At 45.0% G+C, this 288,358-nt stretch overlaps 1 protein-coding gene, 1 long non-coding RNA gene and 1 pseudogene across 4 annotated transcripts; 2 read left to right on the top strand and 1 right to left on the bottom strand.

Annotated features, from left to right (window-relative positions):
- Positions 1 to 110,943: 110,943 nt before the first annotated feature.
- Positions 110,944 to 248,999, bottom strand: TMEM245 (transmembrane protein 245). Of its 3 annotated transcripts, XM_014611418.3 has the most exons (17): positions 248,183 to 248,994; positions 222,975 to 223,092; positions 221,220 to 221,321; positions 219,147 to 219,251; positions 212,740 to 212,949; positions 207,757 to 207,926; positions 193,324 to 193,428; positions 187,662 to 187,744; positions 186,432 to 186,522; positions 185,464 to 185,562; positions 177,870 to 178,001; positions 169,955 to 170,077; positions 158,208 to 158,353; positions 126,942 to 127,042; positions 124,559 to 124,733; positions 120,814 to 121,008; positions 110,944 to 118,644 (listed from the first exon to the last, which is right to left on the bottom strand). In XM_014611418.3, exons 1-17 carry the CDS (start codon positions 248,753 to 248,755, stop codon positions 118,599 to 118,601), a joined length of 2,574 nt encoding a protein of 857 aa, XP_014466904.2. In that variant the 5' UTR covers positions 248,756 to 248,994; the 3' UTR covers positions 110,944 to 118,598. The 3 variants fall into 3 exon arrangements, with proteins under 3 accessions (XP_014466904.2, XP_019334706.1, XP_059584563.1); XM_019479161.2 differs by lacking the exons at positions 110,944 to 118,644; positions 124,559 to 124,733 and having other exon boundaries at positions 120,892 to 121,008; positions 248,183 to 248,997; XM_059728580.1 differs by lacking the exons at positions 110,944 to 118,644; positions 120,814 to 121,008; positions 124,559 to 124,733; positions 126,942 to 127,042 and adding an exon at positions 148,563 to 152,699 and having other exon boundaries at positions 248,183 to 248,999.
- Positions 249,000 to 249,625: 626 nt separating this feature from the next.
- Positions 249,626 to 270,503, top strand: LOC132250981 (follistatin-related protein 1-like; annotated as a pseudogene).
- Positions 270,504 to 274,897: 4,394 nt separating this feature from the next.
- LOC106740488 (uncharacterized) lies at positions 274,898 to 280,166 on the top strand. Its single transcript, XR_001374041.3, has 4 exons — positions 274,898 to 274,999; positions 275,136 to 275,256; positions 276,458 to 277,151; positions 279,403 to 280,166. It is a non-coding gene; the product is annotated as an uncharacterized LOC106740488 (long non-coding RNA).
- Positions 280,167 to 288,358: the final 8,192 nt, after the last annotated feature.

Genomic DNA, 288,358 nt, shown 5'->3' with positions numbered 1-288,358 from the left:
TTGAAGTGACTGGACTCAGCCCATAGCACAAGAGATCAGTGGCAAGCAGCTTGGCTTGGTGTTTCCTCTTCCGCACCCTGCACTGTGCCTAACATTCCCTTTGCAGCCCTCCATGCTCTGTCCTTCTTCCCTCCTCTTGGCAAGTACTGCTTATAGAAGCTAAGCTCTCTTCCCTCCCCTCCCCTCCCCACCCCCAACATTGAGTCACTTCCCTCCCCCTCCATCTTCTCCACCAGAGGAGAGTGGTGGCTGGTGGTGCAGCTGGGTGGCAAGTACTCACCCCACCACTCTAAAATGTTGGGCACCACTGATGCTTTCCACAGCTATATAATATGGTTAGGCTGCTACTACTCTATGTTTTAACTCCTCAATTGCTGACAGTAAGTTTTGTTGGATAGCTGTAAGCATGGGACGGAGTGGCCAAACTATATTTCACTCACAGCAATTAGTTGCAAACCAGGCTTTCTACCACCTAGGCGAAGTACAGACATTCAAAAAGCCCGAGGCAGAATTGATCTAAGTGACAGTTTTCTGTAAGCAGCATAGTTTAGATCAGTAGTGAACAGAACGCACATTTGCCCTTTGTCACAGGAGCAAATCTTAAAAAATGGCAGAACACAGTCTAACCAGTCTATGGGCATGTCTACCCATGCTATTAATGCAATAGAGCAGGGGAGGGCAAAATATAGCCTGTGGGCCGTATCCAGCCCGCCAGGCCATTCTATCTGGCCTGTGGGGCCCCTAAAAAATTTAGAAAATGAATATTTATATGAACTTGGCTGCCTGTCAAAGATGACAGGAGCCAGGGGCAGTAGGAGCCAGGGGGAGCCCATGGCAGAACTAAACAGCCACCACAGCAAGTCCCCCCCCCCCCCCCCCAGTCCCAACCTGAAGCTTCTGCCTAGCAGGGGCTTCTGGAGGCTTCTGGCCTAGGGCTGTTCCTGCCTCCCTGCACTGAGGGAAATACAGTTAAGACAGAAGTGGGGAGGCGGGAAGGGGAGGACTGCAGGCAATTGCCCCAGTCCTCAGGGCTGGCCAGGCCAGCTCCTGCAGTCCCAGCGCTGCAGCTGGGAACCACCTGATGCCGGCGGTTGGGGAAATGCCTGCAGCCGGAAGGGGCAATGAATGGTCATTCAGAGCAAAGTGACAGCCAGGCAACAGCATGGGGCCCACACCAGTGTACCAGGGCCAGTGCTGACAAGGCCCAGAGTGGGGTGGCTGGAGCATGGGGCTGGGCTGCCAGGGGCTCTATGGAGCTGCACTGGCTCTCTCCTCTCCCTGCTTGAACAGTGCTTTCTGTCTCCTTAGAGCCCCATGCTCATGCTGCCCTGCTCTGGACCCCACCAGTGCTGGGTCTGGTGCACTGGTGCGGGCCCTGTGCTCCCTCCTGCTCACTGCCCCTTCCCCTTGCCTGCCACTGCCACTGTGGGCTTTGCCCTGGGTGCCAAACTTCATTGCTACAGCACTGAGCACCAGGATTGGGAACAGAGAACTCCTTATCCCCAGTGGCTCCCTGCTGGTGTGGCTGACCATGAACAAACTTGCTCCTGGGCAATGTCTACACAGGTGGTATCGCACAGTAGCTAATGCACAGTTAATTTACTGCCTGTATTTACAGGTAGTAGAAAACTGTCCATTAGCTTAATTTACTGTGCAGTAGCTGCTGCATATGGTTACATGGTGACACCTTACTGTGCAGTAGATTAGTCTACTGTAAAGTAAAAGTGGCTCATGTAGATGCACCCTAAGCATGTATGGGTATAGACCAAGTTTGTGTACCAAACTTCTGTTCTGTTACAGCAATAAACTGGTTTCACTTATACTGGTAAAACCATGTCTGTACCTGGCCCTAATGTTTTCTATATAGCTGGATCAAGAGCTAAGATTTTTAGACAGTAGATATTGCAGCACAATGATATAAAAACAGTCAAGGGGCCAAAAACAGACTGAATCAAGTTATTTTCAACAAAGGTAATTCTGGTGGCATCAACTAGAAATAGAAAAATGAGACAGTACCCTCAAAAAAATCTGCTACCTCAAGCCAGTTTTGCTTAGTGTCTCAATGGTTTCCAATCCAATTTCAGTTCAAGGCCATCATTACAAGATAGCCAATATTGGCAGATCACTTAGGTTGTTGCCCTGGGCAGACTCCCTGTATTATATCCTGCTGCAAGATATTTTCATAATGCTGCTTCATTTAAATATATTTTGAGTAGAAAAGAACCTTAAGCACCTCTCACCTTTCAACTGAGGTGGATGTCAGCTCCCCTCTGAAAAGTTATATAATAATTGGTGTACTGAGTAACAGCCTGAAAATACAGGTTGCCCAGATAAACAAATGCAGTAGCTCAAGCTTACCTTTAGTCTGTGCAAATGGAGAAGCTGCCAGTAAAGCTGTATGCATCCCTAATTAGTAGGCTTGCTTCAGCTTTCTTAATGTATTAAAATTACATCCACTCAGGAATTTTGTACACTGATGTATTTGTAACACAAGCTTTGTACGCACTGTACTGTTTCCACCATTATCTTTAAACTTGTTAAAAGGGCAGTGCAATCTCTCTCAATAATTACACAATGCACTTATTAAGAAACCCGCTCATTTTTGCATTCTCCTCCTCTCAGCCCCCTGACCTGAAATGAAAAATGAATGTAAAAAAAGCTACACATCAAAGGAAGAAAGGATAGTTCTATGATTAAGACACGGTGGAATATGCATCCTGAGACCAGACTTTCATTCCCAATTCTGCCACTGTCTTTTTATCTGACCTTGCATAAGGCAATCAATATGTGCTGCAATTTCCCCCCTCCACACAGTGTTACTAAGCTTCCAGCTAGCATTATCTCTGTCTTACAGATGGGCAACTAAGGTACAGAATAGATTGAGCTGTGTTGCCAATTTTCATGGTATTGGGGTTTTTGCTAAAACCCCCAACCCCTAGAGAAAAATGGATGCTTCTAGCTTTCTTGGTTACAGAGCACAGCAGGAAAACTGGAAGCCTAGAAACCAAAAGACATGGAAAAGAAAGGTATGTCTCATTTAATCATCCAAGCCAGAGTTGGATCTGAGTCATGGTGGTGAGACCAGAAAATCCCAACTGTGGTATCATTAGTGAGAAGAGTGATCCCACAGCTGAGATTTTCTGGTGCACTTTAGAAATCTCTTAAGTTTTCCACTAAATTTGGGGAGGGGAAACATGAATAACTGTTTTGTGGGTTTATTTCCCAAATACTACAGTTCTTTATAACTCTACTTTCCAATCTGTAGTACTATGCTCAAGACTAATATCACAATGCAATGAAGAGCATGTACAAACCTCTTGCACGCAACCAGCAAGAGCACGGTCAGGTCTACCCTACAAAGCTTTGCTACGAAGAACGTAACCCCATTCAGCTAGCATACTTCTGAAAACAACCACCCCATCTGGATGCAGCCATGATGATGCAAGATAAATTCTGCCAGCTTCACTAATGTTGTTCTGGGAAGGGAGTGACAAATGCCAGCTGAAAACACCATCCATTGATATACATCAGGCATCCACTAGAGGGCTCTGCTAGTATAGCTGTGCCAGCACAGCTATAGTGGCAGAAGCCAATGCCATTGCAAGGGAGGGATGGGGGGGCGGTGAGTGGGGTGACCGTCCTGGGCACCAAAGCGAAGGAGCAGCAACAGGTGCTGCCCAGCTGAGGTGGGGCACAGGACGGAGCTGTGAGTGGCTCATTTCGGGGGGCATGGGGATGGGGAGGAGGGTGGCTCCCACCAGTGTGTGGGCTCCCAAGCAAGCATGGAGGGCATGTGCCCCCAGATCTATGCACGGGGCGAGGGCAGGCTGCTGCTGCAGGCTTTGCCCAAGAAGCCAGACTTCGTTGCTACGGCATTGGCAGAAGCTCCACAATTTCTCCTGACAGTACTATCATGGGTATATCTTTCCCACACAATGTGATTTGTTACTATAGGAGTAGCACAGTAACACCCAAGGGTGTGCCCATCCTCAATTGGAAGGGATAGATGAGGCAGGCAACAGTGCTGTGAGAGGGATGCCTGTGATTTGAGCTCAGATCCCTCTTTCCTCTATAGAGTCAACTCCACACCAGTGATCTTAACTATTCACAGAAGTGATTCTCACACTCTACTCAGCATTGATGAGACCGCAGCTGAGGCTTAACTAGGGCCAAGTGGAGTGTTATTATGACCTCTGCTGTCTTGGATACATGGTTCTGATATTGTCCAAGTCACTTGGGCTGCTTGCACATGCCTCAGCTGTTTACTTCAGTTTAATTCTTCCTAAATTGAAGAGGTGAGTTTTTAAAAACACCACTTCAAATTAAACTGAAGTAACCCCCCATGGCATGTACACAAGGGTCTGGCCTGATCCTTACCTTCCTTTGTGGTGGTGGGAGGTGGGGGAGCTGCCGGTGGGCTGAGAAGTCCCTGAGCTGCAAGGGGGGCAGTGATTCTCTCTGTAGCACCTGCCAGGCAGCACCTGCCCACAGACACCTGGACCAGGCAGTCCTGGGGGGCATCACAGGCACAGAGGGAAGCACCGGGCCCCCACACAGCTCGGGCAGGCAGGAGAAAAAAAAAGAAAAAGATCAGACTCACTACTTTTTTTTGTTTTTTTTGCTTTTCTTCAGCCTGCATGCGTTGCCACCAGGCTGCCTGCACAGCCCCTGAGCTGCACAGGGCCCATGCTTCCCTCCATGGCTGTAAGGTAGCAAACTAAAACACCTTGGACATGTTTTATTTTGCTACATCCCAAAGTAATTTAATACGCAATATGCCACTGACAGTGTAAACAGCAGCAGCATTAACACACAGTACACTGCTGACAGTGTAAACAGCAATGCCATTAAAGCGGTGCAAAAGGGCATTTAAACCACTTTAAAGGCCAATTATTTGGTGTGTACAAACCCCCTTGGGCTCCTAAGTCATGTACAGGAAACCCTCACTGTTCGTGAATTTGCTATTCGCGGATTCAAATATTTGCGGTGCGCCATACCAAATGCACAGCCACACTTGGGGTGTGTTGGGGCAAGCACCGCCATGGCTCCCTCTGGTGCTGCACCGAGGTCCTGCCTCTGTGTAAGCCAGGCACAGAGAACTGTGCAGGGCGGGGGAGGGCAGAGCTGGGAAGCTGGCAGACAGCGAGTGCTGGGGATGGGGAGGGAGGCGGTGGCGGTGGCATCTTCTCCCCCAGTTAGCCACAGCAGCACTTGGAGTGTGTGCAGCATGGTGGGGGGAAGGGGTCTGTCCCCAGGCACTGTGGGGGACCCCTACACTTCCAGCTTCTACATTGAACAATGGGGGGGAAGCAGGGGGTGGCTGTGGGGGTCTGACGGGGAGCCCCATCAGTATTTATGGATTTTGCCATTTGCGGGGATCTTTAGAACATATCCCCTGTGAATGGCAAGGGTTTCCTGTATGTGCATTTGAAAATTTCATCCTCTGACTCAACCTCAAAATATGATGGTATTTTCAGTTTTGGGAGCAAGCCATGGGTTTTAGAAGGCCACACTCAATACAGAAAGGGCAGAAGTTATACCCATTTTTTCTCTTCCTTCAGAAAAAAATGGTTAAGCGATTTGCTTTTGAAATTGCTTCAGTAACTGTGATGATCCTGGAAGGGAGTGCTTTCCCACATCAAATCTGTCAGAGCAAACTGATTCAATAGTTTTTAAATGTGTTCTGTGACTAAGCAGGAAGAAATAAAACTCCCAGAGATATGAAGCAAGCAGATGTGACTCCACACCTAAAGGAGCAGTACTAAAGCATGACATCTTAATTCGCTGAGGATCTGATGGAATGGAAGGAACAGATGGAATTGCTGATGAACTGAAGTGAGGTTGACGCCATAATGAGAGATGTAGCTTGCCCTGTTAGGCTGAAATCAAGTAGAAGGCAAGGTAGATTTTCATCTTATAGGCCAATAATGCAAATTAGGCATCTCCAGGGATGTAGGCAGAAGAGCAGTTTGCTCTTGGAACCCCATTGGCCTGTAGCAGGTGGCAGAAGGCAATTTGCTCGTGTGAGGTGGAAGCAGAACTTGTGTCCATACTTAGACATGTGTGGAAGCAGAACTTGTGTCCATACTTAGCTTTTACATCAAACAGTGAGGCACGTGATAAGTTCATGCAACAGCAAGCAGTAGGTTTTTGGACTGCAGTACCTGAAATCTACTAAACCTGAGCTGTAGGCACTCAAATTCTTTATTGGATCTAGCCCTAAGAGCTCACCCAATGCAAAAGGGGACCTCTCAGCCCACAAGAGTTTGCAAGGTGACTAGTTTTTGATGTATCCTTCCATAACATAGAACTAAACCAGTTTTCAGACAAATATACGCTGACTAAAACGCATCTGAACTTCCGGGACTATTTTATCAGCGGAATGTTCTCCACATTATCTGAGCACAGCTGCTATTTATCAACTTAGCAGTCTGTCATCTATGTTTTTAGAAGAACTTCACAAGGGGCTCAAACCTTGCTATGATAATTTATCCAAGAAACTTACTGTGGTCCAGGGTAGTGTCTGCAAGCACATGATGTTGCCATGGGAAGGTAGCTCCCTGGCAGGTCAGGCAGGTAGCTTTACAGTACATAATGACAGGGCCAAACAGCCTGCCTCCAAGCTAAGTAGCCTGTCCTCAGATGAAGCTACACTGCAACCTGAGGGCCAACCAGGTGGCCTTCTATGACCAGGTCACAAAATTCTTAGACTCAGGGGTAGCAGTGGTCGTAGTCTTTCTGGACTTCAGGAAGGCCTTCAACACTGTCTCTCACCCCATTCTCATTAAAAAACTAAGGGACAGTGGCGTCAACACCTACAGTCACATGGGTCACTAACTGGCTGGAGGGCCGCACCCAGAGAGTGGTGATAGATGGGTCATTTTCGACCTGGAGGGATGTGAGCAGTGGGGTTCCCCAGGGCTCGGTCCTCAGACCCACACTGTTCAACGTCCTCATCAGTGACTTGGACAAGGGGGCAAAAAGCACCCTGTTCAAATTTGCTGATGACACTAAGATGTGGGGAGAAGTGGACACGCTAGAAGGGAGGAATAGGCTGCAATTGGACCCAGACAGGTTACAGGGGTGGGCAGATGAGAACAGGATGGGTTTCAACATGCAAGGTGCTGCACCTGGGGAGGAAGAACCAGCAGCATACCTACAGGCTGGGTGTGATCTCGGGTGCCTTACGTCTGGTGTCACCTGTCGGTAAGGTAGCCCCTCCCCTTGACTCGCCTGTCACAACTTTACTGTTAAATTCTCACGAGAGGATTCTAGTGGAGATCTTCTTAGAGGGGTTCCCCAACACGGGTGTACTCACAGTTGTTATGTGCACTGTTCCATGGGGCTCCGCCACCCCTACACCCCATCCACTCGCCAACCGGTCCTGTACTGGTTGGATATTAACCTTGGTCTTTTGCAGGTCTGTCCCGCTGTAGGACTCCGATGGAGGGAAGCGCACTCAGCCAAACAGCTCAGCTGGCCCGTTTCCTTTCTCTCTCAATTCCTTGGATTTCCTTCCTGTATTCTAGTGTCTTTTCTCCCTATCCTCTTCAGAAATAGTCTTCTCCGGGGAAGGAGTGGGCTACAGAGCTGCCTTCCCTTCCCCAGCACCCTCCAGGGGACTCTGAACCCTTCCCCTGTTCTAACTCTCCTAGGAGAAGTCCTGGCCACAGCAGAGAGCTTCTGCGTTCCTCTTGCTCCCCTTCCCCTAGGGGGAGTACTGGCCTCTCCCTGCTTGTCTTTTGTCGGGAGCTAGGGTACTTGCCCTGTCCTGCCTCAGTCAGGAGCTTAGAGGCTTCCGCTGCATCTCGCGCTGGTACAGCACAGGCTACAGTGTGCCTCTCCCCGGCAGAAGCCTCAGCACGCCGGGCGTGCTGCCAGCTGTCTCTCTCCCTCTCTGGCTCGTCCTCCCCCCGGGTCTTGTTGGGGTTTTTAAACTTTCTCGCAGCAGCCATGCCAGCCACTGCGATTGGCCCAGCTGCCTCCCTCACAGGGAAGAGCCGCTTAAATAGCCGGCATAATGCCGACTCACACGGCTGCAGCTGTGGCTGCCACTGCAGTCCCAGCTCTGGCACCACCGAGTTTTTCGGAGGTAAGTTCCCCCCTCCGGGATTCTGCTTCTGGGTTTTGTGCGCCCCGCAGATCTCCCTCACCTCTTCTCGTGACTGTGGAGCCACGTCGCCGCTACACTCCCTTCTTGTCAGTGCAGAGGCAGAAAAGGATCTTGGAATCATTGATGCCAAAATGAACATGGGCCAACAGTGTGGGGATGCGGTCAGGAAGGCCAACCACACCTTGTCATGCATCCACAGATGCATCTCAAGCAGGTCCAAGGAGGTGATCCTCCCCCTCTATGCTGCACTGGTCAGGTCGCAGTTGGAGTACTGCGTCCAGTTCTGGGAGCCGCACTTCAGGATGGATGTGGACAACATGAAGAGGGTCCAGAGGAGGGCCACTTGCATGATCAGGGGGCAGCAGGGCAGGCCCTACGAGGAGAGGCTAAGGGACCTGAACCTGTTCAGCCTCCACAAGAGAAGGCTGAGGGGGGATCTAGTGGCCTGTTACAAACTAGTCAGAGGGGACCAGCAGGCATTGGAGGAGTCCCTGTTCCCCCAAGCACTACCAGGAGTGACTAGAAATAACATTCACAAGCTGGGAGAGGGTAGATTCAGACTGGACATCAGGAGGCACTACTTCACTGTCAGGGCAGCTAGGATCTGGAACCAACTTCCAAGCGAAGTGGTGCTGGCTCCTACCCTGGGGGTCTTTAAGAGGAGGTTAGATGAACACCTCACCAGGGTCGTTTGACCCCAGTACTTTTTCCTGCCATGGCAGGGGGTCGGACTTGATGATCTGCTCAGGTCCCTTCCGACCCCTACCAACTATGAAACTATGCTTCAGGTTTAAAAGGCATCTTTCCTAGAGCATCATGGTGCATGCATGAAAGCACGGCTCTGGAGCAGGGTATGTTTGCCATACAGACATGACATTACTTTTTTCACTTTAAGCAATTTTAATCAGTTTTCTACTTTGGGCTAGCCCCCAAAATCCTTAGGTGAATTTTCACTTGATACAGCTTATTTGTACTGCTCTCCACAGTGGGCAGTATGTCCCTTTTGTGCATCATCCCTAGGTTGAGTCTCTCATGAGCTACACTTCCACATTCTGACTAAAAGAGGGACCTTTTTTTTTCTGTGTTACATGTTTCAATTCAGGTACTTGCAATGCTCCGTTCTTTAAAGGTTAGTGAAGATTGCATTCAATGTGAGTTTTATGGCACTGTCTGTTATTAGTGACTCATACAATGATGTCCATCAAATAATTAATCTGTAATAATTCATTACCTAGAACATTAGATAGCTTGACTTCCTGACAGGCAAAAGCTGATGTTCTGAGATTTCTTCTGGGTTTCCTTTCTTATAATAGCTCCCTCTAACAGAAAACAGCCTCACTCGCTGACCAAATATACTCCTTAGGATGGCAAGATGGACTTCTCCTAAAGGATCTGATATGATGATCCAATAAAACACTTCCCCGAATAGCATAAACAACCATCATTCAGAGCAGCTATTTAAAATTAAACGAACCCATTTGTGTCCTTTCCCAGTTTGGGACTGATGCCTGCATCAGGAAGATACTGTGGTTTTCTTGTAATAAAGCTGGTTGTGCTCATGATGAATTACTTCTGGCCCATAGCAATTTTCTAAGTGATGCTGCTTTTCCTCTTTCCATACTACCTAGAACTTCTGACCCTCCCCACACACTGCCCCCTTTTTTTTTATGACAACAACCGTAATTTGGTTAATTCAACCACCTGCTTGTTATCATGTTCCTCTTCAAGCTGGTGCAAGGTACTGTTGGCCCAATTATTATTCATTGTTTTTTCCTGTCTCTCTCAAGCAATTAATTCAGTATTAGAGAACTTTAACATGGATCTTTTACTAGTCCCCCCTCTCTGTCTGTCACGTTTTCTTTTCAGTCACTCTGCATGCATCTGTTACCATATTTCCATCCTCCACTCAAACCAATGCAGGAAGAATTCCAAGGAGGCTATTCAATTGAAATTACTATCTTAACATAAAGGTGTGTAATGACCTTGCTGTAGCCTAACTTGCCTGGCATCTGTTCAGTTTCACTTTCTCTAGGTCAATAGCATTTGACAATACAGATAATACAAAGTGCTGTTAGCTGCTGTCATTGGCTTCCAATGAAAAAAGTAGAATGTCTGCTTGCTGATTTATGAAGATCTTTGACAAAGTGGGTGCGTCTACACATGCAAAAGATCCAGAATGAGTTTAGTCTTAAGTAAACTACTCAAGAGTAAATGCTCCCAAGCATGTGTCTACACGTCCAGGGACAAGGGAGTAGATTTGCTGCTTCTAGCAGCAGACTGCTCCTGCTCCCTGCAGCCCTGCAACTGGCCCCTGCAGCAGCCAGCAGGTGCTAGCCCAGGGGCCAGAAGAAAGCTGTCTCCTGGCAGGGGTTGGGACATTGCTCCCTGCCCCATGGGAACTGTCCACTGCTAGTGCAGGCTCTGACACTGGAGGTGGGGACAATGTCTCCCATCCCCCAATCCACAATTGCAGGGCCAGGGCTGGGAGATCCTTATCGCCCAGTGCCAGCTCTGTGGTCAAGGGGGCAGAAGATCTTTCTCCCACAGCTCCAGCTCCACAACCACAGAGCAGGTACTGACAAAGAAGAACCTCCCAGTGCCAGCCCTGCGACCATGGAGCAGGTGCTGACAGATAAGGATCTCCTAGTCCGGGTCCCATAACTGTAGGGCCCAGGCTGGGAGATAACGATCTCCCAGACCTGGCCCCACAATAGTGGAGTGGGGCCTGGGAGCTCCCTCCTGCCGGGGCAGGGGGACATTGTCCCCACTTAGGCTCCAGTGGAAGAGCCCATCCTGGCAGCAGGCAGCTTCTGGGGGCAGGGAGCAATTTCCCACCCCCTGCTGTCTGGCTGAACAGGAGCACATTTGCTCCCAGTCAGGCATCTACACATGAGTTACGGTGCAGTTACTAATCACAAGTAAATTTGCTACTTGCATTTGCAAGTAGCTGAATGACAGCTGCTTCTTTGGAAGGCATGTCAGTGAAAGATAATGACCAGAACACAGATCAGTAAGTGTTAATTTTTCCCTCCTCCAAAAAGCAGCTACTTTTAAAGTGGGCAGAAATAAGTTGCTCCAGAAAAAAAACTGTTAATTGCTGGATGTATCCTAAAGTAACAGTTGTCCTTGACATACAGGAAATTGGAAATATGCTCCTGGAAGTTAAATAGATGACTATTTCTCTGTCACATGGATGATTATCTTTTGAGTCGGCAGCCTTGGGAGCAGGAGCAGACAAAGGCCTGGACATGAATAATATCCAGATAGTGAACTTGCATCCTATGCAGCAGGGATGAAATGTTTCTCAGATTTATATCCTAGAGTACACTGGAGTGCAGAACAGTGCATACACGTGGGTCCTCAAAACTGGAGATTAAATCTTGGAGTTTGTAATACAATCTTCAAATTAAATAGCCAAAGAAGTTAAAACAGAGGACTTTTCCAAGCGGCCAACTTAGCCCTATTCAATTCCCTTATTATTACTGCCAGTAGAGAAACAAAAGCATCAAGTATTAATAAATGACCATGGTGGAAAAATCTTAGCTGGAATATTGTGCCATAGGGGCTTCAATGCCAAAAATAACAAACGCTGAAGGTAACAGTGGGAAAATTATTCCCCAACAACGGGATATGTGCAAAATGTTCAAGGCATGCAACCAAGAAGTTATCTGCAACTAGGAAAACCACAGGAAGTAAAACAAAATCTACCATTCTAGATGCTGTAAAAATGTCAGTCTTGTCAGAAATTGAAGAACTACAATTCTCACTAAGTGTAAGGAATTGCCTAAGGCAAACATTCCCTCAGAGCAAGGAAATCACCACTGTGCTTCCATTTTATTTAAATCTGTCAGAGCAAACTGCTTTGACTGTTATTTAATGCATGCTGTGATTGGTGAGAGAAAACAAAACTAAGAAAATCTAAACCAAGGGGATGTGACACTGCACAAACACAGAAAGTACCCAAGTACTCCACAGCAAGCATTTGGCATTAGTGTCTCTAGATTCAGCCATACTGTAGCACAGCACATGTGACATTCTGCATTTGTTTCATTTGAAAGAGAAAGGATACCATTAATGAAGATGACAGTCAGAAAAATATCCCATTCACCAGTGAAACGCTGAATAATACAATACACCTGCTTCTCAGGCTGTCTGCAGATAATAATGGACTGGTTTGTACTTTCTTCTACAGAGGAGCAATTTTTTTGGCAAATGGTTTTACCAAATGAAGTTTCAGAGAAGGAAAGAAGGTCAAGAAATATTAGCAAAAATGTGTGGAAGTAAGCAAATAGCTTTGGTTGGGAAAGAATTAGGAAAAGTAGTCTAAACCATGTATTAAATGGGTGCTTTGAACTGTTTCAAAATGGTATATTCATTTTTTTTTAAATCCATGATTTATACAACAAAGAGATATTAAAAAAAAAACAGAGAACAAAAACCAAATGGTACAAATGTTGGGTTAGTTCAAAAGAGAACAAAAGGTTTTCATAGATTCATAGATACATAGATTCATAGATGTTAGGGTCAGAAGGGATCTCAATAGATCATCGAGTCTGACCCCCTGCATAGGCAGGAAAGAGTGCTGGGTCTAGATGACCCCAGCTAGATGCATATCCAACCTCCTCTTGAAGACCCCCAGGGTAGGGGTGAGCAACACCTCCCTTGGGAGTCCGTTCCAGACCTTGGCCACTCGAACTGTGAAGAAGTTCTTCCTAATGTCCAGTGTAAATCTGCTCTCTGCTAGCTTGTGGCCATTATTTCTTGTAACCCCCCGGGGGAGCCTTGGTGAATAAAACCTCACCAATTCCCTTCTGTGCCTCCATGATGAACTTATAGGCAGCCACAAGGTCGCCTCTCAACCTTCTCTTGCGGAGGCTGAAAAGGTACAGGTTCTCTAGTCTCTCCTCGTAGGGCTTGGTCTGCAAGCCCTTAACCATACGAGTGGCCCTTCTCTGGACCCTCTCCAGGTTATCCGCATCCCTCTTGAAGTACGGCGCCCAGAATTGCATGCAGTACTCCAACTGCGGTCTGACCAGTGCCCGATAGAGGGGAAGTATCACCTCTTTGGATCTATTTCTCATGCATCTGCTGATGCACGTTAAAGTGCCATTGGCTTTTCTGATGGCTTCGTCACACTGCTGACTCATGTTCATCTTGGAGTCCACTAGGACTCCAAGATCCCTTCCCACTTCCGTGCCACCCAGCAGGTCATTCCCTAAGCTGTAGGTGTGCTGGACATTTTTCCTCCCTAGGTGCAGCACTTTGCATTTCTCCTTGTTGAACTGCATTCTGTTGTTTTCTGCCCACTTGTTCAACCTATCCAGGTCTGGTTGCAGCTGTTCCCTGCCCTCCAGCTTGTCCACTTCTCCCCATAGCTTTGTGTCATCCGCAAACTTGGACAGAGTACACTTCACTCCCTCGTCCAAGTCGCTGATGAAGACATTAAAGAGTATCGGTCCAAGGACCGAGCCCTGCGGGACCCCACTGCCCACACCCTTCCAGGTCGATAGCGACCCATCCACCATGTCTCTTTGGGTGCGACCCTCTAGCCAATTTGCCACCCACCGGACTGTGTAGTCATCCAAATCACAGCCTCTTAACTTGTTCACCAGTATGAGATGGGATACCATATCGAAGGCCTTCCTGAAGTCTAAGTATACAACATCCACCCCTACTCCTGTGTCCAGGTGTTTCGTAACCTGGTCATAAAAAGAGACTAGATTAGTCAGGCATCATCTGCCTGCTACGAACCCGTGCTGGTTTCCCCTCAGCATAATTTGTTGTGCCGGGCTCTCGCAAATATGAGCCTTGATAATTTTTTCAAAGACTTTGCCAAGGATGGAGGTGAGACTGACTGGCCTATAGTTGCCCGGGTCCTCCTTCCTCCCCTTCTTGAAAATGGGGACCACATTGGCCCTTTTCCAGTCCTCCGGGACTTTGCCCATGCGCCACGAGCGTTCAAATATTCCTGCTAGTGGCTGTGCAATGATGTCGGCCAGTGCCTTCAGTACCCTCGGATGGAGCTCATCTGGGCCTGCCGACTTAAAGGCATCCAGTTCTTCCAAGTGACTCTACACCATCTCAGGGTCTACGCGTGGTAGTCTGGCGCCTTGCTACTGCCTCTCTACAACCCCAGTGAGAGACTTGTCGTGCCCCTCTCTTAGGAACACTGAGGCAAAGAACTCGTTGAGGAGTTCAGCCTTGTCCCCCCTGTCCGTCACCAATTGCTTCTGCCCATTTAGCAGGGGTCCTATTCCTCCCTGGGCCTTCCTTTTACTCCCTATATATCTAAAAAACAATTTCTTGTTGTCCTTTACTTGGGATGCCATCCTCAGCTCCATGGTAGCTTTGGCCCTTCTAACTGCCTCCCTACAAGCATGAGCAGAGGAGGTATACTCCTCTTTGGTGATCTCTCCCTGTTTCCACTTTTTATGTGCTCCCCTTTTGGCCCGTAGGCTGCCCTGGATTTCTCTGGTCAGCCAAGGAAGCCTCCTGGCCCCTTTCCCTCTTTTTCCTCGCGTCGGGATTGTCTCCCTTTGTGCCCGAAGGATCATTTCCTTAAGGCACAGCGACCCTTCTTAGGCTCCCATCACTTCAAAACTCCTACTCTGCAGTGCGTCCTTGACTAATCGCCTGAGTTCATTGAAATCAGCTTTCCTAAAGTCTAGCACTTTCACCCTACTAGCTACCTTACCCACTCGACGTCTTATGAAAAATTCTATTATTAGGTGATCACTGTCCCCCAGATGGCCACCGATCTGTAGGTCCCCTACCATGTCATCCCCCGTTGCCAATACCAGATCCAGTAAGGCATTCCCCCTAGTGGGACCGTGTACCTCCTGTGTCAGGTGGAGGTCCTGTACACAGGTTAGAAACCTGCGTGAACGGTGGGACTTTGCCATCTGCGTCTCCCAGCAGATGTCTGGGTAGTTTAGGTCCCCCATGACTACTGCCTCCTTAGCTTTTATGGTCTCCGAGAGCTGCCTCAGGAGCCCCGAATCTAGTTCTTCCCCTTGGTGTGCGGGTCTGTAGCAGACCCCTACCACCAAATCCCTTTTTCCTTGCCCCCCATGTAACCTAACCCACAATCCTTCTACTTCCTCATCCTTCGATTTCGTCTTGATGAGGGTCGATGTATATTGCTCATTGACATAGAGCGCAACCCCTCCCCCTTTCTTCCCCACCCTGTCCTTTCTGTACAGCCTATAACCCTCAATATGTACCGCCCAGTCGTGGGACGAATCCCACCAGGTTTCCGTTAGCCCTACTAAGTCATAGGTGTTTTCTGCAAGCAGGAGCGCTAGTTCATCCTGCTTGTTCCCCATGCTCCTAGCATTAGTATATAGGCACTTGAGTCCTGTGACTGGTGCCTTTGCTGCCCCCCAGCTCCGAATCCCAAGGGGCCCCTTATTTCTTTCCTGCTTATTGCTTACCTGTGCTGTACTGCTGGCCATCCCATGGCTTGCAGGTTCCCAATGTTCTCCTTCTTCAGGCTGGGCTGTCCTTGTGGGTGCCACATGGTTTGGTGGTCCACAGCTTCCCCCGCCCTCGTCTTCCCCTCCCCCCAACAAGCCTAGTTTAAAGCCTGCCGGAGGAGATCCGCCAACCTAGAAGAAAACACACGCTTACCTTTGGGGGACAGGTGAAGCCCATCCCAACTGAGCATGTCCCTTGTCGTGATGTGCAGGTCGTTGTACAGGAAGCTGAAGCCTGCCTTGAGACACCACTGCCGAAGCCGCCAGTTGGTTTCTAATGCAGTTCTCATGCTGTCTTCCGCGTCCGTTCACTGGCAGGATGGAAGAGAATACCACCTGTGCACTGAAATCCCTCAGCACGCCGCCCAGAGCACTGTAGTCCGTCATCAGGTGATCGGGGGTTCTCCTGGCTGCATCATTAGTACCCACATGGACTAGGACCATGGGGTAGTTTAATTTTGTTTCATGGAGAAAACTAGGTTCTTCTGACCCTTAATTTTCAAGTTTGGCAAGTAAATTAGAAAATGCAATTATTCACAGTTTTCCTCAATTCATATCTTTACAGGGACTTTAGCAACCATGAAGGGTTGCTAAGTGCGCCATCTTGGGAAATCAAGGACTTAGGTTTTGCGCTCAGTTCTGTAACAAGGAATTAAATTCTGCTCTATTACTCTGCTCTGGGGGTAAGTTCTGCTTTGTGGCACATGCAAGAAGTCAAGGCTCAAAGTTCCAGTTTTTGTTTCTCTTTCAGTAAAATGTCCTCTTAATATTAAGACATTCTGGAAATGTGTGCACCTTCACAAAAAAGCCTTTCACATATGTGAAGATCCAGGCTGTTTCTATTTTTATTAATTTACATGATTTGAAATATATATTTGGCTTCTTCAACTGTGATTCCGTTATTGACATATTTTTCATACTACTGAAAAGCATGGGAAACACTCAGACAGCCTGAGTGGTGAAACACCTCTGATTTTGCTAATCCTTGCATTCAGAGATCACAGTCAGTAATGATGGAAATAGGCTGACAGTGACACCCAGGAAGGGAACTAAATTAGAATTCATGTTCTGCCTCTCTGAAACAGCTTGGTGGCTTCTCCTCACTTTCATTAGTGGTGAAAGGCCAAGATGGAAATGTAATTATGCAACAGCATAATTCAATAGTGACTTTGAGGAGGAAGCCATGTGGTAAATCTGAGAGACCATTATAAAAGGTCTCTCATAAGAAAAATGGTAGCATGCAGCGGTTTCTTTTTTACACATTTGCCTTAGGCCAAGTGGCTTAGAAGTTCTACATTAAGAGTACCCAGAATTATAGACAGAAGTGCCTTTCAGCGCATTAGACATACGAAAAACTAGAATTCTTGGTTCCAAAATGATACCTTTTATTAGACCAACTGGAAAATGGCAAGAAAATTGTCTTTTTCTGAAATCTTTCAGGATCAAAGTCCCTTTGTCAGGCTCTGGGAAAAGTGTAGATGATACAAGATGGTAAAAAGTCCCCATAGGTAGGAAATAAACTTCATTTTTGCACAGAGGGAGCTGAAGATAGAAGTCTGTCCCTCTGGGTCCATGAGTGTTTTTGTGAGCTGTGTTGAGTCACTCTTTGATGTGTTGATCAGGTAGAAGTTCTTCCCTGAAGGTGTCAGATGGCAGGCAGGGAGGCAAAAAAAAACTTCCGAATGTCGAATTTTAGCCAATTTTGGATTTTAAACTTCATTGCAGAACAACAAGGAAGAGCCTGACGAAGGGACTTTGATCCCGAAAGCTTGCAGAAAAGGATAATTTTCTTGCTGTTTTCCAGTTGGTCTAATAAAAGGTATCATTTTGGAACCAAGAGTTCTAGTTTGTCATATGTCTTTTTGTCTGAGAGCAACACAGCTACCAAGTACATCCTTTCAGCGCATTTGCACTCACAAAGCAAAAATGATCACAACGCTAACATGCCAGGTATCCTCGTAATGACACAGCAACATTTCTGGGGTAGTCTTCACATTTTTATTTCAACTGCAAAAAAATGGAAACCTAGGGAAACAGCAGCAGGCCTCCTTCCCTCAGAAACCCAGACAGACAGCAAGGGGCATTAGGGGAACGCATTCCACATACAATATTCACAGTTTCCTTCTAACGAGGATTTATCCATGTGGCATAGGATACAGTCTGACATTATATTTTATGGTCAACCTTATGCATCTTGCAGTCCTGTGTGGTCTAAGATAGCTCCTGCAGGGGGCAATGAAAAGTTGGTTGCTGGAATAATGACAGGCTGGTCTCAGATGGGTAAGGAGTTTGCCCAGCCTGTGTAATAATCAGCAGTAAACAGCCATAGTTCTTCTCTTAAGAGCACTGAGCTCTCCCAATCTATCGCTCTTTTTGGGAGTCCACAAATCCAAAGCACGTGGCCTCTTCAAGTCTGTTACCACTCTTGGGGGAACTCAGATATCTGTTGGCAGTGAACTCTGAAGAGCCAGCAAGGTTTCCCAGTAAGAATGCTGCCCAGCTTAATAGTTGGCAGCTGTTGACTTTCTCTAACTCTGCAACAAAATTTTAACTCTAAGCTTGTGTAGCCTGGGTATACCCAAGGATACGCCCTGATCCCAATCACAAGGGAGTGGTGAGAGGTGAGGGTGGTGTGCGAGGGGTCACCACCACTGACTCGTGGTCCACTCCTACCTCTATAGAGTTAGACTTGAGACTGGCTCTTAACTATTTACAGTATTTGTTAACACATAATATACATAAATATAAAACTAAATATCATATACATATATTTACACAAAGGATATTAACCAGTAACCAAGGTCCAACCCTAAATAACACTGTGGAAGAATCACACCCAAACATAACCCCAAGGGAAAACTATATATCCACAATGAACCCACAGCTTCCCCATCCCACAGTGGGGAACCCGTACTCAATTAAAGGCCAGCAAAATATAAAAGCGGAAATGTGATTTTACTCCTACAGTGGAACAGTTCCCTATTTCTTTAATACAGAATGATAGGCATCAAATGGGCCTCTACCCAGTTAGGGGACCTAACATTTAAAAAAAACAAAACCCCAACAGGGTGTTTTTCAGAAATTACTCTGTCCTATGATAGCACTATTTACCCATCTCAAATAAACAGTTTCAGCAGCATCACAATACAACATTTCAATATAAGGCACAATCATAAACAATCTTAATAACATCTACTCTTTAATATAGTCCATGACCCATGGCAAGGGATAGTCCTCCTTCCCATGGGGTCCCTTTGGAGGAGGGGTCAGGAAGCATCAGGGCCCCCCCCCAGGGTCTTGACTGGGCAAGAGGCTGCTCACCCAGTCCCTTCTCTGGGCCTGCCCGTCCCCAGAAATGTATTTCCTCTGTGGAACCCAAGGGTCCAATGACTCACGCTCCCTCAGGTGGTGGTCAAGGCACAGCTCACTGGGGTCTCCTCCGTGTTGCCATTGGAGCACCCCTCCACGCCTTCCCTGTATTGCTGGGCTCCTCCCCACCCTGTTCCCAGCTCTGGGCACCGAGGGCTCAGCTCCTCTCAGCTGCTGCTGACTCCTGGGTGCTGAGCCTTATGCTACAGCACTACTATTCCCCCATGCCCTGGCTCTTGGAACTGAGGGCTCTTTTAGCAAAGGCCGGGCCCTTCAGGCTCCAGCTGTCTGGCCTCATGCCAGGTAGCTAACCTGAGCAGCCTCCGCTGCTCCCTGGCTCCGTTGCCTCATGCGCCACCCTGCGCACCATGGGACCTGGCTACTTGCTGTGAGATGGGGCCTGAGCCACTTCACCACGGCTCCCATGGCCCTGTGCACTGCCCCATGCACTGTGGGACCCACTGGTCCTCCGGGGTTGCAAGCTCGAGCCACTCTCAGAGCCTGAGCTCTGTTCACAGCTCCAGAGCCTGAGCTCTGTGCACTGAAATATGCACTGTGATGCCTGGCCACCTGCCGGGGCTGCAGGCTTGAGTTGCCTTTCATGGCTCCCAGAGTCCAAGCTCTGTGCATGGAAACGTGCACTGTGTTGAGCCCGAGGGTCTCACACCCTCCCAGGGATCTTCAGTAGCTCGGAGCTATTCCACACTGGGGCAGCTCATCCCTAGCTTTTGGTGCTCCATCTTCAGCTCCCCCATTGCATCTCTCCTTGTGCTGGGCACACTACTCTTTATATATTTTTCAGGGCTCCACCCCTGAAGTCTTCTGGACCGAACAGGGTTGCAGTCTACAGTTAGGTCCATGGAGTTCCTCTCCCCCTCCCCTCAGGAAAAGGGCATGGCTTCACCCCTTTGGCTGCCTCCTGATTGGTGGATGGGCTCCATCAATCAATACAGCAGAATCCCGAGCCTGGGACTCAACCCAAGCTCTGAAAGGTAAGCCTGCTACACTTGCCAGGCACTGAACAAAAGCTATCCACCATCCAAAGCACACTAGTTGGAAAGGCTCCTCGGTCTTTGTTTTAGTTTAGTTTTTTGAATAAACTTAGAAAATATGATTAAGCAACAGGTTGTGAGGGCAACCTTATTTGAAGTGAAAAACAAACACACCAACGCACCAGCACCCTCCCTTCCAGGCAGCCACTCTGTTGATTACTGATCTGGGGAGAAATACAACAATCATCTGCATATAGTGGAAGCGATGGAGAAAGCTCTGAAAACTCTCCTGCTGTCAGTCGAGGTGCTTGCACTTTGTGACATGAGACAACGTTGTCTATCTTGCATTTAGCTAGGGTGTGAATAAAGAAAGATATTGTCCACTATCACAAAGTCTGTGGGGAAAGCTGAGAACTGAACTCCAGTCTACTGCCTTGCAAGCTGTATTCCTAAGTCTGAAAAAATTGAGCCAAAACACTCACAGTCACTGAAAAACAGGTGTTTTGCTAATGCAGATTTGATAAACCACTCTATGCAAAGAATTATAATTGAATTCAGATTCAAGCCAGGACAAACCATGTCCTGTCTATAGTTGTGAAGGTAACATCAGCCTTCCTAGGCTTCCTAGCTATAGCTGGGTGCATCTACACAAGATGTTTACTGTGGAGCTACCTAATTAGTTCATCAGTAAAGTCTCAGTGCCCACAAGTGCAACCTTATTAGACTACAGTAAACTAATTAACTCTGCCATAAGTTAGTACTTCTTAACACAAGTACTAACCTATGGTGGTATTCTTTAGTGCACAGCAATGCACATGTAGACACTCACATTGTTAGCTGGGGCATGAGGAGGCTTCACTGCAGGGGCTGCCTGGTGGTTAGCCCCACATTGGAGCCAGAGGTGAGTTAAGATTTACTGGGGCCCTGGGCTCCAATGGAGGAAAGGACTCCTTCCCCTCCTAGTGCTGCTGCAGCCAAGTTTGGGGTGGGCCTCTGTCTCACTCCCCACCCCAAGTCCCATGCACCATGCCCCCAGCTCCAGCCCCTGCCCCACTCCCTCCCTTACCATGGGGGCCTCAATCTGCCTTCCTATGCCTCTTTCCTCTCCCATGCCCCTTCCCCCACATACACTTACCTGCAGGGAGCTGGTCTCCATACTGCCTGGATGTGTTCCAGGCCATGTGCATGCATACAGCTGTGCACATGCATGTGGCACCCCCCCCCCGTGCCCCACTCCTGGTAGACCCCTTGCAGGTTAGAATGCTACCCACTTGAAAAGGGAAACCTACTTTTTCCTGAGGGAACCCAGGTGGCAGAGGCCCCTGAGCCTAGGCCCTGTGGGCTCATGTGTTAATCTGCCTATGACTAGAGCACTCCCATGCCCCAGGCAACCTCTGTGCAGCATGTTGAGCCAGGTTGGAGTAGCCCTGGGTTAGCAGGCTGACCCCCAGCCCCCTGACAGCCAGGGCTGCTGTGACCTGGCTCAATGTGCTATGGTCCAGGGCACACATGTAAATATGGTGCCTGGGAGCAATAAACTCCCATGTGATATGTGCCAGAGTGTATTGTGTTACATTAATTTCATGTGTAGATGCACCCACACTTTTGGTAATCTTAGACTCTTCTCTTTAAGAAATGCTTTTTTTTTGGTTGGTTAATGCTTACAGTAATACATGAGGGTGTTCCAGAAAGTAACAGCCATTTCAAAATAAAATAATTTTGCATGCAATAATTCTTGGATCATATCACTTCTCTACAAAGTCATAAACAGTGGCATTTGACAATGCTTGCTATGAGTTTTTCCCACTGCCATGTAGCGTATTACCAGGGTTGCCAATGCAAGACAATTTTTTTTTTACTGACTGTTTACTGATGAACTTTTTACTGATGGCCACATTTTTTTTTTTACTGACATATGTTTTATATAATATAAATATGTCCTTCTACCAGGCCCTAGATAAGAGCCTGGTTCAAAGTTAGGGTTTAATACCAACTATATTAAAAATGTTTGGCTGTCAGTAATACATTTGCAAATTATCAGTAGAAAAATAAAATAAAATATATGGGCTTGGGTTGGCAACCCTACTTGTGTGCAGTGATAGTTTTATACTGTGTTGCCCCCATCCCAGGTGTCCCCTACTCAGCCCCACACCATTCTGCCCTCTGTGGCCTAACCGCTACTGAACCTGGCCCCCATCCCAGCACAGACCCCCAAAGAAGGCCTACTGCCTACCTATCTGCAAGGCAAAAAGTATTACAGGCAGCAAAAAGATATAGCAGTAGCAGCAGCCTATGGCTGGTAGGGGAGGTGGCTACAGGCTACATAGCCTTTAGAGGATGCTCTCTTCAGGGTACTGCAGCCCTGCTCAGATATCAGGTGGCTTCACCCTGCTCTGTCTGTCATTCAACATCCAGTCCCATTCAAAGATGGAGCTTCAAATCAAGCTCTGGTTGTTTAGTGTTTTTATTCATGGCTCAATTTTTTGTGGACTTTATGGAAAGGCATTGTTAGGCTTGTTTTTAATGGTCTTTCTTTACATTTATGGACAGATGGCAACCCATCTCCCACTCCCTGCATGCAAAATGGTTTTATTTCAATATTGCTGTTACTTTCTGAAACAGCCTTATACTTTGCTGGTGTTGTGCAAAGAAGGTTCAATATGCTTGATTTTCCATAGCACCACATAGAAATAACTCATGAGATAATAATAAGATTGCCAAAATTGCTGAACCTGTCAAATAACCAGCATATCTGAACAGGAATGGGGAGCATTCCCAGCACAGTCTCACATGACAGACATTCGTGGATCGTTACTATACATAAAAACAAACTGGTCTAAATGAGCTCCTTGGTTGGATGGACTCATTGGCAGATCAGATAACTACTGAAGAAGCTACTACATTTTCATACCTTGGATAAAGGCTAGGTCAGGGGTTGGCAGTATTTTAGGATAGAGTGCCAAAAACACCCACAATCTTGACTTGAAAGATGTTGGTGTGCCAGGGGCAGACAGCAGGGGAGCCACAAGGGGGCCAATCCTTCTTGTGTCAGTATTCATAGATTTCATAGACATTAGAGCTGGAAGGGACCTCGGAAGATCATCGAGTCCAGCCCCCCGCCCAAAGGGCAGGAAGTCAGCTGGGGTCATAGGATCCCAGCAAGATAAGCATCCAGTTTCATCTTGAAGGTGTTCAATGAAGGCGCTTGAACGACCTCCGGTGGCAGGCTGTTCCAGACCTTGGGGGCTCGGACAGTAAAGAAATTCTTCCTTATGTCCAGCCTGAAACGATCTTGTAGTAGTTTGTGACCATTCGACCTCGTCATCCCTTGGGGCGCTCTGGTGAACAAACGTTCCCCCAGATACTGGTGGTCACCCCTGATAAACTTGTAGGTGGCCATCAGATCACCCCTGAGCCTGCGCTTTTCCAGGCTAAAGAGCCCCAGGGCTCTCAGCCTGTCATCGTAGGGTCTGCTTCCCTGACCTCTGATCATGCGCGTGGCTCTTCTCTGGACTCTCTCAAGCTTCTCCACATCCTTTTTGAATTGTGGAGCCCAAAACTGGACGCAGTACTCCAGCTGCGGCCTCACTAAGGCCGAGTATAGGGGGAGACCGACATCCCGGGATTTGCTTGAGAAGCATCTATGGATGCAAACCAGCGTTTTGGTCGCTTTACTAGCCGCAGCATCGCATTGCAGGCTCATGTTCATCTTGTGGTCCATGATGACCCCCAAAGGGGGGATGGCCAGTATAACCCTGGCTGCTTCCTCACCATTTCCCATGAGGTGTGTGTGCCCACCATGGAGCCTGGGCTGCTCACAGTAGGTGGTGGGAAGGTTCCAAGCAGCTGCAGCAAAGTCCATTGAGCCCTGGCCCAGCTTGTTGCCAGAAATGGGTAAATGCACATCTCAAGGCAGATGGCAGAAAGGGGCAGGGGCTGCATTTCCACAAGGATCAGGCCCCTCCCAACTCTCCTGCCATCTGCCCTGAGGCATGCATGCCAAGCAAAATGCCTTTGCATTCCACACTCTGACACATGTGCTGGGGGTTGCCTATGCCTGGGCTAGATGCTGGTTACCCTGGCCCTTTAATCTTAGGCACCTTTTGCAAGTCTTGGCTAGACTACTTCCAGTCCTCTAATAACCGAGCATTAACAAAAAGTGAGGCCATAAGATGAAAAGACTGAACACTAGACAATTTTAAAAAATGGGCTTCACACATTATGTTTGAGCTTCACACATTATGTTTGAGTGTGTGATATATTATTACTGTGCAGCAGCTTCACAATCCATGGAATATTCCTTTTGTGCTGCGTTTTACCCATCACACTATAGCCATGGATCAAAGGTCTACCTGAGGCTAGTGTCCACTGGGTTAATGTGGGGTTATTTTGCTAACTTCTATAGCTAGTGCCCCACAAGGGAGTGATGTGTCCTGTATTACATCTGATAGCCTTTGGTTCCCCTCCTAATGATCAGGTACCCACTCATACCTGAGTCAACTAAGGACTTGACTCAGGTGTGAGTAGGTACCTGATCATTGACTAGTTTAGAGTTCTAGTTTGTCTTCCTACTTTCCATCCATTCCCATAGGACAATGGGTTTCTGGCCTGTATTTTCAGGATTCTGTGCCGTGTTTGACCCACTGTTGAGGTCCCTCATTCTTAATAGCATCTGAGATCATTAAAAGGGAAAAGGTTTTACTTTTTTGCATCCACTTTCACTTTTGTTTATATTCACTTTGAGTGTAGGATTCTTACTGGGTTCAGAATCCAGGTTTCAAGCAGGGAAGATTTTGTATAAAAATAATTCTTTACATAGAACTTTATTTAAAAAAGACTGGGTTTTTTCTATTCTGTTCAGGGTTTTTTTATAGCTTATTTATACAAGATGTTAATGTTGGGCTAGATTTAGGCTGACAGTGTCTCTTTAAGTTAAGGCAAGTTGATTCTGGAGTCTAATAAACTTAAACAAGCCTATAAATGCACAGTCTTCTCTTTTACATCAGTCTTAGTTTAACTCAGCAGCCTTTAAGAACAAGCAAGAAGGTTCTACTACAAAGCTGAGACAGTAAGGTATAAAGTAGATGAGACACCACTGGTTAGGGCACCTTCGGCAAAAGGACCTTGCTGATGTAATCAGGACTTACTAGGTTTTCAGATAACATTAATATGAATGGTGCCTGCTGCCCACTGGTCAATATTAGCCTGTAATATGGGTGATATAAAAGGAAGTCAGAATCATCAGCATCATTTTACTGGTAAGAAAACTGATGCCCATAGAGCTGAAATCACATGCATACAGCACAGCTGAAGTCATGTAGCACAGCCTTGGCAACGCTAAGAACAGAGTCTAAAGAATCCCACATCCCAATACCACGAAGTATGAATAGGCCACACTGTCACACCACAGGCCTCAAAGTGCAAACAAAGCAGGAGGCTGATCCAGTTAAAAGTAGAGTTATCCCTCCTCCCAGCCAGTTATCTCGAAGTGACAGGAAATCACTTCTCTAAAACAGGTTGTTGTTTGTTTCAAAATAATTGCTAAGATGCTGGCTTACATTATTCTATCAAAAATAGCTTGGAACTTGGCTCCCATTGGCCAAGATTACAAACAAGCACTGAAAGACACTTGAATTTGCATTAATGTATTAGGTGCAAGTCGCTGGGTTTTTGGTTGTAGCTGTGTTGGTCTAAGGACACAGGCAGGAAAGGTTCTTTGAGTAGATATGATATCTTTTATTAGACCAACTGAGTACATGGAAAAAAGTTCTTGGCAAGCTTTCGGATGCAATCAGCCTTCTTCAGGCATAGGGAGTCTCTGCTGTTCTGAGACTACAAGGAATGAGAGAAGCTAAAAGTATGGCAGGACGTCAATGAAAATGTAAATAGGTAGAAATTAGAAAGATGAAAGGTGAAGCAGGGAACGGAGGGGGAAGAAAACAGGGGTAAAAAACCCCCAAAGAGAGATACTACAGTGGTAGTAATACAAGGTAGAAATGAGGCTCCACTACTTCTGCCCTATGTCTTCCTGATTTCCAACTATTTTATTTTTCACAGACAGCTTCTTTTCTCCCTTGTATTACTACCACTATAGTGTATCCCTTTGGCCTTTTTTACCCCTGCATTCCCTCCCCCTCTCCCCCCACGGCCCTTTCCCTCCCCCCACAGACCTACCCACATGCATGCATGCACGCAATCAGCCCCCCCCTCTGCTTTTTTTTTTCCTCCTCTGCATATGATAAAAGATATCACATCTACTCAAGGAACTTTATTATGGGCCAACCAGAGGCAATGCTCTGCTAGACTTGGTCCTGGCCAAAGGCAACAAGTGAATGACTTAAATATAGAGGGCAATCTGGGTGAGAACAACCATGAAACCATCATGTTCACTGTCCATCACAAGGCAAGCAAATCTGATAACAGGGTTGAAGTCTTAGACTTCAAAAATGCAAATTTCAACAAGCTCAGGTCACTAGTAGGGCACGTGCTGCAGGACCAGGGACTGAAGGCAAAAGGCATGCATGAAGAGTGGTTGTTCCTTAAGGACATGATCCTTGAAGCACAAAGGAAGTTCATTCCCATACAGAGGAAAGGAAACAGAAGGGCTGTGAAGCCCGCTTAGATAAACAGGGAAATCACGGTCCTCTTAAGAAAGAAGAGGGTTATAAACAACAGAAGCTTGGGGCAGGCCCCAAGGAGGACAATACAACAATGGGCCACGCTTGTAGGGAACAAATTAGAAAGGCTAAAGTGGCGACTGAACTCAGATTAGCAATGGGAATCAAGGATAACAAGAAATCCTTCTTTAGGTACATACGGAACAGGAGGAAAAAATTGGGAGTGTGGGGCCATTGCTCAGCAACTCAGGACAGCTGGTTACCACCACTCAGGAGAAAACTGAACTCCTAAATGACTACTTTGCCTTGGTATTTCACTGAGCCAAGGGGAAAATCATGCCAGGTAGGGTGCAGAATGAGCAGGGCAAGAATGACTACCTTCCTGCTATTCCCATAGAATTGGTGTGTAATCAATTAAAAAAATTAGACATATAAAAGTCAGCAGTAAGGATGAACATCATCCGAGAGTGCTGAAGGAGCTGACCAAAGTTATCGTGGAACCCCTGGCAAAGCCTACAAAACTTGTGGCTCTCTGAAGAGGTCCCCGAGGACTGGAAGAGGGCCAATGTTGTGCCCATTCACAAGAAGGGCAGGAGGGAGGACCTGGGTAACTATAGGCCAGTTAGCCTAACTTCTATCCCAGGAAAAATCCTGGAAAAATTCATCAAGGAGTCTATCTGCTATAAGCTTGCAGAGGGTAGGATTCTGAATGAAAGCCAGCATGGCTTTGTCATGGGTAGGTCTTGCCTTATCAACCTCATCTCCATTTATGACCAGGTAACTTGCCACCTGGACAAGAGAGAGGAGGTCGACATAGTATACCTTGACTGCCAAAAAGCCTTTGATCTGGTATCTCACAATGTCCTCACGAGTAAATTGGAAGATTGTGGGCTTGACTCGGAGACAGTCAAGTGTGTGGGAAACTGGCTGTGGGATAGGACCCAGAGAGTCCTAATGAATGGATCTGTGGCATCCTGGTGAGAAGTGGCCAGTGGTGTCCCACAGGGGTCAGTGCTTGGTCCAGTACTTTTCAACACCTTTCTAAATGATTTGGATGTGAGGGTGAAGAGATAACTTGCCAGGTTAGTGGATGAGACCAAGTTATGGGGGAGTATGATCACCCTTGAAGATAGGCTACCGATACAGGTGGACCTAGACAGGCTAGTAAGTTGGGCGGGTTGGAACCACATGAAGGTCAATGTTGAGAAATGTAAAGTGTTCCACTAAGAGATGAACAACTCCCTGCACAACTACAGGCTTGGTGGCACCAAACTGACCAGCACCACAAATGAAAGGGACCTGGGGGTTATAATAGACCACAGTATGAATATGACGTGGCAGTGTGACACTGTAGGCAGCAGGGCAAATAATATACTGGCATGCATCAATGAATACATCTCCAGCAAAACCAAGGAGGTGATTCTTATGCTCTACTCAGCACTGGTGAGACCACAGATGGAGTACTGCATCCAGTTCTAGGTGCCACATATGGACAAGCTTGACAGAGTCCAGAGAAGAGCCACTCATATGATCAGAGGCTTGCAAAGCAAGCCATACAAGAAAAGCTGAGGGACCTGGGACTCTTAACCTGAAAAAGAGAACACTGAAAGGGGACTTGGTAGCAGCTTACCACTACATTAGGGGAGTACATCAAGGGCTCAGTGAACAGCTGTTCACCAGGGTATCCTTGGGGGAAACCAGGAGTAATGGCCACAAACTCCTGGAAGACCATTTCAGATTCAACATTAGGAAAAACTTATTCACAGCTAGGGTGTCCACACTGTGGAATAAGCTCTCTCCAGAGGTGGTGCAATCACCTACTCTGGAAATCTTCAAGAGGAGACTGGAGTCTCCTTGCTGGGGTCACTTGACCTCAGTTGTCTTACCTGCTTGGTGCAGGGGGGCTGGACCCAATGATCTTCTGAGGTCCCTTCCAGCCTTATAATCTATGAATCTATGAAACCTTGCCTGCCTTAGGTGTAAGTCTGCATGTCGAAGCTTTTACTTGGGACTCAGAGCATTGCACTTTGGTGTAGCTTTCCAAAGGGTGAGCACTAGGGCTGTGCGAAGCTTTGCATGCTGATTCAATTCAGAGTCGATTTGACCTGATTCAGCGACCAAATCTCTGAATCTGAATCGAATTAGGAGACCAATAAAAAGGTCTGAATCGATTTGAAGTGCTGTGAATCAATTCAGAAAAGATTTGGAGAGCTTTGGAGATTTGGGCAGTCCCCACTCGCTGCTGCAGGGAGCTGGACCCAGACTCCATGCTGGTAAGCAAGGGGTGGGGGAGGGAACCATGGGGGGTCCCCACCGGGTCCCATACCCTGCCTGCTCCCCTGGCAGTGGGGCTCACCCCACCCCCCCACCTGGCAGGAGCTGGTAAGTCTGTGGCTTTTTTATTTTTTAAAAAGCTGGGAGCTGGGGCCGGGCAGGGGATGGGGCGGGGCCCGTCTGACTTGGAGATTTGGCTGATTCGACAGCAGCCGAATCTCCAAATCAGATTCGGCCAAATCGATTTGGGACAGTGATTCGAATCACTGAATTGAATCACTGTCCCCCGAATCAGACTAATCTGAATCCGAAGTGAATACTAGCTGCTTCGCACAGGCCTAGTGAGCATCACATTCTTCAGCCATGTCTAAAAGATATGAGCTTCAAGGTCCCCCCTGACCCTTCTTACCCTGGAATGAAGGTGCCTGATACCAGAGAAAATATTGGAACAGGCAAAAATTCAGCAGGATATTGTCTTATCTTTATCTACCATCCCAGACTGTGTCTGCTGTTCTGTCCCTGCTCTCAGCTTCCAGCCCTTTCTAGCTTTAGTGTAAACTTGCCGGAGAGCTTCCAACCATTCCAGCACTTACAGGAATTATGTTTGAAAAGAAAAAAAAGAAAATGACTTTGATCAACTAAGAAATTAGGCAAGGAAGGAAAGAGGAAATGAAGAGAATGGGAACTCAGAAGAAAAAAAACAGTAAGTCAAAGGTCAACACTATGTCCCTGTCATGAACCCACAATATTTTGAGGTGTTCATGGTATATCATGCCTGTTTTCTGAATTCTTTTTAGTACACCTATAGGTAGCATCAAGCTGTATTTGACCTTGTCATCCTTATGTTTATATACACTGTGGTGTGTGATTATACATGTATTTCTTACATGTTATAGTAGGGCCAGGATTGCATAATATGATGATTTTTAGGTGTTATTCCTTAAACAGTGGGTTTTGTACCTGACAGAGGGTCAAAGATGAAGTGGCTGAGAGAAGCAATCACTAAGAATTATCATCCAACGTGGTTATGGTTAAAGGCCAGTCAGGGGTTCCCCCCCCCCCCCCATCCTGGGGGCGGAAGATCTTTATGTTGTTAAATTAATTTTAAATGAATACAAATATAAATAAATGCTTAAAAATAAACATTGATATTAGCTGTTGATATTATTAAAACATTTTTAAAAATCAGATTCTGCCAAGCCTGTTCATTAGGTCTGGGGGAAGAAGCGGGTGTAGCAATTATTTAAAACAGTGTGTAAGGTTGTGAAATTGGAGAAGAAAAGGTGTTAGGAAAGCCATACCCTATGTCAGGGTCATGAGCAGTCTTGTCTAGTGGTTAGACATACAAGACATGGGTGTAGTTCTCCAGGGACCAGGGGAGGGGTCTGGAGGCATGAGTGACTGATGCCTCCTGAATCTGGGGCGACACCCACAGAAGCCACCGATGGTGGCAGCCCTGTCAGGAGGGGCACCAGCCCTATCAACAGCATCAGTGCTGGCCATTGGGGGGGGGCACCAGCCCTGTGAGGGGGGGAGGTATGTGCACCCCCTGCCAGTTGCCTATGTCTGGAGGTGTCTGGTATCAGAAATGCAGTTGGGAGCCATAGCTGAATTAAGAACAGGCTGGAGTCGAGTTAAACCAGGGTCAGAAGCCAAAGCCAGAGTGGACGATCACACCCGAATCGTGAGCTGAGAACTAGAATCAGGGAATGCCAAGGGTCTTGCCAGAATCTGAAGCTGGACCAGAACCAGAACTAGAAAGCCAGAAAGGAAGCTCACAGAAGATCAGAAGCAAGAACTTTCACTTTTTCCTGGACAAGGAGACTGTGGGCTGAGCCTTGCTTTTAAGGGCTGGAGGGGTGGGGGCTGCTGCCTGTGGCTTCAGGGGACTGGCTGCCCTGAATGCCTCACTCAGCCCATCTGGGACCAGGGCTAGGCTCTGCGCTTGCTGAAGGTGATGTTTGTTCAAGGGATGACTTGCTCTGATCTCCTGATTGGGACTGAGTGGGTTCAGGGTTCTAATGTGGCCTCATTACCAAGGGATCCCCCAGGGTAGCAGGCAAACAACTAACCAAAGAAAATAATGAATTAATCCTATTAAGATTAATAAGAGATTCAATCCTTTTGAAATGGAAGAGAATTGTTATCTGTACTGTCTGTACGTGTAATGTGAATGAAGAATTTCAGAAACCAGGTAATCCATAAAGTCAATTTTAGCATTCAGTCCTTGATTGCTAGTGTTCTGACAACTTGTGAAATTTTGTTCCCAAATTCACTGATGAGGTAAAATTATTGTTCTGATATTTTCCTTTTTTTTTTTGTGCCTATTGTACCTCCATATCGCATCATATAGATATTGATTTCTTATGCTTGCTCTTGTTTGATAATAAATCTTTTTGTTATATTTTATAACTTATTATTAAAGCTGTTTCATTTCAGAGCAGGCCTCCACAGAGGGGGTGGGGGGGCCATGGGGAAGGGTTTAAAATTTCTGAACACATGATCAGACAATGGTGCAATTCTCCTAGCTGGCCAAATCCCCTCTGCTAAGAGCTGGCAAGACCTAGGTGAAGCAGTTAAAACTGAGGTGTCACCCAGGGCTTTTGGAGCATCTCAGTCTGTCCTCCGTGGTCAAGTAGCAGACAGCAGAGGGGGTTGGAGCTGAAGGGCACCCCTGAAGGTTTAAGAACTCCCCTGAGGTGCATCTCAAAGGCACACCTGGCCAAAGTCCCCTCTCTACTGAGTGACCTTGCCCAATGCTTAAGCCTGACAACAGCATCTCATTCTTACTCCTCCTCATAACATAGCTCTTCCAGTTTGATTTAACAGAATTAAAATAACCTTAATTCAGCCAAGGGTTTTCCTTATATATCTGTTCTCTGCTTTTTCCAATACAAAATGTTCTTTGTAGAGACTCCTTGAATAGAACCAAAGACAATATATAAAAATGATTTATGGTAAAAAGAGTTATTGTCTGGTGTTCGTTTATTCTTGGCCAATTTTTAATAGGATTTTTACCCACATAGATAGATAGATAGATAGATAGATAGATAGATAGATAGATAGATAGATAATCTCAAAAGCAGGACCTTTGTATTAAAATTAGAAAAATAGCTTCCTCTTAAGTTTTGCAAGATACAAAATTTTGAACAGGTCCTTTTGCATTTAATCTGCAGTGTACAGTCTCGTAGTGTGCAGCATAAAAAAGTACTCCCAAATTTATAGATATTCAAGATCTTTACATAGACTTGCAAATAAAAGGAAAGAGTCGATGCCATACATGCTATCTGCACCCTTCTAAGAATTTCCATTGATATTAGAGCTGAAAGCATGTCTTGGCTGAATAATTGAATACAGGAAATTTACCTTGGAGAATGCACTTTCATCATTCTGTGTTTTATACTGCACTAATTACCCAGGTGTCTGAGAAAATGTTTGTTGGCAGAGACATTCTACAATTTATATTCTGCAAAGGGGGCTGATGGGAAAATTGGAGGAACCCATGGGCAACAAGTTTAAGAGTACTCTTTCTACTGTGTAATATTAACAATAGAACAGAATTCTGTTCTTCCAATTTCTTTAGTTTTTAACCAAGAACCTGTAAGTGAATTCTGACTGGTCTGCCAAGAGTCCTTTTAAAAAATAAAAATAATAAAGAAAGAACAGAAATCTTTTTCACCAATACACAGTCAAGTTCCTGGCTCCACCATTCAGGAGAAAAAGAAAAGACTAGATAGATATTTTCAAGAAGTTATACAACTGCGGGGCTTCATGGTAAGGTACATTTTTGTGTTCATTACAATCCAAGATCAAACTTTCATATTGAGAAAGTTGTGTTTACCAAAAATTAGCTCATGGTATTTTGTGTGTTCCTGTTAGCATGTTTAAAATAATTTTCTAGGTTTATTTTGTCTCTCTAGGCTTTAAAAACATTATTTGGTTAGTGTTGATAATTTCCTTGTGACTGTAAACACCACAAATAAAAGCACAAACATTCCCCAAAAAGCATAGAGCTCAAGGAAAAGTGTACTTAACATTCCCTAAAGATGGTGGAAATTATGGAGCTGATCTGGAGAGGTATTAAGCTCCCAGAGGTCCCATTAAGGTTTCCATTTACAATTTTTTGCTGTATCTAAGATTCTTTGTAGAATACACATGGAGCTGGCTTGGGAAATTTTAGAGACACTGGTTATCTTTGAGAGCTCAGGGAGTTAGGGGAGCTCCCAAAAGACTGGAAAAGGGTTATGCAGCACTTACATTTTTTAAAAAAACAGGAGAAACCCAGGGAATTATAGGCTGGTCTGTCTAACCTGGAAAAATATAGGAGCATATAATCCATCAATCAATTTGTAAGCAGCTGGAGGCTAAGAGGATGATAGGTAACAGCCAACACAAGCTTGTCAAGAGTAAGTCATGCTTAACCTATCTGATATTTTTTCTGTGACAGAGTGACAGGCCTTGTGGATGAAACTAATAGGAACAGGGAATATGATACACGTCACCTTAATAATGTTTTTTCAACTGTCTCCCACAATGTTCTCATAAGTAAACTAAGTGAACAGAGTCTAAATTAAACTACTATAACTGCTTAGATAATTTTGCTCAAAGATGTTTCAGTGTCAAACTGGGGAAAGGACACAGATGGTGTTGGCCAGGGCAGAAAGAACCGAGGTAGGATTCAAATACAAAAAAAGGTTGTTGAAAGGGGAATGATGATCAACTGTTCTTTGTGTTTACAGGGGACAGGAAAGAAATTTAACAGGAGAGAGCTGGATATTAGGAAGAGTATTAGATATAGCATGAAGTTGGAACAGATTAACCTTGAGGTACTGTGAAATCTGTGGAGGCACTGTCAACAGAGATGATTAAGTGCAGGTTGAACAAGCTATTTGCATGTGCATGGGATAATTTAGACAGGAAAGATCCTACCTTAAGCGGAAGGTTGGACTAGATGACCTTTTGAGGTCTGTTTTTCACAAAGGTCCCTGTAGCACTGGCTCATGTGCTGGGTGTACCTCCTAACACCCAAGGGTAGGTTCCCTCAATCTCCTGCCATGCTTTGATTGAAAATGTAAATGAGGAGGGGGTCACTAGTATTATCTTGCGCCCATTGCCAGTAGTACTCAAGTTGCCAGTGAGGATGGTCCTTGGGCTCTACCTCCCCTACACCCCAGTCTGCATGCCCACCATGTGGGTCAGGACCCCGCCCATGGAGTGCCCCCGTCAGGGCTCCCTGCCAACTGTCGTCTCAGGAGGTTGGAACTCCACTGCGCCCACTTCCACTGGGGTTGCCTCTGCTTCAGTCCTCCGAGTAGCAACTTCGTAAAACAAAATACAAAAAAGAAGACAGATAACATGAAAGGCAAATAGCCTTTCCCCTGGCTTCCACTCTGAGCTACTACCAGCTAGGGAAGCATTCCTAGGCTTGCTGTCCCTGCCCCCACATCAGGTCCCGAGGGGACAGCATGCTGGGGAAATGACCTGCAGCCTGGGTGCCCCAGGGCTGCCCTAGGATAAGTCTCCACTCACTCCTCCCTGCTACCAGCATCTGATGGGGTTTTTAAACTCCCTGTGGTGGCACCTGAGGTTGAAGTCATCAGCCAGGTGCTGCTGATTTTAATTGCCAACCGGTTCAAAAGCTGGCTCAGCAGCATCACGCGCTACTCCTACCCCGGCTCCAGCCTCCCTTCAGGTGAGTTTCCTACCTGCCCTGGGGTCCCCTGTCTAGGGCCAAGGTTCCTGGTGCAGGCTCCCAGAGCCCCTGGCTCCCATGAGTGGCTCCAGCCACCACACCCTTCAACCCTATTTTTCTATGATTGTACAAATGAAAGCAAAAGGGCTTACTTCTGCCAGTGCTCTCCTACATTTAGACCCTTAAGTAATCCTTACAAAACTATACATTGGGGCAATATTTTAATTTACTGGTATGGTCCAACATTTAAAAACCCCTCTCCCTTTCACACTCTCCAAAACAAGAAGTTAAAATGTATATGAGAACAGGATCATATATTTCAAGAGCAAAAGGGATCACTGGATGATTTAGTCTTGATCTCCTGTATAATACAGATCAGATATGCCTATATTGAACCCAGTAAATATTATTTGTCTAATGCATGTTTTCAAGGTCCTGATTTCAAGAGATATAGAATCCATCTGTGTTCCATGTTACTCACTCTCCCCATTGGAAGTTTGTGCCTTATTTCTGATCTGATTTTTTATGGTTTCATCTTCTAGCCACTGGCTCCTGGTATGCCTTCCTCTTCTCTTTGTGAAGGCACTTACATACTGTAATTGAGTCATCTCTCATTCATGGTTTTGATCAAATTAGAGAGATTGAGCTTCTATAGTCCCTCAGTATAAGACATATTTTCCAGGTCCTTAATCGTTTTAGGGGCAATTGTCCCATTTTCCTACAGCCTGTTTAAAGCATGCACTTGAGAACTGGACATAGTAATAGCTACTGGAATGATCTAATTGTGGATGGTCCTGCTTTGAGCAGGGGGTTGGAATAGATGACCTCCTGAGGACCCTTCCAACCCTAATTTTCTATGATATGCTTTTAAACTTCTATAGATCCACAAGTCAGTAAATTCTACATCCATTGTGCGGTGGAAAAAGGCTAGATTTTAAATTGCTTGTTTACTGCCATCAGTGGAGTGAGTACTTGTACCAGGATTAAAATTTAAGAATCCTTAGCTCCTAGACAAAACCAATAACCTGTGTCTTATACTTCACTCAGTTTTAGGTAGACAAGACTGATGACTGTATGTGACATGTAAGCAGTCTATCATCAGCTGCAGCAGTTCTTTTCAGATCAGTAATTAATATGGAACTCAGTGCACTGGTTTATGAGAAGAAGCAAAGGAATTATGGAGCTGGGAAAAGGGGCTTGAGGGAGCAGAAAACTGCACTGCAGGGGTGACTGCACCCTTTGCACCTAGCCTCCTTGGCCCCAACTACTGTGGGCATTTTTTTTTCTAATGCCCTAAAGCAGGTAAAAATCCCCCCTTCCTTCCTGTTCAGAGGCACAACCCCCTGGCCCTTTACTCCCCTGCCTGCTGCTGGCGCTTTCTCCACTGCTCAGGGGCAGGAAAGCTCCAGAGCCAGCTGGGCTGAGTGGGGGCTGGGCTCAGCTGCAGAGGAAACAAGGGCAACAGCACAGCAGGAGAGTGAGTAGTTCCTCCCACCCTGCCCAGTCCCAGAGCAGGCACACTGCCACTGTCTCAGTCCTTAGCTGGGCCCAGCTCCTTTAAAGTGGGCAGGAACAACTCTGGTGATTCCCACCCTCCAGAAACAGCAGGGAAAGGCAAGTGGGCATGGGGCAGGGGCCAGGTTGTGGGGATGGGATAGGGAAGGTGTGTGCCTTTAAGCAGGAAAGGGAAAATCCTCTCTCCCTTCATATAATCTAGGTCTAGGAACATATTTCCCAGCCTCCATCAGCAGGGAGCTCCTAGTGCCAGCTCCATGGTGGTGGGGCCAGTGCTGGAAGATCTTGGCATTGTTGGAAAAATATTAACTTTTTCCACCTCCATGCCCACTCTGAGATTGCCAAAAATCAACACATAGGTTACAATCTCAATCCTGTGGAATGGAGAGCAATACTGAGTTTTCAAATCTACCCTGATAGTATTATACAATGGGCTCATACGGGTGGGGGCCACTATAGTCATGGATAAAGTAGCATACATATAGGAGGCCAAGAGAGAACTTTCTAATACACAGTTTTAATACACAGTAAGGACCCACAGCACAATACCAGGAAGAACTAAATGACTTCTGAAAAAACTCCTTCAGAAACACAAGAGAGGATTTGATGCTTCCACCTCCCAGGAACCCAGGCCAGGCAACATATACTTATTACCCAAGATCCACAAACCTGATAACCCAAGATGCCCCTGTGGAGCCTGCACCTCGCTCCGTCTGACCTATCGGGGTGTGGCCCCTCCCCTCAACTCGCCTGCCACGCCTTGGATGTACTCAATTACCTTCGGAGGGGTCTCCAGTGGAGCTCTTTATCCTGGGTGGGGCCTCCCGATAGGCGGTGGTACTCACGGTTATCGGACGCGGTGATCCACGGGGCTCCGCCTCCCCTACACCCTGTCCACATGCCAGCCGCCGGGCGATGTCCTTCAGGTGTTGCCGGGCCCGGTATGATGGCCTCTGCCCGGTTCCCTGGTTCTCGGTCGTTCCCCTCTCCTGCAGAGAGGGGTTTCTCCTTTCTCCTCCCTTATAGATAACACTCCTCCGGACCAGGGGGAGCTGGTGGTTGCTTCCCCTGGTTCCAGCCCCCTCCTGGGGCCTCCGCTCTCTCCCCTTTCCTCCCGTCCGCACGGCGCTCCCCTGCTTCCTGTACGGCTGCCGCTTCAGGACGCAGCAGAGAGAGTGCCTCGGCGTGCACTCTCTGATCGCCTCTCGCCTGGCTGCTGGCGAAAGGCGTCCCGCTCCTGCCTATACTGCTTGCCTGAGACCCGCAGGCGGGGTCCTTGACGCTCCGTGCGAGAGCCTGCAGCACGGGCCGCGCACCCGTACTCTCTCCCCCTGGCTCTCCCTCTTTCCCTGTCCTGTCGGCGTTTTTGAATCCTCCCGCAGCGGCCACTCCGGCTGCTGGGATTGGCTCAGCTGTTCGCCGCGCGGTGAACAGCTGTTGCCAGAGCCGGCGTAATGGCGGCTCGCGCAGCTGCAGCTCTTCCTCCCGCTGCCCCTCTGCCGGTATGTATGCCCTCCTGGGGGCTTGCTCTCGGGGTCTAGGGTCTGTGGGTCCCCTCTTCTCCCCCTCACTCGCCTGTGGGGGCGCTTCGCCGCCACAGACCTCCCCCCTTAAGTTGCCTTGTGGCGGCTGATTTTCTCTCGTGACGGCATGTGTCACCTGCAGCTCCTCCCTATGGATGTGGCCCGTACCGTCCTCTGCGTCGTCTGCGCCTCCCCACCTGGACAAGAAGTCAGCCACAAAGTTATCTCGGCCTGGACGGTGTATCACCGTGAATTTGAATGGCTGTAAAGCCAAAGCCCAGCGGGTGATCCTGATGTTCATGCTCTGTTTCTGTGTTAACCACTGTAGTGGTGCGTGGTCTGTTACTACCACGAATTCCCTCCCCAACAGGTAGTACTTAAAATATTCTATTGCCCAGCGTATTGCCAGTCACTCCCTTTCGATGGTGGCATACCTGGTTTCTGCCTGACTGAGTTTCCTGCTGGCAAAGGCAATTGGGCGCTCCTCCTGCCCGTGTTTCTGCAGTAACACTGCTCCCAGCGCCCGTCCTGATGCATCTGTCTGTAAAACGAAAGGGGCGTTAAAGTTAGGCGTGTGCACGACAACGTCATGGCGCATTGCTTCTTTCAAATTCTGGAAGCTTTTTCGCATCCCCGGTGTCCATTTCAGTGGCGTCACAGATTTCCCAGCTAACGCGTCAGTAAGCGGCGTGGCGAGCGTTGCGAAGCAGGGTATAAATCGTCGATAATAGTTAACGAGTCCCAAGAAGGAACACAGTTGTTTGCGGGTTCTCAGTTCCTGGAACTGCCTTATAGCCTCAATCTTATCTGTGAGTGGCCAAACTGTCCCTCGGCCTACTCGAAACCCTAGGTATGCTGTTTCTTTCCCCGCCAGTTTACATTTCTTCGGGTTGGCAGTCAGCCCTGCTTCTCGGAGTTCCCCCAGGACTGCTCTGAGGTCTTGGAGGGTCGCCAGCTGGCCGAAAATATAATGATGTCATCAATGTATGCCGCCGCGTATGCTGCGTGGGGTGCCAATAGGTTGTCCATTAACCTCTGAAACGTCGCAGCTGCTCCGTTGAGGCCGAAGGGCATCAGCGTAAATTCGAATAGGCCCCATGGGGTCCCGAAGGCCGTTTTGGCACAATCTGCGGGTCGCATCGGGATCTGCCAATATCCCTTTGCCAAATCAAGCATGGTTATATACTGTGCTTCCCCGATTTTCTCCACGAGGTGCGTGACGTGTGGCATCGGAAAGGCATCAAACGTAGTCAGGGCATTGAGCTTCCTGTAGTCTATACATATGCGCAATGACCCATCCGGTTTGACGACGGGGACTATGGGGCTCCGCCATGGACTGCGGCACGGTCGTATAATCCCTTGTTCTTGCACTGTCATAATCTCTTGTCGTATTTCCTGTTGCCACCGCTGCGGTATCGGCCTCCATCTCTCCCTCACCAGTGCGCCCTGAGGGGTCCTGATTTCATGTTCTACTTCCGTTACTCGCCCCGGGATCTCTTGGAACACTGCCCTAAATTCCTCTATCAAAGCTAGTAATTCCTGCTGTTGGTGGTGGCCCAAACCCTTGCCCATCTGTACTGCTCCCTCTTTCCCGGGTCTCCTTAACCCGAGACACATCGGTCCCAGGTCCTCCTTTGTATCCTCACCTAAGGCCAACCAGCCCTGGGGAGTTTTCCACTCTTTGAGCAGATTTACGTGGTAAATCTGCCGCTCCCGGCGGTGACCTGGTTTAAGCAATTCATAATCCACGGGCCCTACTTGTCTCACCATGGTAAATGGCCCCTGCCACATAGCCAGCTGTTTGCTGGAGGAGGTTGGCAGCGATACCAGAACTTTGTCCCCCGGCAGGAACGTCCGCATTTTCGTCTTCTGATTGTAACGCCTTTCCTGTATGCCTTGGGCGTCCCTCAAATTTTGCCTGGTGATCTGTTGGGCCGTGGAGATTCGATCTTGTAGCTCCTCCTGATACCTCTCCGCCGATACCCCCAAGCCTATTGGCTTCTCCCACTCTTCCCTTACGATTTGTAGCAGTCCCCGAGGGCTATGGCCATACACCAACTGAAATGGGGAGTATTGGGTTGACTCCTGCGGTGCGTCCCTTAAGGCGAACAGCAGGGGTGTCAAGATGGTATCCCACTTCCGCGGGTCTTCCTGGGCACACCGCCTGAGCATCCGCTTGATGGTCCCATTTAACCTCTCTACCAAGCCGTTAGTTTGGGGATGGTAGACCGAGGTCTTTAGTTGGGTGATGCCGAGGGTCTTGCATAAAGCCTTCATTACCCCAGACATAAAGTTTGTTCCCTGGTCCGTGAGGATCTCCCGAGGTATGCCCACCCGGGCTATCCACTTAAGAAGTTCCTCCGCTAGCCGAGTGGCATTTATGGACCTTAGGGGCATGGCGTCTGGGAAGCGGGTGGCATAATCTATCATCACCAGGATATATTGGTATCCGTTATGAGACCTGGGGAGAGGTCCTACTATATCCAGGGCGACCCGCGAGAACGGTGTCTCCACTATGGGCATGGGCTTCAGGGGTGCCCTTGGGGCCTTCCATTCCTGGGCCCTCTGACACTCTGGGCATGCGGCCCCCCACCTTTCCACATCCTCTTGGAGATGAGGCCAAAAGAATTCTTGGACCAGTCTTGCCCGGGTCTTGTTACATCCCAGATGGCCACCCAGGGGTGAGTCATGGGCCAGTCTCCACACCGCTTTGCGGAGTGAGGTCGGGACCACTAATTGTCTCCCCCGTATGGTACCCTCCTCACCCCATGGGACCCGATATAGTAGCCCCCCTGTTACCTCGAAGCTGGGACGCCCCTGGGACGGTCCTTCCCCGGGGTCGGCGTCCCACATCCGCTGCAGTTCCGGGTCCTCCTGTTGTGCCCTACGAAATTGGGCCGCGCTCACAAACTGTTCCAGGTCGATGTCGCCTGTCGTAGTCTCGTTGCGACGGGCTGTGCCCTCGCCGGCCCACCCGTCGCCCCTCTTGATCTGGTTCCTCGCCTCCTGCGTAGCCCTCACTCGCTCAAGGACGGTATAGAATGGGCCCCATTCTCGGCCTAGTATCATCTCGCATGCCAGGGTCAAGGCAATTCCCACTCGGAGCTCTCCGCTAAACTCCATTACCCTAGGCGGGACATAGCAAGTCTGGAACCGCATCTCCCCCCCTAGTATGCAGGTCATCGTCAGGGGCCCGTCACTCTTTCGTTCCCTCTGTGGAGTGAGGTCTGCCCGAAGTAGGGAGTGGGAACACCCCGTGTCCAATGTGGCCTTAACCATCCTGTCTCCAACCCATGCGGTTACTACGGGCCGGTTCCACCCCTCGTTCTGGGCTGCCGACCCGAAACTGCAATCCATGGGTTCCCCTCTCTCTGTCTCTTTGCCTCTGTCCCGGGAGGGTGGATATCCTGTAGGGGTGCGGCTCAGCTCGCTCAGGCCTTCCCCACATTTGCGGGAGATGTGTCCGGTTTGCCCACAGCGGTAACACACCACCCCTTTCGGTGTCCCTCATTTGGGGACTGTTCGCCTTTCCCCTTCGCTTGTGGGTCCCTCTTTCGTGCCTCGGGGCCCTCGTCCGTATCCCCGTTCCCTTTCCGAATTCGCAAAAGCCTCCACCAAGCGAAGTGCCTCTTTGCTAGTTTGCGGCTGGTGTCTGCGTACCCACCTCTGGGCATCCTCTTCCAAATCCCATAGGAATTGTTCTAACAGGATCTGGTCCATCACGCCTGCCCGGTCAAACTTGCCGGCTGGCAACCATTTGTTAAGCAAGTCCCTTAGAGCTTGCAACAACCCCCGGGGTCGCCTGGCCTCCTTGGACTTTCAGGCTCTAAAGGCCTGGCGATGACTTTCTGGTGAAATCTCAAGCCTGTAGAGGATTGCCGCTTTCACTGTCTCGTAATCACGAGCTTCGTCCCTCGATAGTGCTCGGTAGGCCGCTTGGGCCTGATCTATCACCAGCGCCCCCAGGTGGTGGCCCCACTGACCACGGTCTAGCCCTGTCTGGACGGCTGTCCTCTCGAATGCCTCGATATAAGCTTCTGGGTCGTCCTCCCTAGTCATCCGGGGCATTTTAAATAAAGCAGCATTTCGCTGTATCCACTCCTGCTGGTGTGCGCTCTGTTGTTGCTGCACTGCCAGCACCTGCCCTATGGCCTGGATAGCCTGCTTAAGCAGGTCCGTGGGCGCGAGGGTGGGTTGTTGCATCGCTGTCGGGTCCCGGGTCAGGACACTGTCCCTTCACCACCGTACGAGAATGATGTAGTTCCCGGCCAATGTACCACTGTGGAGCCTGCACCTCGCTCTGTCTGACCTATCGGGGTGTGGCCCCTCCCCTCAACTCGCCTGCCACGCCTTGGATGTACTCAATTACCTTCGGAGGGGTCTCCAGTGGAGCTCTTTATCCTGGGTGGGGCCTCCCGAAAGGCGGTGGTACTCACGGTTATCGGACGCGGTGATCCACGGGGCTCCGCCTCCCCTACACCCTGTCCACACGCCAGCCGCCGGGTGATGTCCTTCAGGTGTTGCCGGGCCCGGTATGATGGCCTCTGCCCGGTTCCCCGGTTCTCGGTCGTTCCCCTCTCCTGCAGAGAGGGGTTTCTCCTTTCTCCTCCCTTATAGATAACACTCCTCCGGACCAGGGGGAGCTGGTGGTTGCTTCCCCTGGTTCCAGCCCCCTCCTGGGGCCTCCGCTCTCTCCCCTTTCCTCCCGTCCACACGACGCTCCCCTGCTTCCTGTACGGCTGCCGCTTCAGGACGCAGCAGAGAGAGTGCCTCGGCGTGCACTCTCTGATCGCCTCTCGCCTGGCTGCTGGCGAAAGGCGTCCCGCTCCTGCCTATACTGCTTGCCTGAGACCCGCAGGTGGGGTCCTTGACGCTCTGTGCGAGAGCCTGCAGCACAGGCCGCGCACCTGTACTCTCTCCCCCTGGCTCTCCCTCTTTCCCTGTCCTGTCGGCGTTTTTGAATCCTCCCGCAGTGGCCGCTGCGGCCGCTGGGATTGGCTCAGCTGTTCGCCGCGCGGTGAACAGCTGTTGCCAGAGCCGGCGTAATGGCGGCTCGCGCGGCTACGGCTCTTCCTCCCGCTGCCCCTCTGCCGGTATGTATGCCCTCCTGGGGGCTTGCTCTCGGGGTCTAGGGTCTGTGGGTCCCCTCTTCTCCCCCTCACTCGCCTGTGGGGGTGCTTCGCCGCCACAGCCCCCTTTGTCTCTTGCATTGTCACCATCACGGAGGAAATTTCTGGCTATATTCACTCTATCTTATTCCCATATGCCAGTGGAGCTGTCAGCTATTTGAAAGACACCACAAATTTCCTAAAAAATAACCTAGCTAGGTAGCTGTGGCAGTCAATAGATTTCCAATACAATGTGGCAATGATGTGTCTGGTGCAAACCTACCTTGACCACTATTCAACTCTGCAGACAGAAAGTTAAATATGAACCTTCCGTGAGTGGATTCTTATTCACTCCTGTGCAAATTCAACAGTGGATCATTTCTATTCTGAATGTGCACTTCTCCACATCCCTACAGATTACAGCTTGGTTATATCCCTCTGTTTAAAAAGAAAGGAATATAAAATGGCCTTTTGCAGAAGGTCACCTAATTTTAAGTGAAGGGCATTCAGAAAGGGAACCCAGAGTTGAGCTACTGTAACTTAGATACAGGCACAATGATATATAGCAAGGGTGCTTAATCTTTTGGTGCAGCAGGCTGCACAAATGGAGTGGGGTGGCCTGCCTGTGAGCAAAATTGGGCTCCAAGTACCCAGAATGGGCCCCATGCTGCCGCCTCCCATGACCCCCCAGCCATAGGATTGAGCTGCGGACTGCCACATTGGGGCCCTGTGTAGCCTCCCTGGGGTTCTGTTTAACTCACACTATCTCCATGGAGCATGCCTCACCTCCCTGAGGCTCTGTACTGCCTGTACCACCTCCATGGGGCTCCACACCACTGGCAGGGCTCCCCAGAGATCTAGAAATTTAGCACCAGAGGAGTAGCAATTGCAGTCATTGCTCTCCCATTGCCAATTGTTTAGACCTTTGGGAACCCCTGTGGGTTAGATGACATACCTCTGAGGGCTAGATCTAGCCTGTGGACCAGAGGTTGAACACCCCTGCTCTAGAGCAGATAACAAGTCTTTGTATGGCAGGAGAAGCTGAGGGAATTCAAGTTTCTCCCCAAAAGTACTCACAAAAGAATTTTCTTTTTGGTTGAGAGAAAAAAATTAAAAACATTGAGGAATGCCGCTCTGCAGTGAAGTATACATTCATTTAAGTTGAGTTATCCAGGTATATTTTATTCCTGAGGTAGGGGAAGAAAAAGACAGCAAAATTGTCAAGTATGTTTGAGGCTCTCCCTCAGATAATACCATATGGTTGAAGGGGAAGCTCTTTGGCTGGAAGACAGGACTCTTGCCTCATGTGCTACTGATCAGTTAATGCAGTTCACAGCACTTCTCAGGTGTTTTGTGAAATGGGTGAATGATATTTGCCTGACTTCAAAGGTAGAAAATAACAAATCTTTTCCAGGACTTTTTCTTTTTGTATACAGGCAAGCATCATTCATCCACTTCACAAATCAGTTAATTGACAGGTTGCACAAAGCCATTTCAGGCAGATTTTGAACAAAAGTCATGTCTTCCATGACAGACCCCGATCTCATTCATTTTGCCATGCTGCCTTTCAGAATGAAGGTGCCAAATCTATACACTTGGATACGCTTCCATGTGCATATCCCCTGACCCAGCCAATAGAACACACTTTGCTGCTGAGTCAAGCAAATGTTTCTGAAGTGACAGATAAACATTCGCTGGTCCTTGGAGTAACTCATGTATACTCCCCCTCTAATGAGCCTAAGAGCCATTCACCTATAGCTCTCATCATTCAGGATTAAGAGTTATTCCCATGTAGGCAAAATGACAGCATACTGTGCCATCCGCCAATTTGATGGATCTCAGCTTTGGCTCCCACAACACATTTTACAGTAACTGGAAGAATGAGCAGGGGGAGCCAGAACTATCTAAACCACAAAGACAGAAATACTTTTTAGTCCTATAAGAAACCATCCTGTACCAATGCCTCTCTGCCCTCCCCCCCGCCCACACATACAAGAGAGGGAAAGCTCGTATGGCAGTGTGTATGAGATACTTGCCGTTTCTTCCTCCAAAGTTGTCAACTGCATGTCTTCTACCAGTATTCAATCCATAGTTTCATAGTTGGTAGGGTTGGAAGAGACCTGAGCAGATCATCAAGTCCGAACCCCTGCCGTGGCAGGAAAGAATACTGGGGTCAAATGACCCCAGCAAGGTGTTCATCCAGCCTCCTCTTAAAGACCCCCAGGGTAGGAGCCAGCACCACTTCGCTTGGAAGTTGGTTCCAGATCCTAGCCGCCCTGACAGTGAAGTAGCGCCTCCTGATGTCTAGTCTGAATCTACCCTCTGCCAGCTTGTGACCATTATTTCTGGTCACTCCTGGGAGTGCTCAGGGGAACAGGAACTCCCCTAGTGCCTGCTGGTCCCCCTGACTAATTTGTAACAGGCCACTAGATCCCCCCTCAGCCTTCTCTTGTGGAGGCTGAACAGGTTCAGGTCCCTTAGCCTCTCCTCATAGGGCCTGCCCTGCTGACCCCTGATCATGCGAGTGGCCCTCCTCTGGACCCTCTTCATGTTGCCCACATCCCTCCTGAAGTGCGGCACCCAGAACTGGACACAGTACTCCAACTGCAGCCTGACCAGTGTTGCATAGAGGGGGAGGATCACCTCCTTGGACCTGCTTGAGATGCATCTGTGGATGCATGACAAGGTACGGTTGGCCTTCCTGACCACGTCCCCACACTGTTGGCCCATGTTCAACTTGGCATCAGTAATGACTCCAAGATCCTCTTCTGCCTCAGTGCTGATGAGAAGGGAGTTCCCCAGCCAGTAGGTCTGCTGCTGGGGATACACACTTATCACAATATGCAAATCAGCTCAATATACACTTTCATGAGAGAAATGTCATCCTTGGAGCTGCACAAACCTTGGCAGCTATGGACAGCAGCAAGAGCTAGTTTAGGGTTTCTCCGTTCCACAGTAGCAATATGTCCCAGCACTGGACGGTCCAAGTTAACCCCACTCACCCCTGTACACTCACCCACGCAAGAGCCAGTTCACCCATGAGGCTGCTCAGGATTCCACCCTAGCGTCAGGTCTGCTTCAGTCACCAACAGGGAATCCTCCTGGACAAATTTCTGGTTCTGCTGCATGTCAGCAGACTCAAGTGAGTAGAGCATGCTGTGTCCCTCCAACACCAGGATGTGCTGCTGGATGGTATAGCCAAGCCTCTGAGGCCTGAGCTTGACCTGTTCTTTTCTTAAGAATTCTAGAGGTCTCAAGGGGTCAAAAGACAACACGGAGGAGGCTTCAAGGGGATTTCTGGATGATTAGCCAGAAAACTGTAGCTGGAAAACAGCTCAGAAGGGGACCAGATGACTCAAACACAGTGTATGGTAAAGGTATGATTAGCTGGTACAGCTTTCAACACTTACGTGCAAAACCTATGCTAATGGACTGCTTAAAAATAAATGAAGTAGCGATAAGATGTGCTACACTTACAGCTTCATTTACTAGCATCCTCTTCATACCACACTTGGGCCACAGCATGGCAAATTTTCCTAAAACATAATGCTATTTCCTATAAAAGCAATAACAGTTGGAAAAATGTTCTTGAAACTCACTGTGATGAACGTTTACAACGACTGCCAAGTGTCTTTGTGATTTCTGCAATCCCCAACCAGAAGTTAGGCTACTTGCCATCCCACCTGTGATCTTCATTCAGACTGAAATACCTCGTGGTCTCCTGGGATACATGGTTGTTGTTTTGCATTTATATTTTAATCTATCACTTTAAGCTGCTGGGCTAGTGTGAAAGCAGAGAGAAGTTACATTTGTTTATACATCACTCAGAAGTACAAATGGATTAAAAATCTAGACATGCACATAATACAGGTATGTTCATAAGCACAATATATAATAATCAAAATTTAGAAACAGAATTCTCCCACTTCCACTTTCAAATACTGCAAATGGTGAGTGACATTTGATTCACTGCAGGCTGATGTAGTTAAATTGGAAAAGCTCAAAATTAACTTGAATTTACACATGATAATTGAGAAAGTAAACAATATTGATTTTAATTTAATGACATTTCTATCAAGAACAGAGTAACAAGTCTTGAATCTTTCTGATTGAATCAATTCATGTAATTAGCCTTGAAATGCATCCTTTCGGGCACTGATATCATGATGCTGGGAAAGCAGGACGATAAATCCTAAGTATATTTTAGTAAAAGTAATTTATATATCAGACAATATGGAATATATATTTTCTTTATGAATGGACTTCATTCCCTTTGCATATGCATTTTAACATGTATGTACTTGATCTTCTCATAATTGTCAATTTTCTTTAGAATACAGTAGCAGAGAAATATTTTTTTTACAGTTTCAGAAGCTATCTACAAAAATACATTTCAGAAAAATCAATCCTTCCTACTGTCAAATTTTCTGAGTCTTAGAAACAAATGTGTTTGCACATTTCTTTAAATATGTACAACTGCAATCTATGTTATGGGCTTCTGACCTTGAGGGGAAGACAGCAGTGTCACAGAACATTACTTACAAAGCAACTTGGGTTTACCACTCCCTCTAAAAAAGTAGTTTACTTCAGTAGTAAGCAGGTAAAAATAATCCAGTGAAAATAATGGACAATATGAACAGGATGTTAAAAAAAAATATGAGCCCAATAAAATTACTGTCTAAAAAGAAAAGTGCAAAATGCTTCCCTTTTCTGATGAACTAAAATGCCGCAGCAAAAGAAACTGCTTAAAAATACACAGCGTACTAAATCTTTTAGTTATTCATCATGTCGCTAAAAAACAAAGTCCATAACAAAATAAACTCTGTGAAGGTGACCTAGAAGATGTCATTTACTTGGACTTTCTGAAAGCTTCTGATAAGGTCCCTCATAAAAGCCTATCCAGGAAAATAAATACGCCAAGACTCTGCCATTGCTTCTTGGTCATGGATTAAAATGATAAAGTGTCATGAAACAGAGAAGTAGGCAGATAGCTAACTCCTTAGAGCAGAGTGAGGTAATGGCAAGGTGCCCCAGGGGTGGTTGTTGGCAAAAGAGGTGTTAAATAGATTTATTAATGAATTAAAGGAGAGGATGCTGAATGAAACAAGTTTGCTGATGATATCAAGTTATTTGAGCTGGTAGAAAACAATGGGGAATTGTGAGAAAATCCAGACAGATGCATTAGGGAACTGGGCAGCAAGACAACAGCTAAAATTCAACTTTGATCCATTTAGAGTGAGCACTTTGGCAAAACTGATTAAACATTTTAGACAGGCTCATGAGCCTGTGATGCTACAAACTGTTTGAGGGAAGATCGTAGCAATAGTGGCTGAGCTCCCTTCTGTTAAGAGACACTTGCTAGGCTGCAACTAGGGGTGTGCGAAATGGGCCCAATTTGATTCAGATTCAGCCCGAATCAGGGACAGTGATTTGATTTGTTGATTTGGATCACTGTCCCTGATTCAATTTGGCTGAATGCGAATCTGAAGATTTGATGCTGATTCGGAGAATCAGCCATTTGGACATAGGCACAACTTTAAAAGTTTTTTCTACATACCTTGAGGTACCAGCATGGCTTGTGAACACTGCAATGATGGGGCTCATGGAGCATTCCGGGGGGGGCACCGCATGCTTAGCAGAGAACCCAGATGTACTTCCAGTCTACTTCCAGGCCCGCCAAGGCAGCACACGGGGGGGCCTCCTACACCCCGTCTCAGTAATCGGCTGTGGGGGGGGACCCCAGGTGCTCCCCTCAGACCCATGAGGCACCAATTGCTGAGTGGGGCGGGGCGCACAGAGGGGTCCCCCTGCACGCTCTCTGGCGGACCCAGAAGTGGACTGAAGGTGCTTCTGGTCCACTTTCGGGTCTGCTGCCGAGCGCACTAGGGACACCCCCCCATGCTCCTGTGGACACTCAATGCACCCCAGCATTGCAGCATTCATGAGCGCCTGCTACCTAGAGGTATGTAAAAAAAACATTTAAAGATGTGTCTATGTCCTAATCGTTGAATCTTTCCGAATTGATTTGGAGGGTTCCAATTCAATTCGGAGAGATTAAAGGGTCTCCTGATTCAATTCGGATTTGGAGATTGGGCCACTGATAGGGCCGAATCTCCGCTGAATCAAATCAGGGACTGAAGCTTTGCACAGCCCTAGCTGCAACCCAGGGATGTAGCTGCTGTTTTCGCTACATGCTTTGAAACTTCTGGAGACTAAACAGAGTCTGGGCCCTGCCATAACAATTCAGGCACACCTATTCATACCCCTTTCAGGGAGCTGGAACCTGCATGCCAGCTGCCTATGTTCTGGGCATAGTGCAGACTCCTCAGATTCAGTCCCTCCCATGAATCTCCACCAGTCATGCATTCAAAAAAGGCATAAGAATTTTTATTTACTGCTTTACTCTTCAGGAGCTGATTGACATGTGTCACTACACTGACACATGCAAAGAAAGATAGCTTTACGCAGGCCTTCTGTGCACAACACTGCTCTTTACTTAAAAGATAAAATCAGGAGAAAGTGTAACTCATCTGAAAACAAACAGCCTGAAATCAACATGAAGGGCATATACATTTGTTCAACTATGTGGCAAGAGCTGTTGCACTGTTCAGATGTTTCTTTTACCCAATTCTGGTCTGCCAAAATTCAGATGCTAAAGGAATCAGACCTCTGTCAGACCGCTTGGCTCTGAGTGGTTGCTGAACACCACAGACTACCTAATGAAGATGGAAAATACTCTGAGTGGGAGAACTGCATACTTAAAAATCCCCAGAGTTGAAATGCTGTATAATTGGGCAGGAAAACTATATGTAAACAGCACTTCATTCTATCTCTAGGCAATGGGTATCTGTGAAAAAGCATGACAGGCAGAACATAGCTTTATGTACAGTCAAAACAGTGCCTCGGCAACTACCTGAACCTAATTGATTTAATTAATAGAGGAGGTAGGAGTATTTGAAATCTTTCATTAATCTTGATTGTTATCTTTAGGTTATATTGACTAGGTAAAGAATATATGGGCAACTATGCTTTTAAGAAGGTCTGACATGAGCCAATTGGAACCAAGTACATTACACAATTCTGATCTATTAGGCAAATCTATAAGCAGATTTCTATCAGACTCTTAGGCTCCAAGTGATTTCTGAAATACCCTCTGCCTCATTTACCCCCACTCCCTTTTGCTTTCATGGCAAGCTGAAGAAATAAATATAGCTCTGAAAAGAGTACCCCCCTGCCCTGTTGTAACTTCCTGCTCCCTTTGTTATGTCACTTCCTGACCAGCAACCTTGCTGTCACAGTGACTTTGCTGATGACCAGCCTGTTTCCTTTGGTAGGAATTAAATTAATGTCTAGAATGTTTATATTCAAATGGAAAATAATCTTCATTCACTTAACAACCCTCTGTTGTTTGGTCTGCACATTTTTGAGTTTCAGCCCAACCTGGGATGGAAGAAGATAGAGGTAACAAGGGGAAAAGACAGAGGAGATAAAGGGCTGCATTTCCAAAATAGAGCAGACACCTTGGTAAAGATATATACAAGTAGTTCATAAACTCACATGGGACACACAACTTGTACAGATTCTTCAAATCATTGCAATAATAACCGGGAGATAGAGGGATACTAAGTTACTGATACTTAGCCCCCTGAATGAGCTGGAGTTCTATATGCTGAGTGCTGGACAGAATTACGTACTAAATGAAAATGTATTCCAAGATGTAGCACAAACAGAATGCTTACATCCATTCAGAAAGGGACAAGAACCAACGTAATGACAGACAGACCTGCTTCAACTATATGCTTTAGTAGGAGAGAGCAAAAGTGACTAAAAAAGTATTGAGCAAAGAATTTTGATAGAGCTATTTCAAATGGCAACAAAAGTTTGGGATGGAATAGTCTCGTGGTCTTTAGGGGTTTTGAACCTACACTTTGGGCTCACAAAAACAGATTGAGTTTATGACCTTGTAATAAAAATAAAATCTATAACAGAGTTGACAAATACAAAATAAAATGATGGAACAGCAAACGGCAACATTTCTCCAAGTAAAATCCATCGATAAGGGAAGTTCCACCTAGTCCAAGACTGCCAAAACAATCACATTCTTTGTAACATATAGGATGGCATTGTTGTCAGTTCTCATGATTTTTCTGCAAAGCCCTGCAATGCTTGGTATTTTCTATGAAAGCTTCAGTTCCTAAAAGTAGGATGATTCCAGCTTTCAGGGGGGAGGGGGACAGGGAAGGGAGGAAGGAAGGAAGGTTCCTAAGCCCCAGGACTGTGAAGGAAAGCTTGAAAATATGATAAGAGACCCTGATGGTAACCACCCACCCCGCATCATCTTAGGCATATGATCCAGTCCCTGCTCTGCTGCTGATCTGCTGAGGAACTTTAGGCAACTTACTCCACTGGCCTCTTCCTTTGTATCCTACCTGCAAAATGAACATAACAATAATGACCTCCTTTAAAAAGTGCTTTGCAATCTAGGGGTGAAAAGTGCCACTTAAATGTAAGGTAGCAGTGGTATTAACACTAGCTGGGATCTTTCCAAAAGAGCTGAGAATTTGCCTGACTTCCTACTGAAATCAAGGGTTAAACAGCTATTGCTGTTAATGGAGGCAGAGTTGGAGCAAATGCTGAAAGCCTATCACTATACTCCATTATGAAGCAAATCTATGGTCTTCCTGCCATTTAAAGCTAAATATTTTAAAAGAAGATAAAATAACAGTCTCCCCTCCCACCAACTCTAGCTAATAAGGTTGATAACGTTAACCAGAGATTAAAGGCATGAATCCCTGAGCTGGCAGGTGGATTTCCTCTGAACAGGATGCAAACTTTTCCTGGGCAATTCTAGTTTTCAACTGATGATTACTGAATTTTCCCCCTCTAGTCCTTTTTTCAAAACCAACATTTCTCCAACTCAAAACATGAGCCTCATAATGAGAGACTGAGACAGCAAACAAAACTTTCAAAGCCAGGATGTTTGAACAGCTTTGAAATTTGGCAAAACAAGATGGCTTATTGCAGACAACAAGAAGAATCTCAAAATTCAGGGAGATACCAGCAATAACTAATGGCTTATTTAATCTAAGCTTCAACCCACTTGACATATTTCTGTATATTGCATAAACAAAATACACCTGATAACAAAACTAAACTTTTATTCTAAAAGAGATATTATATATCCCATATATGTCTCCTTTCCTATATTTTAACTCATAGGAATAAGTACAAATGGTTCAAATTGCCATTCTATCTTTGCTTGTCTACAGTCTATTCATATGACCCTGATTACTTCATCCTCCTTCTTTCTGACTTCTGTGCCTCAATCCCCATCCAGGCTTTCTGTGAAGCATTAGAAATAATCACTTCCCTCCCCCAGGGCAAAGTCACTGCCTCCCTTTGTATCCTTCTTCACCGCACTGTGTTCCAACTTTTCACCTTCTCCTTTGAAGAGTCCTAAAGAAGGACTTCTTGTTGTCCTTGACTCCCATTGCTAATTTTAGTTCAGCTGCCACCTTAACCCTTCAAATCTGTTTCCTACAGGTACAGGCACCCTTGGGGAAAAATCAGAAGTAATGGTCACAAACTCCTGGAAGACCGTTTCAGGCTCAACAATAGGAAAAACTTGCTCACAGCTAGGGTGTCCAGACTGTGGAATAAGCTCCCTCCAAAGATGGTGCAATTGCCTACCCTGGAAATCTTCAAGAGGAGACTGGATGAACACCTTGCTGGGGTCACCTGACTCCCGCATGCCTTTCATGCCTGGTGCAGGGGGGCTGGACCCAATGATCTTCTGAAGTCCCTTCCAGACTTACAATCTATGAATATCAAAGCTCATTGCTTAGAATCCTCTTAACACTGCATTTATATTTGGATTCTATTGGGGTGTGCAAAATGGGCCATATTCAATTCAGATTCGACCTGAATCAGGGACAGTGATTCTATTCATTGATTTGGGATCACTGTCCCCAATTCGATTCAGCCAAATCCGAATCTGAAGATTCAATGCTGATTCGGGGAATCGGTGATTCGGCCATAGACGCAGCTTTAAATGTTTTTTCTACATAACTCGAGGTACCAGGCGTGGCTCGTGAACGCTGCGATGGTGGGGTGGATAGAGCATCCCACAGGAGCATGGGGGGGGGGGGCCGCATGCTTGGTGGTGAACCCAGATGTGCACTGGGGCCCCCCCCCATGCCTCCCAGCTTAGCGATCAGCTGCAGTGAGACCCGGGGAGGCACCAGGGGTCAGCATCCTGATCTGCCTCCCCAGAACCAGGAGGCGCCAGTCGCTGAGCTAGAAAATCAACGTGAGGGGCAGTGTGTGCCCCAGTTGACCCAGAAGTGAACTGGAAGTGCTTCTGGTCAACTTCTGGGTCTGCTGCCAAGCGCACCGGGAACCCCTGCCCCCCTGCTGCTGTGGGACGCTCCATCCACCCCACCATCTCAGCATTCATGAGAAACCTGGTACCTTGATGTATGTAGAAAAAACATTTAAAGCTGTGTCTATGTCCGAATCACCAAATAGATTTGGAGGGTTCCAATTTGATTCAGAGAAATTAAAGGGTCTCCTGATTTGATTCAGATTTGGACATTAAGCCACTGAATCAGGACAAATCTCCACTGAGCTGAATTTGCACAGCCCTAAATTCCATTTCCCCTTGGTGCTCACAACAGCATGCCATCTCTCTTGCCACACCTTGTGTTTCCTTCTCATTCTGTCCACCTTCTCACAGAGCTCTCTGCATAATGACTTACAGAAATCTTTGTATGAACCTTTCCTGCTGCCAAAACTGCCAAGTCAACAATAGGTTGAAAAAACAAAACAAACAAAAAATAAAGAGAGTGTTAATACAACAAAGCAAATGAGTAACACAAAGAGAGTATGTATTAAAAGAATTCCCCCTCAAGACTTTACATCTTCAATCTTAACTTGTGCTACCCCCACTGCCCTCTCCCAACATACTATCATCTTTCATAGATTTCATAGACATTAGGGCTGGAAGGGCACCTCAGAAGATCTTCAAGTCCAGCCCCCTGCCCCAGAGGCAGGAAGTCATCAGGGGTCAAAGGATCCCAGCAAGATAAACATCCATATATCACTTGAAGGTGTTCAAAGAACATGCTTGAACCACCTCCAGTGGCAGTCTATTCCAGGCCTTGGGGGATCAGACGGTAAAGAAGTTCTTCCTTATGTCCAGCCTGAAACGGTCATGGAGGAGTTTGTGACCATTCAATCTTGTCATCCCTTGGGGCGCTCTGGTGAACAGATCCTGGTGAGCACGACCTGATAAACTTATAGAAGGTCACCACATCACCCCGAGCCTGCGCTTTTCCAAGCTGAACAGTCCCATAGCTCTCAGCCTCTCATCATAAGGTCTATGTTCCTGACCTCTGATCATGTGCATGACTCTCCTCTGGACTCTCTCAAGCTTTTCCACATACTTTTTGAATTGTGGAGCCCAAAACTGGACACAGTACTCCAGCTGCAGCCTCACTAAGGCCGAGTACAATGGGAGAATGACATCCTGGGATTTGCTTGAGAAGCATCTATGGATGCAAACCAGTGTTTTGCTCGCTTTACTAGCTGCAGCATCACACTGATGGCTCATGTTCATCTTGTGGTCAATGATAACCCCCAAGTCTCTTTCTTCCATTGTGCTAGCCAACATAGCACTGCCGAGCCTATAAGGATGCTGCAGGTTTTTCCTCCCAAGGTGGAGAACCTCGCATTTTTTGGTGTTAAACACCATCAGGTTCTCATCCACTCATTTTCTGAGCCTGTCAAGGTCAGCCCGGATCGCTTTCCTATCCTCAGGTATGGATGCTTTACCCCAAAGTTTGGTGTCATTGGCAAATTTGGCCAGTCCACTTCTGATACCAATGTCCACATCGTTAATGAAGACAGGGCCTTGAGGGACCCCACTGGTCATAGCACACCATGACGATTGACTTCCATCAACCACCACCCTCTGGGTCTGACCACGGAGCCAATTCCCCAGCCAGCGGATCATGGTGAAGCCGAGGCCGCAGTTGGCCAGTTTTGTTAATAGGTGATCATGGGATACAAGATTGAAGGCTTTTTTAAAGTCAAGATATATGACATCAATCTCTTCTCCCTTGTCCAAGTGATAGGTTACCTGGTCATTGTGCGGGCCGGGTCGAACCCCAGGCCCTTTCGTCGCTCTGCATGCGGGCTGTGGCCGGCAGCCCGGGCAGGCCGGGTCGGAGAGGGCGGGCGCCGAGCTAGAATTAGGCACAGACACGTAACGGTTGATTTTAAGATTGTTTACTTACACCAAGATGGTCGCGGTGCAGGCTGGAAAACTTGCTTGAGTTGCGGTTACAAACAGAAAACACGAACAATCACGTGGAGTTTGCTAGTCTCCACGCAGACACAACACCGGATGTCCAGGACAAGGGCGCCTCAAATAGAAAACTTGTCGATACGTCTTATAGAAAGTTACTGTTCAAAGACGGGAAGAGGTGGGCGGTGGATCAGGCCGCCAAACTCCTCTGAGCAACACACAGGGTTTCTATTATCCTGCTGCGCACACCCAGAGTCCCCACGAGATGGATGTGGAGTCCTCTTCGGCTTGGGCGGAAACTGCTCAAGCCTCTTATACGGCTAGCAGGCCAATCGCTAGCTGCCACGTGTGAATAATTTAGAACTAGCCAATAGCGGGACACAAATTTGCATGCGAAGAGCGGGAACTCCTTTGCACCGTGCATTTCTGTGTTGCAAAGGAAATGCACCCTGCAAAGACAGCTGCAAAGTGGCGGGAACTCTCTCCTTTGCACACGGGTTCTCTGTGCAGCAGAACTCCACCGTGCAATGAAGCTGTAAACCCACGGGGATAATTCTTAGTGCCGAAGCACACACAAAAAATCAGACCTTTGGGTCATGACAGTCATAAAAGGAAATAAGATTGGTCAAGCAAGACCTACCCACAACAACCCTGTGCTGGCTATCCCTCAGGATGTTGCCATCAGCCAGTCTGTTAAGAATGGTCTCTTTGATAATCTTTTCTAAGACCTTCCCCAAGATAGAGGTCAGGCTGATGGGCCTATAGTTTTCCAGATCCACTTTCTTCCCTTTCTTGAAGATAGGTACCACATTGGCCTTTTTCCAACCTTCGGGCACTTCACCAGAGTGGCGGGAGTTCTTGAAGATCCATGCCAGGGGCTAGGCCATGATGCTTGCCAGATCCTGGGCTTGGGCCATGATGCTTGCCAGCCCCTTGAGTACCCCGGAGTGTAAACTGTCATGGCCGGCTGACTTGAAGGTATCCAGCCTCTCAAGGTGTTTCTTCACAAGGTCAGCATTGATGGACAGTAAGGAATCTCCCTTACCTGGGCCTTCCCACTCCATAATGGGCAGGGGCATGCCTTGGGACTGGTGAAAAACTGACACAAAGTACCCATTTAGCAAGTTGGCCTTTTCCTGGGCATTGGTTATCAGTTGCCCCATCTGGTTTAGCAGGGATCCAATGTGGCCCTTGCTTTTCCTCCAGCTCCCCACATATCTAAAAATGGACTTTTTATTGTCCCTGATACTTCTAGCTAGTTGGAGTTCAGGCACAGCCTTGGCTTTCCTGGTTCGCTCCCTGCAGCTCCAGACCAGTGCAGAATATTCCTCCTTGGAGGTGGATCCAGCCCTCCATCCTTTGTAGGTCTTTCTTTTTAGATGCAAGAGGTCTGCTAGTTCCCTGCAGAGCCAAGGGGGCTGCTGTGCCCTTTTGCTGCTTTTCCTCTGAGATGGGATATACTTTGCTTGTGCATCCAGGATTGCTCCCTTGAGGAGCAACCACTCATCCTGAACTCCCCTCCCCTTTGGGTCATGGTCCCTTAGGGCCTCACTGACAAGCCTCCTGAGCTTGTCAGAGTTCATGAAGTTGAGGACTTCTGTATTACTGACTTACTTGCCAGCTTTATGACGGATGGTGAAGGTGATCAGCTCATGGTCACTGTCACCCAGGTTCCCTTCAACCATTAAGTCACCAGTTAGGTCACCCCCCATTGCCAGTACCAGGTCGAGCAGCAATTTACCTCTCATCGACCCATAGACTTCTTGTGTCAGACAGAGGTCATCTACACGTGAGAGGAAGCTTTGCGACCGTTCGGATTTGGCCGAGTGCTCTTCCCACGAGATGTCTGGGTAGTTGAAGTCTCCCATGACAACCATGCACTGGGAGTGTGCGGCCTCAGCCAATTCCCTGTCAAACTCCTGGTCAAGCTCTTGATCCTGGGTAGGAGATCTGTAGTAGACTCCCACCATTATGTTCCCTGTGTTGTGTTCCCCACGTATTTTAACCCAGAGGGTCTCCAGTCATCCACTCTGGGCACCAATGTCAGCTTGCAGGGACACATAGCTTTCCTTGACAGAGACAGCTACACCCCCACCCCTTTTGTCCACTCGATCTCTCCTGTACAGGGTATAGCCATCTATACCTGTGGCCCAGTCATGGGTGGAGTCCCACCAGGTCTCTGTTATCCCTATGACATCATAATTATTTGTGTTAAGCAGAAAGACAAGTTCCTCCTGTTTATTCCCCAAGCTCCTGGCATCATACCCCCAAAGGGACACTTGCCTGCCTGTAGATCATTCTGGGGCTGAGGCAGGAGTGGGCTCCCTTAAATGCCTTGGCCTGCTGGCTTTGCAAGGGTTATTCAGTGGGCCAGCAGTGGCAGCAGCCCTCCCCATCCCCCAGCAGGCTTAGTTTAAAGCCTGGTGGAGCAGGTCAGGCAGTCTGGCTGAGAAGAGCCTCCTCCCCAGTGGAGAGAGGTGGAAGCCATCCCTTCCCAGCAGCTAACTGCCTCTCTCAAAGAGTGGACTGTGGTCATGGAAGCCGAAGCCTTCATGATGAGACCAGTGCCGCAGTCTTTGGTTTACTACCAAACATCATCTTTGTTTGTATTAGCTGCCCAAGTGAGACTGTATGGGCCTCAGGGGCAAGGGCCTTGGTTTGGTATTTGAAAAAAAAAAAATGCCAGATGCACAGGTATCACAGCATAAGTTAGCAATATCATGTAAAATATATAATTTTGCTTATTCATACTTTAAAGTTAGTAAGGAGGAAGCTGTCATGTGAGTCCAAATAAATATATATTTTTAAAGATTTGATTTAACTTTAACATAGTAATTCAGTGTAAAGGTTCCTATCTGGAGATTCTTTTTCTTCCCCGTCACATATTTCAAATGTGCCTGTCAGCAGACTACTAACGTACAGAGATCAGGACACAAAATCTCTACATTTCAAAAGAATAAGTGAAGACATTAAGTGAAGAATGAGTGAAGACTGGTTCAGGTACCTATCTGAGAACTAAGCTTTTCCAGTAATCTTAGTACTTAACTGGGATGGTGTAATCAAGGATGATCTGGTCTTGGGCAGGGGGTTGGACTAGATGACCTCCTGAGGTTCCTTCCAACCTTACTGCTTTATGATTTTATGAAAATCTAGCCCCAACCATGGATGTTGCACTCTTCTGAATTTCTCACTTTAGAGCTGTATGTCAACAGAAGGGTTAATTCATGCCCAGTCCTTTTTCTTTCTTTAAACGTATAAAGAAATCAGACTACAGCATTGGTGATCATGATCTGTGAACATCAGATAATTCTGTAGTTGACATCAGAGAAAGCTGATGACATTTGTGTATTCAAGGTGAAGGAGCAGCTTTGCTATAAGGGCATCAGCTGCTTCTCAACTATGTATCAACAGCTGTAGTGGACAGAATACAGAAAATGACTGATCAAGTAGACTGTTTTTTGTTTAAATATTCTCTTTATACAGGTTTGCTCCAGTGTGAACTTGCCTTCATCATCCCCCTGCTTCAGCTTTTTTGCTAGGTATTATCCTAAGGAAAGACTTTTTAATTGCCTAAATCAATAGTCATTGAAGTGAGTTTAAGAATTTTAAAACCCTGGATGTCCACTATTAATATTAGATAAGATAACGTGTGTTTAACAGAGTAGCTCTCATTGGTTATTTGTTCGCAAAGGTTTGTGCACACATGCTAAAGATTGGTGACTAGCCTGTTTATTTTTATGGCAGGTTTATTTTGCAGTATCAGTAGCTGCCTAAAAAGCTGCATTAGACTGTTGCCCTTGTGGCAGAAACTTATTTATTAGTAAGAAGAGTCTGTTTACTTTGCAAGATTCTTTTAGCATTACATTTCTGCCATCAGCTCCTATACTTACCCTGAGGCTCATGTGTCTTTTCCAGAAATTTTGGTATGAATACATTTAAACCATACCTGCTTATTGGATCGCCGCTGAGTTATTCAAATCTGAGGAACAAATGAAGAAGAAAAATCACAGTGGGACTTAGGTTTTATGCAGCATTTCTTCTTTATTTCTCAGATAAAGCAAAAAAAAACCAAAAAACTCAACCAAAAAACCCCCTCAAGACTTCTGAAACTCTGCTTACAGTTTTTTTTAATGCTCCTATTTTACTGCTGTAGAATTTGTCAAGAAAACAGGGAGGTAAAAACAAGCTGCATGAAGAGATGCGCAGGCATTTCCTTCACATCTGTCACAAGGGCTAACATACTAGGAAAATGGGTATTTATTGCAAAAATAACCCATATTAACAATACCAAGCTCTCTAATTATCTACCTAGCTTCATGTTATATGATGTTTATAAATGTGCATTAAAAATTAAATAAAAATAAAAAAAAAATCAGTAAATGGAACTGACCATAAAGGGCAGAATCCTGCTAAATGCTGATGACTTCTAGCTCACTGTGCAGTCAATGGGAATTGAGAAAACTCAGCACGTTATTGGTCTTAACAGTACAAGGCCTCTGAAAGATTAGAGATTCATACAATACCATGGACAAATGTACTATGAGAAATCAATAAACCCTAAAGGGCAGGATAAAAATAAACACATTACCAAGGTATGAGTGTGAGGGGAAAGACCATGGGCATATCTACACGTGCATTTAAGCATGACTAAATTTAATGCACATTAAGCTAATATGCTTTAAGCAATTTTTGGCAGACATCTACATGTGCACTAAAGTTTGGGCAAAGAAAAATAAAAAGGTGGGGGGTGAAGTTCATCCAGAACCTCAGGAGAAGGTTCTGGAGATGGAGGTAGAGGGGCTGCAGCCTGGCACACACAGGTGTCATGTGCGCCAGGATCCCCCTCAGCCTACAGAAGGGGCAGAAGACCAGGGTAAGCTTCACAGACACCACATACATGCCCATGACGATGGCTCCATGAAGGAGCCACCAGCTGAGGTCCCCAGCGGTTTGTGGGTTAAAAGTGGAGTATAGGCTCAGCCACTGGGGTACCCCATCAACCTCTTGCTGAGCAGGTCCTGCCACTTGGTGTCTGGGCAGGACACAAGGGCAGCACGATGGATCATGCAGCACATGAGCATGTAGAGGTGGCAGCAATGGACAATGGGAAGCAGATCTGTTTGGTGTCCTTCAGCTGGCTCAGGTGGTACAGCAGAGAGTTCAGAGTTGTCAGGGTCTCCTGCAAGAATACCAAGGGGTACGCCCTCCCCCCCGAAGGAAGGAGAACACCAGGCATCTCCAGAGACTGTTCCTACAGCCATGGATGTTGAGGGTCGTGACCTTAAATGACCTCATAGCTGGGGAGGTGGAGTAGATGGTTCAGCAGGGGACTTACACATCTCAATGCCTGGTGTGGGGCTTGCTGGCTTGCGCAGCACCCTCCCATAAGTATAGAAGGAGTCTATGAAACTGTAGGCCTGCCTATAAATCTGGGTGTTGCAGCTTTTGGGCCCTTTGCCTTCCCCCACCAGTGGTGAGGACTGTCAAAGTCTCCCCAGCAGTCCAAGACAAGCTGTACCTTGCTGGCGGACCAGAGGGTGTAGTCATAGTCAAGAAATGCAAGTAGCTTACCCTGGGGACCACCGGAACCAAGAGTTACACGAGCTCCATGGAGCCTGCTTGTTCTCAGGCATCTTTCTCCTGGGGCTCAGTGGGCTCCATAGGCACCATCTGAACCCCACAGTCTGCTAAGACACTGGACTCTGATCAGGATTTGGAAAGCTCTGCAGCCCCTTTGGACAGGAGTAGGGGTAAGGGTGAGGGTGGGACTCTTTCACAAGATGGTAGGGTAGAGCTGGAGGCCTGGGGGGAGGGGGGGGGGAATCTGTGCAGGGTCCCTGATAAGATAGCCCTGTTGATTGGGGGACCCCACCCTGACCCCCTCTGGTGTGGGACCATGGGGCAGGCTGGACACCTTCACTGCCTGGCCCATGGGGTACTCATAATGCAAGTGCCCTGGGGCATGGCACCCGAAGCATTGCAGGTCCCCCATGGTATCGAAAATCCTCACTAGAGCCCCCTGAAAGGGAATCATGAGGCAGCCCTCAGCCTCCAGCTGCACTCCTGCTGCCAGCTGGATTACGACCCAATGATGGAATGAGTGCATGTGGTGGAGGCCAAGATATCAGCACCCCAGCAAGAGGACCACCACCAGAGAGATAACTCTCCCCACGGTTTGGAGATGGGGGAGCAGAGCTCAGTTGGGGATATAAGGTGGGATAGAGCCAAGGACCACTCTGGTCCACAGCTCTTCTAGGGGCTCAAGGGAGACATACTTGCCTTCCACCATGAGCCCCCTCTCTACCATCTTTTATACAGAAGCCTCTGGAGGCAAGGAAAAAGACACACTTGCCATGAAAGTGGAAGGCTACTACAATCTTTGGGGCGCCCAGTACCTGAGCCAGGGCCTGCATCCAGGTCTCAAAATACAGGTTCTCCCACTTGGGCAGTTGGCATTTCACCCCATGCCTGTGCGTGAGTGCCCACCACCTAAACTTGAAGGACCGGTGGTGGAGGGTCCAGGCTCCATGGCTGTGGGTCACCCCACAACCACTTGTGTATAGCTGCGGATCCCCTGCTGGGGGTCTGCATTGGTGGAACCAGGGCTAGGGACAGGGACAGGCTGAGTGGGTGTGCTGGTTGGTGTGGTGCACCTGGTCCCCTCAGACACTGGTAGTCTAGGTTTGGGGGTGGGGCCTGTGTCCTCCCACCCCCAGCTGTGGAGTAGGCTGAAGAGAAGCCCTTCCCACTGCCCTTGTCCTTGGTCCATGATGGTGGGGAAGGGGGCTTGGGAACCCCTCTGGGATGGGCCTGGCCAGGGGAGACCACCTGGCCCTGCTGGCTCCCTGCCAGAGTCTTGTCTGCCCCTGCAGCAGAGGTATCAGGTTTCTCCACCCCTGGAGGAGGTTGTTTGGACTCTGCCTCTGGGGTGGGGGCTGCCCGGGATCTGCCCCCATATTGGAGGCTGGAAGAAGCTCTGTAGGGGCATCTATGCCCGCAAAAAAAACGTTCCTGCCCTGCCATTGCTTCACATGAGGGAGGGGAAAACAATGAAGAAAACTAAAATATACAGTGGGGATGGTGAATCTAATAGGGGCAGGCTGGGGTTGTGGGGGGAAAGAGGGGCAGGGAGGAAGGGGGATGAAGCTCACTGAGCTACAGCCCCACAGGAAAAAAAAAACAGGAGGGTTATGATTGGGGAATGTGGGGGAGGAGAAACACACACACAAGGGCTGGGGAGACTTGAGCTGGCTTACTCAGCCACACAACAAACACCAGGGCAGGAGGAGTGGACCACAGGACTTACCACACAAGGGCAAAAAAAAACATAAAAGGAAGGCTGCTGAGGTAGATGAAAAAAAGTGGCTAGATTGGTAGATGGGCTTTGTTTGTTGAAGATCAGTCCAGGAGCCCCTCATACCTCCAGCCAGGCACTCAGCAGCAGAGCAATAGGCAGGAAAACAAAGCAGGATCAGATGCAGGGAGGCAGCTGTGGGGGAGGGCAGGAGCAATCAGTCAATTAGGGAGTAATCCAGTGCAGGTGTGGTGTTGAGTGGTGCAAGGTGATGCAGCAGGGAATCTCCCTCTCGTGTGAGAGAAGGCAGCAGCAGAACAGATGGTAGTGGTAGCAGTAACAGCAGCAGCAGCAGCGGTGATACCAGCCATCTAGTTCAGCCACTCAGCGTGTGCTTCAGGTGAAAGTGGAGATGAAGGCAGGGAGTGGTCTGCCAAGGCAGCTGGGGCAGGCAAGGCACCTTTAGGCTATGGCAATGATGTTGAGGGAGGGGCCTACAGGCAGTGCAGGCTCCCTCCCCAGGCCATCCCTCAACCGTGCCTTGGCAGTGGGCAGGGCAGCAGGCCAGAATGGGGTGCAGAAGCTGGGGTTCTGTGCAGGGGTGCAGTGTTCTGTGCCCCGCCCCGAGGGGGGGCAGCAGCAGCAGCCCAAGGCAGGAAGGGGTGTGGCCAACTTACCCCCAAAAGCTCTGAGAATAGCTAGCAGTAGCCAGAGGCAGGAAGGGGCTTGGTCATCTTCTCCCCAGAAGCTCCTGAGACCAAGCTTGCAGCACCAGTAGCAGCAGCAGCCTGGGACAGGAAGGGGCATAGCCAACTTCCTCCCCAAGGCTCCTCCCCAAGAAGCTCCTGAGAGTGAGTAGCCCTGAGCTGCTTGCTAAGGCAGCATTTTATACTGCTGGTGCCAGCCTCTAGCTCCTCCTGGCTGAAGATACAGGAGGAGTTGAGCAGTGCCAGTTTGTCCCAAGTGACACTATTTGCCCCACACTGAAGTGCATGTTCACACACATGTGCTGAGGCAAAAACCTCCGGTACAAATTTGTGCCACTGCTATTTGAGCTGCTGCAAGCACGTTTGCCTGCATGTGTGGACATGCCCCTAGAAGCCAGTCAGATAATTTGCTGGGCTACAGTGTGTCAGTTAGAGACAAGTGGCCCAGGCTGGGCTGCCTGTTAGGGCCCCTGACAGTAGGTCCTCTGAAATGACTGGGATTATTTAGATAAATATAATTAAGCACACGTTTAAAAGAACTGATGGGGCGAGGGTGTTAATCTGTCCATTTCTGAATTTCATCAGATGCAAAGGAAAAAAAAGTTAATGAAAAAAACTATAGTGAAAAATCATTTCTCACTCCCTTCTCTTCCACAGAGCTGAGAGTTTGAGAAATGAGTTTAACCAGAGTGCAAGAATTTAATTAATCATATCCAACAGCTTTTGGAGACACAAAATTGCCCTTTCTATCACAGACACAAACACAAATGGGTACAAACACAAATTTTTAACTATTTTAAAGTAAGAATATGTTTCAGTTTCGGAGGATAGGATTGTTTAACAACTCAATTCAGATCATAATTTGGGAAAGATGTAATATTTACGAGGATTTTTTCTGGATTCTAGTTTTATTTGCTCTTTAAAAAGCAGCTTATTCTAGAAAAAGGAATGTTATAAAATTCTTAATTATAATTAGATATTAAATATATTTAGATGGAATTTGAAACATCTTCTCTTGCTTTATGAGAATATTAAGTAACCCATGGCTTGATATTTTGGAAAATAATTCTTACCAATCTGTGTCATTCCATCAATTATACTTTGCCTCTCTTTGATTGGTAACTTTAATTTTATTTGGCTCCTTAGTTGGCATGGGTTAATCTTAGCTAAAAAAGTCAAGAAAAAAATACCCCCAAATCAATCCCCTTAATTCCCCTTCCACACACACACACACACACACACACACACACACACACACACCCCGTAACTGGATCAATCACCCTCTAGACACATCCCCACACACTGTAACTAGATCAGTATATATTTAATCCCAAACTGGCAGAAATGAGAGGGAATCCTTAAGTGACTGACTGATCTACCCAACATTATGTTCACCTTCTGGCACAGGTAAATTCTTTCTGCTGGGCTGGACTCTTCTCATTTTAATACCTTGTGCTAAGTCACTTAAAAATGAAGGAAAGCATTGTATATTCTCCAGAACTTTAAAGTGAGAAGCAAGTGTAGAACAAATTTAAAAGGAAATTTAAGCTATTAAAACTGCCAACAAATGAAAGATGATTTAAATGGCTCCAAAGTATTAGTAAATGCATCGGGTCAAGATAATGTTATTTGGAGAACTGAAAAATAAATCCAGAACTTCCTGCTTCCCTGACTTTGTATAAAATTGTGTACAGAAAGTAATAAAAATAAGAGGTTATCAGAGCTGGTTGAAGAATTACCCCATGAAAAATTGGATTCTTCATTAAACATCCAAGGGACTTCATATTTACTCCCTCCTTCTTTTCCTGTTCTTAGACTACGACGACAACAACAAGAAATGTAGAAAGGGGGTGGCAACAACAACAAAAACAAATGTAGAAAGGGGGCCTAAAATGGTCCACACAATGATATCCAGACTTAGCATTCTGTTAAATGAGACTAAGCTTAGGTTTGGAGCAAAGATATCAACCACCCACTGATACAAGGACAGTGTGCCCTCAACTCTGAAATTCAACAATATGTACTACTAAACTTGAGCACAGTACCATGGGTTTTTTCATATAGCACAGAAATGCACATATGCATTGTAAATTGCTGTATTGGAGCTTTAGTTTTCTTTTTCCATATGACATCTTTGTCATAATAAACTTGTGGCCATTGCAGTAGTACTAAGGTTACATATTCAAAATAATATGTCAGAGTAATAATAGGTAATTCCCCCCCATGCTGGTTCTAAATTCTTTAGGGCTCATGGGCACTTGTATATGATGGGGGTTTAGTATTCAGGATTTTATTATACGTCGCCTAAATTGAAACGGTGGGTTTTTCATTGTAACCCACTGTTTCAATTTTTCCATCACATTACAGTGAGGGACCATCCTTTTTTTTTGTCAGAGTTGGAGCCTTCCTGAAGCCAGGGGGTAAGCTGCTGGTGGGTTGAGTGGCCCCTGTGCTTCCCTCCACAGCGGTGGCACCCCCAGGCCCACTTGGTCGGGCTGCTAATGGGCTGGGTGCTGCTCCAGCTTGAAGGCAGCTCCCAGCCCAATACAACTCTTCCCTGACTTCAAGCTGGGGCAGCACCCAGCCTGTTAGTAATCCAGCTGGGCAGCCCCAGGGCAGGGGCGGGGAGTGGGGGGGATGAAAGGACCAGGGCCCTCCACAGCTCAGGGGCTGCACAGCTCAGCAGCAGTTTATGCCCTGGCCAGTCAGGCAGGCTCTACAGGAGAAAAAAAAAAAAGGATCAATCTCCTTGCCACTTCTACCTTCAGCAGGCTCCTGCAGCCAGCAGGATGCTTGGGACCACCCCGGAATGGACTGAGTTGTCCCTGGGGCAGTGCAGCAATATGGCAGGAGGGCAGGTGGGTTGGCTGGCAGCTGGAAAAGATGGTGGGGACAGTGCACAGAGCACTGGAAGCCTGGGCTGCTAGCTGGCTGAATGATGCCCCAGCTTGGAGGTGCCTGATCCAATGTTTCCCTGAGCCTGCCCAGGCTTCCAGCACCCTCTGCACCATCCCCACTGCCTTCTCCGGCCACCAGCACACTTGACTTGCCCCTGAGGCAGTGTGGGGAGGCAGCAGGAGGACAGCTGAGTGTGCTGGCAGCCAGAGAAGGTAGCAGGGATGGTGCAAGGGGTGCTGAAAGCCTGGGTGGGCTTGAGGAAGTGTTGGATTGGGTGCCTCCGAGCTGGGACAGCACCTGGCCAGCTAGTAGCCCACCTGGGCTTCCAGCACCTCATGCATCATCCTCTCCGGCTGACAGTAAACCCAGCTGGCCTCCTGCCACCACCTTCCCGTGCTACCCCAGGAGCAAGCCAGCTCATTCCTGGGTGGTCCCAAGCATCCTTCCAGGCACAGGAGCCTGCTGAAGGCAGAAGCGGTGAGAGCCCCAATCCTTTTTTTCTGCAGAGCCTGCCTGCCTCTCCCGCAGCTGGGGTCATGCTGCATTGGTGCAATTTACAACATTACAAATTAAGCTACATCAGAATGTAGTTTATTTTGCAACAATGCAAACTCATTTAAAACCCCCAAAACTCTTGCACATGTACAATGTGTTGCCAATAAGCCACACAGAGTGACATTTTGTCATGTGTACATGGTAATGGTATTACATGTACAAGTGCCCCACATTTTTAATTTTTTCTCTGAACCATGGGCACTAGAAACAATTTTAAAAAATAAAACCCAAGGGTAACATGATTCTAGAAGCTGAGACCTGAAAGGGAAACAAATCACCAAATATCAGAAGACTTGTGATAAAATTGCAGGTATTGTGTTACAAAACATATCCTAAGTCCTGAGGTATCTTTCTATAGGTCTGTTCAAGGCAATTGGTACTCTAAAACAGATCCACTGATTTTTGTGTTATTTGGGCTCCTTGTCCTTTTAATGTGTCCATAGGACTTTACCTACTATTTCACTGAGTTGGTGAAATGTACTACTGTAGCAGACTGTAGATTTGTACATTATAAGTAGACAAATTGGATGAAGTATCTGGGTATGGACAGACATGCACTTGAAGCACTCAGAATGTCTGAGTATTTCAAACTCACTTTCAAAAGTGGAAACAGGGAGAGATTACTAAAGAGGAGTATACCTCCTCTGCTTGCACTTGTAGGGAGGCAGTTAGACAGGCCAAAGCTACCATGGAGCTGAGGATGGCATCCCAAGTTAAGGATAACAAAAAATTGTTTTTTAGATATATAGGGAGTAAAAGGAAGGCCCAGGGTGGAATAGGACCTCTACTAAATGGGCAGAAGCAATTGGTGATGGACAGGGGGGACAAGGCTGAACTCCTCAATGAGTTCTTTGCCTCAGTGTTCCTAAGTGAGAGGCAAGACAAGTCTCTCACTGGGATTGTAGAGAAGCAGCAGCAGGGCGCCGGACTACCAAGCGTAGACCCTGAGATGGTGCAGAGTCACTTGGAGGGACTGGATGCGTTTAAGTCGGCAGGGCCCAGATGAGCTCCATCCGAGGGTACTGAAGGCACTGGCTGACGTCATTGCACAGCCACTGGTGGGAATATTTGAACACTCATGGCACATGGTCCAGGTCCCGGAGGACTGGAAAAGGGCCAATGTGGTCTCCATTTTCAAGAAGGGGAGGAAGGAGGACCAGGGCAACTATAGGCCAGTCAGTCTCACCTCCATCCTTGGCAAAATCTTTGAAAAAATTATCAAGGCTCACATTTGCGAGAGCCTGGCAGGAAAAATTATGCTGAGGGGAAACCAGCACGGGTTCATAGCAGGTAGATCATGCCTGACTAATTTAGTCTCTTTTTATGACCAGGTTACAAAACGCCTGGATGCAGGAGGAGGGGTTGACGTCGTCTACTTAGACTTCAGGAAGGCCTTCAATACAGTATCCCACACCATACTGGTGAACAAGTTAAGAGGCTGTGACTTGGTTGACTATTTGGTCCGGTGGGTGGTGAATTGGCTAGAGGATCGTACCCAGAGAGTCGTAGTGGATGGGTTGGTATCGACCTGGAAGGGTGTGGGCAGTGGGGTCCCTCAGGGCTCGGTTCTTGGACCGATACTCTTCAATGTCTTCATAAGGGACTTGGACAAGGGAGTGAAATGTACTCTGTTCAAGTCTGCGGATGGCACAAAACTGTGAGACAAGTGGACACACCGGAGGGCAGGGAACAACTACAAGCAGACCTGGACAGGTTGGACATATGGGCGGAAAATAACAGAATGCAGTTCAACAAGGAGAAATGCAAAGTGCTGCACCTAGGGAGGAAAAATGTCCTACTGCCTAGGAAATGACCTGCTTGGTGGCACGGAAGCGAAAAGGGATCTTGGAGTCCTAGTGGACTCCAAGATGAACATGAGTCGTCAGTGTGACGAAGTCATCAGAAAAGCTAATGGCACTTTATCGTGCATCAGCAGATGCATGACGAACAGAACCAACGAGGTGATACTTCCCCTCTATCGGGCGCTGGTCAGACTGCAGTTGGAATACTGCGTGCAATTTTGGGTGCCGCACTTAGGGATGTGGATAACCTGGAAAGGGTCCAGAGAAGGGCCACTCGTATGGTTAAGGGCTTGCAGGCCAAGCCTTATGAGGAGAGACTGGGGCACCTGGACCTCTTCAGCCTCCGCAAGAGAATGTTGAGAGGCGACCTTGTGGCTGCCTATAAGTTCATCATGGGGGCACAGAAGGGAATTGGTAAGGTTTTACTCACCAAGGCGCCCCTGGGGGTTACAAGAAATAATGGCCATAAGCTAGCAGAGAGCAGATTTAGACTAGACATTAGGAAGAACTTCTTCACAGTTAGAGTGGCCAAGGTCTGGAATGGGCTCCCAAGGGTGGTGGTGCTCTCCCCTACCCTGGGGGTCTTCAAGAAGGGGTTAGATAGGCATCTAGCTGGGGTCATCTAAACCCAGCAGTCTTTCCTGCCTATGCAGGGGGTCGGACTCGATGATCTATTGAGGTCCCTTCCGACCCTAGCATCTATGAATCTATGAATATTTTAGAGCTGAACAGGTAGGTACCTTTTCTCTTTGCTTCCCTCCCGAGCAACCTCAAGGACTTCTATATGGCTGTGAAGGAGGATGGGGAGCAGGAATCCTTGTATCTCTCTTGGCTTCTGGTCTCCAGAGGTTCTTCAGTCAAGCACGCATGAGAGCACACACTGACTGTCTACTACCCATTCCCCCAAACCATGTCTGGTAAGATGGGGAGCAGGTCCCTATGGAATGCCAGAAGACCACTGTAACATGCAGATATTTCAGGAAGGGCTTCACAGTTGTTTTGAAGCACTTCAACCATTTTTCAAGTTCTGCTTTGTAGGGGTGTGTGAAGCAGGCTATACTGAATTTGGAATCGGCTCAAATCAGGGACAATGATTCAATTTGTTGATTCGGATCGCTGTCCCCGATTCAATTCGGCCAAATCCGAATATGAAGATTCGATGCTGATTAAGAGAATTGGTGATTCAGCCATAAACCCAGCTTTAAATGTTTTTTTCTACATACCTTGAGGTACCAGCATGGCTCATGAGTGCTGTGATGCTGGGGCAGATGGAGCGCCCCACGGGGGGAGGAGGGGGGGGCCGTGTGCTTGGTGGCAAACTCAGAAGTGGACTGTAAGTACTTCCAGTCTATTTCCAGGTCTGCTGGGGAGCTCACAGGCCCCCCCCCCCCCCACACCCTCCCACCTCGGTGATTGACCACAGGGGGACCCCAGGTGCCCCCCCCCAGAACCAGAAGGCACCGGTCACTGAGTTGGGGGGATGTGGGGGGACTTAATGCTCCCCAGTGGACCCAGAAGGACTGGCTTCTGGCCCACTTCTGGGTCTGCTGCCAAGCGCTCTGGAGAGCCCTCTGCACTCCTGTGGGATGCTCCATCCGCCCTAGCATCACAGCATTGACGAGCCGCCTGGTACCTTGAGGTATGTAGAAAAAACATTTCAAGCTGTGTCTATGTCTGAATCTCTGAATCTTTCCAGATCAATTTGGAAGGTTCTGATTTGATTTGGAGAGATTAAAGGGTCTCCTGATTCAATTCAGATTTGGAGATTTGGCCTCCGAATTGGGCTGAATCTTCACCAAATTGAATCAGGGACCGAAGCTTCACATAGGCCCACTGCTTTGGCCATGTATCTGTATCCATTGACTCTGCTACTGTGTCCAAGATGTGTGGCCTTAAGCAATTTGAGTCCATGCAAATTAGTGGTGTGCCAGGAACTTGTGGAATGTAGGGAAAGAGCAGGGCCCTTCACAGATCCCTCAACTGGACCACCAGTCACCCTGTCTGGAGACAGACATGCTATAATGTTGCCTGAACAGTGGGTGGGTGTTTGTGCCTCTGAAATTGCTGGTATCTCTTGGGTAGCAGCAAATAAATTTAGAGGTATGAGAGAAATATAAATAATTCAAATTGTTGGCAGGACCCAAAATATAATAAAAGCAGAAGGACCAAAGACAGGGCATGAATCATAGTCCTGCTAGAAACCCCACTCTCTCACCAGTTCCATTAGAAACATCTAAAGAATGGATTTTATAACTCATGCATAAAAATATGCTCTGAGCTAGAGGTTGGAATGTCTCAGGCCAAAGCAAATTTCATTAAAAAGATCTGGTTTAAAACAATTGAAAGTTAGAAAAGCATAAAAAATTATGGGTTTTAAATGCTCTGATGCACTTCTACATCTCAAAAAAACCAGCTTCCAATAAAATGAGTCATGCTATGTACCATCTGGCAGGCAAGGGGACTGTCCTTCCATAGTGGCCGTTACATATTTAAATTAAAATACGATATCTGAGCATAACATGAACATTTTTATCTTTAGCGCAAACCTTCCTCTTTAACCTGCACAGGAGCTGATTTCTCCATTCCTTATCCTGTGTCAATTGCAGCAGTGTACTTTCCTGGGACTCTTCAGAACATCTCAGCCCCTCAGAACCCTATGAGTAAACAGGGAACCCAGCGTCATCCTTGCTAGTAGTGCTCCTGCCCAAAGGTTAGCAGCTGGCTGGTCCTTAGTGGTGAAAACAGACATTTGTAGCTTGTATCCAAAAGGGGCATGGGTACTGGGACCTTGCTATAAAATATCCATTTCCTGAATGTCTTTTACGGTCTAACTGTATAGACAACTATCTTGCCTGAAAAGCCCAGTGAAGATGCAGTCAAGATAGACAAAGTCTCACCTCACTCAGCTCCTCTCTTACTGTCTTCTAAATAAATAGAGACTGTCAATGCCACCAGCCCTATAGCCTTAGGAAGGGATCATAGCTCCCCACCATGCTGCGTTTACCCCACAGAGAAGTCTCTTGGGATTCAGTCTTTAGTGAATACAACCCTTACGTCAATCAACCCCTGCCATACTCAGCTTATGGAGGCAGTTAGGTCAAGGGATGTCATTGTCATGGGTGACCTAAACTACCCAGACATTTGCTGGGAGGAGCAGACAGCCAGGTCTGACTGCTTGCATAGGTTCCTGGCTATATTACAGGACCTTCACCTTATCCAGCAGGTGCACAGCCCCACTAAGGATAATGTCTTGCTGGACATGGTCCTGGCCATTGGAGATGACCTGGCGAGGGGACTGCAGATCCTTGACCACCTGGGAAATAGCGATCATCACCTGCTGGAATTCACTATCCAGCGCAGGATGTCAAGGGCTTATAGCAAGACTAAAGCCCTTGATTTCAGAAGGGCCAACTTCAATGAGCTTCAGAGATTAGTGGAGGAGGCACTGAGGCCCAGAAGGTAGAGGAGATGGGAGTCCATGAGGGATGGTTGTACCTTAAGGAGGCGATCCTCCAGGCCCAAAAGGTAATAGTCCCTGAGAGAAGCAAAGGGAGTAACAGTGCTCAGAAACCCCTATGGCTCAGCAAGGGCATTCAGCAATGCCTGAGGACTAAAAGGGTGGCATACAACCAGTGGAAGGGAGGGGCCATCACCAAGGAGGAGTACTCCTCCTCAGCCCGTGAGTGTAGGAGGGCTATTAGAAAGGACAAGGCAGAGATGGAACTCAGGCTAGCGTCCAGGATTAAGGACAACAAAAAGTCCTTTTTCAAGTACATTGAGAGCAAGAAGAGGGCAGCAGGCAATGTAGGGCCCCTGCAAGACTCAAATGGTAACCTTGTGGCTATGCCAGATGAGAAAGCTGATATTTTTAACAGTTTCTTTGCCTCTGTTTTCTTGAACAGGGACCAGGACATCCCTCCTGCCAGAGGTAGGGACAATCTCGGGGATAAGTCTGACGGGCCTTGGGTCAGCACAGAGGTAGTTAGGGATCCTCTGGAAGGGATGGACATTTTTAAATCTGCAGGTCCAGATGCCCTCCACCCAAGGGTGTTGAGGGAGCTGGCAGGGGTCATCACGGAGCCCTTGGCCCGGCTGTATGAGCATTCATGGTCATCTGGCCAGGTGCCGGGGGATTGGAAGCTAGCTAATGTGGTCCCCATTTTTAAGAAAAGGAGGAAGGAGGACCCAAATAACTATAGGCCTGTAAGCCTCACCTTGGTCCTTGGGAAGATCTTGGAGAGAATCATCAAGGAGCACATCTGTGGGGGGCCAGCAGGGGATATTCTGCTCTGGGGCAACCAGCATGGGTTCATCAAAGGCAGGTCCTGCCTGACCAACCTGATTGCCTTTTATGACCAGGTAACTAAATCCTTGGATGATGGTGTCGCCTTAGATGTAGTCTTTCTAGACTTAAAGAAGGCCTTTGACACTGTCTCTCACCCCATTCTCATTAATAAATTAAGCTAGTGTGGCATTGATGTCTGCACAGTTGGATGGGTAAAAAACTGGCTGATGGGGCACACACAGAGAGTAGTGGTAGACGGGTCGTACTCAACCTGGTGAGATGTGAGCGGTGGGGTCCCCCAGGGCTCATTCCTCGGGCCTGCACTGTTCAACATCTTCATCAGCAACTTAGACGAGGGGGTTGAAAGCACATTGTCCAGGTTTGCTGACAACACTAAGGTGTGGGGCAAGGTAAGCACAACTGAAGGGAGAGAGAGGATGCAACTAGATTTAGACAGACTACAAAAGTGAGCAGATGAGAATAGGATGGGATTCAACATAGACAAACGCAAGGTGCTGCACCTTGGGAGAAGGAATCCACAGCATACATACAGGCTGGGAAGTTCCCATCTTGAAAGCACAGAGGCGGAAAGGGATCTTCGAGTTATTATTGACTCCAAGATGAACATAAGCCGCCAGTGCCAGACCACAGCCAGCAAGGCCAGCCATACCTTGTCATGCATCCAAAGGTGCATCTCAGGACGGTCCAGAGAGGCGATACTCCCCCTCCATGCGACTTTGGTCAGGCTGCAATTGGAGTACTGCGTCCAGTACCGGGCGCCGCACTTTAAAAAGGGATGTGGCCAGGCTGGAGAGGGTTCAGAGGAAGGCCACCTATTTGGTTAGAGGGTAGCAGGATAGGCTCTATGAGGAGAAACTGAGGGACCTGAACCTGTTCAGCCTCAGGAAGAGGAGGCTGAGGGGGGACCTGGTGGCTGCCGACAAACTCATCAGGGGAGATCATCAGCAAATAGGAAGAGCCCTATTCTCCCCAGCACCACCTGGGGTGATGAGGAACAATGGTAATAAGCTGATGGAGAATAGGTTTAGGTTAGAGATCAGGAGGCAATATTTTACAGTTAGGGTGGCCAGAAGCTAGAATCAACTTCCTAGGGAAGTGGTCCTCGCCCCTACCTTGGGTAAATTAAAAAAGAAGTTAGATGATTACCTGTCTGGGGTCTTGTGAACCCAGCATTCATTCCTGCCTGTGGCACAGGGTCAGGCTAGATGATCTGTTCAGGACCCTCCTGACCCTAGCTACTATGAAACTATACAGAGGGATGGGCATAAATTTCATTTACAACACGGACATGTCCACATCCAGACAGGAAAATGATAGTGTGTGCTCTGATTGGCATTTACTTAGGTCTCAGAGTGACTAGGGATGGCCACTCAAGCAAATTGCCTACAATGAAACCTTCCTCAGCCTAAGAATCCACCACAGAGTGTGCCGAGTAACCACCACATAGCTTCTGATTGCTTGGGGGCCCTTCTAGCTAAGGTGCTTGGCTCTGCTCTTGGGGTGTGGGCAGAGACAGAACATTTCAGCCAAAGTCCAGGTCTCCTACTCATAGCTTCTCTCTCCCAAGCAGGATCAATTATCACAATATAGGGCACTTCTACACATTATCAGGTTTCTCTAACTAAAGACATTCCCTAGGTTTATTTCACTTTCACAATATACCACAATGGATGACATTACAGCCATACATTATGTAACGCATTTAAGACTCATAATGGGTTAATATGCTATTACTAGCAAAAGACACTAGGGGGCACCTCATAACAATTTTAGCCTCTTGACCTCCAAGTACTAAATTACAGCAAGGGGTAGTTTAGAAATGTATTTAGTGATTGGTTTATTTTTTGGGGTTCCATGACATTCTTCTCCACCCCTCCAAAATTTCTTCTGTTCGCTTTTGCCCAACTATTCATTTTCGGGTGTTCTCTCCTGGTGCTCTCCTGTGGTGGCCAGAACCAGAGGGGTCACTATCATGAGCAATAAATATATGCTCTTGGAGACATCCAGGCAATTGTTTAGAAGTTAAGATTAGCTAATGCAAAGCTTGCAAGTTTGCAACTTGCAAGTGGAATTGTCTGTCACAATTTAACCAAAGTGTTGAATCTAACTGTTTGCACTGATCATGGGTCCCAAAAATAAGCAAACTACAATATTAGCTGATCTAACAGGTTTTTTAAAGGTCAGCCATAACAAGATCTGACCACCTAATATAATTAGCACATTCCAAGGAATCCAGGAATAAAAAAACTAAGGGGTTGATCTTGGGCAGGTAATGCTAATTTCAAACCTCAAAGTAATGTGGTGTAATTTGCTTATTGAGTGAACCCAAGTTCAGGCAGTAACCTTTCATGATAATTTCTAACACCTTTTGATCCCATAGGGTAACAGCAATGGGGCAAGATTGTGAGTGGCTCTAAAGCCAACAGATTAGCATAAGATAATGCATAAAGGAATGTGCATGTCAAGTGACCGGTTAGAAGGATGGGACAGAAGGACCATCGCTGTACCAAGCCTGGACCCCAGACTCCCAGTGTGAGTGAGGACCGGATTCTGACCAAGGGACCTTCCCAGTGACCCCTCAGACAGCGTTGATCAGGGACGCCTGACTTCGCTGGAACAACTTGGCGTGCACCTGGCATAGAGGGCCTGTTGATAAGTTGCCAGCCCCATGTGGGAACTCTGTCATTCTATCTGTTGTTATCATTCACTATTAGCTCTAAAGTACTGTACTATCTGTTTGTTGCATTAACCTTTCTGTTAACTGTTGTATGCTAAGCAATAAGTAAATTTGCCTTTACTTCACTCCCAACTCGCCTCCTTGATCCCGAACCCAGCAGCCTAACGGCTGATACACTAACAGCAGTTAGCCGGCCTGTGACACTCCCCAACAGATCTTCATGGTATCCACTTTTCCCCCTCCCATTACTTTGGGGACTATTGGGGTGTCCAGAGGAGCCTCTAATTTGAAGATCACAAGAAATTGTTGGCTGCTGGGTGACGCCTCTTTGTATGTTTGCAGTGATCACCTTAGCCAGAGAAAGCTGGCATGCATGCTACTGGGAGCTTGGGGGACAAAGGTGGGGTGATCTGTTGGGAAACACTCTCCCTGCAGGAAGAGCACACACCAACTGCTGCAGCTTCCTTAGCCTGACGAAGGGTTTTTGAACCTGAAAGCTTGTTTAATAACTATTCTCTAACCATTTAGGTTGGTCTAATAAAAGATATCAAATTCACCCTAGGAACCTTGTCTCGTTGCACTGGCCACTAATCAGAACCCCGCATAAGCACAACTTTTCTGCCAGGCAGCAAAGCATTTTTGGGTGCTCTCCTGAAATTAACTGCACGAATACATTTTTTGGGGGGCACACCTTTTCCTTTGTGTAACCCTGCTTGTCCATGTGGGAGTATTCATCACTTTAAAAAAATCCAACTGCAAGCATGCTTGCAATTTTGCCTCAGGCAACACAATTGGAAACCATGCAAACCCTTTAAGACAGCTTATCTCTTCTTTAGCAGGCATTGATTGCCACCCTACCCATATCCCACATGCCCCCTCCCCCAGCATACCCACTTCCCCCCTCTCCCATCACTGGGGGACTCTTGGGGTTTCCAGCAGAGTCCTGAATTAAAAATCCAAAAGGAATTGTTGCTTGCTAGGTGAAGCATCTTTGGATGCTTGCAGTTATCACCATGGCCAGAGAAAGCCAGGCTGCATGTTAGGGAGACCTCAGGGACACAAAGGTGGGGTGCTCTTTTGGGGAAACATGAAAGGCTGCCTTGGTCAGCTCTCACCTCCAGCCTCGAACGGAGCCTAGATGGCCAGCATAAGCTGTATGAGAGGGGGGTGGACCTGGGGTGAGATGCAGCTTTTTTTTGGTTTGGAGTTCCATAAACACTCTCCCTGTACAGACCAATAATCAGAACCCTGCATAAGGATAACTTTTTCTGCTAGTGCTCTCCTCGAAAAAATGTACTTGCATGGTTAATTTTGGGAAAAACCGGTAAGGGGCTTTTCCTTTTTCTAAAACTGTTTGTCCCTGTGGCATCATTAAATATAAAAGAAAAACAACAACTTGACTTTGACATCGTCAGTCACAGGCATTCTCTTATCAGTTACCGTATTTGCATGTCAATTCCCGTTTCCTGCATCTCCAGTAACTATGACCCAGGTGTGCCTATGATTTGTAGGCACACTTCAGAGCATTAAAAAGGGGGTTAAAAATCTTTTTTCCTTGTATTTTATACCTTTTACTTAAGAAACTTTGCCTTCACACTTGGACTGCCTAGAGAGACTGACCAATTTTTTTTTCAGTGCCCACAGTCATCTCTCAAACGCCCTCCCTCCCCACTCCTTCCCTTCAGTCTTGTTAAAAGTCCTTTCTTCTTCAGGAGCCTGCCTGACTCACCATTCCCACCCACCCCAGCCCCAGCCCCCATGTCCGACACCCACAGCACCCCTTTCTCCTGCAGGGAGCATGTCCTCTTCCCTTCCCATACCTCCCATCACCCATGAAATCACTCATGTCAACCCCCAGAACCTGTTATCAATAAAGGTATCCAAAACCTTTTTCTCAGAAAGAATGTATTCAATTACAAACTAATATGAAATACAAAATGAAATTTTAAAAAGTCCAGTTAAAGAGAATATTTACGGAGCACATTCCTCTACCTGAGAGCAGCAGTGATGTATGCCACCAGGCAATTTCTAATCACAGCTCCCCTTCCACTGTTTGCCTGAATGTCTAACCCCCCACCTTGTCCTGCTTGTCTCTGTGTACATTCTTCTGCTTCTCTCATTTCCCTCAAGTCTTGAGTCCAAGGCTCACTGAAAACTTCAACCCTTGTTTCACAGATATTATGCAGCACACAGGCTGCCACTATGGAAGAGGTGTTGTTCTCCAGCTCTACCTCCAACCTGTAGTTGAATGACCTCCAATGGGCTTTCAAGCACCCAAAGGCACATTCTACACTCATGCGGCATTTGCTTAGGTGGTAGTTGAAGATCTGTTTTCGTGGGTCAGTCGCTTGCCCCCCCATAGTGTTTTATAAGCCAGGGCAGGAGTGGGTAAGTCGCATCAGCAGTTATGAGGGGTGGCACTGAAACACCCTGGATGACAACCTCCTCCATTCCTTGGGCATATTGGCCTTTCGCCATCATCCCAGGCGGTGGTGAGTTTCAAAATACATGTGCATCGTGGGCACTTCCTGCCCATCCTGTGTAAAAGTTAGTATCTTTCTCAGCTGTTCACTACAGCTGGGAGAACAACTCAAGGAAATCCCTTCCTGTTGATAAATGACTAGTTGTTCTGGGATGGTGACAGGATGCAGATATGTGTGCTGTCCAATGCTCCCACGCAGTTCAGGAAGCCCACTGCCCTAAATCCTTCCACCACCTCCCTGGGGTTACTGAGGCAGATTAATTTGTTTGCTGCCAGCTTCTGAAAGCAGCTGGCAGACCCCTCTTATTGCCACCCCAGCAGTGCAGGTAGCCACACCGAACTGATTTGCCATGTGGCACAAGCTTGTTGGAGAGGCCAGTTTCATCATGGCCATGGCAACACACTTCTCTGGGGAGATGGGCTTCCGCATGACACTTGTCTGGTGCTCAGTGTGCAGTGACAGTATACTAACATTATGGAAGAAGGTGTCCTTGCCCATTCTTAATGCATTCCCACCAGTCTGAGTTGCTTTCATGTTCCCAGATCTGGCAATCATTGCCCTTAAGGTATGGCCAGCAAGCCACTAGTCTTATGAACCCCCAATTCATCTCCTTCCAAAAGCATCAGTACACACAACACCTCCTCCTGATCCAAAAGAAGGTAAGCTTGTCTGCCAGAACTAGGGTTACCATATTTCCAGTATCAAAAAAGAGGACAAATGTGAAGGGGAGGTGGGAGGGGGGGGAGGGGTAGAAGCAGAGAGAGGAGGGGCATATGATTGTGGAGGGGAGCAGTGATATGTCTTTGCCCCGCTTGTGTCCCTCACTCATAAGCCCGTGTCCTCCGAGCCCTACTGGCATCCCTCACTACCCCCCCACAGCCCCCAGCCCTGCCAGTGCCCCTCACTCCTGCCCCCCAGTCCTGCCAGTGCCCCTCACTCTGGCCTCCCAGCCCCCTGCCCCGCCAGTGCCCTGCACTCTGGACCTTCAGACCTCTGCCCCCTTCAGCCCTGCCTGTGTCCCTTGCACCCGAGCTGAAACCCCCTGCCCCCCAGCCCTGCTGATGCCCCTTGCTCCTGACCCACAGCACCTGCCCCCAGAGCCCTGTTTCCTAATCAGCTCACATACATGCGCACATGCATGTGCGCACACACACATACACATGCACGGTGTCTCTTTGCCTGGGAAAGACTTGCCAGGGTCCACGTGTGGAGCACTTGACCCCCCCAACAGCCAATCACCTTGCCTGCTGCTCCCAGCCCCCAAGCAGCCAGCCTGGGAAAGAAGTGGCAAAGCAAAAACCCAGGCATCTGCTCGCATTCTAAAAGCCGACCCAGACTCAAAGACAGGGGGCCAAAAAAGAAGACATGTCTGGGAAAACCCAGATGTATGATAACCCTAGCCAAAACTGAAAACTGACTGGCAACCTGATCACTCGTGACCAAACCAAACCTCCCCTCCCCCCAACCCCCTGGACACTTGATGGGGTTCAGTCCAGCAGTTAAAAACTTCTTGCCTAGACAATGGAGAACATTTAATATTTCACTTGGACCCCACACCACACAGTGAAAACCTCCCCCATTCATTATTTGCCTGCATCCCCCCGCCTCCTGCAAGTCTGCACAGCTTTTTGACAGGAAGTCATCTTCCTGGGTCTTTTCTACTCCCACTCTTCTTCCCCCTCCCCCAATGTTACACTTCCTTCACAATCTGAGAATTTAGGGGTGCCAGGGGTCCCCTCGGAGCTGGAGGTGAAGGCTGGCCAAGAAAGCCTTTCACAGTTCCTGCAGGTATTGCTGCAAGCATTGTAAGTTGCTTTGCCCAGCAGCCAACACTTTTTTTTGTTATTCAAATTAGGGGTTCCCCTGGCCACCCTGACACTTCCCCCAAATCTCGGCTGACACAGGAAGACACCCCAAGGGGTGCACCCTGCCTGCCATGGCTGGCCAGGAAACCACTGCCGAGTCTTGGGTCTTTCTTGCCTTGCCCCATCCCCTCTTTCTGACTCCCCCTATTGTAAACCCACAAAATGGAGTTCCATCTGAGCTAGGCACTCTTGCACCCTCACAGACTTTGGGGATTAATGGAGTCAACAACATTGCTAGGTGACATGGAAACTGCCCATGCCAGCGCTGACCCAGCACCCTTTGTCACTATTCAGTGTCACAGACCAGAATACTTTCTGCCCCCGTGCATGGCTCCTGCAGGTCTGCACAGGGTTTAGTGGGAAGCCACCTTTCCTGAGTTTTTCCCCTGGAAGAACCCCACTTTTCTGCACTGCGGATGCCTGAGAGTGGGCAGTGCCCAGCGACACACAATCTGTAACTGTCTGAGAATTAAAGGGTCCCCTCCAAGCTGCAGGTGAGGGCTGGCAAGGCCAGCCTTTGACACTTCACCAAAGCAACACCCTACCTTTGTCCCCATGTTCCCTGAAGTCTCCCTAGCACGCACCCTGGCTTTCTCTGGCCAGGGCAATCTCTCCAAGCCTCCAAAGTCACTTCGCCCAACAGCCAACAATTTGTTTCAGTCTTCAAACTAGGCACTCCCCAAGCCACCACAACAGTTCCCCAAGGCACGGATGGCACAGGTAGGCAACCCAAGGGGTGCACCCCACCATGGCTGGTCACCAAACCATTGCAAAATCAGGTCCTCATGCCTTTATTGTGTTCCCCTTCCCCTCTCACACATACACACCTTTCTGACAGTGCTGATTATAAACCCACAAAAAAGGGATTCTCTCAGTGTGAGGCACTTCAGGTCCCTCAGCAATTTAGGGTGTCACATGGACTCCGAAAAGTGCTAGCTGTCCTGGAAGAGAAGGGAAGCTGCTCATGCTGGTGCTGCCCCTGCACCCTTTGATACCTTTGGCACGATGCAGCCCCTCAGGCTTTCCAAAGGGGGAGGGGGTGCTTCACATCTTACCTGTCAGACTCGCTGGGGTTTTGGTTTTAGGTTCACCCCACTGTTCACCCAGGCAGCTCCCCCACAGCCAGGACAGCTCCCCCTGACACTGAGTACATTAGTGGACCATGGCAATGTCTCCTCATCTCTCCTTGCAAAAATGGGTCAACCCAGGACTGACCCTGTTCCCCCCCAACTATTTGGCACCACAGATGAAGACACTTTCTGCTCCCCACCTCCATGCTGCTCCTGCAAGTCTGCACATGGTTTTGGTGGGAAGATGCTTTCACTGGGCTTTTCCCCTGGCAGCACCCAACTTTTCTGCACTTTGAATACTTGACAGTGGGCTGCCCCCAGTGCTGCACACTCTGTAACAGTTTGCAAATTCAGAGGTCTCTGGTATCCCCAGCAAGCTGAAGGTGAGGGCTGGCCAAGCCAGCCTTTCATGTTTCCCCAAAGCAACGCCCCACCTTTTCCCCCTGGTCCCCAAGATCCCCTTATCACCTACCCTGTCTTTCTCTGGACAGGTTGATTGCTGCAAGCATGCAAAGTCACTTCACCCAGCAGCCAACAATTTCTATTGGTCTTCAACAGTTCTCCAATTCATGGATGGCACATGTAGGCACCCTGAGGGGCATAGCCTGCCAAGGTTGACCAGCAAACCATTCCCAGAAAACCATTGCCAAGCCAGGTCTTCTAAGGGAAGTAAAGCTGCCCATGGCAGCACTGGCCCTGAACCCTTTGCCACCCATCATCACCTCACACCCAGCACAATGTACTTGACAAGGCTGGTCCACCCCCAGGGGCTTCACTTCTCATAGTTCAGCATATTGGGGTGCTAATTCTTCTTTCCACCTTGCAATGAGAAAACAAGCCTATACAATCAATGTTTGCATAGAGCAAGCATAAAGTAGTGCACCAAAATTAACTTTGATCAGCAGTTGCAATTGGCACCAGATGTTGCTACTTCTCCATGCAAAATGTATGGCTTTGCTGGGGGTGACCTTTCTAAGGATAGATCACTCAGAACTCTATGAATTGATGCCCCAGCACACTTGGGGTACACCCGCAAGCAGAGATGGCTGAGGAATGTCAGAAGACCAATTGGATAGAGGCAAAGAAGACTAGAATTGCATGAAGCATCCAAGAAGTTAAAAGCCTTGTGCGTGTACTGGCGCAACCAGAGGTGCCTTGCCAATTCATGATCAGCCCAAAAGCAAACTGGCACATATACTGCAATGTATCCAGCTCACGGGCACACCAGTCAAACACATAGTCAACAATCAATACATGCATTGACTTATGGATCTGTTGAAATGATGGCCATCCACAACCACTAGCACCAGGGCATCCTCTTTACCAGGCAGTTCCACTAGAGTCAGCAGCTCTCCCACCACACTGGCCACAGGCGCTGCTGTCAGCAACTCAAGTTTGGAGCGCAGTGGTTCATGCAATGGCACATCCTGTGTGGGCTCCGAGCACCAGGAGGAGAGACCTGGGACCTCCACCTCCCCACAAGCTATGTTGCCTAGCTGTCATCTTTACGTTAGTGACTTTGGAGAGTCTTGTGTAGGGTGCAGTGGGTGGGGGATGCCAGTGTGATTTGGGCAGGGCATTAAAGTGCTGCAGGTAAGGTCATATCTCAAAATGCAGAGCACACTAACATATGCTATTAGTCTCCTCTATTTGAAGTTGCACTCTCTCCTGTTTTTGAGTTGGCACTCTTGGATAACCTCAAGGGACACAGACACTTGCATGCCACTTTGGTAATACTGCAAAAGCTATGTTGCTGAACAAAGCAACAGTTCTACCTTTCAAACAATGATTATTGTTCAATCACATCTTTTTCACATTCCAGTTCTGATTGCCACCCCTCCCCCAAGAACAATTAGGAGAACCAACCGGGCTGCCAATGTGAGAACCGATCAGATTGTGAAAAGACTGAACAAATGCACAGAATGGATCAAGAAAATCATCTGACAAGTTCACAGGTCTGTGGGAAGTGTTACTGGGGTACTTCACAAGATTAAGCAAAAAGCACAAAGAAGTAAGACACAAAACCAACAGGATCTACAAGTCCTAGTTCGTGTGCTGATCACTGCTCTGGTCCTGATGGTCCTAGGAAAAGGGCCACCTTCCCACCCCTCAGCTCCTCCTGCAAGCCCGCCAACACGGCTTTCACACATCCAACCACTTCCAAGTGACATGTCTCAGTTGAGCTCTGATGAATGAGATTGCTTCTGGTCCTCCTATTTGTAAAGTGTGATCGCAACATGCTCGAACATTAATTAATAGCAATATGCTTGTTTATAGCAATAATATGAATGTGTCTCACAATTAAGTCTGACATTAATAGCAATACATTTTTTGATAGCATTACTAATAAGAATATATATGATGAGGCTGGCTGTTCCTACAGAGAAACTTTGGATCTGTGGTCCTCGTGGGGTTGGGGTGAGTGGGGAGATTGCATAATTGTAAGGCTTGTATATGCTTAGGGCTCCGTGCCAAGTCTCCTGAGACTTTTCCCACTCGCTGTTTTTCCCTCATGCCCCTGGGCTGCAGTCACCTCTACACCACGCAGTCTGGGTTGTTTTGTCATGTGAAGGCAACCCATTGTGGGTGGACTCATGGGTTTCCTCACTGATCTGTCTGTAATTAAATTCCAATTGAACTCTAATCATAAATCCAATGAACACCTTTGATTTTAGATTCATCTTTCAGGTTGGCAAAGTTGGGGACTGACTTTGTAATTTTCCAGTGACGGTACAGCTTCTGTTTTTAACAGAGAAGTAGGCGCAACTGTATTCACCTTTACATTAGCCTTTCCAAGCTGCTCCCTCCTTTTCTTTGTCTGTAGCAAATAGTACAGTCGCCCCTCCCTGGAACTGCAATAACCTCTCTGCAATGGAGTGATGTGAAGGCACTGTGGGCCTGTGATTTGTATGGAGTTCTCACATGTTTGGGGCTTGGAGCCAAGCCTGCTGTGGCTTTTCCCAGTCACTGTTTTCCCACCTTACACCTGCGCTGTCCGCTTTTCAGAAATTGGTGCCCTCATACACCAAACTGTCTTCCCTCAGAAGTCTTTTCTGGCATGGGGTGCACAATCTAGCCAGGGTGCTATAAACTGAACTTAGTACAGTGAGCTGAATGGTCTTCAATAAGCTGTCTTCAATAAGATGAAGTAACTGTGTTGAAAACTGTTAAATGGAAAATCCTGTAATATTTGAGTTTTATGTAATTTATGATAAATAAATCATTAAAGGTTACTTATGTAAATGATGAATCTCTCTCCTTTTCTTTGGTATAGATGCATCAATTGCATTTTGTTTTCAAACAGAAGGAAAGGTAGATCCTTTAACCAGTACTGGGAAACTCAAGAAATCCCGAAGCAGCAACAGCATGGGGGGTGGGGAGGGGGTAGAATAAGACACTTTGAAGCTTAGTGTCAGGGTTAGCTCTTATGGCAATGTGGGAACTGATTGGGGAAACACTGGGGACACCCTGAAGCTAGCACCCAAGCAGAGATGACAGACAAGATGTAAAGCAGCAGAGTTTGCAGTGGAAGGGAGTGCTGCAGAAGGGGTGGGCAGCACAATGCATCTGTCATCAGTCTTGTAGGTCTGATCCAGCCTGTGGGCCACATGTTACCAAACCCAGCTATATGGGACCACCTGTAGGGTTGAGAGAGATGTTGGACAAGCCTTTTCAGCATAGTGTGCTTATTCTATGCTCAAAAGCTTATGTAACATCCCACTTCGAAGAGATTTTTTTAATAGCATCTTTCATTGGACCAGCTATACACTAGTAGTTGGAAATCTGAAACCTTTAGAGCTGTCAAACTTGTACATTGAAGGGATAACATTTTAGTTGCCTCTTAAGTTTCTGCATATTAGCTGCAGTGATGGAAGGGAAAACTTTCTGGTTAAGCACCTGTAATTGACATAATCTGTTATGCTGAGACTTCGTATTCTGAATGCTCCTAGCTACAAAATAACAGATAGATACAAAAACTAAACTAAACCTCAGTTTAAAAAAACCCCTAACCTCACTGAGAATATTGCCATGGCTTGATTAATTTAAAATACCTGAAATAAATAATCAGTTAACTAATGCACCACTCTAGTCAAAAAGCCTCATCAGATCCAAATAATAGCTTTTCACATAATTAGGACAACTGGGGATTTTTATAATGGGTCTAGTCTTAAATTTAGGTGAGGCTGCAGGATTTATCTTTTTTTTTTTTTTCTAGTTTGGATTTATATCCAGCAGTCTCCAAAAAGCTCAGAAAGGGTTTTGACCCAATAACTGATGATAACCTCATAAGATTATCTTAATTGAGGTTCACTATGATGGCTAGAAAATGGTATTTAGAGGCTTGTTTTTTGGGAACTGGCTTATAGAACAATGGTCTGGGGGGAATGGCAAGGATTAATTGATTACTAAAAGCCTGTTTGTGACAGTTTCCTTCAAGGCCCACTGTATCCGACACAGGCAAGCAGACACACAGGCTGGAAAATTGAAGACATGTACCACATTGTTCCATAACATGAGATGAGATGGCATTAGGTCACAGGGCCCTTGGGATTTCCAGCTTTGGTGAATGGACCAAATTAGGAGGACACCAGAAATAACAAAATTAAGATGTATGCATGTGATAGGTTTGTAAATCAAAGGAATATGCTGATGGGACAGAAGGTGGGAAGTATGACTACCACAGGGAAACCAAGAGTCCAATGGGTGGGGGGGAGGAAGGAATACAAAAAGAGGTATTTCAGAGCAGCCAAGTCCCTGAGGGCATACCACCAGCCCATCTAACCCACCTCAGTGGGGTGGGTGGACCTCTGTCTTTGACCTCCAGGTCAAATAGCTGCTGACATCTCTATTTCAAGAGAGAACTTCAGGATGAAGCTCACATACTGGCCAGATGTACTTTGATTCTGCGACGGCTCTAGGATGGGTAGATATAGAATTATCTTCATTGTTCTTATCTGCTATCACTCTGTATCAATAAAATTTGCCTACTTATTGAATGGAGAGGTTGTGGTCAGTCTGAGGGCTTGGGTCCACCCAAAACAAGATATCTGGGTCATAAATATAGCATTAACACACACCCAAAACCTTAATAGTTTGTTTATATGACTGCAGTTCAGCACGCCCTTTTAATGTATTGCTAAGACGTATTTCAATTAGTTCATTAATTGCAGCAACACTTTACACACAGCTATGCTTCTCATGAAAGACCTGGAGTTTCATCCATGCAAAAATGCCTGGAGAAGAACTTTGTAATGTTTAAACTGAATGTACAAGATCATATTTTTGTCATGCATTAAAACTATGTAGAGATAAGATCTACATAACAGGACGTGCCCTTGACTTATGAATTGGTATATAGTGCTAAGGGTTTCAGTTTAACCCTTTTTAATTTGTGCACAGCTTGTTAAATAATGGCAAACACAAATGCTCTGCTCCATGTTTTCTCTTCTAAAAGTTGGATCGGAGTGCATAAGCACAGAAATTGACCCCAAGTATGTTTATCTTAACTTTATGCTTTGGTGGGCCAGTAGGGAGTGCTCCTACATTGAGCCACCCACCTCGCTGCGCCCAACCACCTTCCAGGCTCCGAGTGCCTTCCTGGGAGTGCCGCACGTCCAGACGACCCCCTTCCTGAAGTGCGCCCATAAGCCTGGAGGTAACGCTGCCATCACCAAGAGTCTGGACTGATCTTGGACCTGCACCACCTGGGAAACACAGGCTTAGTAGTCCTTGAGGGTATTTGACCCACTGAAAGAACTTGGGGTGCTTCCCCTCAGTCTGAAGCACAAATAGTGGTCTCCCTTAGTCAGCTGAACCAAAGGAAACCCAAGGCATAATCTAGACCCTCTCCCAATAAGTCTCCCATGCTGGGTATAAAGGAGAGCTTTATTAGGTACAAGAAGTAGGTTTGGAATTGGGTACAGGGTAGAGCAATATCAGAGAAATACCTTAGAGCAAACAGTGGCATCGTAACCTTTGATTATGCATCTGTATTATTGCAAGGTTTATATCTAGTTAGATCTCAAGTGGCTTAATCATGAGTATCATCCAGAGGCAGGTGGAGATTTCCTCTGGAGGCAAACAGTTCATTGATCAGGAGTTTTGAAAGAGAGTTTCAGACGGTCCAGCTTCTCTGAGAGTTTTCATGATGACTACTGTCCTCCCGGGCAGTCCTTCACTTGCATAGTCCTTATAACCTTGCTTACCTGATCCAATGAAGGTCAGCAACTGGTGGCTGCTAGCCAACCAATTTGAAATGCATCACTGGTTGCCAGGTAGACTGGCAGGGTCTTTAGCCCCCTCCCAGTCATGTTGGCATTGCTTAGAATAATAGGGAGTTTAAGCCCCCCACCCAGGTATGTGGCCAGTCACATAGGCAGAGGGAGCAGGTTTCCCACCTCCCTCAGGAATGTATCCAGTTCAGATTACAATTCAGGGTTACCTGAAGCCACTGGGGCAGAGGCATCTGCCCTCTGCAGTGACCATGGTAACTAAATTGTCAGATAGCAGAGATGGTATTATGCCACATATGCCAGCAAATCTAGTGCTATAAAAATCTTTCTTCCTTTCAATTTAGTTTAGGAATTTTGCTAGAACACGCATGAGATGCTTTATATGGAAATGTCTGTCTCATCTCATTTCACTAGATTTGTTGGCTAAGATCAATATGAAGGTCTGTTCTTACCAGACCAGAGAACCTGTGTGGTGTCCCCCCATGCCACAGCAGCAGGGAGAGCAATTTCAGTTTTGGAGTCCAGGTGTAAAAGGACACCTGGGAGACCATGAACATGGTGAGCTATGCTGAGGTTGCAAGGAGGGCAGCAGTCTGACGATGAGCAGCAGAAGACCACTGGGTGGGGAAGTGAGGGGCTACCCCATTGGATGCAAGGTGAAGAGTTCTGACACATGCATTCATCATCTCCTGAATGAAATGAAGACGGAGGAATTCAGCTGGATGGTCCTGAGAGAGCTGCTCCAGGTAAAGAAGGATGATATTATTTACATATGGAAATGTATGTCCTCTTCAGATTGAGAGGTGGGGCTTAGGAGTCTCAGGGCCAGGCAGGACTTCTGGCAACTGGTTGGGGGGGGGGGGGGGAGGGGGAATGGGGGAAGCGGCAATGACCCTAGGTTAGAAGACTGTCTTCTATGGGGGCAATGGTCTTCCAATTTTGTTCTGGACAAAGAGGGTGAGGATTCAGCTTTGAACCACAGAGGTGGGGGAGAAAGACTTAAAACTCTGGCTGAGCAGGAACTGAGGCTGTGGGGACTGTGGAAAAAGAGAGATGGAGAGGATATTTGGACTGGGGCATGGATTGCTGTGGTCATCCTAAAATAGAATCTGGACAATGCAGGGACAGTGATTCACTTGCCAGCCTCCCTGACCATGGGGCACCACAGGGGCCTGATTTCCTACTGGGGGCAGACCAAACTTCTGCTGCAGGTGTAGAGAGGAGGGCCACCTAGGGACAGACTATCTGTCTGCAACCAGGCAGCGCACAACTCCAAGAGCTGATCCGAGAAGCATTGCAATCTCTGTGGGGAAGAGGGGCACCTCTTTAGGAAATGTCTGTGGGCACAGGCTTATGTAGCCAGGGAAGCTGAGGAAGAGGAGGTGCCATCCATGGCCCCAGTAAATGAAGGTCAGGACACAGCAGCTGCAGAAAGTGAAAATTAAATGGAGCAGGGGATCCAGGAACAGTAGGAAGGAGAAAGGGGAGAGGGCAACCCAGAGCTACAGCCCACAACTATCTTCAAGCAGTAAAAGAGACTTGTCCATGCACCCTCTGCATGACTGCCACTGCCCCCACAAGCAGCTAGCAAAATGGGAAGTATTTAAATCACTTCTATTAATGTAAGAAGCCTGGCAGGACAAGGAAAATATGACCAGGTGCTACAAACCCTGGACCAGATAGAAGCAGATGTGATCTGCCTGCAGGAATGTCAGCTTTTCAGCCAGAAAAGTAGCTCTTTGTTCTCCAAACACTGGCCTCATGGCCCAGCCATGTTCTCTGGCTCAGAGGACATTAGAACTGCTGGTGTCGCAATCCTCAAGAAAGGAGACACCGTGTGCCTCCTGCAGCACAAAAAGATAGTTGCAGGCAGGCAGTAACAAGCCACTCTGGAGACAAAGGGCACTGTTTTTGAACTGTTGACGGTGTATGTGCCAGCCAATAAAGAGGCCAGGTGTACTTTCCTGGGAAATGTGGCTGTCATGATCTTCCCTAGTCAGCTGGTGGGCATCACAGGGGACTTCAACTGCATCATCAGCGAGAGAGACTGGGTCAGCAGAGCCAGAAAGACGGGCATGAACAGGTCCTCCAAGCAGCCAAAGCAGCTCATCTGTGATCATGACCTAGTGGATGAAGCAAAGGATGCCCAGGGATCCAGGCAGCACTTCACCCAAGTGGACCCCATGGACAACACCAAATCCAGGATAGACTTTGTCTTCCTTTCCACATGGTGGAATGTGGAGAAGGCCCGCTGCACACCCATCTGTTTCTTGGACCACTGCTGCCTCACACTCTGGGCTGACCTGAGTGGACAGCTGGAAAGGGGCAGAGGAGTGTGGAAGCTGAACACCTGTATCCTGGAAGATGAGCAGACCAGGTGCACCTATAGAGAGCACTGTATGGAGTACAGGCCTTGGAAGGTCCTTCAGCAGAGCCAGACATGGTGGTCTAGTGTGAAAGAGAGGACCAGGGGCTTCTTCCAGCAACTTTAGTGTTTACCCCCCAGGGGACCCCCCAAGCTCCCAATAGGAGAAAAGACCCTCACCTTCCCCCCCCACCCCAACTGCTTCTCAGCCCCAGCCCCAGCCAGAAGTACTTATCCACACTTCTTTTCTGGCCTCAGTCCTTTGTAAACAAACAGACTAGTAGTCCATCAAAGTCCCCCTCCCCACCTACGTCATCCTCCCGTCTGCACATCTTGCAATCCTCTCTTGAAATGCACCATAGCACCAGCACCAATGGATTTTTTGCCCCACACACACCTGTAATATACAGTACCAAAACTTTTATTCACAGAATAACAACCAACCAACCAACCAACTACCAAATAAACAACTGTCATTAAATAATCAAGCACAAATCAATAGTCCCTCATGGAATAACTAGAGATCATCATTTTCACTCCTGTCAAAAATACAAATTGGAAATCATTATAATGCCTCCTGAGTAGTACTGTGCTGCTGCTTTCTGTGAAAGAAAAGAAGAATAAAAGGAATTTTGCTTTCTTCTCACTCTACAGAATTGCATAAATTTAGATTTCCACAACTCTTTACTATTAAACACCTACCTAATCAATCACTGTCCTGATTGATAGTATTGTTCTTTGGTGTGGGTCATGGCATCGCACATTGACAGGTAACAAAAAGCTGGGAGGGGAAATGACATTCAGCAGCTAGCCCACTCCAAAATCTCAAACAAAAATCAGTGGATTTTAAGACTTGAGAAGTACCCCCCCCAATTGGGAAACTTAACAATATCCGGCACACTGATTCTCAGTCTTGAGACCAAAACACCAGCTGCTGTTTGGAGGATTCTAACTGCGGCAGTGCTGGCAAAGGGGGGGGGGGGGGGCAGGGGGACCATGTACATAGTGGTAGTATGGACTAGAACCACTGTGGGTGGCATTAGTGCTAGCACTCTTTGAGTGGGTATGGGTGGAGGAGTGGGTGGCCATGACTGATGGGGCGCACCCAGAGAGTGGTGGTCGATGGGTCATACTTGACCTGGCGGGATGTGAATAGTGGGGTCCCCCAAGGCTCGATCCTGGGGCCCACACTGTTCAACATCTTCATCAGCGACTTGGATGAGGGGGTGGAAAACACGTTGTCCAAGTTTGCCAATGACACCAAGATGTGGGGAGAGGTAGGCATGTTCAAAGGGAGAGAGAGGCTGCAATTAGATTTAGACAGACTACAGAAGTGGGCGGATGGTAATAGGATGGGGTTCAATGTAGATAAATGCAGGGTGCTGCACCTTGGGAGAAGGAATCCACAGCATACATACAAGCTGGGGAGCTCCCCCCTTGTGAGCACAGAGGCAGAAAGGGATCTTGGAGTCATTATTGACTCCAAGATCCACCAATGCCAGACTGCAGCCAGCAAAGCCAACCGAACCTTGTCGTGCATCCAAAGACACATCTCAAGCTGGTCCAGAGAGGTGATACTCCCCCTCTACATGACATTGGTCAGGCCACAATTGGAGTACTGTGTCCAGTTCTGGGCACCGCACTTTAAGAAGGATGTGGCCTGCCTTGAGAGGGTTCAGAGGAGGGCCACCCACTTGGTTGGAGGGCAACAGGGCAGGCCCTATGAGGAGAGGCTGAGGGACCTGAACTTGTTCAGCCTCAGCAAGAGGAGGCTGAGGGGGGATTTGGTGGCTGCCTACAAACTTGTTAGGGGAGATCAGCAGCAAAAAGAAAGGGCCCTATTCCCCCCAGCAGCACCTGGGGTGACGAGGAACAATGGCCAGAAGCTGCTGGAGAACAGGTTCAGGGTAGAGATTAGGGGGCACTATTTCACTGTTAGGGTGGCTAGGATCTGGAACCAACTTCCTAGAGAAGTGGTCCTCACTCCTACCTTGGGTAAATTAAAAAAGAAGTTGGACAAACACCTGTCTGGGGTCCTGTGATCCCAGCGTGTGCTCCTGCCATTGGGGGCGGTCAGACTAGATGATCTGTTCAGGTCCCTTCTGACCCCAAACTACTATGAAACTATGACTGAGGCAGTGGCGAATGCATTCTGCTCGCAAGATGGCTTGGGTGAATGAGGTTTTGTGGGTGGTTTTGCCAAATTGTCCACCCTGCCCTCCTACCTGTGTTGAAAGCCACAGAGTGGGTCTGTGGTTCTGTGACTTGGCTGGTGTTTGTTCAGTTCTGATGTGCCATGGTGTTATTATGTGGGCTTTATGGCAATTTATGTAGGGTGTGATCCCCTGTATTTCTCAAGGGATAGTGGCCAGTCAGTGACTATTCATTAAAGTCCTTTGAGGTGAGAAATGTCCTGAGCCCAAAGCACAAAAGGTTACATGGAATACTTCATGAGAAGGCCCTAAGGTGACTGTCACCCTCAGTAAGACTCATGCTCATGATGCCAATTAAAGGGGCCTTCCCTGGTTCCCCCACCCAGCCTGAGATTATATGCTCCCACAGTTATCTTTGGGGTCACAAACATGTACCCTCTGTAGCAAGGGGATTGCAACCTAGGGTCTTCCCTCCTCCCTGTGTGGCTGTGTTGGGCTTCCTTTTCCTGGCACCCCACACCAGGCTGTTCTCTCCTCCTTGGCCCTTGTTGCTCCCCTGGCCACTTGCACAGTTCCCAAGACATAGAAGGCACAGCATGGGGTTCCTACAATGTCAGCTGCTTGGCCAGCTGCCCCCTCAGCAACACTTTTCTGGCCCCTGGATGCCTGATAATGGGCTGTGCCAAGCACTGCACTTTCTAATGGTCTGCCAATTCAGGGGTCCCTGGGTTCCCCTCCTAGCAGCAGGTGGGGCCTGGCCAAGCCAGCTTTTCACATTTCCACAAAAGAAACACACCACCTTTGGCTCCATGCTTCCCGAGTTCCCCTTAGCATGCAGCCCAGCTTTCTCTGGCCAAGGTGATCTCTGCAAGCATACAAAGACGCTTTGCCCAGCAGCCAACAATTTCTTTCAGACTTTGAATTTGGTGCTCTACTGCCCACCCTAACAGTCCCCTAGTGATGCAAGGCAAAGGTAGGCACCCCAAGGGGTGCACCCTGCCAGGGCTGGCTACCAAACCATTTGCAAGTCAGCATTTCACATTTCCCCAAAGAAATGCCCCACCTTTGCCCCCTGGTCCCTGAGGCGCTCCTAGCATGCAGCCCAGCTTTCTATGTCCAGTCTGATCACTGCAAGCATACAAAGGCACTTCACCCAGAAGCCAACAATTCCTTTTGGTCTTCAAATTAGGGTCTCCAGTGCCCACCCCAACCGTTCCCCTATCGATGCAAAGCAAAGGTTGGCTGGCTACCATACTATCTGTAAGTCAGCCTTTCACGTTTCCGCAAAGAAAGACCCCACCTAAGTCTCCCTGGTCCCCGAGGTTGCCCTAGCATCCAGCCCAGCCTTCTCTGGACAGCATCCACCCCAGGGCTGACCACAAAACCATTGACAAACCTGATTCTCAGGTCTTTCTTGCTTCCCCTCTCTGCCCCCCCTCCCCCCCCGCTTTTGACACCACTGGCTCTGCATGGCCATGCACGCTCTGACACCCCCCAGCATGGCTCAGGGCTAGCCAATGCATGTCCAGGGTGCAGGGTTAAGCAGGTGGGTGGGTGCAAGTAGCTGGCTGGTCCAAAGGCTTCCGCACTCAGTCACAACCAGGTCACAAGCCCTGACCTGCACCAGCAGAAGGTTACCAAGCCCTGCAACAATACCATATTCTCTGGACTGTCACAACTACACCACCACTCCAACCAAGCACATAAAACAGAAGTCAGTGGTTCTCACTGGTGCACATATTGTAATCCTGAGGCATTCATTTCACATTTGGTTTGCAAGAGGACTCCATGAAGTTACCCAGTTTTAGTTTAAGAGGATACCTGTGCTGCACAAGCTCAAAGAGGTCCCATTCTCTTCCCCTCCCCTCCTCCCCCTCAAATATTCACTCCTTAACCATTTCTCTTCCCACATTACATCCTGTTTTCCTGGGATGGACTAGTTCACCACACCTTCCACTGGGTTTTCCTGAGTGTTCTAGATTGGTGGTCTCTTAATACAGCCTGCAAGAGTCTGTAATGGGTTATAAGGCAGGCCTTTGTGATCTGGACCCTGGCTGAAACACTAGATTGAAGATTAAAGTCTGGAGGACCAGTGAGCCTTCACATTAGTCAATATAGGCTCTATTTAAACAAAGTTATTATTTACATATTGTTTTGGAAAGAAGTTCTGTAGTTTGGATTCTTTGGTTTATTTCCCTTTTAATACCAGGTTACCTCATGATTCCCTCTCTGAATATGGGAATTAACTTCACAGAGGGAAAGCAAACAAACCAAGACTTTAGCAAAAGTAAGGATTAAAAGAACAATGGATGCAGAAGTTTGGTAAGAAAAAAAATGAAGGAAAAAGTAAGCCTTCTTGGCTCCCATCAGGTTGGCATGGGATGTTTGAAAGCCATGCTTAGCTCCAGAGTGAATTCTAAACCTTAGAGACTGTTTGGGGGGAGAAAGTGAAGACATCCAAGAAGCATCACTGGATTGGCATACAAGGAGGTAGAGCAGATGCTGTGAACAGGAGACTATACAAAAATGTGCCCTAGGTTATGGGGGAGAATTTCGATTTTTTTTACCCAAGGAAAGATGGAAGTACAGGTTTATGGAAAAACAAAGTGCTGCGCCATGCCAATATTCAAGTCAATGTATCCATTTAGTTGCATACTGGTTTTCAGAGTAAGAGGGTTTAAAAGTGGATTCACATGGAAGATTGATTTTTTTTTTGGACTAAATAAAAAAAAGAGACATTAAACAGAGACGTTTTGCAAAAAATAATTCATTTTGTTTCAAGGATTGAGTTAAAAATAATAGCAATAGTTTTGTACAATGGGGACCTAAACAAGGTGTTTAAAACTTATCTGAAGTCCCTGTAGCAGGTCACCTGGCTAGCCTGGCACTACCAAGCTCAAGTCAGCCCTTGAACTCTTGAGCTGCCTGCCACAATTTGGTCCCAACAAGAGTCTCTCTCTGAGCTTCACAACACAGGCAATAGCGCCCTGGGTTCTTTTCCACCACAGAGAAAAGTAGAAAATATAAACAGTCCAACAAAAGCTTCAAACCCTGGCTTAATCCACTCCACAGAGCACAACAGAAAGTACAAACAGTCCACAATCAACCCCCACAGAATAGTTCTTGCGTTCTATACTCCTTGCTTTCTCAGGGATACCTCATCTGCCACACCACCAATTCTATATTCAGGTCCTCTCCTACACATCCCCTTCATGTTTCCTTTATTTCCAAGCCAGCCAGTCAACTTCTCCTCATTTTCTAATTGACTGAGCCAGCTGAAGCCCCTTAGGCCCTAAGCCCCGAGTCAGCTCCACCCCTAATAGCTCCAGGCTGCAAACCTGCAGTCTGTTACACTCCTCTACTGTCCTTTTTGGTGAGCAAATTCAAATGATTTTATCAAGTAGTTTCAGTTTTCTCCAAACAGCAATTTTCAGCAAGCTTGCCATTCACAGAAAATCTTATCACTTCAAGATTGACTTTAAACTGTGAAGGGGAAATAAAACTGATCTCCGGACCATCCCCTGTCTAGGATTGGTTAACCTGAATGGCTTCATCTGGAGCAAGGAGCAACCAGGTCAGAAACAGTGGCTGTAATTAATGCACAGTTGTCTTAGTAATGGATATTCCTTTGCAATAAATCTTCAATATTTTAGCACAATAATTTTACAAGATAGTAAATGGAAATAGTTTTATCCTTCACTGGGACTAGCAACATTTGGATCAAGATGGTTATCTGAGTCAATAAATGTTGTTTTTGGGGGGGGGGGGGAGCGGGCTATGGTACTGATTTTGATGGGTGGCTTAGCAGTTTGCATAGCGAACTTCTGATCAGAAGATTATCAGTTCAAAGCTGGGTGTGGGCACAGACCTTTGGGGGGGGGGGGGGATTTCACACAAAATTTGCCCCAGAACCAATTGGACTAGTGGCAAGGCTCAGGTGCTGGAAGGTACAGGCTTCAGCATGACATGCTGAGGCACAGATTTTAGGCCTATGCTTCAACTGGAGAACTCGGAATGTCTCTGAGGAAGAGGAAAGTGCGGCCAAAATGCTTTTTTTGTTCTTTTTAAATTTTGGCACAGCTGAGACCATTGAGGCCCAAGCAGCAATGAAGCCAGCAGCTCTGGAGACTGGTTTGGCATCTCTGAGGCTGACCATGAGGGTGGCAGGGAAAAAGGGGATGTTTGTGGCTGTCTATGGCCTCTTCTTGTGGGGCACAGGACCGTCCATCAAGAGTTTGAATTTTTTGGGGGGGGGGTTTTGTTTTATTAAGTGCAGGGTGGTGGTGTGCATACATATGTATGAGTGTGATCCTGGTGTAGGGGAAATAAAATTAAATTAAATTAAATTAAATTAAATGAAAGTATGTGGGTTGTAACACACACAAATTCTGTGAAAATGTCAGCAACTACATGGGCTCTCTTTTTCAGACTTAAAAGGGGCAAAAGTTTGGCAATGACGTGCTTTTACTGAAAAAACTTATACTGATTTTAGGTGCGGACTATAGAAGTATCTAAATAATGAATCTGTCCATATGAAAAAGCATACCAGTAGAACAAGCAGCTGTTACTTCCTAAATGTATGTATAAGTGGTAGTTGAAACTAAAAATATACAGTCTTTTGAGAAAAAATTCAGAAGGAATGGGATTCAAGTGGCTGATAGAATTGCGTGTTGAAAACCAAAGATAAACTTCATGGATAACAGCTGGTTTAAATTTTAGTTTCTAAATATTTTCTTCAAATATCTTCTGTTAGACAATTCAGGCATCTACATTTTGAAACCTCATGCCAAACCAGTGCAAACAAATACATAAGATTTTTCCCCAGGGATAATAGCTTTACTCTACAACATAGTAAGTAATAAGGTCAACATTCTAACAAAACATTGAAATACCCCACTGGAAGAAACATCTTTTCTCCAATACCATCTGCTTAAAAACCAAGCTGGTAATTACATTTGATGAGTGTTTGGATACTCAAGTGGTCCCAGATGACTATATAAACTGACACTGGGGATAATGACATTATTATGGTTATTTATCGAGCATTAGGGTAATAAGTGCTGTAAAATATGCAAGGCATGAGATGTATATCCCAATGGATTAACATTATAAGGTAGACAGAAAATATAGATTACTCTCAATACAGTAAACAACCAGATAAAGTCTAACTTCAAATTAGCATATTTTTCAAGGGGGCATTTTGTGTTTAATTTGAGGGGATTCACCAGTTCTGCAACTATACCCCTCCTGGGCAAAAGGAGCTATTGGACTTTTTGAGATTTTGTCTGCATCTACTTTTTAACACAGCTTTTGGATTGGGGAAAGAGAAGGATGGGGGTGGGGGAGAGGAGACCAAGCAAAAACATAGCATGGTTGGAAGTTACCATTCAGAACTAAGTGAAGTATTGTAGAAAATAATTTATTTAGAACATGTCCTTTTTCTGTTTGCAAGGTACCTGCCAAAAGGCTGATTTGTAACAACATTCTACATAAAGATATTTCAGCCTATGTGTTGTTCATAAAGTATTCATCACTTTTCTGGCCTAGTATGAGTTAAGATCAATATTAACAGAGAAACCTTTGCATATTCTCTTTAGAAGGGAATACTCTGATGCGAGACTGATGGTGAATTATGGACAAAACAACTACAGGATGAAATTTCTTTTCGATGCTATATTCTTCACTCATTTAAATACAAAGCAGAGGCATTTCATCTTCTGAAGCAAGCAGCAGCTATGATGCTATTGTAAAAATGGCTGGAAGCAATTCCAATGAAGTTCCATGAAATGTAGAAGAAATGTGTTTGTATGGAGATGTAAAATCTGGTAGGAAACATTCCCAGGTGCTAGAAAGTCTTCCTTTTTAAGAAACTAGTGTTTCAGAACAGAACTAGAGAAGTTTTCTTATTTCTTCCTTTGTAACTTATCATATCTTCTATGGAGCATGTTTTCAGATGTCTCAGCAACTAATGATGGAAACTTTAATATTTGTCTTGGGTGCACCACACTGTTTCAGAAGTTGGAACAGTTGTATTTATCCTTTTCCTGTCCAAATAATAATGGCATACCAGATTACCTAATGAACTGAGGGTTTCATCAACTGCAAAGTCTTCTGATATATCCCAGGGAACCCAGGGCTTGCCTCTCCCCACTCTGGTGAGTTCCTCAACCATGAGTTGGTCATGCTCATCTTCACGCTTTTTCTCAGACTGGATGAACAACTTGCAAAAGAAGATATGAGGAGTGTTTTCACTCCTGAATAAACTGTAAATTGATAATTAAGATACTTTGCTGAGAGGAATGGGTTTGATGTCCTTTAGACAAAGGAGGGAATGTGCATACACAGTTGGTCAATGCTAGGGGTGGTCCAGGATTTCCCAAAGAGGGATATAGGAACAGCTGCCTGCACTGCAGGGGCTCTGTCACATCCTCTGCTCCCAGCCTTCCTTGCTCCCACCAGTGCAGGCACCACAAGATCCTCTTGGGACTTTAACTCCCTAGAACAGGTAGGTCTTGCTTGACCAATCTCATTTCCTTTTACAACCAGGTGACCTATCACCTGGACAAGGGAGAAGAGACTGATATCATATATCTTGACTTCACAAAAGCCTTTGATCTGGTATCCCATGATCACCTCTTGGTGAAACTGGCCAACTGTGGCCTTGGTTCCACCATGATCCACTGGCTGGGAAATTGGCTCCGTGGTCGGACCCAGAGCGTGGTAATTGATGCCTTAATTTTGTGTGATCTTGCTGCCTTTGCATATCCAAGGATCACAAGTGCTTTTTCTTAATGAGTATATTACACTGGGAGCACATGACCCTTAAGACCTGCTGGGCATGTCTACATGAGATACTTTACCGGGCAGTAATTTGTTCTACTTGGGAGTTAATTTGCTACCTGCAAATACAAGTAGCAAATTAACTCCCAAGTAGTTACTATGCAGTAACACATGTGTAGACACTGACCAGGAGCAAATTATTTTAATAATCTACATAAATCAGATAGATAACATTACAGAAGAAGAAGAGACAGATTTTCCAGCACACCAAGGCAAAAACAAGAGACTGAAACACACCATGAAGCATGCTGGAAAGGCAGCTGGCAAGCCTTCAGAGAAAGGTAGAAGAGGGGGTTGAGGGAGAGGTGTAAATTATGCTACCCCCCCAAAAAAAACTGAGATGCAGCCGCTTTGCTACAAGCAGCCATGAGGCTTCTACTAGTACAGGCAGCAAGGAGAGGGGAGCAGTGCCAGTGCCACTGCCCGTGCCTGAGTCTGCATCCCCTACAAAAGCACCAGACATAACAGCCCCCTACTACCACCATGACAACAAGCAGCAGCACCAGCATGACAGTCTTCTCCACCCCCATTTCATTTCCCATGGTGAGCCTTTAACTGCCAGAAGAGCTGGATGTGAGTGCCCTAGCAAGTGAAATTCTGGGGAGGGAGGGGGAATCATCTGAGCTTGTGCTCCATACCTCTCAAGTTTCCCCTAGAGCCAGGTCTCCTTCCCTAGAAGGCACTTCAGAAGAGGCTGAGGTAGAGGTTGTGGAGGCAAGCACCTCAGCTGAGTCCACTCCTCCTGTTGCTGTGCCTCTGCCTGCTGAGGAGGAGGAGGAAAGTGCAGCACCAACTACACATGCGCCTGCACCCCAGAAGTGAGTGGGTAGTGGGGTCTGGCAGATGATCCCATGTATGCTATCTGCCTGCACTGCCAAGCCAAAACCAGCTGGGGCAAGGGAACAAAATACATGAGAACCATGGGGATGAGGATGCATCTCCACAGGCACCACACCTTTGCCCTTGCTCCTCCTCAGCCTGGCACCAATGGGAGTGTGCCCAAAGGGAATTCCCCTTCTTGCTCCAAAGCCCCCGCTTCCCCCAAAGCAGAGGCAGGCCACCCTGGAACAGTGGGGAAAAAGCAGATGGAAAGTGGGGCACATTGCAAGGGTGAGCAAGATCACCCAGAGCATTGGAGAGATGCTTCCTGTTGATGGCCAGCCCTTCTCCTTAGTTGAGCAGCCAGGGTTCACATGGCTCATGGCACTTGTGGCCCCATCATACCAAGTGCCTGCACGCACCACCTTTAGTAAGATGGTGGTGCCCTCCCTGTATGAGGCATGCAGGGAGTACTTGAGGGAGGAGCTGCACGAAGCAGGTCCGCAGGTGGCCTTACACTTCACCTCAGACATCTGAAGCAGCCGGGTGGAGATCATGCATACCTTTCTCTCACAGGGCACTGGTGCAACCAGTCAGGCCTTCAAGCCAAGGTGGTGGATGAGTCCCACAAGGCAAAAGAGATTATGGGGCCATGAACTGCATGGTTCAGGGGTGGCTCGTTGGGCAGGGCGAAGTCACTCGCAGATTCCTGGTCACTGACAATGGGACCAACACAGTCAAGGCAGTCCATGGTGCCAACTTTGTTGGCATCTGCTGTGCAGCACACAAGTTTCACCTTGTAATCAGGAATGCCTTGGAGGGGAACAGGGCTGCTGGTGATGGCACCAGCACAACCAGCAAGCTCATTTCCAAATGCAGGAAGGTGGCAGACTACTTCCACTGGAGCATCAAGGGGGGCAAGATGCTGCAGGACAAACAAGCAGAGCTGAACATCCCACAGCACAAAATCATGCAGGATGTGGAGACTCGGTGGAACTCCACATACCTAATGCTCGAGAGGCTGGTGGAGCAACAGAAGGTCATCCATGAGATGGCCTTGCTCGGGAAGATTGTTATCAGTGCCCTCCCTAACAGAGCTGAGTGGGGTACCATCTCCCAGATCTTGGTGGTCCTCAAGCCCTTCCTCAAGGCCACTGAGACCCTCAGTGTTGCTGATGCCCTCCTTAGCCAGGTGATCCCCATAGTGAGGGAACTTCAGAGCCAAATGGAGAGCTTCCAGGGGATCAATGTTCCTGGCTGCTCTCACCAGACATGCAGGCACTGGTGAGGTGACTGAAGGAGGGCATCAGGAAATTGCTTGATCCTTTGTGGTCCAGTACGGTCCACATGCTGGCTGCCATGTGTGACCTGAGGGTGAAAGGCAGCATATGCAGCTGCCAAAGCCTGAATCAGTGGACAGAGGTGCTGGTGAAGAGAGTCAGGGAGGCAGAACGGCAGAGGCAGGGGGACGTGGAAGAGGGGAATCCACTGTCCCATGCTAGCATGCCATCCATCAGCCAATCTCCTCCTCCATCACAGGTCCTGCCAATGTGGGCCAAGGGCATGGCTTCTATGGTTGGGTCCAGAGACACCAGACCCCACCATCAGGAAGGTAGTGCTTAGGCCTTGGTGGCTGCCTACCTCACTGAGGGTGTGGAGCCGCTGCTGTGTGACCCCTTGACCTACTGGGCAAGCTGCAGCCAGATGTGGCTGGATCTGGCCACAGCTGCCCGGGAACACCTGTCCTGTCCACCGACCAGTGTTCCAAGTGAGAGGGTGTTCAGCATTGCACTTCATCTACCTCTTAGGTAGACTCAATACAGACATTGGAATTCAGACAGAATACAACCTGCTGGACATCAGACTCCCCAGGTACCTCACCACTTTTACCTAGCTGCTATATCCACCCCCCCACCCGCCCCCCGCCATCCCTCACCCCTTGACACTTCCATTTTTATTTTCACTGACTGGCTTTCTTGCCTGAATTGCATGCCAGCCTCTGGCTTCTTTACTATTCCTTCCATTCAGGAATAGCACACACACACAAACTGCAGGTGCTTCCTCAGCCTGACAAAGGGTTTTTCAACCTGAAAGCTTGCTAAGATATATTTCTGTAACTATTCAGTTGGTCTGCTAAAAGATACCAGATTAGATTGACCCAAAGAACCTTGTCTGCCAGTGCCATGTCCTTAGACCAACACCCTGGTCAGGTGACCGGAAGGCAGCAGGGTCCTGGGCACATCTAAGCTCCAGGGGGCTGGCACGGAGGGTTCTCTGGCAGCTGCTGGAGAAGAAGCTCCTGCAGGACAGGAAAGAAATGCTCTGTGACAGTTTGGCTGCCCGAGATGCTGCTGGTGCTACTGTGCTGCTTACTAAGTTATTATTACCTCTTGTTATTTAAAGTGGTGGATTGGACTGAGGCTTTAAGGGAGGAGGAGACCTCACTGGGGCACACTACCATGTCATATAGGGGCCCCCGCGCCAGTAAGGGTGAGCCTTAACACACACACACAGTCGCACACATGAGTTTTGCTTGTCAGCAGGTTGAGGCACGGTTTACCAGAAACCCCTGCACATAACTCCTTGAAACCTGGCAGGCTTTGTGGCCTCAACAGGGGCTACCATCTCTACCGTTTGCATCCAAATCTGCCAAAAAATGACAAAGCTATAGGCAGTTTTGTGCTTCCCCATTACAGCCTATGGCTAAAACATTGAAACAGCATTGAAACAGTGGAACAATTTCAAGAAAACAAAATGGAGCAGTGCTTCGAAACAAAATGAAACTCAAAATGAAACATCGTCCCATTAAAACAGCAAAACAGAAGTCAAAACAAAACGGTGCTGTTTTGCACAGCCCTAGTCACCACCACAAGATCCCAACCTGGCTTCGGAGCAGCTCCATGCCCTAACAGGTGCCCTGCAAGTGCTGCTGGGGCTGGTCTCCATGAAAACCCCGGCCTCACACTATCACAGTGCAGCTTCTGCTGTGGTCTCCATGGAAACCAGCCCCAGCCAGCGGAAAGGGGCTGCTGGGAAATGGGATCCAGCCACCGGCTAGATCCTCCATTTTGCCCACCCCTGAGCTATCCCCAGGACAATGGGACTGGGAGATTCTCCAGCCTGTCCCAGCCCCTGGCCCATAAAAGCTTGCAGGGACACTGGGGCCCTGGACCAACTGCAGCCAGCCTCTGGCCACTGCATTGTATAGCAAGTGCCCCAGGACAGCTGCAGCAGCCTGCCTAGATCCCAGTGCTGGTCCCTGACACTGCCTATGTGACTGCCTGTCCCACGCTATCACACTGTGCTGGCTGCTGGAGGCAGCTGCCAGACCCAGCAGCACCCTGGGCCAACTGCAGCCAGATTCTGGCCATTGGGTCCTGCTCCAGTGGATCCAGGACAGCTGAAGCAACCTACCCAGATCTCATGCGCCTACCTGTCCCATGCCATGACCCTGTGCTGGGTGCTGCAGGTATCTGCCCAGGCCTGCCAGCACCTGGACTGTTGAACAGAAGCCCAATGACCCACCAGGAGAGCCATACTGGCATCATCCCTGACAGCACACACTATCTCCCAGGGCTGCAAGTGGTCTCAAGAGAACACTGTGGACCTTGTGGCACTGTGAGGCAAGGCTGAAGTCCTTAACCAGTTTGCCTGGAGCAGGCACTGCATGCACATCTATGAGGACCCAAGCTGCATGCAGCAGCAGACACAAATAGTTGGCGCACCAGTGCTACATAAAGGTCAAGGTGGGGGTCGGAGGGAGGATGAGTACAAGGTCTGGTGTGGTGGAAGAAGGGGGAAAGGGCTCTGTTGTTGGGTAGGGAGTAGGGAGGGGGATCTGTGTTTATGGAGGGGATAAAGTGCTTTTCTGAGAACTGTCTGCAGTGAGCACAGTGCTGGGGGTGCATGGTGGGACTAGGGTCCAGGGTGGGCCATCCAAATGGCCTACAATGGGGAGTGGAGGAATTGGTTGGCCTCTCACACCTGGTACCCTGGCCCCTGCTGCTGAGTGACCAGCTCATGTGGGGCCTCAGCAGGGGAGTCCACTGCTTTCACTGCCACCACAGCTGGTGCTCCTGATGCCAAGCATTCTCTGCCTACTGCACCTCCTCCACCCAGGTCTTGCAAAACAGCTCTCCCACAGGCCTCACAGATGTTATACAGCACACAGACTGTGGTCATGACCCAGGGGATGTCGACTTCAGTGAACTCGAGACAGGTGGCGAGGGTATGCCAACATCCCTTCAGGTGCCCAAAGGTACACTCCACCAGTGCACAGGTCCAGCCCAGACACCAGTTGAAGTGTGTCTGGTGAGGGTCCAACTGGCCAGTGTATGGCTGCATGAGCCAGCGGAGGAGCAGGTAGATGGGGTCCCTGATGAGGAGGGGCAGAACTGTCACTGTGCCCAGCCCAGCTGGAGGTCTGGTACCCTTGGTGCAAAGCACTCACACTTCACTAGGGCTGACAGGGCAGAATTGCAGAAGCATGGGCACTGCCTGTCCAGCTGGCACTCACGTTGGTGAAGGCACCACAGTTGTTGATGACAGCCTGGAGCACGATGGAGTGGAAGCCCCGCTGGCTGTAGAATGGACAGTCACCATTGGGCAGGTAGGTGATAGGGATGTGGGTCCTGTCCAGAGCCCCAATGCACTGGGGGAAGCCCAAGGTTCAGAACCCCACCATCACCTCCACAGGGTTGTGCACACAGAGGAGGACATGCCACAGTATGTCCTGGAGGGTGCCACAGACCTCCAGTACAGCCTACCTAGCAGTTGCCTTGCCTGAGACAAAGAGGTGGCTGATGTGGTGGAGGATGGCAGGTGTGGAGCCCCAGGAACACACACATGACACTGGTGGTGCACACTGCTGGTGTCCCTGCCAGGGTCCAGCACAGGGTCTGGATGGCAGTAGCATGGTGGCAGGTGGCCTGGGATGGTGCAATGAATCTAGGCAGGCAGGCAGCTGTGAGATGCAGGAGGGCTGCCAGGGACAAAACCGACCTGGACTAGGTGATGGTTGCCATGGCAGGCCAACATGGAAATCAGGGTGTCCAGCAAGAGCCCAGGGCACTGGATGTCACTCCTGGGGCCTGGGGGTGGAGCAGCTATGCTGCAGTAGGCACAGGCTCTGATAACAGAGCTGCAGTACATTGGCACAAAGCTCTTCAGGCCAGGGAGGCAGGTGGTCAGGGAGCAGGGATGCCTTTTAAAGATGGCCACCAGTCATAGATGGCTGTGGCCAGAGCTTCCAGCTGCCCCTGGATGCTGCAAGGGGCTGGTGCATGGCCAGAGGGGATGGGAGCAGGCTGCTGCCAGCAGCAATAAATCTGCTCCCAAATGGGCTAAAGTGTAGACACTTGCCCAGGGTGGGTTTACTCCAGAGGAAATTATCCTGGAACAAACCCATCCAGCAGCATTTGCACGTGTAGATGTGCCCTCTGAGTGCCACTTTTTTCCAAAGTACAGTCCCTCATTCTAAAAATAGGGCCTACATTGTGGTTCTAAAAGTACAGTCTTACTTTTCGTCCAATTAAGACGCATGCTATTCAAATAACCCTGTCAAGAAATCCAGCTCTCTCATCTGCAAATTTTACCAGTAGTGAAACAATATTTTCTTCCAGATTATTGATAAATCTATGGAATAGCAGCAAATCTCCATGGAACCCCACTAAAAACATCCCCATAGAATGAGGATTGATTATTTGCAATTAGTTGCTTAGCTCAATTAGCAATGTTTAATACATCTATTTTTCTGTGTTCAATTTTGTATGTTGCTAATTTTTTTATGAGGTTGTTATATGTTACCAAGTCAAAACATTACAGAAGCATTATGTCAACACATCCTGAACAGAAAATAGTCTATGTGAGACCTGCTTTACATTAATATACAGTAGAAAGGAATCCTTTAAATCAAATCACAATTCATTAAGTCTGTCATTTTCTATTTTTTTATTCATATGAATATTAAGATTATATCTATTTTAGAAGCACTACAGGACTGCAGATATAAAACCTCTTCGATATAAAAAGGTGAAGACTGTGCTATGCTGTAGGGGCAGTGGAACACCACGATTATTTTCTGCAGAGACTGCTTGAGCTTGGTATGCTTTTCCTTATGGATTTGTCACTAAGGGAGAATCGAAATGGATGACAGTAGGAAGTGGGTGGGAAACCTGACATGCTCTTTTCATGACCCTAGACATTTTCCTTAAAATAAATTAATGAATAAAACTTATGCAGTTTCATTTTGTATACATGGAGGGCACCAATAGACATGGGGTGGAGAGGTAGAGGGGAAATGCGCTCTACTGGAAGCAGCAGCATGTTACTTTGACCTGGCTTCACAGCATCTGTACAGATCAGGTTCTTTAGTGGGGCTTTTTGGCACTTTTAGCTAAAGCTGATTCAATTAGCTATTACATAAAAATGCCCAGAAAAACCAACTGAAGATACTGGGAAAGCTGGGTGCAACTAAGGCACTGCCTCTTCTGGGCATGTGCTGGGCTCAGTGCAGGAGCACGTTGAGTTTAAAGTAAAGCGTTGCTCCCCCCCATATTTGCAAGCAGCCATAATGTACTAAACCACATCTTGACCATTTTACAAAACCTTTATATATACAAGACAGACATGATTCAAATGTACAATTAAGACCACTGGTTTCCTGGGATGGCAAGGAGAAAACTGTTACTGAGTATCTATGAGGAATTTGTTGATGTTTCATTTGTCTCACTGTGGGTAGTAATGTTTTTATGGTTGAGATTTTCATGGTTAAATATGGCCAATATGGCTTTCTGACATAATATTGTGACATTTTGCTTCCTAAAGTGAAAATTATGGACATTTTATCTTACAACATATTTATTTATTTTTGTAAGACAAAATGTCCATAGTTTTGTCGTATACATAGATAACAGAATCATAGAAGTAGGGTCGGAAGGGACCTTGCAGATCTTCAGGTCCGACCCCCTGCCTGGGCAGGAAGAAAACTGGGCTCAAATGACCCCAGCCAGGTAGGCATCAAGCCGCTTCTTAAAGACCCCCAGGGTAGGAGCCAGCACCACTTCCCTTGGAAGTTGGTTCCAGATCCTAGCCGCCCTAACTGTGACACTACTGTGCAGTAGCTCATTACTAATGAGCATTAGTGCTGAGTCATGGTTAGTGCTTGGCAAAGTTACTGCACAGTAGCGTCTCATGTAGACACACCCAGCGCATTGGTTTGGTTTCAGTTAGTATAGTGCATCCATTACAGCATTACATTTCAAGAGGCATGTGGAGAAAATGGAGAGAGTCCAGAGACAAGCAATGAAGATAACAAAGGGGTTGGAAAGCAAGCCACACAGGAAAAGTTTGAAGAAACTAAGTATGCTTAGTTTGGAGAAAAGGAGATTAAGAGGGCACAGGAGAGCAGCTTTCAATTATTTGAGAGATTACCATAAAGAAAATAAAGACACATTGTTTGCCCCTGCTACAGAGAGCAGGACATTTGACAAAGAAGCTAAGCTGCAGAAAAACAAGAAGAAGAGAACATAGACTACTTCGGGTACTTTGACAAGATTTGAAAAAATTGATTTTTTTTTCTGATTTATAATCCACGCAACAATATTAATGTCCAAATGATTAAAAAATTTAATTTTTTTTGGTAGTTCTTAGAAAACCTGCAGTTAAGACCTTCAGATTTGCCTAGCTTTACTTTAAAAATTCACTCTGAAATTTAGAATTCATGTTCAATGTTATTTAACCCCAGCATGTCTCACATTTACAGCAAAAAATTTTAACACAGACAATTTCACAAGCAGTTCAATAGCGAGACTATATGCACAAAGTGCTGGGTTCACAAACAGGAAAAGTGTTATCATCTTAGAAGAAAACATTAAGAAAGAATTGGTATTCAATGATAAATCAACTTAAAATGCTTTATGCATCTCAATTCTTTTACAAAAACATGTAGTTCAACTATTAGTTAAAATTGCATACATTTTCCTCCTCTTTCCTCACAGGAATCTGCTCCATACTATTAAAGTAACCTAGGGGAAAGGTTTCCTTCCCCACAAGTTCTCTATTTAATCAAAATCAGAATTCTGATTTACAGAGCCAGGTAATACAAAATAGCTGAAGTCTTCAGAGGTTCAAAATTTTTTCAAAACGGTATCAGTTCCTCCTCAAGAGAAGAGATGGCTTTTTAAATATTTAGGTCACAAATAACTGGTGACCACGTTCCTTTAACACCAAAAACTGCTAATTTTTTCAGGATCAGGGGCACATCTAGACATTCATTAATGTGCTTTAGGTAATCTGCATGAAATCCAGTACTTCCATTGTGAAGTACTAGAAAAATGTCCATTAGCCAATTTTAATGTGCATTAGCAAAAGAGCAGTTTTTGTGCTGCTTTAATGCACTTTATAATAGACTAATGTGCATTAAAGTGCACATGGAGACATGCCCAGTATCAACAAAGTTGATCTGTAGTATAATCCACTGTGGTATGTACTGCTAAAGATCTCTATTAAGATTTAGCAGTTTGGCCTCCCACACACCAAAGCCATTTGGGTTCTACTTCCTATAAACCTGATTTCAAGTCCTAATATAAATAAATAATCCTTATTCCAGTCACGTACACAAAACTGTTTACAATGATAGTGAACGCCACTGCTATAATTAACAGTGATGGGAAAACGCGGCCTCGGCTACTTCACTGTCTGGTGGCTAGGTAACTAACTGGCTCCACAGTAGGACCCAAAGGGTACTTATTGATGGAACTGAGTCATCATGGTGGAGGGTAACCAGTGATGTTTCTCAGGGGTCAGTAGTTTGACCAGTGCTCTTCAACATGTTCATTAACGATTTGGATTCAGATAGTACAAGCAATCTGGCAAAGTTAGCTGACGACACCAAGCTATGGAGGAGCGTTGTCATGCTTGAAGGCAGGCTGGCAATACAGGCCAACCTGCTTGGTGGCACGGAAGCGGAAAGGGATCTTGGAGTCCTAGTGGACTCCAAGATGAACATGAGTCGTCAGTGTGACGAAGTCATCAGAAAAGCTAATGGCACTATATCGTGCATCAGCAGATGCATGACGAACAGAACCAAGGAGGTGATACTTCCCCTCTATTGGGCGCTGGTCAGACTGCAGTTGGAATACTGCATGCAATTTTGGGCACCGCACTTCAAGAGGGATGTGGATAATCTGGAGAGGGTCCAGAGAAGGGCCACTCGTATGGTTAAGGGCTTGCAGGCCAAGCCTTATGAGGAGAGACTAGGGCACCTGGACCTCTTCAGCCTCCGCAAGAGAAGGTTGAGAGGCGACCTTGTGGCTGCCTATAAGTTCATCACGGGGGCACAGAAGGGAATTGGTGAGGATTTATTCACCAAGGCGCCCCCAGGGGTTACAAGAAATAATGACCACAAGCTAGCAGAGAGCAGATTTAGACTGGACATTAGAAAGAACTTCTTCACAGTTAGAGTGGCCAAGGTCTGGAATGGGTTCCCAAGGGAGGTGGTGCTCTCCCCTACCCTGGGGGTCTTCAAGAGGAGGTTAGATAGGCATCTAGCTGGGGTCATCTAAACCCAGCAGTCTTTCCTGCCTATGCAGGGGGTCGGACTTGATGATCTATTGAGGTCCCTTCTGACCCTAACATCTATGAACCTGGACAGGTTTGTGTAGTGGGCAGACCTCAACCTGATGTCACTTAATACAGAGAAATGTAAAGTACTCCATCTGGGGAAAAATAACCCACAACACACTTACAGCCTCGCTGGTGCTCTGCTTGCCAGCACCAGAACTGAATGAGACCTGGGTGCCATGACTGACAACAAAATGAACATGAGCCACCAATGTGATGCCACAGCTGGCAGAACTAACCAAATACTGGCTTGCATCCACTAAAGCATCTTGAGCAAGGCAAAGGATGTTGTCATCTTCCCTCTTTACTCAGCCTTGGTGAGACTGCAACTGGAGCACCATGTCCAGTTCTGGGCACCACACTTCAAGGATGATATGGAGATGCTCGAGACAGTCCAGAGGAAGGCCACATGCATGATTAGAGGCCTGGATACCAAGACGAATGAGGCTGAGGGACTTGGGATTGTTCAGCCTGGAGAAGAGAAGACTCAGAGGGGACTTGGTTGCAGCCTATAAGTATATCGGGGCATACATCAGGGTTTGGGGAGCAGCTATTCACAAAGACCCCCCAGGAGAGGACAAGAAATAATGGGCACAAACTGATTGAAGATCGTTTTGGGCTAGACTAAAGGAAAAACTTCTTTACAAGCTAAGTGTCGAGGGTTTGGAACAGGCTCCCCCCAGAAGTGGTACAGTCATTCACCCTGGCGATCTTCAAAAAACATCTTGATGCCCATCTTGCTGGGATCATTTGAACCCAGCAGTCTTCCCTGTCATGTGCAGGAGGGGCTGGACCCAATGATCTGTAAGGTCCCTTCCACCCCCTAACAACTATGGAACTGATGCTACCTTTTCCCTCTAGCTCCTGTTTCTTCCCACATACCTGATATAACTCCATCAAGAAATGTTAATGTAGATTATTAACGTTATTGAATGCTCTCTTTAAATAGAACTCTTTTTTACCCCATTTTAGGAAAAAAAAAAATGCTATGTCAGCAGAACGAAACTGGTATGAACCTTAACTCCTTCTACTTCTCACAGAGTTGAGAAAGTAAATCTACCCTCCACTTCCTATAGGTAACACTAGGTTTGCATGATAAATAATGGGGAAAAAACAGTACGATTTAAAAGTACTCTCAAAACAACAGTTTTGAGATTACGTTTGATTATTTTTGATAACTTTGATTATTGAAATATGGAAGAGGCAAGGATTTCTTAGGGTGATATCTTTGATTTGACCAATTATATAGATTAAGTTAGACAAGCACCAGATCAAGTTAGACAAGCATTTGAATACAGACATTCTTTGTCAGGATGAAGCACTGAGGTGATGACAATGTTAGGACAAAGAATGATTTGCATTTAAAAGCCTGACTAACTTGATCCCAGTTACATAGCTGGTACATTAAAAGGTATCACCCTAAGAAATCCTTGCCTCACCTAATTTCTGGACCATCACAGCTACAACATCACTCCTACACCATGTTTGGAAGAGGACATTTTTATTTTGTTATGGTTCCAATTAAAAAAGGAGAGGTAATTTGAAGACCCTCATCCTTAATTATCAAAAACTTATTGCTACAATTCCGTACTCAGTGGCCATGTCTACGTGAGACTCTACTGTGCAGTAGTCACAGACTAGTGCAGAGTCAGTCATGGGCTACTGTGTGGTCAGCATCACAACAAAGCCGTTTGGTGTAAATGCAGTCAGCATCTTGTGTAGATGTGGCCAGTCTCTATCAAAAAGCAATTTCCTGATCATAGCCATCCTGTTCACATGAAAACAGGAGAAAGTGACAGTCATTTTAATAAACTGAACAGAAGTTTAAGATCTGTAGTTAAAGTACTCTAAAATTAGAGTTTAATGACAAGCTAATACTTTTGTTAAAGCTGTGTTCTATTAAATATGTTAAGCAATGAGCCCCTCCCCCCTCCCCCCAGAAAAAAACATCAAGCCCAAATAAAAGGCAAACCAAACCTTGCTGTGGTTGAAGAGTGATAACTGGAATTTCTGCATTCACAGGTCAGGATGACAGCAGGCATGTATGCTGTACTTGATAAGTTCCTCTTTACTGTAATAGATGACTATTATTTCTGTTTCCCACAGTAAATCACATTTACAATTCCATTGGAGAGTGTGCATATTATTAAGTATACATTTTTAGTCTTCTAGGTGTCCAAGGACTCTCAGTGTTGCACCAGAATGATTACATCCAGGAATCCAATCAAACTTACCATCAGTCATTCAAATAATAAAGCTTAGCATTCACATATATTCACATATTTTTATTTCAAAATACATTAAACATTTGTGCTTACAAAAGACTGCAATGTGAATACAATATTATGTTGAAAGCTGCCCACACCTGCAGCAGGAAACAATGTGTTGTGAGAAGTCAAAAATAAAGTTTAAATATTTTTGAAAGTTTACTGGTTTTCTTCATTAGCTACTCATGTTTCCAGCTCTACCACATGTGGACACGGAGTTTACATTTTCAGTATTATACATATAAACACACAACAAGTACTGTGCAAAACTAATTCTAACTTTTTTTACAAGTTTCTGTCCTGAACATTCATAGATTCATAGATGTTAGGGTCGGAAGGGACCTCAATAGATCATCAAGTCCGACCCCCTGCATAAGCAGGAAAGAGTGCTGGGTCTAGATGACCCCAACTAGATACTCGTCTAACCTCCTCTTGAAGACCCCCAGGGTAGGGGAGAGCACCACCTCCCTTGGGAGCCCGTTCCATGTAAAAGTCTATTTACACACACACGTCTTGATAAAGTACATTACTGTTCCAAATCCCCATGAATAATTTGACATAGGAATGCACACCTTCTACTTCATTATACAAAAGGTAAATGAGGAAAAGTAGTCAAACCAGTCTTAGAATCCAATGTCTAAGTTTCTGTGCATTTGGTTTTTAGGAGAAATTATATGGTCTTCCTACCAGTACCAAAAGTTTATCAAGTGATTAATTATTAGCTTAGAAAATATTTTTCCCCTTCTAATAGTCACTAAACACTGCAGTGCATCTGAAATAAACATCTGAGTGAATTTAGTGCTTGAAATATATCAGGGATGATGACACCCAAGACCCATGACATCCATTCACACAGCAAGAAAATTACAGGCAGCCTTCGCTAACACTTTCCAAAAGGTACTTATAGCAGACATAGCAGCTTTGGGTTGAGACTGAGAGCAAGGCAGCCTACTCTGGGGGTTTTGCTACTTTTCCAACCTCAAAGTTTGGATGCCAATTTGGTTTAACTAATTTGTCTTGTAGTTATTTCTTTTTGTGTGATCATACAATTGTATGATGCTCTTCTATTTTTACTATGATGAAGTCTCACGCAAAGAATGAAAATTATTTTGAATACGTGTCAAAGACTTGCTATAGCCACTTCTAGTACAGTGACAAAAAGTAAGACTAGATGGAGAAACTAACAACAGTTTTTTTAAATCCAATATGCTGAAAAATCATCAGAGCCATAAATGAATGCTACATTATACTGTAAAACTATATGGTCTTGATACCTTTTCCCCCTGCCTGCTATAATTCCAACCTGACTAAGGGTATGCCTACAAAGCTCAATGCAGTACTACATAAAGATACTCAAAAAAGTTTAGGTACCAGAGCAGCAGAGTTGCATTTGGACAGCATTCCACATAGACTAAAATACTATTCAATTATTCTGCTTGTTCAGGGCTAGCTCAGACTTTTCTACATAACACTGTATTGTTGCAAACAGACACAAACCTGAAGCAGTGGTGTTCAACCTTTTTCTGGTGCGGACTGGGTGAGAGGCTTGGGGCCAGCCTGGGAACCAGATCAGGACTTGTGAGCCAGGACTGGCCTTTGAACTGGCTTCCCACAGCCCTGAATTACAGGATCAGGGCCTGCACTATCTCTAGCCAGCCTCTATTTCCCTGAATCAGGCCCTGGGCCACCTTCATTGTCAGATCCAGTGTGGTATGTGGTCTGTGAGGCTCACCAAGGATCTGGAAATTTGGCAGCAGGGGAATGGCAATTGTTGTTAACACTCCGCTGCTGCAAACATTTTGGACCTTTGGGACCCCTTCGGGCCAGATGACATGGCTCTGCAGGCTGGGGGTTGAACATCCCTACCCTAAAAGATGCCATTTTCAGTAGGACTAGCACCACACGTTATGAAGTTCAAGGTTCATGCCAACACAAACACGTACTTGACCTGAAAACCAGCCTCAACGTGATCTGCTATGAATGGATGCTTTCCTGAATCAGGTCTGTTGCCAAAAAACACACTGTCCATCTTGGAACCTAATTTATTGTGGTGTAAAGCAATAATCTTCATTTTTGGCAGTGTATAAGTCACCAAAGTATTCAACTAAGTGCGAGAAAAGAATAGTACAATTTGGGGATTGAAAGCCTGCTACTTCAAGACTCAAGGCTGGAAGTACTTTGGTTAACTTGTACATATACTTTCAAGACCAATAGTCTTGACCAGAAAAGAAAACAAGCTGTTGATTAGTTATGCTACAATAAATCAGAACTATTTTAGTCACCTGAGCAGATACTTGCCAGGTTCTCTCCTTCAATTTCTTCACCAATTTGCTCTGTCACTCCGTTGCCAACTAAATATAGGAATTTCAGAAAGATTTTTATTTTCACTACATACTGTCACCGTGTGAATTTTTTTTCCTGGATTGTCTTAGGAATTCGAAGACAAAGTTTCAGTTAAAAAAAATCTAAATACAAGATGTATTCCTTTTCTGTGAGCACACACGCACGCACACTGTATAAATATATTGACTTACAAATGAGATATAGAATCCTTGAATTCCCTCATTACCTATGAAACTGCTTCTGGTTAAAGGACACCTAACTCACTTTCCAAGATTCCAATAGCATTTTTGTGTTTCGTATCTTTATAAAAAAAAATATTTTTGGACATTCATGATAAAGCATGCAGTAAAACTTGACTTAACCTGGTCGAAACAATGCACGATTAAAGATGAAAACTGTGTGGTATTTATTAGACATGCTAAAACAATTCTATTTTGTAGAACAACTACGAATGAAAGGGGAAGAACTGCATTGTTGCATTTATGTAATTCAGAGGAGTATAGAAAGAAGAGGAGAAAAATGACATTTTCACTCTTAAAAGAGAAGCATAAAAATAATAAAAATAAATAATATAATAATTTTTATATTATAATAAAATAATAAAAAGGATAATAAAAAGGATTGTTGAAGATGATGGATCTGAAGAATTAATGCATGCCATCTGTAATTAGAAGAATGGTTTATTGGATTAAGAAACCAATCCTCTTGCTTGTAAAACTGCAAACTCCAACAATGCTTGTAAAAAACTAAATGCTGGCCCATGTTAAACAATGATTAAATTCACTTATAAAAATTCAGATGGCTTTACTGCAAAAGCATCTTTTTAAAAGACTTAGCTATTTCACCTTAGTGTCAGACAAGCACTGAACACTGGAATGTGATAATAAATGTATGCTTATAACACAAATACTAAATGTATTCAACCTTTATGAGGGCAGAATTTTCTTTTAAGATGTTTAAAAGGACTATAATTGTATGTAGATTAAGGCTTTTTAAGATTATATTTAACTTTACAAACCTACATACACATGTATTTTGTGGAAATGAAGTTGGCATTATTAACAGTGGTGATTGTAGTTATATTTTCTATATGCAAAATTTTATTTTCTCTTGTTGTCTGTAATTTTCCAGAAAAAGATCAGATTTCCTTATGTAGTAATTACTCTAACTAGAACTAATGTACCTAACCAGACAATTAAAACAAAAATAAAAATGTAAATGAACTTGTGGAATATGCTGAAAGCTACTGAAGGCAGACTGAATCATTTTTCTATACAAATCACAATAGTGTGAACCATGGGACAACTATATCTGCAACAAACTTTATGTGCTAAACAAAATCATTATAATGCAGTTGACACATTTTATATCGTCACCCATGCACTGCTTGGGCACATCCAGATGTGTGTGGATGTTTGGTTCCCTGGGGACAAGTAGCGGTGGCACACGTTGCACCACCACTTCTTGTCCCCAGGGAATGCCCGAGGCATGCACGCTTTGGTGTGCTGCAAGTTACCCTGGGTGGGGAGGAGGAGGCTGGGGCCCTAGCAAACTTATCTGGGGTCCTGGGAGTGTCCCAGGGCTGCAGCCATGGTGATTCTGCCACGCGGAGCCTGACTGGCAGCAGAGTGCGACTTTGGGCAGGCCGGCTTCACTTTTCAGCAGCACATGCACTGGTCGAGCATGCATTGCTCCATTTCTTATTTCCACTGTTTTTTTGACCTCTGGATGTCCACAGGTCAAAAAAGCCTGCGGAAAAAAACCTGGTGCAGCACACACTCGGGCAGCGCAGAGAACCTTGGACTGTGCAGTATGCGGCACTGCAAATGTGTTTGCACCACCACACACTGCACAACTGCACTCATCTGGACACGCATCTTGGGTTCATCTTATGAAGACTTACAGACTTCTTCAAACAGTTAAATTATTAATTCTCTATTTTCCCATGCAATGTTCAGTGCAATGTCTGACATACTCTAGAAAGATTAGCTTACAATGTTTGCTTTACTGTAACACAAAGGGAACAAACTGTATCAGGCCAGAGTAAAAGAAGGACCCTACTCAGAAGAGCCTACAATTTAATATCACTAAAGAAAAAGGTGCATTAAATCATCTAATTTTTTTTCTGGTATCTACAAGTGGATTAAAAGCTTAAATTTCATATAAGGTGTATAAAACCAAAGCTTCTATTTTTTGAATGAACTGTGAAGTTGATTTTTTTTTCTACTGTTTTCAGATGCTGCACATTTCCATAAAATATCTATTATTAAATGTGAAAAGATCCAAGTTATTAGTTCCTTTTGGCACTATTTTTCAAAATGCTACAGTAAGTTCATATTAAAAACTGGATAACCAAAATGTTCGTACTTTTTCATGAAAGATGTTATAGTTGGAGAACTAGATTATTTTATTTTTTAAAGAGGAGTTAACTGCTATTGACTCCCATACTTCACATATATGTAGAACAAAGCCTCTGTTTCTCTATTTGCAGCCATGGCAGAGTTTCTGATCTTAAAATGTAGGGTTAGTTAAAAAAAAAAAAAAAAGTACTTTAATAACAATAGATTCTTAACAGCAAATCTTAGTTGTATTTGAAGTCTTGAGTACAACAAATCATTTAAAAAGCCAACCAATCTTGAACCAAGCACGCATAAACGCCACACAAAATTATGATCTTCAAACTGCAATGGAAACACTTCAAAATAGTAACATTTTCTCAATTTACTGAATTAGTTTATTATTAATGAATATCCCCTTATGTGAAGAGAACTCTCTCTCTGGCTAGTTACTTCTTGGATGCTTTAGTAAAAAATCATTATTTTTTGGTTATGGGAGTCTGTTTTACCACAGAAAGAACCTTAACATCAAATTCAGGATTTTGAAATCAGGTCAGAAAAAAATCAGACAGAAAATCCCTAATACAAATAACTTGACAGTGGAAAAAAATACCAAAGTAATATTGAAAAAATATTAAAGATATAATGTTTTTGGGGAGTGATTTCCCTCTTGTATAGCTCTGAAGGGAGTGGGATAGGCAGCACACAGTAAGTAACATGATAGACCAAAAAAGACTCATACTGCTATACAACTCTGAAGCATGAACTAATATAGAAAAATACATCACTTTCCCAAGTGTCATGACAATCTCATCTATACTAGTTTGAATATCACAGGAAAATTTACAGTTTATAAGATCCTAAACTTTTTTTCAGAACTGTCATGTATAAAGCAATGAGATATTAAATTACTTAAAATATCTAACTTGATCCCATAAAAGCAAAAGAACTGGGAGTTCGACATCCACCCATAACTGCACATATTGTGTCTACACAGTGCAGCATGTTAAATTAACCTATAAACCTTGCAATTCATAAGCAAAATTCAAACTGATACATCTATATATTTGTATCAGTTTGAATTTTGCTTATGAATTGCATATATATATTATTTACTTAGTAATTTTTCATTAAATCCTTAAGGCTAAATATTTAAGAGGCCTCATCTGGGCTCCAATTTTAGCCCTGCAATTTTGCAAGTGCAAAAGCTGCACACACACAAAATTCTTTATTTAGATAAGGAAGTCAAGAATGAGAAGATAAGCATGAATTTAGTCTCTGTTATTTAAAATTTGACTCTTGATAGTGCCATTTTACTGCAAATCTACAATATTTGGCTATGTATTAAATATCATGCTTTGAGCCCTATTTGGAAACTAAAAATTCAATATTATGGTTTATCTATGAACACATGCACTGCCATGACAGAAGTCTCCCAAAAATTTATTATAATCTCTGCAACTTGGGTAGAACCAGATATACGGCCTTATAGAAGAGTAACTTAGTTTATGTGGTCAGATTTGTGTACTGGTATTTGGCATTACAATGTAATAGACAGTGTAGCACATGGCATAACACTTAAGAATAAAGAAACCCTGCCATAAATTTCAAGGTGATTCAGTCAGGAATTGAATAGATATGTTCTAGCTAAACATAAAGCTGATCATTTGTCCTGGGCCCTGTTGATCAGGGGAGTGTTCACTAAACAATAGGTGGAGTGAAATTTAGTTTTTAGGATAAGTATCTTTTGAGCATAAGACATTTTACAGAACAAACCTCCATTTTTTTTTTGGTGGAAACAATGCATGAATTCAAGCCTGCATTAGCACCCATGTATGAAAAATCAGAGGTGCCACTTAAACTCCAATCCAAGCAGAATGATAGGTTAGAGAAAAACAATAGTGCACTGTCCTGATTCTCAAACCTCAATAATACCACATTTTAAAGAATTTCAGATCTCTGCCTATTTTGCCAGGATATTTAGACAGAGTTATTTAAAAAGTCTAACCTCCCTTGTTCACTACTTCCCCAATAAACAAATACAAATAAAAATATTTGAAAAATAGAGTGTGAACACATTCATCATTCAGCCTCTTTCAATCACTGCAAGCAGACACGTAGCCCTATTTCATTTCTACCATAAGTCCTTTCAATACATCTGGTCAAGCAGGCAAGAAGAATCCACAGGGAACATCTTCCTATTGAGACCCTGGTGCACTAGGTTAAGTTGTAAGCCAAAGAGCAACACTTGATAGTATTCTACTTCAAAAGTGAACACAAGGATTAAATTGTTTGAACAAATATTCCTATGCTGCATGTGGATAACTCTTACTTAACACAAATCGCAAGTCTTGTTAGTTTTAGGCAGGTTGGAAGCACCACTCTCTGACATTAACATTGTCATCCTATAAAGCACACTAAATTTGATCTTCTATGAAGTGAAAGATGGTCAAAAATGTGCTGAGGAGCAACAGATAATTAATTAGTGCTTTACTCTATTAAAATATTTTAATGTTTCTAAGGAAATACACTCTTAGATTAGCTAAAGATCCCAGTGACAAAAGGTTTGGAACATAGCTTCTGTTCAAAGGTACCAAAAGTTAATAATACAAATAACCAAAAAAAATAAATACCTAGTTAGTCACTTCAGCAGATCACAACCTGACTCCAGTGGATATACTTCTCTTTCACAAGGTGTTTTCTGAAGAAAAAAAAGTCAACAAACAAGGCATCTGAACTCTAAATCTGCATGGTAATATGCAAAGCAATGGGAAGTAGACATCCTCTCTTGCAAAGATAAAGTGCTTAATAATGCAAGGCCAGCAGATGTTAGAAGGTTTTAAAAAAAAGAAAAAAAATTGTGCTTCACTGAGCTGTTACTAGGGACAGCTGGAAGAGATAGAAGGCCACAACTGTTCCAACCTCAATGTAGAAGAGAACAACTACTTCATACTGAATAGGTACATTCTGGCGTCAAAATCATTCTGCAGTCATTTTCGCTTCCTCAGGACTCTCTCTAGATGACCTGAAAGAAAATATTTGCTTGCTGAGGAAGAGCAAACAGTTTTTCACAAAAGGAAAATGGAAGAGAAAATATGTACTTGCAAAATTATCACATATTGTGCGCCTACTCACATTTTATAATTGAAATTACTAGACTACTGCTATACATAAAATTTAACCTAGGGCACAATCTGCTTTTATTTATGTGAACTACTCCAACAAAAACTCTCCCTGGGCCTGAAGAAGGGCATTTGTGCCTGAAACCTTGCAAAGAACAATTTTTCCAACTATTTAGTTGGTCTAATAAAAAATATCACATCTACCCAGAGAACCTTGTCTTTCTGCTCCAATGGAGCCATTTGTATTACTCACTGAAGCAGAGCACAGGATTCTACCTTGCAAACACTAATGCACACAAATCTTTTTACATTATTTTTAACATTGAGGGTGACAATGAGATTTTTTCTGAATTGCTTTGAAAACTACATCTGAGGCACTTACTGACTTCCTTATGACCACTGAACTTCAGCTCACTTAACTAAGCTGGAACAGTGAATTCTAATTACCCGCTGTACTCGGCACAAAAAATTAGCAGTAAACATCCTTCTTGGATAATTGTACACTTCCAAAATCCTGTAAACAGCTTAGTAAAACCCTTCCAAGGCTAGCCTCATGTTATAGGCATACTTAAGCATACATATAAGCACAATGGACTATCTTCATAGATGTTTTCAATATTTATTTAATTGCAGGCCTACTCATACTGGCTTCCTATGCTTTAGTGTATACAAAGCAAGACTACAACATTTTTGAAGGAATAATATAAAAGTTTATGCCCTCAAATGTTGGGTCCAACAGATCCCCAAAATACTGTACCATAAGACATTTGACTATATTACTGGCAAACAGATTACCATCACTAAGGCTGATGGCCATCAGAAGCACATAAATGGGTCATCAGTCATCTCCAAAATATAAAAGCAGTGTATTACACAAAGGCAAATATACACTAATTATAGGTTAACAAGATATGATGACATCCATTACTATGGATTCTGGGCATCCTTTATGTGAATCAGAAATCTACCATATTAGGAGTTCCACATGCTTCCTGCAATCCTTACAGCATTCTGTAATACATGCTATCAAAAAAAATAGATGAGGGAAATGCATATTCTGTATACGTGAACTTGTGCAACTAAGTAACATAGTATTTTTTTTCATACTATTTTTTGTTTCTAGTGCATCACAAGGCAGTCAATTCCTCTCCAAACTTTTCACAAAATACATGGCATGGTGTCCCCTATATATGAATATTTATTCAAATGGTCTATTGTCAGGCCTGGACTAATTTTTCTTTTAAATTAACTTCTATCCATTTTACTTTTGTATTATTTTGCTTAAGGTGAAACTAACTTGCATCTATTTTACTTTGATTATATCCATTTTATTGTTGTATTATTTAGCTTAGCTTTTGTATGACTTAGGCTAAGACAGACTCCATCTTATTTTTATATTGCTTGGCATAAGTGTAACACCATTTTGTTGGTTTTTTTTGTTTAAATATAGTTTCCATGTGAAAGGAAGTAAGAGATGACCGTCTGTTTCAAAGGTCAAAGTGTCAACGACCAAAGGTTGCAGTAGCCTCCTGTTCCAATGGCTGCAGATTGCAGATAAACCCAAAAGAAAGAAGAATTTGCCCAAAGTAGAAACAACAAGCCTGATCAAAATAGGAACAATGGGTCTGAACAAACCATGCATGATTCAATCAAAGGAACTGAAGGTGTGCAGCTGGCATGTAAACACCATGACACAGTGAGGTCCATAGATGTACATGGGAAACAGCTACTATAAAAGATGGGTGGGAATAAAGAAGCGTTGGGTACTTCTATACAACAACAACAGAGCATCAGTACGTGTCCAACAGAGGCCCGGCTCCCTCCTCGTGTTCATCTTAGCTGACTAATAAGCTGACTCAAGCAACTAAAAGACTGGTAACATCTTAGTGTCGGCAGAAGTGAGTACGAGTGCAAGAGTTGAGAGCAAGAGTGATGTTTTAATGTATTTGCACTTACAATAAACATGGCGTATTGCCTTGTCCCCTGATAAAGATTCCACTTGCTTTTCAACATACTGCATGCACAGTAGGTACAACACTGTGACATATTCAACACTTTATTTTTCTACTTACCAGTATATCTGTAAAGGCCATGACGTTTGTGATGGTGTGGGCACTGAATTTGTTGGACTCACTAGTATGGCACTGTATATGTTAGAGGCAACCACGAGTATACAAAGAAGTATGGGTCCAATAATTGCCCCTTCCAATCCCAGGTAATATGCTCCACCAGCTACTGCGAGACCTGTCAGGTAAGGATGGCCACCTCTGGAAATACAATACAAAGGAGGGCAAAATGACTACAGAAAAGTGGTTCTCAAACTATTTTTTTGGGTTGCATTTCTCTATGACTGCATGTTATGGATAAACAAAGAAAGGTAACATTTTATGTCACTATAACACTGTAACCTCTCAGACAATCTAAAAAAAATCATAGAAGTTATTTTTTTTCCTTTTATTTCCTTTACTTATATTTTTTCTTCCCCTTGTTTTCCCATCCCTACCTCTTACACATCTCTAGAAGCCTGCCACATATCCATAGCAGTATGTGTATGCCAATTAAAAAAAACAGTGCTAGAGAACAATCTTATATGATAGGCTATTATTACTGTATTTACTTGATTTCAAGATGGTTTCCCCCCTCATTTAACATTGGGGGAAAACACCCTTCATCTTGGATTCAAATATGAAGTGGTAGTGGGACAGGCAGCTGCTGTGGCTCCAACTCTGACCCCACACCTTGGGTTGGGGCCAGAGATGCAGCTGCTGCCTGCCGCTCACTCCACCCCTGCATCCTCTGCCGCTCTCTCTGCTGCATCCTTGGTTTTCTCCAGATCATCTCTTTCTTGCAGCCTCAGCCCCCCTGTTCAACCTTCCTCATAATGCTTGCTCCAGCAGGCTCTGTCCCTGGTGCAGCCCGAGGCACAGAGCATGCCCCCAGCCCACCCCATAGCAGCAGCACAGAGAGAGAATTGCTGCTATAGGGCTGAGCTGGGGTTGTGTTCCATGCCCCAGGCTGGAACAGGGGCAGGGTCTGTGGTATGGACTACGGGTAAGCAGGGAGCAGGCACAATGAGGGGTAAGTATGCTGGGAGGGGGGCAGGTAGAATGCAGCAAGCTGCATGTCAACCCACCTACCAGCTCCCCGCCCCCACCTGCCTTCCCCACTACTGGTTGCCCTATTACCACTGCTTTCCCTGCTGCAGTGGTGGTGGGGAAAACTAAGACGGTCCTTCAATAATTAGATTCTATACGTGGAATATTAGAACAAGTTTACACGATTTGTTCTAATTTCCATTGCATAGAATCTAATTACTGGGGGAAGGGGTATCTTAAATTCAGGATCATCTTGGATTCAGGTAAATATGACATTGTAAAAACATGGATTGATTAGAAAACGTTTAATATGTTTGTAACTATTATTAGCTATTTATGATGCAAGGAAGTATAATCATTCTATTTATATTTAGCATTTTTGGTAATGTTTATGATATCATAAAACATTCAAAATATTCAAGAATAATCCCTGCCCTCAGGAGTTCATTCTAGGTAAACTTAACATTTGAGAACAAAAAGTTAATGGTCATTCATAAAATATTTTCTTTGTAAAAAAATTTTAAAATACAAGACAGCTGATCACCATTTCTCATCATACAACATTTCAGTACCGATACATTCATGTAATTAAAATTTTGTTAATAATAAAGAGATGCAGGAATAAAGGTTTTACATATCTCAAAAACAAATGTTTAAAGAAAGAATTTTTCTACCATCTCAAACTCTTAGCAAAAGTTTTTGAAGTGTTAAACAAGCGATGTTCATCTTATGCCGCCCCAGTATGATAGATCCAACCCTGGTCCAATCTGGCATGTGGAGCCACATCATATGGTCCATGGAGCTCCTTAAAGGTCTGCCATTTGGCAGCAGGGAAGCAGTGGGCATGTTAAATTGTCACGGCTCTGGAAGCCAGGGCAATTAACTGCCATTGCTTCTATACCACTGTGGATGAGATTCTGCCACTGCTCCCCTGCATCCCCCAAAATTTTGGGCTGGTTAGAGAGCACCAAAGGCTGGCTAACATGGCTTCACAGGCTGGATCCAGTTACACAGGGTGTACATTGAGCATCACTAATTTAGGCTTTGCTTTTAATTAAAAATGTTAATAGACAGTGATCTAAAAGACACTAATAGCAATATTCAGTTTCTGGCCTATGTTCCATTTCTGAAGATCAAAACTAAAATCTCCCTAATTGACAGGCTAAAAGGTGAACTTTACACACACTACTTATTTTAAAATAACATGATGACACTACATATAGAATTGTACGGGAAAGCTAATAACTTTAAATGAGTACACAATACTGGAAGTTGTATCTGTTTCTAGAGAAGGAATGAGCACACTGGCTGGCCAGAGTTCTGCACCATCTTTTACATACCACAGTCCTGAATTTACCACCTCCACTCTTCTATCCCTGGCCTTTGTTACTATTGCATGGGGCTAACACAAAATACATCATGATTTTGTGATGTATGCTTTACAAACCCATTTCATTTGTGACCCAAATGAGGCCTAATGAACAGTTGGGGGAGGAGAGGTAAGTTTAGTTTTGAGAGAGTGGGACACAGACAAAACAAAAGATTTTACTCCTACCTTTTGTGCTTCTAATTGAAAATGAAGTGGTGACTGTTTCCTAATGTAACTCTTTGTACTTATTTTCTGCAATTGTCAATTAAAATGTTGTGGTCCAAGCTATTAAGTTATAGGCAGCTGCCACAGCAAATGATGGAATATGACTTCAATATCAGTTTTAATACAGTTCAAAATCCTTCCATAACCTAATTACAGCTCTTCCAAACAGAGTTAATCCAACCAACAAGACAGCTGGATGTCTACTGTTTTATTTAATGGGAAGTATACAGTTTCTCTCTTGCAAGTAAATTTATTTCAACCACATTTATTTCATGGACAGTAAACAGAGTCAGCTCATACAGATAAAACAAAGCAGTCTAACAGCTAAGTGGAAGAATGAAATTACTGGCCTCAAATGATCACTGCCCCTAAAATCATTAAAATAGTTTTCCAATAATCATTTATGAGTTTTTTATACTGCACCTATTGGCCCTAATTTCTGAGAAAAGCAACCAGTTTAACAATCTCTGAAGAAACTCATTAACACTGTATATATTCTCAGCACAGTTCTCTCTGCCTAGTATCAGTAAATGGACCAGTTGAACAAGACCAGTGATTAAGATCATGGCAAACCTCATCTATCCATAGAAGAGAAATGAACAGTCTATCTAATGTTCTGCTAAACATATTATAATAAGCCAAACTTAAAACTCAGAGACCAATCCCAATACTGGGCTAAGAGAGAGTCTGTGAAGAGAACCCATAAAAGGGCAATTTGACACCAAAATGCTTTCATTGTGGACTGGTCAAGCTATAATGTCCTACTATTGGGTTCCTCGTAGATTCTGAAGTGTCAGGTACTGGGTCACTCTCAGAATGAAGATATTGGACTGGATTATTCTTTTGCCTAATACAGTACAGAAATTTCTCTACTCCTAGATTTGCTTCCAGGCCTGATCAAAAATAAAACCAGACGTTCCTTTTCAAGGCCAATTTAGCCCAGACAGCTCCTGTCTGACTGGAGAAGAAATTCCTGTGGTTGTCCTGACCATTTGGACAAGATTTATCATTGGGTATTACATGATTTCATCAAGCTTGTTCTTGTAGGATTTAGAAAAATGCAAGTAAGCAAGGATATAATCCCAATATTAAAAAATACCACACTCTAGTCTTCAGGTACACACTTACCCGGATATATCAGAGTAGATTGCTGTGTCTACAAAATATGTTGGCAACAAGTGAAAAACCAAGAGCAAAATGGCTTTGCAGCCTTCTCCTTGGACGAGCCACAGATCTAGAACTGCAGGTACTGCTGCCCAGTATGTCCCCAGAAATGGTACAGCTCCAAGGATTGCTGCTAGAGCTGTAGTAGTACATCACGTACAGGAAGTTAGAAAGCCAAGATTAGAAAACTTAAATTTTACAAACATACTTGGGGTAAGGTTCTATTAATTTTACTGCACAAAAAGTCCCATTTAAAAACCAATAGGACTACTTTAAGTAAGAAGCCAAAAATATAGATGGTAGATTAGGCTCTTCAAGGAATTCACTGCTGTGGTTTAATAAAAGAAGAGCTAACCACTTTCAAAATTCTAACAATTCACATTTTTATTCCATATAGAAAACAATGAGATGCCAAAAATGAGCAACTCCCAAACACGTGTGAGCATTTAAAAAAATTAAACAAGATGCATTTCTGGTATTTCCTCTTCACTACAAATATATATTTTTTGTTTTATAAACAGCCTCTGTAAGGCATTATGGCTTACCTGATTTAACATAGTAGAAGCACCTGTATTATTACAATTTACTGAAGGGTGAATGATAGCAAAATCAAAATGAATGAATTCAGTAAACAGAAGCAATGGTTTTGTTAACCAAAACGCAGATACTTTGATTTGTGCATTAATTAATTTGTGATCAGCATAGTGGGGGTTCTTTAAAAATCTGAATATATATTATAGGTAGGCCCAGATGCAAAATCTATTAAGGTTAACCAGCCTAATGCTTATTTTTAGGTGTGGAGGGATTTCAGTCAAAATTCCTTAGTCATTGTCAAAAATTACATTAGGTGAAAAAGTTCTGTCCATGGTAAAGTGCACATTGATAACTTCTTTCCTGGAACAGCTCATTTTATTTTGGGTTTTTTTTAAACAAGTAAACCAACTCCCTCCCACCCCGCCCCCAAGAAATTGTATAAAACCTGCATTAGAAGCTAGTTAAGGTTGAAAATAAAGAACTCTGGAGATAGGAATGCCAGAATTTAATATTGCCTGCGCAACTTTAAATTTGACTACCTTGTGTATATGCTAGTCTTCACACAATCGCGTATTATTTTTGCTATTTTTTTCTATTTATAAGTCAGCGCTTACAAGAGAAATCAGATTTGGAGAGGAATTAGGGTGCTATTACCTAAGGAAGTGATTTTCTGTAGGACCTATGGTGTGCCTGTAAATGTGTGGGAAAGTTGCTCCAACGCACTGTAATCACAGTGCATCAGAGCAGACTCAATTAATCCAGTCTACTGGAGCATGCTAATGAGTGTGCATCAGCAGCCTCCGCGTCCACGTCTCATGTACCAGTGTCCCTGTGCTTCAAAATGGCAGCAGGGGTGCTTTAACTAAAGCTTGATTCAACACGCTTTAAAGCGCCCCCACCGCCATTTTGAAGTGTGGAGACGCTGATACACAAGACAATGTGGGTGCTTTAATTAGAGCAGCTCTTGGAGCCACTCTAATTAAAGCACCACCTGTCCCACTCACAGAGTATGTGCAAAAATACCCTATGTGACATCTGTTGCAAACGCCAGAAGGTGTACAGCAAATCAGATGGGAGAAATCAGAGGTCACCTAGTTAAAACAGCTGGATGCTACTCTTTGCAAACTGGATTCTATTTTTGTCTTTGCTGCAGACATGAGGCAAGTTGTTTAAATAAAAATTTTCCTTAGTGGCCAACTTATCTGATGTTCCCATTTTCTTGGTGCCCAACTTAAAACACCATGTGTCTGGCTTTCATGAGCACTTACCACTGCAACTGAAGTGAATACAAGTTAGCGTTTGAAGAAAGAGTGTTATGTAATGATAAGTACTCTGGAAAAGTCTGGTGCTAGGTGTCTCAAGTTGCATAAAAAATAGCAGCAACTTTTGACCCTAGCCATAACTGGAGCTTAACCGGAGGATAAGACCACCTTTCAGCCTGTGTTCAGAGCAGGGTTTAAATAACATGTAGTTCAGGTAGAATGGGGACCACATATTGAACAACAGATGAAAAAGAATCCTCTAAATTATGTTACTGAACGAACATCATCTAGATCCTTTATACTGAATGAAGCAGGGATTCTGTGGAAAAGAACAGTATGAAAACAAGCAAAGACTCTGCCGCTTTTATCAGCACAAGGCAAAAGAAGTCGCAGAGGCAAGCCCAATTATAACATTTCCTAACTTTCAAGTGTTTGATATTGCAGCCTTATTAATATTCATATAAATAATTAGGGCTGATTAATAATTAATTAATTACAATACAGTTATATTGCTATTTTATGACAATGAATATGTTTACATTCTTACCTACCTGATGGAATGAAGACAATATTGATTCCAAATATGGTGTGAGTCAGCCAGGTGTACAGTCCATAGAACCCAGCCATTTTGAGAGAAGCATCAAACACACCTCTAAAATAATCAAAGATACCTTAATAAATTATGTTGGCTAGAAGAATTGGAGAATGATAAAAATGTCCAGGTACTGTGAACAATATTCAAACCATCAGTACAATAAATTGCTTGGTTCTAATTTTAATAATATACAAAATATCTGTGTACCAATAACTAAGCACTGAGTTCATTCAGTCGCCATTTAAAACAAATAATTATGGGTTTTCAATACTGGATACCTAGGACCCATTAGGGCAGTGATAAAGCTCCAGTAACTACAGATGAATAATGGAGTTGATTTATAATTAAACTGAGATACTAAAAAGAAAGGAAAGAGGATTAAGTTATTACTGCCATATACTCTTCAGGCATTTTCCTGCATAATGACATTGTGACACCAACTGTTCCATCCCTTTGTTTTTGAACATACCCTTCCTATCGCAAGCCAGAAGATTTAGCCCTTTACTTCTTCCACTAGATTTCCAAATGCCTCCGTTCACCCCCGCCAAAAGGAGTACACCTCACACCTCTTCTCCATGATAAGTATTCAAACACAATACATTTTTTTCTATCCTTTTCTATTCTCCTGACTCTACCTGTTCACTTCTCTCTTTCTGCATCTGTCAGCTATCCTGAACACAGACCTTCAAATCAGATCATAAGTGACATACCCTGTTTTCACAGGTAAGCGCATCACAACCACAAATGGCTTTTATTCTTCATATTGGCACCTATGTTTCAGGTTGTTGGGTAGATTAAATGACTTGGTTCAAGGCAATACAAGACATGTGCACGTGAACAGGAATTTGAACCCAAGAGTCCTGTATCTCAACCAAGTAGTAGACGCAAGCCTATTGTTCTGTTCAGTAAGGGCCAGAGCCTCAGCACTTACTCTCTAAAGTGCACTCCAGTTAACCTCATGTTACAGACAGATTCACAGAGCAATTAAAACTTGTGTATAGGGAGTTCTTCCATCAATTGCCTTGAAGGCTGTGTTTTAATTCTACCACCATATACCCACACTCTCATTTTATTCCTTGAAGCATGAGATTCATGTTCATTTTCCTTTGAATCACCCTTAGCTTTCACATCTGTAAACATTATTTACAAGGATTTTTATCTATTTTTTTATTTAAAGAATACAAAATTGGTCTTAAACTCATGCAGAGATGAGCTGCATAAGTGGATGACATCACAGAAGCAGTATTTATTTTCATTGCCACGTATTGTTTCAATTAAATGGGACAGGATTAAAAAAAAACAAAAACTCACTGATCACCTTCTACCACATGTCATTCTATTATTAGGTCTGCATGAAATAATTTACAAGGCAAATGTCTTGTTCTAGGGATTAACACAAAGCCTCAAACTACAGATCTATCACTGTTACATAACATCAGTATTTGTCAGTCTTTATAAAACTCTTGCAGTCCATTGAGGGTAACTAAATAGGTTCAGCTACCCCAACACCTCCAAGATCTTTTCCTCAGAACAGAGCCCCACATAGTGTACAAGCTGTAGAATAGCTTTATCCTTGGCAATAAGGCAAAAAGTTATAAATTAGAAATAATGGCCCAAATATGAAATCCCCACAAAACCAACTTCTATTAAATACTAACATCTAAGACAAATCAGTCAAGCTGTTTTCCCACATGAGCGCCAAGGGGGGTGGGGCGACCACTTGCAGCAAGACGTGAAGGTCAACCAGTTCAGCTTCTGACAATCTATTAAGAAGGGTAGGGAGAAATATTTGCAAAGCTGAGAATACTTCACTGAAAGCGCCGAACACTTCAGCTGACCGCAGCTGCCATACTATTGCACAGGAGATAATACACTTTGAGCTAACCAAAACGTAACATGTTTTAAAGGGGAAACGGCGCATTTTAGTCATGCTAGAAGTAAACTTCAAGCTCTTGGGTGATTGATGATGACAACGATGATGACATTTTAAAAGCATGTCTTGGGGTTTTATTTTTTTATATATATGCTTTATTTTTAAAAAGAAACTCATTTAAAATGAAATCTGAATTTAATACAAAATATACAGTAGGGACTTGTAAGTTCTTAAAATATTTAAACAAAAATCATCCAATTCACATTAATGAATCAATGAACTTATTTCAAAAACTAAATTACATGCTGAAGTGTGCTATAGAAAGAAATGGGATAAAATATTAACTTTGGAGGTCAAGTTTTATAAATATGGCAAAGCAGGTCATATATTAAATGCTTGATCTTGTAGGGGACTCAAGAATTGGACTACTAGGTGTAAAAGACTGGCAAAACCATTGCAAGTATTAGGATCGTGCCTCTGACTCCCATAAGAACCACCAGGATCATCCACGGAATCCATCTTTGTCAAAAGTTAGCAACCTAGGACACCTATACGTGTGCGCAATGCTGCTCTGATGTGTGCAAATTAGAACACAGCAGAGCAGACTATTAACTGAGTCCACTGGAGCACGTTAATTAGCATGCTCCAGCAGCCCCCGGGTCCTGTGTATTCAGTGTCCCCATGCTTCAAAATGGCAGTGGTGGTGCTTTAACTAAAACTTGTTTGACAAGCTTTAGTTAAAGTGCCCCTGCCACCATTTTGAAGCGTGGGACACTGAATACATGAGACACTGCAGGTGCTTTAATTACAGTGGCTCCCAAGAGATGCTGTAATTAAAGCACCCTCCTCTCCCCCGCAACCCTGGAGAACATGTAAAGATACCTTTAGAGCCCAGAGGCCAAATATGGCCTGCTAAGTGCTTGGTGGTGGTGTGCAGTGGAGGTTGCAGCAGGCAGCCTAGGCACTCTGGAGTGGGTAGCAGCCTGCAGCTGGTTGCAAACAGCAGCCCACTACCCTAAAAGGTTGCTGACCCCCATTTTAGAGCTTCTGATTTATTGATTTTTCCCTACAAGGGGAAAAGCTGATTAAAAAAGATGGTTTAGATCAAACATTTCCATTTGGCGATTGAAATCATCTTGATTTAAAGCAAACAACCAACAAACTTAAGCTCAAAACTTTATCATCATAAACAATTTTAGCAAGCAAGCTAAGTGTCAGAATTTGTATGAGAACTTCAAAGTGTTAAATTAATATATTTCAACTCTTACAGGAAAAAAAAAATTCTTCACTTTCCTTTTCTGTTAGATTTAACACAATGTGTAAGTTTTCTCTATAGAAGCCTGAACACAATATGATGTGCTTATAAATGAGAGGCTGTTCACAGAACAGCTGTGTTTTTAATGATGAAACTGTTAATTCAAGTAATTTTAAATGTTGAGGGGAAAAAAAATTCTGATGAACTCGTCTTTTTCTATATAGTAGTTTCTCAAAAGCTATGGGATAAATACCAGCTTAAATATTTGCACAATTTTATAAGTTGTTGATTTTCATGGCCAAATACTTTTAACATCTGTCTAAGTTGCTTGAGGCTTCACAAAAACTCACAACCAAATGGCTGGCAGAAATAATATTCAAGAACGAATGGGAAGGGATGTGGATGATTGGCAGGGAATCTGGTTTTCTCCGATTTAAAAAAAAACCCCAATTTTCAGTTTTAAAAAAAAAGTATCCATGTTTTTCCATGATTAAAATGAAACACCACTAATACATAGATATCTATATAGTAGTGTTTCATTTTAATCATGAAAAAATGTGGATTTGGGGTTACTTTTTTAAAATAAAAAATTGGGGATTTTTTTTAAATTGGAGAAAACCTGAATCTCTGTTGATTAGCAAAATGTGTCAGAGAACTTTGGACTAATTTGAATGATTTTAAGTCAGAAGTGAGTCATGGAGTGCAATCCAGGGAGCTTGAAAGAACTGGGCAAAGAAAACTCAAAGCCAGTGTCAACAGTATTTTTTAATTCATGTTGACAGGCGACGTTCCAGAGGACAGAAGGGCTACCATAGGATACAACTTTTGAAAATGGAAAGGAAGACCCAGAAAACTATAAACCTTTCACCCTGACTTGAACACGTTGGTAATTACTGGATGAAATTAGGCAAGTGAAATTGTAAACATCTAGAGAACAATGAGGTAAGCATTAGCACTCAACATGGATTTAAGAATAAACAGCACCAAAACAACTTCATTTCCTTTCCTGCTGTGACAAGGAAAAATTTTTTGTGGGTAATGGAAATGTGGTGGACATAATATACCTGGACATTAGTATGCCCTGACAATCGCATATGCCATTTTCATAAGTAGATTAGAGAAACAAGGGATAGAGAAAATATTAGATGGCTACATAATAGGTTAAAAACCAGAAGAGGAATAAATGTAAAATGACTTCATGTCAGACTAGCAGGAAGTCTAGAAATGGAGTCCACAAGATCTGTTCTAGGTCCACAGGTGCTAAACATTATTATTTATAACATGTAGGTAGGGATGGAGCATACCAACTGAATCTGCAGAAAACACAAAACTGGTCAATTCTGTGGACATGCAGTAGGATAGGATTACATTTGGCTTTTATGGAATGAAAATTAGCCTTTCTAAAATGGCCTTTCTAGACTGAAGAACTGAACCATAAAAACAACACTGAAGTCCAACAAAGACAAATATCAGGAAAGAAAAAAGCACAAATGCAGAATGGAGAGTAGATTGGAACAGCATTGTCAAGTAAGACCTGGGTGTTATAGTGGATCACAAATGCAACAATGGGATGCTGTAAATTGCAAATGCAATTTTGGGCTGAATGAATACAAGTATTGTAGGCAAGAGATATCACTCTCTTTGGCACTGGTTAACCCTCAGTGGGAGCAGCATGGCAGTTTTTAGCACTAAATGTTATGATGCATGTGAAAACTCAAGAGATGTGCAAAGGGGTAGAATGCAAGCTAAAGGAGAAAAAATAAGGGAGGAGACATAGTAGTAATTTTCATAGACCTTATTTACTCACAAACCACATGCACCTTTCCCCAAAAAAACAGCCCCCCTAATGCTGGGATGAATGTCTTAAGCAAGGAAGCTGATTTTCTTCACCATTGCACTGAAACAAAGAAAATAAAAAAACACTGTGCTCAAGATGGCTGTCATGTTTTAGTTCCCTGCCAGGAAGCAGAAGTGGGTGCAGTCCAGTGTTTACCTTTCCACAGCCACTCTCAAAATGGCACTGGCTTTTGGCCAGTTTTGTCCTGGAACAAGGATATGTAGTATTCTGGTGAATGATTCCAGTTCACTGGCTTTTAGTTGCAATAGAGACTTTGGCAAAGAAACTTCTAAGGAGCTTGCAAAACAAAGGAACATTTGTCCCCCACATAGCCTTGAAGGAAATAAAGTAACGTTTCCCCTACCTACTGGGGTGGCTTCTTCGTCACAGCAAGAATGCACCCCTCTTCTGCCAACCTGCCTCACATGCTAAGCTCTCTCACTGAATAACATAAGCTGTTTCAGTCTTTTTCAGGACTGGAGTCATTATAAGGTTTTCCCTTCTACTCAGGGAACGTACCCTACTTGAACACTTCCATATAAAGATGATCTGGAACTATTATAGTGGAGCTCATCATTGGTGAAGTGAAGTTTTTCAATTGCTGTATATCTTACCAGGAGCCTCCAGGAATATTAAAATATAATTATACTTTCATATTGTTTTTTTTCCCCGCTGAACAATTTTTAATATCCTCTAGTTGATCTGGATTCTTTAAATTGAGTACACACAAACACATTTTAAGCTAAAGTTGATTATGCAAGCCTAACCAAAAATCATAGAAAACTATCCTAAAAAAATGTATGTATACTTTGGCTAAATTAGCATGAAACATGTTCTCTCAAGATATGAGACTGAATGGGTAATAGTTTTTCAGTTTATAGGCACTCTGGGTTGAGGCAGGTGTCCAAGGTATCAACTTCACTTGCAATTAAAATGTTTCATCTGCAAGTACTTGAAAGAAAGATTTTTTGATATGCAGCAATTTTAAATTTCCCTACAGACATTGTGAAGGAAGAAAGGAATGTCCTGCTAAAATAAATACAATGGCAAACAGAGACATGACTCCACTGACTGAAAAAAAGAATTGCCTCAGCTTTGCAGGGCAAACCAGTGGTGCAGGTTACAGCGTAATCTGGACCGAGCTCTAGCTCAGATAAGATAGAGACTGGAGGTAGTGGGTTGTGAGGGTGCGGGGGACTGTGTGTGTGTGGGGGGGGAGGGGGGGCGGCTGCTCGAGAGAGGTGGGTCCTCCTGCACGGCCCCCTCCACAGTAGCAGTGGCCATTGGCCTCAGGGCTCGCTGCTGGCACAACCCCCCCCGTGGTATGGTGTAGCTCCAGCCACCTGGCAGCCAGCGCCACCTGTTCCACCTTCAGGGCTTGCAGGGGCTGCGCATTGGCCTGTGCCAGGTCCTATCTCCATGGGAGAGAGCTGACGGTCAGCCCCTGCAAGCAGTGCTGGGCCCCCGGGTGACAGCCTGAGTGCCCCAGTGCTGCCTGAAGGCGCACAGCCCTGGGCCAGGCCCGTGACCTGCGGCACAGGTGGCACTGCATGCCAGGCAGCCAGGGCTGGGTCGTGGTGGGGGGGCGGCTATGCCAGGAGCCAGGATCTTGCTTACTGCTACTACTAGGCTTGATTTCTTCAATGTTTATAATATAAAGTCCTATCAACACCATGTAGTGGTCTGGTGCAAAATGCTAAAGGTATATATTACCATCTGAAAGAGGCAGATATTTGAGCCACATGTGTTGTAGATGACATGAGAAGATTTAATTCATCCTTTCAAAACCACCTTTATATATATACACACACACACACACACACACACACACACACACACACACGGTTTGTCCATGGTCAGCTACTTTTTTTTGTCCCGGTGATTCCATATGCTAAATGAACAACAAGATTGTTGTAAATGCTAGTAAACTTAAAATCTCTGCATATCACACCATCAAAAACAATTAATAAACAAGTAGACTCAACTAAAATAAATACAGCTCACAAGATATGTAGTAACAATTGTCTGAGATTAGTTTTTAGTGCATGGTGCAGATTACTTATCTATTACAACAGTGATATGCTGAGGAGATAGTGAAGACAAATTTCTATTCCACCCATTCCCCCAGTGCAAACACATATGTAACAAATCGAATATGCTGTGATACTGAAGTAGCCCTTTGAACTCCAAATCTCTCTCCACCAGTCTGCTGCTTACCCCCCCAAACCTTAGTTCCATCTGCCCCAGTCCAGGCCCTGTGGCTTCAGAAAAGAAAGCTTTACTAACTTAGACATTCCATACAATATTTTATATACCCTGCAGGAGCAAAACACCTGAAACAGTCAATTACTGTGAAAAATCACCTTTATTATGATCAGGCAATCAGTAAAGTATATAAAACAGGAAAAAAGTTATACAAGACAAATCACACAAAGTGAACTTTAAGCTGGATAAACAGAATGCATGAAAAATAATCATGAAAAATTTTGAAGAAAAATCTCACCCTGCTTTTCTTAATAGAAGGCAGCACATTCTCAGTGAGTATACTGTCGCAGTTTCCTGCAAGCAGCTTCTTTATCTTCTCAAAAGATTAGTCCAGTTTCTGCCAACTGGGGGACTAAAGCATCCTAAGGCTACGTATCTCTAGACAACAATTTGCCTCACCTAGTATTCCCTATGTACCTTCATCATCTCTCTCTCTTCAATTCTTGAAGACCACATGTACATTATGCAAGTGACTTCAACCCCTCAAATATTACTGCCTGTCAGGCCAAGTGTTATCCCTGATTTACAATTATATTTAAGGAAAGCAGAAACACATACATTCTTTCAAGTAAATAAAACTGCTAACCATAGTTCCTTAGCTATCAGTTAACAAGAAAAATAGCAGCTCATTCTCTTCAAGGACTGAAAAGTATGAATTTCTGTATGAAATTTCTTGTAGGTATTTGTGTCCTGAAAATGCATTCACTCTGACCCCACCCTACCTACCCAACCAAGGGCTTCACATTTGAACTGTAAATAGCAAGTGTTTGGGGATGGGTCTCAACTCACATAGGCTGGTTAATATGTATAGCTATCCCAAGTGTGGATGCTCAGGCACCCTCTACTGGTTACAAACCAGTTAGTTGCACAATACTTATTGTGCAATTACCCTGAGACAAGCTACCATGCAAAGCAGCTATCACGCCATAAAAACTCCAACCAGCTCTAAAGTTGGACTTAGAAAATGTGCACTAACTTGAGGGCTGGTTGCTATCAAACTCTAATTTGCATGTGTAGTAGGGTCTCCCCTGCAGCTGGAAGCCCCCATCAGCTGAGGGATTCCCAGCTGGAGAAGTGCACCATGCCCAGCTGGGGCTGGGAGTCTTGCAACTGAGAGGACTCTCAGACTCAGCAGCTGCTGACGTTGGGGTCCTGGCGACCACAAGTTACAGCTGCGATCTCCCAGACCCATGGGTTTCATGAAGCATGGAGGCTGGGAGATAGCAGCAGCTGTGTATCTGAGTTGCAGGAGCTTGCTTCTTGCAGGTGCACAGAAACCCACGGTTGGGATCATGTGACATAGCAGTAGGCATGATTGTGTGGATCGTGCATTAGTTCTCACTGCACCTTTACCTGAATGCATAAAGGGAGCCTCAGAGATAAGGCTGAAGTGAAAATGAACAACTATTGTCTGACCTGGGCATTCCTGACACTTAATTAGCATTTACATCTCACTGTCTCTATCAAGTTGATTTATAAAAGACCCCCACAATAATGCATTTATTGCAAATACCATGGGTCATACACACATAAAAATGATAAAACCAAAGAAATCTTAACACTAGATGCAAACAGAGACCTAATGCTACATTAGTAAATCCAATATATCTATGCATAATACATGACAAATCCTCAATCAATCCTACTTTTAGGTGGGTTTGTAACTAGATACCTCAAGACTTTGTTAGATTCTTTGAGCAACTGAAACTAGCAACAAAGCTGAAAATTCCATCATTAGAAGAGTGCTATTTGGAAAGAAGGAGAACCAGACCAGATAATTTGGGAAAAAGAACAAGTGCACTTGATACGTGCAAATCCAAAATTAAGCACAGGTGACAAAATGCGTCTGTGGAGTAAACAAAATTACTCCAGCATTTTTTATCACCTGTACTGGATAGAAAGACAGGAAATGGAGGCTCAATATTCTGCCTCTCACAAACCTTGGAGAGACAACCCCATATATTTGTTTAAATAATACTAAGGGCAGTGGTCTTTTCGGCCTAAAAATTGGACTAAATATTCTTAAACAAATAACTGTAAGATAATTAAAACTTTAAAAGAAATGCATAGAAGCAACTAACTTTCTAATTGTAATTAGGAAGCCTAGACACTGAAATTTCACAGGAACGAAATGATTCAAATTAATGCCATAAAAACTGTCTAGCTACCTGAAAGTTGCTTTTCTAACTCTGGATAAATCTCTTAGAATCCAAATTAGGGGAGTCAGGGTAGATCTGCAAGGCAACACATAGAAAACAATAACTGATAAGTAAATTCTCTCCTTCTTAAAACTGCCTATGCAAGACGGCTACTGTAAGAGTTTAAGTAGCTGTGATAACCTTGAGGAAAGAATGCTGAAAACCAAACAAGGACTGAAGCCTCTTTCCAATGAAAAATACCCAATCAACATTGGATACTAAAATAACTACATGTACAAGGAATGGGTTCCAAATAAATGACCAAAAAGTCTAACCTTTGGCTTTTTTGTGTAAAAACACAAGTAAGTGTTTGGATATCCTCTAGTATTTTGTAATATCCAGTAAAATGGCTAGCCAGCTCATGATAATATAGGCAGAGACTATTACATACACATCAGCTGCAGAGACAAATCAAGTCAAACAATGTGTTACAAAATAAATCAATCAACTGAATAGAATTGGAACTGCTTCTACATTCTGTAAAAACTTGAAAAGGCTTCCAAATAGAACTTCCCAGAAGTTTTCCATAATTTCCATGGTAAAAATATCACATCACCCAAAGAAATGCAATACTCCCACCATTAATACTCCAGCAACCCCATTATCAAGTGAAGTGCTTTGAGACAGAACAACGGTAAGTCCTTGAAGAGGGACAAATTGATTCAACAGCTATATATGTTGAGGTAATCCACGGCAAGTGGGGGATCCACAGCTGCCCCTGCCGTGGCGCAGCCGGACAGGTGAGCCCAGATCCAGCGCAGGGCCCAGGCTGGCAGCAGGGGCGTGTTACAAGCTGATGCTGAGCACAGGGAAAAGCGGCCCCCTCCCCTGCCCAGCGCCCCGTGCTGCAGCCACTCGCAGCCCGGGTGGGGCTGCCTGTGCCTGCTCAGAACAGCCCCGTGCAGGCTGCGAGTGGCTGCAGCAGGGAGCACTGGCCATGGAGCAGGTAAGCGGCTGCTTTTCCCCGGGCTCCCTCCCTGCCCAGGGTCGTCCCCCCCCACTTTTTGACAGGAACCAAGGACAAATCAATATTAATTTTCTAAATTTTTTAGGGGCCCCACGGGCCAGAAAGAATGGCCTCACGGGCTGGATCCAGCCCGCAGACCATTTTTGCCCACCCCTGGTCTAGCTCCATCCTCTTTGGAACCATCATGCAGGTAGTTAATGGCTGCTATCAAATCCCCCCTCAGTCTTTTTTTCTGCAGACTAAATAAACCCAGTACCCTCAGCCTCTCCTCATAAGTCATGTCCCCTAGCTCCCCCTCAATATTTTTGTTGCTCTGTGCTGGATTCTCTTCAATTTGTCCACATCCTTTGTGAGGGGTCCCAAACTGAACACAGTACTCCAAATGTGGTCTCACCAGTGCAGAACAGAACAATATAATTACTACCCTCAATCTGCTGGTAATACTCCTACTAATGCAGCCCAGTATGCTATTAGCCTTTTCAGCAACAAAGGGCATACTGCTGACTCATATCCATCTTATTGTGCACTATAATCCTCAGTTCCTATAATGGTGCATGGGATTACTCCATCTTAAATGCAGGACTTTGGACTTGTGCTTACTGAACCTCATGAGATTTCCTTTGGCCCAATCATCCAATCTGTCTAGGTCACCCTGAATCCCAGCCCTACCCTCCACCCAGCCACCTAGCGCAAACCCAGCTCAGTGCCCCACCTTCACCCATGCACCGGGAAGAGCCAGGGATGTACCATGTGGTCGACGGCAGCAGTGCTGGGAGCAGAGGCGAAATCTGGGGTGGATGCAGCATCCTCCTAGCACTGCCAGGGCCCACTCCATGCCGAGCCCCCACTGAAAAGAGTCCCAGCTGTAGCCCACCCTGCCCCAATGCAGAGGGCACATGCCTCCTCCCCTCCCCACCGTGACTTCCTGGAGTTCAAGCAGCACCGGGAGTGCCTGCCCCCTCTCACCATGGGAGATGTTCATTTGCCCCCCACGTCCCTTCCCTCCCTCCTCCCCTTTGACCACAATGGACTGACCAGCTGGAGGCAGCTCTCCACGCTGCTGGCTGTGCTCCTTGCTACCCAAGTGCTGCACTGCAACTGTGGACAGCACGGGCATTTATTAGCTAAATTAATCGGCCCCATCGGGCTGGTATCAGACAGCAAATTTTCTGTATTCAGGTCAGCCGCATCATACGCGCATTTAACTTACGCGAATTCAACTATACGCAGGGTGGGAGGAGGGGCGGGGCTTGAGTTTGCACGCGGCGTTGCCGCTTACCTGAAGGCCCATTATGGCTGTGATGGCCACTGCCTCCAAAACCTCCCACTGTCACCATGGAGCCGTGACCGGAGCTGTGTGGCTGGCCGCCGGGCAGCAGCATGGTGGTGACCGGGAGGCACGCAGCCATCCCCACCACCACCCTGCGCTGCGCTGCTGCCACCAGTCGTACAGCTCTAAGCACGGCTCTGCGGCACCAGCAGGAGGTTTTGGAGGCAGAGGCAGTCACCACTGGCATGGTAATTTTGACTATATGTGATTCTCCCCTTATGTACTGACTTGAGAACGTAACCCCCGCATAACATGCAATTGACCTGTATATCAGTACCGATCCAATATCGGACCAATGCATCAGTGCACTTCTATCAATTACCACGATACAATTTATTTCACAATATTAAAGATGCATGTGTAAAACCCTATATATTTTAACTGATACTTCCTACTGTCACAATTATTTCCTACTCCTAAAGGTATTTAGTTGAAGTTCTTTTCCCAAGTATTTGAGCAGTTTTGTCAATATCCAGACAGATCATGCTGTTTGTCCTTCCTGACCACGTGTAAAGCCTGCCTTAAAAACAGTTTAGGGAAAAAAACAACTACCAAGCTAACTGAGCTAGAATTCTGAGTGGCGTATTTTAGCCCAGCAATTTTTCACTGTTACTCTCTATACATACAATGAATTACTATTCTTATGCATAAGTTTCATAGAGTCTGGCACATAAAAAGGATTATATAAAAAACTATAAGGTGTGACATCTGGAGCTGTAGGGGAAAATGTATGTATTATATAAACACACAACATCATATAGTTATATTATATAAATTACATCTCAATATGTTTACATAATTCACATAATTTAATAACCTACTTATCCATCTATGGCACTCAAACTTATATAATATTTCTTATGCAATTTCTCATAACAAACATTTGTTTTCACATACAACTGACATAAGAACTGGATGGGAGTGGAAACACAAATGCAAAAAGCACTTTCTGGCCATAGGGTAGCTACGGTGTGATATACCCAACTCTCCCTACTTACTCATATCCTTCTTGACTAAGCAGAGAAAAAGTATATCTAAATACTGTCACACTAGCAATTGAGGTGCATGGTAACCACAAGAATATGAAAGAAAGAACCCATAGTCAGCCGGAATACCAACCCTGTCCAACAACAACTAGGTAAGCCTTTTCCTGACCAATTAACAAGTTTGAAAACATATTGCACTTCCCAAGCCTGCACAGGGCCTAGAAAATAATGTGTTTCCTCAATATTGGATTAAATGGACAATTCTATGGATGGGTTAATCCCTGGTATACCTTATGGCAAGATTTACCTAAAGTGTGCACTGAAGCATAGAAAAGCTAGAAATACCTTGATAGCTCTTTAAAATAACAGAAAGGAATGTGAATAAATAAAGTATTCATGCACTGTGTATATTTATAATATAATTGTATTTGAACTTCCTCCAAGCTTTTTATTTTCAATATACTGATTCAGTTTGTTTGGAAACAATGCAACTGGTACAGCCATGGGATCGGAGGCTGAATGGAGAGCTAGCTAAGTAAATTGTAGAGGTGCACTGATACATCAGTCTGATATCTGATAGGCACTGATATACAGAAAATTGTCTGTATCAGAAATTGGCCTGATATGGCCGATAATTTGAATGAAAAATAGCCCAAGCATGTGCACAGCTGCAGCACAGCACGTAGGCAGCAAGGAGCACTGCCCGGCAGCTTGGAGAGCTGAGTGCACCTGGTAAGTCAGTTGTAGTGAAAGGGGTGGGGGGAGGGAAGGGGCATGGGGGGGGCAGATCAAGACCCCCACAGTGAGGGAGGAGCAGGGCTGGGCTGGGGCAAGCGATGCCCAGCTGGGGCAGGGGCAGGATGGAGCTGCAGCTCGTCTAGGGGGTGTGGCTCCCACCACTGTGCGCCACTTGGCCAGTAGGGCATTGTGGGGGCATGTGCCCCTGGATCTGCGCAGGACAGGGCGGGCCAGGAAGAGCCTCATGCATCCCCAGCCCCAGTCCACCCTGTGCAGATCCAGGGGCACGTGCCCCCTCCCATGCCCTCCTGGACAAGTGGCAGGAACAGCAACAGGAGCTGCTGGATGAGCGGGTAAGTGCCAGATGAGCCGCTGGACAAGTGGCGCGCAATGGCGGAAGCTGGTCCCCCCCAGACGAGTCGCGGCTGTCCTGTGGGGCAGCACTTGCCTCAGCCCCACTACTCCCTCACCGCAGGGGCCTTGATTTGTCCCCCCCACGCCCCTTCCCTTCCCTTCCACCACAACAGACTTACCAGCTGCACACAGCTCTCCAAGCTGCTGGGCTGGTATCTGAAATTGTATCGGTATCAGCCGACATGCCTCCTTAAAAATCAGCTATAGGTATCAGCCCCAAAAATCTCTCAGTGCACCCCTAGTAAATTGGGAATAATTTAGACTTTTGGCACATAGGAAGGTGAGGGACACTATTTGGAGTTAAGAAATTAGCCAATTATTTCTCTTAAAATTATCAGCAGTGAAATTAACACTGATTGTTAAATTCTTATTAGGTTTTAAAATTAAAATCACATTGTGATGATTGTACTTTCTTTTCAGCTAATACTGGCCTGTACTACAAAAACCTCGAACCAACCCAGAATTAATTTGGAAAATAATCTGAATGGTTTTCCCTACCAGGGTCAAAGCATAGATTCTGGCAATTCTGCATTAAAAGTTGAACTGTGTGGCAGGTTATACAGCTACAGAAATTCAGAATGCATGGGCCTACTTAACATTAAAATCAATTAGTGGCATTTAGTATCACAGAAAGGTAGGGCTTGGAAGGACCTCAGGAGGTCCAAGCCCCTACTCAGGACAGGAATCATTCTTGGCTAAGCCATCCTGGATAAGCACTTGGCAAATTTTGTCTTAAGAATTTCAAAGTGTAGAGATTCCACAAACCTGCTTAGATAAAATGCCCTTACACACTGAAGCTGAATTGGGGGACCTGCGTAGCAGCAATTTCAGTTTTATGGAGTGGTCTTTCAACTTTAAGTAACATTTTAAATTGAAAAAAATCTCTCTATTTTAGGTGGAATTTTTATTCCACCAATCCCAAGTATTGGACAGACATTTATATATCCTAATGTAATTTGAATCAGTTTTGTATAGCAATGCATAGTGCACTAGGGACTAGGAGCAGGCAGACATGGGGCTATCCTGTTGTAGCACTCATAGCAGCTACTACTGTTGGTAGGCAATGGGGGAGAAGGTAATAGCCTGTTTGCCTTGAGTAAATAGCTATCTAGGATGGACATGGGTAAATGCAACCTAAGCAAATATAATTTATGTCAGTATTTTTACTTTACTCTTTATTGTTCAAGGCACAGTATTTTCTTGTGCATAACACGCCATTTAAAAAAGGGGAAAAAAATCAGTTGCTGGAAACTGGGTATGCATTTTAAATAAAGGAATACTGTAAAGCAGCTTCTGCCCCATAAACCTCTGCCAGGGGAAAGAGAAAGTAAAGTCACATGAGCTTGGCTCTGCTGTATCTCTAAAATGGTGCCAAGCCCCAAGTGCCAAGGCAGAAGCTCCTACTGAACCAGCTGGGTGAGCCCTTAGCTGACCCTGCAGGAACTACTTGCTAGAATCTGGACCTCAGCTGACTTGGAAGGTGCTGCTGATTGCCCACCCAGCTCAGCTCAAGAACAGAGAGGCTGGGTATTCTGGATCAGCTAGCAGCACCTGCAGAGTTCTGCACCTAAGAGGTTAGCAGCATAGCCACAATGTTCTGCACTGCATTGCACAATGTTAGCAGCATAGCCACAATGATCCCCCTCACCACTTCCTAATACATCTGCCTGTGCTTTCCCTTGGAAAATAATGCACGTACCAGTATTTTCAAGGAAAAAAATCTCCCCCGTGATTCTACCTTTCAAAAACAAGGTATGCATCTTATTCAGGTGTGCATTGTATGCAAAAACCTAAAAACAATAATTTTCTACCAGACTGAGTTACATTACCCCAATTTAGGGGCTTTTGTCATCTGTCCACTACTTTTTAAAATGGTGTGTAACTCACACAAAAAGTAAGCTTCGGTAAACTGGACAAAGACAGGAGATGCTGCATGTAGACAGATACCTGTGGCTTTTGTTAGGCCTATTGTCTAAGGATACTCTTGCTGCTTACTGTAAATAAAAGAGCAATGGGGTCAATCAGATAAGCAGGGGAAATCAGATCTGTAGCCCGACTGGTTAAATTGGGCAACATTCTTTTTAAATCAATTGGTTGAGAGGATGTGGGCTTGGTGACGCCTGATTTGATACTTAGGGTGATGTCACTCCAGGTACATAGGAAGGAGGTTGGTGGGTTAAGTGTGGACCCCAGGAAGGGTTCCAGCCAGAGGAACCAACGTGAAGGAGTGACAGATTCTCTTGAGTCTGGAACTCCTCTCCTCTCCCTTTCAGTGTCCCCTTTTTGCTCTCCTTGGTTTGGGATAATATCATGGGAGTATTAATTCCTGGAGCGAACCATCAGGATTAGAGCCTGGTAAAGTGGGGGTCAGTATTTGGCGCTTGATCCCTGTTGGTGCTGTAGCATTTCTTGCATCTTAGCTTCACTGGGCAGCTGAGCCCACGTGCAATTCAGGCCCAGGAACCAGGATAAGCCTGGCTCCCCATCTTTTAAGTTCTTTCATAGTTTTTTGCCTCAACAGAGCTGGGGATTTGGAACTAGGAATTCTGGGGTGCAATCTGCCCCCCCTCACCCCAAACTACTACACAGAAATGGAGATCACCACTCTATAGCTTCTCAGGAAGCAATGAGGGGCCCCTCGCACTGTGGAAGGATGTACACTGTCTAGCTGCTCCCCAAGATGCAATGAATCTCATGGAAAAGCTCATAGGACTCTCCTGCTGAGTAGCAGGTATCGGCGTGTAGGCCCCTGGAGCTAACCCTTTGGATGAGTTCTCATGTCTCAGACTGCCTGTGTGTGGCTGGAGTCTCCCCAGAAGGGGTGCAACCTAGAGACTATACTTTGCAATTAAGAATGTTTGAATTCCATTTGGCATTTCCTTTGCCTTTGTTACTGTAATAAACCTATCCTTTTATGTTTACACGGCTTGCAAGGAGGTGGTTTTGTTTATGCGGGACACCCCAGCCAAATTCAGAAATCCCAGATTTCTGAGTGGGGGCAAGCCGCAGTACAAATTCATTGGGTATCTCAAAAATGAGCCCCACTGTTGTTGCTGCCAACTGGTGCCCAGCAAAAGGGTTAAAGTTGTAATGAAAAGTATACCAACCTTTGTTTCTTCTGCTCAGGGCTTTAATCTTAAATTAAGAAACCTCAAATTCTATTGTCTTGATTTCAAGAAGGAATGAAGGGAGAGTTAGAAACATCAGTTTTTATTTCCATTTCTATGCTTTTCACAAACCCTATTTAATGAAGGTAAATGAGCACACACCACTCGCACATAAATAAGGAAGACAACTTATGAAACTAGAAGGGCTTTAAACTAAGGTTGCTGGGGGATGGGCAGTCAATTAACAGTTCTAGTCCAGGTCATGTTAACCACAGTAGAAATAACTTGGGCAACCTAAGGGAACCCATTCCTACAACAGCCCTAGCAAAGGTCATGTCCTATCACATAAGGAAGCCTAGGACCTCCCACGGTAGACTCAACTGCCTGTACACAAAAGCCAGGAGCTTGGGAAACTAACGAGAGGAACTGGCCCTTCTCTTGTGTGATAAAGGTTACTATCTTGTAGGGATAATGTAGACCTGGTGGGACTCCACCTATGACTGGTCTGTTGGTATGGAAGGCTATACCTTGTATGGGAGGGACCATGTTAGAAAGAGGGGTGGGGTTATAGCTCTCTGTGTCAAGGAGCAGTACACTTCCCTCCAAACTGAATTCACTAACCATGAAGTGCATCTTGAGACCCTCTGGGTTAAAATATGGGGAGAGCATGGGGAAGGAGATAAACTCATAGGAGTCTATTATAGACCTCCCCACCAAGAAGAACTGGACCACAAATTCAATATGGAGCTGGATGAGGCCACACGCTCCTGATGCATGATTGTCATGGGGGACTTCAGCCTCCTTGACACCTTATGGGAGGAGCAAATGAGCAAATCTGTCGGGTCACGTAGCTTTCTTGCTTGCATTGATGACCTCTACCTGATGCAAGAGGTCTACGGGCCTACTAGGGGAGATGCACTGCTGGATCTGGTTATGGCGAAACAGGACAATCTGGTAAACGATCTGAGGATCAAGGGGAAGTTTGGTGACAGTGACCATGAACTGATCACTTTCTCTGTCCAATGCAGGGTGGGCAAATTCCTCAGTAAAACAGAAATCCTCAACTTTGTGAAGGCTGACTTTCACAAACTAAGGAGATTGGTCAGTCAGGCACTAAGAGGCCATGCCCCCTTAGAAAGGGAAGTCCATGAGGAATGGTTATTCCTTAAAAATGCAATCCTCAAAGTGCAAGGGAAGTCCATCCTGTCCCACAAGAAATGCAGTCAGCAGGCAGGGAAGCCCCCTTGGCTAAACAGGGAACTGTTGAACCTCCTGAAACTTAAGAGAAGCCTACACCAGATGGAAAACGGGAAGCATCACCAAGGAGGACTACTCAGCACTAGCTCACACATGTAGAGAGTGGTCCAGAAAAGCCAAGGCAAAAACCAAACTCAGGCTAACCACGTGAATCAAGGACAACAAAAAGTCCTTCTTCAGATATGTGGGAAGTAGGAAAATGAACAAAGGCAACACTGGACCCCTGAGAGATCAAATCGAGCAGCTGATGTTTGATGCCCAACAAAAGGCCAATCTCCTAAATGATTACTTCGCATCAGTTTTCGACCTGCCCAAGGGGGTCACACTGTTAGACATGATGCAAAACACCCAGGGAGCAGGAGATAAGCCCACAATTGACATAGATCAGGTGAGGGAATACCTCGAGAGGCTAGACATCCATAAGTCCGTGAGCCCAGATGGAATGCACCCAAGAGTCTTAAAGGACTTGGCAGGCATCATAGCTCACCCCTATAGCGAAGATATTTGAAAATTCGTGGTGCTCAGGAGAGAGGTTCCAGAAGACTGGAAAAGACCCAATGTGGTCCCAATCTTCAAGGAAGGAAGATCCAGGGAATTATCAGTCTGACGTCAATCCCTGGAACAATCTTGGAGAAAATCATCAAGGGATTCATCAGCAACAGGCTAACAGAAGGCAACCTTTTGAATGTCAGCCAACATGGCTTTGTTACTAGCAGGTCTTGCCTAACCAACCTCATCTCCTTTTCTGAGCAGGTGACACATTGCCTGGACAAGGGTGGCAAGGTTGATGTTATATCTGGATTTCAAGGAAGCCTTTAACTTAGTCTCCCATGATGACCTCACAGTTAAGTTGGGAAGCTACAGCCTCGACCACCTCACGGTCCGATGGCTGAGAAACTGTATCCGCACCCAAAGCTGATGGGAGTGAATCAACGTAGCGCAAGGTGGCCAGTGGTGTCCCTCAGGGCTCAGTACTCGGGCCAGTACTTTTCAACACCTTCATTAATTATCTGGATTCGGGCATCAGCCTGCAGGCTAGCAAAGCTCATGGACGACACTAAGCTATGGGACAAGATGGTCACACTGGAAGACAGGCTGGGGATGCAGGCTGATGTGGACACACTCGCAAGGTGGGTGGACCAAAACCTGATGGCCTTCATTGTAGAGAAGTGCAGTGTGCTTCACCTTTGGAAGCACAACCAGCAGCATACTTATAGGCTTGACAGTGCTACACTAGCACTATGACTGAAACAGACTTGGGGGTCTTGCTTGACTACAAGATGAACATGAGCCACCAATGCAATGCCATGGCTGGCAAAGCAAACCAAACACTGGCATGCATCCATCAATGAAGCTAGAGCAAAACCAGGGATGTAATCCTCCCACTTTCCTTGGCCTTAGTGAGGCTGCAGCTGGAGTACCGCGTCCAGGTCTGGGCCCCCCACTTCAGAAGGGATGTGGATAAGTTTGAGAGCGCTCAAAGGAGAGCCACCCGTATAATCAAAGGCCAAGAGAGCAAATCTTACAAGGACAGCTGAGGGACTTGGGACTTCAGCTTGGAAAAGAGAAGGCTCTGGGGGACTTGGTGGCAGCCGACAAGTATGCAAGGGTGGGGTGCATCAAGACTTGGGAGAAGAGTTGTTCACCAGGACTCCCAAGGGATAACAAGGTTTAACGGCCACAAACTCCTGGAAGGCTGATTTAGACTGGACATAGGAAAAAAATTCTTTACAGTCCATGTGTCCAGGGTCTGGAACAGACTCCCCCCCCACCCCCTCCTCTGAGGACTTATTCAAAGGTGTCTGGATGTTTTTCTTGCTAAGATCATTTGACCCCAGCAGGCTTCCTGCCTATGGCAGAGGGGCTGGACTTAATGTTCTTGCGAGGTCCCTTCTAGCAGCCCCTAATGTCTATGAATCTAATGTTGATGAATCTATACATTCCAAGTCAAATGCATTCATGTTAACTATACAAGTCTATGCAAAAGATATTTTGGTTCTGAAATGAAAGGTCATACATTGCATGCACTTTCAGTTAAGTTTTAGTCAACACTTTTTGGAAAACTTTCTGCAAATACATACCACCAACACAGAAATAAGAAATGTATATATTCAAGATTTCTTTAGCAGTAGCCTTAACATGCTGGAAGACAATTGTTTTCTGTGGGAATTGTATCACCATCTCATTTTCTTCATCTTTTTGTTGTTACCTATTCTGTGACAGTAAATAAGCTAGTTGAAGTTGGGTGATGGATGCTACCCTTTACAAAATAGGTTATTTAACCCTTTTTTTGGTAGAAATTAGATATATTTTTTTCAAGAACTAAAAGAAGGCAGTTCAATTAAATCAAAGTATTGTAGTTCTCTTTATGGAAAACCTTCCCATTGAGTGTTAGACAATTTCAGCTCAGCATGTTCTGCAAGAGAACTGTTTTTTAAAAAAAAAACTCCAAGGCAACTTTGTTTGCTTATTACGAAAAAACCCCCAACATCATTTAAGAGTTTTATAGAACAAATTACATATCTGAATATATTGAAATATTTAAAGGATGAAGAAAATGAAGTAAATAATGATAACTGTCCTCAAATTGAAAACACACAGAATCATCTTCCTAATATTACAAAACAAACTTTTGTAACAACCAGATTTCAAGAATACATTCACAAAATAAATAAATAAAATGAATCTGGGCTTAAACTCCTTTTTTAAGTTAGCCCTCACCAAATATCGAAAGCTGCAGTAACTTTAAGCCCCAGCCATACCCGTGTGCATGCACTCATGTGAAAATATCGCACACACTAAATTGCACTGAGGCCGTGACAACATGCAACTTAGTAATGTGCAATATATCCACCAGAGCAAGCAGAATGGGAGCTTCAGGGAAGAAGGGTATGGTGCATTCAGGAAGAGAACAACATGCTGCTAAGGGAAAGGAAAATGGTTCAGGCAAAGGTATGCATGCTGCTACTTCAAAGACCCATGATTTTGAGAGTCACTCCTTCAGCCATTCAGAGAATGGAGCACTACCATTACTCCTCTACTTTAGGGATATAAGATTCAAGTTCTTTATATTTTTACATTAGTGTACAGACACAGTGAGGTAGGTGGTTTCTAAAGTAACTCCATCCTAAGAAATTGAAAGTGTGAAACAAAACCAATGGCTTCTTGGGCACCAGTAACTGGCAATCTACCCAACCACTGAAGTACTGCATTATTAGGAAAAAAAAGTGGACCTTGAATATCTTCAGTGAAGTATTAACGGACAATGCATATCTAAGTCCTATAAGACGCGGATTTCTTTTTAGTGCTGAGTGGGAGCCCCAAAGTCATTCCATCAACTCAAAGCAAAGTCACCACAAACTTATTTTTATTTTATTTCATTTCACACACACACACCTTTCTCTCTCCCCAAAATATTGCTGCTAGATAGGACATATGCAGTCTGCATGTTCTGTCTAATGGGCTGGGCATTTGCCTCTGCAGTACAGACAAGAAGTTTTAAGAGGCAGCACAGAGAAGTGGCAAATAACTGTTTTGGGCTGGCCCAGCTGCTATCTTGATTATTATTTTAAACTGTATCCCCAGTTGCACAGAATTCAATAAAAGTAATCACTTCAAACTAAACAGGATGAGTTCTATCCAAACAAAATTCACATGTGCTTTTATCACTATAATCGTTTTAATTTTACATAATGCTTTTAATTTCTCTTGGAATACTTTGAAAAGCAAAGTAACTTCCAATAATTCCAATTTACTTAGACCCAATAGACATGTCTACACAAGACACTGCACATTAGTGTGTCATGGCAAAAACTGTGCTAATAGCCTACGGTGCAGTGTTATTAGGCTAACACTCAGAAAGCATCACTAAATAACTGTGCTAGTACCACTATGCAGTAACTCTAGGTACTGCGCATTTTGCTAGTACTTTATTAAGGAAGTACTAAATTAAATGTGCAGTATCTAAGGTGCATTAATGAACGTGTAGACGTGCCCAGTGTGTACAATCTACTATGCCAGTAACAAACTAGTTCACCCATGTACACTTCATCTGCTTATGTTATTGTTTATATTACATGTGAAAAGCCTCTAGATACAAAACATTTCATGGCATGACTGATGTTCATTAGGCCTGTGCAAAGTGAAAAGTATTCGCTTCAGATTCGGTGATTCAGATGGACAGTGATTCAAATCACCGTCCTGATTTGATTCATCCAAATCCAAAGATATCTGGCACCGAATCTTATTCAGCCATAGACTATACAGGCAGGAAATGCCGGTGAAAGCAGCTGGGGGAGCAGTCGCGGCTGGTCCAGATGCTCCCCCAGCTGCCCCCCTGCCAGGGCGAGGCAGGCAGTGCTAGCAGCCCCGGAAGAAACCACAGGGGCTGAGGGGAATGATTGGGGAGCGAACCAAGAGCTGGGGGGAAGCCCCTGTTCATTCCCCCAGCTCCCCATTTGATTCCCCAGTTCCCAGTTCAATCCCCCAGCTCCCTGATAATTCCCCCCCACACTCCCGTGGCTTCTCCCAGGGCTGCCAGCATTGCCTGCCTCGCCCCGGCGGGGAGGCAGCTGGGGGAGCAGCAGGATGAGCCACAGCTTAAGCCAGCAGCCCCAGGAGAAGCTGCGGGGGCTACAGGGAATGATTGGGAGCTGGGCAGAAATGAACGGGGAGCTGGGGGATTGAACCGGGAACTGGGAGGAAGCCCCTGTTCATTTCCCCAAACCCGTGATCGTTCCCCCAGCTCTTGGTTTGATCCCCCAGCTCCCAATCATTCCCCTCAGTCCTTGCGGCTTCTCCCAGGGCTGCCAGCACTGCCTGCCTCGCCCTGGTGGGGGAGCAACTGGAGGACAGCTGAACAAGTCACGGGTGCTCTTGGGGCTGCCGGCTCAAACCGCAGCTCGTCCAGCTGCTCCTCCTGCCAGCACTGTCTAGTGCCTGCCTGTACAGTCTATGGCCGAATCTCCACATCTGTCCGAATTGATTCAGAGGCTTCCAATTCGATATGGATAGATTAATGGTTCTCCCAAGTCTATTCGGATTCAGCCGCCGAATCAGGCCAGATCTCCTCTGAATTGAATTGGCTACTGAAGCTTCGCACAACCCTAAAGTTCATAATTTGGTTTGATTTTTCAAGAAATGTAAAAATTGGTCCTTTGGTTTTGCCTGAAACCTGGAAAATGGTTATTCCAGGATTCTGGGCTGTTTCACTTTAATTTCTAATTGAAATTTGAAGAACCCTGCAAATTTGCCAAGCAGAGGCTATTTTACAGTACCCTAGTATCCCTCTCCAAATGTTAACGTAGTATTTAAATGATGATTATTATTATTATTATTATTAAACGCTTGGACTGCCAAACCATTCAGTCAAATGAGAAAGACTTACGCCCCACAATTAAATGTATATTCCTGCCCTTCCAACTGATCAGATTTCAGTGTGGATATCAACTTCACAGACAGGAAAAAGAGTAAGAGCAAGAAGTGAAAAGAACATACACGAAGAAGGAAAGCATGGGGACAGCAATGGCCATAACAAAATTAAGGAAGACAAACAACATACATGCATTTTTGGGCAACACAAAGAGAAGTAGAAAGAAAGGTAGGTGAGATGAAAGAAACTGAACAATGGATATCCAAATTAAAGATGTAGAGGACAGAGAACCAGTGGAACAACACTTAATAGGGATGAGGAAGATAACAAAAATAAAACAAATTTAAAATTAAAAAGCAAAAAGGGAGCGACCATTGCTTTTGACATATCATACTATACTATTTACATCATACATCATATTATTCATTCTGGTAATACCAGTAGTACTTTACTGTTATGCCCAGAAGATACTCAAGTTGTGATACAACAGTACTTTTTCACCCACAATTGACATTCTGCATCTTCCATGTTATAACTAGTGCCAAATGACATGAAAAAAAATTAGAGCAATACAAGGGAGACAAGATGTGAAATAAGTTCTCTATAATGAAATGGTTGCATTTACTTGGTCATTCACTCTCTGTCCATAATACAGTCCTGCAAGAATTTCACAAGTATGTCCCATGCTTCTGGTCTGGCTCTAGTAAACTCATCTAACTCTCAACATTTATGACCCTTTAAGACGCACATGCCACAGGCTAAGTAAGAATTTCACTATGCTCTCATCTCGGGTATTTCAGAGGCTTCAGAACTTTACCAGCAAGCTCTGAAAGAGCATGAAACAAAAAACTTTCCACACTCTAATTACATTAAACAAAACAAACACATTAACAAGTATATTAAGGAAAGGAATCAATGATACCAAACAGGGAAGGAGAATGGACAAAAGGCTGCTCCGCAAATGCTGAATGGGACACAAATATGCTAATGGGAACTCTACAAATTATCTTGTCAAAGAAGTACAATCACAAGGGAAGTACAGTAACTGTCTCTGGGAAAGTCTCTTAAATTTGGAGACTATATTTTGAGGAATTTCCTGAATTAAATTTTAGTCACAAATGAAGTCACCCCCATTTGGCAAGTTTTTTGTTAAAAGTAAAGGTCAGTATAGGACATCCAACATCATGACCAAAGATCCAGTTTTCTGTTTAATAGGAAAAATGCGGTAAAACCTCGATTTTCTCATTTTAAGTAAAAAGACTGGATTTTCTCCTTTAAAGGAGAAAAGTTCAGGAAACAGTGGGTTTTGCCTCATAGGCTGGCAGAGTTCCAGCCTGCAAGGGGTTGGGGAGAGCAGGAGGAGGGCAATCAGCAGGGGAGACCATGTACATGCATGCACATACACATGTACATGGCTACCAAGCAGGCTGGAGAGCTCCCCACAGGTAAGTTTGGGTAGGGGAGAGGGAGGAATTGAGGCCCCCATAGGAAGGGAGGGAGGGAGTTGGGCAGGGCTGGGGCTATTGGCCAGCTGGCGTAATAGGTGGGGCTTAGGGCTCATGGCCACGTGTGGCTACAGAGCCCAGGCAGGGAGCAGGACATCCTTGGCAAAGTCTTTGAAAAAATTATCAAGGCTCACATTTGTGAGAGCCTGGCAGGACAAATTACGCTGAGGGGAAACCAGCACGGGCTCGTGGCAGGCAGATCGTGCCTGACCAATCTAGTTTCTTTTTATGACCAGGTTACGAAATGCCTGGACACAGGAGGAGGGGTGGATGTCGTATACTTAGACTTCAGGAAGGCCTTCGATACAGTATCCCACCCCATACTGGTGAACAAGTTAAGAGGCTGTGACTTGGATGACTACACAGTCCGGTGGGTGGCGAATTGGCTGGAGGGTCGCACCCAGAGAGTCGTGGTGGATGGGTCGGTTTCGACCTGGAAGTGTGTGGGCAGTGGGGTCCCACAGGGCTCGGTCCTTGGACCAATACTCTTTAATGTCTTCATCAGTGACTTCGACGAGGGAGTGAGGTGTACTCTGTCCAAGTTTGCAGATGACACAAAGCTATGGGGAGATGTGGACACGCCGGAGGGCAGGGAACAGCTGCAAGCAGACCTGGACAAGTGGGCAGAAAACAACAGAATGCAGTTCAACAAGGAGAAATGCAAAGTGCTGCACCTAGGGAGGAAAAATGTCCAGCACACCTACAGCCTAGGGAATGACCTGCTGGGTAGCATGGAAGTAGAAAGGGATCTTGGAGTCCTACTGGACTCCAAGATGAACATGAGTTGGCAGTGTGACGAAGCCATCAAAAAAGCCAATGGCATTTTATCGTGCATCAGCAGATGCATGACGAGTAGGTCCAAGGAGGTGATACTTCCCCTCTATTGGGCGCTGGTCAGACTGCAGTTGGAGTACTGCGTGCAATTCTGGGCGCCGCAATTCAAGAGGGATGCGGATAACCTGGAGAGGGTCCAGAGAAGGACCGCTCGTATGGTTAAGGGCCTGCAGACCAAGCCCTACGAGGAGAGACTAGAGAAACTGGATCTTTTCAGCCTCCGCAAGAGAAGGTTGAGAGGCGACCTTGTGGCTGCCTATAAGTTCATCACGGGGGCACAGAAGGGAATTGGTGAGGATTTATTCACCAAGGCGCCCCCGGGGGTTACAAGAAATAATGGCCACAAGCTAGCAGAGAGCAGATTTAGATTGGACATCAGGAAGAACTTCTTCACAGTTAGAGTGGCCAGGGTCTGGAACAGGCTCCCAAGGGAGGTGGTGCTCTCCCCTACCCTGGGGGTCTTCAAGAGGAGGTTAGATGAGTATCTAGCTGGGGTCATCTAGACCCAGCACTCTTTCCTGCTTATGCAGGGGGTCGGACTCGATGATCTATTGAGGTCCCTTCCGACCCTAACATCTATGAATCTATGAGAGCTGCAGGTGGCTCATCAGGTGGTGAGGGGGGACGGCTCCCTGCTGCTGCACCTACTCTTGGGGGCCATATGCCCCCCAGATTTGTGCATGGGGTGGGGGCAGGCAGGCCACAATGGGCAGCCTACTTCCCTCCCCACCCCCACAAGGGCTTTGCTCTGGTCTTGCCATACATGTGGGAGGAAGAGCCGGGCTCTGTGCTCTGCCACAGCAGCCACTGCCTCCCATGGGCAGCAGTCAGGGCTCAGGTACTGCTGTAGGGGGCAGGGGGATGCAAACCCAGATCCCTAGTCCTTTAGACCTGGCAGCTCAGGCTCCCTGCAGCAGGGCTGGGGTGGAGAGGCAGGGAGCTGTGGGGGTAGAGTGAGGGACACACACAGGGTCAGAGAACTGTGGGCAAGTAGTGAGGGGCAATGGCATTGATAGGGCACCAGCATATCAGGGCTGCTCAACACAAAAAACCAGTGTGGGAGCCAGGGGCAGAGAGGGGAAGGGGGTGGGGGAGGGGAGAGCTGCAGCTGGCCCTGCATCCTGGTGAGCAAAGGGGGCAGGGGGAGCTGATTTTCCATGATAAAAAAACCACCAAATTAAGTACCAAAATGTATAGGTATTTAGAATTTGTTATATGATAGTGATTGAGGCACTGGTAGGCTTCCAATTTGCTTTAAAAGTTTAAATATATCAATAAAACATTGTTTTCAACTAATACCTATATAGTAGTATTTCATTTTAAGCATGGAAAAATGTGGTTTTGGGGGTTCTAAATCTGAGAATTTGTAGGGGGGAAGGGGTTATCAGGGAACTTGTAATTTTTAAGCAGAGGAAAGCAGGATCCCCAATCATGACTGATGAAATAACAAAATTCTTTCAAGGTGTATCCTAATGAAATCCATTCCCTTCCCCAAATTGCACCAGCCCAATTTAATTGCCATCCTCTAAGGCACATTGTGAAATTCAAAAACTTCCAGTGAAGAAAGTTCAGGCCCTCCTATTTCAGAATGAATTCTGTAACGCAAAAGGACCATTTAAAACAAAATTCTGCTTTACCGTCTGAATTTGTGGAATCTGCATTATGGAATGACTATAATATGAAGCTTTATACATAGCCATATTTTAGACATTCCTTTGACAGATTAAGTTGTTCTGCATCAGATCATGTAAGCCTTGACCTAACCATGTAATTGCAGGACAGCCAGGTCACAACAGCGAGAAACAGAATCCATCGTTTCAATGCAATTCTTTAAACAACAGTACTGCCTGCAGGCTTATATTAAAACCAAACAAGCAAAGATGTGTTCACTTTCTAAAGTTTTTAGATCATTTCAGAGGATTCTCACAGGCATCGTCCAAAGCAGGTTACACATGAATGGATGCACCAAAGGCTTAAAAGATTTTTTTAATGCACTGCTAAACCAGACCCACAACTGGATGGTGCCAGAGTACCAAGCTCAAGAGTGCCTTTGCCCTCTTAAGTACTGTGAAGGGAGTCAGAAGAGGTACACTGGGTGCAGACAGGTAGTCATGTGAGAAGTTGGTCTTTTCTGAAAACAGAAGCTCACAAGTCAACATGTAAAAGTCTTGTGGAGAAACTTCTTCACTGATCAGTCAGAAAAGGAATGGCTGGCACATGTCAAGGTCTCTTAGCTCAAGTACCTAGAATATAACCTGAAAGGTAGTGCCAAGGCATAAGAGTTAAGAATCGGAAACCTGCACACTTGTTATCTTTAGATTAACTTTGTTAATTTCTTAAATTATTTGGCACATTGTTTCATGGATGCACTGAGACTTAATTAATGTTTTAACTCTGCAACAGCTTAAGAAGGCATCATTATTAAGTAGGTGTGAGAAACTGTCCTTATTCGATTCAGATTCAGCCCAAATCAGGGAAAGCGATTAGATTCGTTGATTTGGATCACTGTCCCCAATTCAATTTGGCCGAATCAGAATCTGAAGATTCAACGCTGATTCGGAGAATCAGCAATTTGGACACAGACGCAGATTTAAACGTTTTTTCTACACACCTTGAGGTAGCAGGTGCAGCTTGTGAATGCTGTGATGCTGGGGCAGATGGAACATCCCACAGGAGTGTAGGGGGGGCCCTTCAGGTGCTCGGTGGTGAACCCAAAGTGGACTGGAAGTACTTCCAGTCCACTTCCAGGTCTGCCAGGTAATGCACTGGGGTGCCCCCCTGTGCCTCCTTCGCTTGGTGATTGGCTGCAGGGGGACCCCGGGTACCCCCCCAGACCCAGGAGGCCCAGGGGAGGCTAAGCCAGGGGGGGCATGGGGGGACCCCAGCACACTCCCTGGCAGACCCAGAAGTGCTTCTGGTCCACTTCCAAGTCTGCTGCTGAGTACGCTGGGGAGCATCCCCCGTGCTCCTGTGGGATGCTCCATACACCGCAGCTTCACAGCGTTCATGAGCCCCTGCTACCTAGAGGCAGAGCTGACCCGAGCAGGTTGCAGGGCCCAAGGCAAATCAGCCCATGAGGGGCCCCACCCTTGCTCCAATCCCACGGCCCCAGACCCGACTAGCTGCTGCCCGCAGTGGCATCAGCAGCGAGGGGAGGAGGAGCAGCAAACGGCTGGATGTGGAGCCGCTACTCCTCCACGCTCTGCAGGGCACCCCAAAGCGCAAGACCCAGGGCAGTTGCCCCAACTGCCCCCCCACCGGACAGCCCTGCCTAGAGGCATGTAGAAAAAACATTCAAAGCCGTGTCTATGTCCAAATCTCTGCATCAATTTGGAGGGTTCCAATTCGATTCGGAGAGATTAAAGGGTCCTCCGATTTGATTTGGCCACCAAAAATCGGGCCAAATCTCTGCCAAATTGAATCAGGAACCAAAGCTTCGCAAGCCCTATTATCAAGCAATTCATAAAGCCACTGGAGCTTACTGATTTTCTGTAGTACATCCCATATTACATTACATCAGCATATGATTTAATATGGAAGCCATATAAGATTCTGTGCAATTTTTAGGTCGCTACTCTTCCTAGGTCAATGATAACTGACCTTTTTTTTTAGTAGAAGAGATACTTGCAAAACTTTAACAAAAGAATTTTCTTGAAAAGAAAATTGCATTCACTACTTTCAAAATCAGTTGAAATGTGACAAACAAGGAATAAATAGCTATGCATAAGGTATAAGCTAACTACATTAGGAATAATAAACAAAAAAACAACAGATATTAGTCTGACTAATGAAAGTATTAGTCACCAAGAAACTGGTCTAAATTTGGCAAACACCATCTTATAAAAATTGATTACCTTAATAAAGTTATTCCCTTTATCTCAATATGATTCATAGCATCTCTAATCCTGCTTGGGGTTTCAGATAATGAATCTTAAGAAAAAGCTCATATCTATTCTAATAAGTTCCAAAGGGAAAAATTTAATACTAGGAGGAACCCCCCACACTAAACTGAGTTAGACTCTTGTGTTTTGTAACAAAAGTCCTCTGTCCAGTAGATCAGCATCCCTTTCGCTCCGCTTGCTCTTCTTCACTGACCCCACGTATGTTGGCTGTTGTTTCATTTAACTCCCTTCTTATTTCTATCCCTGCATTTTGCCATTCTCCTGGATAATGATTTAATCCCTTGCATTACTTAAAATAGGACCTACAAATTAACACGATCTTTTTATGTGCCATTCTGGAGCCAAGATCTCACACTGCCTATGTCAGCAGCACTGAGAAGATACTTTCCAATATTGCAATGCTCTGTTCCCTTGTACCATGGGCTAACAAGTAAAATTTAGAAGAGATTTAAATTAATTTAATTAAAAAATAAAAATCAACTAAAATCTTTCACAGGAGATGAAATGGCTACTAAGCAACTGTGGTCAATGAAAAGCCCACAGTACTTCCTCAAGAGAAGGGCTGTTAATCTCCCAACACAATTTCAAGTTAACTACTTTCTGCTACCTAAATTTCCCCTTCAATTTCAAATAGATTCAGCACTTATTCATCTATTATCCTAACCCCTTGTTTAACACTGCTGTGACCTTTCTGATGACCTATCCCAGATATGGCTGTATTTTAAACATATAACACTGTATAAATTACAGGTGCTGCACATTTTATAGTTTGTAAAAGCAGTTTTATATATATTAGGTTGAAATATATATCAGCTTTGAACACAAAATATATAAAACTACTTTTACAAATTACTAAATGGGTTGGGGGGTTTTTGTTTTTTTTTTTTAGATATTTAGATATTATGTGCTGGTTATTGAAAGCTGCTAGTGTTTTTAAAAACACAGAGACAGATATTTCTGTGAAAGTGAACTGAAGATAATGGTATTATATTGAAATATAGTCAAATATTAGTAAATTATACTTTTTCCAAAGCTTCAACAATTGGGGTTGCCTTTTTTGGAGGAAGGAGAGTATGTAAGTAGAAAGCCCAATGTGGATCAGTTTGAATTAAGTTTCTATTCTCTGTTTCCTCTCACTGGTTGTACACAGGTCTCTAAGGATCTTCATAGATGTTCAAGTACTTCATTCCTATTGAAAGCATTTTAATATAATCAAATGTGAGATCTGACCAAAGTGCCTGGAACATGAATAGCTATTCCCAAGACGATGAAACTGTTAACATTAAACTAATAAAATATTAAACAAACTAAAGCTATTCAACATTCATGCAATGAAGTATCACAAAAATGTTTTCTTAAAATAGTGAGAAAGCAAAAATATACCTTATAGCCTCTTCCACAGATTGGCCAATGATATTTGAAGTTGGCCCCGGCTGTGACAAGGGTGTCAGGTTAAGCACCCACTTCACTGGTTTGTAGTACTCATCACTGGAACTTAATAGATAAAACAACGTGGTGAGGAAAATCACCTGAAAAACAAATCACAGCTTAAAGTACAAGTACTAAATACTATAGTGCATTTAATATAATTAGGAAGAACACAAAATACTACCAGATCAACTTAGCATCAGAAAAAATAAACCTGGTTCATCAAATCAGCATGTTTGCATGTAATCTGCACCTTTCCAAAATAGATTTTGATGGTTACCTCTAAATATTCCAGGTAAGCATATTTGTAAGTATTCTTCCCACATACAGTAGTAAAATCGCTAGTCCTACACTACAGAGTTTTTCATCAGGCATGGGGAATTAGAATATGTAGTATATGAAAACTTGAATTATGACTCGCTATTTTTAAAGCAAATTATTTTGAGTTGTTTCTAATATTAAACAAGCATTGCATAGATAGACATAATAGGATGAAATTAAGAGACAGAAAATTTTAGCTTGTGTGTTAGAGCAAACCTTCCCTGCCTGAAACGAATTATTTTGTTTCTCAGCACCCCCTCACCTAATAGATAGCTTTAAAACAAAAAAAGTGTCCATAAGATCATGTAGTTTCACTTCCTATACAACCAAAACTATTACATTTAACCCCACTTTATTATGCTCAATACATTTTTGGCTAAAATAAGTCTTCTACAATAAACCCAGCTTTAATTTTAAGTTCCCAAGAAATGAAAAATCCACAGTTCTTCTTGGGAGTTCGTTCACCATTAAACATTTATGCCTTAATTTACTCTTGAATTTCCTGCAACTCAGCTTCCAATCATTTGTCTTTAGGTATACCTTTCTCTATTAGATAAAAAGAGCACTTTCATAGCCTGCGATTCTCCCATGTTGGTCACTCTTCACTACACTACAGTAGTCTCCCATCGCTCACTATCAGTTACCTTCTGCTCTTTGTTTTTATTCATAACCCATTCAAAAAAGTGTTCAAAATTTCCATATTCTCTGTGGGATTTCAGGTGACCTTATAACACCTGGATCTTTCATCTTCTTATTCTTCAATATGTGAGTTGAACCCACTATTCACTGTACCTCCACAAAAATTCTGAAAATATTTTCAAAGTAGAATACACTTGTGTCACTGATTACAGGGCCCAAGTCCAGCCTTTGTTTAAGCAAGCACAACTACTTTGACTTCAAGTTCAGCTGCTTTTGTTCATCTCAGTCTGAATTCTGCAGATCAATACTGAGTTAAACTGAGACAACAGATTTATTTGGATGCAGACAACATTTGCAGTTAAATGATGGTGTTGTCTGACTTTCAGCGTTCCCTTTTTATTACAAAAAACCCCTGAAGGATGTGATAGTGGCAAATTAAAACTGCAAACTCTTGAAACCAACAATCAGTTAAGCATTGGACATACAGAAAGCTAGTCTCAAGAAGAAATTTGATGAAGAAATGTTTAGTTGGATTTCTAAGATTTTTGTTCTAAGCATGCAGAGATGTTCAAATGAAGTTTGAGACAGCAAATCTAGTGTTATCAAAATCAAAACAAAAAATCTTTCCATAATGTCAAAATGGACCATTTTCAAATTTTTGCACGAAAATATTTAGATTTTTCATTTTCAAATTACTTGTCAAAACAAACTTCCTCGTTGTTAATTAATGTTAAGAAATGACTGCATTAAATGAGATGGACATAAGCCATATCAGTCATCTCAATATCTGGTCTAATTTCAAGGTGATATTTATAGACATTAGAACCTAAAAACAGCCTACAATGTTTTTCCTGTGCTTCAGAGTTCCACATGTGCACACAATTTTCATTAAATTGAGACATGGAGTTTGCCACTTAAAGAAAGTAAAGTTTAGCATTTCGGCACCATTACTAGACCAAAACAACTTTTCAATTTGATAAAATTTTGTTCCAACTAACTATGATAGTGCAATTAATTGATACTACAAATACAACATTTTGCTAATAAAAAAAGTGGTGAAGGAGGCAGTCTGGTAACAGTTAGGGAAACAACTACAAATCGCATTGAGAACTAAGAGTTGCTCAGAGAAATTCAAATCCCTGGCAGATGTTACATTCATTGTATAATTAATGCACAATAAATTGTATCATGCTGCACATTCAACCAATTTATCACATGATAATAGTGATAAACTAGACACAAGTGTCCCATGTTTGACATGGAACACCTTTGTGAGTGGTTTGTATCATGTTTTAAACTGAACATGTGGAATGTTGAAGGATGCTTGGGGAGTCTAGTACACAGAGTCACTCCCCTGTGCTGAGCTTCCCACAAGCCTATTTAAAATTTCCCAGCTCATGGGGTGCCCAGCACCACAGAGCTGGGATTCCTGGGTTCCATAAAGTTTAAAGCAGTGCTATGCAGCCCAGCATCAGGGTCTGCCACGCTGGACTATACATCATGGCTTTAAAGGTTCTGGCATACAAGTACCCTGGTATCATGATACCAGGCTGCCTGGGCACTAGCAAGTTTAAACCCAGGCCATGCAGACTGGCATTGGAGTCTGATGTTGGGCTGCAAGGCACAGATTTAAAGGTTCCGGTGTACCATTACAACTTGACATGCCTTGACGTGAATGGCTGGCTTGTCAGGACACCATTTTTGAGAACTGGGATAAAATTCCTCAAATCCCATCACACATTTAAGTTAAAATCTCCCAGAAGTCTCAAAGAACACAAATTGAACCTTATGCTGTCAGAGAGACTTTTCTATTCCACTTCATAGGGTTGAGTAGAAAATAGAGGAAGAGAAGGAAAATAAATGTCTCAGACTTTTCCAAGGCATAGATTCTGGGTACGAGCACAGATCATTGGCATGGTTTTCCTTTCTCAAACACTGGCTGAAGCTAAAGGGATTCTGGATGCTTAGAAAACAATTAATCTTGGCCCTGTACATTAAAATGGATACTCTACAAAAGTCTGTTCCCTCACTACAAAACAATGAAAATTTCTGGGAAGCTGTCAACATTCTGACTTCAAGAGTTATCAGAAAAGCAGAGGATAGGTCACATTGAATCAGAGCTTAAAGAAAAAGCAGACAATCAAAAGTTGCCAGTGTTTCTTAAGTTACTTCATAAATCAATTCATTTTTTAAGAGAAAATCGGGAGTATCAAAGAAAAAGTCCAAGTTTAAAATATACATATCCTTGCAGTTCAGAATATTGATTCTGACCCCAGAAACTTACTTTTACTCATCTCAAGCTGAACAGCTGCATGATTTCCTATGCAGGCAGGAAGCCATAGGATGACTTCATGCAAAGCCAAAACAACTGGATTAAAACACTGATTCAACCCCATCTGATGCACATAAAAGAAGTCTATCCTGAAGGTCACTAAAGCCATGATATCTTTAGGTGATATCATTATCACTAATGCCATAATATATTGCTCTTCTCCTACATAGCTATCAGAAGAGAGGCATATGAAAGGCTAAAGTGGAACAAAATTCCATCTACTCTGAGGAAAAAAAAAAAAAACACTTTTCAGGATAATAGTTGAAGTTCTGTAGGGAAGATCCTTTAAAGGCAGACAAACTGCCTCTCTTGAATTCTCAGAACATCTAATAAATTTCTTTTACTTGCTGGCTCAGCTAACAGACTGCTGGAACGTTTATTTACCAAGCTCAGTAGAATGATTTACTGTATGCCTTAAACCAAAGGGTCCTTTTTTTCATTTCTTCATCCCTTATTGTTTATTCTTAAAAACAATACAATTTACAGTAAAAACCTTCATGCACATGTAAGATTTCAATTAATATTTTACAACTAGTGAACTGCCTGTCAAGAATGACCGGGAGGGGGGCAGGCAGACAGAGCACCACCAGCCACCACCCCATGCTGCCTCCACCTCCCAGGACGGGGGGGGGGGGGAGGAGGGAGGAAGAAAGCTTGCCTCTCTGTCCCCGTCTGCCAGCACCCCACACCACTGCTGCCTCTGTCCCTGTTCCACTGCCTCTGCACTGTGATAGCAACGCTTTACACTCTGATTGTTTGTTTCACTAACCAATCAGATTGCTCTAAGCGCGTTACGGACAGACAGATGGACGGACTAAGCCCTTTATTATATAAGAATAACCAACCCCACACAGCTCTGTCTTTATTTTAAGAATATTTATAAAAGACTTGCATAAAAAAAGAAAAACCATCTTCAAAGAGAAAGAGAATTTGACTATATAAAAAGTGCTGTCATATATATAAGGTTTTTTTAGTTGCAACATTTCATGTTACTTGCAAAGTTAGATGATTATTATTTAGACAGCAGCATGATTTTTCAATACCTCTAAAAAAGACATCCCGTGCAGTTAACAGGGCAACAATTCTTAAAGATGACTTTTATGCATTAGATAAATGAAAACAAGAGTATATATATTCAGATACATTTATCTTCAGGTAGTACAATATAGTTACTTGTATAGATAATTTGTCCTATGTGTCTGCTTTAGGGTGGGGAAAGCTTGGCATGTTGTTTTAGACTTGAGGTCTCTCCTCCAATTGACTATTTTTATTTTGGAAGTAAGCCATCATGAAGAAACTCTACACAGGATAATTAAATATCCTGATCAAGGCTTCCCTAAATAGCTGTCTAGATTTATTATTAATATAAAAATAGAGCTAATAAGCACTCAAGAAGGCAGGGGTTCAAAAACAGCATGTTTTGGGGAAGAAAGCTCTGTAAGAAGAGGTTACTTGTAAATAGTCTATCTGAGGGGACTTGTGAGGAAAAGCACTTCTATAGATTATCTAATAGCACTACAAGGAGAAAAACCACTTTGTTTGCCTGGTACCCACATCCAGATACAAATACAGATTTTCCTTCTTAGTGTAAAGGGCGATCCATTGAAAATAAGTATTTTGGCAACTGAAATTGGGAGAAACACATTTAAAAATGCAGTGGTCAAGTTCAAACAAATTGCATGCAATGGAAAAATTGCACTCTTCTACCAAAAACATCCCAGAACAATGCAGTTTTCCAGTCCCCATTAGCACAGTAAAAAGTACTGTTGCATGGCTATATCCTGGTAGTGATTGAACTAGAAAGGTTAACATATTATATACCAAATTAACTTTTCAACATGTATAAAAGATTTTAGACATTCCAGCAATGCTTCTTGAAACTGCCTTAGGAAAAGTATAGGCTACTTCAGAGGGATAGTTTTCTTATGCCAACTTGAAGATAAGGTTCAGAAGGAACCTATATATTCCATAGAAAGAAAAAAAAAAATCACTGTGATTTTTAAAAGTGAACTCATTAAGAGCTAATTTATCAGAAAGAGTTGGAGGTCTCAACTCCAAGAGCTGCAGATGATATACAGTCACCTGCCTTCTTCATCTCCAAATATATTTGTTTCTAATGTAAAAACATATAAGCTCAAAAGAAACTGCTTTCAATATTTCATACTGGGTGAAATACTGGAACCAAAGAGAAAAAAAAAAAACGTAAACACATGTGTGAAATAGTTTATCCTTTCAATTGGGGGCAGAAGCTGGAAAAATTACAGGACCATATAACCAAAAGGAAAAAAAAGTAATTACAGCTATGAAATGCTTTTGCTCATCATAGTTTTTTTTACTTAACTATGAATTAGAGGCCTTTAAATATTCTTTGGCAGCACTTGACTTAACAGTATGCAGTATTAGTTATTCATACAAAGGGAAAAGATCTTTTGTCCTTTCCTCAATGCTTTCCATCAACACCTGCTGAACTTCAACAGACTATTTTCTACCATTTATTCAACATGTTCATTTTGTACATTTTTTACACAACAAAACCTACACAAGGATTTCAGTCACACATCTAAGGTCAGCGTTAGATTAGTTTGAAAAGGAAAAAACCCAAAACTTCACACGCAGGCCAGAGCCCTTCATCCTAGGCACCTCAATAGCTAAAATCTAGGTGATCAAAAGCATTGGGCTCTGCTCCAGTCATTAAGATTTTTAAAGCAGCAGCTGTCACAACACACAGCTGCAGTGGTAAGAAAGAAAATCACCTTTGTCATTACTAATTACTTCACACAGCTGTGGCTATCAGATTCAGTATTAAATAAGAAACTTTTAAAAGTTAAGCCATACATACACTAAAATAGAGTCATAAACCTTTGTCATGTACTATTAGAAACAACTACTTTAATAGTGCAGTAGTACTAATAAAGCCACAATACCAAAAAAAAAACAAACCAAAAAAACCTCACCCCACCATGTAATTAAGAATGAGCTTAGTAAGTAAATTTACATTTACTGGAGGTATTTTATTTAAAAAAATGTAATATAGTAACTAAATAATCAGTATCTTTGCATACAGTTTCCCATAATAATTGCTTTTCTTATAACAATGCCTTTTGTGGAAATATACTTAGAAAAAGTGTTGCTCCATTTCAGGAAGAACTCTAAAGAAACACTAATTATTTATAGAGCAAGTAAGCCACTAATTTTCAACCAGGGTGCCATCACAAGCTTTGAAGGGTGCTGCTGGGAGACAGGAGATAGAACTGAGATAAGCTTGAGGAGGTAAGTGTAAGCTCTTCCTTTCCAGCCATTCCTCCTACCCCAACACATTGCAGCCCAGGCTCTTGTGGTAGCTGCTCCTCCTTTCCCAGCCCCTCTTCAAGGAAGGAAGCACTGTAAAAAATAAATTAGTTTTTGAAATGGAATGCCACTCAGTTCACAAAAGTTATGGAGGAGTGCCTCAACTCTAAGAAGGTTGAAAAGCACTGGAGCAAGCAGTCATAAAGCAAAGGTATCAAAGGTATGGCCTGACCCATGAAGCAGTTTCATTTGGTCAACAGGGTTCCAAGAGGGGCTGGGAACTGGAGGGCCATGAGGTGCTGCTGAATTTCCAAGTACAGAGGCTCACTGGGGATGTGTGTGGGCAGTGAGGGGGTAGGGCAGGGAATAAGCAATGGCTGTATTAACACCTATGCTGCTGCTGCTCACCCCAAACCACCACTGACTGTGTCCAGAACTAACCCACAAGGAGCAAAGTAATTCAAGTCCAGACCTAGCCTGGGAGGAGGCCTACAGTTTGATACCAACAGCATGGGGAAGTGGCAACAGCCTTCATAGGCATAGGCTTCATAGGCATTAGGGCTGGAAGGGACCTCGGAAGATCATCGAGTCCAGCCCCCCGCCCAAAGGGCAGGACGTCAGCTGGGGTCATAGGATCCCAGCAAGATAAGCATCCAGTTTCATCTTGAAGGTGTTCAATGAAGGCGCTTGAACAACCTCCGGTGGCAGGCTGTTCCAGACCTTGGGGGCTCGGACAGTAAAGAAATTCTTCCTTATGTCCAGCCTGAAACGATCTTGTAGCAGTTTGTGACCATTCGTCCTCGTCATCCCTTGGGGCGCTCTGGTGAACAAACGTTCCCCTAGATACTGGTGGTCACCCCTGATAAACTTGTAGGTGGCCATCAGATCACCCCTGAGCCTGCGCTTTTCCAGGCTAAAGAGCCCCAGGGCTCTCAGCCTGTCATCGTAGGGTCTGCTTCCCTGACCTCTGATCATGCGCGTGGCTCTTCTCTGGACTCTCTCAAGCTTCTCCACATCCTTTTTGAATTGTAGAGCCCAAAACTGGACGCAGCACTCCAGCTGCGGCCTCACTAAGGCCGAGTACAGGGGGAGAATGACGTCCCGGGATTTGCTTGAGAAGCATCTATGGATGCAAGCCAGCGTTTTGGTCGCTTTATTAGCTGCAGCATCGCATTGCAGGCTCATGTTCATCTTGTGGTCAATGATGACCCCCAAGTCTCTTTCTTCCATAGTGCTAACCAACATAGCACTGCCGAGCCTATAAGTATGCTGCAGTTTTTTTTTCCCCCAAGGTGGAGAACCTTGCATTTATCGGTGTTGAACACCATCAGATTCTCATCCGCCCACTTGCTGAGCCTGTCCAGGTCAGCCTGGATCATCCGCCTGTCTTCTGGTGTGGATACTTTGCCCCAAAGTTTGGTGTCATCAGCGAACTTGGCCAGTCCGCTTCTGACTCCAGTGTCCACATCATTAATGAAGATGTTGAACAGTATGGGTCCAAGGACAGAGCCCTGGGGGACCCCACTGGTCACAGGACACCACGATGAGTGACTTCCATCAATTACTACCCTCTGGGTCCGACCCCGGAGCCAATTTTCCAGCCAGTGGATCGTGGGGGACCCAAGGCGACAATTGGCCAGTTTCTCCAAGAGACGATCATGGGACACCAGATCGAAGGCTTTTTTGAAGTCAAGATATATGACATCAATCTCATCTCCCTTGTCCAGGTGATAGGTCACCTGGTCGTAGAAGGAAATGAAATTGGTCAAGCAAGACCTACCCGCAACAAACCCGTGCTGGCTATCCCTTAAGATGTTGGCGTCGGCCAGTCCATTAAGGATGGCCTCCTTAATAAACTTTTCTAAGATCTTCCCCGGGATAGAAGTCAGGCTGATGGGCTTATAGTAGCCACGGGAACGCATGCTGGACACCAAGGCTAGGGACAGACATTACACACAAACCAGATTAAGTGATCAGAAACTGGTTTAAACCTGTAGCAGAACAGATGTTCAGTGCAGATAAACCAGTCTGAAAATGGCTGAAGCCAGTCTGAGATAAACCTGGTTGAATGTAATAAATATGAGACTTAACCGATTTGGATTTGGGTCAAACCAGTTTATGTAATGTCTGTCCCAGACCCCTTCCTGGTTTAAGTTAAATCAGAGTCCCACAGCATCCCAGCTGCTTTGCAACTCTGGGCAGGGCTCTGCTCTCTGCTCCAGCCCAGTAGGGCTGGCCCTGCCCCTCTGCTCCCTGGCTGGAGCTCTGGCAGAGACTGCAGGCACAGTAGCATCTGCCTGGATTCCTCCTACTCACCACCCCCCTCCACTACCTGCTCAAGCAAGGATTCCCCCTGCCCCTCTGCCTTGCACAGACACCTCTCAGCATTAGCTAGCATACTACATACTGGCCACAGTCTGTGCTGTGGGAGACAGGACAAAGGCAGACAGGACAGTGTTGGCTTAGGGCTTTTTGGAGCTAATTAACAGGTAGTTGGTAAAGTCCCCCTGTTCCTTCCTCGGAAAAAGTTGTTTAAGAAGAGCTTGAACTAATACGAGAAGCTTTTGTTTTGTTTGATGGGCTGATAAATGTTAACAACTCCAGGTTTAACTCCCTGCTGTGTAACTCAATGCTCTGTTATCAACAGCAGGGGATGGGGGAAACCCCTCCCTAATCAAAGCGTCCTGCCTGGCCATGCCCCTCGTCAGCTCAGCACTGCAGAGGGGAAGGGAAGGGGAGGGTTGCTCTAGCTCCCCCTCAGCTTCTAGCCTGAGCCACCGCAGGCACATGCCTCCATTTTTTCAGTCCAAAGGGGATGTCTGTGTGGTTACCAACCGGTTCAGCCTAGGCAGGTTAAACTAACCTGCAAAGATTGAATCAATTCAGGATCAGGGTTTTTGAACATCTGGCCCTTGCCCAAGGGCATTTATACACATACAACTGCCTGCTCTGACACGCAGGAGATCCATTACGTCGGAGCAGATTAGATTAATTGAGCCTTCTCCAAATGCAAGCTGATGGGCTCTCAGTGTGTTTTAGTTTAAAAGCATTCTGCAGCCATTTTCTCACCACTGACCCGCATCTCACCATTTATACAAATGTATGTGCCACAGCACCGGGCACTTTTAAAAGCGCCAAGTGCTGCAGCACAAACATGTGTACAATGCCCCACATGCCCAGCCAAGCGAGGAAAAAGTGGCAGTGGAGTGAGCTCCTGTCCCAATCTATGGGGCTTCAGCTCCTGGCTGCCTTCTACCTACTCCAGCCACTTGCTGGGAAGCTGTGCATACTGGCTGGGGTTGGGGCTGGGGTGATGCTGCCAGTGAGTATGAGATGGATGTGGCTGGAAGTGCCCATGGCAGCATGGGGTGGGGCTTGGTCCCATGAGGAGTGCTACAGGGGCAGCTGCAGGCCGGATACAAATCAACTGGCAGGCCAGATGCAGCCTGTGGGCTGCATTTTGCCTATCCCTGCCCTAAGCCCAAACAATCCTAAAAGAACAGATGTAAAATTCATGCCATCTTAATTATGAAAATTTTAGATAATATCTATAGGGATTTTTAAAATGTGTTGGGTTTTAATTTTCCTTTAAGCCTGCTACAACTGGATCCAAGATAATGAAGGCACATGTAAGCATTAGGACATAAAAGACATTCCCAAATAAAGGTACTTAGAACTCCAAAATTTAAGTACATAAAATGTGACATTTTAAGAGCACATGACTGTGCAAGGATTGAGCCATACTGTCTATTTCCTGAAACTCCAGGGCCACAACATATATGAAAAGATAGTTAACCAGCTCTCTACAGATTCCACTTGAAAGTCGAAAAGGAAAAATGCAGCTTCACTTGTACAAGTAGAGCATGTGTCCAGGAAAAGCAGTTTGACAGGAGTATCCTTATGCACATCCCAACAATACATAACTTCTAGAATGACACCCTCCTCATTCCCCTCATGGGATGAGAATTTTACCACATGTAACTGATACCAACTTCTATGCTGCCAGAAGCTATACTGGTAATGATCAGGAGGAAAGTGTTCAGGATGGCTCAAAACCACTCACAACCCATCAAGAATGAGGAAAACATGCACTGATTGCAGGAAAAGATTAAATCTTTTATCATAAACAAGAGGTGATCTGCATTACTCACAAATGTCTGTTCAGTCTTAGTCATTACATTTCTACTGCTGGTCTCCTGGTAGAATTACGAAGCATACAAGGGTTCTGCCAATGTCAATCTGGGAGATCTCCCTTGTGAGAGGGTTTCTCTCAAGAGGGAACATTTGCATGCTACCTTCCTGGCCTGGTCCTGGTTCAGGAGGAGTCTGGAGCAGGGAAGCCAAGCCTCCTACCCATTTCCTTGGCCAGGATCTCCAGTCAAAAAAGCTAGGGGCAGAGCAGAGAAGCTGTTTCTTGACCCCTCCCCAATCCACCCCTTTAAGTCCTTCTCTGGTGGAGGGAAGAGAACGTGGCTGCAGGCTGAATGGCTGTACACTCTCTCTCAGAAAGATTTCTACCAGAGTAAATCTCTCAAATTTCTACCAGTAAAATGAACAAAGTTGCTACACATCCTACCATATCTTGATTCACTATACCCCTACACAGCCAAATCACTCCAACACCCAAAAATTTGATTAATGAAGACACATTCATTAAAGTGATTTTGTTTTTAAAGATACAAAAAGTAAATCCCCCTGGTGGAAGCAAACAAAGATGCCTACTTATTAGCGAAGTAAGTGTAAGCAGGTTGGTGCCATGCAGGCAGGCTTTGCTCCCTTACGAGTCCTTCGGAAGGAGGCTCCCAGAGCCAGTCCTCACAACACAAAACAGTATTCCTTGGTCCAGACAAATAAATGAATACAGCAGGCCTTTAGACTTTCTCCACGTGGCAGGAGAGGTTACTCTAACTTTGGTTCCCTCCTAGAGGTGAGTTTTGCTGAGTTTCAGTCTGTTCCTTACCTGCAAACTGTTCCTTCCCCCAGCAAAACCTCTTTGGGCTTCTAACTGCCAGCTAATCACCCACAGGTCCGCTCCTACCCCAGGGCTGTCTGCCACTCATAAGACCACATCACTCTGTTATACTAAGCTAATCACATTAACAGTCCACTGCATGTAACTTACCAGTGAGAGCACAAAATTGAGAAGGGCTGTCCCACTATGAAAGAGGATAGTCACCAACATTGTTACTGTGGTAAACAGCAGGCTCACATTGCGACTCATTACTATCCACAGAGACTCCAAGATCTAGAAAAGAAAAGAAACAGATACCTGAATTCACTTCTTGAAGCTGAATGACCTAAAATACAGGGAAGCTTAGAAAGTGATTCCTCTCTGCAATGATTCTTCTTTCCATCAGGAAAAAAAAAATGGTTTAGAGAAGAACATTTTGTTTTGTGTAACTCTTAAACTTTTCAATTAAGCCAAATGAGCATGTTCATTTTGGCAGCCAAAGTTCCCAATTTCCATCCAAAAATGTTCCAATATAAGTTCTTTAACCAACTCTAATAAAACAGGAGAGCACAAATGGAAAAGAACACTGGAACCTGAAATAGGAAACTTAGAAATGAATCTTGACCTGTCTCCTAAGTCAGAAGTGTTCATTCTTCAGTACAGTCAGTTCCCCCCAAATTCAAGCCAGCAGCTTGTCTGGCAGGTAGAAATATAAACCTGTGTTAAAAACATTTTTTTTTAGTGTTTTCATCTACTGAAATAGTTTCCCTCCCCTGCACCCCAACCCTATAGAGGAAGATGAAGGAAAGGATATAAAAAATGAGGAGGCAGCGGATGTAAATTAAAACAGGAAGAAAAGACCTGTATGACTATGATGCTCTTGTAGACCAACGTGATTTTGGAGCAGAATGTAACCACCTTATTGCAAAGAAAAAGGTTAGAACCAGGTAAAAGGCAAACTAATTAATAATTTTGGGGAAAAAACAAATTTAAAATCTCAGTAAAATTAACTAACACGAATATGACAGTTTCAGCATTAACACTTATCAAATCTACTTAAACATAAAATTTAGCTGAGCAACGTGTCATTCCTAATGCTTATAAAAATAACATGAGATTATTCGTGCCCCTTCTGTCCCAGTTGGATTGCACCAATACATTATACTGAGGTAATAAGCTTTTAGTACTGAGCAAACTCCAGCTAGTATAGAATGCTGCAGCATCTCCAGAGTAACCCTAGCTACCAGAAACACATCACACTTTTTCTGGCTTCCCACAGAATAAAGAATCCAATTCATGGTATTAGTCCTTATGTTCAAGGTGCTTAAGGGCCTCAACACATGTTGTTTAAATAAAGGTGGGGAACAAGACTGTGGTTGATATACAACTTTGGTACCCTTTTATTATAAAAGTAAGACCTCATCTGCACAGGGGATAGAACTTTGTTAGGTTTGGCTCAAGACTGAAATAAATTTCCTGCAAAAAACCAGAACCATCACAAACCTCACGGCTTTCTGCTCCAAGTACAAAATGGATTTCTGTGACTTTACCCTCTATAACAAAGCAAGGTGTGTATATCTGGATAGAATTTTATTAAAAATGAAACAAAACAAACTCAACCCACATACTCCTGCACATACTTCTTCCCCACAGGGGAAGAATGAAAGAACAGACATGTGATGGTTGTTAGTCATATTGCTTAATGCACTTCCGGGAAGTGCTCAAGTACCTCATTAGTGTGCATGGTATTAAAACCTATAAAGGAACAGGAGTGTATGAATGTGTTCCATAAAATTAAAATAAGGAATCCATGTCAGAATCATATTCCAAACATTATTAAAGATATTTACTGTGCAGAATAATTCTCTCTCCCCACACTTCAACTAGCAAACCAAACCAATAAGTATCTATTTTGGAGTAATAAATCCCTGGAATTAGTTATTTAATGGGAATTCAACCCTGCAACTATTTTACAAATGGCTTAACAGTTCTGATCTTTAATACAATATAAAAGAACTATGTAAAATTCAAAAAAATCTTTGCAAGAATTTGTACCAATTCTCCTATCCCACATTGGTTTCTCTCTTTCCTATTATTATGGTTCAGACATTCACAAAAACAAACTTCATTTAACATTACCCAACATCTAAAAATGACTGATTATTGCAAAATATAGATAAGTAAATTGTTTCATATAAAAATACTTATGTTTTTTCTAAGTAGGTGTTTCACATTGTTTCTAGTTTAGTTGTGAATGTTCCATACAGATTAATAAAATATTTATGAAGACAAGAAAACCAGAGACAAAAACAGAGCCATTAAAAAAGTAACTTCTTGCAAGAGACTTGCTTCATCCTCTTTACAGTTTAGAAATTATGGAAACAGAATTAAAAGCTTTATAGTAGAAGTCTTTAGAATAGACTTGTATATAAATATATATTCACAAAAAAAAAAGGAGAACCTAGATGTTTATCACTGATATAAACAGAAAACAACTGACCCTGGCAGGGAGGGGGGAAGAGAGAGAGAGACTACAAAATAAATCTGTGCTACTCTTGCAAGTGCTTGTTTTGGGCCATTACAACCAAATTTCTCAGAACTACAGAAGTCTCCCTCCTTCAGGAAAGACCTGGGTCACATATAGACATTTGGCTCCCACTGAGAGAACTGCCACTTCCAGTAGAAACCAAGAGTGTACAGATGTTTCAGCTTTTTCTCCTGGAGCAAAAGTAGAGCATCTGAGAGAAAAACTGCTTGACTCCAATCAGGTGGAAGATACTCCCGGGAACAGGAGTGTAGCTGCAGGGAAAGCCTCCTTTGCTTTCCAGAGCCTGAAGTAACCACGTCTGGCAAGGGCACAGGTACTTATTCCCCTCCTGTAGGCTGGGAGGAGAGTGAAGAAGCAGCAGCCAGCTGCTCCCCACCAGGTCCTCATACACAGGCGTCCCTGGTGTGAGAAGCAGGCAGGGGACTTTGCTCTCCTGCTCTGTGTACTCAGTTCCCAGACACTGGGAGTCAGACTGAAGGAGCAGTGGTGCAAGCAACCTGCCTGCTTCTCACTTTGGAGCCCCTGGCATAGAGAAGCGGGCAGGCATCTTAATTTCACTGCTCTGTCTGTTTGGCTTCTGAGCCCTGGGAGTCCCTGGAATGAGGAGCAAGCAGCTCCATCTGCTCAGCTCCTAGGCACCAAGAGCCTAGTGGAGGTAGCAGTACTGTGAGTCCCATACCACCTTCTTAATCCATAGTGAGAAGTGGGAAAGGGGTCTTTGCCTTGATCCTCCCCATGCCTTCTCCAGACCACAAGCACCCTGGGTTGTGGGAAAGTGTGAGGAGCAGGGGAGAGAGGGCAGTTACTTGCAAAGTGACCACCTGCACCACTCTTTTTCCCAGACTCATTTCTAGAGGTGGAATTTTTTTCCACAGCTACAAATGCAAGACTGCATGCAGCCCAGAGATCAAAACAAAGACCTCCCCATTCTGGGAAGGTGTAGACTTGGGGATCAAAAGATAGTACTGAAAATGCAACTGCCTATCCAGAATATTATATAGGAAGGCCATGGAAATGGCCTGGGATCTGGTAGAATGGACCTGCATTTGGGACTGTAGTTCCACTTTGGTGGGCTCAGATCATATCCAATATTTAGCCAGACAGTTTATGGGCTGAGATTACTGTATCATTCAATCTCCCTGCTAAGGATAAAGAGCCATGAAGATTTCTGAAAGGTCTGGTTCTATGTGCATAATAAGTAAAAGCTTTTTGACATCTAGGAAATATGGAAAAGCACTCAAGGAGGGGGGAAAAAAGACACCTCCCCACCTCAAAAGGTTATCTGCTGGTCCAGATGGAAATCGCCTTAATGTAAGAAAATGCCATGATAAGGTCCTTTGGAAATCTTAAGACTATTGGGTGGCAGAACACATGCCATTGTTCACTAAGTGAATACAACACTGAAAAGGATGCCATGCACACCTTCAATGGAAGTGATATAGAGGTTAGCATGCTTAAACTCTATCAGATAGTCCAGAATGAGTGGGAAAATAGGACAAGTTAAGGTTAATGCTTTTTGCCTGACTCCAAGAGAAACAGGACAAGTGGTAACATTGTGAAAACTCTTACTTAGAGAGTAACAGGAAGTTCTTACCAGAACTGTCCTAGGAATGTATCGGATAGAAGCTTGGGCTGAGGTTTCTCCTGAATCACAAAGATAGGCATTTCTTGTTGATGCTGTTCAGAAAAAGAGCGACCAGTGGGCAACCCAAATTTGCAAAAATAGATCTGAAATCCTTAATCTCCTATTCATGATATAGGGGTACAACTCTGCTGAGGCGATAAGCAGAGTGGGTAGGGGAGCTCTTGTTTGGGACTTCTCTGGTCTGAGTACCCCCTGAAACCAGCCTAGAGTAGAGATGACTACCTCCAACTTCAGGACCCTGACCTTTCATTTTCCAACTTTCCCTTGTTTTCCACAGCTTTGTTTCCAGGTGTTACCTTCCAATTCTACTTTTTAGAGAGGGACTTTGCCTCTTTCTGGGGAGAAGTGCAACACAAAAATCACAGGCAGAAAAACAACAGTTCCTTTTCATTAAAGAAATTTATTGTGGCAAAGGCTGCCCAGCCAAAGTTTCTGCCTCCCTCTGAAGGGTTAAAGCAGGCCCCCTATTATCTCCAATTCAGCTCATATAGCTTGAGCCCTCCAGAGTTACTTAGCTACTCTCTCCCCAGTCTATAACGCCATAAGCCCCAAAAGGGAGTCAGTGAGTCTCTTTTCAGCTGTTTTGGATCACCACCCTCTTTCCTTGCTCCTCTGACCTTTGTCATGGCTTCTTATCAGTCTCCTCACTTTGGTGCCTCTGGTACATCTTCCCCAAAGGATGAATACTAAAGCCCACCTTTAGTTCCACACAGCTATTCAAGTCCTGTTGATCCTGAAGATCCTTCTAGTCTTGTCGCACAGGTGGGCAGCTCTGGCATTTAGCAGGGACCCTTATTAACCCCTTTTTCTCTGTGTATTAGCTTTACAAGGAAGCAACATAAGGACATTGAACAGAGATGTAACAATAAAACGAACAGTGCACCACACCACATGCTTCCAGCTTTGTAGGCCTTTAGGATAAGGAATGTCACCAGGTCACAGAAATGCAAAAGGTTACAGGCCTAAGAACAGACAGAAGGGATCCAATTTTTGTTGCTGGGCATTTTTCAACCAACAGAATAAACCTGCTTAACACTGCAAAGATATCCCACAGGAGGTAAGTGGATAATGTTGCAGGGTCCAGGGTAGTTCCAATGAAGTTTAGTTTCTCCAAAATCCTATCTTTTTTGTTGCCCAAGTACAGGGCAAAGACACACTGAAGAAAAAAAGCCCACCTCCAAAGTAACAGACATACTAGACCAGGGGTGGGCAAAATGCAGCCTGCCAAGCCATTCTATCTGGCCCGTGGGGCCCCTAAAAAATTTAGAAAATTAATATTTATCTGCCCCTAGCTGCCTGTCATACGGTCCTTGATGGTTTGCCAAAACTCAGTAAGCGGCCCTCCATCCAAAATGATTGCCAGCCCCTGTACTAGACAAATAAAACACTCAGTCCAAAGAAGCAAATAAAAGGTTCTCATCACCTGAAAAAAGACTTAAATCCTAAATATACCTAAAAATACCACTGTATGTGATGGTAATTCAGCATCTTGAACATTTACACACATACCTTTTTGCCCTGCGACGCATTGGAAATTTGCCGCTTTGGAGCAGACTCAATTAAAAGAGTCTGCTCTGCATGCAAACTGATACGAACTGCGCTGCACCATATGCTGTTGTAGAAGCCGTGAAATGTGTGTCAGCGCACAGAAAATGGTGGCAGTGCACTTTTGAACTAAAACACCTGTGTGTTTTAGTTCAAAAGCATGCCGCCACTATTTTCTCAGAACTCACGTGCAGTTTGCCACTTACACAACTGCAAATGACGCAGTGCCAGGCGCTTTTCAAAGTGCCCAGTGCTGTGGTGCTTGCATGTATAAAAATGCCCAATGGTTTTAAGATACTAAACATTTTTAATTATGTTCAAGTTTCAACATCCTAGCAGTGCATAGCAACCAACTTTGCATTGATTTTCATTTGAAACAGAGAGAGCGATATTTATGTAATGGATCTCATGAGCAAGAGCCAAGGGAATACTGCCCAGAAAGGATATAAAATCATAACTTACAACTTCACACTATACTCAGCAGTTTACAGTAGATCATAAAGGACACGAGTGTGTAGAGAAAAGGGACAGGTGTTTCCCTTAGCAAAAGATAAAAGAGCAAGTTCATGGATACAAACAGGAAAAGTATGTCTATTGTGAGCTTCTCTTTTTCTTACTTCTAAAGTAAAATATAAAGAAAATAAAACACTTGATATTGCTGGAAGTTGTATGGTAGTTCCATTAAAAATGTATTTTCAGATTTCAGTCCTTAAAAATATTTATCCTCTTCATGAAATTCTCTGCTATTCCCATCTTTTTATATTATAGCAGCATAGTCATCACAATGGTATCAGAGCACCTTCTGGAAATGCATTAAGACACCTGTTGCATGCAAATCCTTCTCCAATCTCTTTTGCAGAAATTGCATAGTAATTTAAATGTGCTCATGCATTTTTATTAATTTGACTTATATTTGCACAAGTCTTTTCAAGATAAACAAAATTTCTGTATAGAGTAAAAAAAATATTCAAAGAAATAAAGATTTTTCTCAAATTACTTCATCCTGTTCCAGTATTCTTAGTGTGTCACAACTGCAAGATCTTTAGAAGTGGTTTAGAGTAAAAAGAATAAACACATGATAAATTCATACTTACCAGCCCATGGCAAAAATGCCTTGGGGAACACTAGTTTAAATCGCATCCACAAGAAATGCTGGGCTGAAGATAAATAAATTATTTTCCAAGAAAACAGATAAACATTAACCTAAAAATGTTCTTTTTCTATTTTACAATGACAGTTCATATCAATGACTTAAACTGCCTAAATTAATAAAGAAGTTCTGTATATTAAGCATCTCTGACCTAATAGACCACTTGAGAGTAATTCAGTTTGAACTGATTTTAAAGCTATTTTTTCCAAAAGGTGAGAAAGGTCCAGTGCATTAATTCAAGAACCCATACAGTGTAAAATATTAATTTCATTCTTCATAGAACTTTTATAAAGAAGGAATAAGCTCCTTTCAGTACAATGAATAGTAATGTGGAAAAAGAGAGGCTGAAGAACCACTCTCCAAACAACTTTGATACTGATAGATACTTCTGATATTTCTGATAGACTGAAACTGTGAACAAAAAATAGTTATTTTGGGTCAAATATTATCAGTGTTAGTTTTATTAGAATTCCATTAATTCTGCATTTGCCAAGTCAGAATTTTCCAAATGAACTACAGAAGTATTTAAATTTTTAACTTTACCCTTGATTTGCTTTCAGCTTCTGAAAACAAAAATGCAGGTCTGTTTTATTATAGCTTCTTAGTTTTCCCCTTGGGGATAGGCAACTTAAAAGTGATAAAATATAGGTCAAATAGGAAGTGTAATGATCAAATAAGACAAGAATAGAACTGTGCCACAGAAATAGAGTGATATGAATTGAAGGAAAATTGACTAAAGCAAATAAGTTTTTGACAAGTACCAAGTCTTGCACAAATAGATGGATAAACAGATATTCATAGCATTAACTTCAAGAAAAGGAGAAACCAATGGTTTACGGAAGCTTAAGTATTTGAAACTAATAGAATAATAGACTAATAGAATAGAATAATCTTGCAACAGCAGCACCCCTTGGGCAGAAGTGGCTTGAAGGCTGGACAAGTTGTATTCTTATGGATGTTGAAATGGGACGGTGTTTAGCGATCATAACCCATTACATTTTTAGATTTGCTGAGAAATACAGAACTGGATTGATGCTTAAAAAGTATTAGTTAAAACATTAATTTTGTCTCAATAACAGTAGAACCTTACATACATTCTTAAGTATGTTTTTATTCTTAAAGTGTGATAAGCAAGTAGTACTTAAGATCAATTTAAAAGGAGAATATTTTGCAAGAATTGAGTTGGTAAGATACATACCGATAGAAATGTCTCAATGTTGTCATGAACAAAGGAAGCAATATCTTGCCAGTCCAAAATGTCACCCAGCCAGCTGTTCTGACGATTAATGTGCAACTTGTGCCCTTTGTGTCTTCCAGAATATGTTACATTCTAAAAAAAATGTAAGCAATGCATTTAAGTTAAATAGGTATAAAACAATAATTACGAGTTGAATGTTAGCAATTTACAGAAATGAGAAAACCAAAGACTTTCATGTGGCAGCATCTTATGTATACATGTGTGGATTTATATTTACTTCCATTTGTACCAGATGCTTCCAATTTTATTTCCCAAAAATATGTGGGTGTTACACTTGCCCCTTTAAAAATCTTTTCAATAATCTTTTAAAAGTTGCATAACTGTCAACTAAATTTTACAACAAATTTAAACTGTACTTATTCTCAGTAATCTGATAAATCAGATCTTTACCCTAAAGGACAATTCTTGTGCTCTCATATCAAGGCTTTCGTTAAAAAATAAATCACGTTTCTAGCCCTTAAAACTGCAAAGAAAACTGTAACAGTGTGAAATATTTTATTTGGGAGCATGTTATATGCAAGAATATTGGACGTGCATCTTGATTTTGGAAAGGCAGAATAAAGACTCCCCCCCTCCCCTGCCCTCCCCCCCCACAGAGTTATGGCTGCATTAGAGCAAGAGAGCCTAACCTTCATCTGATTCAGGCTCCCTTTTCTGCTTAACCATGCCTGCCTACAGACTAGTTCCTGTGGGTGGACCTACAATTTTGAAAAAGCTAAAAACAGTTTGCAAGGCTGTGAAATAGAAGTGGGGAGGCCAAAATCAGCCAGCAGGCTCTACAGCAGGGGCAGGCAAATATTTTGGGCCACTTACCCAGTTTTGGTGAGCTGTCAAGGGCCGCATAGGTAGCCCCGCCCCTTGACAGGTGCCCAGCCCCCTAGTTACTATGTTGTGATGAAGTCCTGACCCCTAACCCCTGACCTTTGCCACCAGAAGTCCCTTCCCTTGCCCCTGGAAGTATTCCTTTCAGCAAGGGGTTTTACCATCTCAGAACCAGATTTCTAAAAATATTTTTGTCCTGTTTTACATGCATTTGTGTAGTGTACATAGAAATGATTGTATATAATAGCTTAAAATGAAGTCTTACCTCTTGTATATTGTGGGATGAGGTGGGTATAGGTTTGTGGTGGACTCTGGGTATGTGGGTGTGCCTGTGAGAGGTGGATAGGTGTGGGAGTGAGGGGTGAGGAGCATGTGAGAGTGTGTGGAGATGTGGGGTATGGAGTTTGTGGGGGACTGTGTGGGGGAGGATGGCTGAAAGTGTGAGGCGGTATGAATGTGGGGGTCTGCATGTATAGCAGTGTGAGGGGGGGATGTGGGTGCATGTGTATGGGGGGTGCTTGTGGGACTCACCCTATGAACACACACACACACACACACACACACACAGCCCCTCCCTACACCCCACCCCCATACCAGCATGGGCCCCATGCTCCCTGGTCCGGCAATGCAGCTGGGAGCCACGTGGTGCTGGTGCAGTGCGGGGCAGGAAGGCAGGGAAATGGCTGGGGGTGGGGCAGGACTGGGCTGCTGCAATCCTGCCGAGGCTCCCCCTGGGTCCTGCTGCCCCTGGCTCCTATCATCTTTGACAGGCAGCAGGAACAGATAAATATTTTTTTAAATTTTTAGGGGCCCCATTGGCCAGACAGAATGGCCTGGCAGGCCACATCCAGCCCACAGGCCATATTTTGCCCCCGCCTTGCTCTTCAGCCTTTATAAAATATAGGTACATTTGCTATCCTCCAATCTTCAAAAAACAGTAGCTGTTTCTAGTGAGAAACAGCCCAATTTTGTAAGCAACTATACCCAAGCAGCCCTGCCAGGTGGCATCTACCCATGCCCCCGCCCTGCCGCTGCAGCAGAAAGGGGAGAGGACCCTTGTTGGGGGCAGCAGCCCCTGTGAATGTGGGGGAGTGTGAACCCCTTCCCGGAAGGGGGGGGTGCTTTGTTGCAGGGCTCGCAGAGCTGTGGCAGGCTGCGCGTAGCAGAATCAGGGTCCGAAGAGAGCCAGAGCCCTGCAAGCCCCCCACAGCACTGCCGTGCTCTGCAGCAGCTCTGCCAGCCCAGCAGAGTGGCCCCTGCCAGGAAAGGGCTTGTGCTCCAGGAAGCCATGATGGGCTGCTGCCTGTCATAGTCACTCACCACTCACCATTCCTGCTGCCGGGCAGGGCAGGGCCCAGCCCCCACTGCTTGGTCTGTGCTTGGGGTAAGTCCCCTCCTGGCAAGATGGCACTTATTTAGCCACTGGCCCCGAGCACAGGCCAAGTGGCGAAGGTGGACGGGTCAGGGCCAGCTGCTGCAGTGGGGTGGGGCACAGCCAGACTCCACCTGACAGGGTCCCCTGTGGTGGGGGCGGCGCAGGGACAGGGTTATTCCTCCTCCTCCTGTTGTCCAGCAGAGGGGACAGCAGGGGGCCTATTCCAGGGCAGGGAGTGCAGCAGCAATGGTGGGCAGACCCAGCTGCCAGTGGGAGCAGAGGGGAAACTAATTCTTCTCCCTGCCCCACTCTACCTCAGGGACCATGGTGCCCCACTGCTGCAGCAGTGAGGGGGGAGCACCTGGCAGACCCGGCTTGGGTCCCTGGTGGGATAGAGAGGGAGGAATTAAACCCCTTAGCCCGTTCAACCCGGAGTGGCCATGACCCCCAGCATAGCTTTCCTGCCGCCGTGGCGCGCTCTAATGCACCCCGGCTCCTGGCCTGAACAACTGCAGGCATGTGCCTGCATTGCCTCAGTCCAGAGGGAATGTCTGTCCCATTACAAATGGGTTCAGCCTAGGCAGGTTAGACTAACCTGCAAAGGTTGAATCAATTTAGGCTCCAGCATTTGAATGTCTGTCCCTAGCCGTCCAGACTAAAGCTCAGTTCCCTCAGCCTCTCCACAAAAGTCATGTGCCCCAGCTCACTAACCATTTCCACTGCTCTCTGCTGGACTCACTCCAATTTGTCCACATCTTTTTGTACGGGGGGCCCCAAAACTGGACACAGCACTCCAGATGTGGCCTCACTGCTAACTGCTCTGGTGCCAGGCCATAACTCTACCCTGCTGCCATGACCCAGATGCCACTGCAGCCATTCCCCTCAGGCTGCCCCACCACCTCACTTCCTGCCTGGGGGTAGAGCCGCAGCCTGAGGGAAACAGCAGTGGTGGTTGGGGCATGGCAGTGTCCTGGCATGCAAGCAGCTGGTAGTGGGAGGAGGCAAGGGCAGCACGACTGTTATTCTTCATGCTGATGGTGGCACGGCTGACATGCGGGTCCTGACAACAGCTGCAGCAATGAGTCACCGCCTTGCTCCGCCTTCTCCTCCATCCTCCTACCCATGGTGGTCCACCCATGCTGCAGCCCCATACCCACAGTGGGCACACAAATCTGGAGGGGGCATGTGCCCCTGCAACATATCTCCTATGCACCCCCCTGCCCTTCCATGCCTCACCTATACCCCTCACCACCAGACTTACCTGCAGGGAGCTGCTCTCCACCACACTGTTATTTGCATATGCACGCCCACATGTAGCACCACCTACCTGTGATCACCCTCCTCCCACTCTCCAGAGCAGCCCTTTGCACAGGGGTGAGCAAAATATGGCCCACAGTGGGTCTCTGTCTGGCCTGTCGTGGGTCTCTTGATCCTGCCTGGCCCAGGCACCCTCCGGCTGTGGTGCATCCTGCCACCCCCGGGCATGCGGCAGGGCTGGAGCAACTCCACAGCTGGACTGCCTTTCTAGGCAGCCTGGGTGATGACAGCTCCTTCCTGCCCTGCGGTATCAGTGAGGAAGCACACCGCACAGCCCCGACCCTATGCATGCTCCAGGCTCAGCAGTGGCAGCGCAGGACAGAAGCTGCTGCTCAGCGCAGGGTAAGAAGCAGCTCCTCCCCTTCACCACTGTCAGTGCTTCCTAGTGTAGCCTCCTAGAGTCTGCGCTAGGCTGCCCTGCATCCACACCGTGTCACCACCGCAGTGGTAGCAAGGTAGAGCAGATGCAGGATAGCCCAGCACAGACTCCGGGAGGCTACACCAGGAAGTGACGGCAGTGGGAGGGGCCGCTTTTCTCCCTGCGCTAAGCAACAGTTTCTGTCTTGCACTGCCATTGCTGAACCTGGGTGGCAAGTGCAGAGCAGGCATGAGGCATACAGGGTCAGGGTTGTGCATGCAGGTCCCTACCGGTACTGAGGGGCTGAGGCCAGCAGTGGCGGCAGTCAAAAGGAGCTGCTATCAACTGGGCTCTCTAAAAAGGCAGTTCCACCATGGAGCCGCCCCAGCCCTGCTGTATGCCCAAGGACAGCAGGATGCACCACAGGCGGGCAGTGCAGAGTGGGCTGGGTTGGGGATGTGGTGTAGGTTCCAGCTGATCTGCTCCAGTAGGGGTGAGTCCAGAGCGGACATGGGGTGTGCTGGGGCTGCGAACTGTTGTTGGTGGCGGGGAGGCACCTCGGAGCACTTGGGCTCCGGGCTGTTGCGGAGAGGGGGCTGGGGCTGAACAGCTCAGGGGCCCCATGCAGGGGCTCTCATGCACATCCCACCATACCCTCAAACTTTCCCCCACAAACCCCACAACCACAGCCGCCTCCACACAGCCACACACCCCACAAACACCACACCTACATCCTCCCCCACCACGCACACACCTGAATGCCTCTGAGGGAGCCCTGTGCACTGCTACATGCACACCCCCCACATGCACCCACATCCCCCCATGCACAACCCCAGCCACACTCCACACCCCGCAGTCCCCCACAAAACCCATACCCACCCACACCTCCCCACAACCACACTCCCACAAACCTCCCATACCCGCCCACATCTCTCACATACAGACACAGCCACACACACACACACACACACCCCTACATCCCCCCACAAACCCCATAGCCACTCACCCTTACCACCCACCAACCCCTCCACAATATACAAGAGTAAGACTTCATTTTGAGCTATTATGCAATCACCTCTATATATACAACAAAACATGTACAAATCAGGACAAAATAATTTTATTAAATTTAAATATGCTATTGTCAATTGTTTCATTTTTAGTATATAATTTGGTTTGTTTCCTATTCTAAGATGGCAAACCCCTTTCCCAAAAGGAGTACTTCTGGGAGCAAGGGGAGGGACTTCTGGTGGTAAAAGGTCAGGGGTTAGGGGGTGAGACTTTCAGTCCCAGGATGGTGACCAGGGAGCGGGGCACCTGTCAAGGGGTGTGACTACCCTTGCAGCCCTCAGCTTCCCGAAGCTCGTTAAGCGGCCCTCCGCTCGAAATAACTGCCTGCCCCTGCCCTTGGAGCTCTGCCAGCGTGCAAGGGGAAACCTACAGTTTCCTATGTTTTTCTCCTTTAAAGGAGAAAATCCTCATTTTCCCAATATTTTTCTGTGGCAAACGGAAAACCTGGATCCCTACTAATCACTAGGTCTGTGTGAATAGAGAACTATTCGATTTGGGTTCAGATGCCAGCGATTTGATTCAGAGCTCCAAATCAGTTTCCCACTTTGATTCAACTGAATCAGCTCTGAAGCCGATTCGGAGATTCGGCCATAGGGTATAATGGGGGAAATCAATGAAATATCTATAGCTTTTTTGTTTTCAGTCCAATTTGGATTAAATTTGCAAGAATGGTAGCCCCTGGTGATGCCACAAAGCCTGCCAAACTGCACCCCAAAGTCTTGAAAGCAAAACTCATGTCATGTGTTTGTGTTAAGCCACAGTGGGGTCAAAACTGCAGGGATAGTAGCCCCTGCAGAGGCCACAAAGCCTGCCAAGTTTTAATGAGATATGTGCAGGGGTTTAGGGGAAACTGCACCTCAAGCTGCAGATGAACAAAACTCGTGACATGGGTGACAGTGCGTGTGTTAAGGCGCAGCAGGATGAAAGCTGCAGGCCTGCTAGCCCCTGCTGAGGCCATGAAACCTGCCAGCTGTTAAGGAGATAGGTGCAGAGAGGTTCTGGGGCCCAGCACCCCTAGCTGCTGACAGACAAAACTCATGACATGGGTGCTTGTGCAACTGACTGTCTCTGTCTTGAGGCAGTTGATTGTCTGTATTGATGCTTTCCTCTCCTTAGTCTGTGGTTTTGTAGGTATTATTCCTTGCTCGTTAACTCGTTACGTTAGCTAGCTACTGTGTACTGAGCTGGTCCGAATCATGATTGTTTGGTAACAGTAGCTTAGCAGCCAGGCCTGCAGTAACTTCAAAGACACCACCTCGCCCTGTGCCCCAGGACAGACACAGTTGCACAAGAAGCAATGTCACAAGTTGTGCCTGTAAGCAACCAGAGGTGCAGGACCCCAGAACCCCCCTGCACCTATCTCCTTGACAGCTGGCAGGCTTCATGGCTGCAGCTTTCACCCTGCTGCACCTTAACACACACAGTATCACCCATGTCACGAGTTTTGCTTGTCCACAGCTTGAGGTGCAGTTTCCCCCAAACCCCTGCACCTGTCTCCTTGAAACTTGACAGGCTTTGTGGCCTCACCAGGGGCCACCACCCCTGCAGATCTTCACCCCACCGTGGCTTAACACATACATGTGATAGGAGTTTTGCTTTCAGGACTTGGAGGTGCAGTATCCCCAAATCCCCTGCACCAATCACCTTGACACTCGGCACGGGTTCTGCTCTCATCAGGGGCTACCATGCCTGCAAGTTTCATCCAAATCAGCCAAGAGACCACAAAGTTATAAATATTTAATTGATTCCCCATTATACTCTATGGCCGAATTGCCGAATCGGCTCCGAATCTTTTCCAAAGCTATTCGGAAAGCCTAAAGCTTCCTGTGATTCGATTTGGATTCGTAGATTCGGCCTCCAAATCTTCTCTGAATCAGAATCATGATCTGAAGCTTGCACAGCGCTACTAATCACCTTGTTCCCAAAGTGTTTAGAAATGGATTCCTTGAGGACCTGGCTCCATGATTTTTCCACGTGGGCACTATATTTGCCCTCTCCAATTATCTGGGACCACTCCCAATTGCCATAAGTTTTCAAATATGACAGTCAACAGCTCTGCATTCACTTCTGCCAATTCTCTCAGCATCCCTGAGTGCATCACATCCAGCTTTTCTAAAGAGACCCTAACCTGTTCTTTAGCCACTGTTGGTTGCTTCCCTCTGCCCCAAACGTTGCTGTCAGGCGCAGTAGTCTGGGAGCTGACCTTGCCTGTGAAGACTGATATGAAAAAGGCATTGAGTACTTCTAGTGACAGAGGATGCAGAAAAGCTCGGTTGCCTCCCCCACTTAGTAAAGGACCCACACTCTGACTTGTGCATTTGAAAGCTCAATTTTTCCTTAATGTTTTACTTAAGAATATTACAAGGTTTTGAAAAACAACATGTTTGTTAGCAAGTAAAATACAGCAATACACTGTGCTGTTATTTCTGTTGCCCTCCAAGTCCTTTATATAGAGAGATTGTATTTTTGTTATATATTATTAGGTATGTCTGCATTCTGTTTACTCAAAGCCATGCTAGGTTCTCTCAAAATACTTATCTTGAATCAGTAAAACTATTCAATAATCTCAACATTAGGTATCAATTACTCACCTTCACAAACCATGAATGATAGAGTCTGTCCCAGAGCTCAAGAACTTGCTTTTCAATCACAGCAGTGTTATTCACTTTCTCTCCTAAAATCTTATGGAGCTGGAATATACAAAAAAGTCTCTTATTTCACAGAACATCTGAAAGCTGCCAACTATAGCTTAACTCAAAGCCAGAAGATTCCCCATTAGATTCACTACAAAAGTTCTTCAGCTCAAAATCAGAAAGGTTAGCAGCATATCTACAAAATACACATTTCAAATGCTATACTTTACAGCATGTTACTTTTTATCTGCAACAAGCCCTCTGTTAACATTAAACTAAAATGGGGAGAAATCCCAGTCAACATACCATTGCACAAAAATATGCCATATTCTTTTATATCTCAAAAGAGATTTGAGTTTCCTAGATGTTAAAATGTTTAAATGAGGGCACTGCAAAATCCTGCTATACTCCAAAGGTACATTCAACTAGAAGTTGAGCTTGTATTGTACACTTCAGAGGTTTAAACTCCAGAAGCCAGTGATCTGTCTAACAAGGGTCATTTTAGGAAAATGGAGCCTTATCTGAAACCTGAGTAACTAAAGCTAGTTTCAGAAACAAACTGTTAATGTTCCACAGAACAACTAATTTTCCAGTGTCCTCACGTGACTGGACACAAAGGAGGCTGCTAGACAGCTATACTGTTAAATTCTCAGAAGGCAGAGAGTTGCCAGCAGCCATGGAGAGCAAAACTACTGAAGTCACTCTCTCCAAATATAACCTCTTCCTCAACAGAAGTAGCAAACTAGAATTAACAGGTCTACAGCAAAATATTTACAGTAAGCAAACCATCAAGAAAATCAATAGCAGGCACTGGTATCTAAAAGCAGGAGCGGAAAAAAACCCTGTAAAAATGACTATTCAGTAAAATGAAAAAAAGGAGGAAAAAAAACCTCAACATGCAAACAAAAATGATGCTTCCATTCTACCTTGTGTGTGATCCATTCCCGGCCATATTGGTATACGTTGTTAGCCGCTGAATTAAGAGCTTTCTGAATGACCTGGGCTTCAGGGAGCCAGCTTGTTTGTTTTTCAAAAAGGAAAAAAAATAAAATTATTCCCATCATTTTTATACTTATTTCTTAATAGTTACACCAACTTAAAGGAAGAATTTTCCAAGTGATTAAGAAATAGCTAATGTTAAACATGTATGAATATGTAGGTTAAAACTAAAATAATTCCTCTTATAATGACAGAATGCAGATTTTTAAATCAACAATGCACAGTTCAGTGTAAGACATTAGTACAACTACATTTTACTCTAACATTTATTGACAATGGCTCTCGAAAACTGAACTTTTAAAGAAAAGATCCTGTCCCTCATTATGAAGTCTACATATATGTACTTAATTATCCACTTGCCAGATTCTTATACTTGCTGCCTTCGCTTTTGTTAGAGATACCTCTTAGGGAATCTTAGCTTTCTAGGTATTATGGCATTGAAAACAACTTTCCATATATGAACTAAAAGCTGAACTGCTGTATATTGCTCTTGAACCTAGACACTGCCTAGAACTAGAAAGATGCAACAGTGCCCAAATTTTAATCCAGGTCCAAATCAAGCTGTTTGTTAAGAATTTCTCCAGATCTTGGAGACAGTCCTCCCATTCCCAGCCTCTGGTTATTTTAAAAGAATAAAGCCAGTCTTCAGCCAATACAAGTCCCTTACTTTAAGTCACCATTTTCTTCTTTTTACATATCACTTGAAAAAAACTCCCAATCTTGCTATTCCATCCCCAAAAAATCCCAAACAACTGCCTAACAGAGCTCATTCTTCTTTCATTCTCCTAACTGTATAAGGGGTCATACAGTTTTTCTGCCTGGGATGCACAGATTATGGCCCTTCATCCTACAATACAAATGTGGGAGAGCAAACAGCAAAATAGTAATTGGAAGAAAACAGCTCAGCTCCACCCCACTGCTGAATTTCAAAGACTCACTATCAGTCCCTGCCAGATTTTGCTAGCCCAAGAGCTGAAGTCAAAGGGAGGCTGTGGGGAAGGAAAGCAGCAACAATATGCATGCACTTCACCAGTCACCTTCACATGTATGCATACAATAAACTTTTGATCTTAAGAACCAGATATAAACAGCCCCTTGAAACTTGTTCAGCCCTATTTTTTTTTTTTTTTTTTTTTTATAAACTTCAGCATACTTACTTTGCCCATTCTGGGTGATTGGCTACAGTTTCATTGATCAAGCTGCTTGTGACTTGAATCATGTGAACACTCTCTTGATGTACCTGAATTAAATACAGAGAGGAAGAAGAATATGGGAAAATTGTTATATAACATGAAACAAAATCCACCTTAATATGCCTACATTTTCAAAAGGACTAGTGATTTTGGGTGCCCAGCTTGCAAATCTTTTAAGGACCCAATTTTCACAAGACAGATAGATACATGCTACTTTATAAAAATGGGGTCCCTTTAAGATTTCTCAATTTCTGTACCTAAAAAATATGACAATCCCACTAGTTACTTTTGAGAATTTGAACTATATCATGACACTATTTAGAAATGTAAGATGCAAACTTAATTGATTTGTGTGCTGCTCTTCCCAAAAAAGGCTCTGGGCAGTTTAAAATAAGAAAATAGAATAACGTATAAACAGGACAGAGATGAGACGAAACCAGAGCATCAAGGTAACCCAGAACTCCGCTAAACAACATTTAATTTTAGTTTTGTTTGGTGAATGCCTGCCCAAATAAGGTCTTACAGTGCTCCTGAAAGATGTCCAGGCTCAGGATCTGATGAGCAACAAGAGGGAGGAAGTTCCAGAACTGAGGAACAACTTTGAAGAACTTCTTATGTGCTTCCATCTAGCAGACTTGGCATACTGACGCTATTTGTAGGAAGTTGCTCTCTGCCTCCCTTAGTGATTGTGATGGAACATAAGGGAGAAGAAGGTATGCAAGGTCCAGACCCTTTAGGCTGCGAGACCTTTAGGGTCTCGTAGCTCAAAACCAAAGCTTGAATTGTGACTGGAAAGCTATTGGGAGTTATGTGCACCTAGTGACCACCCCTGTTACAAGGTGGGTTACTGCATTATCTAGAAGCAGCAGCTGGTACAGAATGTGCAAGGACAGCCCAACACAGAACACGTTGCAATAGTCGAACCTTGAGGATATGAAGGCATGGGTGATGGTGGCCAGAATTTTCTGACACTCCGCTCTGCTACAAGCCTTCACAACTCTACCTGTCCCACTGGCATTTTGAAAATTAAGTTAGTCTGCAACTGACAGAGCAGAAGAATTCTTAGAGGTTCAGGTCTCTCTGGACATGCGTCTTAGGACAGTGATTCTCAATGAGGGTGCCAGGGCACCTTGATGTGCTGCAAGATCCTTTGAAAGGTGCCACAGGAAGTGTAAAGAGATAAGAAAATAAAGGCAAGTTCAGGCTTCAGGTGCAAAATAAGCTGGTAAAGGCAGGTCTCAGGCTCTCTCTGCCTGGCTGCTCCCTTGTCCCTGCTCTGCAAAGAGGGAAGCCCCATACTAAATCCATTAGGGTTAGAAATGGGGCTGAAATCACAAAAGTTATGGAGGGATGCCTGGAGTCTGACACGGTTAAGAACCACCATCTTAGCAGAAAGAAAAGGTACTGGAGCTCTTGCTAAGCTTGTCATAGATGGGAAGAAGTTTGTCTGTGGAACAAATTCAGAGAAATACTGTAATGAGGGGCAATATATATGGCAGGAAAAGGGGTGCACAGCTAATGACAACCTTCCACTTGTCTTCAAAAAATTCCCTGTATACATTGGTGCCCAGTAGCTAGAAGAAGTGTGAGATATTTTTCCACTTTACATAATTTTCATATATTTCATAGACATTTGGGCTGGAAGGGACCCCGGAGGATCATCGAGTCCAGCCCCCTGCCCCAGGGGCAGGAAGTCAGTAGGGATCATAGGATCCCAGCAAGATAAGCATCCAAATGTGTCTTGAAGGTGTTCAAAGTGGGTGCTTGAACCGCCTACCGCAGCAGTCTATTCCAAACCTTGGGGGCTCAGACAGTGAAGAAGTTCTTTCTCATGTCCAGCCTGAATTGGTCACAGTGGAGTTTGTGACCGTTCGATCTTGTCATCCCTTGGGGGGCTCTGGTGAACAGACGGTCCCCCAGATCCTGATGACCACCCCTGATAAATTTATAGGTGGCCACCAGATCACCCCTGAGCCTGCACTTTTCCAGGCTGAATAGCCCCATGGCTCTCAGCCTCTCAACATAAGGTCTGTTTTCCTGACCTCTGATCATGCGCGTGGCTCTCCTCTGCACCCTCCCAAGCTTCTCCACATCCTTTTTGAGTTGTGGAGCCCAAAACTGGACGCAGTACTCCAGCTGCGGCCTCACCAAGGCTGAGTACAGCAGGAGAATGACGTCCCGGGATTTGCTTCAGAAGCATCTACGGATGCAAGCCAGCATTTTGCTCACTTTACTAGCCGCAGCATCACACTGAAGGCTCATGTTCATCTTGCGGTCAACCACGACCCCCAAGTCCCTTTCATCTGTAGTGCTAACCAGAGTAGCACTACTGAGTCTATAAGGATGCTGCAAGTTTTTTCTCTCAAGGTGGATAACCTTGCATTTTTCGGTGTTAAACACCATTAGGTTCTCGTCCGCCCATTTCATGAGTCTGTCTAGATCTGCCTGGATCATCCTCCTATCCTCAGGTGTGGATGCTTTACCCCAGAGTTTGGCATCGTTGGCGAACTTGCCCAGTCCGCTTCTGACACCAATGTCCACATCATTGATGAAGATGTTAAATAGTATAGGCCCTAGGACAGAGCCTTGAGGGACCCCACTGGTCACAGCGCACCAAGACAATTGGCTCCCATCGACCACCACCCTCTGGGTCCTACTGCGGAGCCAGTTCCCCAGCCAGTGGAATGTGGTGACATAAAGGCCACAGTAAGCCAGTTTAGCCAAGAGGTGATCGTGGGATACCAGATCGAAGGCTTTTTTAAAGTCGAGGTATACAACATTGATCTCTTCCCCCTTGTCCAGGTGATAAGTCACCTGGTCATAAAAGGAAATGAGATTGGTCAAGCAAGACCTACCAGCAACAAACCCATGCTGGGTATCCCTCAGGATATTGCCTTCAGCTAGTCTGTTAAGGATGGCCTCCTTGATAATCTTTTCCAAGACCTTCCCCAGGACAGAGGTCAGGCTGATGGGCCTGTAGTTTGTCAGATCTACTTTCCTCCCTTTCTTGAAGATGGGCACAACACTGGCCCTCTTCCAATCATCGGGCACTTCACCAGAGCGCCAAGAGCTCTCAAAGATCCATGCCAGGGGCTGAGCTATGATGCTCGCCAGCTCCCTGAGTACACTTGGGTGTAACCCATCAGGGCCGGCTGCCTTGAAGGTGTCCAGCCTGTCAAGGTGTTCCTTCACAAAGTCAGCTTCAATGGGGGGCAAAGAATCACCCTCACCTGGGCCTCCCTGACTCATAGTGGGCAGGGCCATCCCATGGAACTGGTGAAAAACTGATGCAAAGTACCCATTTAGCAAGTTTGCTTTTTCCTGGGCATCAGTTGTCAATTACTATAATCAGGTATAGTAAACAGACATCCCTAATAGTGACCCTATTTTTTCTGATATGACCAGTTATTTATGGATAATTCCAGTCCATAATGCTGCTGAAATGGTTAAACTCATGCTAACTATAACCAAGGTAAGTCTATCAGCACAGAGATAAAACATCTTTTTTTATGAAATTATGTGCATTTAAAACACATTGACCAATAAAAGCAAGCAACTGCAAAACTATTTTTCTGTTCATAATTGTGTCTATCCCATGCCATCACTCTGATTCAGCATTCCTAAAATAGCTATCATGCTAGGAATGCTGGCTTATGCTGGATGCTTTAGTTGTGTAAATATTTACTGTTTAAATCAGGGGCTGGCAACCTTTTAGGAATGACAGGCCAAACTAACTTGCATGTTTTCTCTCTCTCCAATGTCAATTTAAGCGCAACTGGAAAACCATCTCGTTTGAAGCTACAATTGCACATAAAGTAAACTGTGGTATCAATATCCTATTAAATTCTGAACTCGAAAGACATTCAGGTTTAAGTTTTAAGCAATAGATGGAAAAAGTGTGAAAAAATGGTGAAAAATCTAGGGCTGTAAATAGAGAAAAAGAAAGGAGTGCAGCATCTTGCATGGGGGTGGAGATGCAGATCTTCAGTCTCTTTGTTCTAATTTGTGAGCAGTCTAAGGAAGTGAAAGCTAAGAGGACAGAAGACCACTTGGACATCAGCGCTGCTCTCCCACCACGAATGGGTGCAGGGAGGAAACTGGAGCTGCAACTCTCATAAGCCAGAGGCTGCAGAGCTGTGCTGACAATCAACTCTGCTCCCTCTGCCCTGTGGGTCACTGCAGCTCCCCACAGCAGTTTTGTAGCAGTCCTGCCACGAGGCATGACAAAGGGGAGCATTTCTGTCTATGGCTGAAACACTCCATTTCTGAAATGCTTCAAAATGCAACCATGGCTTTTCAAATGTTTCATCTTTCAGCACCCTAATTCATGTTCTGCTCTACCGTGATCAAGTATGCTACAAAATGCTTTACTAAATCAGTTCTAGAACAAAAACAGGTGGAATTTACTATCTGTAAATATCTTAAATGTTTCCAAAATAGATTTAGGCATATACTTTGGTTTAAAATTTTTGTTTCTTTCAATGTTTGTTTATGAGTTTATATAATCAAAAGTCTTTAAAAGTCTGCATCACATGATGTCATTCTTTTTCAATTACAGATTAAGGTCAGATTAAACAAAATTTATATAATTATTTTGATTATGGTGTGTTCTTTTTAAGTATGCAACAGAATAAAAATCCACATTAAATGAGAGACCTCTACTGGCAAGAAGAAACAGCTACACACTGAAAGTTAGCTGTTAACTTCAGAAAAAAAATCTGATCATGATTCTTGGTACATCTTCACATTCAAGCATGAGTAATAAGGTTGATACAGGTAGTTACTGAAATAAAGGGGATGTTAATCTACATCTCTTGCAAATATAAATCATATTAACATTTTACTGATGAACAGAGATCCAGGTTTTCTGTTTCCCATAGAGGGGGAGGGGGGGGGGGAGCAGAACACAGATTTCTTCTTTTACCAGAGAAAAACTCGGATTTTTCATTTTAATGGAGAAACACGTGGATTTTGCAATTTTGCAAAGAGCTCTCTGCAGGCTGGCAGAGTTCCAGCCTGCAAGGAGCTGGGGAGCTGGCAGAGGTTGGTCAGGCAGGGGGTGCCATGTGCATGTACAGGTACATGACCACTAGGCAGCCTGGAAAGCAGCTCCCACATGCAAGTCGGTGGGGAAGGGTTAGCAACAAACAACTAGGATACAAAATATTTTTTGTATTCTAATATGTTAAGCTAATCTATACATTTAACATTCTCCAGAACTGCACTCTTCTACTCCATTTATGTTGACACTATGATGCATTTGAAACATTAATGTATGTTTTTTTCATCTGTAGGAATATTAAAAGAATAAAAACATTAATTATTAAATATTATTAAACCCCTTTAGCCAGGGGTAAGCAACCTTTTCTGGCTGCAGACTGGAATAACCCACCCCAAGGTAGAGGCGGGCACAGCCAGTTCTCAACCCCATGATAGCACAAGGAGAACAGCTGCTGCTGAAGCCCCATATCTGTGGGCCACATCCAATGGTTTCATGGGCCAGATCTGACCTGTGGGACATAGGTTGCCAACCTCTACCTAAAACTTTACAGCTCTTCACAAACAACTTTCATTAAAAAGTGATTAAAAGAACAGCTTTATGATTATTTCTCTTAGTGTACTGTACCTTTGCGGTAAGGAGAAGAGCTAGCAGAAGAGTTCCTATGACTAGCAAGAATATGATGAAAATGCTAATGATTTTATCAAGCATTTTCTCCAACCACACGATCATCTGCAGAGAAGAAAAACAAATCATGTCACATATATCAATATACAATGGAAGTGATACTAGCCCCAATCTGACAGCCCTGAATATTAATTGGACTTTTTTTTTTTTTTTTTTTTTTATAACAAGACTACAATAATTGGACTTAAGTAACTAGCGCTTATACCCATGCTTGGATACAAGCAACTAACAAGCAATATTTAGCAGAACTAGGGTTATGTTATGATGCGTATGATTTTCCAAATTAAAATCAAAACACTGTCATGAGACAAACAGCAAGCAGTTAGCAACGCAGAATCTGGCTTAATTTATTTCCTTCAAGCAGGGAAACTTACAGACACTCATCAGTACAAGAGCAGAAAAGTGACCAAGGTGGATTGTGAACAGTACTACCATATTTTCAAACTTGGATGGATGGAGTTCATCTCCTAAATACCTAATGAGATACCAGCAAAGCTGTGTGCTTTCTATATCACTGAGCATCAAGCTAATTACTTAGGATGCCAAAGCCAGGCATCCAAGTAAGACTGTACTGACCCAAGATAGCATTTGGAAAACTTCTCTACTATTAAAACCATTAACCATGACAAAATGATGCAGCATATGTACACTATGTTCTACAGAGGTATATACATTACAAATGACAATCACACTACTTCATATAAGTAAAATGCTGCCTTTGTCATTCAAAGGGGAGGGAATGTTTACCTAGGGATGGAGCACTCCAGAAAAGAATGAACTGCATGTAGACTAATATACCAGCAATCTGATTAAATAAAAGATATGAAAATCCATGCAAGTTTGAGCAATTATTTTCTTTAGCATAGTTCATAAATTAGAGGGGTTTCTAATGAATCTGGCACTACAGCAGAAAAAAACAGCAGAGGAAACTTAGTTGTGAAGTTATTCTTTAAGAAAAAAGAAAATTCAGAAGATTTAAATATTTCTAAAGGGAGAGATTATAAATTCAGTGGTTGGATTAATACATTTTTAGTTAATGTTCTTTTCCTCATTACCACATAACATTAAAAGGCATGATAATATTAGTTCTTCCTCCATTACTGGCCCCAACCCTGCATGTGAAGCTGATTATTGATAGACTGGTTTCGAACTGCACTCTTGGCAGTTAAGTTAAAAAGTAGGTTTCTATAGAGACCATCACCATAGCATCTGAGCATCGAATGTACAAGTACAATAATAATTTTATCTTCCAACTCCTTACAATCACTCTCATTTGATATAAACTGTTGTGACAATACTCAACACTTCAGAACAAGCATTCTAGATACAGTGAGGAAAGCTATCAGAAAGTAAAGTTATCTAAAGTAGTAACTGTTGAGTCTAGAAATTTCTGTAGCAAAAGAAATATAATAATGATGACTTACAGAAAGGAATTTCAAAGAACCCACCAGACCCTGAAAAAGTCTCAAAGAACATTGAAGTTTCTCATTCTCATGTTTGTCACTGTATCCTAAAACATTTCAATGATCATTAAAAGTTCTCTCACCAACAACAAACAGAACAGGGGTTAACTGCCTTTAAGAGTGAGGCATTTATGTGAAAAATTCTAAACCTGGAATCCAAGCTAGTTATGGTCTAGAACAGTGGTTTTCAACCTTTTTTCATTTGCGGACCCCTAAAATGCATTGAATGGAGGTGTGGAGCCCTGTGAATTGTAAACGTGGTTATCTACATATTTTTGATTGATCATAGTCATCTTTCACAGACCCCATACACACAGTCTGCAGACCCCCAGGGGTCCACAGACCACAGGTTGAAAACCAGCGGTTTAAAAAACTACACACATTTCTGTTTCAGTTTCATCTTTTCAACAGCTCATTTGTTTAAGGATTATAAATGATCAAATAAACCAACCACCACTGAAAAATAGGAGGGTAATCTTAATTTTTTTTTTAATGGTATGCTCTTCAAGTGGGATTTTCAAAATATTTAGATCAGTGATTCCCAAAGGGTGTTCTACAAAAAAATGGGCTGGATTTGGTCCCTGCCATGCCAGTCTCACACAGCAAGATTGGGCCTACAGACCAGATGTGGATCATGGACCAGTGAATTAAGTGTGCTATCAATTTTAAACCAGAAAAAAGTATGCTCCAGGAGTGCATTAATGCAAAGCAATAAACTCCAGAGCTCACTGCTCCAGAGTTTATTGCTTCCCAGGCACTGCATTTCACATGTGCCCAGAAGCACAGCACTGTTGAGCTGGGTTAGAGCAGCCCTATCAGAGGGCCCCTGGGGTCAGCCTGCAAGCCTGGGGCTGCTCCTGCCTGGCTCAACATACTACAGAGGGGCTGGCTGGGATATAAGTGTGCTTCAGCGTGGACCTAGCCAGCAGGCAACCCCTGCACTGAAGCACCCTCATGCCCCATCCAGGCCCTCCAGCGTCTACATGTATGGTGCTGCATAGTAAAAAGACTCTGCAGCAGGACAGTACTTATATTTACAAGTACTATCCTGCTGCGGAGCTTATTAGTTTACTCCAGCTTAACTGCCCTGCCCATGTAGACGCTGAGACATTTACTGTGGAGCTAATTAATCTACTTGGCACTAAACATGTAGTATAGATACACCTTCCAGGTGTCAAAGGCTAAGGAAACACTGGTTTAGGTTAACCTTCTGCACCTGCCCCTGCTATGTATTACTTTCTCAATTTGAAACATACCTCTGGCTTTTATCAAAATGCAAATCTGAGTTTAAGTAAATTTAGGGAAGTCTTAACTAATATACGATTACTCTTATTTTCCAGGGTCTTTTTCCATGCACATTAAAAACATAAGGAAAAATCCTATTTCATTTTGTGCATCCAAATGCACTTACACAACTGCGTAATGATAAATATTGGTCCTTGTACAAAGTTTGCAATCCTACTGAACATGTAGTGTGGACAACCCAAGCATCCGATAGATAGCTACCGAGCAGGTACACAGCTCTTTACTCTCGTATTCAGTGACCATAATTTTCAAACTCTAGTCAGTCAAGAATCTCTGATTAATACATTAGACACCACAAGAGAGAGGCCTCCCATGCTCTAAGCTTAAAGAGGCTTGGTATACTTGATTGTTGAAACAGAAATGGTAATAAAAAATGGTATTTAAAGGTTTGCTTTTGGGAATTGGTGGATAGGTATATGTATATGTATTAGAATGAGTCAAGATGGGCAGTAGGGCTTAATTGATTTCTAAAAACCTTGGGTCTCGCATACAGTTTCACACAGCCCTGGAAGCAGACACTGTCTAACACAACAAGGCCACACAGATACACACACAACCTGGGAAAGAGGGGGGCATGTACCGCACTGTTCCATAACACGAGACAAGGGTGGCACTAGCTAACAAGGCCCCAGAGTTGGGGGGGGGAGGGGAGGGGGTCAAGTCCCCATTTTGGGGGAACAGACCAAATTAGGAGAAGGTCCGGAAAGCCCAAATTAGTATGCTTGCATGTGATGAGCTATGTGGCTGTGTGATGAACACAGAGACCAACCAGCAACAGCCATGAATCAATACTCATCAGGAAGGAAGGAGAATAGAAAAGCAGAGACTTAAGAATAACAAAGGGAGCCCTCCCTTCCCATCCCTCCTCCCCGAGAGAGTCCCCAAGAGGGATCCCCTGCCCCCTATCCCCTGGGAAGGGTCCCCAAGGCCACCATGGACAGAAAGCACACCACCAGCCTGTTTCATCCACCCCACTGGAGGGAAAGTGGGGGATTGGGGGGGGGAGGGAGGAGGGGGTCTCAGCATTCCACCTCCCTGCTGACATGCTAACACCTGACACCTAAGAGAGACCCTCAGAGTAAAGACTGCATCCTGGTCAGATGTACTTTGACTCTGATGACAGCCCTAGATTTTGGTAGATACAAAGAACTGCTTGATTGTTTGTATTCTTTTCTGTTTTCACTGTGTATTAATAAATTAGCCTATTATCAAATGGAAAGGTTGTGGTCCATCTGAGGGTGGTAATAAGGTATCCGAGTTCTAAATCCAGAGACAATTTAAGCCTAGTACTTAAGAGTGCTCACCCAGGAATCTAGAGACCAAGGTTTTAACCCTCCCTGTCACCCTGCAGGGGGTTCAAATCTGCATATCTCCTGTCTTGTTAGACAGTACTCTAATCACTAGGCCACAGGGCAGGTATTATCCAATTCTCTCCAGCTGTGTGTAAGGGCCATTGAACAAGCATAAGCTGATCAAGTCCATTTGAAACGCCAAGCCACTTGCTGCACAGACATGCCCAAAGAGAATCTCGACTGCAGCATGTAGGAAGTCAGGCCACAGGAAATAGCTGAATTACGGTGCGACAACCGTAGAAATGAAAGTATGATCTTTGTAACATTAATTCACTAATGCCTTAACTTTAACCTACAACTAGCTCCTAACTGCATTTCCTGATGAATCCCACTACCTGCCTTTTCAACGTGTAAAATAAGTCCCAGCTGTTCTGCACCAGGACACACATGAAAACTGAGTCCTATCTGGTAAAGATGTTACATCTATGTGATTAAGTTAAATCCCTGAATGTTTTATAGTTTCATAGTAGCTACGGTCAGGAGGGACCTGAACAGATCATCTAGCCTGACCCCCTGCCACAGGCAGGAATGAATGCTGGGTTCGCAAGACCCCAGACAGGTGATCATCCAACCTCCTCTTGAATATGCCCAAGGTAGGGGCGAGGACCATTTCCCTGGGAAGCTGGTTCCATATGCTTATCCCTGAATCCAGTCAACATTTCTGTAGATCACTGGTGCTCAACCTTTAGGCCCTGTGGCCACATGAGTGGTGCAAGACCACTCCATAGGACATATAGGGCCCTGATGCCAGGCACCGCCCCTCAATGCTCCATGTACTGAGATCTGGTACTGCCCCCTTCTGTCATCCCACATGCCAGGATTACGCCTGGCACTGCCCTTGCACCCCCATCCAGCACACAGGATCTAGGGGTCTGCATGGCTCTGGAAATTTAGCCACTGTTCCCACACTGCCAAATTTCTAGACCAAAGGGAGCCCCCTATGTTGGATGACACAACACCATGGGCCGAATCTGGCCTGCAGGCCAGGGGTTGAGCACCCCTGCTAAGTCATTCTTCCTATGCCCTTCTCACAATTACGTGCATGCACACAAACACATGCATACATTCTAGACAGCAGCCAGAGATTTAAAAGTTTTAGTTTCAATTCTAAGCTTCTAGGAGTTATTCATCAGCTGCAGGCAAAAATGCTCATAATATCTGAGACAGTGCAGTGGTAGAAGAAAGCTAGGCTCCTAAGCTACAGAAGGTCACACCTCTCAAACAAATAAAAAAAAAGAATATGGATTTATGGCATACAGGCAATGAAAGTTATATTAAAGGGTCAAAGGAGAGTGGCATCTAATTAGTTGTTGGCAGAACTATAACATGAAAGGTTGTTTTTTTTTACAGTTAAGTCTACATGAAATTAGTGAGTATGGATGTCTTACTCTCTATTTTATGCTAAAACAACTGTTGCAATTTCTCTTTACTTCCTCCCACTCTAAAATGAGGCGAAATAGAATATTTTCCAACAAGAGTGACCAGTCAGCACCCCAGATGCTACTGTGCAATTACAGAAACATTTTTTTACATTTATGTTGACAAAGTGCAGGTGAACAGCCAGATTAGGTTGCCTGGACAGCTGTCCACATTAGGGTCCTGAAGTTCAATAGGAATTGAATACGGGAAAGGCTGCTACCAAAAGAGGAAAATATTTTGAAAAATTCCTACTGTAGACAATGCAATAAAGAGAAAGTCTTTCTAGCTCAATGGAATCTATTCTTTGTTCTATGCTAGTTAAGTAACATTAAATTAATTGAAAATACATAAATTCTTATCCATTAAACATAATGTAAAAGCAGTCCCTGACAAACTTAATGACAGAACCTTTTGTTCTTACCTTCTGCTCCTAAGAACCATAAATCGACTACTATTTCAAATCCTCACCTGCCTTTGCATAACTTAAACACGTAGCTCCTAGTGTATCATTAGAAGTTTGGTTTAGTGCTCTTATAAGCATTTTCCTCAAAAGAAGATAAAAAGGGAATAGTTGTAAAAGTAGGTAGTCCCAATTTTCTGTGCTTCAATCAACTCCTCTCTTAGCATCCCAGTGTATGGATTTTATAAAATTAAGAGGCATTAAGAATTTACTTGCCATTTTTATTCGTACAGTATCATGACCAGCATAGCATACACTAGATAGTCTTAATGTAGCATGGAGTTTTAAATGCACAAATTTCCAAAAACTCTCCCTAAAGCAAGTGTAAAAAGTGAAAAATTATTAGTTTGAAGTACCTTTCCAGCTAGTGACTAACACACCAACATTTTACAGGAAGTTAGTCCAAAACTGTTTGGCGTTTTGTTTTTGTTTTTTGGGGTTTTTTTTGGGGGGGGGGGGGGGGGTTGTTTGTTTTTTTATAGGCTAGCCTACTAAAAGCCACATTAATGTTCAGCTAACAATGACTGCAACTAACAACTTTTAAATTCTAGTAAAATTCAGGAAACCTAATCCACAAATTTGTTCTCAACCACAAAGTCTAAAACTAGATAAGAAAAAACATGCAGTTATACACAAACTTCTATCCATAGATCAGGGCACCATGCAGATGTATTGCAGGGGTCTAAACATGCCATTTGCAAACAATAATTCTTTATTATACATTTTGGTTGTGCATACTTATAAAAGGTGCACCGATACACATTTTTGGAGCCAATACCGATAGCCGATATTTAAGGAGGCATATCGGCTGACACTAATCCGATTTCCGATACAGCTGACTCCAGCTGGTAAGTCTGTTGTGGTGGAAGGGGAGGAGGGAAGGAAGAGCTGGGGCTGCGCCAGGCGGCAGTAGTGCGGGGAGCAGAGTGGCAGCAAAATTTGGGGTGAATGCAGCATCCTCCCAGCACGCGCTCCAAGCTCAGCCCCCCACTGAGAAAAGCCCCACAGTCCTGACTACAGCCCACCCCGCCCCACCCCACCCTGCACAGATCCAGGGGGCACATCCCCACCCCTATGTCCTCCTGGGGTACAAGCAGCAGCAAGAGCTGCCTCCCACGTCGCCTGCGCAACGCTTGTCCCTGCCCCCTCCCTCACCGCAGGAGACGATGATCTGCACCCCCCTCATTGTCCTTCCCTCCCACCTGCTGTTCCACCATACCGGATTTACCAGCTGGACACAGCTCTCCACGCTGCCGGCTGTGCTCCTTGCTGCCCCAATGCTGCACCGCAGCTACGGCTGTGCACAGCACAGGCATTTATTGGCCAAATTATTGGCCCCATCAGGCTGATATTCAATACAGTGAGTTTTCTTTATACCGGTGCTGATCCGATATCGGACTGATGTATCAGTCCACCTCTAATACTTATGAAATTAAAACATGTAGTGCAAAAATAACCACGACAAAAATCAGGAATCTAGGATGAAATTAAAACAACGTAACAACAAAAAGCCAAGAGATGGTCCAACTCTACTCCCTAACCTTAACTGTTCCCTTTCATCTAACTTTCATTTATAAACCTGGCAGCCTTCCTGCCTTTCACATGTACACTTAAAGAAAACTGTATACTGAGACCTTGCCCACTAGCAGGATGCTGGATTACAGACCATAGGGTATAACAGGGGTCTACCTAAATCACAAAAGGACTTACCAATTTTCATGGGTTGACTGCAGCCTAAAGCTCTAATTCTGCAGTCATTTTGGGGTGGCCTTTTCTATTCAATGTCAGCTACCTGGATTCTCCTAAGTGTACAGAGATGATAAATGACAGTAAAAGGCTGTCCCTGAAAATTCTGCCCTTTCCAGATGCATGGTTCAACACATCTTTCATATATCCCATTTGAACATTTTAACTTAATTAGTTTAGATATGTATCTACAACTATGAGTCCCTCAATATTTTTGTTTGGGAAATTTGCTTTGTCTAAGATATATTTTAATAACTTTGAAATACAAAAACTATGAAGACTACATTATTAGAAGATAATGAAGACAGAGCAGTAGGGAATCCTACAGATTTGACATGTTACAGAGTTATCTTTCCCCAATGCCCAATGTTCCTGTGGATCTGCTAAGCTCTTCCAATAGTTAACACTTCATCTACAGTGTGGATTTGCCATGATTCCAGATGCCACTGGCCAGTCACTATAACTAGACTGGTGTAAAGCTCCTACTGATGGGTGTAATAACTTCAACCTGCTTGGAAACATAAGTAAGCAAAAATGGTGTAAAAAGACAGTCTACGCCATCTCAATTACATTGCTTTTTCTACAAATTATAGGGAAGGAAAATTATTGTTTGAGCCTATGCATTGAATATTCTTCCTTCCACTAGCCACTCTTGCCTTAGTGTTGTCTCAATAACTGGTATCTTTGAGGCTGTTTTATTTTTCCCTTTTGAAAAAGTAGATTAATTTGGTGATTTTGAACACACTTCTAGCATTGACTACAGGTGAATAATGTAAGAGCTCTGCATGGTTTCCATGCCTATCTTTGAAAACACTCCCCAGTTATTACTGGCACTGCTGCCAAGTTTCTCCTGAGCAGAGAATGCCAACTGAATCAAGTTACATGTTGGTTTTGTGAAGCGTATAAATAGTAAAAGTCAAACTGTTCTGAAATAGTAAAATGATTTGAACTCCAGAGTACCCTGCTGCATCAAACAATTAACTTCATGAGTTCATTTTATTAAAACAAGGTAGATCAGGTGGTATTGCATGACCTTTAGTAGCTTATACCAAGAGCAAAGGGAAAAAGAAAAGATTCAAGGAAAAAATAAGCAGTAAGACACGTTAAAAAGTGTTCATGCAGCAAAAAGACAGAGTGCATTAGCTGGAATCACAATCCATCTCTTTATTTACCTTCTTATTAAGCCAATGCCACAGCTTGTTGGTGGCAGGGGTAGATGAAGAGTGGGCGGGAAAAAGACAAGAAGACAGCAAAGGATTATTGAAAAATGCAGTAATAGTATGAAAAACAAACAGACAGACAGTAATCCACAGAATGAAACATGAAATCATTCCAGACCCAACAATAAATTACAACAGGAAAGAAAGCTTTGTAAAAACCTGCAATGCAATAATCCAGGTTTTACCAACATGCATGTTATTTAGAAAGGAAAAGAAACCCAAAAAACCCCCAACTTTACCAAAATGCTTGGCAACCATAGTTGAACAATTTTAAAACAACTCTCAGTGTGCACCAGTATGGCTTGAATAGTTATAGATTAAGATCCATAACTTCAAAGATCAGTGCAGTATAGGTGAAAACATTCTTTGGAAAACAGGAGCATTACTAAATACCAAAAACAACGCATCAGACACTTGTTTTTGAGAATCAAGTTCCCAATCTGAAACAATTAATGGTCTAATTTCAAACCCACTCAAAATGTCATTTGTCAACTGTTCTTAAAAACACGAAACATTTTTATGTTTTAGTAGTATTCCTGCATTCAGACCCAAGTCAAATCATATGAAAAGGAATAGGAAAATTCACCTGATATACACAGCAAAAGATCACAGATCCAATCACTTATTCATGTAGGCTGTCCATAATCAGGCAGGTTGTGCAAACAATAGAGGACAGGTGTATCATAGTGCTTAGGATCAGAAGGGACCTAAACAGATCATCAGGTCCGACCCTGTGCCCGGGGCAGGAATGGGTGCCGGGGTCATATCACCCCAAGGTAGGAGAGAGTACTACCTTACTTGGGAGTCCATTCCAGAGCCTGGCAGCCCAAACTGTAAAGTAATGTCTCCTGATGTCCAGCCTGAACCTTCTCTCTAACAATTTGTGGCCATTATTCCTAGTAACCCTGGGTGGTGTAGAACACCTTCTTCCTAAAAAATCATTGTTTCCTTCTGAAATAGAAATTTAATTCTAATAGCTCTCACCCAAAGTAATCATACACCCATTTTATGACCTTGTCTGTAGTGTAAACTTCAGTCACTAATGGCAGGGAATGGAATGGTTACCAATGTAACTACTATCTATGCAAACCTCAACTGTAGACAAAAAACTAAAGTTTCTATCCATCTGCTCATTCTTCCTTAAAAATAATGTAACTCCACCGATACAAGTTGTGCCTTTTTCTTGTCTATACTTGGGGCTTGTACCATTAACTGGCCACCAGTGACTGAAATTGGGACACATTCCCAATATAAACAAAACCTAAAGAAGTGTTTTGAATTAAGCCAAAATCCGAGAATGCAGATCAAAGCGCAGCTTATACTGAGAGACAAACATACACAGATTCAGTAACAATGCAAAGCACAAAGGTATCCAGTTATGCCACATACTATATAGCTTAAGTGCATCTGTTCCTATGGAAACAAGAACAGAAATGGGAAGCTACAAGAGCTTGAAAAACCTCAGCTGCAAGATTCTAATCTTTTTCCCATCTTCCCAGGAAAGAAATGTTTTATCAGTAAAATGATGTAATAGGGCTGATATTTAATACTCCCACCTCCCTGGCATGTACCTTTATCTTGCTTTCATGGAACCAAAGTAGAAAAAATAATTTAACATGACAAGATAACCCATTTCACAGTAAGCCTCTCTTTTTTTAAATAGATTTCTATAGGGTAGTCTAATGTATCCTGCTCTGCCCCCCATAATGGTTATAATGATCTTATAGGGAAAATTAATGCTACTCCATTAGCATTAATGGCAATTAATAAAAGCAACCTAACTTCCATCCATCAGAATCATTTTTTTCAATCTTTACTCTCTTAAGACATAACAGTAGGTACAATAGCCAGGAAACAACATGATATGCAGGAAAACATCAATACCCACAAATACATGCAATATACTGACCTCCAGCCAGTTTAAATTTTAGCAACTTACTTCCCATTGTATATTGACAGGCAGAATCTTGGGTGCTTTTACCCAAGCCACAAGTTATTTTTTTTTAAAGTTTGGTTAAACCAACTATTTACAAAAGTAGAATTTAACAATGAATGTATGTTTAATGCAGTACTTTTTTCACTACTCCATTTGAAAGCTATTTACATTATGCTACCAAATCCTGAAAGATTTTCTGAAGAAGATACATTTCTACACACTAATGAAAGTGCAGAAACATGTGTTCCTATGTTTCTCAAGTGTTTTTAACTGTGCGATTAATTTAGAGCTTAAAGTACCCATACTTGACTCTGGTAAAAAGACTGAACCACCTACCTATAATCACCAAGTGTCAGACCATGGTCTACTACATCTAGGAAAGATCTTTTGGTAAGTATACAATGAATTCAAAATATACCAAAAAGTAGATTTCCTTGCATTAATAAAAATATATAGTCACTGACTAACATCAACACAATCGTCTTTTATGACAGCCTGGAAAGATGCATGGAATTATTCAGTGGACAAGAAAAGTCCCACGACTGCACGGCGTTGACCAGGATAGCTGTCCAAGTACAAATAAAAATACAAGTGGGCACTCACTGTGTAAAGAGTACAGCAGGTTGAAGTAAAGATGTAATTTAGACTATTCATAAAATATGTGAATAATACACATATATTTTACATTTCTTCAGGGGTGGAAAAGTGGCGGCAACCAATTTCAGCCCCCTGCTCCCACACTCTCTTCACCCCTCAGAAAACTTCCAGCCTCTGAGTTGTTATGTATGTATGCTATTAGCAGAAGGGTAGTACAAGGAGGAAGATCAGTGAGCGACACCAAATATATTTATAAACACTCTTAATTTGCCTAGTCTAAAACAGAACAGTAACAAAATGGACAATTAGTTTCATCAGCATCTGCTGAGCTTTCTAGTACTCCCTTTTGTTCAGCTGCTGGAAGAAAAAATAAAAAGCAACACCTGTCTACTTTTCACCACCAGAACTTTTCTCAAATGGGCACACCCCATTTATCAGCAGAGAAAGAAGAAGGAAGTTGAACTGGCACTACTTTCTTATTTCTTTTCCTCAACAGATTAAATAAATGCTTCAGAAGGAATCAGTGCTGAGAATCTGCTGAGCTCACTTGGAGCCCTCTCCCACATGCTTCCTCTAATTTTTTTTCAACTTATGGAGGAGGGAAAAGAATCTCTCTTCCTGGCCCACCATATCCAAAACTAGGAGATTTTCTCTGGCTGAAGAGGACACATGCTCCTCCAGATGCATCTTCACTCTCCATCCATCCCTTTCTCTTGGTGGCAGGACTTCTTGCCTGTCTGTATAACGTGCCAGAATGTTAGAAACATGCATCACTATTGTATAATTTAGACATGTGTTAGAAACAAACATCAGCAACAGTTTATTTACATAAGGCTGAGGCTTAGCACCCTGCTTCTGCTAACAGAGAAACACCACTGTCATAGGTGGGATTTTCAGGGGAAAGGAAGTACAGATGATCACTAAAAATCTCTAAATTGTAAAAGACACCATTAAACTGGAAGTGATTATATAGTCTCTCTCACTGTCAAAGAAAACAGGAGCAAAACATATCAAGCCAGGGTGCAAGACCAATTCTTCCTTTTCTTTTATTCTTATTATACCATCTTAAAGGTTTCATAACTTAAATTATCTTAATATATACCCCCAAGAAATTCATTGCGTTTTAATGGTTCCTACCAAACAAAAACTTATAATTATGAATTTCAACTGAAATACAATGCATCAGACACTAGATTCATCTCTCCTTTCTCCATCATTATTAGTAATTCCATCACTTACCCTAGCCTACAAGCTTGCAAGTTGTTTTTTATTTTTATTTTTTTGTTTATTACACCAGATAAGTGCCACGCCCAAAATACAGCTGGTTTTATTTTCACAGCTGCTCAAAGATTCATCAATCCTATTAAAAAAAAAATCTACTAAAGCCTCCCTTTCTCCACCCTCTGATATACTGATCTTTCTTCTCTCTATTCAACTCAGTTTAAGTTACCTACCTTACCCATTGCTTTATTTAATCCCTGTTCAAATTTCTTTACTTGCTCCCTCTTGCCCCCCTGTGAATTCAATTTCCTCATTCTCTTTCAAATTCTTCTCTATCCATTCAACCAGACCTCAAGAGCTAAATCAATGCCCACTTAAAGAAAGCTTATAATTCCTCCTACCCCCTACTCCAATAAAATCTTTTCATCCTTTTGCCCAGCAAAACCACTTTGCTTCATTTCCTCCTGTTCTTGTTAATGTTCAGGCCTGCATCCAGCAAATGAATTTGGATGGGCACAGACATGATGTTAAAACATTTTGTATAGCATAGCCCTTCAGTTTTAAGTTGTGCGGGACAAGGACATTTTTGTATTTTACATTTCTGTGATACAATTTCAGTAGATAATAGCTTAATACATATTTATTTAGAATAGTTTTGAAAACGTTCACACATTTTCAATATCCCTTAGCATAATTTAAAAGCAAAAATCCCTTATGAAGATTCACTCAGCCAGTTTCAAATCTTCTTGTGATTTAAGTGTTCCATTATAAAGAAGAAATCAAGAGCATCTTCCACATTGATGTCGTTAACAGAGAAAACCATATGAAAGCTTTATTCTGTCACTTCCTGGAGATCACAACTCCTAACTTTTTCCATACAAGCCCCCTGAGGCGCTGCACTAGGACAGCTACATTTAGTAGCTATGTAGTGTAGCATGTGGGTGAAGTAGCTTAGACTCAATCTATAAACTAAAAAAAGAAGCCATTTTGTAACATTAAATTAGCTTAATGCAACTAAGAATATTCAATCCTTTACACTCAGACTGAGATTAATGTCTTTATCAGATATCATGACTGACACATGAGAAGTCCCCCTTGACATGTAATTGGGCCATATTATTAAGCTAGTTTAACTTTAAAGGCTACTTTTATCAATCACTTGGGCAGGTCTATATTTTGCATTTACTGTGCCAAGCAGTGACATGCCATAACAGTGAGTGCAGAACAGTGTAACGATCTTTTGAACAGTGAAGGGTTATGGGCAAGATAAATGGTTCTATCTCTAACAGTACCCAAGTACAGTACCATAATAATATGTCTATACTGATTCCAGTTTGGGAGGCAGTGTGAATGGAGTAAAGTGGCCAATTTTTCTCCACAGCACTGCCTGGTAGAGCTAGATATCAGGTTAATGTTGAGAAACCTAACCTATTTTTCAAAGTTTAAATATGTGCTTCAGTTTGAATAAAGAGAGTAGAGATAGGGCCTAAAGATATGCGGCGGTACATATGTGCACACATGCATGCACACACACTTTTTCATGAAGAGAAAGGTGAACTAGTGACAGGCTTGCTTTATTTTAGACCAAGAGATCCCCAGGACCCAGTCACACAAGTAAAACTTTTAGCTTGTTTAAGAAAATTAACTTAAATACCTTGCTGTCAAGTTTTAGCATGACCCTTCCAAGTCCTCTGATTGGCCATGGAGCGAGGGCTTCTTGCCGCTTCTTCACAAAGTTTTCCAGAACATGCCACCACATGCTACAACGTTTTGCCATGAAGTTCACAACTCCAAAGTGGACCACAAGCTTTTTAAGAACCCAAACTGTAATAATAAAGAAAAAAGGAATTTAAGATTAGGAATTTGACAACTGTACCATATCTTATTCCTTCCCTCCTAACTCTTCCTTCCACTGGGACATTTAGGAAAAAATAGTATATACATTTCTTTTTTTTTCCCTCTTACCAGAAGTACTAAATCACTTCAACATTTTCAAAACAAAGATTATGCACTTTCTAAAAACTATTCATCCACCTGAAACTTAAATACTGTCATATAAAAGACAGCTCCATATCATCTTATTGCATATACAATGACCTACTGAACAATTCTACTGATTACAGGCACTGAACTGATAGTTTTGTTAAACACAAACAACATCTGTACTTTACAGAATGTACATGGATAGCATATTCAATGTATAATATCTTAGACATGAGGCAACTTTCTCTCCCTCAAAATTTTTACCATTTTTGGCTTTCCATATCTTTAATTCAGTACCTTTCATGTGAAAGAGAGAGCCATATACTTTCATTTATACATATGCTCAGGACAGCAGGAGCTACAGTTAAGTTTGCAACTAAACCATCTTATGGACATCTACATTTCTTTGGTGATGAGTATAAATTCTCTAGATTTGTATTTAGATTCAGCTTGTATTACAAATACATTTTAAAATGTGTTAATTAAGTTAGACAAGGTTCCTTGGGCGAATCTGATATCTTTTATTAGACCAACCCAAATAGTTGGATTCACCCAAGGAACCTTGTCTGCCTATGTCCTTAGACCAACACAGCTACAACCTACACCCCTGTTAATTAAGTTACAATTTCTATGTAAACCTGTACTTCTGCATTTCTTAATTATTTTATATTTGCGGCCTTAAAACTGCATTAACAGATTTTTGCCTTTAAAATATGCTGGTTAGGAAACTCAATTCATTACTTTGACTGATATGCCCAGACCTGAAATTAAGCCCCCTCCTCATCCCCTCCCCCGCAAATTACTGAAATGCAATTTTTAGAAGTTTCATATTGTGAATACAATTATTGCATTGAGATTATTTCTTTTGTCACAACTCAAGATGCTGAATGTCATGCTTCTAATTAAAAAGTAGGTACTGAGACTTTTGCTTAAAATTTGTGTACTTAACTTACCAAACAGGTAACTACTTGAGAAAGGTATGATGTACATGGAACCAGTAGTTTAAAGAAAATTATTAGCAATACAGTCAAAGGAGAAAACTTTAAACTATTATAGAATTCTGTGCTTTTGCACTACATGGTAAATAGGTAATATATTAAAACATATTTTAATAATTATTTTTTTCTGTTGATTCAAAACTCCTCCAAACTAAATGTAAAACCTGCTGGCAAACGCTACAAAACTATATCACTCAACATTCATAGCATGCATCCCTTGGAAATATCTAGATATGAAAAATGTCATGGCCCAAAAGGTCAAATTTTAAAGTCTACAGGGAGTTTATCAAGTTTAACAAAAACCTATTATCTGTAAGCTCTTTCTGTAACAGTTTCTGTTCTTTCCCACAGCATTGCTTATTTTACAGTTTTTCCAAGCTCTGCTTTACTTGTTTACTCGTGGCACCACCATGTGGCAATCTTGAGTACCACCTTCTTACCAAGTAATCATCTTGCTACACTTAGCACAGTTAAATGTCCAAAAAAGTTGAAAATATTGTGCGAGGTTTACATTTTGGTTCCAGAGGGAAAATGAAGTCTTACATTGTAGCTTTTTTAACCTAATTCAATTGATAATAAATGCATAAACCAATTAAACTACTGCTCTGCAACACAGGTATGGCTGTTCTTTTACAGAATACACATCATTTTTTCTAAAAGTGTGCTTGCTGTTTAAACAGAGAGAGGGAGAGAGACAGGGAAAGAGAGAAAACTGAGGGGCAAGCAAAAACAAAGTAGAAGCAACAGGTACTTGACAATAAATGTGCTCCTAGTTATATGCACTCAACACATTGAATGAATGTTTCCGATCTTCCTTGTAGGTTGGCTGCTTGTTCCATGCGGGTTTTAATGATTGGCTTTCATTAAAATTTTACACTGATATTGCTCTCTCTGTTCTACATTTTATAACAATTTATGTATATATTCCTCTCCCCAAATAATATACCATTAAGAGAATACATCATTCTGTTGAAGCAAAAATGGTTTAAGCAAAAATTCTAGTAGTGAGAAGATGTTTCTGATGCATGAAATGGCAATTAGAGTCAAAGGCCAGTTTACGAACCTTTGGGTAAATCAGCCTTTCTTTACATAAATACCTGCTGCTCTAATGCAAGAAGTGTTTTCTCTTAGGATCATCATGCCCTTGACTCTAAAATATCAACTTAAGTGAACGTGGCTTAACTAAGGGACCTATTATTAATATAAAAAAATCATTTCCAGTCACTCTGTTATTATACGTTTGCTCTGTGTACTTCCTCTCCTTTGACAACCCAATTTATTCTTTTACCCTACAATATTTACTGTGATCCAGTGTTCTAAATGTGGTTCAGTTCATGACCGAACCACCCCTTCCTAAGATACAGCTGCACTGTTAGTCTGAAGTCAGGGAAAAGGCAAGGCAAGGCGGCACCTTAGAAATGGATTCAGAGAGACCACCCTACCCTGCTTTCTGCCCAATGTAATTACTGAGATTAATAACATTAAATTAATAGATTATACTAGCAAATGAACCACTGTGATAATGTATGAGGACTTTTTATATAAAACAAACCATAAGATTTTCCTAAATTGATTCCTATTTGTACTGAAGCATCTTTTTAGATAAAAAGTGTACAGGGATGGAAAAAAAGTCTATCACGACCCTCGGTAAGATGTTCTATTGGACTGACCCACACCATTAAATTTGTACGTCAGTTCAAGTCTGAATTTATTTAGCTTCAACTCACAGCCATTGGTTTATATCTTTGTTCACTAAGCTATAAAGCCCTCTTATCACATTGCTCTTCACACTGATATTTCTAGACACTGATCAAACTGCACCCAAAGCTCCTTTTTCATAAACTGAAACCTTTTTCCAAACCTTCAGTCATTCTCATGGTTTTTCTCTGAAGACTCCCAAATTTTTCAACATCTTACACTGCAGTAGCAGCTGTAAGAGAATACGACACTGCAGTAGCAGTGTCAAACATGAATAAAAACAGCCTCTCTTCTCATACATCCAAGGAAGAGCCTCTTTACATTAGCTTTTCTGACAACAAGATTGAACCACTCTTTACAAAGCCTGACCGAAGTCTTTTAGAGTCACTGTTACTCATGACGGAGACCATCCTGCATGGTCTGGTTTCCTGTTTCTAGATGTATAATTTGACATTTGGCTACACTGTCTGAGCCCAAGGAATCCAGGTCACACTGTATCAAGGACCTGTTCTCTGCTCTGTTTAACAATGTCTGCCTGAGTCACCTGCTAACAATGTTCCATGTTCTTTCAGATCACTGTTACAATTAATTGTTACATGGCATAAGCCAAGAACATCTACAGTTACTTTGGATGGGCCTTACATGGTTTGTTGGGTTTTTTAAAAAAAAGAAAAAAAAGATATAAATGCTACTTTCAGTTGATGGTCATGTTAAGAGCATATTCTCTCACAGGCATTCAAATGAGCAAAAAATGGACATCCTGAAGTGCTCATGATTATAATCACAAGTGAGCTCACACTACTTCTATCAAGAAGTATATTATTTGGTTTGCTAACCAAATGAAGCAGCCACATTAAACTGCAAAATAAATTAAATTGAAGAAAGCACTTAAGACAATGAAATATGATTTTGACTGAGGAAACATGGACACAAGGAGCACTGGAAACAAGAATTAACTACCTTAACTCTCCTACGCCATCAGTCAATGAAGATCTAAAAGCAAGATGCATATAGTTTTAAAACAGCTGCTGAGATGCACAGCAAGCATAGGTAGTGGAAAGGGGGGCCTAACGGGGCTTAGCCCCCTCAAATACGGGGCAGTAGTAGGGCGCCAGCATGCTCGGGGCGGGCAACAGCAGCACTGGGAGGGGGGATGCAGCCACCCCAACATTCACTGTAGCACACCCAACCCCCCTCTCAGCACCACTGCCACCTGCCCAGAGCATGCACGCTCAGCCCCACACCCAAAAAAATGTTATTCCTTCCCCTACAACAAATATGATTTCTATTTTACAGGTGGGAGAACTGAAGTCTTAAGATAGTAAATAAAAACTTTAGATAGCCTTAGAGTATTCTAAAAATTAGAAAAAAACATCTTGTCCTCCTTATAATAGCAATTAATATACTAAGTAATCCAGAGTATCTTTCATTAAAATTACATAGAATTTTCCCCCACCCCAAACAAGGACAAAAGGAACGAAAAGCAAAAAGGAAAAACAATCCTGGCCATATGCTACAGGCTGCTAGGAAACACATACAAGCAGTAACAATTCGTCATGTATTTTTATGATGTACAAATACGGTACTCCTGAATGGCACTAAACATTTAGGCCACTGTACAATAATAAATACAAGCAAAGCAACGCTTACATTTCATGGAAGGTAACTGTATGATACAGGAGGATACTAAGCAGGCAAGCCATCTGAAATAACTTATTTACAACCAGGAACTGACTGAGATTGTGAAAATAGACTTCAAACCAGAAACTACAAGTTAATTGAATTCAAAATACATCAATACAAGATTAGGTTTTAGGAAAAGACATTTTGAGACCCACAAGTGGAAAGTGAAAGAAGATTCCACATCTTCTATTTGGAAAAGGGTATGTTACACAGATATGAAAAGGCTAGGATTTTCTGAAGTCCTATTTAACCATGAATTAATAATAACCAATTACCTGCAATAGGCACTGGCAGTAACTGCACAATCCAGAGATTCAACCAGATCTGGACTATGATGATGGCCCATACCAGAGTAACAAAATAGATATCACTGGTTTTCTTCTTTCTAAAAAAAGCTCTAATTTCAGGCTTCTGTCTACCAGAAGTGGCTGATAAGGAGGAAGACGACGATGAAGTAGGAGGGCATTGTTCACTTTCCACTGTTCCTAAAGAAAAGAATTTACTACATTAAAGTCTATCACCAAACATAAAATATTTCTAAACAGCTCACTATCTGTCATAGGTTCTTAAATAATGAGGTACAAACTTAACAAAACAACCAAAACAAACCAACCAAAAACAAATAAAACTTCCCCCTGTTCCATTTGCCACAAAAAAACCCAGAAAAAGGTATATGCTTGTATTGCTAGATATAAACTGAAAGGGAGAATTTACTGTAGTTGCAATGGCAAAGATTATTAATGTTATTTTGTCTACAGGTTCAATAACATTCTAATGTTTGCTTCAGGCTATTTTTGATCAAAAAAAATCTCTGTACTTCAAAGCAGATATAGCAGACTCTGAAAAGAGTGTTTCCATGTTACAAATCACTTAAGTATAATTTACTTTTCTAATTTTCAGATACAGTCCCACTACAAGTATTTATTCATGTCATGATCTTAAAATTGCTGGCTTGTCTATCACACTTTAATAGCAATAGAAAACAGCAACCAAGAAAGCTAACTTAAAAAATCTGTGGATAAGTTTCACTCATCTTGCTCATGTAGTAATTGTTTGAAATGTATCATCTTTCTAGTTTACAAACTAAAGATAAAACCATGGAAAAATAAATTTAGTTAATACCGATTACAAGTGTGGATGTCTCATTTCTAAATTAACCCTCAATCTACAAACTATTAACATGCATTTTATTTCTGACAAACACCAGACAAGAATTCTCCAACAGAATTATGTGGTTCACTTCTGTGCTTTAAGTTTAAAAAAGATTAATTCTAGTGTCAAGGAGATTTGCAACTGGCTTTCTTGATGGCCTGTAGACCTCTGCAAGAAAAAAAAGTGAATTCCCCATGTAGATGGCCAGTTAGGTAAATTGCCCTCAAATGCAAGTCAGTGTTCAAAGAAACTTCCTATTCAGCACCAAAATTTCAAATGAGATATTTTATTGAAGCAAGGTGCCTTGTTTTAGCTGATAATCAAGAAGCTTGCTATGCATTTACTTTCTAAACTGATTTTACATACAGTATCATTATAACCAACACCAACATAACTTGAATGGTCTTTCCACCCCTGACATCTGTTGGGAAGACCATTCATCCAGCTCCAGCAGGTCAACCAACTTCCTGGCAGCTACTGCCAACCTGTTCCTGTCACAGGCTGTGGAAGGACAAACTAGGGATAAAACCACTCTGGACTTACTGCTGACATAGTAGGTGACCTGAAGATTTGAGGTACTCTGGCCTATAGTGATCACAACCTAATTAGATTCACCATCCACCAAAAGGCTGGGAATTCAGTCAGTAGAACAGAAGTCCTAGACTTCAGAAGGGCAGCCTGGTAAAATCAGGAGACTAGTTAGAAAGGCCAACAACTGGAAGATTTGGGAGATCAGGATCGGTGGTGCTTCCTTAAGGGGGCAATTCTCACTGCTCAAAAATAGGCCATCCCTGTGCGGTCAAAAAGCAGGAAAGGAGCCCAGAGACCCACTTGGCTCAACAGGGATATTAGAGAACTTCTGAAAAAGAAAACAGAAGCATGTAAGTGATGGATGCTGAACCATTTTTCCAGAGAGGAGTACAATCAGATGGCTAGGAGCTGAAGGTATGAGACATGGAAAGCCTAGGCAGGCATGGAGATCAAGCTGGCAACCAAAATAAAAAACAACAGAAAGTCCTTCTATAAGTACATCGGGAGCAAGAAAAAAAACAAAAAAAAACAAATCAAGCTCCACTGTTGGACCCCTACTGAATAAGGCGGGGGAGCCCACACGATTCCCACAAAAAAGCAGCACTCCTATTTACTTCATGCTGGTATTCCTAAAATCAGATGGGAGCTGTTCACCTGTCCAGAGGCCCAGGAAATATGGGGAAGACAACACTCCACATGAAATCAGTCCCAAACAGGTAAGGGTACTCTTAGAACATTTGGACATGTTCAAGTCTGCTGAGCCAGATGACCTGCATCTGAGTCTTAAAAGAACTGGCTAAGCTCATAGTAGGGCCCCTGATGAAGCTGTTTGAAGAGTCATGGAACTTGGGAGTGGTCCTGAACGACTGGAAGAGGGCTAATGCAGTACCCATCATTAAGAAAAGGAAGAGGGATGACCCTGCAAACTACAGACCGGTCAATCTGACTGCAGTCTTGGGAAAAATCTTTGAAAAAATTGTCAAAGAGGCCACTAACTACAAGCTTGCAAATAATGGGGTATTAACAAGCAACCAGCATGGTTCTGCCAAGGGCAGGTCATGCCTAACAAACCTGGTGTCCTTTTATGACCGGGTAACTAACCAGCTGGACAAGAGACATGAAGTTGACATTATTTACCTAGACTTCAGCAAGGCCTTTGATATAGTATCCCATGAGATCCTTTCAATTAAACTAGAGGGTCCTGCCCTAGACCAGTCTACAGTGCAGTGGGTTGGCAACTGGCTCAGAGGCTGATCCAAGGAAGTTATAATCGATGGGCTGGCCTCATCCTGGAAAGCCATCTGCAGTGGTGTCCCCCAGGGATCAGTGCTTGGGCCTGTGCTCTTTAACATCTTTATCAAAGATTTGGATGAGGGGGTGGAAAGCACAATGATTAAGCTTGTGGATGACACCACACTGGGGAAATGCAGGCACATCTGATGCTAGGGTAAGGATCCAGGATGACCTTGACAGACTGGATCTATGGTCTGAACACAATCAGATGGAGGTTCAATGGGAACAAGTGCTGGGTCCTCCATCTAGGTAGGAAGAACCTGCACCATAACTATATGATGGGTGGTGGTCCACTGCCTGGTACTGCATCTGAAAGGGACCTGGGGGTGACAATTGACCAGAAGATGAATATGAGCCTACAGTGCGATGAAGTTGTCAGCAAGGCAAACAGAACTCTGGCATGTATCAGCCGATGTGTTGCAAACAGATCCAGAGGTGCTCTTCCCCCTCTACTCGGCATTGGTGAGGCCATAGCTGGAGTACTGCATCCAGTTCTGGGCACCACACTTCAGGAAAGGCGTAGATAAGCTCAAAAGGGTACAGAGAAGGGCCACCCTTATGATTAAGGAGGATAGGCCTTATGAGGAGAGACTCTGGGAATCGGGTTTGTTAAGTCCGAGCAGGAATGACTTAGAGGTGGGCCCAATCCTGGCACACAGGAATGGGTAAGAGCAGTGGTGGTCCCCAGGGCCCAATCTGGCCCACACATCAGCTCTGTGCTACTCACCTGGCCCTCAGGGCCAAAAGGCTAAGCATCACTGCCCTAGGCAAACAGTGAATGAGGGATAACCCTGCCAAATTCAGCATCTGCTTTAGGGCCTTCACAAGAGGACCATCAGCGGAGCTGTGTTCTGCCAGACCTGGAAGATTACTTGAGGGATCAGAAGTGTGAGTAGGAAAACATACAGAACTCTTAACCAAAAGACTATTGAAATGCATCTGACATGGAACCAATACTGAGGACGCCCCTAGAACAGAAGTGATGCAATTTCCTGTTGACTTCCTGCACAGAAAAGAGTTACCTCTCAATCCTAACATGGGAACTGCAAATATATAAATCAGCATACCACATGTGCTGATTACTGGTCCAAGAACTGCCTTTCCTAACATGCCATCCCTTCCAGAAACTTGTCAAGCTCTATTTTAAAGAATTTAAGTTCTTTGCTCCTTCTACTTGCATGCGATTACTGGCTCCAGATGGGATTGAGGCTATACAGCACAGAAACTGCTGCAATATGAAATTCAACGTGACCCTCAGTCACTGAGTAGAGTAGGACACCACTAACTATGTGGTGACCTGTAGGGTCTCCTCTTTCTTGGCTACATGGAAGTCGCCAGCCAGATCCATGAGGTTAAGTGGGCAGAAGTGCCAGTTAACAGCCTTGGGTGGGAGTGCAGTCACTTGCAAGAGCCTGCGTACCAGTGCAAGCTTCTGGCACATGAGATCAAAAAGCATGCACCAAGTGACCCAATTCTCTGGTGAGAGGAGCACACTGGAAAATGGAGCTGCTGGTGCAGGAATGGGGTCCATTGGCTTATGTACAAGGGGGTTATGGATCTATTGTGGGCTACAGGAGTAGGAACTGATATGCTTGCTACTGAGGGGCAAAAGCATGGTCCCCTGGGGCAGCCAGTCAAAAACAATGCTCAGCTGCTTTCAGCACTCTTCGGCAGCCAGGGAAGCCTGAAAACCATGCTGGGATGCACAGGGAGCCTAATGGTTGCATGCCATCAGCAGTGCATGCTATCTGTGCAGTACCCACAAGGTCCCTGGACCACCTTTACACCCTTCTCCTGGTACATATTTCTACTAGGAGAAAACAACAAAACATGATAATTCTCATAGTGTTTTTGAACATCTGTACATAGCAACCCAGAACTGAAAAGAACTGAGAACATTCATCCCTATTGATAAGTTATGAAGAAATACTCCCACTGGACAATGTTAAATCAATCAGAGAAGCTACTTTTGTTAAAAGTAGACAGGGAGCTCCACATTCATTTCTTTCTAGCTGCGAACCAAAGTTCAGTAAAAAATTCTCAAAAATGAAAAATAACAGTCATGTTCCCAAGAGAGTTTCCACAGCAGGCTTTTATCTGTAGAAAGATGAAGTGTTATCTTTACATCAGAAAGAAGCATAGATCATCTTCAGAGCAGATTCTTTTTTATCTCTTTAAGATAAACTCTTCCAAATCTAGCACCCAAGAAAAAAACAAAGTCTAGCTAAAACATGGAAATACCACATTTATTGGAGGCTGCCTGTTATTTACCAGCAACACATCCAAAATTCTCTTAAACTCTCTCTCATATTTCCAAAGACAATGCATCTCTTATTAAGGAAAAGCAAAAAAAAAAAGAGAAGGCTAGAAATTAGTATCAGAAGCAAAGAAATAAGAAGAAAAGTTGTACTCAGGATGTTTAATCCTTAAAATCCTTTCCTGAAAACAAACAAGCGGGGACTGTTTACTTGACCAGAGGCCAAAAGAACATGGGGAAGACAGACTACACGAAATCAGTCCTGAACAGTTGAGAGGTCTCCTACTACGCTTGTGTTTTCCAATGGCTGGAACAAGAAGACTGGATTGTGGTGATAAGACTGCCACAAGAAAATCAAACTCCACTAATGGCTTGCAACCCATTAGGCATTGAGACAGTGGAGTGCTTGCAGTACTCAATACCAGACCCATGCCACAAAATAATAAAAGTGATTAAAATTGTTGGCAGAGACCTGACCCGCTCATCACACGTATGTACCTACAAAAGCAAGAAAAGGCTGAGCCAGTGAAGGCAAGGTAACTACATTCAATTGACCTAGCAGCTAAAGAAAACAAAAAAATTAAATATGCATTTCAAGAGAAACCTGTAAAAGGTGCATTGAATACTGGCAAGATGTCTTGTATGTGACATCCTAACATTTCCCAAAACGGGTTTGGTGACACCTCTAGAAGATCCTGTTGGACCACTCAGACCCATCACCTATAAACTGACCTATAATTGCAGGGGCTGCGGAAAAAACACAGTCTTCACACCTAGACAAATCCAGAACAGGATCCGGGCAACTGACAGATGTGTTATGATGATCAACCTTTTTCTCCCTGTTTGTTTGGACTCTAATTGGCCAACCATCAAGGAAAAATGCTTTTAATCTATACAATTAAACAGTATAAAAACTAAGCAATTTGCCAGCAAGGTGTGTACAGTCCAAGAAGCCATCCTGCCACCCAGGCAACAAATGAAGGATCCACGCTTTGAGGCTGTACAAAAACTGTTTCCTGCCTGCATTGGGTAAAAATCTCTGTGCAGCTAAGATACTACTAAGGGCTAATAGCTTATTTCATATTGGGAGAGTCTTTTCTGTCATTGAGTTTTGTAGTTTGTTAATAGTTATTAAAGTAAGCCTTTCTGCTATTCATCAACTGAGTGTTGCATCAGTTCATAAAGCAATAGGTTAAAAATTCAGTTGCCAAGTGCAACAACCACTTCTGCCCCTGCAGGCAGCAGTTTATATATTTTTAATGGATCAATCATTAAAAACTAAAATTATGTTACTACTGCTGCATTTTTCTCCTACTTTTTTTTTTTTTTTAAACTAAATGCATCAATTTCATGGGAATTAATGTGATCGTTTGTGAGTGGGTGGGGGGAACCCTTTATTTCATGCTGTTAGAACAAATTCAAATGTTTTCTTACAGAGTGTTCAGTCACCTGAGGGTTGTGATGAATGTTCTTCATTACTTGACTCATATCCTGTGATTGCCATAGCAATTGCAGAAGCCGCAATGGAAATCATTTGACCAGGAAGTTCTGTCCCTGTGAAAACAAACGCACACAAGTACATAGTAGCCTAGAAAATAATTGATAGCCTTTAGATAAACCTGAAATTGGATAACTGTTTGGACAACTTCTAGGAGAATCATTTCAGAGGATAAAAAAAAAAAAAAAAAAAAAAAAATCACTACTCAGAGGCTTCAGAATGCACAAGTTCTTATTAACAACCACATGCTAACCAGATTAAGTTTCTTTATGGCTGACTAAGTAGCACACCAAAAATCTGATCAATCAGAAGGAGCTTTCTTTATCCAAAAATAAGGAATTAGCATACAGATGGTATATAAGAGAATTAAGTTCCGTCTGAAGCAACAGATTTATATATTATTCTCAGAATCTGCATGCATGAATCCTAAGGAGAAAACATTAAAATAAGGTATTCCAAGCACTTTTGATTAAGGATTAAAAAAAAAAAAAACCCCAAAAAACCAACAAACCACAAACTTGAGTGGCTAAATTTCAGTCTCCTCTGCAAATCATTACAGAAGCAAATAAGTTTAACTGTGCATTTCCATGCTTTCAAATGTGTGTTTCTTTTAAAGTTCAATCCAAGACCTAAATTTCCTGCTTCAATCCTAACTCTGAGCATCCTGCTTTCCCCCCCATGCCCAAAATCAATTGAAGGTTTTCTAGAACTCTGAAACCTTAAATTATTGATATGTACTCACAATTTGACTTGAGCTTGAGCTATTAAGGTAAGCTCCTTAGGTTCTTAAAATTATTTAAAATATTTATGCTTCCTTTCATTCCCCGGGAAACCTTTTTAAGGAAAGGCAGAAGGAGGTCTAAGAGATTTCTTTAACCTCTGAGATATGCTGAATATTTCCAAGGAACCAGTTGAAAGAACAAAGGTTTTTGATTGTTCACAGCTCTCTACGTGGAATGAAGGAACCACAAAATGAGGAGGAAATGAAATGGCTCTTCAAATCTTCTAAATCCTGTTTCCCCATCATTAGAAGGGGGGGGAAGAAGAGGAGGACCCCCTCCATTTCCATTCTACCTTTCCTCCCCAAGCCCAAGTTCATCTTCTCTACAAGTCTTTGTACAAGTGACTATATATGTGATCTTTGATTGTGGAAGTAATCAAATTAAAAAAAGAAAATCACAAAAACATAGTGGCAAACATGAATGATTCTCCATGGCTTCAGTATAAATGATTAAGACTCCTAAATAATTTCATCCCAAAGAATGCTCTGACAGACAAATCTAATTGCCAATGCCAGTGCAAAGTATGGAAACCTGAAAATAATAAATATTTTGCCACAGAAATGTAGTTTGCACAAGAAAAAAAAAATAGAAGGTGGTATTTGACTTGTTAGGAAACATCTTTAAGTATGTGTTGCTCAAATTCTCAGACAGTATTATCTATATTTTCTTCTTTAAACAATTCAGGAACTTGTCTACATGGACAACTTGCTGTGAAGTAAGTCGGGGTATGAATTTACAGTGTGGATTACCTATTACTAAGTATTTACTGGGTGCTAAAGAGTCTCCACACAAGAAGTTAACCGATTAGCTAAACTATGCTGTAAAATCACACTCCAATTTACTTCACAGTACTTTCTTCATGTAGACAAGTCAGTCTTCAAGCATGTGGTCACACCAACAAAAAAAGTGAAGGGAAGAGACTGAAATCTTATTTTACATTAAATGTATAGACTCTGACTTAACTATGAAGTTATTACAGAAACACACTGGTCTACTATTAGTATTTGAACTCACTAATATGTTAAATAGAAACAAAGATGTTGTTTTAGTAGGTATAAACTATTACAATCCCTTTTTTAACATTAGGGGAAAAAAACCACTCAAGTTTCTCTCCAACAGTGTACATTTATATAAACTGTATGGTATTAACCTCATAGGTAATCTAAACTATTTTAAGTTTTCCATCCTCCACTTTTCACAAATTTACTTTGGATAATAGCAGAAAAGCAATTTATTTCTTACCAGAAGACTCCTTTCCAATCTGTTGCTCATGCAACATGCCAACAGTCATCAGAAAAACTATTACCAGAAATACTGGAATTCGCCAAGAACCAGCCACCGAAGCTAAAAAAAACATAAAAGATTTTTTAGCAAAGTTTTCCAGAATATAAATGAACTTGACACATTTGACAAAATTATTAACAGAAAATGGGCCACACGGAGGGCAATGGCTATTACTTGAATATATCTATATACAAGTATCAGCGTCTAATAGAAATGTGCAAATTGTATCTATTTCCCCCTATTCCTACAAAAGCTTAATCATATTAAGTCTCTCAACACTCACTCTAATTGTTTTTCACACGTTTTTCCTCAATAATTTGATTTAACTTCTATGCAGGAATCAAGAACCTACAGCCCGCGGGGCAGATCTGGCCCATGAAGAGACTGGATCTGATTTCTGGCAGTTTAGGGAATAGGCTGCAGCCAGGACAGCAGAGCTGTTTCCAGCATCCTACCACCTGCCTCATTCGGTCTACTCCAGGGGTAAGCACAGGTGCCATAGCATGGCACACGAAGACATTTTACTTGGCACGCAACCTCAGGGCAGACAACAGGGAAGGGGCTGTGGCTGCGCTGCCACAGCAAGGATTGGGCTTCTCGTAACTCCCCTGCTGTCCACTCCTGACACACCAACATCTTAAAAGTCGAGGTTGTGGGTGTTTTTGGCACTTTGCAAAAAAATGTTGCCAGCCCCTGGTCTATTCCTTCCACAGCAGATCACTGGAGGTTATGGAGATCTGCAGCCAGCAGTGCTGGCTGGGTCACAAGCAGTGGTCACAAAAATTTGCTAACCCCTGCTGTTGAAAAATATATACATGGTCAGCAGATTTAAAACCCATGGTTTATAAAAGAAAAAAATACCATGAAACAGTCTCACAGGGCTCCTTGGCCAAACTTCTAAAGAAAATAAAGTAAAAATAAATAAAATAAAAATAAAAGCAGTAAAATGTAGTAACAAGCTCAGTTCAAGGTAAGAGCTTATCATCATCATTATTTTGCAATGACAAGGAAGCCAGCTATGCTATAAGAAATGAGAAACATAGCATTTCTGTCTTTCTTTGTAAGCTTACATTTTACTATTATTTTAAAATATGATAATTTGTGAAGAGGCTGGTAGGGAATACTTCCTCACTTCCTTGAGGGAATGCATCCTCTATAAATTCAGAATGGCTCTAGAAAGATTTTTTTTTTTCATTTTGGTTCTAATTGGATGTCTTTTAAACCTTTAATCTTTAATACTGAACTTCTTTTTGGGAATTTAAGAAAAGAAGAATTACAAGTGAAGGACCATATTCTCTCCCATATCCAGTCTCTACAAGAAAAGAAAAAGGAACCAATCAGGGAACCAGTAAGTCCTTCATTTTTGAGGACAAGCCAACACCAAGCCCTAGGAAATAGAGTAGCTTTTCACTTGTTCATACTTATATCAGTGGAAGACAGACAGAGCTTCACCACACCACTTCCCTCTCCATGAAGCTGGCACTATGGGTGTATAGAAGCCATGTCTTATCAGCTTTACAGCAGCAAGGAGTTCTCTGGCAGCCATTTCCAGCCACAATTCTGATCCCTAGAGCCACAGTGCAGTACAAAAGGGTGGGATCTTAATTAGGAATCCATCCCCCTCCCCCCCACCAAATTCTTTTTTCAAGTTCTTCTTTTCTGACTATTGCAGATTTCTCTCTTCAAAAGTAAGCATAATTATATGTCACCCACCTAAGTGGAAGAGCAATATTATCCAGACAGGAACAGAGATTGCCCTCAGGTAACGTTCAGTACTTGCATTCCACTTGAATGAAACGGTCAACAGATAACCAGCTACCAAGGTCCATATCTTTAAGATAAAAAGATACATATATATGGGCTTAGATATCTACTACACATAAATGAATATATACAGGCACAATTTTCAGGTCTCTTTTATAATGTGTTTTACATCTTAACTTCGTCAATGATAGTCATTAACTTTGCTTTTAAAAGACATGATTAAATACATTACAATGTTTTAACATCTTAAATTTCTTTTCTTACATACCAACAAATATAAAATTGCCCAATATAGATATAGCTATTTCAAGCCTTAGGTACAAAGTCTGATGCATTTAAAATGTTTTATACTCTGAAGTAGTTCTCTAGCATTCAAAGAATTATTCCCCTTTCATTCTTTATATCCTCTGTCCCTTTACCCCCCCCCAAAAAAAAAATCACAAGTGGCTAACATTATTTGATACTCGTGTATAGGTAGACAAGAAGCAGCCTAATTTACTTCTGCTTCATACACAGCAATTTATTTTCCCAAAAGACAGTGGTCTAAATCAATGGGAAATGATTAGTTACTGGATGAATTCCTGAACTGAAAGTCGAACATAGGCCTTTGGTAGAAAATTTCTCGTGTGTTAAAATGGCAATGCTTACACTTGGGCAACCAAGACACAAGTTACTCTTCAACTTGTCACACAAGGTTTTTTGAAGACTATTTTGAAGTGTTTTTACTGTCTTTAACCTACCAACACAACAGCTGAAACTATATAGGTTTTTTTTTCTTTTGCCCTGAAGCAAAACTGTCACAATTCACCTAGGGAGGTGCATCAGTTGTTGCCATTTGCTTTACAGACTGCTCATGTAACTTTTGAGGCAGTCATGACAGTGTTACTGCATTAAAATGGAACACACACACTAAAAAGAAAACAAAGAAACAAAAAGATCAAGAAGAACCACACAATACGAATAGTGTGAACGGGCTCAGATGCCTCAAACAGCAGCAACCTGGAACGGGTCATGAAGGGTAGAGACGTGATGGTCCGGGGGGGGGGGGGGGGGGGGGGGTGGTAGAACCAGAAAAATTCCTGAAAAAAAGTTTTCTTCCATTTTTTTCTAAGGACTTTATTTCATAGGGTTTTTTGATTTTTTTTCCAAAAATTTTCAATTTTTCCAATTTTTCAGGAAAAAAAAATTTCTTTTAGAACAATGAATAAAATATTTAAGACAAGGTGTTCATATATTGTTACCCTTTACTCCCCAAAAATGTTTTCTAATAACTATGTAAAAGGAAGACTTTTACGTAAGACTATCTACAGTATCAGATCATTACAATTCCTGTACACAGAGGACAAACAGTACAGTACAACTCTCAAATGCAAGAGCAAGATGCGTTTCTGCCCCCAGAGGGCGCTGCCCTTTTCACAAGAGAAGGAAGAAGGATTCAGTGCCTTCTTTGCTTGTGGACTTCCTCTATTAACTTTTAATCTAGAGGTTGGAGGATCTGCTCCTGTCCTCCTGACTAGGCCTCAAAGGACTGGGAGTTGACAGTGGCAGCAGCATCTATTCCTTCCTGTAGAGATTAGAAACAAAGAACGTATTGCCCTGCTTGCTCAAAATCCCCAGGAGAGGAGACAGAGCAAGTCTAAAGGTTTTGGAGTTAGAAGGAACCTGCCTTCTGTGGATCTCAAGGTCACAGGACCAGGAGGAAGAAGTACAGAAGCAGCAAAAAAGGGCTGAAAGGTACTTCTTTACTGAAAGGTAAGAGTTTAAATTTCTCCGAGTTCAGTATATTAAACTATATCTTAGCTGCATTCGTGTATTTTCATAACCTATGTAATTCAGAATTGGATTCCTACTAACCTGATGTTTTGTGACAAATCACCCAACCTTAGCAGTGAGGTGAGGCCTGAAGGGCAGGGAAGTTGTTTACAGTTAACTCTGAGGAGGCCTCTCCTCCATCCATTACTAAATTTGTACATGCTGTAGCTTACTGTTTATATATGCAAGCTAGCCACAAAGTTACGTTTTTCTTTTTTATCCCTCAGCAAAATGGTGCCATCAACTTCTAGCCTATGGAAGCATTTCCACGCTGCACGTTATTCTGAGGGAAAAAATGTGATTTGCAAATACTGTCAAATGAAACATGTATTTCCAAACGCTACTAGGATGACCACATTTTTGTATGCAAGAAGTGTCCTGCAGACATTAAAAAACCTTCCATGGGTGTAAGTGAGGAGGAGATAGAAAATGATGTTGAAAGTGCAAGTAGCTCTTTCCAACATTCTCGATCCACAAGTCCTCTGACTGCTGCTGGTTCTTCTTCTATAACATCAGCATCACAAGGGGTTGCCCAATCAACATCCTCAAGTAACCAAATATGCAATCAGCTATATACAAAAGACTCTCATTAGATTCATTTGTATACAAGATGACACCTTAAGTTCAAGAAAACATTGACCAAGCTCTTACAAGAGCAATATGTTCTTCTGGGACGCCATTGTCAAAAACTGAAAATGCATACTGGCAGGAAGCTTTTACGACCATCATACCATTTCCCCAGCAGACATTCTTTGACCAAACCTCTTTTAGAGTCAGAATATGAAAGTGTAATGCAACCTGTGCAAGGAAAAAAAAAATCAATCAACGAAGCCTGTGTCTTGCAGTACTTACAGATGGATGGACAAAATGAGCAGGGAGAAGGAATCAAACTTTGGGATAACGACGCTCCAACCAGTTTTTTTGTTTTTCGTTTTTTTACAGAAGCATTGAAACAGGTGAGAACAGGCATCACTGCATCTGAATCAGACAGTGCACTTTTGTCAGACATTCCTTACCAAATGGCACAAATAAAATCTACTGTTTTTGAGAATCTAAGTGCATCTCCGCTTACAAGTACAGAAGAAAGAAAAGTGAAAGACTTTATTAACAGGAGTGCTCCCTTTCAGAAAGGGAAAGTGATGCTCCTGGAAATAAAGGACTAGTAAGTCCCAAGTTCATGAGAAGCCCAATGCTGGATATATAACCCTCTTCTAGGGTCAGGGGAAAGAGGAAGAATTAATTCCTAAAGCTGCAGACATACATAATGCTGGATCCGTTCCTTTTAGGCATTGCAGTGTCAGCAACTTGTATGGTGGTACCCTGACTGGAGGTGCCCAGGTGTCTGTGGGGGGTGCTGCCTAAACCACTACTTCTGGGTTCCTAGGAGCTGGGTTCTCTGGGGCTGTCAGAGTTTTTGTGGCTTTTCTAAGATGACTTCCTCCCAAGCCACTCAATTTACTTCAATTCCTGGCAGTATACCAGGCTGATTTGGGGGTGAAATGATAGAGTCAGTTAGGGAGGAGCAAGGGTGGGGCACCCAGACCTTTGCTTTTTCACTTCCCAGGGGGCTGCTCAAGGTCTCTGGCTCAAACTACTGCCTTAAGAAGAATTTCTCTAGGGGTGGCAAGGTGGGAGAGGACCCTAGACCCTGTTTCTGGGTTCCCAGGTATCAGGATATTCTGGGAGCTATACAAAGTCTCCATCACTTAAAACAGCATTTCCCCCCAAAGCCATCAATTCCATTCTATTTGTAGCAACTGATCTGGCTTTGAAGCATTCCAGGGGTGGAGGGGGAACCCTGCTTCTGGGTTTCTGGGGTGCTGCATGCTCTGGGGGGCTGCCCAAGGTCTCCACATCAACTGCCAGGAATGGAATGACATCAACTAGTGACTTGAGGAAATATGCTGTTTAAAAGCTGCAGACCTTGGACAGCCCCCAGGAATGCAGAACCAGGGGTGCCCCCTCTACCCACCCCTCAGCCCAAATCAATTTAGAAGGCCCTGAAGCTTGATCAACTGCCAACAATGGAATAAAACTGGCACGTGACTCGGGATAAAATTCTTTTTAAAAGCTATAGAGACATTGGAAAGCCCTCTAGAGCACTCAGCAGCCTGAGAACCTAAAAAGGATTACCCTTCTACACACCTAACCACCCTCCCCCAACCCAAGTCAGCCTGGGACAGCACAGAATTGGGCAAGTACGGACACATATAGGTTGGGAAAGAAGAGTTCAAGTTGCGTACTAAAGTAGCTAGCTGCTGTGCAAGGGTTGAGAGATGGGGGTGACGAGTAATACAGTGTGGGATGCCTGATGGACTGACGAGACACTAGTCGTGAAAATCTTGCTGTCTGCATATAACATTGAACCGGGTCACTGAGGACTGTTTCCAAGTACCACCCAATTATCCAAGTATACTTTTGTAATGTTCCAGGATGTTTAAATCATTCTAAACCAACATGCATCTCCAGACACTTGCAGTTTAAATACCATTTAAAATGGTTTAAGTGTTACAGATTCATAGATGCTAGGGTCAGAAGGGACCTCAAAGGATCATCAAATCCAACCCCCTGCCAGTGGCAGGAAAAAGGGCTGGGGTCATGTGACGTCCATACCCCAAGGGTCACAAGTGACAAGAGACCACACAAGAGACTTGGCCATGGGGAGTACCACAGACACTGGCAAAGCCCTTCAACAAGTGGACAGAGCTAGCTTATTTTTGCCCTTGTGAGTTGGGTAAACTAATACTGACATAGTGCAGGACTTTTTTCAAATCTTCCATTTAAATATGCCCACTGCAGCTCTGCTTCTCAGATAAACGGGAACAGAAAATGATAATTATCAAGCTTTGAAGCTCTAATGCTATCTAAAACATGGACGAGGTGGAAAATGGAAAACGTGAGAAGGGAGGAAAGATTAAAAGCAGTCAGATGAGAAAAAGAAGAAATCTGAAAAGAGGGAAGAAGCCATCAGATAGGAAGAAAGACAACTAAAATAATTTTAAATTTATATTCTGACAATAAAAGCAATTGATTCCTTATTTGTAATCTTTGTCCCTTTCCAGGTACTCAATTCCATGCATTAACACAATAATTCAATGCCTATATTTATTATGTTGTAAATATTAACTCCAAATGTGTTGACATTAAGTTTTTAAAAACAAAAATTTAAGATGTGGGCTGACGGTGTCCCTTTAATACAGGCTGAGCTGCTATGCATTGTAACAGTGTGAATAAGTGTAATGGCCTGTGATGTAAGGAAGATCAGTGGAACTACTTGTGGAATTAAAGGACTTTTTGCAATGAGAAAATATAATTCTAGCTTCCCACCTATCAGTTACTTAACTAAGAGCAGGGAAGGGGAGCAGTAGATAGAACAGGGAACAGGATTGAAATGGCATTTATTAGTTACTTAAATAATAGATGCCACATACTCCAGTGCCTGGTCAATTTTGCTCCTCAACAATTAAACAAGGTAACAGATCTAATTTATAGTATTTATATATTATTTAAGTAACCCTGTTAATATGACTAGAGTTTCATAAGTCAGGCCTAACTTCCAACTAAAATTTCCATCAATATTCTACAAGCTCTAGATTGTTACCATGGCATAAATTTGTATTTAATGTGAAACATACTTCACTATTAAGTAGTATTTACTAGAGGTGCACCAATACATCAGTCCAATATTGGATGGGTACCGATATAAAGAAAGTTACCTATATTGGCCCAATGGGGCCGATAATTTGGCCGATAAATGCCTGTGCTGCGTGCAGCTGCAGTGCAGCAGGGAGCAGAGCCAGCAGCATGGAGAGCTGCCTCCAGCTGGTAAGTTGGAAGGGGAGGGGGGAGGAAAGGGGCATCAGGGAGCAGATCAACGCCCCCTGCGGTGAGGGAAGGGGCAGGGGCAGGTGCTGCCTGGCCAGGGGGTGGGGGCACACAGGACGGAAACATGGCTTGTGGGGTGGGGACAGCTCCCGCTGCTGCTTGCATCCCGGGAGGGCAAGGGGGGCACGTGCCCCCAGATCTGCGCAGCATGGGGTGGGCTGCAGCTGCAGGGTGAAGCCAGAGCCGGCACTGTGCGGGGCTCTTCTCGTCAGGGGCTGGGCTCAGAGCCGGCTCCAGTGGCACTGGGAAGAGGCTGCAGCCACCTGAAATTTCACAGCAGCTCCACTCGCAGCCCCCACGCTGCTGCCTGGCACAGCCCTGGCTTTTCCTGGTGCTTGGGTAGAGGCTGGGCATTCAGAGAAGAATAGGATGCAGTTCAACAAGGACAAGTGCAAGGTGCTGCACCTAGGGAGAGGGAATCACCAGCACACCTATAGGCTGGGGGACGATCTTCACAGCAGCAGAGGCAGAAAGAGATCCGAGTAGTTGTTGACTCCAAGATGAATACGAGTCAATGTGATGAAGTAATTAGCAGAGCTAATTGCACTTTGTCATGCATTAGTAGACGCATCACGAACAAGTCCAGGGAAGTGATGCTTCCCCTCTATGCAGCACTAGTCAGGCTGCAGCTGGAATACTGCATTCAATTCTGGGTGATGCAATTCAAGAGGGATGTGGATAACCTTGAGAGGATCCAAAAGAGGGCCACTCATATGATTAGAGGCCTTCAGGGAAGGCCCTATGAGGAAAGGTTAAGGGACTTGGACCTTTTCAGCCTCAGCAAGAGAAGGCTGAGGAGGGGAATCTTGTGGCAGTATACAAATTCACCGGGGGGGGGGGGGGGGGGGGGGGGGTGCAGCAGCAGGGAATAGGAGATGCTCTGTTTACTAGGGCACCCCTTGGAATAACCAGGAACAACGGCCAAAGCTGACAGACAGTAGGTTTAGGTTGGATATCAGAAAGAACTTCTTCATGGTTAGGGTTGCCAGAATCTGGAATACTCTTCCAAGGGAGGTGGTGCTCTCCCCTACCTTGGGGGTGTCACAACCCAGTGATTTTGGTGCCTCGGCACAGTGGAATTTTCCTGCCACATGAGAGCCTCTTGCAAAGTAAAGGCTTTCTGTTGCAGCAGAAAACCCCCGGTGCAAGAGAGTTCCCGCCATTCGAATGCAAATTTGTGTCCCACTATTGGCTAGTTCTAAATTATGCACATGTGGCAGCTAGTAATTGGCTTGCTAGCTGTTTAAAAATTAGCATGACTTCCAGCCAAGTCGGAGAACTTTGAGCACGCTGCAGAGTGCCTCTGAAGAGATCTGACTTGTGGCTGAGCTGATCGACAGACTGATCACCTATCGATTCTTCTCCCCGTCGCCAAGCGCAATCCCAGACGTATCCTTTTCCCTGCCGGCAAGATTTGTAGACGGACGTGCTGGCCTGAACCCTGCCAGCTGGAACAACTAACGTAGTTGTTCAGATGACTGGACCGTTTTCGTCGCAACCGCAAGCGACGTAAGTAAAGTTTTACAACCATAAAGCTTTCTCGGCCTCTCTATTCACCAGCCTGCCCCAACGAACGAGTAATTATTGAATCACCTTGAGTCGGCTTTGGCCGTCCGAGACAGGGGGGTCTTCAAAAAGAGATTGGACAAGCACCTGGCTGGGGTCACAGGACCCCAACACTTTTTCCTGCCAGAGGCAGGGAGTCAGACTTGATGATCCACTGAGGTCCCTTCTAACCCTAACATCTATGGATCTATGAAACTGCATGATGCTTTCCAGAAAGCGAAAGACAATGGTCCTGTTCTTTAAAGATTACAAAACACATCAAACAAACTTAGAAGACTATTGTTTTTCACTGTATATAGGCCAGTCTTCTTTCCATTTCTTGCTGCATACAGTAGTTCCCTCACTCATGTACTGCAGTAACCTAAGTCTTTTTATTCAATAGGCTCATCATTCTTTCCTATCACATTGATCATATTTATCCATGTTTGTGATGCCCCTTCACTGGCTCTCTCTTTTCACAAAAAATTCAAAGCTGGTAAGATTCGTTTACTTTTGGCTGTTCCCTGCATTTAGGTTAGGAAGGCAGTGGGATATCCAAAACAGACAAGAAATGCAAAGAAGACAGGTTAGAGATACATCTTATGGTCTAATTAAATCAGAGATACTTAAGCTTTTGTGAGCCTGAGCTCACTTCATCAAACGGATGACATCAAACAGAAAAAGATCTCTAACACAGCCAACTATCTCTCTCTGTTCTTGGATGACACCATGCTGAGCCAATGAAATGGACTGCAATCAGTCTATACAAGAACCTTGCTCAGGCATGCTCTTTCTAACCAGATTCAAGGGAATGAAGATCATACTGAAGGGACTCCAGGCGACTAATCCACTCCTTTCTACCAGACAACCTATTCTGAAAAGCTGTGTTTCTCTCTCTGAGAAACTTTATATATAGCAAACAGGAACATATGCAAACCAAAAATGCAGATGAGGAAGGCATCAAGGAGACGGATAAATTCCAGAGCATCCTGCTGAAAAGTCTTAAGAGGCTATACAAGATAAAGGAACTCACCAAAAAACAAACATAATGGAAAAACCAAGACAGAAGTATAGGAACACGTGAAAAGCAGTAAAGAAAGATGGTTCAGTAACATAAATTGACAGAGTGACCACCATCACTACCCCTGGGACTTTGTCTGTACAGCAGTGCTTCTCAAAGTGGTGGTCCGCGGACTGGTGCCAGTCCGCGAGCCACCAGTCACTGGTCCACAGCAAGTTGCCAGGAAAGAAAGAAATATATTTTCAGAAGCATAACACTGATATGTCATAGCACCACAGTTCATATGATCCAATACTCCAGGTGATGTCACGTCGTGCGATGTGAGGAAAGAGAAAAACAGCCAGTCCCGCATTTGTGTAGCGCTGTTACACGCGGTTGCTGCCACCAGCTGAACTGGGCACCGGTCCCTGGCCCACTGGAAAAAAAATTGCCGGACAACCACATCAGATAGTTTGAGAAGCACAGCTGTACAGGACAGGCAGTGGATTTGTTCATACTAATTTCAGTTGCTATACATGTAAATGACCAGTTTGCACACAACTCAATTTTAATACCCAATAAAACTAGCAAATACCATGCATATTCCATATTCTTCTTTGGAACTCTGCAAATTCACTGAACATTAACCTTGATGTTGTGCACCTGTATTAAGCATTATTTTGGCAGTCCTCCAGGTGCCATCTCATATTGTTCTGTATGCCACCAAAACCTAAACAGTCTTTTATCTGATGCCTTTTACAGCTTGAGTCACAATGACCAAGTATCAACACTGTTTAAATGCTGGCTCACAGCCTGGATCAGTCTTTTGCAGCTGCAGGCTCCTGCAGTCAGCAATCAGTATTATTGTCATAACTCAACAATGCTTTGAGTACCCATCTAGAGCCACACCTTGGATCTACTTACCCTCTGAAAAGAGGAAAGGGTCCAGGGAGATCAAGGTTAAATAGCACAAGAGTGGTTTCCAAGGCAAGCAATAAACACCACTCAATCAATGGTGAGACCTCCTCTAAGAAAGCAAGGGGAAAAAGCAGACTTTGGCAACGGTCACACTGCCTGTCACATCAGGAGACGCTGGACAGAATTTTGTCGTAAGACACTACTGAAGAATCACAGTTTGTAGAGAAAATCTGTGTAGCCAATGATGGCACGGACTCTGGTGCTAAAATAAACTCAGACCATGGAAATTTGAAAACCAGAAGCAATTCACTATACAAGGAAACACAACCCTCCAGCCCTACAATCAAATGGTCTCTCATCCTCTCACTGAAGACTTCAGCTGATGATAATTTATCTTCTGATGTTATTTGTCCTTATTCTAAATAATTGATACTACACATGCTTTAATATGCAACTGGTATCTTTTCCTGGGTACACACAGAATATCTTCATGAAGTGGCATGAGCTAACCACCACTCCTGCTGTGCTCAAAATGGCAACCACCCTGGAAGGAATGTGTTCAGAAGCAGCCTTGCTGTCCAAATCTGATGGTACTCTGTTCCCAGATGGCCCAACAAGACCTCAACCAGTTACAGACCTACTCCTTTTTCTCCTCTCTCTTGATTCCTTTCCTTTGCCTCCTACTGCCTTGCATGCTCAAATACCAAGCACACCAGGGGTTTGGCTCAAAACAATACTACTGAAGTCGCCATAAATCTAAATGCTCATTTTATCCCAATCAGCCAGTCAATCCCCTTTAGGTTCTCCTCTATACTTTCTGCTGTAGAAAACTCCTTTCCTCCCTCCCATCATGCCAGACTCAAAATGAAAACTTGGCAATAGAAAAGCATTTAAAAGCAACACAAAGTAGGAAGTAAGAATTCTACAAAATGCATTTTGAAGCATTTTATCATATCACAGCATAGTATACAGTACTTTATAGGCATTTTTCCAAATATTTTATCAGTTCAAAAGTATTTAAGGCTCCTACCTCCATATAAAACGTATCAGTGTGGCATGTAATAAAGGATAGAGATAACAAGACCTCAATAGCACTATCAAATGTTTTGCATAATCATTGCAAAAAGGCACTTATTTCTCTGAAAGTTCAGTGCTTTGTCCACAGAGGATATAAAAAGTACTAAATACTCTTTGAATGATAAAGATGTAATAGACAGATTTGTCTTGTCGCTTATTCCAGAATACATAGTCATTTTTGCCATTATTCAAAACAGACAGAATAATTCCAATTATATCAAATTGATATTATCAAAGAACCTCCTACTGGGCTTCCCTTGGCTTTCCTAAATCAGTAATTTGTCTGCATTTGGTAATGCAGGCGAGTTACATTTCCTTTACTATTATGACTGCCTGCAAAGCTGCAAACACAATTACTAATCTGCTCACTATCGCTCCTTTCCCCTTATAGCCCAAAAGGCATGCCTGCTCCTCCACCAGAAGATTAAATGCAAAGACACAAACCGAATTAGTCATCAAGCCCTCTTACCACTGACAGCTCTGTCCTACAACCCAGCACAGTGGAATACAAACCAAGAAGCCATTATAGCCAGCAACGAACTACAGATGTGGTAAGTGTACAAAGAAGGTTCACTGCCCAAGGATTCCAAAGGTCTCCTGAGAGGCTGTGAGGATGGTATCTCAAAGCTGAGAAAAAAGTAATTCTGTAGTGTTGTGGAATCTGATTAAACAGCAATTACTTGTTACTTTTCCACCTTACAGGATCTGTACCTGAGCAGACTAGACTTTCTTTAGGATTGTAAAGTTGTGCAATGTTCAGCGATACATTCATCACAGCAGGCCCATGCCAGATTGCCTTCATGTAAGCCAACAGGTCACAGTTGGTAAGCTTCCAAATAATGGTAGCTACATCCTTCTGAGTGGTTAGGGAAACTTGTAGAAACTCTGGTATAAACTCAACAAAGATTCCAGATAACTGCCCTCCTGCCCCTCCCCCCTTTCCCCGCATATTCTGCAGTATGAGTATGTCCCACCAGTCAACGTTTGCTTCATAAACCTAAAAATGGCACTGCACTAGATGAAGCTGTTGCAAAAAAGTTCTCCAAAAGAGACAGCTAGTCCACATCCACCTCCCACCCACTGTCCTTCCACTCCAGCTGTAGACAGTCTACCTGCTGCCAGAACTCACTGAAAAAGTTTGAGTAATGAGCAAGGATCCTGGTTTTCCATTTAAAAATTGTAAATTCTCTGATTTTTTTGAAAGCATGAATAACAATCTAAAGCACGATTTTTTTTTAAAGCACAAATAATCTATAAGTCTATGAATTCTCTGATTAAAAGTCCAAAATCCATTAGTAAAATGAAAAGCCACTATATATAGGTATCGATTGAACACAATGTTTTATTGATATATTTACAGTTTTAAAGCAATTTGGAGGCCTGCCAGTGCCTCAACCACTATAATAAAATAAATTCTAAATACAGGGAGTCCTCGACTTATGACTTTGAATTACAACAAATGGCACTTAATACATTTATTAATTGACACACTGTTTCAACCTTCCAACATGGGTTTCAACTTTACCACCCTGCCAGATACAGCTGTGTCCAGCTGGTAAGTCTGGTGTGGTGGAAGGGGAAGGAGAAGGTAAGGGATGTGGGGAGGCAGATCAAGGCCCTCCATGGTGAGGGAGGGGCTGGGACAAGTTGCTCGTCTGGCAGCTCCCGCCACTTGTCTGGGAGGGAATAAGGGGGAGGGGTTATAATTAAATATAACATTATTTGAACCGTCTTAAAAAATATATGCAGGTACTTTTTATGGTGGGGGGGGGGAGAGGTATTTGTGAAGGTGTGTGGGGTGTGGATGTGGGGTTTGTGGTGCACATCCCCCACCACCAGTGGCTCAGGAGCAGCAGGCCTTCAGGGTGCTCAAGACCACGGCAGCCAAAGCCCCCAGTGTACCTCTGGCTGAGTCCCAGGGCCAACACATGCTGGCACACAGCAAGTCTAGCCCATTGGCATGCACCTTTGCACGAGACTGGCCTGGCTCTGTGCCAGCACATGCCGATTGCAGCGCTGCAGGCAGGAGCTGCACGCCATCGGGCTAGGCAGGCTCTGTGCCTACATAGGGGGATCAGCATGAGGTAAAAGCGGCGCCCCCTCCCTGTGGCCAGCACCCCATGCTGCAGCCACTCGCAGCCCATGCAGGGCCGTCCTGCCTCTGCCCTGCAGCAGTGGAGAGCAGGCACAGGCAACCCCGCGTGGGCTGAGGAGCTGCACCACAGAGCGCTGGTCACAGGGAGGGGGAGCAGCTGCTTCCCCCCCCCCCCCCCCCCGAACTGAGCATCAGTTCGTTCCCCACCACTGCTGCTACCCTGGGCCCTATGCTGACTCCAGGCTCGCCCATCATGGTTGAGCAGCAGCAGCAGAAGCTGGGCAGAAGGTGCTGCTCAGTGCGGAGGAAAGCGCCGCCAGGCAGTGTTTGCTGCAGCTGCCTGCCACTCACACCACGCTAGGCTACAGTGCAGCTGCTTCACTGCCGCCTCTGTGCTGCCCAGCAGCTGCTCCACATGGCCACTGCAGGGGGCTGCTTTTCCCCCATGCTAAGCACCAGCTCATTCCCCACGGGCAAGCATGGGGTCAGAGCTGCACGGGGCTGGGGCGGTGGCACTGGCAGTGAGCAGGTGCACAGGAGCCAGTGGCAGCCAAGCAGGAGTACAGGGTCCGCGCCAGTGCCCCAGAGCCAGCAGGGTGGCAGGAGCGCGGGGTCCTGGCTAGTAGGAGCTCTATGAAGCCAGGCCGGCTCCCTCCTCTCTCTGCTGGTGCAGCCCAGCTCAGCTCCACAGACCTCTGCCAACCTGCGCCCCGCACTCCTACTGCCCCACCGCCACTGGCCCTGGGACATTGGTGCAGGCCCCACGCACTCGCTCACCTGCACTTCACCCCCCCCTCCTCCCCCCCGGCCACTTTCCTGCCCACCTGCTGGCCACTCTGCACTACACGGCTCCCATACTCACATCCGTACCCACACACATCCCTACAAACCCCCAAATGCAATCACTTCTGCATATACACCACAAACACACACAAATCAGGACAAAAATGTATTTTTTAATTAAATTACAATATATTATTATGGGTGTTTAATTTTTAGTATGCAATCTGTTTTCCCCCCTCCACCCCGATGGCAAACCTCTTCCCCAAAGGAGTCCTTTCAGGGGCAAGGGGAGGGACTTCCAGTGGCAAAGGTCAGAGGTTAAGGGTGGGACTTCTGGCCCCAAGATGGCAACCGGGGGGCAGGGCACTTGTCAAGGGATGGGGCTACCCATGCAGCCCTTGACAGCTTGCCAAAACTCGGTAAGCGGTCCTCCACCCAAAATAATTACCCACCCCTGGATCAAATGGGACTGCAGGGATAGCATGTATGAGGTGAAACAACCAGAAAACTGAAAGCTCCAGCTTTTCATGCTGGGTTTTGCCCTCCCTGGAATTAAAAGGAGAAAGCATGCTTTTTGTCCCTGGGAAACAAAGCGTTTATTGAGGATGAGAGCAAAACTCACGTATCTTAGTAAACATTTGTTTTACTACTACTATTTTTTTTTTTGGATAGAGGTGAAGAAGGCAAAAACTCAATTAGAATTTCATTTAGTTGTCTGAATATCTCTGGAATATTTGAAAGGCTTGGTGCATCTCCTTCAAGTTTTTTGATAGCCACTGAAACTGGCAGTAGCAAACTGAATGCTCCTTGAACTTGAACTCAGAACACATCACTGTCGAGAATTTGCATCCAAATGTTCACAGGAATAACCTGGGATACTGTATCATCTATTGAAGCATGCTGCAAACAGTTCTTTGTGCACAGAAAACTATGTAAAACACTTTGTAGCCAAGCCCTATCTAGTCTCTCCTGGCAATAAAATTTTCCTTCCCCCGATTCTCTCTCTGTAATTTCTTCAAAGTCCGATTAGCAATATGATTGTTGAATACGTTCACAATCACTGTGCAGCTTGCCAATATTGTCTTCAAATCCATGAGCAAGACAGACAAATACTATTAAATGAGGATACTTTGCCTTTAATATTTGCCATGCACTTTCATGTTACTTGCATCATCAGTTACAAGGGCTTGTACCTTTGAGGGACCTGCACTTTTAATCTCTTCACTCAGTCATTTGGCTATGTATTCACCTGTATGATGAGAAGATTTGGTAGCAATTGCTTCCAGAAATATTGTTTCAGGTGTTGCTAACATAATGTTCAATAAAGGATTTCCTTGTTTATCAGTCCATCCATCTGACATCAGAATCAGTGATTCTGCTTGACCAATCCTTTGAATAACCACTGTTTGAACTCTGTCATACTCTATCCAAAAGAGAATATGATAAGCAATAATGTGACGTTAACTTATATGATGGGCGAATTAGTTTGTAATGTTCCTTCCAGTACTGATTTTCAGTTATGGAAAGAGGTGCACCACTTGCAAATACAGCATGAGTTAACATCTCATCTGCTTTTTCTTGATTTTTTTTGACATCTCGTCCATAAAGCTTGACTGTCTTCAACAGCTACAGAGGATAGCATATCTGGCAACAGTGATCTTGGAAGCGAGGATCCTATTTTTTTCTTCCCCCAGACCTGGCAGCTCAACATTTTCATTTTCCATTTTTGCAGATCTACTATTTCACTTGAGCTACCAAGTTCCTGCAACAAAAGGCGGGGGGGGGGGGGGGGGGGTATTTTAGCCTATCTGGCTTCATCCATCAGAAGGAGAAGAAACAGCAGGGAGCTTGCATCTCCCCACTGCTGCTCAACTTGCTGCTCAGTTGCCCTGAGACTGCAGAGCCAAAACGAAGTATAGTCTGACCTCTGCTATCAGCCAGAGGACTAAGCTCGCTCTGCTGGGTTGAAATAGTTAACTATTTATCTATCTATTATGTAATTTTTCTTAAAATTATTGTTAAGCCTAAGCCACTTTGGGTGCTTAGTGCAAGCAGAAAAGCAGGATACAAATATTTCAAATAAATAAATAGTCTAGAGTTGCATTAACAACTTTTAAAATTATGTTTTAAAACAATATAGATGCTAGTCTATACTGTATGTTGTTTAACATGTTCATTTGTTTACTTACATAGGATGCCTGAAGTAGACTTTCTCAGATGATATTGTTCCACCACTTGGTTGTATTAGCTTTCTATATATGGCTTGTACTATTTCAGGACAGTTTCCACATGTTATTAAATGCGTTTTCATTCTTGTTGCGCTGTTAGTATACTCCTGCCTGCAATACTTACATCTACCAACTTTCTTCCTTCATTCAGTGGCTTGAACTTCACTATAATGATGCCACACACTAGTTTTTTTCTGATTAGGCATTATTATGACTACTTCAAATCAAAAGCAGGCACTAAAAAAAACTAACAGATCTTATGCAAACAATTCCAACTTCCCCAACTCAAGAAAAGAAATGAGACACTGCTCTGTGTGTTTGATGAACTGAAAGTGAAACAAAAATGAAAAACAATTTTAGCTTTCGTTTTGCTTTCACTTGTAGTCTGAAATGAAATAAAAATTTTAGCTTCAGTTTTGATCTGACCTGCACAGCCAATTAGGTGAATTCATAACTTGATTTTTGGTTTGGATTATTATGCAAGTGTATTTACCCTCCTGTTTACAAATCAATAAAACATATATGTACTCTCCCATACACTTTCTAGAGATAATCACCTGAAAAACCATGAATTACAACTTTGAAACTGCCACACTTGCCTACTATTGTATTGGTATCCATTCACTGTTACTAATGAATTTTATGAAACAATGAATTTTTAGAAATGGAAAATTTCCCACGGAAAAATAAAACACTGGAAAATTTTCCACCCCACATTTCTGGCAACAAGAGAAAAGGATACCTGGCACTGCTGGTTCTGAGTGCATGGATGATACTTCCAACATGGGAACCTTCAATTCAAAGATTACTCCATGCCACCAGAGTAATAAACAACACTTCCATAGGCAATGACTCTACCATAGAGCACAGTGACTAGCCCCAAAGGCAGCTCTGCTGATCAATAGTACAGATTTCATAGATATAAACCTGATGCTCAGTCCCGAGGCCCTCAGTTTTGATGAATGTTGTATTGATTCTTAAGAATCTACTGGATGCATCACCACCTGTCGGAGCAGTGTTGGTCAAATCCTTATGATTGCTGTCTCACAAGGCCTCCTTTCCCTAGCAGGGTGCAGTTTTCAGCCTTACACATGACCATGCAGGCCTACTGACTCTGGTCCTGTCCCTAATGTGATCCAAGATGTTGCTGGGCTGCTTTACCTCAATTGGGCCCTCTACTGCAGCCAACTTCTGCTGACTGCAGCCGTCATGGCAGCATGTACACTGGCTAAACCGTACCCTTTTCAGCAGTGATGTCCTTCCCCTCTAGAGGGCCCTTGGCCTATTTGAGGCCCTGGCCCCACCTCCAGGCCAGCCAAAGTGCCAGATCACTCCATCGAGCCCTCGTCTGTCCCTCACAGTGGGCTCAAGAGCCCTTCATTCTTTTGGCCCTGCCCCCCTTACATCGACCAGTCCAGGAATCAGAAAGTTAGCCTAGCTAACAGACTAGCCAAGTCTGGGTAGTAACCTTTTATGATAATTTTAACACCTTTCAATCCCATAAGGTAACAGCTATAGGGCAATGTTATGAGCGGCCCTGAGGCCAACAGATTAACATAAGACTAGGTATAAAAAGCATGTGCATCAGGTAACCAGCAGGAAGGAGGGAACAGAATGGTCATTTCTGTTCCACACCCGAACCCCAGACTCCCGGTGTGAGGAGGATCAGATCCTGATCAAGGAATTTTCCCCGGTAATCCCTCTAACAGTGTCAAACAGGGACACCTGACTTCGCTGGAATCACTTGGAGCATACCTGGCATTGAGGGACTATTGATAAGTTGCCAACCCATGTCTGTCTATCTGTTGTTTTGAACAGCCCAGTGTGGCTAATGCCCTCACAGTGCCCAGTTGGCCTGCGACAAATTGATCTATCTATCTATCTGTTGTTATTATTTACTATTAGCTCTTTATACTGCATTATCTGCTTATCGCATTTATCTTTCTGTTAACTGTGTGTGTGTGTGTGTGTGTGTGTGTGTGTGTGTGTGTGTGTGTAAGCTATAATAAATTTGCCTTTATTTCACTCCCAACTTTGCCTCCTCGATCTGAAACTAAATCAAACAGCCCAGTTAGCCTGTGATAAAATTGATACACTCACAGTGCCCAGGCTGGCCTGTGACAGCACCCCATTAGTCCTGCACCACACCCTCCCAGGACAATGCTTAACATTATATAATGTTCTGGCCAATAAGCTACTAAAGGAAAACATTATCCTCAATAAAAACTGCAGCAACCACCATAATACTACCAGCAAACAAGCAGCTCCCTGGTGGAGAATCACTGTTTTAAGTGCATTGCCGTGATATACCTTGAGATCCTTTTAAGCGTGTGGTGGGGTGTGACACAACCTTACTACTGTTATATGTATGAATGCAATGCACAAGATAAAGCAGAAATTTCAAAGAGGAATCCACAATATCAAAAACATCAAAAACAGGATCCGTTTTGGTCCAAATTCTTTGCAATAGAAGAACTGCTCTAGTATTTTATTTTATTTTTTTGTAGTCAAAAAACAGAAGATGACTAAGAGCTAGGATTTTCTGAAGGGTTGAGAATCACTGACCGAAACACTAAAAGACACTTCTACACCAAGAGAGAAGTAGGTGAAATAAGAGGGGGTTGCAACTGTCACTCCCCTTTATATGCTCCAAAGGAAGATTGCAAAAAGGCATTTACAATCCGTAATGGATCCTACGGGCAAAAGACAGTGAACTCCCATCCAAAAGGCATGTGCCAACATAAGCAGATCCCACATTCAGAGACTCATGGAACTTGAAAAATGAAAAAAATACTTAATAAATGAACATGAACTTAAGCATTTCTAAATTGCTTCTATTAATATACACTGAGGTGGCCAAACTTCTTGCTCTAGGTGCTGCATGCCAAAATCTAGAAGATGCATAGTGTGTCAAGCTTTTATTAGCATACCCATCCTCTGAGACACCACCACTATAGACCCTTTACTACAATTACCCCATATAGAAATAAATTTAAAAAAAAAATAGAACTCTCTACACAATTCGCTACAGTATTCATTTGGGGCCTACAACATGAACATTTACACATGAATTCTCAAATCTAGTGCCAATACTCCATTTTTACAAAAGGATAAACTGTAACACTTGCTGCTAGATGCTTCAGGAATTCCCCATCCTGATCAGGAGTCATTTGAAGTCAGCCTCACACATTATCAGGGTGATAAAGAGAAGGCCTGTGAAACGTTGGCCCATACGGACTGCATGCTGGTTTGCTTTTGTGAAACCTGAGGGAGCAGAGCCTGAGTGACAGCAGCTTGAGGCTGGATTCTTCACAGCACAATAGCCTTCAGAGGCAGAAAACTATGCTGCATTTTCTCCTCCAGCTGAGCCTAACTGGAATTTAAGGAATCCTGTCATCTCACATCTTATTCTTGATAATCTCCCAGAAGCAAATGCCATCCAGTTTACAACTCCAGCATGGAACAAAACTCTGAAGTGGAAATCCAAGCATACTTTCCCTAGCTGCCTCTCCCATTTTAAGTCACAGACTTTCCCCATAAAAATCTAAAAACTCACTCCAGTCATAGAATTCAGAATGCCCCATTCATCAAGAGGCCTATGGAAAAAGTATTATGTTTTCATTAATAGTAGATGATATAAATAGTTTCCAAGTAGATGGGGATGCCTGTCATCACTGTTGAACCTGTGCAGGAAAGTTAGAACTGGCTTTGAAATATTAAAAATATGCATGTATTAAAGGTCTGTATGTTTTTGAGCATCTTTTCCCCTGATAGCATTCTTCTCCCTCCACCCCCTCTGAATCTCTTTTGGTTAAGTCTTAGGATTTTTTGACTTGGATATATATCCTAGGCTTTTTTTTTAACTTGGACAATATATAGTTAAGTTTTATAAACAAGCTCCATCTAGCATCCAGGAACCTGGAAAAATAAGACATTAGTTCCATGGCTAATGCCATTTTACTTCAGTAAGTGGATACATAAAAATGTAGATCTGTACCCTCATCATTTTCAGATAGCTGTCTATTTTAATGACAAAAAAGTTTTCACTATTGTTTTTACTGTCATGATTCAGAGCCTCTATGCCTCTGTTACATGGGCGCTCGCTCTCTCTCTCTTTTTTTCTTACACTTCACCAGAAATTTTTATTCACCCCAATCAAGACAACAACGCTATTCAGATCTAACTGACCCAGCAAAATCTTTATTAACAGAAGTAGCATATAAAAAGTTAAAGAAACTGGCTCTACTTTCAAAGCTCAGATTGAATTATCAGGATTAGCTGGTTTTGTTGCTTTCAGAGTAGAGCTTCAGATTTACAACAAATAGCACAATAGGCCTTTATGCTGATTTGGGGTACAACGACAATGCCAACTTAGCAACAAAGTTTGAGTACAACACAGTTTATGGACAAATTGCAAAGGAAAATATCTATGTTAGAAATACGGATAAATAAGAAGATTATAAACAATAATAAAAGTAGTAAGATTTTTTAAGGCATCTGTATTTTAGAAAAATCAAAACATCAGAAAAGATATTTAATCACTTGCAACTCCAAAAAAGTTTAGTCAGTTTCCTCAACCAGATTCTCCTCAGCCTTCAGAGTAAACCTGACATTGTTTACGCACAATGACATCAGACAAAAAGGCATACCATCCATTCATATCTCATCCTTTTTCCCAAAAAGGAGAAAAGCAAAGCTCTGCAGAGCAGTAATCAGAAAGCAGTTGGTAAGGAATCAGCAGCTCAGGTGTGGGACTGCTTTGAGGGGTGTATTTGGTAGCCATGTTAGTCTGAGACAAAAAGAAATGCACAATTCTAGAACTCTTGGTTCAGAGATGATCCCTTTTATTAGGCCAACTAAAACATTGCAAAAACATTATCTTTTTCTGCAAGCTTTTGGGCACGTGTATTTCCTCAGGCTCAGGGAAGATTAAAGATGATAAAAATTCCCCATAGATAGAAAATAAACTTAATTTTTGCAGAGGAAGTTGAAGATGGAAGTCTGTCCCTCTGGATCCATGAGAGTGTCTTTGTGAGTTGCTCTTTGATGTGCAAATAAGGTAGGAATCCTTCCCTGGTGGTGTCAGATGGCAGTAAAGTGTTTCTTGTTGTTCAGCAATGAAGTTTAAATCTAAAAATCGGCTAAAATTTGGCATCTTCCATGTTTCAGGGATGTATTTGGTAGCTGTGTTGGTTTGAGACACTGCCTTGAGACTTTTCTCTGTGCTAGTGACAGTCAGTTATGACTGACTGGTGCTAGAGTGTTTGCCTAGTGCCTGGCATGAGTATATGGGGGTTTTGTTTATTTTTTCCTTTCTTCCCTTGTGGCATGTGTTTATTGCCCCCCTCCCCCCACCGCTTTTTTTCCCCTTTTCTTTTCTTCCCCCCACCCCTCTGGAGTGACTGAGTGACAGGGCTTGCTCTGGGTGGGACTGGTTTACCTAACTGATGGGTGATGCTAGCAGTCAGCCTTTTTAAAAGGCAACTCCCAGCAAACTGAGAGCAGCAAACAGAAATGAGTTCACCCAAGGCAGAAGCCAGGGAGCAGGAAACTCAGTACACACCTGTGAGTGTGCGAGGGCCCTGGTGCAGGTATTTGGTATGCCAGATCTTGTAGCATGTCTCCCCCTCCTCTTTTTTTCTCTCCTTACAGCACAGGTGTTCTCCAGGGAGAAAAAGAGGTACGAATGGAATCTGGGTCAAAGATTGTGACTTGCTCAGGATGTGTCATATTCCTGTTCCTCCCAGAAGGTCAAAAGCACTTCATCTGCACCAAGTACAATATGATGTCTGTCCTGGAGGAGAAGACTCAAAGGTTGGAAGCATGGGTATTCATGCTGCACTGCATCAAGGAATAGGAAAATTACTTTGACAAGAGTTATAAGAAGCAGGTACTGAAGAGGCCAAAAGGCAATGAGCAGCAGCAGCAGCATGTGACTACTCTTAAGGAGAGTCCCCAAAACTGAAGAACAGCAAACTGAAGTCAGAAACCACTTTCAAGCACTGTGCAGTGGAACTGTTGAGGAAAAGGCAGAGGAGAGGACATCTGCAGGCACGAGGCAGAGGAACTGGCAGCCTAGAGAGCAGGAAGTGCAAGACCCCAAGGACAGGGGCTCCAGGACCACTACACCAAGAAGGAAGAGAAGAGTGGTGGTGGTTGGTGACTCCTTTCTGAAAGGGACAAAGGCACCAACCTGTTACTCATCTGAGTGGGCACAGAAGTATGCTGCCTGCCTGGAGCCTAAATTCAGGATGTCACAGAGTCTGCCAAAAGTCATCCATCCTTCAGACCACTACACCTCTTCCTACTTGTCCAAGTAGGTACCAGCAATACTGCCAGGAATGACACTGAGCAGATAAGAGATGATTTATGAGGCTCTTGGCAGGAGGACTAGGAGCCTGGAGCACAAGTGGTGTTCATATTGATTCTTCCCACAGAAGGCAAGGGTTCAAACACAAACCACTGTATCCTGGCAGTGAATGCATGGTTGGTTGAGACAGTGAAGGCTTTGGCTTCTTCAACAAGGGACAGCTGTTCTTAGGAGGATGACTGCTATCAAGAGATGGGATTCATTTGATAAGGACAGGGAAGAGCATTTTAGAGTGTTGTCTGACCAACCTAGTAAGGAGGACTTTAAATTAGGTTCCACAGGTGATGGTGATCAAAACCTTCCAACAAAAGGGCATGCAGTTCAGAGGAGAGAGGACTTGAAAGAGCAATTCAACTCTGGGAAAGGGCCAAAGAGCTACAGGACTGCAACAAGTGGTGCAAAAGGGAAGCAAAGAGGTCAAAACATAAAATACATCTGATGCATATATACAAATGAGAGACGTTTGGGAAATAAACAAGACGAGTTGGAAGCTGTAGCCTTGTAAAAAGAACTATAATCTGATTGGCATCACCAAGAACTGGTCAAACAGATCTTATGATTGGAATGTCAACATCAAGAATTACACTCTGTTCTGGAAGAACTGGGTTGGGAGAAAAAGAGATGGTGTTGCCTTGCATGTCAAAAACACACACACTTGATCCCTGGTTCAGGAGGAAGAAGACAGCAAAGCAAAAAGCATTTGGGTGAAGATGAAGGTGAACGATGTGTCACAAATATGGTGGGGATTTATTATAGGCTACCAAATCAGGAAGTGGAGGTGGATTTGTCACTCTTCAAGCAGGTAACAAATCTGTCCAAAAGCTCTGGGATGGTACTGATAGGAGACTTTGTTTGGCTGTATTTCCCTTTTAGCAGATGTCTGGAAAATCAAAGTGTCTAGCTGATTCCAAACTTATGTAGAGGACAACGTTCTGTTCCAGAACACTGAGGATACAACTAGGGTATTGTCCATCTTTGATCTTGTCCTGACCAACAGGGAAGAACTGGTGGTGCGCGCAGCTGCGGGAGCCGCCTTCCCCCCCTCCCCACAGCTCCATTCCCCACCCCAGCTCAGCAGCACCAGCCCCACTCCCTCACCACAGGGGCCTTGATCTGCCTTCCCCATGCCCCTTCCCTTCCCTCCCCCCCTCACCATCCACCACAATAGACTTACCAGCTACACCAGAAATTGGATTGGTATCGGCCCATATGCCTGCTTAAAGATCGGCTCTCGGTATTGGCCCCCAAAATCTCTATCAGTGCATCCTTAGTTCTAAGTTCCCTCAAAAAGCAGATGCACAAAGGAATAGCCTACTTCAGAAGTTCTTACTATGGGCTGGTATTATAAAATGCATTTTAATAAGTAATAATACCTTCCATTTCTGAAATGCTTCTCACCCTAGCATTCTACAAAACATTTAGCTTCATGTGTAGGAGCCAAATTACATACATGCTTAAATATTCACCAGACTAACATAGACAAAGAATGCTTTAAAAACAACTAAGTGTTGTGCCTAGCTCCAAGTACCTGTGACATAAGTTACAAAAAGCAAAACTTACCAACCGATGAGCATCAAAACACGAGTTGCTTCAGAAGTTTGAGGCAGTACTGTATTAATTTTTAATATTACATAGCATCCTTGTGCAAAAGATCAGAATTGGAAGAATAAGCAGGCAGGCACATCATTATCAAAACTGGAAAATAAACATGCTGCTGTTGTGACAAACTCTCTAATTCAGTTTTACAGAAGTTTTTTCCAGACCATAACCCTTGAGTTTCAAGCCAATTTTTTTTCATTTGCTGTACATATTTCCTTCGGGTGCAATCTTTCAAAGCCATCATCACATCTGCTCTCCACAAACAAGTGAGATCCCATCCACGTTACAGTACAGCTTACTTCAGCATCACAAAAGTCTCCTATGCCTGCCAATACTGTGCAGCCTGCTCTGTAACATCCTAAGTAAAACCTGCATGCCAAAAGCCATTGGATCTTTGTATGAAACCCGCCTCTAATTTTAGCATTTGTCTTTTAGCATGACAAGTTCTTTACAGGACAGTGCGACTTTCAGCGTGCCAATTATGAGAAGTGCAGTAGTGCCCACCAGCCCTTCCGACGCCTCCCCACCAGCATACAGGTAGCCTGCAGTTCAGCTAAGAGTTAATAGCATTACTACTATATCCCATGATACCTGGGCCAGGTCACATACACAGGCAAGGCAGTTCTTTTGCTGGCATAAATGCGACCAGTTAAGTGCCAAAAACATTTGCCCTCCAGAAGAATCCCACTGCCTTGCATTCAACTTCTATGTAAGACAGGGTCCCCAACCACCTTGACTTTTGCACGTGCAGGCTTCTAGCAGAAACTTTTTCTCCAGAGCAGTTTTCCTACTGACATGTTAGCATGTTTAACCCAGTGATTCTGGGTCTGTCAAGGGTGCTGGAGGGTGTCATGCAACATTGGCACCCTTCGATTTAAAAACACGATTCACAAGATAGACCCTGAGATTTCAAACAGAAACCCATGATGGTGGCCTCTAAATTCTTCATAACAGAAAAAAACTGCTCTATTATTTTTTTGTAGTCAAAACAAGAGTGAAAGCTAAGAGCTGGCATCTTCTGAGAGGAGCTGCAAGTCTATCTGGGGGTGCTATGAGTCTAAAAAAGGTTGAGAACCACTGATTTAAACCTTCAGGGCGCCATGGTTACTTGAGCCTCCCATTAGGGTCTGGTGAAGGAACCCCACTCGGGAGGACCTGGTCTGCACCTGTCTTTCCAAGGCTTGCAGCTGAGGTGGGCTCCTGACCAGGCCAAGCCCATGATGAGGTGGAGTCAGCAGCCATTGGTCCCACAGCGGGGAAGCTCTGTTATAGCCAGTGACTACACGGCAAAAAGATCTATGTATAACCACAAACTCTTCGGGAGAACATAAATGAGCTCTGCACACCAATGACAGACAACACTCCCCAACATAATGCTACAGTGTTTCCCCAGCTCCAAAGCTGGTTCCTAGTTCAAAGGAATTAGTTTTGGCAAGCCCCGCAGCTTAAGACAAACTTAAATCTCCATCCATTTGTAAGGTCACACAAATACATCCATTTAAGTTGCTTTAATGTTAGCCAGGTTAACAGTTCTTAACTCAAATGTTGCTGGCTAAAGCTGTGGTTACAGTACTGTGTTATATGCATCCCTTGCCCAGTCACCCAGAGACTGTCATGGCCAGGTAAGCCAGAAGGGAAGCAGCTTGAAGTGCCACAAAGAAGATCAATCTCTGATCCACTGGGGGAAAAGAAAGCAGAGCCTGTGCCCAACACTAGGCCCCAAGGTGGGAACAGTCTGAGCCTAGGAGCGGAGGAGGACGAGATGCAGATAAGGGGCGGGGCAGGGCAGGGCAGGGCTGGGAGCGTGTGGGCTCCGGAAGGGGGACCCCCCCACACACAGCTCACCCACTGGCTGCTGAAGCAGTCGAGCCCCCGGCAGATGAGGCGGGCGGCGGCGGCCAGCAGCGCCTGGGCGCCGAGCGAGTGGCCGAGGCAGGCGAGGCCGTACAGCAGGGGTCCACCGGCGCCCAGCAGCAACAGCACGCGGCGGCGGCGCAGCACCTGCTGGCCCAGCGCCTCGGCGCCGTAGTTGACGAAGCAAAGCGGCAGCAGCAGCGCGGCCGGCAGCAGGGGCGCGCGAGAGCGCTGCAGGCGGCACAGCCAGCGGCGGCCCAGCGCCGTCAACGACCGCTTGAAGGGATGCAGGAAGGTGCCGCACAGCACGGCCCACAGCAGCGGCCGCAAGAAGGCCTCCAGGATGAAGTAGACCAGCACGGCCGCGCCGCAGCACAGCCCCGCCAGCACCAGCGCGCCCGTGTTGTAGAAGGCCTGCTTCAGCGGCTTCTCCAGCCGCGCCGGTGCCCCGACTCCGGCCCCGGTCAGCGGTAGCCGCGGCAGCGCCCCGCCGGCCGCCGCCGCCCCAGGGCCGCCTGCAGGAGCCGGCGGAGGAGCCCCGCTGTCAGCCATGACTCCCGCCATCCCCCTCCTCCCCGCTCCCCGCCAGTAACGGCAACGGCCTCCACGCACGCGCCCGCCGGACTGCGAGATGGAGGCCGCACCGCCGTAGGGGCTGCTGGGAGATGGAGTCGTTTCCTCTCCCTTTTCCCCGCTCAAGGAGCTGGAGCGCCGCTGGGGCGGGGTGGCGAGGCGGCGAGGCGGAGTCGGCTGCTGCTTGCCAGAGAGGGCAACGCGGTGGATGCTGGGGGTGGAGTCTCGCTGCGGCCCGGGAGAGGTGCCGCAGGAAGTGCTGGGAGGTGGAGTCCGCTGCTGCTTTGGAAAAAGGGAGCCCCGGGGGTTGCTAGGAAACTGAGTCGCTCCGCTTCCGGTCCCTCAGGAGCTAGAGCGCCGCGGGGCGTGCCGAGAAATGGGGTCTCCCCACCTCTATGCTGCTCCCCAGAGAGGTCCTGCTGCGGGGCTGCTAGGATTTGGAGTCCCGTTCCTGCAAGCCACGAGTCGGCTGGGAAACACTGCCACCCTCTCCTCCCCCGGGAGCTCGTCTGAAAACGCGTAAAGCCCTAGTATCAAAGCTTCTGAAAAGGAGGTTGCTCCAGCTGGCTTTAAAGGGGTGTTTAGACCCTTGTCAGGTATTTGGAGTGTTATTGCAGCTGGATAGAAAGCATTCTAGAATCTAAAACAGGGCTGTCCAACCCACTGCACATGTCACAAATGGCGTGGGCAGATGTGGGGGCAGGCAGCACAACAGAAAATAGGGCAGGGAACATAAGTGTTGAGTACGTGAGGGCCCGAGGGCCCTTGCCCCCTTTGGGAAGAGGGCTGTCACTTGAAATAAGTAAAACTTTCCACATGTCTGTCATCTTAGCCCCCCTCCCCCTGAGGCAAAAATAAAAGATGGCGCCTATGGCAGTGAGCAGAAAGCAAAGGAACTGATCAGGCAAGGAGCACAGGGCAGGGAGCTGAGCAACACATCAAGCAGGGGAAGAGGTAGCACTTGAAGAAGGTGCACGGCTTAATTTGTGACACGTTTGCCAAACCATTGGCCTCCCACCAAAGACACTGGCTCCAAGCAAGTTACCATATTTTCTCGCACGCTATGTGCCCCCAAATATAATACACACCTTGGTTTTGAAAGGCAAAATGAAGGGGGAGGGAAAAAATTTTTCCAGAGTTACGGCTGCAGAGAACAGGGAGAGAGCTTATTCTTCAGCTGACTCACTTTCTCATTACCTGCATAACTAAAGCTGAATCCCTGGCTGCTACCCTATTCCTAGCTCTCAATACATAGATCTATGGTTTTCAAAATAGCTAAAGAGTCTAAGCTAAAGCAGCTATGAAACTGAAAACGTTTATGTGGAGATGCAGACACTGATGCTATAGACCTTTGTGAGGAGAGGACTTGAGCTTTTTGCAGGAACCACCGGATCTACTAAGTGTGAAATTGAACATGTTACTGTTTCAGTAAGGAACAGTGGAGACAACTCTGGCACTGCTTCCCCCTGCTTGCCACTGGAAAGAAGTAAGAGAACCTATGTAGGGATATTTTCAGAGATTTTTCTCTCCTTTGCACCTGCATGCTCTGTTTTCCTCCGTGTAAGAAAACTAAACTCCTTGACATACAAGTAATCCAATGAAACAGCTAAAGAAAGAGCTTTCTTTTCTTGCTTCAAAAAGTGTGAATGTCCTGTTATTTCTCCAGAGTTATGTGGCCAGTTGGACTGATTTGTATGAGTGCAGAATTCTTACGCCGTGTGTGTTTGGCTTCCTTTGATACATTTTTAATAAGAAATCTAGAAATTTAGACAATGGCCTGTTCCTGCTCCCTTCCCGCCTCCACCCCTTGCTTCTGGCCATACTTCTCCATTGGCTGATCTATGCCTGTTTATGCTATACTTGGTAGAGAGGTGGTTCATGTCCAGGTCTGTTTCAGCAGGTGTTCTTAAACAGTTTTGAAAATTTTCCTTTAATGGTAATTTTTTTCTTCATTGTTATGGATAAAAAACCCTATGCACTTTACAGGACACTAGCAGATGGAGAAAAGGGTTTATAACTAATGGTACAGGGATAAGTAAGCTTAGCTATATGGTATTGGAAAATGAATACATGCAAACATTCAAACACCAAATTGGGGGAGAGGAATGATAAAGGTGAATTTATTTGTGGAGAAGTGCTGGGAAAATACAAACCTAATTTATATGGGGGAAAGGGCAAGGAAAATGGATTGGCAGGGCAGTGGCTTGTTTGTGAGGGGTTCATGTAAGCTTGATTGCTGGTGGATGGGAACACAACCTACTTTTTTCTGACACAATCACCTACTGTGTTAGTGTGAGAGGTTCTGTCTAATCTCTTGTTGTACCTAAAACAGTTGCCCAGATTGATCTCAAGTTATCTGATTTTTTCCCATTTCTATTTCTTTTTCTTTTTCTTTAGTGGTGACCCCAGATCTCATCTGCCACGTCTTGATGCTAAAGGGTTTATACTGGAGGGTACAACTTAAACACCACTGGAAAAAGGGGTTATTGATCAATGCTCTTGTGGTTTTGAATATTTTCATAAAAATGAATGGGTTGACAAAAGATGAAAATTCACAGTGTGTTCTTGTCACAGGGCACTAAAGTACCTGCTCCTTTAAGAGCAGAAACTGCCTAGGCAGAGGAGCCAGGCAAAAACCCCACAGGTGTAGGTTACTAGGACAGCAGGCTAACAAGGGACATAGCCTGCACCTGCACCCGGTCAGCTGATGGGAAGAAGGCAGGGCACTGGGCACATATAAACCCCAGGGCTGAAGCCAGCAGGAGTTAGTTCTCTCTCTGGTAGCAGCCAGGGGAAGGAGCCTGCTGAGAAGAATTGCCCAAAGATGCTATGGCCACCTGATATGCTGCATATAGGGCTAATGGGGCTCCAGAAGCTCACTGAGTAACCTGGCCTACAAGGCACTTAAGGCGAGGGGGGGGTTGACTCTTTTAAAGGGACAGAGCACACCCTGAACTGCTTGTATTATGTTATAACCCAGGGGATCATATTTTGGTTGTTGTTTATAAATTGGTGGACTGGACTGAGGCTATTGGGGAGGAGGAGACCTTATTGGGGCCACACTATGGTGTGGAGACCCCAGCACCAGTGTGGGCACAGAGTCAGAGCTGCGGCGAGCCCAGTGCCAGTGTGGGTGCAGAGACAGGGCTGCGGAGAGCCCAGCACCAGTGTGAGCGTAGATACAGGGCTGCAGAGAGCCCAGTGACAAAGGAGAGGCTGAGCTATATCAAGGCCTCAGAGGGACAATGTTTAAATACCATCTGCGAGGCTTGGGGCATGGTAAAGGTGTAGTTTTGGAGCCACGCATCTAGCCCATAAGGCTGAGGGTGCCCCGGGAGGCATCCCTTTTGAACAGGACCCAAAAGGGGTCCAAGAACCCACAGGGTTCAGTAGGGTCCATCAGGGCCGTGTCTGAACACAAACTCAAGGGCTGCCTCCCTATTTATTATAATTACCAGCAAGACATGGCAGGAGAGGAAAAGGGTGCCCATTGGGCAAGATTGGCAGAGTCATGGAGCCCTAGGGGTGTCGCGGCCATCCCTGGGAACCCCACGCTGACAGTTCTTTATAATAAGGTTCTTTTATTAGGCATCTATCTAAACTTTTTGCATTGGTTTCTCTTGTCTCTTAGGTACCACCGTATCCTGGGTGGTAAGTGACAGGAGCCTGTTCCTCCACTAAAAAAAAAGTTGAACAGTAGCTTGAGGAAGTATTATGTCCCAGATACTTTTTTTTATTTTTTTTTAAGAGTATCAGTCCAATAAAAAAAAAAAAAGGTGCCTTCCCTTTTAAGTCTCTAAATGATGTCAGGCTTATCGTTTTTCCTTTTTTTTTTTTTTTTTTTCCCTGTTTCTTCTTTATAATGTTGTTCTAGCCTGACTCACCACTTGAAAAGAAATATAAGAAAAGTTTTACTTTGCACTGTAGGACTCAGTCATCTCTTCTGTTTCTTGAAGTCACACTGGCTCCCAGATCACGTTCCCAACAATGAATCCTTTGTCAGCATCTCCCGTTTCATCGCAGTTCTCCAACTTCCCCAGCCAGCTATCATTCCACTCCCCTTCGCCCTGCATTCCCAATTGGCTCTTCTCTCATTCCGACATACCCTGCCTCCTTCCCTGTTTTCATCTGGAGGTCTTCTACTGTCTCTTTCTCTGTAGGTCCACTCTAGTTTCGTCAAGCAGCTGCTTGGAAGTGTGGCTCCCTCTTTTCCTTAACTGGTTCTTGCCAGTGTTCAGTTCATACCATCACTGGCTTTCTATCTTCATGACAGCTAGATAGTTATTCTTAGGAAACCAATAGAAGGTACAATCTGGCAAAGGATGTGAGAGGTCACAGGTAACATGGGGCTGCCTTGCATTTTGTACTGGAGAGATCACAACAGTTGGCACCTTTTAACATGGAGTCCTTCTGATCACAGGCTCTGAATTATCAATATAGTAAGATACCCTCTTAACTCTGAGTCAGGCCACAAAGCATGCCAAGTTTCAAGGAGATAAGTACAGGGGTTTGGGGGAAACTGCACCCCAAGCTGCTGACAGACAAAACTCGTGACATGGGTGCTTGTGCAATTGTGTCTGTCTTGGGGCACTGGAGGGGGGAACTACTGCAGGCCTGGCTGCTAAGCTTCTGTGCTACCAATTACCAATTAATCATGATTCACTCGGGGACCATGTCAATACACAGTACCTAGCTACTACATAAATACTTAACGGGCATTGATTAACACCAGAAAACCACAGGCTAAGGAGAGGAAATAATCAATATAGACAATCAACTGCCCCAAGACACAGTCAGCTGCACAAGCACCCATGTCACAAGCTAGGGGTGCAGGGCCTCAAACCCCTCCCCACACCTATCTCCTCGAAAGCTGGCAGGCTTCATGGCCGTAGCAGGGGCCAGCATCCAGGCCTGCAGTAATTTCCCCTCCCCCGCGCCCCAAGGCAGACATAGTCAATTGCACAAGCACCCATGACACAAGTTTTGCCTGTCAGCAGCCAGAGGTGCAGGGTCCCAGAACCCCTGCACCTATCTCCTTGACAGCTGGCAGGCTTTGTGGCTGCAGCAGGGGCTACTATCCCTGCAGCCTTCACCCTGCTGCATCTTAACACACACAGTGTCACCCATGTCACGAGTTTTGCTTGTCCACAGCTTGAGGTGCAGTTTCCCCCAAACCCCTGTAACTCCTTGAAACTTGGCAGGCTTGTTGGCTTATTGTCCACTGCAACCACCAGGTTCTTTTCTGCAGAGCTGCTGCTTGGCCAGTTAGTCCCCAGCCCATACCAGTGCATGGGATTGTTCTGTCCTAAATGCAGGACTTTGCACTTGTTCTTATTGAGCCTCATGAGATTTCTTTCAGTCCAATCATTTGATTTCTTGAGGTCTCTCTGGATCCTAGCGCTACTCTCCAGTGTATCTACTACTTTCTGCCAACTTTGTTATCTGCAAACTTGCCAAGGGTGCACTCCATTCCATCTTCCAGGGTGCTGATGAAGATATTAAACAAAACTGGCCCGAGGACTGAGCCTTGGGGCACTCCACTTGATACCGGCTGCCAGCTAGACATTAAACCATTGATTACTACCTGTTGAGCCTAATGATCCAGCCACTTTGCTATCCACCTTGTAATCCATTCATCCAACCCATACCTCCTTAGCTTGCTTGCAAGAATGTTGTTGGAGACTGTATCAAAATCCTTGCTGAAGTCCAGATATATCAAGTCCGCTGCTCTCCCCGCATCCACAGAGCCAGTCATCTCATCATAGAAGACAATCAGGTTGCTCAGGCATGACTTGCCCTTGGTGAATCCATGCTGACTGTCCTAATCACCTTGTTCTCCTCCACGTGCTTAGAAATGGATTCCTTTAGCACCTGCTCCATTTTTCCAGGGATTGAGATGAGGCTGACCAGTCTGTAGTTCCCTGGATCCTCCTTCTTCCCTTCCTTAAAGATGGGCATTATATTTACCCATTTCCAATTGTCCAGGACCTCTCCCAACTACCACAAGTTTGCAAAGATAATGGCCAGCAGCTCTGCAGTCACACTGGGCAACTCCCTCAGCACCCTCAGGTACACTGTGTCCAGCCCCATGAAATTGTATATGTCCAGCTTTTCTAAATAGTCCCTAACCTGTTCTTTTGCCACTGTCAGCTGCTCACCTGCTCCCCAAACTGCTGCCAGGTGCAGTACTCTGGAAGCTGACCTTGCCTGTGAAGACTGAGGTGTAAAAGGCATTGAGTATTTCAGCCTTTTCTACATCATCTGTACCTTCCACATTCAGTAAGGGACCCACACTTCCCCTGATCTTCCTCTTTTTACAGGCATACTTGTAGAAACCCTTCTTGTTACCCTTCATGACCCTTGGCAGCTGCAGTTCCAATTGACTGAAAAAAACAGAATGTCTCTTGGCCTTCTGAGCTCTTCAGTTCAAGACTGAAGAACAAAAACTCCATAGTGGACCTGGTTTTTATTCTCCGTACCTTGGCTAAAATGTAAAAAAAATTACTAGATAAGGTTTTAGATAGATAGATAGATAGATAGATAGATAGATAGATAGATAGATAGATAGATAGATAGATAGATAGATAGAAGTGCTTCTAGTAGGTGCTACTCTAATAGTCATATGTCTGTTATTATTCCCTATATAAGGGTTAGGCCTGTGTGAAGTGGCTAGTATTCACTTCAGATTCAGCCAATTCAGGGGACAGCGTTTTGATTTGGTGATTTGAATCACTGTCCCAAATCGATTTGGCCGAATCTCCAAATCAGCCCCATCCCAACCCGCTCCCAATGGCTGCCCCGCCCACTCTCCCAGCTCCTTGAAAAAAAAAGCCTACACTCACCAGCTCCTGCTAGGCAGGGGAGCAATCCCCTGCTACACCCTGCTGCACCATGCCATGTGGGGGGCTCTGCCAGGACCCCCTGATCCCTGTCTGCTGTCCCAGCCCTGCCATGGCTGCCCTGCCCAGTCCAGCTCCTGGCCCTACAAAAAAAAAGCTCCAACTCACTGGTTGCTGCCAGACAGGGGGCAATCCCCACTGCCCCCCATTGCCCCACGCTATGTCACAAGCCCACAGAAGCCCTGATGGCCGCTGCAGCATCTGGTGAGTCTGGAACTTTTTTTTTCTTTTTTTTTTAAAGGGCTGGGAGCTGGGCTGGGTGGGGCAGCCATGGGGCAGGCCTGGGAGAGGGGGCAGGGGTCAGGGGGGCTCATGACAGAGTCCCCCATGCAGCATGGGGCAGTGGGGGCAGCAGGGATCACCTCCCACCTGGCAGCAGCTGGTGAGTGTGGACTTATTTTTAAAGAGCTGGGAGCTGGGGCAGCCATGGCGGGGTGGTGCTGGGAGAGCGGGCAGGGGTCAGGGGGCACTCAGGGGGACTAGTTGAGCAGGCAGGGGATTGGGCTTGGCAGGGGTCCCACTATGGTCCCCTTCCCCCTACTCCAGTCCCCGCTTCCCCTACTTATCAGCATGGAGTCCGCATCCAGCTCCCTGCTGCAGCAAGCGGGGACTGCCCAAATCGCTGAGTGGAGCCTGGGGCGGGGGTGGGGGCAGATGCAGGCTGCCTGCTGCAGGCTCAGGACTTCTCGCCTAGCTTCCCTGCCCCCCAGGAGTCCCACGCCACCATGGTGAAACACCTCCTGCCCACCCAGCAGCAGTGAGGGCACAAGTCCACACCACCACCTCCGTTGCTGCAAGGCAGGGAGGGGGCACTCTGCTGGTGGCGTGGCACATGTAGTACTCATGGGAGGAGGGCAGCAGGGTAGGGAGCTCTGAGCCCATAGCCCATAGACCACATCTATTCCCACCCTGCACGCAAATCTGGGAGGCACGTGCCCCCTCATGCCCTTCTCCCCAGGAGTGTGTGCAGCAGCAGGGAGCTGCTTCCCCCCACCCTCTGGACAAACCCCCTATGGCTCTGTCCAATTCTCTGCTCTGGCCCTAGGCCCCATGCACCACCCTGGGTAGGCAGCACTCCCAGACCCAGTCTCCAGCCCCCAGCCCCTGCACCACTCCTTCCCCCATAGACTTACCTGCAGGTAGCTGGAGGAGCTGTTATTCACTGGTGCCTGGAACTGTATTCTTGGCCACATGCATGTGTGTGTGTGCAGACATGCTGGTTGCACCCCCTGAATCCCACTCCCCGCAGCCCCTTGCAAGCTGGAACTTGCCATTTCCCACATTTTTCCGTGGTGAATGGAAAACCTGGATCCGTACATGATACTGGGAATCCAGGACAGATGCTGTCCCAGAGTCATACAGCCCAGGACCAGGACCTGACATTCCCATTTCAGGACTGTACCACCCAATTAGGAATGGGTGGTTACCCTACCCTCTTCCCAAGGGGGGGCAGGGCACTTGGGCCCCCAAATACTCAGCACCTATGCTGTCACCTCCCAACAGTCAAAAAGTAGTTTAGACCTAGCCTCACAGAATCCTCCCATGCTGGCTGTCTGTCTGTCTTGGACACCCGGCTGCTGCAAATTGTCAGCTCCACTGACCTCAATAGAGACCTGGCAATTTAGTGAAGCTTAAAATGCAGACTTTAGTTTTCGTTTCAGTGCACAAGACAGTGGCCACTGGGAGAAAATTGTGGGCTTGTCTGTGCCAGGCAGTTGGGACAAGTCAGTTCCTGGTCATCATGAACTGTTCCCCTGTTTGACAGTGGAGAGGCCAGACATGGGGCTGATGCTGGAGATTGAAATCCCCTCTCTTCCAGAGAGATGGGACTCCCAAGTTATGGGCCAAGAGGCACAGGCCAAAGGTGCGTGAGGGAAGCTATTCCTGTACTGTGCAGACACCTTGGACCTGCTCAGCTTGGGTGTTCTTCTGGCCAATGGGAATTAAGTGTATTTGGCCAGAGAAAGTGTTTGCTCCAGATCAAACTTTACCCCATTCCTTGTGCATCATGAACAAGTGTAGCAGGAACTTGCCACAGCAGCGGGCAGGATGGAGTCATTGTCATTACCCTGTGTCTCCACAGGGTGTCACCCTTGGCCCGTCCATGGCTCAACCTGTGGCATGGCTGATTCAGGATGGAAATAACTCCTCCTATGCAGTACAAGTCCCTTCTGTGACATAGGCAACACAGGTCTGGAAACTCACAGCAGGGCCTTGCTCTTCAATTGTTTCTCTCTTTTTTTTTTCTCTCTCTCTCTCTCGTTTCTCTTCCACCCTCTGGCAGTTGTCTGCTACCAGTCCAACCAGGATGAGCTTCGACATCACGTTATCCAGTGGCTGGAGGCAGAGATCATCCCTGTTGGCTGGTTCTCTAAAGGCAGCAACTACAGTGAAGTCCTAGATAAATACTTCAAGGTGAGGAGTCCTTCCCCGGAGAAAGGACCCTGTGCCTTGGCTGGAGGTAGCGCTGCAGTCACATCCCACCTTCTCAGTGACTTCAGTGAGTGAAAAAAATATCCTATTTTCTCACGTACTACCTGCCCTCAAATAAGATGTGTGCTTTTTTTTGGAAGGTGGGATGAAGGAAAAAAAAGATCTTTTTTTGAAAACGCCAATACACGTTTTCATAGGGGAAACACAGGCAGCTGCAATAGAGGGAGAGTGGCAGTAGGAGGTCACAGGCACTGCTGGCTGCCCACCTGGCTTGAGAAGAGGGACTGAGCAGCTCGACTCCCGCATGTTCCCCATCTGTCCTTGTTTAAGACATGCACCCCAAAATATAATATGTGAAGGGAGGGGGGTACATGTTGTATGCAAGCAAATATGGTAGCATGAGGAGTGAGCAAGGTCAAATCCCAGGCTGTTGGGAGCAGCCAAGAAGTGGCACAAAGTGGCTCCGCTCTGTGGAGTGCTGGTGTCTCAGGCTGGCAGACATATCTTATGGATAAAAAGGAGAGGGCAGACCTGGGCAGGGGAGGGGTGGGGAAGAGGAAGAAAGAGATGGATCCTTCGGGACTGGGAGCTGCTGATGAGGCTGAAGTTGGTTCCTTATTCTCAGTTCCTTATTCCTGGTTCCCTATTTCTTATTCATAGTTCCTTATTCCCGATTCCTGGTTCCTTTTCCAAATCTAATCTAGACCCAATAAAAACTTCTTATTAATGAATTACACATCCTAAAGAGACAGAATTTCATTAGCTTTGCATATGTACCAATTAATATGTGAAATATCTCACATCAAGTACAGAGCCCTAAACGATAGTCAGATTAGGATGGGATTATGGGGCAAAATATTTCTTGGGCCACCCCAAATTCCATGGCGATGCCAGTGGGGGACTGTCCCAAAGAACCCTGACCACAGTCCCACCTGGCCCAATGCATGGTTTGACCGTGCCAGGCTGCCAACTAACAGCCCCCGTGCCCACTATACTACATATAATGGCTTGAATAAGGAACTGGCTTTTGAGCCCGGACTATGGCTAGAAATTCTGCTTGGGCCACCCATCAGAATGCCTTTGTGTGACTGGGGGACTGTCCTAGACATCTGCGACCAGATACTTGCCTGACCCAAAGTACAGTTTGGCCGTGCCAGGCTGCCAACAGACAGCACCCCAGCCACTGTGCTAAATACATGGAACTGAATAAGGAACTGGATTTTGGGCTGGGATTATACCCATAAATCCTTCTTGGCCACCCCACACCATGTCCCTGTGCCATGGGGAGGACGCTTCTGGACATCCCTGACCAGAGATTTGCCTGTCCCAAAACACGATTTGGCCGTGCCAGGATGCCAAGAGACAGCACCCAAGTCACTGTGCTAAGTATATGGAACTGAATAAGGAACTGGATTATGGGCTGGGATTATACCCAAAAATCCTTCTTGGGCCACCCCGGAACACATCTCTGTGCCACCGGGGGATGCTCCTGGACATCTCTGACTAGAGACTTGCCTGGTCCAAAACGTGGTTTAGCCGCGCCAAGTTGCCAACTGACACCACCCCCCAGACACTGTGCTAAGTATCTGGACCCAAATAAGGAACTGGATTCTGGACTGGGATTGTACCCAGAGATCCTTCTTGGGCCACCCCAGGAAGCATTGCTCTGGCATCGGTGGACTCTCCTGGACATCTCTGAACAGAGACTTGCCTGGCCTAAAGTGCAGCTTGGCCGTGCCAGGCTGCCAATTGACAGCACCCCAGCCACTGTGCTAAGTATATGGTCTTGAATTAGAAACTGGTTGGTTTGACGACTGGGATTAGAGATGGAAATGCCTCTTGGGCCACCCCACACCATGACTCCGTGACACTGGGAGACTCTCCTGGACACCCCTGACCAGAGTCTTGCCTGATCCAGAGTGAGGTTTCTTCATGCCATGCCCACTGCACTTAGTATACTGGCTCAAATAAGGAATTTATTTTGGACCACAAGTGGTAGAGTCCCTGGATGGCAGCCGTGGGTGAGACTCCCTTCCCGAGTGACTTGCCTAGGAGGGAGCTCCCCAGGTTGGTTTGCCTCTGACTGTGACTGTGATCCATTTTGAGCTAATAGTTAAGGTTTTGCTTAGGGAGTACCACTGTTCCCCTTTTCCCTTGTAATAAACTTGTTTTAATTTAACATTTGCTAGTGAATGAGCAGGTGCCTTTCAATTACAACACTCATCTTTAAATTATTTTACTAAGTTTCTGTGTAGCAGTTGGACGTAAATGTAAAATGCTGTTGAAAAATCCCTAGGGGCCTCTATACACATGCTCTGGGGTGGGGAGAAGGGTGCTTTAAATAGAACAGCTCTGAGAGCCACTTTAATTAGAGCTCCCAGAGTGTCACGTGTATTCAGTGTCCCGTGCTTCAAAACAGGAGTGGGGGTGCTTTAACAAAGCTGGTTCGAAGATCTTTAGTTAAATCGCTGCTGCTGCCATTTTGAAACACAGGCACAGTGAATACACATGACGCAAAGGCTGCTGGAGTGTGCTAATTAGCATGCTTCAGCAGACTGGCAGCAAACTCGATTAAACAAGTCTGCTTTGACACATGCTAAATACCACACGTCCGAGTAGAGGTCTGTCACTGGTACCCTATATATGCATGCAGCCATTTGTCCTGCCATCCAGTGCCTGGTGGAACAGCAACATAAAGGTTTTAAAGTTTGGGTGTCACCTGGCAGGCTTACACTCAAAAAGCTAGCATTGCATTGAGCAGGTACATGCCCAGATTTCTTCAGGAGGCTCCTTGATAGTGGGGACATGTTCTGGGATGATTCCATGAGGCTTTTGCCCCATGAATCCAGCAGAAGGGCAGCTCCTTATTGCCAGCAATGTAAATAGCACACACGGATGGCTAGTAAATTGGTGCCTGACATGGCCAAAAGCGTTCTTTGGACCAGACAAAAACATGGTCAAGGGTGTCTGGAAGAGTCCCCCAGTGCCACAGAGGCATGGCGTGGGGTGGCCCAAGAAGAATTTATATCGCTAATCTCAGCCCAAAAGAAATTCCTTATTCGAGCCATTATACTTAGTGCGGTGGGCATGGGGAGCTGTAGTTAGCAGCATGGCATGAAGAAATCGTGCTCTGGGCTAGGAAAGTCTGTGGTCAGTGATGTCCAGGACAGTCCCCCAGTGCCACAGAAGCATGGCATGGGGTGGCCTAAGAAGGATTTCTGGGTATAATTGCAACCCAAATCCAGTTCCTTATTCAGATCCATATACTTTGCACTGTGGCTGGGGTGCTGTCAGTTGGCAGTCTGGCATGTCCAAGCCGCGTTTGGGCCAGGCAAGTCTGTCCTCAGCAATGTGCAAGAGAGTCCCCCAGTGCCACAGGCACATGGCATGGGGTGGTCTGAGAAGCATTTCTAGCTATAATCCCAGCCCAAAATCCAGTTCCTTCTTCAGGTCCATATATTTAGCACAGTGGCTGGGGTGCTGTCTGTTGGCAACCTAGCGTGGCTAAACCACGTTTTGGGCCGGGCAAGTCTCTGTTCAGAGACATCTAGGAGAGTCCACCAGTGCCAGAGAGATGCTTCCTGGGGTGGCCCAAGAAGGATGTCTGGGTATAATCCCGGTCCAGAATCAAGTTCCTTATTTGGGTCCAGATACTTAGCACAGTGTCTGGGGGGGTGGGGGGTGTCAGTTGGCAACCTGATGCGGCTAAACCACATTTTGGGCCGAGCAAGTGTCTGGTCAGAGGTGTCCACGATTGTTCCCCGGTGGCACAGAGATGTGTTCTGGGGTGGCCTAAAAAGGATTTCTGGGCATAATCCCAGCCCAAATTTCAGTTCCTTAGTTTGGTCCAGATACTTAACGCACTGGCTTGGGTGCTGTCTGTTGGCAGCCTAGCATGGCCAAACCACACATTGGACTGGGCAAGTCTCTGCTCAGAGGTGTCCAGGAGTGTCCAGTGTCCCCCAGTGGCACAGGGATATGGTGTGGGGTGGCCAAGAAGGATTTCTGGGTATAATCCCAGCCCAAATTCCAGTTCCTTATTCGGGTCCAGATACTTAGCACGGTGTCTGGGGGGTGGTGTCAGTCGGCAACTGGTGTGGCTAAACTGCGTTTTGGGCTAGGCAGGTCTCAGGTCAGAGATGTCCAGGACGCTTCCCTGGTGGCACAGAGGTATTCTGATGGGTGGCCCATGAAGAATTTCTAGCCATAATCTCAGCCTGAAAGCCAGTTCCTTATTCAAACCATTATACTTAGTATAGTGGGCATGGAGGCTGTTAGTTGGCAGCCTGGCAAGAAGGGTTTCTGAGTATAATCCCAGCCCAAAATCTAGTTCCTTATTCAGTTCCATGTATTTAGCACAGCGGATGGGGTGCTGACTGTGGTCAGCCTGGCATGGCCAAACCGTGCTTTGGGTCAGGCAGGTCTCTGGTCACAGATGTCTAGGACAGTCCCCTAGTCACACAAAGGTATTCTGATGGGTGGCCCAGGCAGAATTTCTAACCATAGTACGGGCTCAAAAGCCAATTCCTTATTCAAGCCATTATACATAGTATAGTGGGCATGGGGGCTGTTAGTTGGCAGCCTGGCACGGCCAAACCATACATTGGGCTAGGTGGGACTGTGGTCAGGGTTCTTTGGGACAGTCCCCCACTGGCATCACCATGAAATTTGAGGTGGTTTAAGAAGTATTTTGCCCCATAATACCATCCTAATCTGACCGTTATTTAGGGCTCTGTACTTGATGTGAGATATTATTTTACATAATACTTAGTAGATATGCATAGCTAATGAAATGCTGTCTCTTTAGGATGTGTAATTCATTAATAACAAGCTTTTATTGGGTCTAGATTATCTTTGAAAAAGGAACCAGGAACCGGGAATAAGGAACTGGGAATAAGGAACCAACTTCAGCCTCATGAGCTGCTGAGGGAAAGGATAAAAAGGGAGAGGGTGAAAGTTTTGAAAATTCGGAGGCAAGAAACCCAGCACGGCAGGGCAGGGCAAGGGAGGCAGCGAGTAGCCAAACCTGGGGGTGGGGGAGGAGAGACTTTTCTGAAAAGCAGGGAAGAGGATATAATGGGGGTCCTGCTGGCCCTTGGTTGCAGTGTATCCCGGCACCATTAAGTTTAGGTGGGGGGCATGTGGGAGCTTCTGCAGGTCCCCAGCTTCATGGATGAAGCCCCTGTTGTGGTGCGAGCCTCAGATCCAAGGCCCCCCAGATCCAGCCTTATTCATTCAGCCTGGAATCCACAAACCTTTCTTCCCCTCTCCCCACCCCTTGGTAACTGGCATGGGCGACTGGTGCCCCTTTAGGTGCCCTGTGCCCCCCCTGTGACCAGTCCCACTGACCAGAGGGGGTTCCCCCCCGGCCGATCACTGCGCTCATGGCAGCTGCTTCCGGGAGTGGCTGCAGCTGCTTCTGGGAGCAAGGGCCGGCCGATCGCTGCAGCCGCTCCCACAAACAGCCACAGCCATTCCTGAAAGCGGCTGCAGTGAGCACAGCTAATAGCCGGCGCTTGCAGGGGGGCGCTGGAGTTCCCACCAGCCCCCCCGCCCATTGCCTAAGCAGTAAGCGCGGCCGTCAGGGGGTGCACGTGCAGCCCTGTGCACCCTCTACGCGTCGCCACTGGTAAGCAGCTGGTCCTGAGCCTCACCAGTGCTCCTGCCAGGCTCAGCATGCCTCTGCCTTCCCATCATGCCTGATAAAGACTTCAAAGCACCCAGCCTCAGGGCCAGAGGGGCATGTGGGGCAGCGGTTAAATAAGAAGCTGTTGACAGCAAGAGATTAAGGATGCCTGACAGGAGTTAGCACTGAAAGCAAATTTGCCATGGCAATGACCCCCCAGTGACACCTGAGGAACCAACACCCCCCTCCCTCTCCCTAAGAAGATCTGGGCCTTTGTAGCCATTAACACTGGTGCCTTTTGTGGGGGTCCTTCTATGACCCACTGCCTCAGGCACACCCCTGGGCTCCTGCTGTCACCCCGAATGATGTGGCTACCTGCAGAGCTGTGCTCCACAATCCCTTCCCCCAAAAGCCGGCTAGCCTCAGCCCCCTCCTCAAAGGGCCTCCCTGTGCCACACACTTTGCTGTATTACTCAAAGCTAACCACATGCTCACTGAGCTGACACTGACACAATAAGGAGCTGCCTCCCACTACAGGCCTAATGAAAATCTGGACCTGAAGTGCAGTAGCAAGCAAACTCCTCTGTGCAGGATCATGTTGCTGCTTCCTCTTTCCCTTGCCACTGATTCCAGACACAGGCAGGGGGAATATCCCTGTGAGAGCCATCTCTTTCCTCAGCAGAGAAGCTGAGCTCTTGCCCCTGATTATCTGTGCTATTTAAAAGCAAAAATTCCTGAGGAGCTTAAAAGATTTTGGACTGAATTTTAATTTTTGTGAGGACAGGCCTGGCTTGAGCTGGACACACTGAATGAGGCAGAGAGAAAGTGCAGCTGTTTCCACACAGTTCAACAAAATGAACCTCAGCCCGGACCTTTATACATTTACCTTTTTGTCCCATGACATGCCAGAGATCTGCCACTTTGGAGCAGACTTGATTAATCAAGTCTGCTCTGCACGTGAGCTGATGTGCACTGTGCTGCACCATGTGCAGTTGTAGATGTGGCGAAGTGCGCGTCAGCACGCAGAAAATGGTGGCGGTGCACTTTTGAACTAAAGTACCTCCACGGTATTTTAGTTCAAAAGCGCACTGCTGCCATTTTCTGCTCTCTGATGTGCATTTCACCACCTATACAACTGCATGTGTCGCAGCACTGCGGTGCTTATACATGTAATAAAGCCCTTTGAGTCCCTGCTATTCCAGCCCTGAGCTCCCCCCACAGCTCTGCCAGTGCTCCTTGCTCCTGCCCTGCAGCATCTTGAGGCCTTCCCTGATGGCAACAGCATGCCATTTTGGTTGAATTGAAGGGTAGGGACTAGGATGAGAGGGAACAAGCTTCCTCTTTGCTCTGGGGAGTGACCAGCCACTGGGCTCAAAACTATTTCCCTACTAAGAGCCAGCCTTGTGCAGCTCACTGGTACACTTTGAGCATGGGCACAAACAAGCAAGGCCTGCACCTACAAAGGCCTTGTCTCAAAGGCAATTATGTCTCTTGTTTGATTGTTAGGAGACAGTTCATTTTTACCACGGTCTTCCAGCACAGGACAAAGCTGTCATCGGCAGAAAAGACAGTCTTCACTTAACCTGGTTCTGCAGGGAACACTAGCCCCTTGTTGGAAATGCTGGGGCAACATGTGAGGGTTATGTACTGTTTTCAGTGAGAATAAGGGCTTTCCCTGCCCTAGCACTTTCCAGAGCAATCCACAGCCTCTGAGCACAAAAATGGGACAAGGTGAGGAAGTGACTTGTCCTCCAGCTAAAATCCTCCAGCATCTATTGTAGGACTCCAGGAATGGGATACAGTTTTCTCATCAGTGCAGTACATCCACCTCTGAGGCAGGACACAGCTGCTACTGAGGAGCGTATCAGTTTGGGACAGGAAATGAAAGAAAACTTTGCATGTAGATGAAAAGGCAGAAGGAATTTAGGAAGGCAGAAGTGTAATTATTTTTTTTGGAATTCAACCAGAGTATTGGTGCTAAAAACTGTCCTGTTTAGAGCCAGAGATTCCTTATCAAGCAGAAGTGGCTAAGCTAAGAAGCATTCTGTTTTTTTCAGTCACTTGGAAGAAGACTGACACTAATGTGTTGGGGAAGGTACTTGAGAGAATCTCTAACATGAAGCAGAGGCTGACAAAACACCTTGAGGGACAGCGTGCATTTCCCTACTCAAAGAAAGTCCCCTGTTCAGTGTCAGCAGACAGCAACTCTTCCTGTGATTGTTTTTCTAGATCACTGGCATTAGAGAAGATTTTGGTGTTATACCTGTCTGAAAGGCAGCATGAACTGCAACAGAGAACCAGCTAGGACAGGTCAGAAAGTTCACAGAGTCCAATTGGAACCAAAGGAGAAAGTGATATTGTCTTGCTACAGCCATAAATCAAGCCCACTACCCTGCCCCAGCTCTGCAGTGGTTGGCATACCACCCTTCTCCCAGCCCCAGGCACTGAATGAGCTCCCAAGCCTCTGCTGCCTTCCAGGGGAGTGGAGGCTTTGAAAATGTGAAGTGCCACGTGGTGCTAAGTACAAACACATGGTTGTAGGAATGGGAAACGCTGTTGCCTCTTCCATATGCTTCTTTGTGACCCCACAGAGTTTTGATGATGGTGACTCTCGCCTGGACTCCAGTGAGTTCCTGAAGTTTGTTGGAATGAAACAGCCATCAACATCACCACCTACATGGACCTATGTGGACTAGGAGACCAACAAGCTACTCAGGTGGGCTGGGGCAATAAGGTAAAAGCACAGGTGTGATGAGAGAGCTGACTGCTTGTAGCCCATCAAACACCCCAGGGAAGCATTACTCTACATGGCAAGAGAAGCCAAACAAATCCTTTCTGTTTCTCCAGTGCCTTTTATCTGCAGTCTGGGGTGGGGGAGAGGCTGTGAATAAACCAGCCTGTGTGCTGTGCACAGAACTCTTCCGCATCCGAGGCTTCTTGGGAGCTGCCATTTTCTGGCATCTCTGGCTGGTTTTGGAACATGCAGTCCAAGCAAGTTGGGCTTTCTGTGTTTTAGTATGTGCTCAGTAAGAAGCATAATAACTGTCAGGGAAGGGCAGGTACATGCTGGTGTCCCAGGGACACAAGGGCTTGCTCTCAGCAGGGCACTGTGCACTGGGACACTAAGGACCTTGGTAACTCAGCACTGAGTAATGTCCTCAGTGTGCCTCACACCCAAAGGGAGGTCTGCAACTGACTGCAGGGGTAGCACTGCCCTGGGGATGCACTTATGTGATGATGGGAACCTGTGTTTGCTGGTATGTTCCTCTAGGTACAGGAGTCTGTGGTATAGGACCATGCGAGTGTGAATGTGGCTTGGAGAGTAGGAGCATGGACAGACATACATTTACAATGGTTTAAAGTTGGGAGGCAGGGGGAAGTTGCACTTACCAGTCAAGAGCTCATGTGAGCTGATCCAGTGCGTTTCATCTGTCCACTCCTAAGCTTCAGTCGGTGAAGCTAAACCACAATAATAACCCCATGAATGCAATGGGGACAATTAACCCCTGAATGAAATGAGAAAATGATGGCAGCTCAACTTCACTTGCTATAGCTTAAGAGCAGACAGGGAACAGTTATTCCAGGTTTGGCTGCGTGGTGGCAAATCCTCCCCCTTTAAAGCGGGGTAAAAGTTCTGTCTGTCTGCAATCCAAGTGAACCACCCAGTAGCTTTGTCACAGTGGTTGGAGCCTGTGTCAGCAACATGGGGACCCTGAAACAGGCACAGGAAGTCTCAAACACTCCTCAGCCCTGCAGTGAATCTGATATTGAAGTAGTGTGGGTGAGGCTGAGCTGGAGATGTCTTTCTGGCTGCCATTTCCCATCAAGGGAGCAACCGGAGCTCTTTTCCCCTTGTCTGCACCTTCTGGCATCTCCTAAAATAGGCATTTTACAGGCCTGGCCTGGAGTCCCAGCACTGAGTGTTCAGGAGGAGCAGGAACCCCCAACAGGGGTGGGATGCTGAGCCCCAAGCAGATTGTGTCTGTTTCTTTCCATTCAGGGGACTCTGTGTGGATGCCCTCATTGAGCTGTCTCATGAAAATGCCATCTGGAAACTCAGCTTCAATGAGTTCCTCAAGTGCCTCAGCCCATCCTTCAACTTGCTGAAGAAAAGTACGGGCTTTGCTTTTGCACCAGGGGACAGACAGGCAACAGGAAGGGATGGGGGGAGAGATTGGCTTTGAGTTGGGCACAGGGGACTAACACCAATGAGCTTTGTGCCTTCTGATCAGCCAATATATCTCACTCATGGCCCTGCAGCTCCCCTCAACTAGTTCACCCACTGGCTTTCCACATAGCTCTGCCAATGCCCCTTTCTCCTCATATACAGAATCCCCTGCTATTCCAGTCTTGGCCTGCCCGCTCCCTCTCTGGCAATATACTCCTAACTGCCCCTACTATTATGGGGAATGGGAGATAAGTTTCAAAGAGTCAGGGCAGGTGAGGAACATTAGTCTGGGAGATGAAGGCAAGTGTTCAGCAGTGAATGAGGAGGAGTGTGTTTTATAGATCATTTTGTAGGATCATCTGAGACCAAAGTCCAACCCTGTTCTGCCTTTCAGTTACCAGACACCCGCCCTGACACGCATCCCATAGCCTTTTCGACCCAACTTAAACTTGCAGTGTTCCTGAAAACTGCTCATGGTTCTAATGATTAAACATTCTCTAGTGGCTTATTGAATTGTCTCAATTGACAGTGCTCTCTCCATCACTCAGGTGGTACCAGATTCAAGTCCAAGGTTGGGACGGCTTTAGTGGCAGTGGCAGAGGTCCATGAGGCTGTACTTCTGGAGAGCCATCTGCTGGAACTGTGTTGTCCCTTCTAGTGAGACGTTAGACAGTCACACTGATATTATCTGCTATCCCTTTCTGCACAGGACAGCACTGAACTTCGCAAGCAGGTGAGTTGGTCCTCCAGTTCACTACCCAAATAACAACATTGGGAAAACCCTGAGGTGTTTTTTGTGGGAAAAATAAAGAATAATTTAAGAAGTGCTTGGATTGTTTCACTGTGGGGGATGATCATAGTTAATCATCAGAGAAGTTTTTGCCCACCCCTGTACAAAGGGGCTTCCAGAATTTCAGTTCTGGTATCAGCCTGATCAATCACAGCCCATACCTTTTCACCTGTGCCTCTTCCAGAATGCGCCCTTGAAAATGAAACCTATGAGGACAGAGCAGGGACCCAAGTAGAGTGTAACAGCTGTGTATGTGCCTGTGACAATTGGGTGTGCACTGCCATGACCTGTGACAGTAAGTATGACCTGCTCCAGACTGGGGAGATGAGAAGGGCTGCTTTCAGATAAAGGAAAGTTGTGACCTCTAGTTGTTTGGGTAGCAGTGGGCACCTGTATCTCTGATTTTTGTTCTCAGCTCTTCCTGGGACACACTGAGAAAGCTACTTGCCCTCTCTGTGTCTCCAGTTTCTGCGAAATTAGAACCGTAATCCTGATAGGAGTGATGAGATCCTTTATGTTAGGACCCTATCATGACATCCTTAGAATAAAAGCTCTAGAGAAGGAAGACAACATGTTGGTGTGCAGCATGGTTGACCATCCCTCTTTTATCCCCTGGGGTGTTTCTCCTGAATTCAGAATCCAGCTTTGACAGCAGCGCCACAAATTAAGTCCTAATGAACTTCTTCAATGCAGGCTTCTCATCTGGAGAACAGCCTTCTCTTAGAGGGAGAAGCCAATGGATCCCTCATATAAAACTCTGAAAGATGCTTTCTCCTCTTTACAACCAGCTGGGTTTGCCCTCCCAGTTCTACTCTGCATTCTTTTTGCCCCCTTCCTTAGTAACTCAGGTCTTTGCCTGTCCTTTTTCAGACCTTGCCATCTCCTTCTGCAAACTATCAGCTCTGATCCACAAGGAGATACCAGCCCCCTTAGTAGATACAGGGACAGTAAAACAGAGAAAAGTATTTTTATTACTATCAAATGATTTGCAACATTTATTTGGTAATTTAGAGTGGAGGCCTTTGAACTAAGCAGCTGTGAGTTTTTGTCCCTTCATTCAGAGGGAACACTGTTTCACCCAGGATGCTGTAGACACTACTATCTTATCAGATAGGCCCAGGGTGGCTGGGAGATTGGCTGTCCAGATCATTAGATGCAGCTTTTTGACCATGTGGCAACCAAGTGCTTTTAAGGTTCAGGGAAGCATGCAGTGGGGCAGCAATTCTTTTCGCTTCTGCCCCCATTGTAGCTATGATTGGAGGATCTTGTTAAGGGAGTAAACAGATCTGAACAGCATTACATCAGCTAGATGCACCTCTCTTAAGCAGAATTCCTACTTTCATTAAGCATCAATTATTGCCTTATCACTGACATGAGAGATGCCAGAGGAAGCATGTTCTCCACTTTAGTGGACTGCATGCTGACTGCTCTTATCTACAAAAACATTATTTACCCTGCCAAATAAGTTGGGGAAACAGGCAGAGTCTAATTCATCCTTTATACATTTAAGCTTATCCTGATTTTCTGCCCTTGCATTTGTAAGGAAAGAATGGGAAAGTGTCTGCTCGGGGCCAGCAGCCCCACGAAGACCTGACTGAGGAGGAGCTGGCCAGATACGTTCAGGAGCTGCAGAAGCACCAGGTTAGGAGTGGGTAACACTGATGGAAATGGTGCTGCGATGCAGATGCTCCTGGCAGCGCACTTGCAGTCTTATGGGATAATCAGGAGCCTTCCACCTGCCGGTAGCTTTCCCAGTAGAACTGTAAGGCTTTCCCCAGGAGGTGGCTGAGAAGACCAAGCGAATGAACACCAAAGAGATGTAAGGGGCCTCTGTGCTAGAGGAGTCTGGAGTCTGCCCTGTCCCTCCATGCTGACCTCAGTATGCACAAGTGTCTGCTACCATTGCCCAATCACAGATATTTACATTGTATAGGGATGGGCTTTTTGTTTTGTAATGGAGGGAGGGGAGGGGAGTGGGAGTGCAGCCGGCACATTCAGGGAGTGCTCACTGCTAGGGGGTAGCAAGGCCAGGAGGAATTTACCACAGCCCATGTGATCTCCCTTATGGAAAGGATCTATGGATCTGTGTAGAGAATGGCCGTGGAGGGCAGTTGGTTGGGGTTTCTATGCTAAGAGGGGAATCTGGGGAAGGAGAGCGGGGACGGGGAGACAGGGTCTTTAACCTTATGCAATGTCTGCAACCTGCAGGCAAGCTCCAGTACAAGCTCTGAGGAACAGCATCCACCAGCACTGGCTGCAGCAGCAGGTGAGGGACAGCACTGTGACTGAGTGAATCTCCTGCGTAGCACTGTCATCCAGGGACCTTTGCCTTCCCTCACCCCATGGCCATCCACTCTCCCTTAACCTTTGTGCCTTACACCATCTCCCTCATCACATCTCCTGCTCTGTGTCCTTCCTCGAGCTCCAGGTCACCCCTGCTACTGTCCTTCCTCTGTGTAGGTCACCTCCTCCATCTGCTTCCCTGTATAGGGAAATGGTCTAAGAGAAAATCAGCACTTGGCTTCATAGCTAAAGTGAGAATGCCAGTGAAGGGGGTGGAGGGGAGGAGGGTCTTTAACCTTGTCTCCCCTGGGGTCTGAGGCATCTGGAGCCCCTGGTGACATCCCACTGATAGCAATCCAATGTGCCTCTTGCCTTCAGCCTGCCAGTCCCCAGTGCAGTGTGGGCTCCAAAGTGGGACTGTTCCCTTTGACCTCATCTCACCCTCCCCTTCCTAAAGGTACTACAGTATTTCTTCTTATTGCACTTGCAGGCAGACTCCATCTTTTTTATTACTTTATTTTCTATGGTAGCAATTCCGATTTTGTATCTTGTAGCTCTAGATCTTTCAAGGAAATACGAGATGCTTTTTGTTAATGAAAATGCTGTAGCTTCTGTACATGGTTTGTATTAAAGTGTACCCAGCAAGTACAATCAATACAGCTAGATTCTATTTCCCAGCAGCCCCTGCCCATGTCACTGCAGCCAGTTTCCATGGAGACGTCAGCAGTGGCCAGGGTTTCCATGGAGACCAGCCCAAGCAGTGCTGGCAGAGCTCACGGGTGGGCTGGGAGCTGCCCCATAGTTGGGGCTGGGATTTTGCGGGGGTGACAGCGTGGGCCGAAGCCAGCTCAGACCTGCAGTCTGCTGCCTGCATGCCCCTGCCCAGGGCATGCAGTCACCGGATCACAGCTGTGCCCCACACTGTCACTGACACAAAATCCTGGCCCTGGAGAAGCTCCCCACCCACCCACGTGCCTTGCCAGTGCTGCTTGGGTCAATCTCTGTGGAAATCCTGGCTCCACGCTGTCATGGCCTCACCGCTCTTGGGGTCTCCATAGAAACTGGCTGCAGCAATGAGGGCAGGGGCTGCTAGGAAATGCAGCCCACTGAGGGCCAGATCTGGCCCATGGACTGGACTTTACCCACCCCTGCTCTAGAGTGACTATGCCAGCTTTGTGTCACTGCACAAGGTCTCTGTAATGTATATGGATGGGACTGAGAGCTGTGCTAGGTAAGGGCCAGAGGGATGTCCCAGTAGGAAAGTAACATCAGGAGAGCTTTGACAGCACACTGTTAGCTGAAGCCTTAGATAAAGGAGTGGTGTTCTCTCGCTGTACTCCCCAGGCTGAGGGAAGGGACCCCTGTGGGAGCCCAAGGCCTGTCTGTCCAGGTCTCTGACCATAATGATTCCCTTTCCTGGATCATTTTCTTCCAACTGCTTTCTGTTAGCATTGCCCCAGTTATAAACATGATACTATGTTGGCAACGCCCTTGTGCTGGGTCCCACAGGGCCTGCTGTGTTCAAGGTACATGCCCACACACCCCACTGCCATGTACTCATGTCTCTGAAGCACATTCTAGACGGTCACACACAGGCTGAGTCCAGATGTTGTCTTGCAGCTTTAGTTTCCACCACCCACCCTCCTCCTGCCTAATGTCAGCAATTGTCACTGCCTGTCTTTCAGTTTCTAGTGCTTATTCAGGGAGTGCAAAGCATCAGCAGAAGTTTGTTCTTCTTGCATAAAGGTCAACAAGACTTCTGCCCCCAACTTCCCTATATTCGAAGGAGTTGGCTGACAGAGAAAAGGAAGAGGCAGTACCCAGTGAACAGAGAGAAAAAAGGCAGTTTAGAACCCAGTACAGTGAGCAGCCAGCCCCTTTCATAGTTGCTTTTGTCTTGCTATCACAACATTCTCTGCAGCCTGTGGATATCAGAGCATGGGCTCTGTTCTCAGTGATGCCCATGTAAATCCAGAGACAAGGATTTAGTGCAGAGTGGGAGAGGGGGACCTGCCCCTCAGAATATACAGGCTTTACAGAAATAAAGCAAGGGGGTGAGCCACCTTTCTTCCTCAGTGTAAATCCAAATTAGGATCAGTGGATTTACATCCATGTTGTACTAACATGCGTGGAAGGAGAACCAACCGCTAGGGTTTTGGGCAATCTTCCAGATCAAGAAAAGGGCAGTGCTGCTGCACAAGTTATGTAATTTTGGTTTCCTCTTCACCCTTTTCAGGGCAAGAAACACTAGTAAAATGGGAGCTGTTTTTCAAAATCCCCTTCCTCTTCCCAAGTCCCCCACAGATGGGGAACAAGCTTGTGCATGGGGTTTGGAGTTGCTGGAGCATTCCTTTGGACTCTTTGCCTTATTTGATTATAGTCTAAAACCATGGAAGTCCCTTGTGGCTCCTGGCTTGTTCCTTCCAGCCTGTTAAAGTGCCTTAGAGAAAATGCAACGCCGTGCCTTAAAGCTGGAGTGTTCATTGGTGGGAGGACACAGCATATTCCCCAGCCAGGAAGATCTCTAAGTGGGAGGGGTCAACCAAAGAATTAATTCTGTGTGGTTAGGGATGACTAAACTACAGCTGGAGGTTTTCATTTAGCTTCTCTGAAACCACCCTGTCTTCCCTGAATGCACCTCTTGTATTCTATTCATCTTGTGTCCCCCCCTAACTGTCTGAAAGGCTTCCTGCATCTGATGTAACTAACAACAAATTATCAGCATTTTTGTCTTGAGTAAGAGGAGCATTTTGTCTCCTCAAATTTGTTTGCCCTTCTTTATGGTTACACTTAACTTGCCAGAGGCTGTCTACCTTTCTGTGTTCCTCATTTAGGCATGGGTTCCATTCTTTGAATGATGTTTTATTGGGTCTAGTGGCCATCCATTGTGAAACACACTTGTTCCTGGAACTTGCTAAGCAAACACAGTCCTCTACAAGCAGGTGGTTTTGGAGACAGAATAAATGAGGTACAAGCTGTTCCTGAGTGACCCAGCTAACTCCCACACTTCCCCTGTGTGCCAGGGGGAGGTGCGGGCTTGGAGTCCCTCATTAAAAAATGCGACTAAGCGAAATGATGTTAAGTGAATCCAATTACGTCACAGTAGTTACCTAGCAGGCAGCAGCCAAACAACATTATAACAGAACATTGCATGACTTTAAATGAGTATGTCCTCTAATAGATCAGCAACATAATAATGAACCAATGTTAACCGGGACAGTGTTAACTGAGGAGTACCTGTATAGTATTTATAGTATAGTATGGCCACTATTCCCTTGAACTAGCTTCATTTTGAACACTGATGCAGACAAAGCTGAGAGCTACTACATATATTTGAGTATGTCACAGTCACACCTGAAATGAAAGCTCATGAGCTATAAGTTAAGTTGTACTATGCACATGGTACATGTGCCAGGCAAGGAGCTGAGATCTAACAGCCCGCATAGGACTCTGATATGAGGGGCTTTCTGGATTTGCATACATTACTTGGGATGGGGTTTGAGTTAACCTCGCCAGGACTCTCCAGTCCTGGGATTGGATTATCTCCAAGGGAGGCTATGTTGAGATAGTATGCTAAAGTAACTGCTGGCCTCATCCTGCTGCTGCTGGAATGAAGGTGTCCATGTGGCCCTGGCACTGCTGTATTTGCATGGGTTTGAACTCATACCTTCATATAAGGCTCATCACCTTTTCCTATTGTTCCAGACCCTCCAAGGCCCTGTCCTGCTAACTGTCCCAGAATAGGCTCTGGGCTCACTCAGGAACAGCCCCCACTAGGAGCTTCAGAACTAGCTGTTCCTAGAGGGTTGTGTTTGCACAGTGAGTTCCAGAAATAGCCCTGTCTTTCACAATGTAATACATGAAATGCCACAGAACAAGGTGCAAGGGTCACTTCTTTGGGGTACAGTTTCATGTACTCAGTGATTCACTTCAGTAGGAGAGTGTGAAGAGAATGTCTGGTACAGGGGCAGGGACCATTGAAGGAGAAAGGCCAATGCAGGATGGTGCTAGGAAGGAAGCCATTGCAAGGGGGAAGGTCAGTAAAGGAAAAGTAAGAGGAAGGGGTCAATATGAGAGATTGAGGGGGTGGGCAGTATAGGGGGTGGGGTCAATGAAAGAAGATTTCTGTCATATACTTTGCTTCCTAGAACCATGTCCTATCTTCTCTTCAGCCCTCACAGCCAGCGAGGATACTAAGTTCAGCATCTTTCTACCACTCTAACAAAGGCATCCTCCTGCTCCAGGTTGAAACTGAAACCACGTGGGCCTGCATCATCCTGGCATCTCTCTGGAGTGAGTGGCCTTTTCCCTTTACTGCTTATTTTAGTGTCCTGCATGCCCCTGTGCCATTCAGTATCCCAAAGCCCATCATCCTGAGGATACTTATGTCCTGGGATCCTGGGTTCTTCCCCCAGCTCCGGGAGAGGATTGGGTTCAAGTAATTTGGAGTGGAGAGAATGGGGAGTGGGCAGTGACCCAAGCTAATTGATCGTAATCCCTTGTTCAGGAACAAGAGTTAGGTGTAGAGTAGAGCAAAAGGCTGGGATACTGATTTTTTCAGCCCAGATCTGGAAAGGGAGTGCAGACTAATGATGAGGGCTGTAGCGGGGGGATTGGGGTGTTCTTTCTCTATCCATATACCTACTGTACCTGTAAGATTTTACAGTACAATTGCTTTAATTTTTAGTTTGTCAAAACTTAGAAAAAGAAAAAGAAACTAGCAGGTTTCTGACCCCGGATATGTTCCCCACTTGCCTTCGATCCATCTTAACGCATCTGTCTATTCTTTCCAAATAGGACCTCAGTTGTCAGGTCATCCATTTATGAAGTATTATTGTGCCCCCAGAACAATTCATACTGGAGTAGCACCCCATGGCTGAGTCCAAGTTCATAGCCCTATTGTGCCATGTGTTGCAGACCCAGTTCATCACAATTCAAATAGACAGAAAGGGGGGACAGGGGAGGGGGTGAATAGGGGCACAAGAAGGGAGGTGAAAGTTTAGTATTTTGTGCTTTAGTACAAGAATGCCTGACGCTTGCCAAAAAAAATCTTCTATGGCAAGCTGTCAAATGGAGTATGCTTTCACGGTGCACCAAAGAAATGGTACAAGGACACCCTAAAGGTGTCCCTAAGGAATTTTGGCATCAACCCGGAGTCGTGGGAGCAAACCACTCGTGACATCCATCCTGGAGACCATCCTGGAGCACAGCCAGGGACCCAGTCTTGGAGTTGCCTCCAGCTGAGAGTTCCTGTGGTGCTAGTACCCAGATGGGGCCTTTGGAGGGGTTGGAAACACCCTGGCCCCCTGTCTGTGGCAGCTGCCTGGCAGGGGCTCTGGGGTTTGGGAGAACCAGGAGTCCCCTCACCTGTCCCATGTGTGCCCAACTTGAGGCCCTGGAGGGGCAGGTGAGGGAACTCCAGGCAGAGGTCAGCAGGCTGCAGGGGATCAGGGGGGTTGAGGAAGAGATTGACGGGTACTTCCATTTTCTGCAGGACCACACAGCTGGAGGGAAGGCGTCGCAGGAGGCGGTCAATGCAGAAGGATGGAAGACAGTCACCTCCAGATCTAGACGTCGCAGAACTAGATGTTGCACTACTAGAACAACTCCCCTAGTGCAGCTGGGAAACTGGTATGATGCCTTAGCACCACTGGGAGACAGTAAAGCAATGGAGGCCATGTCCACAGCTACCACCAGACAGGCTGAGAGTCAACCGGGCAGCCAGAGGAGAAGACGTCTAGTCATCATGGTGGGTGACTCCCTCCTAAGAGGAATGGAGGGAGCAATCTGCTGCCTGGATCCTGCAGTACAGGACATGTGCTGCCTGCCCAAAGCTAGGATTCAGGACATCACAGCAAGGCTTCCAGACCTAATCAGGCCCACTGACTACTACCCCATGGTCCTCATCCATATTGAAATGAATGATGCGGCCCGGAGTAGTCTGGGACAGGTCATGATTGACTGCATGACTCTGGGAGACAGGCTTAGAGGCTCAGGGACACAAGTAGTCTTCTCATCGGTCCTTCTGGTCAGCTGCCACAGCCAGCACCACGGCAACGGCACTGAGGAGGTAAACTCACGGCTTCAGAGCTGGTGCCGCCACGCGGGGTTTGGCTTTCTAGACGATGATCCGTACTTCTAGGATAAGACCTTGCTGGGACAGGATGGCCTACATCTCTCTCCAAAAGGTAAGAGTCTGGTCTCTTACAGGTTGGCAGGCCTCCTACATAGAGCTTTAAACTAGCTTCATCGTGGGACAGGGGTGCTGAATTCAGGACGAGATTGGGTGGGACAAGCCACAAACCACACGCTAGAAATGATCAGGTAAGTACTAAAGGGCCCACCAAGAATCAGGATAGGGGAATACTAAGGGCATCTATCAGGGCACTTAGGTGTCTGTATACTAATGCTAGAAGTATGGGAAACAAGCAGGAGGAACTTGCACTCCTGCTTGCAAACAAGTATCTCTACCTGGTTCATCTAACAGAAACCTGGTAGGACCCTACCAATGACTGGGCAGTGGGCATTGAGGGCTACAGGCTATACAGGCAGGATAGATTGGGGAAAAAAAGGGGCAGGGGCATTACTCTATACGTTAGGGAACATTATAAATCTTGTGTAATAAAGATGGGGACAGAAGAAGAGCAGATCAAAGTCCTATGGATCAAATTACAAGGGGGTAGGGGTGAAAGGGACTTGGTAGTGAGGGTCTACTACAGACCCCCACACCAGGAGGAAAAGTTAGACCTAGAGTTCTCGAAACAGCTCTCAAAGGCAGTATGCTCAAAAGACCTAGTTGTCATGGGTGACCTAAATTACCCAGACATCTGCTGGGTGGAGCAGTCAGCCAGGTCTGCCCATTCACATAGGTTCTTAACAGAGCTCTTTAATAATACAGGACCTGCATCTAACATAGGAGGTATGAAGTCCTACTAGGGGAGATGCCTTACTTGACTGGATGCTGGCCTCAGGGGAGGTCTTGGTGGGGGATCTACAGATACAAGGTAACCTAGGGGATAGTGACCACCAGTTGATAGGATTCACTATCCGGCGTAAGGTGGGAAAGACAACTAGTAGGGGAGCAGTGCTAGACTTCCAGAGGGCCAACTTCAGCAAGATCAGGATACTGGTTAGGGTGGGACTGAGGGGTAATCACATCTGTGAGATGGGAGTTCAAGAAGGGTGGGAGTTCCTCAAGGGACTGATCCTACAGGCTCAGAGGGACACCATCCCAGTACACATAAAGGCAGGTGAAAGAGCCAAAATACCTCCTTGACTGAGCAGGGAAAGCCAGGAGAGCCTTCAGGGAAAAAAGCAGCCTACAGGCTTTGGAAGCAGGGGACAGCCGCCAAGGAGAAGTATACCTGCTTGGCTCATGTTTGCAAGAAAGCAGTGAGAAAGACTAAAGCAGATACAGAACTCAAGTTGGCAACAAAGCTTAAGGACAACAAGTCCATCTTTAAGTACACAGGGGGCAGGAAGAAGGCAGAGGGTAACATAGGGCCACTACAGAATGGACAAGGGCAACTCATAACTGATAGGATGAAAAAAGCAGAGCTCTTTAATAATTTCTTTGCTTCTGTTTTCCTGGACATGGATACAAATACACCTCCCAGTGAGTCTTTACTCTCTGGAGTGAGAGTAATACCAATCCACCAACGGTTAGCACTCATCTAGTGAAGGGACACTTGGAAGGGCTGGATGTATTCAAGTCGGCGGGCCCCGATGATCTTCACCCAAGGATACTAAAGGAATTGGCCAATGACATAGCAGAGCCACTGGCGCAACTGTTTGAGCACTCATGGCACTTGGGACAGGTCCCAGAGAACTGGAAAAGGGGCAATGTGGTCCCTATCTTTAAGAAGGGGAGGAAGAAGGACCCTGGTAATTATAGGCCAGTTAGCCTCACCTCTATTCTTGGCAAAACCATAGAAAAAATCATAAAGGATCACATTTGCAGGGGGCCAGGGGGTAGCACAATGTTAAGGGTCAACCAGCATGGGTTTATGTGGTGGCCAGAACCAGAGGGGTTACTATAATGAGCAATAAATATATGCTCATGGAGACATCCAGGCAATTGTTTAGCAGTTAAGATTAGCTAATGCAAAGCTTGCAAGTTTGCAACCTGCAAGTGGAATTTGTCTGTCACAATTTAACCAAAGTGTTGAATCTAACACTGATCATGGGCCCCAAAAATAAGCAAACTACAAGATTAGCTGATCTAACAGGTTTTTTAAAGGTCAGCCGTAACAAGATCTGACCACCTAATATAATTAGCACATTCCAAGGAATCCAGGAATAAAAAACTAAGGGGTTCAGCTTGGGCAGGTGATGCTAATTTCAAACCTCAAAGTAATGTGGTGTAATTTGTTTATTGAGTAAACCCGAGTTCGGGCGGTAACCTTTCATGATAATTTCTAACACCTTTTGATCCCATAGGGTAACAGCAATGGGGCAAGATTGTAAGTGGCTCTAAAGCAAACAGATTAGCATAAGATAAGGCATAAAGGAAGGTGCATGTCAAGTGACCAGTTAGAAGGATGGGACAGAAGGCCCATCACTGTACCAAGTCTGGACCCTGGACTCCCAGTGTGAGTGAGAACCAGATTCTGACCAAGAAATCTTCCCAATGACCCCTTGGACAGCATTGATTGGGGACGCCTGACTTCGCTGGAACAACTTGGCGCGCACCTGGCATAGAAGGACTGACGATAAGTGGCCAACCCCATGTGGGAACTCTTTGTCATTCAGTCTATCTGTTGTTATCATTCACTATTAGCTCTTTATTACTGTACTATCTGTTTGTCACATTAACCTTTCTGTTAACTGTATGCTAAGCTATAAGTAAATTTGCCTTTACTTCACTCCCAACTCACCTCCTTGATCCTGAACCCAGCAGCCTAACAGCTGATACACTCACAGCACCTAGCCGGCCTGTGACAGGTTTACAGCAGGCAGATCCTGCCTGACTAACCTGGTCTCTTTTTATGACCAGGTCACAAAGTGCTTAGATGCAGGAGTGGAAGTAGATATTATTTACCTGGTTTTTAAAAAGGCTTTTGACACTGTCGCACCCAATTCTTATGAGCAAACTAAGTAGCTGTGATGTGGATTTTTCCACAGTAAGGTGGGTGAAAAACTGGCTTATGGGATACACCCAGAGAGTGGTGGTGGATGGGTCAGTTTCTCCCTGGAGGGATGTGGGCAGTAGTGTCCCCCAAGGCTTTGTCCTTGGACCAGTACTGTTTAATATCTTCATCAGTGACCTGGTTGAAGGGGTTGAAAGTACCTTATCCAAATTCATAAATGACGCTAAACTATGGGGTATAGTAAACATACTGGAGGGCGGGGAGCGAATCCAGGCAGATCTGGACAGACCAGGGAAGTGGGCGGATCAGAATAGAATGCAATTTAACAAGGACAAATGCAAGGTGCTGCACCTGGGCAGAAAGAATCTCCAACATACCTATAAACTGGGGGGTACAATTCTGAGCACCACAACAGTGGAAGGAGATCTCGGAGTCCTGGTTGATGCAAAAATGAACATGAGTCACCAGTGTGACGAGGTAATAAGCAAGGCTAGCCACACGCTTTCTCGCATCAGCAGGTGCATCACGAGCAGGTCTAGGGAAGTGATAATTCCCCTCTATGTGGCACTGCTGAGCCTGCAGATGGAGTACTACATCCAGTTTTGGACACCGCACTTCAAAAAGGATGTGGACAACCTTGAGAGGGTTCAGAGGAGGGCTACTCATATGGTTGAGAGCCTGCAGGTAAGACCCTATGAAGACAGACTGAGGGACCTGAATCTCTTTAGCCTCCACAAGAGAAGGCTGGGAGGCAATCTTGTGGCTGCCTACAAATTCATCAGGGGGGTCAGCAGGGAATAGGGGACACTCTGTTTACCAGGGCACCCCTTGGGGTTACCAGAAATAATGGCCACAAACTGAAGGAGAATAGATTTAGATTGGACATAAGGAAGAAATTCTTTATGGTAAGGGTTGCCAAAATATGGAATGGGCTTCCAAGGGAGGTGGTGCTTTCCCCCAACCTTGGAGGTGTTCAAGAGGAGATTAAACAGGCATCTGGCTGGGGTTACTTAACCCCAGCGCTCTTTCCTGCCTGGAGCAGGGGGTTGGACCCAATGATCTACCAGGTCCCTTCCGACTCTAGAAATCTATGAATCTGTGAAGCTATGAATCCAGAATGGAGCACTGGCCTTCGAACAGCAATACATAGCATAAGCAATGAAAAAATGTGCGGCCAAGAAAACGAAAACCTCTTGTGTCCAGTACTCATCACTTTCCTGCCCCTGCTGCAGCAGAGTGTTCAAGGCAAAGATAAGGCTTATAAGTCACCTATGTACCCACACAACCTAGCCTCCACCCTCCTCTTTTCTCTTTCCTCTCTCTTTTTTCTCCTTTTTCCTTTTTTCTCCTTTTCTCTTTTCTCTCTCCCTGTTTCTTTCCCACTTCTTTTCTCTTTTCTTCCTCCACCCCCCTCCTCCTGCTGGATACAGTCATCTTCACCCATGAAGGACAAACAAGAATTTAGTACTTGTATCAAGTACTAAATAAATGCATAGTAATCGGAGTTACTGTCCAGTTGTGCTGGCGGATGCCTTTTAAATGATGCTACTGCTCAGTAGCCTAATAATACTGCACAGTAGCATATTAGCACTGTTGGTGCTGTGACATGATACTGCTCAGTATTATTTGGCTACTGCACAGTTAACAACTTGTGTAGACACACCCACTATGAGTCTGAAGTGATCCCAGGGCCTATTGCAGTGTTTGTGCTGGAAAGAGCAGGGTGGCTTTCCACACACTTGGTGCTGACCCCCTAGTTGCAGTGTGGTGTAGGGAAGGGGGCTTGCTTTGATGGAAGAGGTGGGTGTAGCACAACATGAGACTCTCTGTTATCTTAGATCCCTCTAACTTCCCCTGTCCCACTGTATTACAGTGAGGTAGTGTGTGGAATCTAAATTCCACTGGCTAGATTGGGTGTCAGATGGAGCCTGACACCCAATTGATAGAAAATAGAAACCTGGAGTGATGTTGCCAAGAGTCTGGCTATTAATCCCATTGTTCTGAATGGTTTTACCTCAGATGGTTCTCCCTGAAGCTGTAACACCTGTCAGAGATGTGATCAGACATAGAATAGTTCCTTGCTTCCTGTCCTACACAGACTACATTCTTTTGCTTTCTGTGTCTCAGTATATTGTTCCATCCTCAAAGTGGCTGCAAATCAGGGGTGGGGAGTGAGCTCAAGACATGCAGTCACTGTACACTGAAGCTAGTCTGGCTTGCCAGTGGAAGGTGTTGCCTTCCCAGCATGACATAATTTCTTTCCTTGGACTGGTTGCAGACACAGAGATTCCAGATCCAGGTCCACTCTGACTGGTGGATGGCCTGAATCTCTGTGCAGGGAGAGTTGAGGTGCTTCATAAAGATTAGAAGGGAACTGTGTGCAGTGACCACTGGGACTTACATGATGCTGAAGTGGTATGCAGACAGCTGGACTGTTGGGCAGCAATAACAGCACTAGGTAGAGCTACATTTGGGTAAGGATCTGACCATAACTGGCTAGATGATGTTAATTGTACCAGAAAGGAAGGTGACCTCACTGACCATGAGGCCAAGCCTTGGAAAGTTCATAACTTCCATGGAGAAGATGCCAGTGTTGTGTGTTCAGGTAATCCTCTTCCATCATGTCACTGTGGCAGCTATGGTGTTGCTTACTGTACTCTTCTTCCCTTGAAGATAGGATTTATAAACTTCAGTGCAATCCTAAATGATGGTGCTACAGGGAGTGGGACTGAGGTAGAGTAATGGGTGTTGTACAGTCAGAGCCATTGCTGTCTGCCTTGCCATACAGTGTGATCCAATGTCTGCAATTCAAGGAGTGGAGTGCAGAATCAGTAATTGGTGCTGTCCTGTCAGAGCCCCAAGGTGATGCTTGGGGGAGCTGTGCTACAGCGGTCACTGTGAGAAAAAGAGGCTTTCTCATCGTTTCATAGTTTGTAGGGTCAGAAGGGACCTGAGCAGATCATCAAGCCCGATCCCCTGCCATGGCATGAAAGAGTACTGGGTTCAAACAACCCTGGCAAGGTGTTCACCTAGCCTCCTCTTAAAGACCCCCAGGGTAGGAGCCAGCACCACTTCGCTTGCAAGTTTGTTCCAGATCCTAGCCACCCTGACAGTGAAGTAGTGCCTCCTGATATCTAGCCTAAATCTACCCTCTGCCAGCTTGTGACCATTATTTCTTGTCACTCCTGGGAGTGCTTGGGGGAACAGGGACTCTCCCAGTGCCTGCTGGTCCCCCCTGACTAGTTTATAAACGCCCACTAGATCTCCCCTCAGCCTTCTCTTGTGGAGGCTGAACAGGTTCAGGTCCCTTAACCTCTCCTCATAGGGCCTGCCCTGCTGACTCCTGATCATGCGTGTAACCCTCCTCTGGATCCTCTCCATGTTGTCCACAATCCTCCTGAAGAGCAGCGCCTAGAACTGGACGCAGTATTCCAGCTGCGGCCTGACCAGTGTCGCATAGAGGGAGAGGATCACCCCCTTGAACTTGCTTGAGATGCATCTGTGGATGCATGACAAGGTACAGTTGGCCTTCCTGACTGCTTCCTCACACTGTCGGCCCATGTTCATTTTGGCATCAATAATAACTCCAAGATCCTTTTCTGCCTCTGCACTGACAAGAAGGGAGTTCCCCAGCATGTAGTTCTGCTGCTGGTTCTTCCTCCCCAGGTGCAGCACCTTGCACTTGTCAGTGTTGAAACCCATCCTGTTCTCATCTGCCCACCCCTGTAACCTATCTAGGTCCAATTGCAGCGTATTCCTCCCTTCTAGTGTACCCACTTCTCCCCACATCTTAGTGTCATCTGCAAATTTGAACAGGGTGCTTTTTACACCCTCGTCCAAGTCACTGATGAAGATGTTGAACAGTGCAGGCCCAAGGACTGAGCCCTGCGAAACCCCACCGCCCACATCCCTCCAGGTGGAATAAGACGCATCCACCACCGCTCTCTGGGTGCGGCCCTCCAGCCAACTAGTGACCCATTTGACTGTGTAGGTGTCGACACCACAGTCCCCTAGTTTTTTAATGAGAATGGGGTGAGAGACAGTGTCGAAGGCCTTCCTAAAGTCCAGAAAGACTACATCCACTGCTACACCTGCGTCTAAGGATTTTGTGACCTGGTCATAGAAGGCCACCAGGTTGGTCTGACAGGACCTGCCTCTAATGAACCCGTGTTGGTTACCCCTAAGCATAATCTCCCCTGCTGGCCCCTCACAGACATGCGCCAGGATAACACTCTCAAAAAGCTTACCTAGGACCGAGGTAAGCTACCTACCTACCTCCCATCTCTGCTTCCTCTAAACTGTGCGCCAAACAACAATATAGTGCAGTTCTCAGGCCATTGATCCCATTGGACAAATACAATGTCAGATGGAGCCTGCAGTCTCCCACAGGAACTAGCTCTTTTGGGGCTCCCTATCAAGCCCTTGGCTCCCAGTTCCATTGTTCTGACCACTATGACTTTTAGGTATTAGTCCAGAATGTTCACATCCTCTGTGGCTGTGATTGGATCCAGGACCCTCCCACACTTCCTGTGTAGGTTGCTGACCCAGATTTCCCTTGCCTGCCTCATCTGCCTGTTACTACCCCAGGGCTGGCTGCGTGAAGCAGTGGGGCGGGAGTTCTTGACCATGCAGTTGTTGTTACACATGTAATTCTTCAGCATCACTAATACAGATTTTTCCCTGGTGTTTTCCTTCTGTGTGTTTGCAGGTGTAGCTGTTTTTGTACGAGATAAAGTCTGTGTAATGGTTGGCCCAAATCATTGTTCTGGGCTAGTCAAAGTGTTTTATAATGACACCAGGGGCATTGTTTTTACTGATGGCTGGGACTTAAAAGAGGCCCAGGTGGTGTACAGGCAGCTGGGGTGTTGGAAAGCCATATCAGCACTTCATAAGACTCACTTTGGACAAGGATCTGACCCTATCTGGCTGAATGATGTTGACTGTGAAGGGTCAGAAGCTTCCCTCTTTGAATGCAAAGTGAAGTCTTGTCAAAAAAATACCTGTAACCATGGAGAAGATACTAGTGTTGTGGGCTCAGGTAATCCCCATTCATCCCCATGCTCAGGTATATGCAAGGAACTGGGTTGGGGTTCTTGAACAACAGACCAATTTTTCCCCTATGAGTCTGAAATAACCACAGGGACCCAGGTCAGTACAAGGGTCTATGCTGCAGGCATAAGAGTGGCAGCCACATCAGGGTGCCATTCCATACACTTGGTGCTGACCCACTTGTTGTAGTGCCATGCAGGCAAGTGGGCTTGCACTGATGGGAGGTATGTGTAGCACAGCATGCAACCCTCTGCCACCTCTGGAACACCTGCCAGATTTATGATTGGACATACCTCATCTTCTGCCTTATACAGCCTACCCTCTTTTGTTTTTTGTGGGCATGTCTACACATGCCATTAGGAAGCAGCAATAAACTGCAGTTTATTGCCAGTTTTTTGCTCCCAGGAAGCTCCTGGGCATGAGCTTTACACATGTGCCCAAACCGCAGCACATTGAGCTGGGTCGCAGCATCCCTAGCTGGTAGGGGCCCTGGGTATCAACCTGCCAGCCTGGGGCTGCTCCAACTGGGCTAAATTTGCTTCGGGGGGTGGGGAGGGGCTGACTGGGGCATGAGGGTGCTTCAGTGAGGGGCTACCTGGCAGGCAGCCCCACCACTGAAGTACCCTCATGCCCCAGGCAGCTGGCTCAGCATCTACACGTGTGCTGCTGCACACAAAAAATACAAGTACTACCCTACTGTGGAGTATATTAGTTTCATACAACTTAATAGGAGCTCAGGTGTAGACACAGAGATGTGTATGGTGCAGTTAATTAGTCAACCGTGCAGTAAACGTCTTGTGTAGATGAGCCCAATGTGTCAGTATCCTGTTCCATGTCTGAGGTGGTTGCATGTCAGGGTGGGGAGTGAACCCAAGACATACAATTACTGTGCACAGAGGGTGTTCCTGTGAGGTTCCATGATCCCCAGCATTGCATGTGATCAGATTCATAAGTATTACTATTCCCCATAGTGTTTCTTCTCTGGTATGCCTGCAGGGACATCGTGACAGAGACTGGCACACTCTGATTGGCAAATGGCCCAACTCGCTTCATTGGGAGAGTTGAGGTGGTTTATAATGATTGGTAGGGAAGTGTGTGCAATGATAGCTGGTATATAAAAGATGCTGAGGTTGTTTGCAAACAGCTGAGCTGTGGGATAGCCATAGCAACACCAGGAGATGCTTACTTTGGATAAGGGCCTGACCTCATCTGGCTGGATGAAGTCAACTGCCCTGGGACAGAAGCTACCCTCTCTGAATGCACAGTTACAGCAGAACATAACTGCTTCCATGGAGAAGATGCTGGCGTGGTATGCACAGGTAACCCTCCCTCGTTGTGTCACTTTGGCAGCGGAACAAAGTGTGGTTTGACTCATTCAGCTCTTCTTTCTTTGCAGTTAGTGCTTATCCCAAAGGTGGTCCTTTCTCAGCATCAGTGCTTCCCTCTCTGTTACAACAAACTGCTTGAAAGCACTGCGCTGCAGAGAGAGATTTAGTAACTGCTATCAAATAACTTTTCCATCCCTGCTGTCTTTGAACCATATGCTTGATGACAATACAATGAGGCATTAATTAGCTATTAAGCCCACTGATTAGAATAATGTCAGACAGAGCCTAGAGTTTTTCTTAGGGAATAAACCTGGGACACTTCAGCTGTCCATCCCAATGTGCTGGTCCATGTAAAACTAATTAGTCCTGAAAGTGTGTCATTCTTTTGTAGATCCAAAAATGTTCCTCAGAATTCTGGTCACATACACAGGCAGGATTTCTCTTGTGTGTCTCCTCTTCCCTTCCCTCCAGGGCTTTGCAGCCTATCAGTGGGTGCGTCTACATGTTTCTTAATGCACTTTAGGTAATGAGTATTAAATCTAGTACCTCCATTGTGAAGTACTAGAAAAATATGCATTAGCCTATTTTAATGAGCATTAGCAAAAGTACATATTAATGCGATGCTTTAATGCATATTAAAATAAGCTAATGAGCATTAAAGCTCATTCACAGACATGTCCAGTGGGGATGAGGATGTTCCTGACAAGTTGTGGTGGTATGTGGTATCACTAGGGGTACCACATGCCCCAGCAGTACTACCCACCTGATACTCAAGAATCTCTCTAAAGGGCCTATTTCTTTGGGGTATTTGCAGACCCATCTGGTCCAGAAAAGATACAAGTTTGGCTGGTGAATGGCTGAAGTCACTGTCCAGGGAGAGCTGAGTTGGTTCATAACAATTGGTAGAGAACCATGTGTGATAAAGGCTGAGGATTAGAAGATGCTGTAGCTAGGCTGTGCAGCAGCATTATAAGCTCCATGTGGGGCTAAGTATGGAGAAGGATTTGACCCAGTCTGACTGGATGAAGTGAACTGCTCAGGGAAAGAAAAAGCCCTTTATCAGTACAGTACCAAGTCTTGGGGCTCAATGACTGTGACGATGGAATGGATGCCAATGTTGAATGCACAAGTATGCATCATGCTTCAGGGGACTGTGAATGCTGCAAATAGCAGGTTGGGAAGCTCCCAGCATACATCCTGCTTTCCCAGCAGATGCCACCTCCTAGTTACAGCACTAGGGACCTTTACTGCAGGGGCAGAGGCTGGTTACAGTAGGAGAGCACTAGAGCTGTGCGAAACAGCATTGTTTTAATGGTACAATGTTTCATTTCAAGTTTCATTTCATTTTGAAACCACTGTTCCGTTTCGTTTCGTCAAAACTGATTTGCTGTGTTGACACTGTTTTGATGTTTCACCCATAGGCTATAATGGGGAACCACGAATTTCCTATAACTTTGTTAGTCTTGCCTGATTCAGATGGAACTTACAGGGATGGTAGTTCCTTCTGAGGCCATGAAGCCTGCCAAGTTTCAAGGACGTAGACGCAGGAGTTTCTGGGAAACTGCACCTCAAATTCTTGAAAGCAAAACTTAGGTCATATGTGTGTTAAGGCACAGCAGGGTGAAAACTGCAGGGATGGTAGCCCCTACTGAGGCCACAAAGTCTGCCAAGTTTCAAGGAGACCGATCCAGGGGGTTATGGGAAACTGCACCTCAAGATGCTGACAAGCAAAACTCATGTCATGTGTGTGTGTGAAGGCACAGCAGGGTGAAAACTGCAGGGATGGTAGCCCCTGCTGAGGCCATGAAGCCTGCAAGCTTTCAAAGAGAGAGATGCAGGGGTTTCTGGGAAACTGCACCTCAGGCAGCTGACAAGCAAAACTTGCGTCATGTGTGACTGTGTGCGTGTTAAGGCACAGGGGGCTGAAAA

This window comes from Alligator mississippiensis, chromosome 5 (genome assembly GCF_030867095.1).
Source record: "Alligator mississippiensis isolate rAllMis1 chromosome 5, rAllMis1, whole genome shotgun sequence".
NCBI classification, from domain to species: Eukaryota; Metazoa; Chordata; order Crocodylia; family Alligatoridae; genus Alligator; species Alligator mississippiensis.
This window is presented reverse-complemented; position numbering and strand designations above follow the sequence as displayed.

Excerpts from the sequence above, each read along its gene's own strand:
- TMEM245 (XM_014611418.3), bottom strand. The coding sequence starts at position 248,755 with ATGGCGGGAGTCATGGCTGACAGCGGGGCTCCTCCGCCGGCTCCTGCA. Across the intron at positions 221,322-222,974 it reads AATATTGCTCTTCCACTTAG|CTTCGGTGGCTGGTTCTTGG; the intron begins GTGGGTGACATA and ends TGTTTTTTTTAG. Across the intron at positions 186,523-187,661 it reads AATCACCCAGAATGGGCAAA|CTGGCTCCCTGAAGCCCAGG; the intron begins GTAAGTATGCTG and ends AAAACAAACAAG.